General features: G+C 37.6%; 1 protein-coding gene and 3 pseudogenes across 7 annotated transcripts; 3 read left to right on the forward strand and 1 right to left on the reverse strand.

Moving 5' to 3' along the window:
* Positions 1-1,727: 1,727 nt before the first annotated feature.
* Positions 1,728-102,398, forward strand: HACE1 (HECT domain and ankyrin repeat containing E3 ubiquitin protein ligase 1). 7 transcript variants are annotated; one of them, XM_027602685.2, is made up of 24 exons: positions 1,728-2,042; positions 7,475-7,529; positions 8,860-8,949; positions 9,701-9,805; positions 14,442-14,517; positions 25,508-25,639; positions 33,848-33,930; positions 42,800-42,896; positions 43,863-43,964; positions 44,811-44,917; positions 51,963-52,113; positions 58,683-59,017; positions 59,516-59,584; positions 59,829-59,916; positions 73,133-73,244; positions 73,334-73,431; positions 73,610-73,697; positions 77,705-77,854; positions 78,364-78,560; positions 86,078-86,209; positions 92,959-93,057; positions 93,335-93,405; positions 100,993-101,129; positions 101,668-102,398. In XM_027602685.2, exons 1-24 carry the CDS (start codon positions 1,967-1,969, stop codon positions 101,829-101,831), a joined length of 2,814 nt encoding a protein of 937 aa, XP_027458486.1. In that variant the 5' UTR covers positions 1,728-1,966; the 3' UTR covers positions 101,832-102,398. The 7 variants fall into 7 exon arrangements, with proteins under 7 accessions (XP_027458486.1, XP_027458487.1, XP_027458489.1 ...); XM_027602686.2 differs by having other exon boundaries at positions 101,016-101,129; XM_027602687.2 differs by lacking the exon at positions 1,728-2,042 and adding an exon at positions 3,832-3,889.
* Positions 102,399-103,975: 1,577 nt separating this feature from the next.
* Positions 103,976-106,183, forward strand: LOC113927887 (annotated as a pseudogene).
* A 10,881-nt stretch (positions 106,184-117,064) lies between these two features.
* LOC113927888 lies at positions 117,065-120,934 on the reverse strand (annotated as a pseudogene).
* Positions 120,935-285,956: 165,022 nt separating this feature from the next.
* LOC113927574 lies at positions 285,957-286,331 on the forward strand (annotated as a pseudogene).
* The last annotated feature ends 2,027 nt before the right edge of the window (positions 286,332-288,358 follow it).

Here is a 288,358-nt window from a genome sequence, read left to right on the forward strand (position 1 = left end):
CACACAACCTTGAGATCATGACCTGAGCCCAAATCAAGAGTCAGACGCTTAACCAACTGAGCCTCCCAGGCTCCCCGAACATTTCTATCTTTGTAGAAAATTCTACTGGACAGGAGGTGATAATCCTGTAATAGTACTGTAGCTTCATACACCTTGGAGCTATTTAAGAGACTGCATCATGTTGCAGAATTTAGACCTGACAATCTATAGCAGCATTCTTCCAGCATCTTCTGCTCCTGTGTAGAAGAATGACCAGCATGGGGAACAATGCCCCCTATGGAGACTATTGGGCAATCCTGCCCCTGTACCCAGACTTTCAGGCTTGATGCCCACCAGACACTGGAAATAATTTATATGGAGTAACAGCTTAGGGAGTGGTAGTGATAACAGGCACTGAGGTTTTAACTTCTCTACAGTAGTGGTCTTGATCTGAATGGTAATGGGGAGGCCAAGAAAGGCTAAAGCATTTCCATTTGAAACGGAGTTGCAAAGGGTTGGGCATGACCCAGACTGGGCTGTAGCATTTGGGATTCCTTTGAAGCTTTGACCTCCCAATCTTGTTAGACTGGTTTAGGTCTCATCTGAACTAACTAGTTAGGAGGTCTGCCCTGAGCCTGTTGCAGTGATGACAAAAGTGACCAATAGCTGCAGTCTGAAACTGATTTAGGTTGGCACTGGCAGGGAACACCATGCCAGCTACCATCTGCCCTTGCACATCCTGGATGGGCAGGTGAGATTCTCTTGGTCAGCCAACATATATCAACACACATGTGCCCATTCATTGCAGGAACTACTTTGCTTCTTTGAAGGAGAAGCTGAGAAAGTCCAAGCTCTTTGCTTCTTTATTACTTCAACATCCAAGAAAATTCCTCCCATAACTTTTCATCGTCAGCGTGTAGCCAGGTTTGTATTTACCTGGATTGGATTCTTTCATGTTTCAGCTGCTCAAATTTGTTTTCACCTTGGTTTATTCTCAACTTCTGTGCAGAGCTGACAAACACGATTTTTCCCCACTGATTTCCTCATAATTCATTTCTTCCACACTTTGTTGGTATTGTCTTTTGCAACTCACAAAGTCAAAGTCTGGATTCCCCACTGGGATCTGTTATCACCTTACGCTTCGGCACTGTACCAAAGAAACCAAAATTTTCTTTCAGGGTGTCATCATCTAGATCTTCCTTAAAGTTTCTTCTTTTTGTCAGGTGGTAAGTATGGGAGTACAAGACACAAGACAGATTGGTGTTTTGCCCTCATGAAGTCGCCCAAAAGGGGAGACAGATAATTAAGCTACTTGCAGTGAGAGAAAATGTGTATTCTACATTGCATTTGTTTGAGTTTATTCTTTTTTAAGTTTGACATATAAAAATATACTATTTCAGCAGTTCATGCATCTGGAAAACAAATGTACCCAAACTAGAATGAAGAGGAGGATGGATTTATTTTAAGAACTGCAAAACCCCAACCTGCTATATAAGAGAGTGACAGAATTAAAAGAAGCTTCTCCTCTCCTGTACAACTTTGGCGGGCCGGAGAGGGCGTGGGCCAAATCCCTCCACGAACTTGAGGGTACGCCCAGTCTCGGCTTCGCTTCCCGCACTCACCTCTCTACCACGGCGTCTGAGTGGTCAGAGCGCGGAGCCACCCGCGCACCCAGCGTGGCCCCGCCTCAGGCGCGCGAGTCCGCCGGCTCTGAACTACTGTTCCCAGAAGGCCGTGCGAAACCGGGAGGGAAGCGGCGGCGGTGGCAGGAAGGGCGCGAGCGGCAGCCTCGGGTGTCCCGTCAGTGGTCGGTCCGGCAGTCCCCGACCCCCGGCGGAGGACGCGGCCTCGAGCGGCCCGTGCAGCTCCGGGCGTTAGTCGGGGCGAGCCGATCCCTCCGCCCGCCGAACGGGCCGGGGGCGGGATGTAGGGGGCTAGGCGCGGAGGCCGCCGGCGCGGCGGAGTGGGCGCGGAGGGCGCGCCGAGGATGGAGAGAGCGATGGAGCAGCTCAACCGCCTGACGCGCTCGCTGCGCCGCGCGCGCACAGTCGAGCTGCCCGACGGTGAGCTGGGCGAGGGGTTAGGGGTGTCTGGGGCAGCAGTGGCGTGGCAGGGGCGGGGCTCGGGCTGCGGCGATGTCGGGTGGATAAACTAACCCAAAGCCGAGAAAACGCCCACATTTACTTCCTTTAGCTAGGGGGGGCCAGGCTGGAACCCCTGGCCGCCCCTCGACCGCCGCTCCCACCCGGGGAGGTGGGAGTTTGCTGGAGGGTCTGGGCTCTGCGGGCCCGCGTGCTGGAAGAAGCAGGCAGATGTCTCTCCCTACTGTCGATCTGGGGTGTTGGCAAAGGGGCAGAAATACCAGTCGGATGGCGGAGACCCGGATTCAGAAAACACTACAGTTGTGGGTCATTGTACAGTCGTTGCTAGCCGGGGCTAGAGAGATGCACCGAAAGTATTTCTGTTTTAAGCTGCAGAGCGGGAATTAAGGAACCTTTCTTTTCTTTTCGGAAATGGAGAGTACTGTATTTTGATATTTTGACAATAAACAAATAAAAGGGTGTTAAATATCAAGTATGTACTCTTAAAGTACTGTGCGTGTGTATATATATACACTTTGAAATTATGCCTGCCTGTCTTCATTCTTCATTTATTCATCAGACACAAGTGTGGGTTGGGTCCCTTCCACAAAGAGAAATAAGGTATGATCCTTGTAGTTCAGGAATTTTAGTTCATTGTGCCAGGGTTGCTTTAGAACGGGCGAAGGAAGCACTAGCGATAAAGAAGGTGAGAAATAAAGCCGTTTCGTTTGCAGCCTCACGAATTCCTACGTTTTAGTGGCAGCGGGAGGTGGCCTTGCTGCCTCTAGGAGGCTTTCCGTTCCGTTTGCCCCAGTGAGAGAAAGGGTAGGAGGTTAAGGCTGGTGATTTTTTTTTTTTTTAATGCATTGTATTAGTGTATCTTTAACTTTTCAAAACTTTCTTTGAATTGCTGCTGGAGAGGTGATTTGTAGGTTATAGGAGACGTTAGGAGAGAGCCATCTAATAAATGTGGGAATGGGAACTTTGTGGATATTTTCATGAAAAAATTTCCCCCTAGTCTCTATTTAGGATTAAGAATAGGGATGATTTGTGTGAATTTCTGAAAAATAATTTTCTACTTGGTACTTTGCTAGTATGAAGTAGTTGACTGAAAATAATTATGATTTTAGTAACTATAGACTTGAACTTCTACGTTCTATGTTTTCTTTCCAACTTTTACCTTTGAGTCCATTTCTTAAGTGCTCTCCTCATTCATTTTCCACAAATTATTGGTATAGGTTAGTGGAGAACACAGCGTGCAGTTTCATTGACTTGGCAATTGTGTTGTTTAGTTTATATCCCACTATCTTTTACAAAAATATGGTTTAGAAGACCTTGGTAATGTTTCCTGGTCTTAAAATTAAGTAATATATTTTCATTGTAGAAAATTTCAAGAGGAAAAATTCAAAAACCGGTTATTCTACCATTCAGTAATAACCAGTGTTAGTATTTTATTTCCTTCTATTACTTTTTCTGTCTTTCTCTACCAAATTAAGATCATACTGTACATAGTCTTTTATTTTGCTTTTAGAAAATGTCACTTTTTAAAATATCTTTAAATATGCCTAATGACCTTGCAGCTTTTCATAGGATACATGTAAAACAAATACTGAATTTAATTTTTGTTTTGATAATAGATTTTATGAGGAGCAGCTTTGTAGTTTTTAAGTCTTAGTCTTTCTCTAAGTCTCTTTCCTTAGGATTAATAAGTGGAAGAAGAATTACAGATCTAATTATGTCAACATTTTTAAAGCCCTGAGTATCAACCTCTCAACTTACTTTTTAGAAAGTTCCACCAACAGTCTTGAGAGTCCCTGGAAACTAGAATAGTAAGTAAAAATGAAACATTTTCCCATGTTGCTAGGCAAAAGGGGCATCTTGGCTTTCATTTGTTTTTTTTTTAATTATAATGAATTTGCTCATCTTGTTCCTTTAATTTGTCTTAGTCCCTAAGTTCTGATGGATCTTTCTTTTTGAATTCTCTGAGATTCGCTCTTTCAAGTGCGTATGTGTTATAAAAATCCAGATTGTTGTGCTTGCATTTTAAAGACTGCACAAAAGTTCTGAGATCTCTCTAAATTTAGAAAATATTCAGATACTTATTTTGCCATGTTAGAGTTCAGTGATTAATGAGCATCTGATTGGAACACATTATTAAGGTTAGAAAGTTTTTAATCAGCTTTTACTCTAAAATTAACTTTGTTGCATAGGATTAAACTGCAGATTTGACTGACTGAATTGGATTCTGGTAGAGCACATTTATATTTCTTTGGGATGATGAAAACCTGAGTATTACCACTAAGTATAATCACTAAATAATGGAGTGTAAGCTGTTGAGTCATCCTAGGCAGGGCTAACATAGGAATATTCTTGTGAGAGAGGAAGTGAAGAGAAATAAATTACTCTAGGGATCTGGATTCTCAGTGGACTTTAAAAATTGGTTTATATTGTTTGATTATGTGGAAGAAATAGTCTTAAATTACTGAATTTACAGTGAGTGTAGCTTGTTTCATAAGATAATGGAACTTGAACCCATCTTAGCATATATTTGAATGATGATTAGGGTGATAATCAGTTTTTAAAAAATTGTTCCTATTTGATGGTTTAAAGAGAAATAGTATATGTTATAATGAATCTGAGCTCCCTGTTCTTCAAGGTTTTCCTTTTAATTGTAGAGTTCTGGGACTTTATCAACTAATCAAATGGCCAACATACCTGAAAAAGTGAGAGATTAAACTTTTTTTTTTATCACTCTGAAAACTTTAATTATATACCTAGTTCTTAAGGTGTCTTCCTGAGCGTGGAGAAGGAAGCAAGTGAGGAAAAATTTTATTCTCTTCTTTCATAGTATGCCTTTTCCTGGATAGTCTCCTTCTAGCATCGTAGTTGTGCTTATATTTATTTCCTCATACCATTTGGTGTATGTGAGTTATATTTTTATAGGGTTATATGTGAATTAAAAAGTGAGATCTATATCTAAATTTTGTCTAAATAAACACCCTATTAAAACCCATGCGAAGCTTATGCTCACTTAAAATTATGCACAAACTTGATTTATAAGTTTAAATTAAAAATAAGGGTCCTTCCTGTTTATGACTTTGCTTATTATGGAGAGACTTAATGAAGTTGTCATGGTTTGGAAGTTCAGATGTTTATTGGGCCGTGTATCATATGAGAGAGAAAAAAAATGTTGCCATGCCCAGGGAGGCTTAGTGCAGTATTTTTCAACTGCTAGTGGTGACTCACCGGTAGTTAATGAGAACAATTTATTGCAGTCAGCATTTTAAAAAAGGAAATAGAAGAGAATAAAACAAATTAGAGTGTATGGCACATAAAGGACCAAGTATTGTATTGTAGACCTTTTGGTTACTATATGTAGTATACTGGGTGTACTGTAAGATTTTTATTGTGTGGGCTCTGGAATCAGCCGGGTTTGAATTCAAGCTTAACGACTTAATGCCACCATCACACAGCTTGTTACTTAATTTAGTGCTCAGTTTTTTCGTTTGTAAAATGGGGATGATAATAGTACCTACTTCATCAAGTGGTTGTGAGGATCAAAGAGATGATGCATGTAAAGCGTTTAGAACAGTGCCTGTGTGATAATGGTTTAAAACGTGGGCTGTTAGGACAAGGATTTTTTTTATTTTGTATCAAAAGAGTTGTTGCATCTGCATGCTGAAACTTCAGAATAGTTCTAGGACTAAATTGCTTTTCATGGATGTACTTACAAATAGTGAAGTAATGAACAAAGATGTGAAGAAATGTTGATAACTTTTTTCCTTCTTTTTGGTGTATATATTTCTAAATATATAAACTGCTTTCTTCAAACATAACCACAATACTATTGGTAGAGCCAACACAAATGACAATGATTTTTATTATCATCAAGTCCCTATTGAGTTTTCTTCTCTCAGAAACATCCTCTTAACAGTTGATTTGTTTGGATCAGTACCCAGAGTCCACATATTATTACTTGGTTGATCATCTCTTAAGACTCTTTTGATGATAACAGTTCTTTTTTTCTTCTTTTGATAAAACTTTTTATTTTTAAGTAATTTAAGACTTACAGAAAAGTTGCATAAATAGTACACAGTTCCCATGCATCCTTCTCCCAACTTCCCATAATGTTCACATTTTGTTACAACCATAGTACACTTATCAAAACTAAGGAATTAACATTATCATAATACTATTAACTGCATTACAGACTTTATTAAAATTTGATGAGTTTTCTCACTAATGTTCTTTTTCTAATTTAGCATCCAGTCAAGATACTACATTGCATTTAGTCGTCCATGTTTCCTTAGCTTCCCCAAACTGTAATAGTTCTTCAAACTTTTCTTGTATTTAGTGGCCTTGAGACTATTTAAGAGGACTGCTTGGGTATTTTTGTGGAATTCCCCTTAATTTGGGTTTGTCTGATCTTTTTTCTGTTCTTGGTGGATTGTATCAGAGGCTACATGATATTACATGATATCAATATGTATTATATCTGGTGATATTACCCTTTATCAGTTGATCAAGATGGTATCTGCTGAGTTCTCCACTGTAAATTTACTGTTTTCCTTTGTAATTAGTATTTTGGGGAGATACTTTGATACTATGCAAAAACCTTTTTTCCTCCTAAAACTCTTTAATTTTAGCATTGGCATTAATGTTTTAAGAATTGTTAGAGTTACTTCTCTGTAAATAACTTAAAAAAACCCATAAACCTCTAAAATGCATTGAATTGAGATGACCATTAGTAATATATAAAAATAAATCCAAACAAAGCTGAAATTTATATAAGTATAGTCTAAATAGATATTGTTGACTTTTAACCTTTTCTTTTGGATCATATTTCTGTGAACTTCATAAAAGACATAAAGGAAAATGTGCGTAAGTGTAAAGTAATGTGGAAAAGTAAGATTTTAATGCTGTTTTGTAAAAGCTTCTAAAATAATTCCCTTTGTTATAATATTGTAAGAAGCAAGTATTATGTATGTTTAATGTTTAAAAACTATTTTAGTATATATATCTATAATCGCTATGTGTGCTTAAAATTCCCCCAAACTACATGTAAGTTTGATAAAACATGAACTCGGTAAACACTTTTTGGAAGTAAAAGAAGTTTCTGTTGTTAAAGCTACAGAAAATACTAGGTCTCATTTTCCCCATCAAATCCAGAAGCTAGGCACTTAGGGGATGATGTAAAGGGGTCTAGCATTAGGATAAGAAATTCTGCATTGTTGCAGATTTTGAAATGCCTCTGGTATTCCACACTATCTTTAATCTTTCTCCTCTTCTCACTTTTTATATGGAATTATGAAAACTCTGAGGTAGTTTTAAGTTTCACCCTTTGGAAAAACATAGGACATAAATTCTTTTTCAGTTTTTTGTTTAGTTTTTGTTTTGTTTTGTTTTTTACTCAGATAATGAAACTGCTGTTTATACATTAATGCCAATGGTTATGGCTGATCAACATAGGTGAGTGCCTATTTCAAATTTATGCTTTTTGTATAAATATAAAAAAGAAGGGCGTCTGGGTGGCTCAGTTGGTTAAGCATCCGACTCTTGATCTCAGCTCAGGTCTTGACCTTCACACTGCATGTGGAGCCTGCTTTAAAAAAGAAAGAAACAAAACCTCCTAAAAACTAAAAAAAAACAAAAACAAAAACAAGAGAAGTATGAATTTACCCTATGTTGTATACATATACATGCACAAACACAGTTTGGACATAGATGTTGTCCTGGGACATGTTATTTAACCTCTTTTATAGTTTATTGTCTGTGAAATAAAAACCAAGATTTTCTAAGATCCATCTCAACTGTAAAATTCTATGGTAAGAGATGTTCTGAATGAATTATCAGATATTAAGTCAGTTATTTGGTCACTGACAGAACAACATTGTGATGGTTTCAGTTAGAGATCACTACTGATCTTTATTGCAAAAGGTTAGGGCCGATGGACAGCTAACTTCCTAATGTTCTGCTTTGATGTTCTTTTTATTGATATAGTGTGGACACTCTTTACAGGGCGCATATGAGATATAGTTATCTGGCTGGGTGATGAGATGTTTATACTTGTAGCAGGCAGCTCTGCTGTGGTTAGTCATTGAGTAGTTAGTATAATAAGGTGACAAGGAAACTTTTGAAACAAGTTTAAAATATAAATAATTTTTTGCTTTAAACTTCCTGTGTGATACAACTAAAACATGTTTAAATCTGATTTTTCTTAATTGGCCAAAATTAATATAGGGAGGCTATACTTTTTGCAAGGGGAGCAGGTAGCCCAACTCTCTTTGTTTCTCAAGAATCTAGGGAGAACTGAAGCCAACTTCGGTATCTTCAGAGCAGATATAGATCAGCAGGTGAGGAAACCTTCAACACCAGTTTATGGCTCAGTGCAGTTTTTTTTTTTTTTTTTAAGATTTTATTTGAGAGAGAGAGTGAGAGAGAGACAAAGAGAAAGAGCACAAGCTGGGGGAGCGGCAGAGGGAGAGGGAGAAGCAGACCCCCCACTGAGCAGGGATCCCGACGCAGGGCTCCATCCCAGAACCCTGGGATCATGACCTGAGCCGAAAGTCAGACACTTAACTGACTGAGCCACCTAGGCACCCCAGTGCAGTTGTTTTTTGGATGAAACTGTTGGCTACCATGCTATGCTTAGATTGTAGTGCTTTGTTTTTTGATTGACCTGGGACAGAACTTCTTGGATAATTGGTTAGAGTAACTAAAGGGCAATTAACTCGAGTTACTATGTTTTTTAAAACTTTTTTTTTAACATACCGATTCTTTTAATTTTCTTTTGGCTTAGGTCTGTTTCTGAGCTACTATCAAATTCAAAGTTTGATGTCAATTATGCATTTGGACGTGTGAAAAGAAGCTTACTTCACATTGCAGCAAAGTAAGGAGGAGGATATTTTGGATTAAAGTCTGGTCTAGCACAGTGATCAGTAAGCTTTGGATCAGTGTTTTCCCACAATAGTTATGGGAAGAGATGAGAACAGACTGCTGAATGGTTCTTTATTCTGTTTAGAGCATAGTATGCTGTGTTTGCATTCTTTTTCTAGATATGTCAACCTTGAGATCAGACTCAAGTCTCACATCTACTGTCTTAGCTTGTTCTAGGTCAGAGCAGTAGGTTGTCTTTCCTGGATGTACTTGAGAGGGTACATTCACTGAAAATTTTCTCTCATCCTACCAGTATGAAATTTTATATGTTAACTGCACATGAAGCCATTGGCTTTACATTTTTTACTTAGGTATAAGAATGATTTTAATCCATAATCTTCCAGTATGTAATCAGTCAATTAATTGATATCTAACTTCCTTTCAGGACTTAGGTAGATATGTTAAAATTAATTTTTCATAATAAATTTGGCTTCTGGAAGGCCAAAGAATTGAGAGTACTATGTGGTTTCTTTTATGTATTAATACTTTATTTTGCTTTATTTGAACATCTCAAATACTTCATAGCTTTCATAGTAGAATATACCTTCTTGAAAGTAGAGGATATTTAATATTTATGACAGAAGTTAAATCAAATTGTAGGTTAATAACGGACCTTAAAAATGTGTTTAGTAGAGCTTTTTGTTTTTTTAATTGAGGTATGTCAACTGACGAATGTATCTGAACTGTTTTTAATATTGTTTTAGTTGTGGTTCGGTGGAATGCTTGGTCCTGCTATTAAAGAAAGGAGCAAATCCTAACTATCAAGATATTTCAGGCTGTACGCCCCTTCATTTGGCAGCTAGAAATGGGTAAATATTTTGTCCCTTGAGTAACTTAAGTTGTATTATCAGTTATGACTGACAGTATTCAAGGCTCTCTTGATTTGGTGATTTTTTTTGACCAATATTTGCCTTGGGAAGAGGGTCGTGGGTCATTGTATTCAATATTTAAATAACTATCATATTTAACAATTGTTTACTAATATTTCTTCTTGAAAATATACTTAAGTTCATTTTTACTTGTATTATAATGATATTTTATTTTCTAAAAAGCATCATTGTTACCCTCTTTGTTTTGGTGTCCTTTTTCCTGCTCATTCTTTTTCATATCTATTTCCATACCTTATTTTCCAAATCGCTTGTTCAGTTAATTTTATTAATGGAATTAAAGACAGAGTAAATATACCCAGCTTATTTATATCTTTTTGAGAATGGGCTATACTGTAGTAAGCTTTCTAAATTAGGATAGCTTACTCCTTTCAGTACCAAAACTTATTTTTCCTTTTAATTATGACAAAAAGTTTTCTAAATAAATAATGTATTTACTACCCTTTCTTTTGAAATTTTTTATTAAATAATTTTTCCCCTTATAAAAGTAGTATTTCTAAAATGTAAATATATTTTTGCTTTTTCCTGATAACTCTGATGTTCATTATTAACATCTTTATGTTATTCTATGCTGGTTTATTTTACTTTTTTAGAGATTTATTTATTTGAGAGAGAGAAAGAGAGATGCTTGAGAGATAGAGTGGGGGTAGGGGCAGAGGGAGAGAATATCAGACAGACTTCCTGCTGAGCATGGGGCTCTGTCTTAGGACCCTGAGTTCATGACCTGAGTTGAAACTCAAGAATCAGACACTTAACCAGCTGAGCCTCCCAGGTGCTCCATTCTGTGGTATTTTATTTTATTTTATTTTTTATTTTATTTTATATTTTTTTAAAGATTTTATTTTTTTGAGAGAGAGAGAATGAGATAGAGCATGAAAGGGGGGAGGGTCAGAGGGAGAAACAGGCTTCCCGCTGAGCAGGGAGCCGGATGCGGGACTTGATCCCGGGACTCCAGGATCATGACCTGAGCCAAAGGCAGTCATTTAACCAACTGAGCCACCCAGGCGCACGTTGTGTGGTATTTTAAACCCTACTATACTTTTTATGGCTTTTTTTCTCCCTTATTTTTGAGAATTTCAGATGTCACATCTCTGTGTCTGCTTCTACTTACTATTTTTTACCTTTTTTTTTTTTTAAAGATTTTATTCATTTACCTGACAGAGAGAGAGCACACAAGCAGAGGGAGAGGGAGAAGCAGGCCTCCCACCGAGCAGGGAGCCCAGCTTGGGGCTTGATCCCAGGACTCCAGGATCCTGACCTGAGCCGAAGGCAGATGCTTAACCAACTGAACCACCCAGGCGCCCCTATTTTTTTATGTCTTAAAATTCTGTTGGACTGAGGGGTGCCTAGGTACCTAGGCTTAATCGGTTAAGCGTCCAACTCTTGATTTTGGCTTAGATCATGATCTCAGAGTCCTGGGATCGAGCCCCACATTGGCCTTCACACTCAGCAGGGAGTTTGCTTGAGATTCTCTCTCTCTCTCTCTCTCTGTCCCTCCCCTGCCCCCATCTCCCCCTGTTTCTTGTTTTGACCTGAGATTCTAGGTAGTTGAGGGAGATGCCTAACTGAGATATGGGGCTAAAATTGTGTACTGCATCATTCTGAGACCAAATTTTTACATACAGGGATTAAAGTGGAACCGAAAATATAAGAACCATAGTGATATCTAGGTTGGATGGGGGAAAAGGCATACTCCTTTGACCCTGTTTGGTCTGATCCAGTTTCTGATTTAGCATGTGAAGCAGTTGTCCACTGTTCTGATAGGTAACAAGGTAACAATGTGCTAATTAAACAACTATTTTTATAATAATTAGCCACACTGGTGTTGTTTGTAGGGTGTCACACCCAAGGTCATAGATCTTGTTGAATTCATTCCTTGCTGAATTGATCTCAGTTCTAGATACATTATCCCAAGGGTTGGTAGACTAGTGACAAATCTCTTTCAAAAAGTTACACATAGAAAAATATCTCAGGGGCGCCTGGGTGGCTCAGTTGGTTAAGCGACTGCCTTCGGCTCAGGTCATGATCCTGGAGTCCCAGGATCGAGTTCCGCATCAGACTCCCTGCTCAGCAGGGAGTCTGCTTCTGCCTCTGACCCTCTTCCCTCTTGTGCTCTCTATCTCTCATTCTCTCTCTCTCTCTAATAAATAAATAAAATCTTTAAAAAAAAAAAAGAAAAATATCTCAGTACTCTAGATCAACGACTGTAAGTGAAAGGAGAGATTGGTGCACGGTGGGGATAAAATGTCTATTGCCATTGTAGTCAGACTTAAGTCATTTAGGAGATCATTACTTTTTTTTTCTAGCTTTGTTGAGGTATAACCAACAAAATTGTAAGATTTTTAAGGCGTACATCATTATGATTTGATAGACATCTACATTGTGAAAGGATTCGTTTCATTTAGTTAGTAAACACATCCATCACTATCGCCTTACATATTTATCTTTTTTTGGGTGGGGGTGTGAGAACATTTAAGTTGGAGACTGTTATATTTAAAGGTGAAGAAATATGACAGAAATTGCTTGATTCACATGGCAAGTCAGTGAGGAGAGAAGAAATAAGAAGAGTTTGTAACCTTAACATGATATCCAAGTTGGATACCTTTCTGTTTCTATAAAGGTTGTGATATTCAATACTTGACTGTTTTAGTCTTTGTTTTGGGGTGCCTTGTACAACTTAGAGTGGCTCCATAAATGTTTGCTGAGTGGCTTGAGTACATGTTACTCCCTGTAGCTTCTGATGTTTTCAGAAATAGCTTTTTATTATAATTTCTTTATGAGTCCAAATTTGTCTAGGCTGAAGCAGAAGTCACAGGGGACTTATGCCCCTTTTGCTTGTCCATCCGTTTTTGGGAGTTTGTTTTTTGTTTTGCTCCCTCAGTTTTACTGTTAGATGAGTAGTAGAATTCTCCTGGCCTGCTTTATCACTCCTCTCATTAACCGGTAGTGCTGGGTGCGCTGGTACTGAATTGCCCTCCTTCCCAGTAGAAGACCCATTGAGCTACCACAGAGCACTAGGATGATTTGCCCCTATATCATTTGGGTTACCATAAGCTTCCCATAATTGTTGCAATATCTGGGCAGGAAAATAGTTGCCTCCTGTACGGGAGGATCCAGTGTTGCTCATGATTATATGAGATTGTTAAAAAAATAAAAGACTTCAGAATTGTTTTGTATTCTTAGGTTGCATGTTTGGTCAGATTTGAAACTTGATTTTTTTCTTTATATTTTGGGCTAGGTTGTGACCTCATAAAGGACAGAGCCCATGTGTTAATTAATATTTTAGCTCTAATTCTTGGCAGAATAAGTGCTCATTTAGTGGATTGTTTTGACATCCTGAGATTCTATAAAGTATCAGTAATGATTGTTAAATGAGAAAAAAAGGATACATTTCTCTCATACTGCTCTCTGTCTTTTACAGTTCATTTTTGGTTTGGGAAGCATTATGGATTTTTGCTTTTCTTCAGCAGCTCCCTCTAAACACCTCCTTGGGACTATTTCCCTGGCCCATTTCCACCTAAGTGTTTGTTTTGGCAATAGGCAAGTGGTCTAAGACAGGCTTTTGAAGATGTTTTCGAAATCCAGCAATATGGGTATAGGCACACATATACATATTTTGAACAATGTATTCATTTTAATAGGGCTGTCTGGTCTGTTGTCTCAGGATTATTGAAGATTTATTTCCTGCGGTTTTCAGAACAGTTTATTAGATAAGCTTTATAAATGTTGAACTTAAAAGTTTCTCAGAACTTTTTCTTTCTTTTCTTTGACTGTAATGCTGATTTTAAATAACATTTAATTTCATTTCAGATACAAAAACCAAAGCTAGAAACGTAATTTGTTCCCTTTTAAAAAGATCTTTTCAGTTAATAAAAATTTTAGCTATTAACTTAAAGGATTGAATAATTAATAATCAGTCAATAAAGTTTTATTGAGTTTCATTGAGAGCACCTAGCTATGCTTAATGCTGAGTTTTTTAAAGAAATACACAATTCATGGCATGAGAATTTTTTTTTTTTTAAAGATTTTATCTATTTATTTGACAGAGATGGCGAGAGAGGGAACACAAGCCCGGGGGAGTGGGAGAGGGAGAAGCAGGCTTCCCATGGAGCAAGGAGCCTGATGCGGGGCTCGATCCCAGAACCCTGGGATTATGACCTGAGCCAAAGGCAGACGCTTAACGACTGGGCCACCCAGGCGCCCCATGGCATGAGAAATTTATGATCTAATTGAGTGAATGGTAACACGTACACATACAAACTATATACTATCTATTTTGTTTATAGCATATATAGTATTACAAATGTAGTATATCCATATGTTAATACTGTATATGTAACATATGGTGTATAATATGCTATTACATATACACTGCTACATATTTTTTATATGTCACAATTTTTTCATTTTATTTCAAATGTTAAAACATTTGTTTAAAAACCTATAGATTGATACTTGGCCATCAACTAGTATTGAGTGTAGTCAATATTTCAGTAAAATAATTGTCATTTGCGTATTTTTCTTATACCAGTTATCTCTGTCTCTTTTTTCTTTTCAGGCAGAAGAAGTGCATGAGTAAATTATTAGAATACAGTGCTGATGTCAACATTTGTAATAATGAAGGCCTTACAGCAGTAAGTGCTAAGAATTTATGTGAGAGTTTTAAAATACTTCTAGAAAATAATTTTGAAGGTGATAGTAATGCAAAGTGCAGTACAAGTGTTTCTGCAGGTTACTTCTGTAGAAAGATTTGAGACATAGTTCTCTACTGTATTAAGAGAAGTTATGGATTCGCTGTGTTTCTCCTTTCTCCTTTTTGTTTGTGACCTTTCATTTATTTTGAAGCCTTTTTCCTCTAGCTTTTGTCACAGACTTTCAGGTGATTTTTTAGGAGCATGTCTGCTGTGTTATGAGTTCATTATAGGAGAGCTATTTTTTATTATGTCCTTTAAAATTATTTTAATATGTACATTTCAGAAAAATTGGATGGCTAGGTGGAAAGGAAAAAGGTAATGAATGGAATGATCACTCACTATATCCTCTGCACTCAGAGATAATCACTGTTAATATTTTGGTCTATATCTTTCAGACTTGTTATATCTTACCTAAACTAGTATTTTTATCCATTTTGCTGTCACTTTCTTTTCAAAAATAAGTTAATATATTTTTGATCCATATAGATGTTATTTGGAGGTAGTGTGGGATATTTCTGAAGAGATTGTTGAAATAAAAAATTTTTAAAAATTTATTTTTATTTTAATTCCAGTATAGTTAATATACATTGTTATATTAGTTTCAGATGTACAATATAGTGATTCAAGAGTTCTATACATGAAATCTAAAAATATTAATCATTGTCATTATTTAATGGAGCTTTATTCATTTTAGAAGTAGATATAAAATAGAATTATGTGATTATTGAGAAATTATTTTGAAGTTGTGACAGAAGATGTTAATTTTTTTTTTTAAAGATTTTATTTATTTATTTGACAGAGGTAGCGAGAGCGGGAACCCAAGCAGGGGGAATGGGAGAGGGAGAAGCAGGTTCCCTGCTGAGCAGGGAGCCCGATGCAGGGCTCCATCCCAGGACCCTGGGATCATGACCTGAGCCGAAGGCAGACGCTTAATGACTGAGCCACCCAGGCGCCCCGTGGATGTTAAATTTTATATATTAAATTTTACCTTCCTATATGTGAGGTTACGCATATGTGAATTAAGTGGATGTTGGGAATCCTTTCATGATGCCTATCAAATCAATATGTTGTATCCTTTAAATATCCTATAATTTTATTTGTCGATTATAACTCAATAAAGCTGAAGAAAATTTTTATTAAGTTTTTAATTCTAATTCCAGTATAGTTAACATACAATGTTTTATTAGTTTCAAGTGTTCACTATAGTGATTCCACAATTCCATACATTACTGAGGGCTCATCATGATAAGTGTGCTCTTAACCCCCATCACTTGTTTCACCCGTCCCCCCAGGCACCTCCCCTCCGGTCACCATCAGTTTGTGCTCTGTAGTTAAGAGCCTGTTCTTGGTTTGAAATTTTTTTTTTTTTTTTTTTTTTTACCTTTCTTGGTAGTATTTGTAGATTCTGAATCTTTTAATTTGGGGATAAAGAATATTATTTACATACCATGCCAGTTTTCAAGGCTTTCTGACTAAAATGAAGGTGGGGGTACTGGGCATAAAAAAACTGCTTCTCTAAGATTTGCTTTATTCTCTGTGAATGACTTATTAAAGATAAAGAATAAGCTCAATCGTTATTATATGGAACCTACAATTCCTGTGATAATCTAGATTGTGTTTTATGTGTGTGTGTGTGTGTGTGTGTGTGTGTGTGTATTAAGATTTTATTTATTTTCTTGAGATAGAGAATGAGAGAGAGTACGAGCCGGGGTGCAGAGGGAGAGGGAGAAGCAGGTTCCCCACTGAGCAGGGAGCCTGATGCGGGGCTTGATCCCAGGACCCTGGGATCGTGATCTGAGCTGAAGGCAGACGCTTAACCAGCTGAGCCACCAGGCACCCCGATTTTTTTTATATATTAACAACATAATGCCATCTACTCTATAAAGAAAAACTGTAGAATGAATATTTACAAGATGCTTAGTGATATGGTAGCTACTACTGAGGATTATAAAAGTATGGAACTAACATAGACCTATCCTTAGGACGCTAGTACAGGCAAGATAAGGTGTTCAGTATTAACATAATCTGTTTAATCACATACATTTTTATCTGCTAACTTCTCCCTTTCACTCCTGAACTTCAGGAGAAGTAGAGTAGAAAAGTTTTTTAACTAAAATATTATTAATGCATCTATTTAAAGAGTCAAATTTAAAGAGTCTTCATTTGTTGTTTCAACAGGAATTTCTTGAATACCTACTTTGTGCTAGGCACTTTGCTATTGTGGGGTAGAGCCATGAATATGGTCCTTGTTGTCCCCAAACTTAAAAGGAAGACAGGGAAGTTTTTTTTTCTTTCAAGTTTTTATTAAAGTTCAAGTTAGTTAATATTTAGTGCAGTGTTGGTTTCAGGAGTAGAATTTAGTGATTCATCACTTACATACAACATCCAGTGCTCATCACAAGTGCTCTCCTTAAAGCCCATTTAGCGTATCCCCTCACCAACCCCCCCCAGTTTGTTCTGTGTAGTTGAGTCTTTTATGATTTGCCTCCCTCCATGTTTTTATCTTATTTTTCCTTACAGGAAGACTGGAAAGTTAACAGGCAGTGGTAACACAGGGTAATGAATGTCAACATAGGAGAAGGAGATGCTATGGAAGTCTGGCAGGGGACCCATCCTAACTTAGGGCATTAGAAGAGGCATCCCAGGGACATATCACATGAGGTGAGGCCAGAAGGACAAACAGAAGTTAGACTGGTTAAAGTGGTGGTTGTGGGGTTGGGACAGGGGTGGGGAAGAGAGTTCTGGCTCTACAGAATAGATTCGTGAAGGCTTGGAGGTGAAAGAAGGCATGCTACATTAGAGTGGTGAGCTTAACTGGTGTTTGGGTACCCCGGAGGTTCATGGAGACTTCCCAGAGGTCTTTGGCATAGATAGTTACGGAGATCACTTTCCAGATCTTTAGCTTCTAGATGTGCTTTTTTTCCCCCAAGATGATGTGCTCAAGAACATCCTGCAGTAGAGAGCCTGCCCTTCCAACGTTCACCTTCAAAATCACTCTCCCACTACTTTTTTTTTAAAGATTTTATTTATTTATTTGATAGGGGGAGAGAGAGTGGGAAAGTACAAGCAGGGGGAGCGGCAGAGAGAGGGGGAGAAGCAGGCTTTCCGCTGGGCAGGGAGCCCGACATGGTGCTCGTTCCCAGGACCCTGGGATCACAACCTGAGCTTAACCGACTGAGCCACCCAGGTGCCCTCTCCCACTGCTTTTTTTTTTTTTTTTAAAGATTTTTAAAATTTATTTGGTAGCATGAGCACAAGCAGGGGGAGTGGCAGGCAGAGTGAGAGGGGTAAGCAGGCTCCTCACAGAGCAGGGAGCCCAATGCAGGACTTGATCTCAGGATCCTGGGATCATGACCTGAGCCGAAGGCAGACACCCAACTAACTGAGCCCACCCAGGTGCCCCTCTCCTGTGTGCTTGAGTATTACTAAGGCACAAGGATGGCCTTGGATAGTGACAAGCAAAAGAGCAGTTCAAAGTATTGGTGTCTGCAAAGGCTGTCATTCAGTACCATAAACCATAAAATCGTGGTAGGATTTCGTAGACTTTTCCCTGCCTTATACATATTGCTGTTAGGGGTGAGGTCATTAGACTTAAGTCAGTTTGTTCTGAACTCAGCAAAATTATAAAAGTGAAGAAATGGGAGTGATGGAATATTTGGTTGTTGATGCTGCCTATATCATCCCCCAACAACTGTCAGAGAATTCATTGCCTCTAACGGAGATATACGAGAACAAAGCAAAAGAACATCAGTAAAAAAATACTGCAGGCAATGTTGACTTAATTTACGCAGGTGCAGAATCAGGATGAGACTTGTATCTTACCTATCTTTCTCAGGACAAGGGAGGAAATAGGCAGTGACTGCTAATGGTAGTGGGTTTCTTTTTGGGGAAATGAAAATGTTCTAAAATTGATTATGGTGATGAGTGCGCAACTGTGAATATACCAAAACCACTAAGGTGTATATTTTATTTATTTATTTATTTGAAAGGGAGCGTGAGAGAGAGAGCACATGAGAGGGGGGGTGGGTCAGAGGGAGAAGCAGACTCCCCGCTGAGCAGGGAGCCTGATGCAGGACTCGATCCCGGGACTCCAGGATCATGACCTGAGCCGAAGGCAGTCGCTTAACCAACTGAGCCACCCAGGCGCCCTAAGGTGTATATTTTAAATAGATGGATTGTATGGCATTTGAACTGTATGACATTATACCTCAATAATACACATCTATATTGTGATCCCACCCCACAAAAAGGACATATTCTCTTGACTTTTTCCTCAGGCTCTATAAACTTCTAACTCTGTAGTTAGCTCTTCTCAACTAGATGTAAAATATTGTTTCCTCACATCTAAATAAATGCTAGTATTGCTATTTTTTGATTTTTCAGTTTGAGGCATCACCAGTTGACTTTATGGAAGATAAGGTTATTTGCTCTCTTTTTCAGCCCCACCTCCCCTTATCCCATCATGTATAAGCACATTTCCCTTACACCTTTCCAATATAGTTGTAATTTTAATTAGACCATTTTTCAGTATTTTGATTTGTTAAAAGTTATATACATACTGTTCATAGGCCAAATAGTTTGCTATACTTTTCTTTATTACATAGCATTTTGATTTTCATGTCGTTAATAATGGCATTCTAAAAAAATTGAGATAATTTTACATTCATATGTACCTGTAAGAAATAATACAGAGGAATGCCCTCTATATATTGCCCAGTTTCCCTCAATGGTCACATTTTACAAAAAAATAGTATAATATCATGGCCAGGCTATTTATACTGATATAGTTTGTCTTGTTCCGATTGCCCCAGTTTTACGTGTTTATTTGTACCCAGTTTTGTCTGTGTGTGTCTATGTATAGTAAGTTCTATACAGTTTTATTACCTGTGTATGTCCATGTGTCCACTACTATAGTCAATATTCTGAACATTTCCAACTCTACAAAGATGTTTTGTGTTGTTCTTTGTAACCACACCTTTCCTCCCCTTCACCCCATGCCTAGCCCTTGGCAACCACTAATCTGTTCTCCATTTCTAAAATTATGTCTTTTTAAGAATGTTATATAAATGGAATTATATTGTATGGAACCTTTTAGGATTGGCTTTTGTACATTCATCATATTCCATGGAGATTGACATAGGTTATTGTATGTATCAATAGTTCCTTCATATTGCTGACTGGTATTCCTTGGTGTAGAGGTACCATTGTTTGTTTAACCATTTACCTGTTGAAGGACATCTGGGTCATTTCCTGTTTGGGGCTATCTTGAATAAAGTTGCTATAAATGTAAACAATGTACAGGTTTTTGTGTGGATGTAAAACTTTTCATTTCTCTAGAATAAATGCCCAAGGATGAAATTGCTGGATTCTGTCGTAGTTTCATGTTTAGTTTTAAAATGTACTACCTAACTTTTCCAGAGTGCTTGCAACATTTTATACTCTCAGCAGCAATATAGGAGTCATCTAGTTTTTCAGCATCCTTACCAGCATTTGATGTTGTCACTGTTTTTTATTTTAGCTATAATATGTGTGTAGTTGCTATCTCATTGTGGTTTTAATTTGCATTTGCCTAATTGACATCTTTTCATGTGCTTTTTTACTATCTGTGTATCTTTTTTTTCTTTTCTAAAAGTTTTATTTAAATTCCAGTTAGTTAAGCTACAGTGTTACATTAGTTTCAAGTGTAGAATAGAGTGATTCAGTGCTCATTACAGTAAGTGCACTCCCTATCACCTGTTTAACTCATCCCCTTACCCACCTCCCCTCTGGTAACTGTCAGTTTGTTTCTGAATCTGTCTCTTGGTTTGCCTTTCCCCTCTCCCCCCCTCCCCTTCTCCTCTCCCCCTGTCCCTTCCCCTCTCCCCTTTCTTGTTTTTTTTGTTTCTTAAATTCCTCATATGAGTGAAATCATATAGTATTTGTCTTTCTATGACTTATTTCACTTAGCATTATACTGTCTAGCTCCATCTGTGTTATTGCAGATGGCAAGATTTCATTCTTTTTTTATGGCTGAGTAATATTCTCTTGTGTATATCTATCACATCTTTATCCATTCATCAGTTGATGGACACTTGGGCTGTTTCCATAGTTTGGCTATTGTAGATAATGCTGCTATAAACATTGGGGTGCATGTATCCCTTTGAATTAGTATTTTTGTATTCTTTGAGTAATTTTGCTATCTGTATATCTTTCTATGTGAAATGTCGATTCATGTCATTTGCCCATTTTTTTAATTGGATTACTTTTAACTCATGAGCTATGAGAGTGCTTTATATACTGACAATATGGATCCTTTATCAGGTATGTGATGTGCAAATATTTTCTCCAAATCTCTAGTTTCCCATTTTAATTCTTTTTTTTTTAAATTTTATTATGTTAATCACCATACATTATATCATTAGTTTTTGATGTAGTGTTCCATGATTCATTGTTTGCATATAACACCCAGTGCTCTGCCATTTTAATTCTTAATAGGATCTTTTGTATAAAAGTTTTCAGTTTTGATGAAGGCCAATATATCAGTTTTTCCTTTTATGGATTATGCTTTTGGTATCAAGTTTAAGAACTCTAACTCTAGATCTTGAAGATGTTTTCAGGTTTTTTTCTAAATTTTTATTATTTTATACTTTACATCTAAATCTGTGATCTATTTTGAGCTAATATTTGTGTAAGATGTGATGCTTAAGTTGAGGTTCATTTTTTTTTTTTAAGATTTTATTTATTTATTTGTCAGAGAGAGAGAACACAAGCAGTGGGCGTGGCAGGCAGAGGGAGAAGCAGGCTCCCTGCTGAGCAAGGAGCCTAATGTGGGACTCCATCCCAGGACTCTGGGATCATGACCTGAGCCAAAGGCAGACGCTCAACCAACTGAGCCACCCAGGCGTCCCTTTTTTTTTTTTTTTTTGGCTCATCAAGTCCGCTTAGTCGAGCACTGTTGTTGAAAAGTCTGTCCTTCCTGCATGAAATTGGTTTTGCATCTTTCTCAAAAAAAAATTATATGGACTTTTTTCTGGGTTTTTAATTCTGTTTCAGGGATCTATGTGACTGTCCCTTTGCCAATACCACAGTTTGGATTACTGTAGCTATATACTAAATAGTAAGCCTTAATATCTGGTTGAGTAATTCCTCCCACTTTATTTTTCTATGTCAGGATTATATTAGCTATTCTGGTTTCTTAGCCAGAAATTTATAGATAGAATAAACTTATTTATAGGATAAACTTGACTATGACCAGAAAAACCTTGCTGGGATATTTACTGAGATTGTATTAAATGTATAGATCATTTTGTGAATTGATATCTTCACTGGAAACACAGTATGTCTCCTCATTTGTTTAGGTCTTTGATTTCTTTTTGTAAATGAAATTTTACCTCTTGTACTGTTTACCATACAGATCTTGTGCATGTTTTAAGTGTATATATATAGCTAAGTTTCATTTTCTTTGGAGCAATACTGAATAGGATGTTTTTAACTTTGGTTTCTGCATGTTCACTGATAGTTTGTAGAAATGCGATTCCTTTTTTGTGTGTTTATCATGTATTCTTGTGACCTTGCTGAACTCAACTTATTAGTTCTAGGAGTTTTTTGTAGATTCCTTAGGGTCTTCTATGTAGATGGTCATGTCATCTGCAAGTAGAGATAATTTTATCTTTTCCTTTCTAATTTCTAGGTCTTTGTTTCTTGTCTTACTGCAGCTTAAATTTTTTTTAAAACTTTTCTAAGTACTTATTATTAATTCATTGTGAAACTTTACCTGAGCTTTGTAAATATCCTCTTGATAAGTATTCAGTGTCTTTCATCTTCTTGATTAATCTTGAAAGGAGTCTTTTATGGAGACTTCTGTCCTCTCTAAGCTGGTTTGGGTGATTTCTAGGCCTCCTTCACAGTTTTTGTTTGGAAAGTCTCTTTACCATCATTCCGGAGATTACTTTTGCCTTTCTCTTGTTTTGGGTTCTTTTTTATATGGATTCTGTGTCTGTCTTTGCAGATAACTATTCTGTCACTTTGCTGGAGCACATTTTCCAGTAGTTAACTGACAAAGAGTTAATGGGAAGTAAATTCGTTTATACTTTGCATTACTTGAATTTTGAGTCTGATTATGTAATCATTAATAATAAGTTAGCTGGTAATAAGATTCTGGGCTGCACATTGTTTTCCCTTAGAATTTTGAAAGCGTTGCTTCATTGTCTTCTAGCTTTCAGTTTTGAAGTTTGATGCCATTTAGATTTTTTTTTTTAAAGATTTATTTGAGAGATGGAGAGAGTGTTTGCATGGGGTGGGGGAAGGGCAGAGGGAGAGAGAGAGAAGTCTTTTTTTTTTTTAAAAATACTTATTTATTTGACAGAGAGAGGGAGAGAGCACTAGCAGGGGGAATGGCAGGCAGAGGGAGAGGGAGAAGCAGGCTCCTAGCTGAGCAGGGAGCTCTTGGGCTCGATCCCAGAACCCCTGGGATCATGACCTGAGCCGAAGGCAGCCGCTTAACCAACTGGGCCACCCAGGTGCCTGAGGGAGGGTTTTAAACAGACTCCTCACTGAGCACAGGGAGGGATGTGGGGCTCGATCTCATAACTATGAGATCAGGACTCAAGCCAAAACCAAGAGTCAGATGTTTAACTGACTGCACCACCCAGGTGCCCCACCATTTAGATTCTTGACTCTTTATGAAACCTGTTGTGTTTTTCCTTTTTAGAAACTTATTGAACCTACTTTGTCTTTTTTTTTTTTTTAAGATTTTATTTATTTGAGAGAGAGAGAATGACAGATAGAGAGCACGAGAGGGAAGAGGGTCAGAGGGAGAAGCAGACCCCCCCGCTGAGCAGGAAGCCCGATGCGGGACTCGATCCCGGGACTCCAGGATCATGACCTGAGCCGAAGGCAGTCGCTTAACCAACTGAGCCACCCAGGCACCCGAACCTACTTTGTCTTTAGAGTTCTAAAATTTCAGGGTTATAGGTCTGGGTTGGGTTTAATTATATCCATTTGGCTGGGTAACACTGAGGTGTTATCATCCTGGAATGTAATGGGAACTCAGGAAAAATTTTTGTAAAATACTTCTTTGATGATTTCAATCTTCTGTTTTGCCTGTTCTCTCCTTTTTGAATTCCTGTTATTTGAATATTGGACCTCTTGGGCTAACCTTTTAATTTTCTTACCTTTTCTCTTGTTTCTCCCATTTCTTTGCCTTTATGTGCTTCTTGGGAGGCTTCCTCAATATTCTCTTCTAAATCTTTTTTGAGTTTGCATGTCTCTATCAGAGTATTAAGTTCAGGAGTTTGTTTGCTTTTCATTGTCCTTTTAAAAAAATAATAGCCTGTTCTTGTTTGAAGGATGCAGTCAGTATGTTTTCTCTCTGAGAGTATTTTTTTTTCTTTTTTTATTTGACAGAGAGAGCACAAGCAGGGGCAGCGGCAGAGGCAGAGGGAGAAGCAGGCTCCCTGCTGAGTAGGGAGCCCGATGTGGGGCTTGATCCCAGGACCCCGGGATCATGACCTGAGCCCAAGGCAGATGCTTAACTGACTGAGCTACCCAGGCGCCCCTCTATGAGAGTATTAAATAATAGCTTTTTCTTTTGAAGTTTTTTTTCTTGAATATTCATGCTTCCTTCTCTGCTCTTTTTTCCCCTAAGTTTTTTTTTTTTTTTGTATTTTGTCTTTTGAACTAGATGCATTTGTCAAATGTTTGGTGGAATTGGAAAAAGCTATTTGAAAGCCCAGTTTGAATGAATGAGGTTTATTCACTATGGGCTTCAGTGTAGGGTGATCTCTTGGGCATTTGCCTTTTGGATCCTTCCCTATATCAGTTTCTTTAGACATTTACTCTCAAGCTGGTTAGATTCCTCAGAGAAAGCTCTAACAATTGCCAGGAGGGTGTTAGCATTCCAGATGTTAGAGGAGAATTCTTTGGGATTTCAGTATTCAGTATGTAAATGACTTCGTCTCCCTTTTACAGTGTGATATTCTTGCTTCATTGTGCCTGGTGTCACTTACTAGAGATTGTTTTCAAGCCTCTTGTGTTCTCTCTGATTGGGAAGGGGCAGTTATTGGCCTGGAAGAGTTGGGGAGGGTTGGAGATATAAGGGTCTAAATCCACCAGTTTTCATCCCTACTTCAAGAGATGCAAGGTGCTTATCACTGATTCTTGAGCCTTTTGGGATTTTAGTGGTCTGAGTCACCTTCCTTGGCTTTTTCTATTACTGGTTTAGGATTCAGTTTTTTGTTCTGACAAGTCAGACAAAAGCTTTTAACTTGCAAAACTTGTTGCTATTATAGTATCTTTTTATCTATATCGTAATGGGTCTGTCTTTTAAGGAAAGTACTCTTTATTGTCATTTCAGTGGTGTTTGGGGAAGAAATAGAAGTTGATGCATGTGTTTAAGCTGCCATCCTAAAACAAGTTTCATGATACAATACAGTCAATTGAAAAATGCATGGATAGCATAGTCCAGAGTTTTAACATTGATTATCTTTGAGTGGTAGAGTTATAAGTATTTTATCCTCCCTGTGTATTATTATGTATGTATGATGCATGAGTTATTTGGAAAATACAAGAAGTAAAGAATATGATGTCTGTTGTGTTAATTACCTTTTTATTCATGTTTGCTTCTGGGGAAGGAAAAGTATCCAGTACCTTTTCTTTAGAGACAAGCTGTGCATAGAGTCCAGGATCATCTAGGAAGCAGGGTATTTGGTGATCCTAAGTCTAGGGTATTTAACTGTTGTGATCCATGAAATGCTTGATTTTGAAGTACATGCTGGTGTAATCTACATCTTGATGCATATTTTCCCCATATAAAAAATAGGAAAACATGGGCTTCTATTTAAATCTTTAGTGTGTGTATCATACTCACGTTTGAGAAATAATAGCATTATTTATCTGCTGTTTTTATGAAACACTCCTTGCACAAATGTTAAGTAACTAAATGGCTGTACAGATACACTGGCTGGCTGTGAATGGGCGGACAGAACTACTCCATGACCTTGTACAACACGTCAGTGACGTCGATGTTGAGGATGCGATGGGGCAGACAGCACTGCATGTGGCTTGCCAGAACGGTCACAAGACGGTAAATTCAGCCATGAGGACTTTAAGTTGCATGTATTTATTTTTGAAAACTTTGAATTCATGAAAAGTTTTTCACTGTGCATAATTGGGAACATGAAGCATCGTAGCAAAATCTTAAAACATTTTCTGCATCATATGGACTTATGATTAATATATATTCTTTGTGGATGAAAAGAATAGAAAATAGTGCTTTTAAATCTGTTTAAAGTATTTGGATTTCAAATTTATTTCTGATTCATAGATTTTGATAGCTGAATATACTAAAATTTTAAATGTGTGTTCACATGTAATTTTTTTTTCTTTTTTTAAATTAACATATAATGTATTATTTGTTTCAGGGGTACAGGTCTGTGCTTCATCAGTCTTACACAATTCACAGTGCTTACCATAGCACATTACCCTCCATTACCATCACATGTAATTCTAATAATGTTCTTAATGCTCAATCTTATTATCACATAACTTTTTTATGTTTTATTTTTTACCATTATGCCTCAGTTACTGGGATTAGATGGTAAGAGAGTGAGCACTGACATTGCTTAAATATTTCAGCTTGGATTATCATATTTTTCTGCTGTCTTGGAATATGATGCAAGACTAGAGTGATGGTTGTTTTCTTTCTTACTTAGATTTCTAAGATCATTTATTTGTTTTACGTCAGTACTTTCCTGTTCCTCCATGTACAAACATTTAACTTTAAAAGTTGCTAATAGTTTTTCTTTTATTAGGAGACTGCTACCTTATATAAAAATTGTTAGTTTAAAATTTAAAATCTGCTTTGTTATAGTTTCCTGTCCTGGTTACTTTTGAGTTTTTTTTTTCACATTTAACATTGTTGTTAATAGAAATTTATTTACTTGTTAACCATAACAATAACAACAACAAAAATCAGCCAAAAACAAAAAAATCGTCATCAATAACTGCAAAGAGACAGAAATTTGTGTGTTTATTTTAATATGTATTTTTTTTAAAGATTTTATTTATTTATTTGACAGAGAGAGGGAGAGCACAAGCAGGGGGAGTGGCAGGCAAAGGGAGAGGAAGAAGCAGGCTCCCCAGTGAGCAGGGAGCCCGATGTGATGTCAGGGCTCAGTGTGGGCCTTGCTCCCAGTATCCTGGGATCATAACTTGACCCGAAGGCAGAACTTAACCGGCTGAGCCACCCAGGCGCCCAATATGTATTGTTTTGGACACACTTTCTCTGAGTCGTACATTTGTGTTGTGAGAATTCCTACTGGAATCTTGATTTTCATCTCTGCAAACACTTTTTTCCTAATCTGGTTTCAGGATGTAAGATGCTACATGTTTAAATGGCATTATATATGATTATAATTCAGAGTATTGCACTTCTTTAAGATAGTGAGGCCAAGAGTAACATTGTCTTATGTTTAATGAGTTGCATAAGAGGAGGGATATAGAATTTTTTTTTCTTCCCTGGAATTTCTTCTGAAAACTAGTTGTTCATTTTTATTTTTTATTTTTTGTCCTTTATCATCTGAAAATTAACCCAGTGTTTTCAAGGAGTATTTCCTTCTCATTAGTTTTTACTTTCTGAGAGTTAGCACTATTCATTTAAAAAGTACTCTGTGTGGAAAAAAAATGATCTGAAATGTCCTAATCTTGAATGGCCCAGGTTTTTAAACAATGGTTGCACATCAGAGGATGAGTCCTGCTGGTAGTTGTTATAGGACAGAAAAGCACCCACTTTAATATAAACACTTTGCCATAACAGGAGTGGAGTGTCATATAATAAGATTATAAATCCTACCTGTTGGCCAAGAATTTTTGTACAAAAAACTGGGATTCAGATCAGAAGTGATCTATAAAAACTAATTTTAGCTGCCTTGAGCCAGTGAAGAAACAAGAATTACTAAGAAAACCCTATTTCAAAACATGTGCATTACAGGCTGCATTAAAAATTTAGAATTGCTTTCTAAAGTTATTGAAGAATAGTTAAGTATGAGTATAATATACTCCATATGGTTTACAACCTAAAGCAGGTGTGGTGAAGTAAGGGAGAATTCCTCATAGATGCCTTTGAAGAATTATATTCTCAAAAGATTTATAAGGGTGTCTGACTTCACTGCCATGATGAGTTTCACAGAGTGAGGTTTTGCAGATATAGTAGAGGAGGAAGGGTACAAAAAGCCATGTTGACTTGTGGTTGATTGTGTTGGTGAGTGAGATTCCATTCTATTATATTTGGTCAATTATAGTTATCTGTGAGGATCATGAACAGATAAAAGAGTATGTTTAGTGTTTTATGAATCTCTGTATGCGTCTTTAATTCTTTAATTCTTCCTCAAGGCAAGAAGGAATCTTGAAAAATTAGTCTATCTTTTAGCGTCCAGGCTGGATGCTAAACCAACAAAAAAATCTTTGTTGGTAGTTGTGCTAATATTACCTATGTCTTAAAATTACTTATGTATTTCTGGGACATGTTCAGATCTCATTGGATGAGCATAGATATGATAAATTATTACAGGATAGGGATTATTGATTTTTTTTAACTCTTTGTATATCTTTCCATAAGTTGAACACTGAGTATAAAATGCTTTGTTGGGTATCCTACTGACTTACTTTAGCTGCAAGTAAAAATGGCCTTTTCATTTTCTCAAAGTCAGTTCATGCATAGATTCATTAAAGGGTCTTCAGAACTTGGTTCCATATAGATATGTAGCAGTGCATATAGGTTTCAAGATTTATTTTTAAGCTTAAAAGCTTGCATACTGATTATATATGTTTTACAAAATAAAATAGAAAACTTTAAAGGGTGAAAGAAGCTCCATTTAAAAAATATTTTTAAAAAGAGGGGTGCTTGGGTGGCTCAGTCGGTTAAGCATCTGACTTCAGCTCAGGTCATGATCTCAGGGTCTTGGGATCAAGCCCTGTAGTTGGGCTCCCTGCTTAGCAGGGAGTCTGCTTGTCTCTTTTCTTCTCCCGCTGCCCCTCCCCTGCCCATGTTCTCTCTGTCTCTCTCAAATAAATAAAAAAATCTTAAAAAAATATTTTTAAAAGGTATTAATTAGCACTTTTCAAATTAAAGAGATATGATAAATCCTCTGAAATTTACTTTCTAATCTCACTTTAGGATAAATCTCAGGAGCACATGAAAAGATTTTGATCAACTGGTTAAGAGCTCTAAAGCTTTGTAGAATTTGTAACTGAGTACTGCTATTTTCGCTTTGATAACAAGTGCTGTTCAGATTTACAGTATTTTTTAAAAGACAAAAAATTTAGAAGAAAAATGCAGTTTTGTTGTAACTAAGAAATTGAATAATCTTTGCCATGATTTCATATAGATGTGTTGGTTTTGTTAGAGGTAAACTAAGATAAAGGTCTTGTTGAAAGGAAGTGGTTTGGGTAGTTGGGAATGCATTTTGACCATTTTATGTCCTTGCAACATAATAGCACTATGAGTTTTTTTATTTTTTATTTTTGAGAGATGGGGGGGGTGAGGGTGGGGGCAGAGGGGGAGGGAGAGAGAATCTTATTAAGCTGACTGCACGCCCAGTGCGAAGCCCTACGTGAGGTTAGATCTCATGACCCTGAGATCCTGACAGTCAAAGTCAAGAGTTGTTGCTTAACCAAATGAACCACCCAGGTGCCCCAATAGATTTTAAACTACTTTGTTCCTATTTAAAAATGATCAGATGAAAGAAATGAGCATAACAACTCCTTAGGAATTTAATTTTTTTATAACTTTCCTTAGGTCTGCTGTTACTAGCTTTACAATAGCAAAATTATGGTTTGTCTTGGGATATTGATTTTAAAAATCACTTCAGAGTTTGGTTATTCAGCTGGCCTATTATACAGTCTTTGGCAAATTTTTCTTCCCCTGCCCTTACCTACCTCCTATGGTATATTCTGTTTACTGTTTATGTAATTAAGTAAAGTGTTGTGAACACTTTGGAAGACACTTAAGAGCAATAAGAGTATTGGTGCTATTACTTCCTCCCTCTCTCCCTCCCTCCCTCCTTCCCTTCCCTTCTTTCCTTCCTTCTTTCCTTCCTTCCTTCCTTTCTTCCTTCCTTCCTTCCTTCTTTCCACCATTATTAATGTGTATGATGTGATTCTGCAAGGCAAGTACAGAGAGCACTCTATCTGGACCCTTAATTCATTTAGTCTTGTGCAGTAAGCTAGGACCAGTGTGTTACTTGATTTTTAATCTCATTTTTAGAAAGTATGGTAAAACCTAATATTATTCTACATGGATATAATTGACTCCAATTTTTTTGGCCGTAAACTGAACTTACTTTTTGGTGACTTTGTTATTAGTTCTTTAAGATTTGTTAATGTGTTAAATTGCCACAAATGGTTGATTATTGTTTTCCTAGAATAACTTGGATTTAAAAACCTTAGCGAATTGTTGAATGGTTTAGTCACAGTTTGTGTAAATTAGAGTACACAGCGGGATTAGATGTTGCTAAATTTATATAGCTAAATATGAAGCTTCACAAACAATATAAAATGACAGTTGAACCCTGCTTAGAGTATACTTAAGCTCCTGAAACTTAAAAGAATTGTTTGACACTGGTATTACATACACTGTCTTTGATAGAACTGACTGCATGTTTTACTGAAATTGTAAACTTGGTAAGGAACAGTGTTTACCTACATTCAGTCAGCTCTCCTGATACCTTTTAGTCAGCATTCAAGCTTTTCATCCAGAGAATTACAGGACAGCCATGCAAACTTAATTGAAAGCTTTTGCAAAAACATTTCATTGGATTCAGCCTTGAGGCACAAAGGTAGATAGACTAACATTTTGGATTGTATTTTTATGTTCAGAGTAATTTTTTTTATTCTAATGTTAGAATTCTCCTTTAATCACTTCTGGGAAATGTGAGCAAATAATAGTTCTGTTACTGTGATTTTAGACACAACTGGATAATAATGATTTTTACTAGATGTTATATAATACTTCAAAGTTTTGATAGGTTTAGGTGGACAGGTTACTATAGAAAAACCTATGTAAACCAGTCATTGATTAGTGAGTTGGCTATTTTTCTTAGTGGGTAAGTAATTTGTGCATTGCTGTCAAGTCATATCAGAATTATTTTTAATAAAAGATAAAGATGCTGTTTTTGTTGTTTTGTCTTTTAGCAAGTAGAAATACCACAACTCAGATTTTTACTTGTAATTTTAATATTGAATATCTAGTCCTTTTTACTTTGATCAGTGTTATTTAGCGAGTTGACATTGATAAAATAGATCTGCCTTGGATTTCTTGCTTTGTAATTTTTCAGTGTATTGGGCACAGGTGGTCTTGGTTAGTCACTGCCTTCAATTAAATGACTTTTGAGATTGACCCAAACATTAGCTTTGCACATTAGTTTTCCACTCAGAATATTGTTTTATCACTTGAAGGGTCATGAAGTCTGTTGAAAGTGTGTTGTTTCTTCTCAAGGGTTTCTTGAAGCCATATGAAAATCCCCTTTCAATGCTTTTCTTTTAAGGATCTTTCCTAGCAGTTTCTTATACTGTATGGAGGAAGGACTCCCCCCCCCCCCCCCCCCCCCCGTAGATTATCTAGGAATAGGAGAATAGTTTTTTGTTGTTGTTTTTTCTGGGGGGGGGGGAATATTGGACAGTTTCCTACTTTAAGAGTAGAGAGAATATGTTTTCTCACAGGATGTATTAAATTTATTAGCACAGTGTCCAGGCACATGTTAAGGTTACTCATATTATATCGTTATGTATTTTAGCAACTATATAATTTTTGTAAATGCATAGTATATTTTTTAATAAGTTATTTCTACTTCTGGGACAACTGGTTGGCTCAGTCAGTGGAACATGTAACTCTTGATCTAGCAGTTGTGAGTTCAAGCCCCACGTTGGGTGTAGAGATTACTTAAAAAAAAAAAGTCTTTAAGCTAATAATAATAATAATAATAATAATTTATTTTGCTTCTATGTGAATTGCTTGGTTTTAATTGCATATTAGTATATATTTTCAGTATATATAGTGCTTTCATCTCTCCTGAGCCTTTTGAGTTACAGCTTTTTGTCTAATTTCTATAACAGCTAATGAACATTATTGCTGCTGTCCATTTCATTTGTGTTTTGGGCCATGTAGACACAACTTCTAGGCCAAAATTCAGAAAGGAGAAAGCCATAATCAAAAGGCTCAAGTAGGCCTTGTCTTATAAAATAATATTTTTCTTATATTTGAAAGCTGTGCTTGACCACTTGTCCTCAGTTTAGAGGAATTCTATAGCTGATAATAAAATTTTATGTAACAGTGTTTCTATTTCTCTTGGGTTAGAAGTGAATTTAAGTAGTAATACACGAATACTATATCTTAAAATATTTCACTTTTATCAGAATCTTTTCAATAAATAGCGATAGTCCCTTAAACCCCTCTTTTTTGTCCAGTCGTGAACACCAGGCAACAATTTTCTGCTCTTTTAGTTTTCCTTCTGGTATCTATTTCCAAATAATATGCTTCCGTTGCTCTTAACTTTCAGATATCGCTGAATCATTTCTTGTCCTGGTGAGTGAGGATTTAACTCATTTAAATCCTCTTCCCATGCCTTCTCCCTCATTTCTAAAATTAAATTGTAAATTTTGACAGAAAAGATTAGGTGTATATATAGTTAGGTAACTATTGTTTACTGCTGAGTCAAGTAATGAATTACAACATTTTCTGTCTAGGGTGACTTTTTCTTAAAGTTAATAATTGGCTTTGTTCAATTCTCTTCCTATGAATTAGTAATCTTTCCTATATGCTCCTACAGAATATCTCAGGACTATTTTCTACCAAGAAAAATTCATTAGATAGTATCGTTTCCTTTTTTTTTTAACTTGGGAATTTCTTTGAAGTTTAGCCTGGCTCCTGGATTTCTGGGAGCCTAGTGGAATGTAGAGGCTGGAAGTTTTCACTTAACGGTGTTCATCATGGCTCCTTATCTCTGCTTTACCTAGGTATCTTGCTTGTCAGTCTAGAGCCTCCCTATTCACTTGTCCAGATGATGAACCTCACTATTTTGAGACAGTGTAGGGAGAGATAGTGGCTTAACTCTATGGCATGGGAAGAAAGGGTCCAGTGGTAAGGTCCGGCTGTTTCTTTTACAGGCTTTCACTAATATTCCTGTTTAGAGCTCTTTGTAACTATTTCTGTCTTACAAGGTACCTGGTACTTCCAGTCCCTGTATTTTGTATGTGTGTTCTACAGGGAGAATTTGGTGGTGTGTTGGAGGCACTTAGACTTCAGCTGCTTTTGATTTGCTAAGTCGGCTTCTATTCCTCCACTTGCTTGCCACTTTCCCAAAACTTACTGACTTGTATGCTGTTGTGTTCTTTCCTGTTCTTCCTTGTGGGCTTATAGTCTTATTATTTTACTGACCTTGTATTAGGTTTTAGAGCAGCAATAATGAACATATGTGTTCAGTCCAAAAGTAATATTAAACAGTGTAATTCCAAAAACTTTTGGGTTTTTTACATGTTTTCTTCCTTTTTGCAGGAGAAACCCAAATGAAGATCAAAGGAATAAAACCAGAAGAGATTCTTTTCTTTTTTTTTAAGGCTTATCAGGAGAGCCACATTCCATATATCTAGTTACCGAATATGTGATTTTACATTAACTTGCTTTTTCTTAGTATGACTCAGATGATTGCAGAAGTGAGCTTAGGAGACAGAGTATGTATAAATGATACTATCAGAGAAACTGAGTTACCAGAAACTGGTTACTATTACTAGCAAAAGGACTTCTTAGCTTTTTAACATTTTGAACTTTAATAGTTATGTTTAATAATTATGTTTGAGTTTAAGAAAGTGATAGTTCTGGTACCTATTTTTTGTTTTTAGAGGCAAAATTCTGGTTTCTAAATTCAAGTATCTAGAGGAGCTGTGTCAACTTTACTAGCAATATGTGGCTATTTAAACTTAATTATTGTAAAATAAAATTAAAAATTCAGTTCCTTAGTTATTCTAGCCATATCTCAAGTCCTTGGTAGCTACATGTGTCAGCGATTTTCTAGAGCCTTCCTGGGTTAACACAGGTTATATTACATTGATAATTCCACATACATTGTTTCAAGAGAGTTAACCAAAAAGTTGAAGAAGTTCAGCCATCATAATTGTCGTGTTCCTACTTGTTATACTTAAAATTTCAGGTAGTGGCAGGAGCATTCCTCATATCTGTTTAAATTGTGATAATTGTGTCTTTGACTTCTCTGGCTTTACTTTTTGTTTCTTTTTCCTCCAGACAGTGCAGTGCTTGCTAGACAGTGGTGCTGATATTAACAGGCCAAATGTATCTGGAGCTACTCCATTGTACTTTGCTTGCAGGTAGGATATTTTATATTTCCAGATGCTCTCATTAATGTATTTATTACATTTCCAAACACAATATTTTGTATATTTTGTATATATTTTGTATATTTTCTAAAGTTCTCTTGTTTTCCCACAAATACTGTGCTCGCTTAACTGCACAAGGAAAAGCATTTTCTATTATATTGGCAGTGTTTTTATATGTTATAGGTGGGAGCTTTTGATTTACTTGATTATTTATATTTTAGACTAATTACTTAATACGTAATGAAAAAAGACATCTCTATAATCCAGTAATTTCCGTAGTTTTCTTTGTTAAGTACTAGGTCAGTTCCAGAGGGATAAACTATTAAAGTGTGTCTTGGACCAGAGCCATCCATGTTTTTGCTTTCTTTGGATTTGTAACTTTAAAAAAAAAAAATCTTTGAATTTGTCTTGTTAGATATTAAATTATGCATGAAGTTGTTTTTGTGCTTTTGTCTTCGTTCATTTTCTTGAAGCATATATTTTGTTCGTTGGTTCATTCATGTAATAAGCAAACATAGTTAGCACTCAGTGTGTGCCATATATTATGGCATTAGTGATACAGTAATAAACCTAAGTCCATAAGGAGCTAACAACATAACAATCATACACATATTCCACCCCATACATACACACCCACATATATAAATACTATGTTACATAAATGTACTTTGCAATTAGAAGCAGCTTACAGTAAATCAGTGTTTCTTGTCTTTGGTTTAGATTATATGAAGTGCAATATTTATTTAGGCTCTTAAATGCAGATATGGAGTTCTCCAGAAAGCTCTTTTCTTCTTATCCTTTTTCTTTTTTTAAAGATTTTATTTATTTATTTGAGAGAGCGAGAATGAGAGAGAGGGAATGAGAGAGAGCACATGAGAGGGGGAAGGGTCAGAGGGAGAAGCAGACTCCCTGCTGAGCAGGGAGCCTGATGCTGCACTCAATCCCGGGACTCCAGGATCATGACCTGAGCTGAAGGCAGTCGCATAACCAACTGAGCCACCCAGGTGCCCCTCTTCTTATCCTTTTTTCTGTTACACATCATTTTACTGGAGGTTTGTTTTAACCTAAAAGACCTACTTCTTTTCTTGTTTAGCTTCTCTTTAGGGTCTCTGATATTACTTTTATTAGACTGCTTCAAATCATCATTGAACAACCTTGAATTAGAGTACAAGGACTTTTGGATCTCTAGACTTCTATATGCTATCTGAATCCAACCATTTTCTTAAATTATACTTATGTTTTGGTTGCTTGGCTAGAAAACCAGTTCTTTCCATGGCATCCTGAATTTATGAATAATGTCATTGTTTGATTACCTGAAATCATATCCTATCTTGAGGGATTATCTCTAGATCAGTCCTTTCTTTGAAGCTTCAGATTTGAATGGCCACCTGCCTGATTTACATCATCACTTGTAAGTCTTATAGAATCTCAGATGTCAATGTGTCCAAAACAGAGCTTCTGATTTTCCTTTTCAAACCTTGTGTCTACCTTTTCTCATCTCGGTCATTGGTTCTGTTATCCTTTCACTTGTTTAAACCAGAAACTAGATCATTATTTTTTTAATTTCTCTCTGTCTCTCTCTCTCTGACCCTGAACGTGGAATTTATTAGTAAGTTCTGTAAATTCCACCTTCAGAATATATGCTGAATCTCTTCTTCCAACTCACTGAAATGACCTTAGTTAACATTGTTAGCGTTTGTCTAGAGTGCTGCGGTCGTCTCTTACTGGTCTCCCTGATTTCTCTGTTGTTTCCTTCCCATCTATCCTTTCCTGAGCAGCCATAGTGATCTTTTATATGGATTTTTTTTTTAAAGATTTTATTTAATTATCTGAGAGAGAGAGAGAGCATGGGGGTGGGAGGGTCAGAGGGAGAAGCAGACTCCCTGCTGAGCAGGGAGCCCGTTACGGGACTCAATCCTGGGACTCCAGGATCATGACCTGAGCCGAAGGCAGTCACTTAACCAACTGAACCACCCAGGCGCCCCTAGAGTGATCTTTTAAAAAAATGAATTGACTTGGGTCACTCAAGCTTGAGTGACTCAGCCAGTTTAGCATCTGACTCTTGATTTCGGCTCAGGTCATGTTCTCATGGTTGTGGGATTGAGCCCTGAGCTGGGCTCCGGGCTCCGTGCCCGGCATGGAGTCTGCATGGGATTCTTTCTCTCTCTCTCTTTCTCTCTCCCTCTGCCTCCCCCCCATGCCATTCTCTCTCTCACTCTCAAAATAAATCTTTTAAAAAAAGATCAGCTTTTGTCACTTTGTGTTTAAACTTTGTATTTAAAACTTCTCAGTGCCTCTGTTGCATTTCAAATAAAATACGTATTCTGCCTTTGCCTGTGAGACCTGCATGGTCTGATCTCGGCGTAGCTCAGTGTGTTTCCGACACATCGGCTCTCTGAGTTCACCAAATGCAAGGGACTCTTTCTAGCAGGCTTTTCTGCTTACTGTTTTTCCTGAAATGCTCTTACCTTGGCTTTTTATATGGCTGACTCCTCTTTATGTCACTGCTTAATTGTTACTTTTTAGAAAGGCAATTCCTGACCAGTCTGAGTAGGCCTCTCCCCAAATTTTCTTTCACAGCATCGCAGTCATTTTTCTTTTCTTTTCTCTTCTTTTCTTTTCTTTCCTTTCTTTTTTTAAGTAGTCTCCATGCCCAGCATGGAGCCCAGCATGGAGCCCAGCATGGGACTTGACCTCATGACCCTGAAATTAAGACCTGAGTTTAAGAGTCTGATGCTTAACCAACTGAGCCACCCACAGGCCCCCCAATTATTTCTTTTATAACACTTTGTATTTTGTAATTGTTTGTTTACTTGTTTATAGTATATCTCTCCTACTAGACTGATATGTCAATAAAAGCAAGAATTTTATTCACCACTTTATAGTCAATGTGTAGTTACAGTGCTTTGCATTTAGATGCTTAGTAAATGTTTTTGAATGAATGAATTGCTATAATTACATATTTGAGAAGTATCTTTTATAAAATAATGCATGTATAATAGTTAAATGTAGGTATATTAGTGTTGTGCCGAACATGGATATTCTTATGGTTAGTCTGAGCATAGAGGTATGGTAAAAGAGTTTTTTAGAAGTACTTTCTGTTAGTATTATATTCCCATCATTAACTTTTTATTTCTGTAATTTTTTTAAGATTTTATTTTTAAGTAATCTCTACACCCAACATGGGGCTCAGATTCACAACCCCAAGATCAGAGTCGCATGCCCCACTGACTTAGCCAGCCAAGCACCCCTCCCATCATTAACTTTCATTCTAGCAAATATTAGATTTCTTTGAACAGAGATAGGCAAATCTGATTAAAATTGAAATGATAAAAGAAATTTATCATTGTAGCAGGATGATAGATACGGAACATGGTTCATTTGTAGGCAGACTTTTTTTCCTTTAAATTTTTATTTAAATTCTAGTTAACATACAGTACAATATTGATTTCAGGAGTAGAATTCAGTGATTCATCATTTACGTACAACACCCAATGCTCAACATGACAAGTGCCCTCCTTAAAACCTATCACCCATCTAGCCCATCCCCCACCCACCTCCCTCTATCTACCCTGTTTGTTCTCTATTTTTAAGTCTCTTATGGTTTGTTTTCCTCTCTGTCTTCCCCCTGCCATATGTTCATCTGTATTGTTTCTTAAAATCCACATATGAGTGAAATCATATGGTATTTGTTGTAGGCATACTTTTAATTTTATTTGTGGTATCTAGATATAGGTATACATTAAACATAAATTCTTCCCAGTATATTCTTTCTGATAAATAAAAAGGGAAAGGAATGTGGGAAACAGAACAAGTTGACCCTATAGACAAATTAAATTAAAAAAAACCTTAATGTAAGTTTTTATTGGTTGAGAGGTATTACTAGATATATCATATGCTTTTTTTAAAAATTCTGGATTACATTCCAAAAGTAATGAGATATATAGGACAAGGAGCCTTGGTGGCAGGGTTCAAATTTTAGCCCCAAAACTATGTAACTTAAGTCAAGTTTCTTGACCTCTGAAGCTTTTGTTTCTTTGTTTACGAAATGGAAATGCTGCTATTTGGCTTGTGGGACTATAGTGAGAATTAAATAAGATGGCTAATAGAAAGCATCTGGCAGGGTATTTTGCACTTAGTCATTAGTAAGTGCCTACTAAACTGTAGCATACTTCTCCACTCCTCAGTGAGCACAGAGTATGGTTGTCCTGTTTTATTGCTATACAAGATTTCTATTCTGAGAAATAGGATTCTTCTTTCACCATACAGACCTTTTCTTTTTTTTTTCTTTGTGTTACTTATATTCTCATTCTGAGCCATATTTAATTATGTAGTGCTGCTGTGAATGAGTCATTTTCAAACTGATTTTGACCTAAAATTATGACAGGAACTATTTCCCAGCCACTTTTTTCCTCTAGGTATTTTGCATAATACATAATTCATTAACTTTCTTTCATGTGTACTATAGGCACACAATGATTCCCCCCATCCCACCCCCATTTTTAGGCAGCTTTGTTTTTAGGACTTCTTTGGGGGGCGGGGCAGAGAGAGGGGGCAGAAAGAATCTTTTTGTTTGTTTTTAAGATTATTTGTTTATTTGAGAGAGAGAGATGAGCGGCAGAGGGAGAAGCAGACTCCCTGCTGAGCTGGGAACCTGACGTGGGACTCTATCCCAGGACCCTGGGATCATGACCTAAGAGAAAGGCAGACGCTTAACCAACTGAGCCACCCAGGTGCCCGGGAGAAGAGAATCTTAAGCAGGCTCCAAGCCCAGCATAGAGCCCGACTCAGGGCTTGATCTCACGACCCTGAGGTCATGACCTGAGCCAGTGTCAAGAATCAAATATTTAACTGACTGAGCCACCCTATTTTTTGAACTTTTTTTTTTTTTTTAAGATTTATTTATTTTAGAGCCAGAGAGTATGAGTGCTTGGAGGGGAGAGGGACAAAGTCTTTTTTTTTTTTTTTTAAGGAGAGAGCACGAGCAGGGGGAGAGGGAGAGAGAGAAGCAGACTCCCCAGTGAGCAGGGAGCCCGATGCGGGGCTTGATCCTAGGACCGCGGGATCATGACCTGAGCCAAAGGCAGATGATTAACCAACTGAGCCACCTAGGTGCCCCAAAGAAGAAAGAGTCTTAAGCAGACCCTGCACTCAGTGCAGAGCCCAATGCAGGGCTTGATCCCATGACCCTGAGATCATGACCTGAGCCAAACCAAGAGTTGGTTGCTTAACCAACTGCACCACCCAAGCACCCCTAGGATTTTTATATAGTATTTACAAATGCCTCAAGTCTTTAAATTGCTAGATTGGTTTTTTTTTTTTAAAGATTTTATTTATTTATTTGAGAGAGAGAGAATGAGAGATAGAGAGCACGAGAGGGAAGAGGGTCAGAGGGAGAAGCAGACTCCCCGCCGAGCAGGGAGCCCGATGTGGGACTCGATCCCGGGACTCCAGGATCATGACCTGAGCCGAAGGCAGTCGCCTAACCAACTGAGCCACCCAGGCGCCCTGCTAGAATGGTTTTATTTTCAGTTGTATGCTTCCCATTCCCTTGAGTTCTTAAATAAAGATTTGGATGTATAATGATTTTCAAGTATTTTCTATATCTAGGATAACTTTTTTCTATTAGGAACAGTGAGGTTTAGCTGGGATTATGTAGATACAGTAAATTAGTGAGATGTTTATGTAATTACAGACGTCTGCAGTAGAGAAATAGAAAGAGGTGTGATTCTGAACATGGACTTGTAGCTACTGCCAAGCAACTCCTTTCAGTTCACAGTCAAAGCCATATAAAACGGGCCAAAGACTCAAAATTGTAAACTTTAGAATAGGAAAGACTATTAGAAAATATGGTCTCTTTGTTTTATAAGTTGTTCCAGAAAAATACTGCAGTATATGTACTATATGCACTTTAGCCAAGTTTTCAGATCATATCCTTGAAAGCCTAAAATTAGGAAACTGAAAGTGCTTGAAAAATCACTTCTAAGTGCGTTAGAAGTACTATAGCTTTCTTATTAAATCTTTGCCAACTTAGTTTCCAGAGAATGCATTGGCATTTCCTTGAAGGGACTATTATCTCAATCAATCAAAAAAAAAAAATAGTTGAATTGTAAAGAATATTTGTTCATTGGGCAAATTTTTGCTTATTTGGACTGAAAAATCTTTTATGCAACACTCTGAGCAGTTTGTTATAGGTTAGTCTTTTTTTTTTTTTTTTTAAAGATTTTATGTATTTATTTGACAGAGAGAGACACAGCGAGAGAGGGAACACAAGCAGGGGGAGTGAGAGAGGGAGAAGCAGGCTTCCCGCCGAGCAGGGAGCCTGATATGGGGCTTGATCCCAGGACCCTGGGATCATGACCTGAGCCAAAGGCGGACGCTTAACGGCTGAGCCACTCAGGCGCCCCTGTTATGGGTTAGTCTTAATGTCATGCAATATTGTAGATGAGGCACTTGAAGCCCTAATCGGGTTATGCAGATTTTATATATATTTTAGTTCTTGTTTCTTGCTTTTATTTTTGAAATGAAATGTTACCTGATCATAGATGAGATTTTAATGTAGTTTTAGAAATTACTCCAGTTTTCTAAAAATGTCAAAATGGTATTCTTTTTCCTTCATGATAATTATCCTTTTTGCTATATATGATAAATAAAATTATTTGGAGACTTTTTAAAACCACATATATTCAACAGTGTCCCATTTGTACATGGTGATCTTGTCTGTCCGTTGTGTGTGATCCCATTTTATTTTTCTCATAGCATGTATCCCCTTGCACCTTGTACCATACTCTCTTGAGTACTAAATTGTTTACTCTTTGAGGGCAAACTCTGTTTATTCATCTTGGTTGAATAATATATAGATGAAAGATTTTGGAGTTAGACTGACCTAGATTCAAATTCTCCTCCGTCATGTAACTGTGATCTTGAGTAACCGTGGTTTTCTCAAGTCATGGTTTTTTCAACTGAAAAATGGAATGAATACTTATTTTATGTGTCAGGATTAAGTCAGACTTTGTACAAAGAACTGAGCATTATGCTTGTCATTTAGTAGATCCTAAATAAACTGTGATTCAGGTCTTTTTTTTTTTTTTTCCCTGTAGTACACTACCTTATTTAATGCTTATTTGTCAAATGAATGGTACCTGAAGTTAAAAACTATAATTCAACATATGTATTGAATATATGTTATAAGCCAACTACTGTGCTCGGTGCTATGGAACAGATATATTGTGAAGAAGTTTATAGTTTAATTGGAAAGATTGGACACATGGATATTAAGTAATTATAGAAGAAATGTTATTAAAGTTGAACAGACTAGCTTTGTAATTTTAGGTTTTTCAGAACCAAGCGTAGTAGCAAAGATAACACTGTCTCTCTAAATAAATTAATAAGTTAGTTTCTTTTCACTTAGCTTTCATTTTTAGGTATTACGAAGAATAGAATGGTGTTAATTGTAAACTCTTGCTGTTAGCTTTAATATATAATGTGTTGACCAGTACTCCCAGCCTAATGACAAATGATGCTTGATGAAGACTTTTTTGATGTACAGTAGTAAAACTACATACTGTTGCTTTTGGAGAGATTGCTGATTTACTTGGTTTCTTGGTTTTCTGGAATAAATTAGGTACTGTTCTTAAGTCAGTTTTGGCCTCTTGATATTTGTAATAAGCTAAGTAATCAATATGACAATAAAGTATTGAGAGAGTGATATATCTATAATATCTGCCCTCAAATTCATAGTAGGGTTTATTAAATTTAAAAAATTTTAAATTGTTTAATGCCATTTGGTTATAAATTACACTTTATGCAGTGTCATTTTGTGGTAAAGAATGAGTGTTTGTTTTTTTTAACTTTCTGAGAAATCTGTGTGTCTTTCTCTTTGGGAAATGACATACCGGTTTGGATGTAATGGTATTGTAGAAGAGTCTTGTTTTGGAAGACGGGGATCTGAGTTCTAGTTTCACCTGTGCTTGAGTTAGTAGCTTTTGTCATCTACAAAATAGAAATTTTTGATCAGATACTCTTCTAAACCGTATGACTTCTTTGGGCATTTTGTAAAATTAACTTCACACTGTAGTGTCTGTGGATTGTAACTTTATTTTTTATTGTCTAGAGTATCTTGGACCAGATTAGCTCACTGAATAATGAGACCTAGAGTCTAGTGGTTAAGGTCTTCAAATTAGCTTCCTCCTAGCTGAAAGAAAGATGGTTACTAATTTTACTCCTACTAGAAAGAGAACAAGTAGAATGGGCATGTGGATAAGAGCATTGTTCATTCTAGATCAGATTAAATAGCTGTCAACAGAAGCCAAACTGAGTGGGTTGATAAAATGAAGGTTGAAAGCTAGATAGTATTTTTGGATAATTAATCCCTACCCTTCCCCCATTCTCTTATTTTGATAGTTGTATTTTCTTCTTCCTTCCTTCCTTCTTATTTTTTTGCCAAGTATTAAAGTGCCATAAAATATACTCTTGTTTTGAATATTGAGGGTTTTTTTTGACTAAGAAGTCTAGAGACTTGGATGGGTGTGGTAGGAAGAGGGTTGGAAATGATTGAAAGAAAAAAATGGAGCATAAGCCCGAGTAGTAGCTGTTTATCCCCACATGTTATGATTTATTGTAGGTAATGTGTTCTAAGTTCAATTCTAAGATTTAATAGGTCAGTTTCCTATCTACATGGTGAAGGTATGATTTAACATTGGGAAATGTTTTCCTGGATTTTGAGGATGTAATTCAGATCTTCCTCTCAATTTTTAAAAAATTGTTAGTCTTCTCTTGATTCATATTGATTGTCCATAATTCATAGAGAAAGACTTTAAATTAAAAAAATTTTTTTTAACATGGTTTTACTTCTGTACAGTCATGGTCAGAGAGACACAGCACAGATTCTTCTGTTACGAGGAGCTAAATATCTGTCAGATAAAAATGGAGTAACGCCTCTGGATTTATGTGTACAGGTATGTTGTTAATGTATATTCTTAGCCCTTTATAATAGAGACTGAGACTGGTAAAATCACCTTTTTCCTCAAATGAGAGGGTGGATGCAAAGATTTTTATTCTGTAAAGAATATAATTTTTTTTTTTTAAAGAATACGATCTTTTAAAGGAACTGTGATAGTATAAGAAATATATATTGGTCTTCGTCTCAGTTCCTAACCTAAGAGCTTCTCAGGCACTTGGAATCTCCAGAGTGATAAGAATGTCTTTTTGAACATTAATGAGATGGCTGGTGGCTTAAAGCCTCTGATACCTTCAGGATGGTACTCATTGCCTGGGAAGCCAGTCATGTGACTCCTAGGGAGGTGAGAGGGACTGGAGGTCATCAGTGACCAATAATTTAATTGATCATGCCTATGTAATGGAACTCCCATAAAAACCCTGTATACAGTGGGGTTCTCAGGGAGCTTCTGGGTTGGCAAACACATCAAAGTTGTGGGATGGTGGCATGCCCAGAGAGGGCATGGAAGCTCTGTGCCCCTTCCCACATACCTTACCCTGTGCATCTCTTCCATTTGGCTGTTTGAGTTGTATCCTTTATAATAAATAAAGTGTTTCTCTGAATTCTGTGAGCTGTTATCAAACAGCAAATAGCAGATTATCAAACCTGAGGGGGTGGTTTATGGGAACTCCTGACTTAAAGCTGGTTAGTTAGAAGTATGGGGGGCATGGACTTGTGAGTGGCTTCTGAAGTGGGGACACTTTTATGAGACTGAGCTCCTAACCTGTGGGGTCTGTGTTAACTCTGGGTAGTTAGCGTCAGAATTGAATTAAATTTTAATGACACTTAGTTGTTGTCCACAGAGAGTTGGAGAGTTGCTTGGTGTGGAAAACCCACACCTTTAGTGTCAGACTGGTGTGTAGAGGAAATTTACATTAGGAACTTCTTTTAAACCTAGATAATTAAAAACAATTTTTTTTTTTAGGGTGGCTATGGAGAGACATGTGAAGTATTAATTCAGTATCACCCTAGGCTTTTCCAGACAATTATTCAAATGACACAGAATGAAGATCTCCGAGAAAACATGGTAAGTAATTGTGCTAGTAGCTTGTAAATGAACAGGCTTTGTTCATGTTTAGCATATATGGCATTTTAAAATGTGCCTAGTAATTTTAGTATTATAAATATTTTAATGATTCAAATTTGTTTGCATTATAGGAAAGTATGAATTATATACTAATAACTTTGTGCTGATAGTTAGCCCTACGAGTCTTCTGCCCTCAGGGTCTTTGTTTTGTTTTTAAAGATTTTATTTATTTATTTGAGAGCGCATGCACGCGTTGGGGGCTGGTCAGGGGGAGAGGGTGAGGAAAAGACTCTCAGGCAGACTCTGCACTGAGCCCAGAGCCAACCTGGGGCTTAATCCCACACCCCTGAGATCATGATCTGAGCTGAAACCAAGGGTCAGATGCTTAACCAACTGAACCACCCAGGCGCCCCGAGGTCTTTGATTTTTGCTTAAAATAATTGGAATTTTCCCCATAGGTAGGGGAAAATAATCTAAGGAGGAATATCATAATATCATTGGTAATCACTTGTTTATTGAGTTCTATATTATAATAGCTTTACTCTGAAAAATTGTGGAGTTTATACTTCTCTTATATTTTAGAAGTTTGGAATTAAATTTCTGTGAATGAACTTGGTGATTTCTATCTATTTGCATTTTTCATTGCTTTTTTACTGGGTGATTTTTAAAGGATTTTATATCATGTCTATATTAGCTTTTGAATTTATGCAAGGCAAAATAACTGTAAAGGACTTGATTTCAGCTAATTGGCTTTGGGATACTTTTTAAACTAATAGGTATGTAATTTCTTGATAAAGTTTAATGGATTATTGTATAATCACATTTTTTTATTTGTAAAAAATTTAGTTGCGGCAAGTTCTGGAACATTTGTCTCAGCAAAGTGAAAGTCAGTACCTAAAGATTCTAACAAGCCTCGCTGAAGTTGCCACAACAAATGGGCATAAACTGCTTAGGTAAGTGTTTCAAAATATAAGCAAATCAACAGGTAGCAGTATCTGTCACCTTTGTCTCCTTTCAGGCTTTTCTGGGAATGGTTTATTTTGTTCGATGTTTTTGTCAGTGCTAAGATGTTCTAAAAATTTGCTGATTTATTATTGTTTCATTTTAAAAGACCAGGGCAATCAACTATTACTGAGAGACTTTAGTTTCTCTAGAGGGATTAAAAGTAGAGAGTTACTTAAGTGGATTTGGACCTAAGTGTCTAAAATTTTATAAAATGATAGGTTAGTCCTAAGTAAAATATACATGAAGAATAATCAAGAAAGTTTAGGAGTCTCTCTCTCTCTTTTTTTTTTTTTTTTGGTCCTTCCCCCAAGAAAATAGTTTAGGAATGTTGATCACTAATTTATAGAACTCTGTGTGTGGGCTGCTGTTCAGCCTCTCAGTATACCCTCATGATCCCTTATAAAGTTTTTGCCCTAAACTGTCCCCCTTCATTCAGTTCTTTATTCTTTCCAAAAGATGCTATAGTTTTAATGGCTCATTGCTATATCCATGGAGGTAATGCCTTTATATTACTTGCATTTATATGTATTGCATTTTCCTGCAACTATACTTCACTGTATATGGTTAGCTGCCCCAATTAGGAATAAACAGCCACTTAGGGGCACCTGGGTGGCTCAGTTGGTTAAGTGTCTGACTTTTGATTTCGGCTCAGGTTGTGATCTCAGGGTTGTGAGGTTGAGCCCTATTTGGGTTCCATGCTCTGTGTGGAGTCAGCTTCGGATTCCCTCTCTCCCTCTCCCTCTGCTTTTCACCCTGCTTGTGCTCACACACACATGTTCTCTTTCTCAAATCTTAAAAAAGGAATGAACAGTCATTTAGAAATGGTTAATGTGTTTTTTCTTAGCTTATAAATTTGGCCTACTTCTAATTTGGATGCTTTCCCCTTTGCAGTTTTCTTTTCACTTCCCTTAAGACATTGACAGTCTTAGAATGGGTCACAGTCTTTCTTCTCTCTTCTCTGTGGTTGCAACTGGAGTTTCTTCCTCCCAACTCCATGCTGTTTCTATAAATTGGCTACATGGTTGAATCCCTTATGATAGCCCTTTGTTTCTGTCTTCCTTCAGACCAGAATCACACTCTATACTGTTTATTTAAAAGGATCTTTGCTAGGCCCCTTACCCTTCATGATACCAGGGTCACCCCATTGTGTTCTTTTATCCATTACGTCTTTCTTCAGCATTTCTACTCACTATACCATTTGCTTTTTTTTTTTTTTTTCAGTTTCTACTTTGAGACTACTTTAGGTTCTGTTTATGGAATTCATTGAATTTCAGCTTTATATAATGCTCTTGTTTTATTTAGTCATTTCTATTAATCCATTTATTTGATGAGGACTTTCTACAGTTCAGACATACTAAATAAAGGCATGGCTTGGGAGTCAGCCAGAATCAGGTTTAAATCCAGATATCACTATTTGCTGTGTTATCTCAAGAAGTAACTGTTTTGAGTTTCCCTTTATCATCTACCCATATATCTAATACATGTTTCTGAATGCCTGCTATCCACCAGGCCATCTGGTAGGTGATTGTGAAGAAAACAGATAAAATCTCTCCCTATACTTAATTTACAGCCTGGTCAGGATTTTAGTTCCTTGTTGGAAAATGGTATTAAATACCTTCTTAATGAATTGTAAAAATACAGTGGTAAGGTACTATAAAGTGCCAAGCATATTGTCTGGCACATAGTAGAGATGATGATGATGATTATATAAATGGAAAAATCCCAGAGATAATGATTCTGGTTATTATAAATACTCTACATTTCTTTCTTTCTTTTTAAAGATTTTATTTATTTATTTGAAAGAGAGAGACAGCGAGAGCAGGAACACAAGCAGGGGGAGTGGGAGATGGGGAATACGCTTCCCTTGGAGCAGGGAGCCCGATGCGTGACTCAATCCCAGGACCCTGGGATCATGACCTGAGCCGAAGGCAGACGCTTAACGACTGAGCCACCCAGGTGCCCTCTTTTTTTTTTTTTTTAAAGGTTTTATTTATTTGAGAGAGAGAGAGAGAGAGAGCACAAGTGGGGGAAAGGGACAGAGGGAGAAGCCGACTCCCCACTGAGCAGGGAGCCTGACGTGGGGCTCGATCCCAGGACCTGAAGGCAGACGCTTAACCAACTGAGCCACCCAGGCACCCCAGTACTCTACATTTCTTACATTAGAAAACTTACCTGTTTTTTCCTATTTAAGTCTTTGTCCTATTTTTTGCTTTTCCACAGTAATGAGAAAGCCTCTCTTTTTATGTATTTATGTTTTTGAGTTTACCTTTAATACTTATTAACCAGGCACTAGCTAAGGAACATTCAAATACATTATTTCATTTAAACCTCACAGTAATTTTGTTATTTAGGTAGGTATTTCTATTTGACATAGAAGAAAACTGAAGTTTAACCATTTACCAAGCTAACACATAGAAGAACCAGGATTCCTATTCTCACTAATAGAGAGCAGATTCTGGGTTACAATCTAGCTCTTAAAAGTAACAAGGAGATTAGTGGAATGGAAATAGAATGGGAGAAAAGGAGCCATGACCATAACAGGTTTTAAAACTATTTTGCCAATCTGTACTTGCCTCACTGCTTACAGTGCTACTTTTTGTATGCTCTGTGAAATCTGTTAATTATGGCCATTTTGGGGCTCTAAGTATCTTTTTTTTGAGATTGGTAACGAGTATTGGTTATTAGTATTTTATTAGAATTTACTGTATTGTTTACTGTTTTGGGAAATCCTGGCGTTTCTCCTTTACTCTCACACTTCTACCGTGCTCACCAGATGTGTGGGTTTTTTATTCCCCATACCAAGAATTCTTTAGACATTAGCTGGTGTACAGTTTAACTCAGCTTTGACAATTGTCCATCTAGAGATATATCAGATCTCATAGGTTAAGGGCTCATTCCTATGAGACTGCTCCCACTTTCAGATGCCAATTGCAAGTAGTAGGTCCCCAGGTTACCCACACCTTCTGTCTGATTTCACTTCAAATCAGAGGTTCTCATGACCTCTTTCCTCTTAGATTTGGAAGCTCCCCGAACCCTGTATTTTGGGCTTTTTGTGGAAGCTTTATCTTGTAGGCATGTTGGTCATTAACTGCATTTCCAGGCCCTCTCCCCTTTTTGGAGAATGTGGGGTGGCGCTGGAAATTCCAAGCTTCTAATCATGGCTTCATCCAGGAGCCCACAAAGTGTCACCTCAGTAGAACAAAAGACACTGCTGTCACCCAGGAAATTACAAAGGATTTAGGAGCTCTGTGTCAGGAAATGGGGTCAAAGACCAAATATTAGGACAAAAGATGCTCCTAGTGCTCTTATCACTTAAGAAATTATGAGGGTTTTTAGGAACTCTGTGCCAGCAACCAGGAGCAGAGACCAGTATATTTATTTTCTATTACCTCACAATTGCCCATGTAGAGTCTTAAGAGGATCTCAAATATAAATTATTCCCCTCTGCCAGTTTATGTTTCATGGTACTTTAGCAAATTGTCTCCCTTTTGTTTATTCATTTGTGAATCATTTTAAGTGTCTTAACCCACAATGTGATATAATTTTGGCTACATACTTTAATAGAAATTTTAATTAAGGAAACTGATTCAAATATATAGTGATAATTGAGATGTTATTTATTTATTTTTTATTTTAAAGATTTATTTATTCATGAGAGACAGAGACAGAGAGAGAGAGAGAGAGAGAGAGAGAGAAGCAGGCTCCCAAGCATCAGGGAGCCTCATGCGGGACTCCATCCCAGAATCCTGGGATCCTGACCTGAGCCGAAGGCAGACGCTTAACCATCTGAGCCACCCAGGTGCCCCGAGGTGTTATTTAGCTTATTTTTGAAAAAGTTGATAGCTTTTGTCTAACTGATTCTAGGAATATTTACTAAAGATAATAAATATCTACTGAAGGCCCTTTTGCACATAATGTTGTGTTTCACTAAATAAGTGAGTTATCTTGCTTTCTGTATACTCTTGATTAAAGACAAAGATAGTTATCAGTGTGCAAATGAACAAATTATAGCTGTTCGTTTAGTGAGACACTGAATGAAAGTATACTCTTATGTAAACCAAAGGTAAGTATATTGATAGGGCTTTGCATTAGGAAACTAATATTAAAACTTTTATATTGAGACACCTCATGGCTTGGGAAGAAATTATCATTTTATAATCAAATGGAGAAGGATATAATGAAGTTTGGATTTATGATCTTTTTGTTTAATACTAGAGAGATAATTGACTGGTTGTAAAGTGAAAAATAACATTTTTTAGATCCAGTGAATCAGCTTGGAAGAAGTTTAAAGGGTACAATAAATAAAATTATTAGACTGTATTAATAATTGATAGTGATATTCAGATTCCACTGTGTAAGAAAATACTTGAGATAACTCATGATGTGTTTCCTAGATCAGGTACTTAAATCTTTATATATATGGTAATTTTGCAGAGGAAAGTGAGATTCACCTCTTTCTCATGGAAGAATTTGAGAGTCATCATAGTTAACTTTTCCAAGAGTCACAACACAAAGAAGGAAATAGTTCAGCCAAACTACATTTCTATTTTGTCAGTCTCATTAATCTTAGGATATAAAATTAGAAACACTTCATAAAGACAAATACATAAAAATCAGTACAAGCTAAAGTAGTAATTCTATACACATTTGATTCAAATTTACTAAAACAAGTTTTGCTAATGTGATAGAGCTATTCCAGTTCAGTACAGCATGGATAGCAGTAACTGTCACATTTACTAACACTTGTAACTGATAGCTAATTTTTATTGACCGTTTTTAACAATTTCATTATTCTTACAATGAGAAACAACATGAATATTGAAGTGAAAATGTCAGAAAATTTTGGGTTCACATGTCACCAGGATAGAAAATACCCTCTATTTGGCACTTATCACACTGGAATACTTTTAAAAGTAGGCATTTGCTATTTCCACATTATTAATTCCTTTTTTTATTATTATTATTGATGTGTAATTGTCATACATTATATTAGTTTCAGGTGTACAAGATACACAGTGATTCAACAATTCTGTACATTACTCGGTGCTCACCATAAGTATAGTGTCTGTATGTCACCATACAACATTATTACAGTATTATTGAGTATATTCCCTATACTGTACTTTTCATCTCCTTGACTTATTTTCATAACTGGAAGTTCGTACCTCTTAATCCCTGTTACCTGTTTTGCCCATTTCCCCATCAACCTAATCCTTAACTTTTTTTCTCAAAGTTTTTTTATGTTATGTTAATCACCATGCATTACATCATTAGTTTTTGATGATTCATTGTTTGCATATAACACCTGGTGCTCCATTCAGTACGTGCCCTCTTTAATACCCATCACCAGGCTAATGCATCCCCCTACCTCCCTCCCCTCTAGAACTCTCAGTTTAATCCTTAACTTTTTTTAATGTTAAAGGATACCTAAAAATATCGTAGAGGAAAATTTTAGTGAGCTAAGTAAAATACACTTAGGGAAAGATAGGGTAAGCTTTGATAATTAACGTATACAAAGACAATCATACCATTCTGCCCAAAAGTTTATGTAACTCTTTACTCTGCTTTTGCTTTTGAGCAACTGTTGTAATACAAGATAACTGATTAGAGGGGCGCCTGGGTGGCTCAGTTGGTTAAGCGGCTGCCTTTGGCTCAGGTCATGATCCCAGGGTCCTGGGATCAAGCCCCGCATTGGGCTCCCTGCTCAGCGGGAAACCTGCTTCTCCCTCTCCCACTCCCCCGCTTGTGTTCCCGCTCTCGCTGTTTCTCTGTCAATTAAATAAATAAAATCTTTAAAAAACAAACAAACAAAAAAACCAAAACCAAGATAACTGATGTTAGAGATTTCAAAATAAAACCACCCCCTGAGCAACAACGAATACTTTTTTTTTTTTTTTAATTCTTCCAGGTCTTTCTGGCTTGATAGCTCATTTCTTTTTATTGCTGAATAACACTCTTTTTTTTTTAAAGATTTTATTTATTTATTTATTTGAGAGAGAGAGAGAGAGAGAATGAGAGAGAGAGCATGAGAGCAGGGAGGGTCGGAGGGAGAAGCAGACTCCCTGCCGACAGGGAGCCCGATGCAGGACTCGATCCCGAGACTCCAGGATCATGACCTGAGCTGAAGGCAGTTGATCAACCAACTGAGCCACCCAGGCGCCCCAACGAATACTTTTTTTAAGATCTGTCATTAGATTCAGTAAAGATTTAGCCTAACTCCTACAGTTTCTCTGTGGAAGGGTAGTTGATTGATATTTGTAATGATGAACAATCCCCAGGCACTATAGGATTCTGAAGGGCTTTTTCATTTGTGAAAGAAGGTCTATATTATAGTCAATTGGATTTGAGTTTTTCTTTTTTTTTTCATAGTGGGATGTATATCCTATATTTATGTAGAGTCATAAGACTATCCATTATGTAGAGAACCACCCTTGCTGATAGTAACTTTAAGATTATTCAATTTGTAAATATTCTACTGTACCTGAACAATTGGTTACTGTTCTGGGGAGAGGTGGGGAAATGAGGTTATGGATAGTAGAGTAGAAAGTTCAGCTTCTTCAATTGAGTTGTGGGTTGACTTATGCTCTTAAGTTATGCTCTTAAGAGCTTAACATTTCTATCATTGTTTCTCTGTGAAATGTTCTCAGATTTCTAAAGATTCAGTGTAATTTACATGTATACTTTTGGAAGTGGAAATTGGAGATTGCCTTAAGTTGGTGCCTCAAGAAACTGTTTAACAGTGGTGCTTTTCTTCATATTTTTAGCTTTGATTATCAATTATATTCTGGTTGCTTAAACATTAATAATTCATTCATATGCAATTCAAGTAATGTATAGCAACTTCCTATTAAACAAAACATTCAAACCCTATCATGATAGGAATTTTGCTAGTTAGGAAACCCATGGTCAGTGTGACAAAAAGGTCTTAAGTATTTTAAAATGTAACTAGTTTTATTCCACCTAACCTGTTCATATTTTAATTTTTATTTTCAGCCTATCTAGTAATTATGATGCTCAAATGAAGAGCCTTTTAAGGATTGTGAGGATATTTTGTCATGTCTTTCGAATTGGTCCATCCTCTCCCAGTAATGGAATCGATTTGGGCTACAACGGGAATAAAACTCCAAGAAGCCAGGTGTTCAAGGTCAGAAAAGTACATGATGTTGTTAGGAAGATAATTGAAAAAGAGATGAATTTGATAAAACATGCATTCATTAGAAACCTCACAAAGTTTGATTCATACTCATACCACTTTTTAAGTTAGGCACACCTTTCCCCTTTCGTTCCTGTCTAATCAGCAGCAATCTTAAGTGGTGAGTTTTCTGTATTTTTCTTACAACTAACATTTTAATTCCATTAGTGTTGTATTCTAAAGGGTAAAGATATTTATTATTTAAATCTACATTTTTATCGGATTAAAGGTTTTAAATGTGACAATATGCAGCCATCATGCTTTTTTTTAAAAATCTTATTAAGAAGGAAAGAAAATATCTAGTTTTCTTTTTTTCCCTTGTGTCCATTTATTTTTTAAGTTTTTTATTTTAATTCCAGTTAACAGTGTTAATGTTAGTTTCAGGTATACAATGTAGTGATTCAGCAGTTCCATACATCACCTGGTGCTCATCATGACAGGTGCACTCCTTAATCCCCATCACCTGTTTAACCCATCCCCTCACCCACCTCCCCTCTGAAAATACCTAGTTTGTATTTAGAGGTTATTATCATATGTGTGGTATGTGTGTGTCTGTGTATGTGTTTTTGAAGTAAGATTACTTTCATTTCCTAGGTTTACTACCAGTTAATTCTTGAGATCACTTCAAGGAAAAATCATTGAGATATTTTCTTTCTTTCTCTTTTCTTTTTTTTGAAGGGAGAGAGAACATGAGTCGGGGGGGGTGGGCGGTGGTGGCGGGAGGGCAGAGGCAGAGGGAGAAGCAGGCTCTGCACTGAGCAGAGAGCCTGTGGCGGGGCTCCATCCCAGGACCCCCAAGATCATGACCTGAGCTGAAGGCAGATGCTTAACCCACTGAACCACCCAGGTGCCCCATATTTTCTTAAAGTATTTTGTATTGCTTTAGCTGCTTCCTGTAAGACCCAAGACAATGTTGCTACCCAAATTAAATTACAATTTTATGAATTAAGCAAAATGAACATGGCTATAATTGCTATTGTTAAGGCTTTTTTTGTGGCATTATATTTTTAAATAACTCATGTTGGATAAATGTGTAACTTTATAACTGTTTTCATGTTATTTTTTTAAAGGTAATTTATCCTAAGAGATTTTCATCGTATAAAATTTGCTTTTGGGTTCACAAAGGCTTATATTTCTTTAGTCTTTTGAGTATAAATATAGGTTATCTATCCAAAAAGTGATACAAATATTTTTATGTGCCAGTTCCTCAAAAACTAGTTATGATTGACAGCTTTACTGTCTGTAAAATTTGGAGTAAAACTAATGACCTATGCTAAATGAATTTTTTCTTACATGGAAATTTTTTTGGCAGACACTTACAAATAAGTGCTTTGTAAGCATTTTGACACTAGTAGATTCTTTAATAACTTAAAATAGGTATGAGAGGCTTTTAGAAAGGTATATGTAAGTGTCTTGCATCTGTTTGCTTCACTGTTTTTTAAAGAATTAGTGTAGGAAAGAGTTTTCAGCTGTGTGTGTGTGTGTGTGTGTGTGTGTGTGTGTGTGTGTGTGTGAGAGAGAGAGAGAGAGAGAGAGAGAGAGAGAGATTTTCCTCCTTTATTTTCCCCTATTGTGCCACCTCCTGGAAGAAGTCAGTTATGCATCTTCTTGCAATTCAAATTTTGGCTTTTCACATACCACTTCTTCAAAACTAGTTTGGAGTGATAATTTACTGTCTTTGCAAAATTTGAATCTAATTACTGATTACTGTTTTGTCAGTGCTGTTTTAGGTGACTTTTACTGCTTAAACATTCACATTACATGCAGTTGTTCTTAATGTATTCTGGTGTGGCCCATGCTGTTAGTTACTGAATCTAGGCTTGATTTGATTTTCTGCTTATCCTTTCTACTTATCTGTAATGATGAATAGAAAATCAAATTAGGTGTAGGTACAGTCACTATTACCCAAATTGCGTGTAGATGTGTATTTACTATTGTCTGATTTTTTGTTAAAATTTAAGTCTGCCGTGTGTTTCCTGATGATATCAGAAAATAAGTAATGTGCTAATTCGTAGCCTCTGTATAGGAATTTAATGCTTGATTTAAAATGTTAGTTTCTGTCTAGCCCAGCAGCACAGGTATAACAGTAGAAAAGGGTGTCACTGGTTTTCTTTGGGCTTTTCTTTTATGATAGCTGAACTCCATTTTGATTGTCATATATCAATGACATGTATAATACAAAAGTCCTTTTTTCTGTTTTATTTCATTTGTTAGTTTCCTTTTTTTCTTAAGTTATTGCTTTCTGCATTGTTGACAACTTCTTTTGCCTCTGACTACTTATTTTCTCTTAAATTTTGACCTTTCACTTTGGTAAAATATTTTTATTAACAAAACTCACCTAATTTTTTTTTTTTTGAAGATTTTATTTTTCGACAGAGACACAGTGAAAGAGGGAACACAAGCACAAGCAGGGGGAGTGGGAAAGGGAGCCGGATGCGGGGCCCGATCCCAGGACCCTGGGATCATGACCTGAGCTGAAGGCAGACGCTTAATGACTGAGCCACCCAGGCACCCATAACTCACCTAATTTTTTAAAAAACATTAGGTGTTACTATTAAAAACTTAGTCTCTTTCATATAATTTTATGAATTAAATGTAGACTGGAGGATGACAAAATGATCTGCTTCTCCAGCTTACAAGGATAAAAAAGAAAAACTACATTGTCGTCTATTTATATAAAGTCTTCTATTCATTGTGGGGCGATTCAGAGTTGTAAAGATCATAACCATTTCCTGAGTTCCTGCAATGCTAGACTGGAAATACCATTTTAATTTTTACCACATTTTGTCTAAGGTAGCAATTGATCCCTACTTTCCATTTCATTAACTAGGTACTCTAACATGTCACTTTATTGTTAGGATTAACTAATGGGTTTTCCATTAAGAATGAGTGGGTTTATAGGCCATGTGGTTTTAGTAGGTGAAATTGTTTAACATCCTGTTATTAGTTTTCTGATTTATCTTATAAATCCTTTAAGTTAATCTTAACACTTAGCAATTTTTTTCAGTGTTAAGAGATTTTTATCTAGTGCTTTGGGAACTTTGGGGCATCTGAAGGAGAAGGTAGTTATGATTATTGAAGCAATGTGAGCATGGGGAAGACAATTTAGGTTTCCTGAATCTTGATAGGCTCTGTGTGTATGTGCGTACGTGTGTGTGAATAGTAAGCTATGACTATTAACACTTTCATAGAGTTATAATTGGGAAAAATTTGGAAGCCAGGAAAGATTGAGAAACTTTTAACTTTAAAATCTTACCTTTTGGATTATAACATTTGACATTATCAAATTGAGAATAGACTAACAGAAAACTTCAAGTTACTATTAAAGAACGTAAGTTAGTAATACTTTCCTGTCAAATTTGTATCTCACTTTGGTATATGGATCTTAAATTTTTTAAAATTGTCCAACAAGTCTGAGATTATATGTTATAGTTTTGAAATACATCTTAAAATGTTTTGAGAACTGTGTATGATTGTCATAACATTGTTACTATGTGTAGAATATATTTCTGTAGTGAAGACCATTCAGTAATACGAAATGAAGCAATATTTCACAATGCCAAGAAGCCTACTAATGGCTTCCATAGTCATTGACTCATTTTTCAGTAATAGTTGATATATATGTTGCTTTGTATCTTATCTAAAATTTTCTATTATTATTTATAGATATAGAAAGCATCATAGATAAGCTTTGCAATGGCTTATTTTTAATTTTAAAAATTTATTTTAATCCTTTTTATCTGTGGCTGCTACCACAGTTAGAAATTAAAGCTATTTTCACAGTATTCTTTTGGTTATTGAGGCATGAACTTTCTGAACAAATCTTCCAAGAGACAACTCTTTAGGGAAAAATACCTCGAGGTTGGAATTTAGTTTTAATGCATGTGTGAATGAAAAAAGTTAGGAAAAAGAGAAAAGAAAGGCCTAAGATGACTTCTACTTTTTTTCCCTTATTCTCTTTTTAATTTTTGCTGTGTTCCTTTGCTGAAAACTTTCTAGAACTATCATTTTTACACAGATCTGGGTTTAAAAAAATTATTTCTGGATTATTCAAAATTTGCCTTTAATTTTTTACACATTGTCAGTATTTAAAAATAGGATTGCTGTTGGTTCAGGCTCAGTGCTCTCATTTGTGTGAGCAGCAGGTTATCATTTCTTGCCTTAGGCTTCATCTCTATCCAGTGTGTTGATTTTCTAGGTTTTAGCCCTTCTTATTTAGAGGCCAATTATTCCTTTTGCCTTTTGTTTCAAGAAGTTTTGCATTACCACCTGTTCTTTCTGTTTTGGAAATTCATTTTGTGATGTAAAACTAAAAGTTTTGCTGACATAAAAAGTTCTTTTTCATCTTTTACAGCATACTTGCTTTGCTCATGAGGAGAATTAAGACATTTTTGGTTCATGTCAGTGTTTATGGCAGCTGGTGGTGCTTCTTGCCCTTCCTTTAAGCAGCTCAGGGACCCTGAATCTCCCAACTGCTTTGCCTAACCATGGAAAAGCCCTCTTTGTTGGGGGCAGGGGTGCTTATTTCAACCTCGAGAGAGTATAATTAGTTTCTTACTCTGCTTACTTGTTACCTAGTATGTACTAACTAAATATTTGTTGAATGAAGGAAGCAGGTTTTTGTTGGTGATAGTGGGGACTTTTTGCTTTATTTTGTTTTGTTTTCTGCTTTTTGGTTTAATGTTATGGTGAAGACTTAGGGCTGATTTAATTGTTTGCAAATTCAGTAAGTCAGATATTCTCAAAGAGAATGTTCTGGAAACCTGAAGAAAGGCTGAACATATAGCAGAGGAATTTGTTAGAAAATCATTGTAAAGAATTTCCTGGAAGAACAGGTATTTAAATATTTCCTAAACTTCCAGATATAGTTGTGGAATCTGTTTCCATGAAGTAAGATTTTAATGTTTCAGTCTTTAAAAGTAGCATTATTTCTTTTGATTGAAGTACTGTAGACTGGGTCTTTCTAAAGCACATGGTCTAATTTGTAGCATTCTGTGATCCTGTAAGAAACAAAAAGTAAGATTAACTTTTACATTCGTTTGCAGAAAAACAGTTTATGTTCTCAATAGGAATATTTAGCACCTGGGTGGCTCAGTTGGTTAAGCGTCTGCCTTTGGTTACAGGTTATGATCTTGGTGTCAATAGGAATATTTAAAATAGTGTAGGAATGAAGGAACATTTAACTGCTATCCTTGCCCCCCCCACCCCCGATAACTGTTAATTTTTATTTGGGGTTAAAAATGTTCTAGTAGGTCCTACCCTCCCTCCCCCCCCCCAGTTTTATTGAGATATAACTGACATATAACATTGCATAAGCTTAAGGTGTACAGTGTGATAATTTGACACGTGTGTACTGCAAAATGTTTACCACAATAAGATCAGTTAACACATCCTTCACTCACATTATTACCATTTTTCTGTTGTTATGGTGAGGACGTTAAAGCTTTACTCTCATAGCAACTTTCAGGTAAGCAGTACAGTATTGATAACTAGTCATGATATTGTATATTAGATCCCTGGTAGCATATCTTGATAATATTTCTTCTTGTTAAAAATTACCAATTATTAGGGATAATGCATATATGTCATCTTCTTCAGTACTTAGTCCTTTTGTAGCTTTTGTGATTACATAATATTTTAAAAAGGAGACTTCATTTGCTGTTAATTTACAAAAGACATTTCATTATTCTTAAAAGGAATATTTTAAATAGTGTAGAAATAAATAGTTTACTCTCTCCCTCCCTTTTTCTTTTTTAAGCTGTTAATCTTTAGTTGGAATTAAGAATTTGCTAGTCAGTATTTGATAGTTACTAGTTATTAGAGATGGATTTTGTGTATGAGTGTGAAAACGTATATATGTGTATATATGTATAAATACTACATCATATTTTTAAATTTCATACTATACATTTTCAAAATCTGAATTGCATGTAAAGAAAAGAGCACAGTAAACTTTTTTTTTAAAGTTTATTTATTTCTTTTAATAATCTGTACATCCAGTGTGGGGCTCCCAACTCAACAGCCCTAAGATCAAGTTGCATGCACCACTGACTGAGCCAGGCAGGCACCCCAAAACTAAGCTGTTTATTAAGCTTTTTAGGAATTCCTATTTTTTTAATTGAGAAAAGATTTATAATTGAAAATTGTTAACACTTGAATATAGTAAAGGTTGGGGGATTGTATATATAAAAGTAGTATATGTTTTTAAAGCTAAATATTTGAAAATTTTAAAAGAGGAAAGATTGCTTATAAATTTTTTTGTTAGATTTTAGTTTTATCTTTTTATTCCAAGGAATAAATAAATGCAAATTAAATTTTTGCTATAAGCAAAGAAATTGTTATTTATGTGGCATTCATGTGTTTTTGTTACTTACTTTTAGGCATTGCTATCACATTAACATGGGAAAATAGAAGTATCTAGGATAAATTTTCTCTTTTATATTATTTGTTTGGCTGTGTGAGTTTTTTTTTTCTTGGAATTTAAGAATGATGTTTTGAAAACACTTCTTTTTTTCTCCTAGCCTCTTGAATTGCTTTGGCACTCATTAGATGAATGGCTAGTTTTAATAGCTACAGAATTGATGAAAAACAAAAAGGACTCAACGGATATCACTTCTATTTTACTGAAACAAAAAGGCCAAGATCAAGATGGTACTTCCATTCCTCCATTTGAACCTCCAGGACCTGGGAGCTATGAAAATCTATCCACTGGTACAGGGGAATCTAAACCAGATGCTCTTGGAGGGAAACAGGAAGCCAGTGCAGACTGTCAGGATGTTATTTCTATGACAGCTAACCGGCTAAGTGCTGTCATTCAAGCTTTTTACATGTGCTGTTCTTGTCAGATGCCTCCAGGGTAAGAAGGTTTCTGCTTATTATTTCCTTTTCTGATAGATGAAGAAAAGCTATGATTTTTTTATAATTTCAGTAACAACAAATAATGGTTTGTTGATTTTAGGTTCTGTTTTGATCTTATTGTAGGACACTTAATATACTATTCTTAAAATATTTGAGTTTTAGGCATTATTACTAACATGTAGAATGGTGAATGTTACTTTGTACGGGATTACTTAATTATGTATCCAAAATGTATAGAGCAGAGACATTTAAAATTTCAAGGTTTTAAAAAATAAAATAAAATTTCAAGGTTTTTAAAAAGTCACTGGGCATATATCCTGTTAAAGAAAAGTTATATATATATTTTTTAATCTTATAAATTGGGCATGCCTCAGTTTCTCAAATTTAGTCCAAACCCAGATACTTTTTTTTCTCTGTCTAGAAGCCAGTCCAGTTCTATGCATAGTTATCAAATTTGCTGTATCACCAAGTTCTGTGTATTTTTTATCTCCCACAGAATGACTTCACCCCGTTTCATTGAATTTGTCTGCAAACATGATGAAGTTTTAAAATGCTTTGTTAATAGGTAAGGCTTTCTTGGATTCATGGATCGCCCTTGTAGACTTCCTTTCTTTACTTATAGTTTTTATCTCAACAAAAATAATGTTATTTCTGTTACTATTCAAAAAATACTACATGACAAGTAAAAGTATAGTAGGTGTGGATTAATATTTTTTTTTCTGTTTCAGTATCTGTATATCTGAATTTGCATTTCACTTAATGCAACTCATTCTTCCTGTCCATTTAAACAAGTTATATTTTTCTTTTAGAAATCCCAAAATTATATTTGATCACTTTCACTTCCTCCTTGAATGTCCTGAGTTGATGTCAAGATTCATGCATATCATCAAAGCACAGGTAGAGATTTCTCTTAATCTTGTTTTTATTCTGTCTGATGAAAGTTAAGTTTTTTAATTTGAATACTGTTTAGTGAAGTAATTATTATACTTGAGACCTCCTGCTATAAGAGCAGTGAAATTACCTTATTCTTTAGTATGTGGAATTACATTAGTATGTTACTTTATTTATTTATTTTTTTAAGATTTTATTTATTTATTTGACAGAGAGAGAGACAGCGAGAGAAGGAACACAAGCGTGGGGAGTGGGAGAGGGAGAAGCAGACTCCCCATGGAGCAGGGAGCCCGATGCGGGGCTTGATCCCAGGACCCTGGGATCATGACCTTAGCCGAAGGCAGACGCTTAACAACTGAGCTACCGAGGTGCCCCCAGTATGTTACTTTAGTATGAGGAGAACTTTTTTATCTTAAAGGAAGTGTGTATTGAGTGCCCACTGTGTGCAAAGACAACAGAATACATTGTCACATTTCCTGAAATGAGTTTACTGGAGCATTAGTCCTGTAAGGCTGATGGTCCTTGAGAAAAGGATTTTATCCCCAAATGCATTTGGAAAATATAATATCCCTGTTGGAGATTTATAAAGCATATCAGCAACTTGTTAAAAGGCTTTGAGAAACCCTCTGCTAAAAATAGTGCTTTAACTTTGTTAATTATCCAAATTTATTTAACCTGAGAGTCTTTTCCCCAACAAGGTTCATTCCTCATATCTCATGTTTCATGAAACATGCTAGGAAAAAGCTTGTTTTGCTACTTACCAGCTATGTAATTTGGGGCACATTTCCAACATCCTTGAGCCTTGCTTTCTTCATCTATAAAATAGACATAATGACACCAACCTCACAAAGCTATTGTGAAGAATAAATTTTATTTTATTTTTTTAAAAAGATTTTATTTATTTATTTATTTGACAGAGAGAGAGAGAGAGAGCAAGAGGGAACACAAGCACGGGGAGTGGGAGAGGGAGAAGCAGGCTTCCCGCTGAGCAGGGAGCCCGATGTGGGGCTCGATCCCAAGGCCCTGGGACCATGACCTGAGCCGAAGGCAGATGCTTAATGACTGAGCCACCCGGGCGCCCCATGGAATAAATTTTAAATAGTAACTGGCATATATGTTCAATAAATGGTCGTTATTTGGAGATAGAAAGCATATGTCTTTTCTCCAAAAAGATCTTAATTCACTCTAGCAGGGGAGATAATAAATGTACCTATAAAATACTAATTACATTATTACCTGGTTGTTTAGGAGTTTAAGGGAGGAAGACCTTGCTGCTGTATAGTCAAGGAAAATTTTGAAGAGGAGGTGGATTTTATGCTGGACCTTGAAAAGCACTGCAAAGTTTTGCTTGGAGTAAATGGGGAGGGTGAACATTCTAGTCAAGATATAGGCCAGGGCTTGTAAATGGAAAAGTATATATAAAATTACAGTGGTTGAAGCAGAAATTTTGTGTAGGGGAGGAATGACATATAATTCTGGAAAGGTGGGTTGGGGTCACACTGTGTTAAGCCTTGATTGTCAGATTGAAGAATCTTCTTTGTTTTTTAGGCTGTTAGCAGCCCCTGATAACTTTGCTTCAGGAGAATGATATGACCTTGGCAAAATTTTAGGAAATAATTTGTCCAAAGTGTAAGATAGACTGGAGGCTCTGGTTTGGTTAGTAGTCGTAAGATAGTACTATAGGTGTTTTTAAATGTCTTTGGGGACATTGACCCATTCAGAAGTTAAAACTAAGAACTAATTTTTATAAAATTATACAGATGTATATGGTTATCCTTTGGCATCTGTTAAAAATGATAATGTAAAAGAGAAGGTAGAGATAGTAACTTACCTTTATTAAATGCTAATTTTAGGTCACTTACCATACATTTATTTGCTTTACATGGATTATTTTCATAGCAATCATGTGTGATAGGTACTCTTTAACTGAAGAGATTAAGCAACTTGTTTAAGTCATTCATCTACCAAGTGGGAGAACCAGAATTTAAGAGCCTGTCTGTTTTTTAAATTCATTTTCTTAATCTAAACTATGTGACTCTGTTCTAGAGCAAATGAGATAGTATGTGAAAGAAGCTTTTAGTTTTTGAAAGAGATAGTTTGTTATTCTTAATATTATCTCTGCTTTTCACTTCTGTTTTCCTCTTCCCTTCCTGAACAGTTTAGTCAAAAGCATCTGCATTAAGCTATCCACCTTTTTTTACCCACAGAGGAGGTTTTGTTGCCTGACCAGGGTGAGAAAGGTGTTCACATGCATAGTGGTGGCCTAGTGTGGGGGTTGGAGGTTGTCTGTGTAGTAGAGTATGTGAGTTGGAGCACCATTTGGCGGATGTCCAGTGTAGAAGATGGTGACAGTTGCTCAGGGTAGACTGACAGAGCCCGAGTAGGGTAGAGGGCATCCATTCAGTAATGTGTCCATGTCAGTGACAGGTAATTGGTTATATACAGGGTGCGGCAGTTCATCAAATAAGTAAGTATACTTATTATGGGAGCCTGATTTCTCACTATTGGAGAAAGAAGTTACAGAACGGAGGAGAATAGAATGAACCATGTAGTTGGATTAGAAATCAGTGTGAACCTAAAGTTTTCAGTGTAGATCGACAGATATAGCAAACCTGGCACCCAGTTCTTGGCCTGTTCTCAGTTAACCAGGGCCCTTCGGAGAAATGGCTAATTTCAGGGCCAGGTCAGGGAAAGTACAAATTAGCCTGGAACCTCTTATTATAAGTTGTTCAGAGAGTGATAGGATTATGTCAGCCTGATGCAGAACCAGTTTGAATGGACTCCACTGGCCAAAGCTGAACAATTTGAACATCCAAATAAATTATGATGGCAAAATACTGTAAATAAAATTGGAACCCGTAAGTCTGTACTATACTGAAAAAATTAAATGGGAAGTTTGATGACGGGTGGGGTGTGTTTACAGTCTCAAAGTATCTACTCACAGAATACTTAAGAATTACAAAGATGAAAAACTACAGTGGAAAACTTGGCAGTGACCGAAACAGACATATCAGCGTGCCGGCTGATAGGATGCACTGAGTAGAATATGGCTTCACTTCTTTGATATTCCTGCTGAAGATGTATACCCGAATTTAATCATGAGAAGAACATCAGACCAACTCCAGTGGAGGGACATTCTCCACAATAACTGACCTACAGTTTTTAAAAGTATCAATCAAGGTCATGAAAATTAACACACTGAACTGTACCAGAGTGAGAGAGACAGGACAACTAAGTGCCATTCTTACTTACACTGTGAAGGAAGTATTAGGAAACGGGCAAAGCTTGACGCGGGGGTCTAAGAATTAGCTATAGTAAAGTATCAGGGTTAATTTCTTGATTTTGGTGGTATCTGGTTATGTAGGATTCTCTTGATTATAAGAAATACACACTGAGGTATTTAAGGGTGACTGGACATCACGTTGGCAGCTTACTCTCATATCAAGGAAATAATACTTTGTACTCTATTATACTTAGAAATTTCCTGTAACTTGGAAGCAGTTCACAAAAAAAAAAAAACAAAGTGTAAAAGAACAAAAACAATTAACCTGTGGTAAGGGATTGATTTCTTCTTCTATTGGTGGCTTTCAGGTGGCCTGTAGTTAAAGGGAGAGACATTTTGTATTGCTGTACAAATGCTATTAAGAGCTACCTCTGTAATCAGTCTTGTTTTGCGAATTATTTTATGGAAATGCAGGTACTCAGAAAGTTTACATACAAAAACATGCCCTTTGGCTTTATAGGTGTATATAAATGTGTGTGGATGTTTTGATCTTAACACATCTTACTAGCTTTTGAAGGTAACATTGTGTATGTTTTAATGTTCCATTTGAATTACTTTAAAAAGTGACATTTGCTTTTATTTCTTGGTTCACATTTTATAAAGGATACAGTTTAATAACTTAAAATGGTGAATAAGTTTCCTGTCATTTTCTGTCATGTTAAATAATTTTAACATTGTTCTGAGTGATAATAAGAAGACCTACTTACTGAGTATTCTGGGTATTGAGTATTTCCACATGTTACTTAAACTCTTGGTACTGCATTTTTCTCTTTTGTGAAGTGGGGGTGATACAAGGCCCTTTTTCTCATAGTGTTGTGAGGATTACGTGTGAAAATGCATGTAAAGTGCTGAAAACAGTACCTGGCTTATAGGTGCTTTAATAATTGTTAGCTAATTAATGATTGTAATTATTATTATGTTCTGTATTTGCATTATTTCATTTAATCCTCACAGTTAGCCCTTGAAATAATTTTCTTATTCTATAGATGGGAAAACTAAAGTTCTGAGAGGTTTAGTAATTTCCCTAAGATCACAAACCTAGTAGTGACAGAGCCAGGATTCCAAACCATGTTTATTAAGCTTCAAAGCCCCTTTGTTCTGTGTAGGGATAGGACTCTGGTTATGCCAGAGTATCTATGGCAGTTATCTTCACTGCATCTTCCAGGGAGACACAGTTTTACCTTATGTGCCTTTTTCCTTGACTCCCTTAGCCTGGTGTGCTCTCTTCTCTCCCTGCTTGAGCAAGTCTTACCCAGCTTAATGTCCTGGTTCAAACTGTGACCTCCTAAAAGCTTTGTACTCTCATCTCCACAGTCTCTAAATTCTTAGTGCACTATACCACGATAGTGGAACTCTGTACTTCACCATTTAGAACTTGATATTATATACATATTGTTTGTTCTATGTTAGTCTTACCTCTTTAGCTGTATTAAATAGTTTTTAACAATGAAATTGAGATTTTAAAGCTCTTATGTTACCTGCAGTAACAGTGTTGGCACTTACTAGGCATGTAGTACTTAGTGATTAATCATAAAAATTACAAGTCACTTGCAGTTTGCTTACCTGGCAAATAACCAAAAGATAGAGACTTCTTTGCTGTTCAGGAGATCTTATTTTTCAGTTTTTAGGGTGGAGGAAAGGAAGAAAACAGGGTAATTGTTCCTTTCTAGTTGCCATATGTATTCTGTTGTGTGTCATTCTCAGCTTATCAAAAACCAGTGTTGTGGCTGGACCAGCTCTTGTGGTTCTGAGTGATATGCTTCAACAATAACCATCAGGAGACTTTGAAAATATAAAGGCTTATTACTTACAGGACCTGGAAATTACTCACCATACCTGGGGCCACACTGATATCATGGGTAGAGAGAAACAGCACTCCTGAGCACTCCTGAGCCGGGGTTTCTGCTTTTATTGGGGTTGAGGTGGGGGCCTAGGGTTTTGAGGGCTCGCTCTTTATTGGTGAATTTAAAACATAAGAGCAGGAATTTAAAGCACGGGAAGAGAAAGAAAAAACATGGCCCAAATGGTTAGTTACTAAAATTAACCAACATCTCTACGACAAAGGAACCTCAGTGTGGGGAGGTGGTCTGGCTTTTTATCTAGTTTTGTGGCTGGCGGTGTGTCCTGCCCCCCACCCCTGCCCCAATCTCCCTCCTCCAGATAGCCCATCTTTGAAGTGGCTGCCACAGCAATCAGACTTTAAGTCAGGCACCTGCATTCTGAAAAGGAAAAAAACCCAAACAACTGTCAGTGTTTACAGCTCATTCTGAGGCATCAGAGTCAATGGTGAGGACCTTAACTGTCTGGGTAGCTGATAATAATGCTAAAAGTCCATTGCAGGGCATGTTGTAACCCAGAATGTGCACACCTAAATAGAATTATAATAGCAAAACTTAATAATTATACAGGTAGTAGTCTGAAATCCAGTCTGTAGCTATTGTCCCAAACTTGAAAGGTCCAGCCATGAAAATAGGTCAGTTAATTAAACAGTTGTATCTCATTTCAGGAGGCGGTCTTGCAAGTGGATTCCCAAAGTTAGGCCTGTATTTGCGAGAAATCAGGTATTTAATAAGAGGCATTTCTGTGGAAACAAAGGAAAAATAAAGGCTAATGGTCGAAGTAAACTATAAACCAAATCTGAATCCTGAGGGCAGGATTTCAAGATGTTAGGCTCAAAGCAGCTTTGCAGTTTGAATTTTTCTGTTGATGCCCTCAGGTGTTCAGGTAAACTCTCTATTGCCCACTCAGCAACAGGCACAAAGACTGTCTGTCTTTGAGGTGTTGTGATGATTTCTCTGAAGTTTGTATCAAGTTGTTTCATTCTACCTCTCATGGCTTTAGGAAAAAGGCACTTTTAAGTTCTCAGTGATTCCAAGTCAGAAGGGTGAGAGAAAAATTGGAAGTGTTAGTTTGGAGAGTTGTAGCCAAATACTGGAAGCAACTAGAATTCATGATCTGGTTTAGTTTACAGGTGAAAAACAAAACTCCAAGCACAATTAAAAGCACTAAAATCTGATATCCACAAAGGTGTATTACCAAAACATAATTTGTTCTGTATATAGTCATCCTCAATTTCTATCAGAGATAAGATATAATAAGGCTATAAATAAGGCTAAAGTGTTTGTAAAATAAGTCCAGTCTCTTTAAACTTGGCCTGCTTATTTATATAGGTGCAGCGTGAATCGCGATTGATCCTATAGACTCTCTTAAGTCAGCTTTGCTGGAATTTTTCATAAGGAGTCTCAGATTGAATTTTTAAAAGCTGCTCAAGGCTAGGAAGCCAAACCAAAGACTTGATGTCAGACTTTATCTATAATACCTATAGATTTGGGTGAATTCCTCATTTTTTGAGGTTCTTAAAATATTCTGATATCCTGGGCCTGCCAGGAAGTGACCTTCCTCACTCACATGGTAAGGCTGCTGGGAGCCCTATAAATAAGGTCCTAGACTGATTTTTCCTAAGGGGCTTAATTGGTTCCATAAAGTCAGCCTTATTTTTTTAAAGCTGTCTGGTCATATCTGAATCTGGGCATATCTCTCAAATACGACATTCCATTCAAAGCCTTGGTAATGTGACCAGTGTTTCCAGTTGTGTCCTGGTACAAGGAGTACAGATTCTCCACTGAAATGATGCAAATAACTATACTGCTGTGAAAATAGAAGAACACTCACAGAGTTTCCAGATTCTGGAGGGATCAGATGGGGGGGAAATAAGTGGTGGTTTCATCTTGGTTCACAAAGGTATACTTTACCAAACTGCTGTTAAGTCATAGCTATCTTAAGAGAAAAAGTTTCCTTAAATCTGGAAGAACCAGCAATGTTTTGAACAAAACTCGTAAAAAATTATAATCATTCTCATCAGTTCACCCAGTCCTAGTGATTCTTGATCTTGATCTTCTGGTATCAGTCTTATGAATCTAGTTTTTCCTTGGAGTTCTGTCATTTCTTACCCAGTTCAGTATATGATCTGAAAATTACCAGGAACCTGGGCTTGTCAGAGTCCTTTCCAAGAATCTTGAAGATGAAGCATTTGTGCAGAAGCATCAGAGTGAAACAGTAACTGTCTGTAAATGATAAAAGACTTAAAAATGCCCATGTTTAAAGATCTGATGAGAGTTAATTATAACACAGCTGACAAGGAAATTTGTTTCTTAGACACACATTTTAAGATGATAACTGGAGTGATGACTGATAACATTTTGTATCATCAAAAATCCAAAGATTTTTAGGAATTTGATAGAATTTCTGGCACACTTACATTAATAGCACATATCCATCAAAAGATATCCATGAGGAAGGTTTAGCGTTATGTCTTATTTGACAGTGCTTCTCATATAATTTTGCCTATCAAATAGGCCTAATTAGTTAAATGTTTATCTTTTTATAGAGAGTGAACAGATCTTTTGAGATGTTCCAGGGTTCTCTAGAAAATCCCACAGTTATTTCCAGGTCAAAAAGATTTTATTTAGAATTTGATTTTGGGAACTTAGTCAAGAACATCAAAGGGTTTTGGACACTTGAGTAAATAGGATCACAGATAATTATGAAACAATACTTAATTATCTACTTAAAGTGACAAAAGATTTTAAAGGCATATACAGAAGATTACATAGTTCTGAGCAAAATTCAGCTCCTTTAATACTGAGAAGACTCAGTTTGCTTAAGTAATCAAAGACCTGATTAAAACAACATGAAACACAGGTTAATTATTTTGATAAGACACAGAATCTTTGTTTTCTAGCTAGATTACTTAAAAGGTAAGGCAAAATCTTTTTTTTCTTTTTTAAGATTTTATTTTTTTATTTAAGTGAGAGAGAGCATGAGCAGGTAGAGAGGCAGATGGAGAGGAAGAAGCTGACTTCCCCGCTGAGCAGGGAGCCTGATGCGGGGCTCGATCAGAGGACCCTGGGATCATGACCTGAACTGAAGGCAACTACTTAACTGACTGAGCCACCCAGGTGCCTCAAGGCAAAACCTTTCATTATCTGTTTTCAAGAGCCAACCAGTACTCCCAAGAAAACTTTGTCCTTTTAGCAGAGGAAAGAAAATTATGTAAGCATAGCATTGGTATTAAAGCTTATAAAAAAACAACAAACCCTTATAACAGCGTTTCTGTTTTAGCTAACTCAACCACACAAGGTAAAATTCTCTTTCTTCTCAACTTTCTGTACCATTTTGTCTTTTATTTTGTCTTTCTCATTCTGGAATAACCAGTTTTACTTTAGGACAAATTTACTTTCTTTTCCCTTAACAAAAATACATCTTCATACCTCATACTTTCTCTTAGCTAAAGACACATCCTACTTTCCTTGCATGCAGAGATGTTTCCCATATTATGTCTAGTAGTTGTAATTACATATGTTAATTAGAATTCTTAGCCCTTAGAAGCCTTAATTTCTAACGAAAAGCAAGAAGTAAAATTTGTGAATTGTTACACCAGCATTCTTTACACTGGCAAATTTATGAGTATATTTTATAATTTCTATCAACATACATTTCCTCATAGTGCAGCTTTTCAGTGTGTCACAAGACATGCGTACTAACAGACCCAAATATCTTTAGTTCCTCTGTGGTAAGTGATCAAAAGTAGGTAAACTTCAACTTGTTTTGCAATTACTGTTTCAGTATTTTATCTTATTTGGAATGATTTAGACATTCAATGAATTCCCTTCATTTAACTTAGCAAAATTCTAGGGCTGGAAGTTAACAAAAATTTTAGAAACTGGTTTTAAGTAGACATATCATAACACATAATTATTGCTGAAAAGTTCACCTAGAAACTCTTATCCCATTAAACATTTATTTAAATCTCTTGATCACAGCAATTATGTTTAGACCATGAAAAACTTCATTAGGTAGCATCATCCCAAGTTATTTTTCCTGCTGACAGATTTTGTAATAGAGATAACATGAATTTATTTGACTAGTAAACCCAGGTAGAATATGTTTTTTATCTGCATTTTATTTAGCATAATTAGTTATATTAATATGATCTCTGTTGTATTTAACATATAATATGTATTATATGTGTATAATATAATTATGTTATAGATTATTATACATAGATTAATTACATATAATCTGCATTATATTAAATATATATATATATATCCGAAGACCTACTTTTTTTAATTACACCAAATTTAAACTAGCTTTTACTTCCCAAAGATTATCCCAGATCATATGAACTTGTAAAAATTAGGGTTAGTTTTGGGGGCACCTGGGTGGCTCAGTTGGTTAAGCATCTGCTTTGGCTCAGGTCATGGTCCCAGGGTCCTGGGATCAAGCCCCGCATTGGGCTCCGGGCTCAGCAGGGAGTCTGCTTCTCTCTCTCCCTTTGCCCCTCCCCCTGCTTGTTCTCTCTCTCTCTCCCTCTCTTTCTCTCTCTCTCTCTCAAATAAATAAAATCTTAAAAAAAATATTTGGGTTAGTTTCAGTATTTTTGAGTTTTAAGAATATTTAATTCATAAGTGCTTATTTTTAAGCCAGTTAAATAGAGTTCTTTTACAAATTAATTTTGGCAGTACCATCTGGAAGATTGAGAGAAGAAAATCACATATATAACATATCCATAGACATGCATAAACATGCAGACAGACACAGAGACCTATAGCTTCAATTCCAGCGTTCTAGTCATGAATCAGGTACAATATAAAACTCACTAGTGTGTAAATAACAGCTGAATCCAGATTGGCAGACAGAATAAGTTAAGGTTGCCTGCTCCAGTGGCTAAAGCTTTTTACTAATACCTGTGGAGAAGACTTTGAAGATTTGTATTTATCCTTAACAAATAATCTTTAAGGAGGCTGTGGACTAGAATTTGGGCAAAAGAGCTTTTTATAGCATTTTGTGTTTTAAAAGGCCTCTTTCCCCTCTTTTTTCCCTTTAGTCTCAGGCAATCATGGGCAGAGTTTTAGTTACCTCCTGGGGTGTTTACTTTTCAAAGACATTGAAGGATTTACATCTTCAAGGGACAGAGAAAGGATGTAAGTTTTCTCCTAGGAGTTCTAGGGCTTTTTCGATGGTTTCCAAGGTCACAATAAAATGTAGTAGTGCCACTCTGTAATTGGGGGAGTGCCTTGTAAAAGTAATTCTCTGGACTCAAGGTCAAATGAGTCCTCTTCAGGTTGGAAGGGGTTATTTGGATCACTGTGGTCATGGAAATGATGTACCCATTGGACTGTGGGAATTTTGTGCAGCAGGAGATGGGCTTTCTTCCTTCTTCCTCTTCCTTAGCAGTGATCACTGCGATGGAAGGATGAGTACAGTGCCAGGTAGTGTATATCCAGGTGAGGAGAGGGAGGGCTCTGGTATGAGTATCAGTGGCTTTAGCAACTGTTGTCTTCCCAATTCCCTCTTCCTCCTCAGGAGAGGCCTCGATAACCCCGTCTGCTCTTCCCTTGGCAGCAGGAACACCTTGTGAGGTGTGCTTGTAGTTATGCCCCTGTGCGGTAGAAAGCTGAGGGGGCTTAGAAAATGTGCTATCTCAGAAGGAATGAGCATTATAGTCCAGATGGATCTTTAAGAAAGTTCTGGATTTTAGGGTCTTTAGAGATAGCAGCCAGTTGATGCGTTTTAGCTGCCATGAATAACAATTAAGAGCCTGATCCAGACAACCAAGAAAACCTGCAATAACAAATTAGTTCCCTTCTCTCCTGCCTGCTGCATAAAATATTTAAGGAAGGTTTGAATTTCAGTTAAGGTATAGATTTTGATCTCAATTTCTACTTCTTGTTTTTATCCTGTTACCTGAATCTTACTTGAAAATTGTTGTTACCAGAAAATTTTGGAAGACATCACTGTCAGCCCTCTTCGTAGGTGGCTGCTTTCCTTTTCAGGATGTCCCAGGAGACCTCTCCTGGATTGGAGTCTGCCTTCAGTAGCATGATATACACGGGGTCTTGGGAAAAGTCCCTAGGCCTCTGGAGCATAAACCAGAGCCTTGGCATTTTTGTATGCATAATTGAGTAACACCTAGGAAGCACCCATGGGGTTTTACATTTATCAAGGAGCTGGTGTGCCTCTCAGGGTTCTTAAGATTGTTCAGGACATTTACATTTGTCCATTAATTTTTTAGCTATACCACACCAGGGATTGGACCCATAGTATCCTGTTGGGTCAGGGGACAAGTAGCAATGGTAGTGAGTGAAGTGGTGATACAGACTGTAGGCCTCTGCTGTACGTTCCCTCTATGGTGCCATTGGCTTCCACTTGCAAGGCTATTTCTCACTTCTGGGTTAGGACATGTGATTTGGGCACAACCCACTTGATTCAGTGGTTGCAAGTGGAAATTTCCCATTCTCCTCACCTAAGGAATCATTTCTATCTACCTTTGGCCCAGAACCCTCCTTGGCAGTGGCAGTAGCCTTGCAGTCTAGTCCACCCTGCCTTGCTCTCCTTGGCTTTGGAGGTCCCTTATACACATTGATAGTCAATTAAGACCTTTATAATTAGTAGTCTGATCATCTCATTAGATCATATGGCCTTGATCATGCTGCTCTGGGGAGATTCTTGAATTATTATGGCAGCTGTGACCTTTTAGGTTGGATATTGCAGGCAACACATGACAGCTAATGTGTGAAAGCACATAGCAGCATGGCAGACCCCCAGCTAAAGGTGCTCCTTTCTCAGATGGTGAGTTTGGCAGTTAGTAGAGAGGTTGCAGGTGAAGACATTCCCCTTGGTTAATTCAAGGGCAATCATGCAGTCCTGCCGACTATGCCAATTGTTGTGTGTTGGTCTCAGCCTTTCGATAACCAGTCTTGTGCCTAGACCAGCCCTTGTGGTTCTTATTATGATTGCAAGATGCCCTTCAGCAATAACCATCAGGAAACTGAAAAAAATAAAGATTTATTACTTATGGAACCTGGGTATTACACAGCACACATGGTGGAGGTGAGGGAGTGGGGGAGAGTGTGTGTGTGCGTGCGAGCATGATAACGCACATGGGCCTGAGGTTCTGCTTTTATTGGGGTTGAGGTGGGAGCCTAGGGTTTCACAAGCTCACTGTTGGTGAATTTAAAACATTAAGAGCGGGAATTTAAAGCATGGGAAGAGGAAGAATAACAAGTGGGCCAAATGGTCAGTTATAGAAATCAACCAAGATTTCTAAAACAGAGGAGCTTCCCTGTGGGAAGGTGGCCTGGCCCTTTATTAAGTTATGTGGCTGGCATTCCGTTTATTTGAGATAGCCATCTTTGAAGTAGATGCCTCTTTGAAGTGGTTGCCTTGGCAATGAAAGCTTCAGTCAGGCACTTATATTAAAATAAGAAAAAATACCCCCATTGTCAAGGTTTATACTACATATTCAAAGGATAGAAGTAAGAATAAAGTTAGATAGGGGTGCCTGGGTGGCTCAATCAATTAAGTGTCTGACTCTTGGTTTCAGCTCAGGTCATGATCTCAGCCCCGTGTCAGGCTCTGGGCTCAGTGCAGAGGCTGCTTGAGATTCCCTCTCTTCCCTCTGCCCCTCCCGGAGCTCTTGTACATGCTCTTCCTCTCTCTCTCTCTCTCTCTCTCTCTCTCTCAAAAAAAAAAAAAAGTTAGATCTAGAAGACTATTTTCATGAAAAATTAAATATAACATGCAATGTAATTTTTCTGGATTTGGGAATTCATTCTTACAAGCATTGTTGGACTTAAAAGAGATTAGGAGTAAATTGTGTCAATTCATATCTGATAATTAAATTTAGATATAACCTGATTTATCAAGTCTTTTCTGTTAAAATGGGAATTAAAAAAATATACTCTTCGTAATCAGAGTATTTCAGCTAAGATCTACCTTTTTGTGAATAGTTTTTGAAATGTCAGAACATTATCTAGAACTGTTTATTATAAATAAAGGTTTAAGAATGATTATTTGTAGAAAGGGCATTAGCAGGCTCATGAAGTAATCTGATAGGTAACTGCCAACATATTTTACCGTTTTTTGTTGGGTTAGCCGTTTAAAGATCGCTGTGAGTGGTTCTATGAACATTTGCATTCAGGACAGCCAGATTCCGACATGGTGCACAGGCCAGTGAATGAAAATGATATCCTGCTGGTTCACAGAGGTATGTCTAAGAAACTGATGTGTGTGAGGCCCCAAATAGTAGTTACTGTAAGTTTTCATACATGAAATTAACCAATGCTATATATTTAGATTCTATTTTCAGGAGTAGCTGTGAAGTTGTGTCAAGAGCAAATTGTGCAAAGCTGAAGCAAGGGATTGCTGTCCGGTTCCACGGAGAAGAAGGCATGGTGGGCATAAAGATCAGTGCTGGGCGCCACCCGGTGTGAAAGATGGGGATGCAGTGGGATTCAGTGTGCTGCATAACCGATAATGGAAGACATCTGAAATGATTTTAATTTGTTATTACTCAGAAAAAATTTTCCCATGTATTTCTGTTGATGCTTAATTTTATTTTCTTGAACTCAGGGTCAAGGTGTTGTGCGTGAGTGGTTCGATATTCTGTCTAATGAGATCGTCAATCCTGATTATGCATTGTTCACCCAGTCAGCTGATGGTAAGTTGTACAGTCTACAGGACTTTCTCTGTGGCTCTCATAGTTTCCAACTACAGCAGTGCATTTTATCCTTTGATTCCCACAGTAATCGTGTGAGCTAGGTGTGGCATAGTCCCATTTCCTAGAAAAGAAAGTTGAAATTCAGAGGTTTGTTAACACAGTTAATGAGTGGTAGGATCATGAGTGGAACCTGATTCAGTCTAGCATTTCTTCCTCTAGATAGTTGGTTCTCAGATATTTGTCTTAAGGGCCAATGCTGACTCCACGGAAGTTTTCATCAGTCCTTTGTAAAATAAAACTAAATTTATACAGTCTTAAACATTGTCCTTAGACTACTTTTTTGAGCTAAAATTTCCTTTTGTGAAATAATGCTAGTAGATGGACTTAGAAAAACACTTATTTGGAAAAATTAAAATTTGCTAACCCTTTTTGAGTTTCCAAGTCTTAAAATTTATTGGTCATATAAAAAAGTCTAGAAATCATGGTGTTAAATCTTAAGTTATAATCTATTTATGTATAGTAACTTAGTTTTCAGTCCTTTTAAAAGATTAAAACCTAAAAAGCTCTTATTATCTTACAATACAAATAAACTATTTGTTGAAATGGTACTTTGGACCTGCACAATTCAGATTTGATATTGTAGGCTGAATGGAAATTGTTACCGCCTCATCTGTGTGAAGAATACTTGACAGTTCTCTAACTTAAGAAAGACATACAAGTGAAGGCGGGATTTCAGTTTTTAAATGCTTTACACAGTTGCTTTTATTTCCTGAAGATCTCTTCTTTCCCAGTGTTTAATTTTTTTTTTTTTTAACAAGGAGAGAGTGCATCATTAATTGTACTTTCTGATTATCTCCAACCAAACCGGCAGACAGATCTCCATTGAATAAGAAGGATGACTTTAGGAGAGAGTCAAGGGGGTGGTGGGCTGCAGGGATGCTAGGGAGCTGTAGGTATTCACCTTTGTATTCACACATGGTGTCTTTGAAGTTACTTAGGGATATGTGACTCTCTGCTTTAATTTATAACTTCTGATTTTTTTGCTCTGAGGTGAATTTGGTGTCTTTGTTGTTTTTATGACAAGTTTGATGAGGTGCTGGGTTTAGTTAGGCCTAATCTTTGAAGCAAGATTTAGCATTAGAGCATAAATGTTAGATTTATTTCATTTCTTTATAGTCCATTATTCTATGTCTGTTTAGTTTCATCCCTGAAAAACAGATGTAATGTGGAATTATGAGTCAAGGTAATTCCTCACACTATGAATATATTAGTAGAGCATATGCTAAAGCATAGAGCTCATAAAGATTGTGATTTGTCCTTTTTGTAAGCCTTCTCTTTGGGATTACAGTATTTATAAATTAAAATCTTGGTGAAATATTTCCTTGTTCTTATGTTTAATTGACACGAAGGGAATTACATTAAAATTTTGAATTAAAAATTCCTGAATGTGGGAAATGTCTGGGTAGTCCTCATGTCTATAATAATTTCCTTAAAACTTGCTTTCTAATTAAATTAAGATGCTTACTGTAGAGTTTGGCCTTTGGTCTTACACTGGAGGTGAGTCCTGGCTCTGTTCCTCTTGTTGTCATCATCTTGGGCCAATAAGTGTAACCTTTCTGGACCTCAGTTTCTCCATTTGAAAATGGTGATAATGTATGTTTTGTAATGTGGTGAGAGAGAAATCAGTTAGCCGTTATGTAAAAAATGCTTTGCCTAGTGCCTAAGAAATATAGAAAGTAGAAATAATTATTAGAAGCTATTATTATGTGGAAAATGATATTTTCTTGTTCACTAAGATTTTTCTGAGGTGATGAAAATAGCTGTGTCACAGTTACATTTATTTTGAACTTTGACAGAACCTAAACTTTGTGTTCTGTTTTAAGTAGTTTTCAAATTAAAAACTATTATTTCTCCTGAATATTTTTTCCCTATTTGTTTCCTTATTTATTTTTTGTTTTTAATTTCTCCTTATTTGTTCTTTTTAATAACCTAGATTTCCCAGAAAGTACTTAGCAAAGGAATGATAAATTACAGACCTAGGGGTGGAAAGTTGAGTCATCAAAAATCTTTGCTGATTGATTCATCAGTAACCCTAAGCATTCACTATTTTATTTTATTATTATTTTTTAAAGATGTTATTTATTTGAGAGAGAGCGAGCATGTGCACACACGTGGGGAGAGGGGCAGAGAGAGAAGGAGAAGCAGACTCCCCACTGAGCAGGGAGCCCGATGCGGGGCTTGATCCCAGGACCCTGAGATCATGACCTGAGCCAAAGGCAGACGCTTAACCGACTGAGCTACCTAGGCGCCCTAAACATTCACTATTTTAATAGGTAAAAATATTTGTGACTATTCTTAGATTATTTATATCTTTGGAATTATTGTTATGTTAGTCTTTGAAGTTTTTCTTCATCTCACAAAACTTTTCTTTGACTTTTAATACCCAATCTTACCCATGACTGGGAATTATTCTCAAAAGGTACTTGACAGTGAATGACTAGCTTCATGTAGCCCTTTTAAGTTGTTCAACCATAAGCTTCCACTGTTGTACCTTATTATATCTAAGTAAACTGGTCATTGCAGTGTAGTTTAGTGCCAGGAGTGAGAAATCAAAGACCCTCAATGAACAAAATGAATCATTGTCAAAATATGTATACGAAATGATCAAACATCTCATTTTCCCAAACTTTCTACTTTTCCTTTATTTTATTTTATTTTTGGATCCTATTTCATTAGATTTAGCAGTTTATTCTTTCTTTTAGTGTAAGTGCCTAGAAGAGTAGTAAATAGCATGAGCTCATTAAATATTTGTTGAAAGAATGACAGTTGTCTTTGGAGTTCGTGATCATCACAGAACAGTACAAAAAGAGTTCTTTAAAGTTGAAGTCTTGGTATTAGGTTTTTCCATTGCACTAGATTTTTTTTTTAGACTTTTGTTTTCATTGTGATCAAATATATAACATAATATTTACTATTTTTAACCACTTTAAAGTGTACAATTCACTGGCATTAAATACATTGACAGTGTTGTGTAACCATCACCACTATTTCCAGACCTTTTTTCATATAAGTGGAATCATACTAGGTTTTGACAGTAATTGGTAACTATTGCTTTTGCCATTTTTACTTTTATACCTCAGTGGTACTTAATGAAAGTTGATTATTTGTGAGGCACCTAGGTGGCCAGTTCGTTAAGTGTCCAGACTCTTGGTTTTAGCTCAGGTCATGATCTCAGGTTGTGAGATTGAGCCTTGAGTTGGCCTCTACTAGGCTCAATGGGGGGGGTCTGTTGGAGATTCTTTCTCTCCCTCTGCCCCTCCCCCTGTTTGCACACGCACTCTTTCTCTCTCTCTCAGATAAAATCTTAAGAAAAATAAAGTTGATTATTTGTTGTGAGGAATAATTGGTTGACTTGTGGATTTAGGTGATTTTCTGATAATTGTTAAAAGGCATCAAGTTCATCACTTAACAGTTGTACATTTAAAATTTTGGTTATTCTCTTGTAGTGCTCTATTCCATAAGGAGCAAAAAGTAGTGAAAATCTGTACTGGGCATGTATAGATGAATGAAACAATGCCTGTCCTAATTCACAGCCTAGTATTTCTACATTGCTGAGGAAAACATGTTATGTATATTATCTTTTAATATATTATTTCCAGAATCTCTTTGACACATCTTCCAACTACTTTCAGTTAAAAGTAATTTTCTCTCCGCAAAGACTTACTCTCATAAGTATGTGTGAATTAATGATTATATTTTGACAATTCCATTGTCTTATATATTTCACAAAGAACATTCTGGTGAAAGTTTATACATAATGTAACCTTGGTTTTGCTGAAGTTGTATATGAACAGTTGTACATTTAAAATTTTAGTTATTCTCTTGTAGTGCTCTATTCCATAAGGAGCAAAAAGAGTGAAAACTTCAAATTCAGTTTCTTCATTGAAATGATCTTTCTTCTGCATCTAGATTCTTAGAAATAAATTATTTTGTATTTATTTTAATAGGAACAACTTTTCAGCCTAATAGCAACTCCTATGTAAATCCCGATCACTTGAACTATTTCCGATTTGCTGGACAGATCTTGGGATTAGCTTTGAACCACAGGCAACTTGTCAACATTTACTTCACAAGATCATTCTATAAGCACATTCTTGGTATGGCTCTGTTGTTATTTCCAGAGGCACTTATTTGAAGTGTTTTTCTTAGAATCTTTAGGAAAAACTAAATAGATAAGTGGAGGCATTTTGATTGAGGTAATTTTTATTTCAGTTGGAAACTATGTAAGGCATTTGGGAGCCTATGAGGTAGAGAAAAAAAAAATCTATGTTTTTGCTAAAAAAATTATCATTTTAGTGTGTAATGTTTATGCTAAGAGTGCATTTTAATATGAATATACCTAAGTTAATTGGCACTTTTTGAAGTATATAATAATTTTTCTGTATAGCTATTTCAAAGAAAGATTACATTATAAAAATGTGGAAAAAACCCCACAAGTTTAACGAACTTCCAAATCCAGGAATTAGCCTCCACTTAAATCATGCTGTGAATTGGATTATATTTTGCAGTTTTATGGAATATCTGTAGAGGGCAGTATTTTACCATTAAACAAACAAGGAAAGGCAGAAACATTTAGAATATAACTGCTATGTGTTTGCATTTTTAGGTATTCCTGTAAATTACCAAGATGTGGCATCCATTGATCCAGAATATGCCAAAAATTTGCAGTGGATTTTAGATAATGACATTAGTGATCTGGGTCTAGAGCTAACCTTTTCTGTTGAAACTGATGTGTTTGGAGCAATGGAAGAGGTGCCTTTGAAACCTGGGGGTGGAAGTATTCTTGTGACACAAAATAATAAAGTGAGTATTTGAATATTTATCTTAGCCATTGTTTGTAACTTGGCCCTGATAGTTTGCTGATTACTGTAGCCTCCTGACACTAGCTAGAAAAACTTGTGCTGTTACAGAGTTTCGTAACATTTTATAACAGATGAAATACTTAAATTAACTAAAACATCAAATATCAAACTTTTGAGTTAGAAAGGATCATTTCACTGTTGTGTTAGATAGCCGAGGCAGTTCCTGAAGCAGCCTAGAGCACAGTTCAGTCGATTGTATAAATTGGGCATCTCTTTATTGAAAAATTAGATTAGATGTAGAAGTTTACATCAAAATCATATTTGCGTTAGTCACTGTTTCATGTTTTTGAAGTACGATGTTAAGAGTTCCAGTAGAGAAAAGAAGAATTTCCTGTGTTAAATTTTGTACATGCTTTTGGGATCCAGTAAATCTGTTAGATCTCTGAACTTGATTTTTTTTTTTAAGCTTTATAACTTGGTTCTTTTTATTTATTGTTCTATCTTCTGTTTGTGAATTTTTTTTCCAGTTTTATTGAGAAATAATTGACATACAGCTGCACATATTAGTTTTAAATTTTGGCATATGTTTTCTATTGAAAAATATGTTAATATATAATTCCGTTTTATGTCATATTTTGATATGTAGGAAATTGGGAGTCAGGAAATCTCGTGTGGGAACTCCACTTCTGTCATTTACCAGTAGCAACTTCTGGTTAAACAAGACTAACCTCTTTTTCCTTTCCATTAGTTGTATTATAATTCCAAGACAGCTTCAGAAGCAACTAACTTTAAGGAATAATGTCCGTTGATTTAGTAAAATACAGTTTTTTTGTTTTTTTTTTTTTAAAGACCAGGAGACTTGGCTGCATTTTAACCTCTTTGAGCCTCAGTTTTCTATTCTGTAGAATTGGGATAATAATAGCTCCCATACAGGATCATTACTAGGATTTTGCAAACTGAAAACCACAACATGAAAGTTAGTTCTTAATGGCTAGTGCTCTAAAAAAGAAGCTCTTAGTTTGAGATATGTACAGGGTATTGGAAAGTTATATTATGCTATATAGTTTTACTTTTTGCAACTTCTAGATACTATACATATAAAAAAACTGAAGTTTAATTTTTGAAAATAAGATCAGAAGCTAAGTTTTTGCACATCTATACTTAGATGTTTTTTAGTTTGCCCTCTCATTTTACACATGAGGACACTGAAGCCTAAAGAATTAATGGTAAATCTGGGGCCAAAACCCAGGTCTCCTAGTTTCAGGTCTCATGTTCTTCCTTCACAAAATTAATCATGTTAAGGAAGATCTTACTTGATTTTTAATACAGAGTCATGTTAAGCTCTAGAAGATGAAAAAAGTAAAATGCTTTATTTTTAAAATATGTATTAAGCTTGCCAGTGAATGAAAATACTTTTTAAAATATTCTAATTATTAGATTGTGTATCCTATAGTGCATTTATTATTTTACACTGGAGACCTATTCTCAATTAAGGGTAATGAAGTTATAGAGTCTTTTTTTTAATAAGAAAGTGATTGTTTTTCACCAGAGAAACTCAAACATGATTGTTATCTGTGAATGCTGTGGTGAGTGGACTTGTCACTCTCGGATAGGTTTTCTATGACACGGGGAAAGACCCATGAACAACTGCATGATGTGTGGCTATGTTTGTACTTGTATCTCCTAATGCTCTTCCTCCCATTATTACATGGTTTTTGTGTAGATTTTTAAAAAGACATATTTTATTAGTTCTTTGGCATTTGTGTCTTTCAGTGAAATCTAGAAAGAAGGAAGATAGTAAATAATATCAAGAGTATACACGCATTGAGGGTGGACCTTTCATTGTGAGTCCAGTTTGAGACTGGAATACTTACTGTTGTAATATTAAAGAGCCTGAAACTTTTGCTTCTAAGTTAAATACATTTTTATTTAACTATAGTAACTAATTGGTTGATTATAGGCTGAACCTTTTTTTTTTAATGATTAGCTTTGGGTAATAAAAGCAGGATCTCGATCGCTAATATGTTAATTCTCCTCAGCTTTCATTTTTGTGATGTAAACATTTTTCAGAATAATTTTCTAGTATTACCAGAAAGAGTCGAGTATAATTGTTTTTTTTTTTGAGTCAAGTATAATTGTATATCAAATTGTTGATGTTTAAACATTTAATGCTCACTCAGTAAGCAACCTGATTAATTTTTTAAAATTAAAAATCTTTAGAAACATACCTGCATCTTAAATTGATCACTTGCTTTAAGATTGTTATTCAATTTACAAGTAAAATTTTCAATTTTTAGAGATTTTTGTTATTTTTTAACATACATTTCTTTCATGAACTTTTTTGTTACGTTAAGGTTAGCCATTTACTTTCTTATCTCTATAGGTATAAAGTTATAATTGTCACATTTGGAGTTCAACTTCAAAATCTGTAAGCATGTTGAAGCTTAAATGAGTTACCAAGCTTGTTAGTACGAGAAAATCTGTGTAAGCTGATCTCCACATGGGGGAGTCATTTATTCCGAATTTTTATGGAAAGGCTTTGGTCTCCCATCCAAGGCTTTGGTAATTATAGAGGGAAACCAAATAGATGAAAATACCTTTGTTTAAAAAGGAGTACATTAAATAAACACAAATGATGTAGGCAGAAGAATATATGTACATTCCACATTTGAAATATAATGCTCTTTTAAATTTAATATTATTATCAATTTGTTTTAAAATCTTAAAAAATAATAAAACTAAACTCTGGTTTCACTTTTGAAAATGACTGAATTGCCAGGAGCTGAGCATTTACATTTAAATAGTATTTTCATCTTCCTTTAAAAGTTTTGCTTTTACTTTTCACTTTTTTTTTCTTTAAAGGTTTTATATATTTATTTGTCAGAGAGAGAGAGAGAGAGAGAGAATACAAGCAGGGAAAGTGGCAGGCAGAGGGAGAAGCAGGTTCCTCACTGAGTTAGGGAGCCTGATGTGGGACTCGATCCCAGGTACCTGGGATCATGACCTGAGCTGAAGGCAGATGCTTAACGGAGCCACCTAGGCGTCCCCTCTTTTTTTATTCTTGACCGAAAGCTGGAATCATGGACCATAAAATTTGAGTTAGAAGTGACAGATTTTCTTATATCTTCAGTTCTATCTCCTAGAACTGAAGAGTAAGCTACATGAGCCTTAAATGCTAACACTTTTACAGTACTAATCATGAAATTCATTCAGGCTGGGAGGGAAAGAGCAGTGGGTAAGACAGGATATCACGGAATGGAGGAGGTGGTATGGAAGCTGAATTATAGAGGAAAAGCATTAAGTGGTCAGATAGGAGTAAGGAGGGGGAAAAGGAAATGTTCTGGGCTTAGAGGAGGTTAAGGATGACAGAGCATGATGTGTTCAGGGAACCACAGGTATATCAGAGTTGTAGATCTTAGCTTGCAAAGAAATGAGTGGTAAAAGATGAGGGGAGTAGACAGGGGCCAAATTCTGAAGGACTGTATCCACAATTAAGAATTTGAAAATTATTCTGAAGACTGTAGGGATGATTGTAGATGTTATAGAGGCAAGTTCCATCAATGGATTCTGTTTCTTAAAAACACACACACAAAAACAAACTCAGCTTGGAGTGTGAAGAATTAATTGAAATGGGGCAACACTGGAGTCAGGGAACTGATAGGTGGTTGTGGTATTGGTCTGGGGAGCATGCATGAGAATTTTATAAGACAAAGGCAGTGAGGGTGGAGAAAATGAGATAGTTTCTTGCCTTTTTGGTATATCTGCTTATTCCTACAAGAGAAACCTGGTTATCCTTTGGAGTTCTCAGTGGAAAAATTTTCATTGACAACTCTTACGTACCAGAGCGGTAATAAGTGGATAAACTCAGGAAAGAAGCTTTTATATTCAAACAGTAAATTGAATTATGTCAATAATAACACCATTTAGACCGTTAATTACTAAAAAAATAACTATTCCAAATTGTTTTACAAATGTGGCCCAGTTTATTCCTCTGCTTAGAGGAGGGGAAAAAAGAAAGTCTTGTTTTCACTAGTAAAAGTTAACTATTATTTAAGTAAATATGGTTTATTTAGATATCTTTCAAGAAATAATGAAAGAAGATTTTCAAGAAGAAAAATAGCTTAAAAATGCATTTATTTTCAATATCACCACCATTTCTCATAAGAAGACATAATTTAGGTTCAAAGCCTGAAGAGAAGTTAAAATTTTAAGGAAGATTTCTGAGAGATGAATATTATTTACTCCACAAATTCAGAAGACTAGAGATTATTAAAACAAAATGTTTCTGTAAATTCTGTAAATGTTTCTGTAAATTCAGTGTTTTTATGTTTTTCGCTTTGCAGTTTCTTTTTTACTTACCTATTTTATATCAGTTACAAGGGTCAGAGGTTAAGCCAGAAAAAAGTTGCTAAGGCTCTTTTTTGTTGCTGTTGTTGTTTCTATGCTGAAGGTTTCTAATAACGTAACTGCTTCACCAGTACAAGTACTAAGATTCTTTAATATGATTAATTCTTCAATTTAATTATTTGGCATCTGGTATTATTTTATGCCTTCAAAGAATAGACAACAAAACTCAGGTGGGAGCAAACATGACTCCTAGGATATGCCATCTGTTAGGGATAAAAGAAGATCCCCTGACCCAAGTTATATCAATCTCTTGTAATAACTTAAAAGAAAATGATAGTTTAGGTTTGGTTTATGTTTAATGTTTAATTGTGCAAGTCTTTATGCCAGTGTTTTGTGGACTGATTGTCATCTGCATATCCACTGTTTCCTTATTAAAGCATGTAAGATACTTGATGTAGTTATGCAGAGCATAAAGTGTGGGGAGGTGAGTCACTTGGATGCCTGTATGGATAGTGGGAATGCAGCCAGTATATTTCTGCACAGTATGAATAGTCAAAAAGTTAGTGTGTAATAATAGTGGATGTTCATAGTAATAATTGTATCATCAAGAAAATGTTAATTTGTGTTATTCTATTTGAGGATGTACAGTGTTTAAGGAAGCAGGGAAACATTTTAGCTCAGTTGGATTTATATTTTCTTCTGTTAAACACAGTTATATTTCAGCTACATGGAAAACTTTATTTTACTAAACATCTCAACAGGATTTGTGATGGCTAGGATTTTATTATTTTTCTGAGAAATAATTTAGACCAAAATTCATCCACATTTAAATTAACTTAATATGAAAATTGGTATTTGAAGGAGCTGATTTCCACAAATTGGTGTACAGTGACTATGGATCAAAGTTATAGAAATAAATGTGGAAAATATTTGGAATATTAGAATAATATTCCATATTAGAAGAATAGAAGGGAACATGTAAGGAAAGATTAGTATACTTGTAGAAATTAATTTTTAAAAAAAGAATGTGTGAGGAAGTAATAGGAATTAACTGATTGAAAACAGAATGTGTACTACTCTGGTAAATATGGAATGCAATGGCCAATTAAAATTGGTAAAGTGTACTTTGAGCAATTCACAAATATTTTACCTTTTTTTTGAGAGAGAGCACGTATGCACATCTGAATGGTGGGGGAAGGGCGGAGAGAGGCAGAGGCAAAGGGAGAGGGAGAGAGAGAATCTTAAGCATCTGGGCTGAAATCAAGAGTTGGATGCTTAACCAACTGAGCCACACAGGTGCCCCGCAAATCTTTTACTTTTATGCTTTATAATTTAAGGTCTTGAACAATGATTATTGAATAGTACTGTAAGATTCTAAGAGCAAAACCTTTTGGGAAAAAGCTGTTCTTACTAAGGGAAGATAGGGTCTCATATAGCATCTTAAACAGGAGTGAATGAGTGGAGCAGAAAAATTGTAACAGTTGAGTAAGTTTAGGTAGAGCAGACATAAAGTAAAAGATAATGATGTGCTAATATTGAAATCACTCCTGGTTATCACTTGGAAGTGTGCTATATATATTATTTCTTGGACGTGAAAATCTAGTTTATGTTTCTGTTTGATTGTTTGGCACACATTTTTGTCTCCCTCTCTCTAGTAACTACCTAAATGTAGTAACTGATAATTCCTGTACAGTGGAGAAAAACTTGTGGGTGGTAGGGAGTGTGATTTGGGCGTGGGAGTAGACTGAATAGCAGAGATGACAGCTTTCCCTGTGCTAGATTGCACAAGGGGCTATGTGGAGCTTGGGGAGAACTATGGGGAAGCCACCATGACACTTCTATAGCTTTGACATGGATGGCCATGTGGAATTCATAGCCAGTGGTTATATATAACTTTGTAGCTCAGTACTTGTGGGTTTTTTCCCCCCGATGTAGAGTTAGAACGTGGGATGGGGCAGAGCTTCAGATTTAGTGCCCCCTCAAAAAATAAAGGAAGGAACCTAAAATTGGCTTTCTCTACTCTCTTTAGAACATTCATACCTGGGAGGTAAGAACTATATACAGCATATTGCTTTTAAGTCACAAAGTTTCACTTAGATGTAATTTAAAATATATAAATGATAACAATTGATAGAGTTGATTGATAAATATAATAATTGATTCTTGTCTGAGCCAAAATATATTCTTTATTACCAGTTAAATTTTAAGTGACACTATTTTCTGTGATGATGTATTTTAAAATGAAATGTGTAAAAATAGTTTACTTTAATTCAGAATCAAATAACTATGCTTAAGTGACCCATTTTATCAAGTTCTAGGTCTGTATTAAATGCACTTGTTGAATGTATGCATTCATCCGATATTTGTTGAACATTTACAAAGGGCAGCCAGTTTTTTAGGAGCTGGGAATATATACTGGAAAACAAAACAGAGCCCTTGCCTGCAGAGAGGTTACATTCTAAAGAGATAGTTCAGTCAGAGACATGAGAAAGCATAGACACTGAGGCCTGAACAAGCTTATGTTTGGGGAATATAGAGAATGAACAAGGGGGAGAGAAGAAAGAAATGATGAGAGAGCAAAGCAAAGGCTGGGTCATTTAGGGCCTTATAATTTGTCTTTTACTTAATTAAGTCAATGTAGAGTTTTTTTGTTTTGCTTTGTTTTAGGGAGGGAGAAAGGTGCTTAAGTAACTGAGCCACCTAGGCACCCCTCACTGTAGGGTTTTGAGCAGGAGTGATGTGATCTGAATTATATATGAAATTGTATGTAAAATATATATCTATATACTTAATATGGAAGAAGCAGTACAGAGACAAAAATGGCAACTGGGACACCACATGTTAACAGTAATCCAGGTGAAGGTGATGATGATGGCTGGGACCAGGGTAGTAGTAGTGGAGATGGTGAGACAGGATCGGATTGAGAATGTTTTTTGGAAGTAGTTCTGATAGCACTCACTGATACAGTGTGTGAGAAAAATCATGGGTGATTGATTCCTAGGATTTTGGCCTAAGTAGTTAGTGATTGGTGGATTACGGGTTTACTGAGCTATTTGAATGATGGTGCCAAATTAATTCTAAACCTTTACCTCTTAAATGAGAAATGATTATATCAACAATATCTTAAGTGTGTGAAATTGAAAAAAATCACTTTTTTTTTTTTTTTAATAGGCGGAGTATGTTCAGCTTGTTACTGAACTTCGAATGACAAGAGCCATTCAGCCTCAGATCAATGCTTTTTTACAGGGCTTTCATATGTTCATTCCACCTTCCCTCATACAGCTTTTTGATGAATATGAATTGGTAAGGAAAAACATCAGTTCATTTGTGGTTACAAAACAACACAAAACTCCAGTTGCTATAATTCAGAAATAATTTTGGAGTACTATGATAAAATAATGGATAATAAGACATTATAGTTTAATGTTCATATTTAGAGATTTCTTACAAGATGTGTGATTGTGCTTCTCTGCTTAATAACCAGAGTATCAATTCCTTAGTGTGAAATGAAAACAAAAATGGAATACATTTTCAAAGTATTTTACATGGGAGATGTTGAAGGCCAGTCTTCTCAAAAGCAATAATCATATTACAGTTAACCCTTGAACAACACATGTTTGAACTGTGTGGGTTCAAACTTAAACATGGATGTTTTACAGTATAACACTGTAAATTTTCTCTCTTCCTTTTGTTTTTTTTTTTAAAGATTTATTGAGAGTGAGAGAGAGCTGCACATGCATGCAAGTTGGGGAGGAATAGAGGGGGAGGGAGAAGGAAGAAGGGAAAGAATCTAAAGCAGACTCTACGCCAAGTGTGGAGCCAGAAGCAGGGTTCAGTCTCACAATCCTGAGACCATGACCTGAACCCAAACCAAGTCAGATACTCAACCAACTGAGCCACCCCAGATGCCCTTTCTTTTTCATTTTGTTAATAATATTTTTTTTCTCTAGTTTACCTTATTCTAAGAATAGGCTATGTGTAATACATATAACATACAAAATATGTTTATTGTTTATGTTACCAGTAAGGCCTCTGGCCAACTGTAGGCTATTAGTAGTTAAGTTTTGGGGGAATTCAAATGTTAGCACGTGGATTTTGACTGCATGAGGTCAGAGTCCCTAACCCCTGCATTGTTCAGGCAAGAATCAACTGTACTTCTGAATTTTTTATTTGACCATATGAGGTACAAGATAATGATAACTAACTTCTTGTCATTTTGAAAAGAAGAATTAGGGGGTTTTTCCTTTTGTATTTGTTTAATTTTCTCTAGCTTCTTATTTACCATATATATAATTCTGTCATTTTCCATTTTAAATCTCTGTGGAGTCCTTTCTTTGTCAGCCTCTAGTTTCTAATAAGTGTTTTGCACTTTTAATTTGCCTGCCTTTTACTATGGCCTAACAGGATTTCTAATTTTATATGCTTTATGTTTACATTTTCCCTCATATCCTTTTTCTCTCTTATGATTGGTAATAAATTATTTTCAAACTCTTGAGTTGTCTAACTCCTTAATTAAACACAGTATTTTTTTTTTAAAGATTTTTATTTGAGAGAGAGAGAGAGTGAGAGAGTACATGAGCAGAGGCAGAGAGAGAGGGAGAAGCAGTCTCCCCACTGAGCAGGGAGTCCAACGTGGGGCTCAATCCCAGGACCCTGGGATTGTGACCTGAGCCAAAGGCAGATGCTTAACTGACTGAGTCACCCAGGTACCCCCACTGTTTTAAATAGAGTATAGCTAATTTTTTATTTAAAAAGGTATAATTTAGAATAATAAATTTTAGATCAATGGAAAAGTATCCTTTGGTTTTTATTCTTTCCCATAAAATTAGTTTTACCCTATGCTTTTCACTTTAAATAAAACTTTGAATAAGTACACTGGTTTATACCTCTTAATTTTTACATAATATACCACTATTTTTGGCTTATCATTCATAGTATATCTTAGTATAGTAGTGAATAAAATTTGCAAGTTAATTTTGAAGTCCATTGTGACTTAGTTTCATTAAATGTCAGTTTTGAGGGTTTTTTTTTTTTTTTGCTTGCATTTTTAGGTTTAAGATTAATGGTTTTGTTTAGTATAGACTTGTCTAGTTTTTGCATAGCAGTAAGTTATTTTTAGCATTTAAAAATGGAGGAGTACTTATGAACTATTATTAAACATGATTGAAAGCTGACTTTTTCCTGTACTATACTTGTACTAAATTGGCCTTGTGACGTTCAAAACAGAATTTTACAAAAACTTTGCCTCCTAATTTACTGATACTGTAGGTTTTATGATATCGATTCACAGTGTATGTAGAGAAGAGTATATACATCATAAATGTATAGTTTGATGAATTTTTACAGACTGACTGCACCCATAAAACCAGCACCCAGATCAAGAAACAGAGAAGTCCTAGCATCCCAAGATGTCCACTCCTGTCGTTTTCCAGTCACTATCCCTCTTCATGCGGAACCGCTCTTCAGACTTTTTTTTCCCATTAACATTATTTTACTATTTTTCTTGTTTTTACATTTATTTAAATTCAGTTAATTAACACATAGTGTATTAGTTTTAGGGGTAGAGTTCAGTGATTCATCAGTCTATTTTTTTTTTAAGATTTTATTTATTTAGTTTTTAGAGAGAACCTGAGAATGGGGAGGGGCAAAGGGAGAGAGAGAATCTCCAGCAGACTCCCTGCTGAGCATGGAGCCCAACATGGGGCTCCATCTAATGACCCTGACATCTTGACCTGATCCAAAAACAAGAGTCCAATGCTTAATGGACTGAGCCACCCAGGCTTCCCCTTCTGAGTTCTAAAAATACCATAGACTAGGTTTCCCATTTTTGAACTTAATGTAAGTGGAACAGTCACCTAGAATAGATCTGCCTTCCTTAGCTCAACTTTTTGTGAGAATTGTACATATTATTGCATGAAGCTGTAATTTGTTCATTTTTATTGTATTATAGTATTTCATTGTGTCAGTGTATGTGTGTATGTATATATATATATGTAGAGAGAGAGGTCTATTCTATTCTTGATGAACATTTGGTGGGTGTTATTTTCAGCTTTGGGTTATTTGAAATAGTGCTGTTTCAAACATTCTAGTACATGTCTTTAGGAGGATATATGTATGCATTCTTGAAGTGGAATTGCTGGGACATAGGGTATACATTTATTCTATTGTAGTAGATATTTGCAAATAGTTTAAGTGGTGTGTCAGTTTATATTCCCACCAATAGGTATGAGAGTTCTGGGTATTCCATATCTTCACTAGCACTTGGTATTTTCTGTCTTTTTCATTTTTACCATTTTTGTGGATCAGTAGTGGTGTTTCATTTTCCTAGTGTGTTTATGTGTTCACTGGCCACTTGTACTCTGTTTTTAAAAGTGTTTGCTCAAGTAATTTGTCCATTTTTCTATTGTGTTTTCTGGTTTTTTGTTACTGATTTATAGGATTCTTTATAGGAGTGTTTGTTATTTATATATTGTGCATATCTTCTGCTCTGGTATCTTTTAGTGAATAAAAGTTTTTAGTTTTAACACAGTTCAGTTTGTTACTTGTTTTTTCCTTTTTTAATGAATGGATCTTTTTTGTGTCCTTTTTTGTGTTTTAGAACCTGTTTCTTATTCCAAGGTCATGAAGGTGTTTCCCCATGTTTTCTTCTAAAAGCTTTCTTTATTCCTTTATCTTTCATATTTAGGTTTGCTACAGTTAAGTTTTCAGTTGTGGTTTTATTAGAAGTTAGGTCAGGATTCCTCATCTTAGACTCTGGCTTTACTACGTTGAGCTGATTGAGATGGAGGGATTATTTGGGAAGAGCAGTGTTGTCAGCATGATCCTGATTTATGCAGTGATGAAAATTATTATTAAAAATGCAGTATTTGCCAAGTACTTTATATTGATTAACTTTTAAAATTTTCACAACAGACCTCTGGTACAAGTACAATTTTCCCATTTTATAGATGAGGAAAACTAATCCAAAGAAGGTGCAGAACTTCCTCCTGTTCATAGAGTATGTGTTAGAGCCAGACTGGGAACCCATGTTCTGTGACCTAGAGCCTGGTCTGTCTTCATCAGTATTGCCAAACTCTCTCAGAGGCATAAGTTATAAATGGGACTTGGTTTTAGAACCTTTTGTATGACTTTTTTTATGTCTTTCATAGGAGAGGGCTGTGCTACATTAGGATAGGAAACTTTTTAAAAAAGTTGGCACAGACATCTAAGCTAGATGTGCATCTGGTATTAACACATTGAGGCATATGAACACTGGGTAAGCTAATGACTGTGAACATTTGCATGGCTCCATAGCTGGCCGTTCGCATGGGATTTATATGTTATAGCCATCTCCAGCAGACTAATTCATTTATTTTGTCATATTTTTAAAAAACAATAAATTATTGATTGCGACTTGACATCCTCTTGCTATATGTTCTTTTTATTGTGGAATTCCATTTCATCTACTTGTTTTTAGTCAGTGTAATAATTTTTTTTTTGCCCAGGTGTTAAGTGGGATAATAAAGATCTTTCATCTTCACAAAAGTCATAATAATATGATATTCATGAAATGCTTCAAATTTCTTGAGAATATAGTCTCATTTTTATTCATAATTATTAATAATGAAAGCGTACTTAACATTATTAAAAGCTTATCTTCCCCAGTCTAGAAGGGAAGAGGATTAAACAAACTCTCATGGCTTGTAAGAAATGTGTAAAATTCATCCCTACTCCCTTTAGGCAGATCTGTATCAGTGTCTTGCCAGGGAACAGAATTTCCCCAGATGGCTCAAATCGAAACTTTAACAAAGGGACTATTACAGAGGTGTGGCAGTGTTAAGAATAACAAGAGTATGGTGAGGCATCCAGAGACTAGGAACTGTGGAAAGCTTTATCATCCGTAGAATTGAAGAGACAGGTGGAGGAATTACAGTAATCCCTCCTTATCAAGAGGAAATCTGTTCCAACACCCCCAGTAGATGCCTGAAACCATGGATAGTACTGAATCTTGTATATTCTATGTTTTTTCCTAAATATACATACTAGGGTATAGTTTAATTTACAAATTAGGCATAGTAGGAGATTATAGGATTATATAATACTATAATAAAAGTTATATGAATGTGGTTTCTCAAAATATCTTACTGTGTGGTACTCACCCTTGTTCTTCTGATGATGTCAGATAAAATGTCTATGTGATGAGATGAAGTAAGGGGAATGACATAGCTATCATGACCTAGCGTTAGGCTACTCTTGACTTTCTGACGGTATATCAGAAGGAGGATCATCTGCTTCTGGACCACAGTTGACTGGTAACTGAGACCACAGAAAGCGAAATTGTGGGTAAGAGTGGGGAGCTATTGTATTGCGAGGACCCAGTGAGAGCCTGAAGTACCAATGAGGGGGAATCTGATAATAGCTATAGTTGAGGATACATGGCTACTGCAAAGATGTGCTGAAGCAAAGTGGCAGCAGAAAATATCCTCACCTCCAGAATCCTCCCTGTTTCCCAGTGATGGAACCCAACCTAAAGCTGATAGGCAAGAAAGCCAGTCTGTAAGAATTGGTCTCCTGGGGCTCAGAATAGTGCAAAGAATGGTGGAGAATATATTTGGATTGTTAAAATGGAGACAATCAGAATGTCCATCTAGTAAAAGTATTTTATAATACTATGGAAAGGAGGATTAAAATACACCCTAGGCCAGCAGTTCTCAAACTTTTTGGCTTTAGGACACCTTTACAACAAATGTTTTTGTTCATGTGGTAACGTTATATTAATTGATATATATTGCATTTGAAATAAAAAATGTAAAATATTTACTTAATGTAGAAATAACAATCCATTACATATTAATATAAAGAGCATTTAAAAATTGAAAATTGCATTTTCCAGGATAAAGCTAAAAATAGTGGGAAGAGTGGTATTGTTTTACATTTTTGTAGGTTTATTTAATATCTACTTAATAGAAGACAAGTGGGTTCTCATATCTGCTTCTACATATAATCAGTTGTAATATGTTGTTTGCTTGAACTAAATGAAGAAAATCCAGCCTCAGATCTGTTGGAAAAGGGAGAACCTTGTAGACTCTGAATAGATCTTAGAAACTACAAGAGTTGTCAGAGCCTCTTACTAGCCTTCATTAATTTTCTTCAGAGCACACTTCCGTACTAGTCAGGTGTATGTATGAGTAGTTGTAGGAGGCATGATTTTGAACCACATTGTATCTATGTCTGTGACAACAAACTCTTCTGATCTGGCTTGTCAGTATTTGGTTAAGTGTAGTATAGTCATTGCCTTATCTGTCTGTGTAAACACATCCAGTCGTGAGATATGGGCTCATTGAGCCATCTGGACAAGCTCTTTCCATGTTCTCTTTTCTCTTGGAAAACATAATGTTAAGTATTTTTGACATTCTTAATTTCATTTTTATTTATTTGATTAATACTGTGTGTGATGATCTTCACATAAAAAAAAGACTACCAAAAGTCATTAGGAAATTGCATTTTTTTCTCACACTGGGGAATGTTGGCTTTAGAGGATCCAAATCATTCCGAAATAGAGTTCTTGAAAAGCCTGAATCTGTTCTGTTTTTTTAAAAACAACTATTTTTATTATTTTACCGCTTTTTATTATATTACTTCTTTTTCCTAGTGACTAGAGTTTCTTGATGATCTTTTCCTTTGCTTAACCCAGGACTTACTCAGGTCTTTGTTATCATTTTCATGTTGAGCATATGGTCTCTTTAGAATTTAACAAATTCATACAATTAAACATAAACCAAATATAATAACATTCATAAAATTGCTGCAAATGTAAACTTGTTGCATATGTGTTTATCTATTTGTCTCATTTTTTAATGAAATTGTATCATGTGGAGACATTTCCACATCTCAGCAATATTTGAGATTATCAATATGAAGAGTTCTTGTTATTGGTGACATGCAGAAACTGTCACAAAAATAAGTCAGCTTTACATGAGATTAGTTTCTAATTAAGGCAAATTTACTATTTTAATGTAATAGCTTTTTTTTCATAATGAAGATTAATGAAATACTTTTCTTCTTCCCCAAAGGAGCTACTCCTTTCTGGCATGCCAGAAATTGATGTGAGTGATTGGATAAGAAATACAGAATACACAAGTGGCTATGAAAGAGAAGATCCAGTTATTCAGGTAAAATCTCCCTAGAGCTTAGAATGAAGTTAAGTTTGCCATTTAATTTTATAAGCTTTTCAGCACTATTGGATGAAAACCTACATTAATTAACAAAGTAAAATTTTTCCCTAAATTCTTCTCCTCGGAATATTGCATATGAAAGCTTTGTATGAAAGCATTTTTGATAAATGAGTTTCATAGAATAAAATATGTTTATGAATATTACATATTTCTTGGGTATTAAGAAGTCTACAATTACTCTGAAATATGAGTTAAATTTTTTTGTTGTTGTTAGTGGTTCTGGGAAGTTGTGGAAGACATTACTCCAGAGGAGAGAGTTCTTCTCTTGCAGTTTGTTACTGGCAGGTAAGAAGTGTTTTTATGCTAATGTGGAAAGAATTTAATGTGTTGCAGTTTTGATGGCTTAAACAACCAAAATGCATTACAACTTGGAACTGTCAATTTCCACTTCCCTTTCCATTTTTTAGGTATTAAAGATTTATTTAGCCATTAACGATAAAATATGTGGTAGTGCTCAAATGTTTATTTAATGTATATTAATGTATAAAAAAGTAAACTGTTCCATTCAGGACAATCAGCATATATATTGTATTTTATAATTTGGCAATCTTTTCATTCTGTAGGTAAGTCAATGGTAGTGCCAAATTTTTAATATTTGTGTGTTGCTGGACAACACACACACACACACACACACACACACACACACACACATACACATACACATGACACATAATATCCGTACTCAGCAGTTTTTCTCCAGTTCTTACCAACTTTTTTAAAGATTTTCTTTATTTACTGGGGTGCAGAAGGAGAGAAGGATCACAAGCTTACTCTGTGCTGAGTGCAGAGCCTGATGTGGGGCTTGATCCCACAGCCCTGCCTCTGATCATAACCTGAGCAGAAACCAAGAGTCGGAAGCTTAACAGCTGAGCCACCCAAGCGCCCTTCTTACCAGATTTTAAAATCTCAAGATTCATGGCCTAAAAAATAATTTGTGATACCACATATCTTTGAAAAGTCTACTTTTGGACTGATTAAATACCATAGATACTAGCAAACTAGATGATTTTAACCTCCTTTAAGTTACATTTCTGAAAGATGTTTAAAAAAAAATCTGATTTTCATTCTTAGCATCTTAGAATTTCATCTGTGCCCTCCTCTTTATGGAAATACAGTTCATTTGTTCCATTATAAATGTACATGATTCTTCTAGAAAAGTTGGCACACATAAAATTAAAACAAATAAGGAACACTACTCCCTGCCAGCAATAACTATTATAAACAATTTGTGTATTTACTTCTCTATTTTTTCTATTTTAAAAACATAATTGTGAGTATATCTCTATAAAATATATATGTAAAGTCCAGTATTTTCTTATCTTTTTCTTTTTTAAAGATTTTTATTTATTTATTCATGAGAGACAGAGAGAGAGAGAGAGAGAGAGAGGCAGAGGGAGAAGCAGGCTCCCGCTGAGCAGGGAGCCTGATGTAGGACTTGATCCCAGGACCCTGGGATCATGACCTGAGCCAAAGGCAGACACTCAACCATCTGAGCCACCCAGGCGCCCCAGTATTTTCTTATCTTAAAAGTAGTCCATAACCATTATAGAAAATTTGGAAAATGAAGAATATAGATAGAAGAAAATGAAAATCCATTAAGTAATTCCACTATTCAGAGATAATACTTTAACATTTTGCTTTATTTTCTAAGTCCTTTAACTACATAATTAGAAAAATAGTTGGAGTCACACTATAATCTAATTTTACACAATAAATAAAACATGAGTATTCATTCAGGGTACCTGACTAGCTTAGTTGGGAAAGCATGAGGCTCTTGATCTTGAGGTTGTAAGTTTGAGCCCCATGTTGGGTGTAGAGATTACTTAAAAACAAAATCTTAAAAAAGAGGAGAGAACATGAATATTCACAGATTATAGGCTAAAGATATGAAAGAAAACCTTGGTTTAGTGTTGTACTATGGTTTTTTTGGCTTCTTAATGCCAAGAAATACCCAGAGATTTGGGTAATTTAATGAAAAGAATTAAAAGTTATATATTCTATGTAGGAGGATTAGACAATTTCAATAAAAAAAATCACTTCTAATCTTAAGTGTTTGAGATTCCAGAATTTCTCCCGCATACATAAATTTTTTTACTTTTTTTTTTTTTTTTAAGTTTTATTTAAGTAATCTCTATATCCAACCTGGGGCTTAAACTCATGACCTGAACAAGAGTCTCATGCTTCTCCAACTGAGCCAGCCAAATGCCCCATAAATTTCTACTTTTTAAAAACATTGTTCATCTTTTATAACTTTTGAATTTAGCCATATATTATTAAAAATTTTTCCATTTATAGATCATTTTTTCATGGCTACCTATTCTTCAGTTTATGGACCTTCCTTCATCGATACTGTCCTTAATTGCTAAATTTTCCTATTTATAAATAATGCTAAACAAATAAGGAATTCTTGCACTTATACACTTGTGGGCTAGTTTGATTATTTATATAGCAAAAATTCTTAGAAGGGAAATTTTTGGATATGAAAGTATATAAATTTTTATAACCTGATACATATTGTTCATTTACCCTTCAGAAAGATACCAGCATTCATATCAACAGGGAATGATAGGGCCTGTTCCTTTTACTCTCAGTACAGGATGTAATCATTTCTTTTTCTTTCTTCTTTTTTTTAAGATTTTACTTATTTATTTGAGAGAGAGCATAAGAGACAGCGAGAGCACAAGTGGGGGGGAGGGGCAGAGGGAGAAGCAGGCTTCCCGCTGAGCAGGGAGCCCAGTGTGGACTTGATCCCAGGACCCTGGGACCATGACCTGAGCCGACGGCAGACGCTTAATGACTGAGCCACCCAGGCGCCCTCATTTCTATTTTTATATAATTTTTTATTTATATAATTCTTCTATATTTATTTTTATTGCCTGTCTTAATTTTTAGGTATTCTATTGTCATTTATTTATTTATTTTTAAAGATTTATTTGAGAGAGAGAGCCAGGGGAGGGGCAGGTGGAGAGGAAGAGGGAGAAGGAGAGATTCCCAAGCTGACTCCCCGCTGAGCATGGAGCCAGACACAGGGCTTGATCTCATGACCCAGGGATCATGACGTGAGCTGAAATCAAGAACCAGATGCTTAACTGACTGAGCTACCTGGGTGCCCCTATTGTCATTTTAAAAAATTCAGTTCTAAATGTTATTTATGTGGGACATTAACTCTGCAAATACTTTTCCCAGTTTATCATTTGCCTTTTAACTTCATTAAGTTAAATATGCAGATTTCCATGTATTTTCAATTATAAATTTACTTTATAAAATGTATAAAATACGAAGTATTAATTTTGTAAGTTGAGTATCAGTACTTTTCTTTGTAGTTTTTATAAATCCTTCCCCACTCCCAAGATTATATGTTTATCTACATTTTTTTTCTGTAACTTTTTATAGTTCCTGTTTTTACTTTCCAATTTTTAGGCCATCTGGATTTTATATTGGTCTGTGTATTGAGGTAGGGCTCTTACTATTTTCTAAATGATTTATATCTAAAAACCATTTAATGGATCACTATATCCCCACCACCATGATTTGGTTGGTATGAGTCTTTAAAGTGCAGATAACAATTAGAATTACTCAAGTTCTCTGGAACTAAAAATGTCTGTTAAGTTGCTGCTCTTGTAGAATAAAAAGCTCTTGTATTTGTAATACACAGTGCCTCTCCCAGGTCAATCATATAGTCACTGTTAGCAGTACTGAAAAGAATTGCACTGTTTATTATTTAACTGGTCATGAAGTGTAGCTCGTGAATCCATTTAAACTGAGGTGAGGGATGTGAGTAAAACATAGAAGCCAAGGAAGCTAAGGGGAACAACACAGAGCTAAGCTTTCCCATCATGCCAAAGAAGCCACTCAACACTTAAGTCTACAGAGCCCTTGTTTTGAATTCAGACTGAGTAAATTTTAAGCTTTTTTAAACCTTAACTTTCAATTAATTAGACTTAAGTTGTAGGTATAGTATTTGCCATTCTAAACTTAGTTTGTATTTTTTTTTTTAAATAGCACTTTCTGGAAAATTCTGATTATCTGTTTATATTTAGATATTAAAATTTCACTTACTCTATGTCCATAGTTTAGTTTAGTGCAACCTTACTGGAAAGTCAAATGTGGTTCCAGTTATTAGAACCAAGAATCAATGCCAAAAGTAATTTTTAAGTATTTTATGTTCTAACATTATTTTGTTGGTCTATAAGATCGTCTTAATTAAATGACTTACTACGCTGTTGTTTCGTTACCCCTTAAGAATAATGAAAATCAGACTTGGTGATTTCTTTGTGTATATAATAGAAGTATGTCATTTTATTGACTGTAATTTTACATTGTATAATTCCAAGTGTCATAATATCAACCAAAGACCATTTCATTTATTTTTCTCATACATACTTAAGCTTGATGAGCCATGATCTTAAGATTCACTGATTATTCAAGTATGGAGCCGAGTCATATTTGTTTGTAGTTTAGAAGAAGAGGAATAAAGTTTCAGAGATTATTTGTGAATATCAGTTTACAGTATAATTTTAATTTAGATCTTAAAATTGGGAAATCTTTCGATTTTTAAGCTTATTTTTCAAAATTTGGTGACATGAAAAACATTAGATTGATCATTCAGATGTTGAAATACTGTATTTAATTTGTGTAAGAATCGGTATCAAGTCTCATTTTCTCATCCTACCCTGATAAAGTGGTGTACTTACTTTTAATTCTACCTCTACAGGAAATTTAGAACAGCTTGGCTTTTTATCCCTTTTCATTTTTGGTTGCCTTTTTAATAGGCATAGACTAATGTTGAATTTTATTTCAGTTTACACACATGTCCAGATCTTCTTTAGCTACTCTTTTGCCCTAAGTAGGAATTGCTCATGCAATTAGTGTTTATTAACAAGACTTTTAATACTCACTTGGATTTCTAAGGTAAGCTCAAGCATTTCATCAGTAAAGCATTTAATAGCAACCAAACAACTTCCCAGCTATAAAATAAAACTCTTTTTTAGAGATTTATTTATATTGGATTGTTATTTTTTCCCCTGTGAATGTATACATATTATTTATGATTTTATATTTTTTAAAGATTTATTTATTTATTTATTTGACAGAGAGAGAGAGAGAGAGAGAGAGACACTGCGAGAGAGGGAACACAAGCAGGGGGAGTGGGAGAGGGAGAAACAGCCTTCCCGTGGAGCAGGGAGCCCGATGCGGGGCTTGATCCCAGGATCATGACCTGAGCTGAAGGCAGATGCTTAATGACTGAGCCACCCAAGCGCCCATCATTTATGATTTTAAACAGAAAATTTTGGTGCATTTTCCCACAGTTTTTACAGTGTATGTGGCAGAAAGTACATAACATTTAACATTTCAACCATTTTTAAGTACAGTTCTGTGACATTAAGCACATTCACATTGTTGTGCAACCATCACCACTATCCAGCTCCCAAACCTTTTTATCTTCTGCAGCTGAAACTGTACCAATTAAACACTAACTCTTCATACTCCCTCCCTCTAGCCCTAGGCAACCAGCATTCTATTTTCTGTCTCTATGAATTTGACTACTCTAGGTATTTCATATAAATGGAACCATACATCATTTGTCATTTTGTGACTGGCTTATTTCACTCAGCCTAGTGTCCTCAAGTTTCATCCACATTGTAGCATATGTCAGAATTTCATTCCTTTTTAAGGATAAATAATAATCCACTGTATGTATATACCACATATTGCTTATTCCTTCATCCATGGATGGTCACTTGAGTTGCTTCTACCTTTTGGCTTTTGTGGATAATGCTGCTATGAACATGGATATACAAATAATCTTTTTTAGTCTCTGTTTTCAATTCTTTGGGCTATATACTCTAATTCTGTGTTTGTTTTTTGAGAAACAGCCATACAGTTTTCCACAGCTGATGTAAATTTTACACATTCCCACCAGCAATTCATAAGGGTCCCAGTTTCTACATATCCTTTCCAATACTTATTATTTTCTGGGTTTTTTTTTTTTTTTTTTTTAGTTTTTGTATTTTTTCTTTAAAATGGTCATCCTAGGGGTGCCTGGGTGGCTCAGTTGGTTAAGCATCCGACTTGATTTTTGGCTCAGGTCATGATCTCAGGGTTGTGAGATTGAGAGCCCATGTTGTACTCCGTGCTCAGTGGGGAGTCAGCTTGAGATTCTCTTTTCCTCTCCCTTTGCCTCTCCCCCCTGCACACACTCTCTCCATTGAATGTTAGGACTGTAGTTGAAAATCATTTGGCCATATATGCAAGAATTTATTTGGGATATTCTGTTCCATTTCTGTATATCCCCTCTTATGCCAGTGCTACATTGTTCTCATAACCATAGTTAGCTTTGTAGTTTAAGTACTGAAATCAGGAACTGTGAAACCTCCAACTTTATTCTTTTTCAAGATTGTTTTGGCTATTTAAGGTTCAACAGTTGTTTTTTTTTTTTTTTTTAAATGAACCGAATTATGCTTTGTACTAAGAATACTGTGGTTAGAAGACATTTCTAATACTAGTCAGACTTCTGATTTTGAGTATACCTTTAGTACCTATACATTAAATTTTTTTTTTTTTTGGTCATCATTCTTATTTAAAAAACACCATAGCATCTCAATTTAAAAACAAAATGTTTTAAAGGATCAGTGTGTTTAATCATGATACATACAAAAGCTAATTTGAAATAATGTCTTTCAAATGTGACGAATAGAATTTAGGAAGTTGCAATTATATTCTCTGTAGCCATGTACCCAAGATTAAATTTTCTAGTACTGTTTATGCATTTTGTTAGGGTTTTTGAATTTGAATGTGGTCTTGTTATGTTTATGTTAGGTGACATTAAAAAAGATACATCTGATACTGTGAATCTGTGGAACAGAAATATAAAGAATATTCTAGTTTTCCCACAGTGAAAAACAAAACAAAACAAAAATCCTTTGACCTCTTGGGGAGGAAAAATTTTCCTTTACCTTTTAAAGTTATTCTTCTTGGTCTAAGAATTAATTTGACATGGACAGATTAACAGGTAGAAAACAAATTTAATCCATATGTTTTGGGGCTCATAGAAATATGAGTCTCAGAGAAGTGACCAAAGTAAGCAGGATTTATACCTGATAGACAAAGAGACAATACATTTTTGAGGAATTGAAAAGACAAAGAAGTTTATGCTTAGGATAGTAAATTGGTGAAGAAGTAATGAGGTTTGTTTCTATAGTCTTCTCAGCCCTGAATTCCCTATCTCTGGTCATAGGATGTTTCTTTACCTTCTGGTACAGGGAGAGTACCTTTCACATGGGAGATTTATTTCCTGCTTTCAGGGAGACAGGGGAAGGTTAAAGTGTCCTTTTTGCACTGGTTGTTTTTAAGTAACTTTAATTTGAAATAATCAGTATGCCTTAGTGGTATATTTGGGGATGGCCTGCCCTGAACCCCATCAGACCCTAGATATTTTTCACATACAGGAAATTGTTTGGATTATGTCTGTGAGCTTCTATATTGCTTGAATTAATCAAGCAAACATTCATGTATTTGGCAGATATCTAATGAATGTCTGTTAGATGCCAGTCATTTTGCTAACCCCAGGGGTACAAATACAGATATGGTCCTCAAATTAGTCCCAGTTGAGTAGCGAGAGACACATAGAAGAAAATAATTGTACATGTGGTATGCTATTTGCAATAATAGAGTTATGTGCAATGGCCAATTGAAAGCATAGTATGGCTTACAGAAATGTGGAGGAGAGTCTCCATGGAAGCATGCTAACTGGCCACAAAGCATCTTTTAATAATGAGCTGGAGTTTTGCAGAACCAAAAATGTTACCTTGTCAGTGCCCTAGAGTTGAATATATTTTATCTATCACAAAGATTTTTGTTTCGTGATTACAGCTTACTAAGATATGAACTCTTAGTTCCAGGGTCCCACATGGTGGATTTGCTAATATCATGGGTGGAAGTGGATTGCAGAACTTTACAATTGCTGCTGTGCCATATACTCCAAATCTCCTACCAACTTCAAGCACATGGTATGTTAAATTGTTCATTTAAATGCGTTGTGAGGTGTCTTGATTAATTTTGAATGATTAAAGGTCTGACTACTGCTGCATTGAGAGGAAAACCTCAACAGTAACCTGTTTTCAGCGTTTTGGAATCACTGATAAATAAGTACCAACATAATCCCTTGCTCTCCCTTTTTTGGTAGGGAAAATATTTGAGGAAACTACCTACCTATAATTTAATTGAATGTAGTTCAAGTATCACTGAAGTTATACTGTCATAAGTATCACTGAGTTACACCATCACTTCAAACTAAATTCCCTTATTGCTTATTTATTTTAGGCTGAAAGGAACTTATTTTATTCCACTACATTTGCATGATAAAGGAAACTGCAATGCAGCAGGTTTTTTTTTTCTTTTTAAATACTACTTCAGGGTTTTCCAATTTGAATGCAAATTTGAGAGGGTGGTTTTATGTTAATTTTGAGTAGTGTTTTCACTGCTACACAAAACAATCAGAAATTTCATAGATTTCCCATTTAATGGTGGTATATTTTTCTTTTAAAGCATCAACATGCTCAAGTTACCTGAATACCCAAGTAAAGAAATACTCAAGGACAGACTTCTTGTGGCATTACATTGTGGCAGCTATGGTTACACAATGGCGTAAAGAAGTTTGGGAAATTCATCGGATTACTGATGTGCAACTCAGAGTGGCAGAAATAATTTAGGAAACTGTCAACAGAAAAGGAGCCTAAATGCAGCCCATAGGCAGCAGGGCTGATGTTTAAAATTCATAAAGGGGATCACGCTTTCTCCCCTCCCTTCCATGTTTTCTGTTTGTGATATAGTTAGAAAATAAAAAATCACAGTAGTCTTCAATTTAAAAAATGCTAATTGAAAGTAGTAGAGATTGTCCTTTTTCATATTTCTTTACTCTTACCCAAGATTGTGTTAAGGCAAAATCTTATTCTACATTCCACCTCCACTATGTAACTGTCTTGTTAAAAGGGTGTTTTCTCTTTATTTTCCTATATATTAAATTATATTAGGACACCCAGCCTGGTATGTTCTGTTGCATGTAAAGTGCCGTTTATATTTTGGAAAACTATTGTATAGAATGGATTGGATTGTGTATAAAGCCACAAATACGTATTTTCCCATATTGAATCTATATTGCAATGATGTTTTTTAGCTTTTTAATATTTTAATATATAAGGTAAAGTTTAGACTGATGTGACTAACAGCTGATGAAATGACATTTAATTTATATATTAAAGCTTATATTGTATGAATTATTTGCATCTTTCAATGGTCAGTTTTCCATATATGTATTGTGGTCTCAGAAGTTTTTCTTATGCCCTATTTTAATTTATATTTTAGGTAAAATTAAATGTAATATTTTAACACAATCTTTTTATTACTTTTGTTTTATCTGTGAGTTCTGATAACACATTTGAGGAAGTAATCCAGTGTGCACATTACAATTTAAATATGTAATTTTTTATTCTTGTTTATTTTTCATGATTAAAATGTTGAGATAAATGATGTGCCTAATACAGAGCTTTGGGTTTTTAAATTTTAGGGTGATCTAATCAGTTTTCTTTTTGGAAGGACACACTTGAGTTGTTACAGTATACCTTTTAAAGGGAAGTAGGAACACTCATTTATTTAGAAGTGCTAACAGAGGAACTTGTAGTGTCTAGGACTTTGCCTTTGGAAACTAAAAGTACACACAGTCATCAGTGTTGGTAAAATTACACACAGTGGCATCAATGTTGGTAAAATGATTCATGCAGATTTTTTCCTATGAGTAGCTTTCATATTTTCAATATATATTGAAAGCTTTGTTACATTATAAAGCTTCTTTAATACATGTCTTTTGGTCTTCTTTTGTTATTGCAGGTATATCTGTATCTATATTTATATATTATATATCATATATATTCACTTATATAGAATATATATTTATATTTATATATTATATATAAAAAGAATTTCTGAGCAAATTAATATTAAAACTAGGAATTCTTTAAAAATGAAAGTTAGCTTTAAAATTAAGACTCATGCATATTTACAATAAATGAAGCTAATAATTTTTAAAATTTGATTTTCAAAATTCATTTGTATAAGAGATTGTTGCCTTCTGAATTTTCAGTGAGGTAACTGACCTCATATATTGCTTCTAATTTTAGTGTTTACAAACATTTCTGTTTATAATCATGCAGTACATTGGGCTTTGTCAGATTGGTCCTTTTGCAAGTATTTATGTAGAAGAGATAATAAAATATTAAAAATTTCATGGTATTTTACCCCTGAATTTGAATATTTTTTGATACAGATTTAGCAACTTCAGGGTTTATTTTTTATGTTGTCTTTATTTTTTAACTATAAGAATGTAGTTAATATAAGATATGTTTTATAGATTAAAAATACTATTTAAGTGAGAGACAACAAGTCTTTTTAATATACTCTATTCCCACAATTTCTTCTATAAGTAGATGGATATGTTGAATGCACAGTAGTATAGAAAAAGGACTAGAGATTTTTATCCCCTTTGGGTAAAAGATTACTCTCATAGGAAAATGACTCTGCCCTTAAAATATGTAGTGGTTCCATATAATGGAGAAAACAGGAACGCAGCACTCTAAAGGAATAAAAATGTAGGGCAAAGGACCATAATGTAGGACACTGATTAATAAAAACATCGGGGCAAGAGTAGATTAAATTGTTCCCATAGTTTGAGGGAATAGTGACGATGTAGTTCATAAAATCTTCTAGTTTGTCCAGAAATAAAATGTAATCTAAGGAAATCCCACTTTAAAACATAATGCTAAATGCAGCCTACAGCCATGACAGTCTTTGTTGGTTGGATATGGGGGCAGAAATGAAAGCTTTAAAGCATAGGTCACAATTTGGAGGCCCAGTAGATGATTTCCACTCACAGTTTTGTTTGTTGTGCCAATTCTAAAAATCTAAAATGAGTTGTCAACATTTAAAAAATCTGGAGGTTTCATGCAGAAGTCTAGATTTTAGGCTTTTGAGAGATCAAGACACTAACAGTATTGGGCACTGATTCCTAGAAGGCATAGTTGGCTGCAATTGAGGAGAAGCCACTTCTTTCAGTGACTGAATATTCATGCTCTTCAGTCTACTGTCTTCTTACCCCCTGCTTCCCCCTTCTTGGCCAATGACAGCATTGCAATATGCTTTAAAGAATCTGTGTTGATCAGAAATGTTCCCCTGGAGTATAAATTGGTACAAATTCTTTGGAAGGCAATTTGGCAATGTCAGATTTTTTTTAAATGTACATATACTCTTTGACTCGACAATTCTAAGAATATATTTTATGGATAATCTTGTTCATGTACATAAAGATATTTGTACAAGTATGTTCCCTGAAGCTTTGTTTGTTATAGAGAGAAACTGGAAATAATTTAAATGTCTATCAGTAAGGGGTTACTAATAAATTACAGCCATGAGTAGAATATTAAATAGTATTTACAAAGAATAAAATGGATTTATACATACTGATATGTAAATGTTTCTGAAGTATGTTAAGTGAAATAAGGTGTATAGAAGAGTGATTAGTGTATAAATACAATATACGTGGGGCAGTTCTACGCAAGATGATTTCTGGGCCATGGATTACTGCTATATGTGGGAAAGCGTTGTAAGATGGGATGAAGACTTTTTCATTATATAACCTTTTTTTCCTGTTTGTCAAAATCCCATGCCTGTGTTATTTTCTGTGTGATTCATGTAAAAAGAAACACTGGTCTCTTTAATCAAGGGAAGTAAGCATCAGTAAATAGATTTTATTGGATCTATAAAAATGCCATAGCAGTAGCAATAAGCAATATTTTTATAACCACAAAACTTAATATTTTATAATGTGGTTAACTGAAAATAAGTCTCTTTCAGCCAGATTCCAGCAGCAGTGGCAGTGGCCTTCCTCTCTCCTGGCTCTCCTTGTTATCTCCCTTTCGCTTTCAGAAACATGGCCTCTGAAATGGCAGTCTGATTTTCAAGGTGTTCAGTGACATGAGGGTAAGTGCGTAAGTCCTCAACACCAGAGGAGGTGAGAAACGCAAGGCAGTACTCCTCTGCCTAAGCCAGGACAAGAATATCCTACCTGGAGCAGGGCAAGGAGATCCTGGTAGGGGATGTGGGCCAGACTGTAGACCACCCCTGTGCCACCTTTGTCAAGAGACTACCAGACAAGACCTGCCACTGTGCCCTCTATGACACAACCTATGAGACCAAGGAGACCAAGAAGGAAGACCTGGTGTTAATTCTCTGGGCACCTGAGTCTGCACCCCTTAAGAGCAGAATGATCCATGCCAGCTCCAAGGGCGCCATCATGAAGAAGCTGGTGGTGATCAAGCGTGAATTACAAGCAAACTGCTACGAGGAGTCAAGGACCGCTGCACCCTGGCAGAGAAGCTGGGGGGCAGTGCCATTATTTCCCTAGAGGGCAAGCCTTTGTGAGCCCCCTCCAGCCCCCTGCCTGGAGTGCCTGGCAGCCCCAGGCCTGCCCATGGGGGTTGCAGGCTGCCCCCTTCCTGCCAGACCTGAGGGGCTGGGGGGATCCCAGCAGGGGGAGGGCAATCCCTTCACCCCAGTTGACAAACGGCCCCCTGGCCCCCGGACCTTCCTCCTCCCTCCATCCCTGACGGTTCTAGCTTTCCCAAACCACTTTTGATCTGATTCCTCTTGGGTTAAAGCAGACCAAGTCCCCCCCGCCCCGAGGCACCCCAGTTTGGTGAGGGGGGCTGTATTTTTTTAAGACACCCCAATTCCCCACCTGTTCCTTTTCCAATGCTGGTAACTTCTAACTTCAGTAGTGACTCTGTGCTTGTCTGTTTTGTTCTGTGCATAAATAGAATGTTGTGGAGATGACCCCTCCTTGCCCGCTTGGTTCCCCTCCCCTTTCCCCCTGGTGGCAGCCACTCATGGAAGCAGGACCAGTAAGGGACCTTCAGTTAAAAAAAAACCACACACACACACACACATGCACAGAAAATAAGTCTTTAATTAAACTCTTGCAAACAAAGAAAGGAATGCTCTTTTGCTCACAAAGCTCTATTTCCACATTGCCTGATAATTGGCACTATTTATAGCTCTCTAAAATTCTAATTAGAGATTTATTTGAATTTATACTTTTTTCTCTGATTTTCCTTTTTTTTAAAATTTTTTTAAAGATTTTATTTATGTATGTGAGAGATAGCCTGAGAGAGAGAGAGAGAGAGCGAGCATGAGCAGGGTGAAAGGCTGAGGGAGAAGCAGACTCCCCGCTGAGCAAGGAGCCTGATGCGGGGCTCCATCCCAGCACCCTGGGACTATGACCTGAGCCGAAGGCAGATGCTTAACCAGACGGAGCCACCCAGGGCCCCCCTGCCTTTTTTTCAAAAATGCTTATTTGATATGGGAAAATCTGGAAAGCATGGATTCATGTATTAACTGGGAAGAAGCCATAAATTACAAGTCTACTACCCAAAAGTTTTATTAGCTTCTAGTCTTAATGCATTTTTTCCATAATTGACTTCATAAAGAACATAGCATTAAGTATCTTTATTTATTTATTCAGCATTATATTTTGTATATTTCCTATGTCATTACAACTAACTTTTAAACATTTTTTTAAATTTTGGCATAATCTATTGTATGAATGTATCATTTATTTGAGTATGTCTCTAAAGTTTTTAACATAGATTTCTAATATTTTTGCTTTTATAAGTAACAGATGGTCTCTTTCAACACTAGTTATAGTTTAAGAGTGGTAACATTTTCTGGGTTATTTGTTGAAATGTCTGTCAATTGCTCCATGGTTGTAGAATTACTATTTGAAGGTTCAAGGAAGGGCTGTTGAAACCTAAGGGTAGGTAGGATTGGACAGCATTGTGCCAGCAGCAGGATTAGAGCTGTGTGCCTTACCCGAATGTAAAAAAGGTTAGAGGTAGAAGGGTGTGACAAAGGTAAATCAATTTTAATCATTGCTTACTTGAGTCTTCTTTCCAAGAGCAGGGGAGGAAACTCATCTACATAACACAAACCCCATTCTCAGGACCCAGAATTTGAGCATTTAATATTGTTACATAGTCCAGCTGTGTCAACATTTATACTCTCATGGGCTAAACTACAAACCTAGCTTCCATTTACAAAGTTTTCCAAAAATGGACTTAAGCTTTTGGAATGTAACCCTTTCATCAATTGCAAAATGTATGTAGAACAGTTGCCTCTGTGAGTGGGTTTTTAGCTAAAAGTAAAATTTTGGCTATTTTCAGCACAATTTAGGCATATTAACATGTATTAGTAGTCACTGTTTTTCTCATATGAAACAAACTCCTCTGTCCCTGTGCACATCCCCAGTGGTTAGGTAACAAAATTTACTTTTAAAGTTAACTAGTAACAAATCTCAATTTTACACTTTAGCTTAAGCTATTTTAATGTAGAGAGATTTCTGTTAGAATGTCCTTTGTGAAATTCTTAGGTCCTGGGTTATGGTTACCTGCCTACTGATCTGGTATAAATGGCACAAATGCATTTATTTCATTTATAATAAATCCTCTCATTTTACAGATGAGAAAATTGTGGAGATCAGAGAGGTGGTGATTTGCTTCAGGCTTCGGGGCTCCTTTAGTACTAGAATTTAAAACCTAGGTTTTATGATTCTTAGCCCACCAGTTTTTCTTTTACTCCATGCCGTCTCTTTATGACATAACTGCATTATAAAAAGACTCTTTTAGAAAAACACCTGCAGCCTATTAACAGTCATGTAAGACAAGCCTGTTGGGAAACTATAACCTAATAAGCTGATAGTTAAGAGTGATTAATAGGACTATATTTCTTCTCTCCCACTGTGCCACAGTAAGCTAGGGTGGGTATTTTACCATCTCAAGATGAAAAAGAACAGCTGTATTGTCAGATCATAGATCATGGGTAGTCATTAAGTTTTATTATCTTTATAAAAATGTTCAATTTCAAGCATACTTGGTGCTTGGAAATATGAATCTAATGTAATACCATTAAAACTATAAACTGAGAATATATTGACTATTAGTGTATACTTGTGTGAATTGAATTAGCTTGAGTGAAATGGAGGGCGAGTCATCCTAGGTGAGTGCTGGATATATAGTTAGCGGAGCCAACTTTCCGAATGAATTCAACAAATTCCCCTTAAATGTATTCAACACTGGTTTAGGGACTGGGTCATAGTCCTTACCCTCAAAGGAAATAAAATTCGTTTGGGCAGATGGAAAGCATATTTTGAAACTGCACAGTATAGCATATGATTAAGTGTAAAAACCAGCACAGAAATGTATTAGTGTAGGGGAAGAAGGGATTAACATAAACTGAATATCCAAGGAACTTCAAATATTTGGCCTGAATTACTAAATTGCTGTCTAGATTAGGGGACAAATAAATTGATCACCCTGTTGACTGAACAAATGACTGAAAATCAAGTTAAAAATGATAAACTTAATAACATAAGGCTAGTGTATAGCAGTCGCTGCGTTCTCAGATTTTTGTTTTAAGGATTTTATTTATTTGACGGGGAATACAAGCAGGGAGCTGAGCAGGGAGCCTGATGCGGGGCTCGATCCCAGGACCCTGGGATCATGACCTGAGCTGAAGGCAGACACTTAATGACTGAGCCACCCAGGTGCCCCACGTTCTCAGATTTTTAATTAGTGAATTACTAGTTTGCTCAGTTCTAGATTCTCGTCATTCCTTGAGAATTCTGTTCTAGTAGTTTCCATAATTTGGAGACTACTATGTCCACATACCAACTATATTTGAAGATGGCTCTGTATTTTTCTCGGCAGAGTGGCAATATCTCAGTCTTTCTGAGAGCTTACTGGAGGAGTGGGGAGGAGTGCCTAACTTAAGGTGGTGCCTGCACATTATTCTCTTATACAGTATTTCTCTTTTCCTAATATCTAGGAATAGAGAAAAAAAAGTAAAATTGATGCTCAGATTCCAAAATTCCACATGAGTGGCCTACATGACACCTTCACTTAGATATTTATTAAGAATCTGAAACCTTAAATATACCCATAGAGGATCTCTTGTTTTTCCCACTGTCTCCCTGCCACCTGTCACCCCCATCCCAATCTTTCCTGTCTCAGCAGACGGGCACCACCATCTACTTCACTGCTCTTAGCTAAAGACCAAAAAGTCGTCCTTTATTCTTTCCCTTTTTTTATCTTCTACATCCGACCCATCACAACTCTTGTTGAGTTTACCTGCTCCGTATACTTTAGTCAACTTCTCTTGCCCAGGATGAGAGTGGTCTAACACAAAGGGAGGCAGTAGAGCAGAGCTTGCCTGGATTTGAATTCTAGCTTTCCTACTATTAGCTGAGCTGAGCTTAAGATACTAGAATAGCTGATTAATGCACCAAGACAAAAGTGAAAGAGTTTAATCAAAATAAAAAATGAAAGCCTTTAATCACCTGCAGGGATGGTTATATATGAGTCTAAAATGAGAAGGCACTGACTCCCCCTGTTACATTTCCCTCATGGAAAGTCACAGTAATCCACGGTCAGGTGCATCAGCACAGACATGGGAGATGTCCCACTCTTGTGGGAGCCTTGAAATGAAGGCTCTAGCAATTTTATGGACCCTATGGTTGGGGGGAGGGTGAAGGAGGTGGGTTAGGAGTGGAGAAGTCAAAGTGGAACAAACTGTTTTGAAGGTGTCCCCCACTGCCCCTAAAAAGGAGGACTCAGCAGAAGCATCTGAAGAAGGCTTCTGCCCCAGGCCTCAGGTAGACCCGGAAATGAAGGCACCAGGCTAGGAGTGCAATTATATGAAGAGCATGAGTGGGCAGGGGAGTCTTGAGTTGTTGACTGCAACTGCCTTCAGAGACTGCAATGCCCTGGCTATGTGCCAAGTCTGGGTAGGGGCCTTTTTCCCATGAGGCCTGCCAGGTAAAGACTTTGTAATTGCCTATAGACACATCTGAAAAATCACACATAGGTTTGTGTGTGTGTGTGTGTGTGTGTGTGTGTGTGTTTTAAGGTTTTATTTTTATTTACTTGACAGCATAAGCACAAGCAGGAGGAGGGACAGAAGGAGATGGAGAGGCAGGCTTCCCGCCGAGCAGGGAGCCTGACGCAGGGCTCGATCCCAGAACTCTGGGATCATGACCTGAGCCGAAGGCAGCCACTTAACCAACTGAGCCACCCAGGCGCCCTACACACATAGGTTTTTTTTTTTTTTTAAGGATTTTATTTTATTATTTATTTGAGAGAGAGAGAATGAGACATAGAGAGCACGAGAGGGAAGAGGGAGAAGCAGACTCCCCACCCAGCAGGGAGCCGGATGCGGAACTCGATCCCCGGGACTCCAGGATCATGACCTGAGCCGAAGGCAGTTGCTTAACCAACTGAGCCACCCAGGCGCCCCACACATAGGTTTTTAACCAGGAGCCAGACTCCTCAGCCATGTGAACTTGGGCAAGTTTCTTAACCATTCTCTGCTACAATTTATAAAGGAGATATAAAATTATGAGAATCACATATTGTATGTTAGTTTTCTATTGCTGCTGTAACAAATTACCACAAATTTAGTAACCTAAAACCACAAACATTGACTGTCAACAGTTTTTGAGGTCAGAACATTATTGGAATAAGGGTGAAAAATCATATGATTACATCAATAAATGCAGAAATAAGCACTTGATGAAGTTCAACTGTCCCCCCACTTTTAAAAGATTTTATTTATTTATTTAGAGAGAGCACGCGAGTGGAAGGAGGGGTCGGGGGAGAGGGAGAGAGAGAATCTCGAGCAGACTTGACGCTGAGCATGGAGCCTGATGTGGGGCTTGATCGCACGACCCTGAGATCATGACCCAAACTGAAATCAAGAGTCAGACGCCCAACCGACTGAGCCACCCAAGCACCCCAAAATTCAACCCCTTTTGATAAAAACTGTCCAAATTCAAAATTTAGAAGAATTTCCTTGATTTGATAAAGACATTGTATACCAAAAATTCTACAGCAAATATCATGTTAATGGGGAAAATTTATTCTCGTCAAGATCTGTCCCAAGACAGGAATACTCAATAGTACTATTAATGTTTGACATAATACTGAAGATTTGGCTAATGTTATGTAAAGGAAAGAATTAAAAGTTATCAGGATGGGAAAGAGATAAAGTTACCTGCAGATATGATTGCATACATAAGAAATAAGTGGATTGAACAGAACAACAATTAGACCTAATGGGAGATAAGAATGATAGTATTTGTCTTTATCAGCAATAATCAGAAAATTTAAGTGGAAATTAGGTACTACCTACAATAGCTGCTAAAACAGATGTAAACTCTCAAAAATGCAAAAAAATAATTTACAGATAATATCGTAAAACCATTTAAAGACTATATGACCTGAGGGTGCAGAAAAACTTTTAAGACCCAAACAACTCAAATGAATTGCTTGCTACAAAATTAAGAGGTTCTTTTATTTGAAGGACATCATAGAGAAAGATGACAGATTGGGAAAAGATATCTATTATGTCTAAGTCCAGCTTATATATTTCTTCTTATAATTCTTTTAAGTTTTGCTTTATATAGTTTCAAGCTATATTGTATAGAGTTAGGTTTGGAATTTTTGTATCTGATGGTGAATTAACCTTTTCTCATTATGTAGTTTATCTCAATGCCTTTTGTCCTAAAAGTCTATTTTATCTGATATTAATATAGTAACATCAGCTTGATTTTGGTTATCTGCACTCTGTATATATTTTTTCATCCTTCTGATTTCAACTATTTGTTAACCTTATGTCACAGCATTCTTTTTAAAGCAACTTATAAGTGGATTTTATTTATTTTTACCCAATCTAATAATCTTTACTTTTTAAAAACATTTATTTTTTTCATTTAAATTTACATAATAATATTTTGTATTTATATCCATGTGCTATCTCTTTCAGGAATTCCAATTTGACTTTTGTAGATGTCGATATTTCTATCTCTTGTATATTTTTTTGTATATTTTTTATGCTATGTCTCTGTTCTCCATTATGCAAAATATTGATTCATCTTCCAGTTTATTCTTTCTTATGCTGCATCTATTTTTTTGTTTAACCATCTTTTAAATTTTAAATATAAATTTTAAGTTAAAATTATTTTATTTTTCATTTCTAGAAGTTCTATATAGTTCTTTTTCTGAGTCTTCCTTTTCATGTTTTAGTCTTTTGTTCCTTATTCGTATTTAAAATTCTCAGGCAAGTAGGCAAGTAGTTTATTGGGGAAGTGAACTCAGGGAACAGGAGTGTGAGATTGGAGAAAGGGAAACAAGGAAGGAGGGAAAGCCAATATAAGGATGCCGTATGGATTGATCTTCACTGTGGGCAACTGGGACTCAGTGCCATCAGGACCTTTTGAAGAGCTGGTATCTCAGAATTGTCCACTAAGAGAGTGAAAGATGAGAGCATTTATCCATTGGCTTTCATAGTCCATTGGTCAAAGGTTGCTCCAGGGAAGGCAGTCTTCCATACTTCCAGACGTGTGTGCATGAGTGCCTAGTCGATTTCTGAATACATCCTAACTGACATCAGAGAAGCCCAGGGATAGAGAGCAAGAGATAAGTGGTACAGTTGAAGCAAAATACTACCAGGTTACACCTGTCATTCTCTATTGCATAATTGCACTATCTGGTGTCTTCTGGGGTCTAATTCTCACGATTATAGTTTCCAATGGCCCTATACTCATGGTCCTTTATGTGTTTTGTGATACTCTGCTCTGAGATTTTATTCTTTGGTAGTTTGTGGGAATTCTTTGGGAATTGACTTTACAGTTGGCCCCTTTTGAGTGGGGTTGCTTTTGATTCTGCCAGGCATCTGAGTGCATTACCAACCCAGTACAATTTTAAACCATATTCTTAACCTGAAGTTTCTTTGGCACCACTCTAGTGGTGTAAATTTGGACATAGAAACACAAATAAAGGTCTGTTTGTGGTTATGAATCTTAGGAGAGATTTTTTTTCTCCTCTACTAGCAGCTGGGGATTGAGAAAATTTTTTTTTTTAAGATTTTATTTGAGAGAGAGAGATGGAGCATGAGCAGGAGGTGGGGGGGAGGGGCAGATGGAGAAGCAGACTCCCCACTGAGTGGGGAGCCCAACTCGAGGCTCAATCTGAGGACCCAGAGATCATGACCTGAGCCAAAGGCAGATACTTAACTGACCGAGCCATCCAGATGCCCCAAGAAATTAGTTTTTCTTTTTATCTCTAATGTAGGAAGTAGATCTATGTATGGGTCATTGAAGTCTCCTATTAGACTCCCCACCTCAGGCCACTTGTGTCTCCAGGCCCCATGATCCTATGAGAAATCAAAGATCAAGGTCTACAGGATCATTGAATATTATCAGAGTGAGAACTGGGCCCACATTTTCTTTTCTTTTTTTTTTTTAAAGATTTTAAATATTTGACAGAGAGAGAGAGAGTGAGAGCAGGAACACAAGCAGGGGGAGTGGGAGAGGGAGAAGCAGGCTCCCCGCTGAGCAGGGAGCCCAATGCTGGGCTTGATCCCAGTGGGTCCACATTTTCATGTGACTTTAGGCACCTCAGTATTCCTCACTTTCTTGCCAGCTTATTAGCATGTTTTAAAAAGTTTTTTCCTTTTAATATTATGCATCAATTTTGGGTGTTTTCGAATGGAAGGGTCAGTCAGACTCTTTGAGGCTGAAATATTGCCCGAGATGGAAATACGTGTTATTGTCCTTAAGTCAGGAAAGTAAATGAAATTTATCATAACTCAGGAAGTCTTTTCAAATTCATCATTACTACCATGCAATAATTAGAGCACAAGTTGGAGAATCAGTTTCCCCAAGTTACTAGCTGCATGGTCACAGGTAAGTCAATCAACCCCCAATTGCCTCAATTTTTCATCAGAGTAACAGTTACCTACTTCACAGGGTTGTGATGAGAATAAGTTAACATACATACAGCACTTACAATAGTGGAAAATATTAAGTGTTCAGTATACATTAGCAATTATATTACTACTATTATTCTTACTATTCTTACTATTACTTTATATTATTCTTCCAAGCTTATCTTCTAGCCAATCGACTCTTTCATTGCCCTCTGAATTGAGTGTGTGTCATTATTTCTCTTAAAGTTCTCCTCCAACTGTAAGAGGAGGTCATTCTCAAAGAACACCTGTGCCATCACTTAGGGAAAATTTTCAGCCCAGCCCTCCATGAGATCCCACTCATTACTGCTGCCTCCCCATCTATTCTGTTTCCTTATTTTAAGTTTGGTAGGGTTCGCTGTGGGGAGCAGAGGGAGCCTGACAGAGCTGCCCTATTTGGGGACAAGACTCTCAACAATGCTATCCCACACTATCCTAGTAATCCTAACACTAGAACAAAAGCTCCAAAGACAAGATTTACGGCATCAGGAAGACCTCAAAACATCAAGCCATCAGATTGAGGTTTGAGTCTCAGTTCTGTGACTTACTAATGATAATGTTACCATCTCTACTGACCTCTCAATTATTGTTGCAATATTTAAACAAGAAAATTTACTTAAAGATCCTGGTAACAGGAAAGCCCTAAATTGGTAGGAGCATTTTTAAAAGGGTAGGAATCCTTGTTTAAAAGATAGGAGGTGATTTTTAAAAATCACAACAAACCTTTATTTACATCTAGAGGAATTAAATTTACTTGCTTGTGAACATTATGCAACATGAAGCCTAGGGGATGTAACATCATCATTAAAGATGGACTGAGGGGTGTCTGGGTGGCTCAGTCGGTTAAGTGTTCAGGTCATGGTCCCACGGTCCTGGGATCGAGCCCCACATGGCGCTCCCTGCTTAGCCAAGAGCCTGCTTCTCCCTCTCCCAGTCCCCCTGCTTGTACTTTCTCTTTCTCTCAAATAAATAAATAACATCTTAAAAACAAAATAAACATGAACTGACATCACCACACACATTATTCCCCCCCGGACCAAATGCAGTGATCATTAACTTATGCATGAGAGGCTAGAGTTTGTGTGTCAACATAGAGTTCAGCTGTATGTATTAATTCCTCTAAGTACTTGTGACATTATGTCAAGAGTTCAGCAGCTGAGTTTCACATAGGGCAGTGTGATTCATCGGGATTATTAGGATCCTCCTGGAATAACTTCCCTGAGTTGATTGCCTTTGACAGATCAGTTTGCTTAGATTAAAAAGCAATTGCTGCTGTCTAGTCAAATTTAAACACTTTGGCTAGAAGAAGCTGAACTCTAACTCTGTCCAGTCTATAGAAACACCTTGATGTGAAAAATACATCGAATGTAGTGATACAAAGAGAAAACTGAGTTAACAGTACTCTGGGGTACAGTTTTGTAATAATGTGATGGAGCATACATGCCAAACAAAAGTGACCGCAGGTATATGGGAGGGAGGGAAGAGTACATTGCTTTTAATAGCAACTATGTACTGCTTTTATAATTTTTTTTATTTTTTTAAAGATTTTATTTATTCATCTGAGACGCAGAGATACAGAGAGAGAGAGAGAGAGCATGAGCAGGGAGAGAGGCAGAGGGAGAGGGAGAAGCAGGCTCCCTGCCGAGCCAGGAGCCTGATGCAGGGCTCGATCCCAGGACCCCGGGACCATGACCCGAGCAGAAGGCAGACGCCTAACCATCTGAGCCACCCAGGCGCCCCTATGTACTGCTTTTAATAGCAATGTACTGCTAAGTCAGTAGCAATGTTTGAGGTACCACTCTGCTCCACATTCATACAACATTCACTACCATTAGACTTGGGGTAAAATGGATCCATCTTCTGGGCTGAACAATGGAAAGTATTTGGGGATATAGTCATCTCTCGCTTCTCCCTTTCTGAATGGACCTAGTAATTTAATAGAAGAAACAACACTATCAAGAGGACTAAAAGAGCAGTATGCTAAAATTTAAATCATCTTTAAAAAAATGAATGAAATATCTGATTTAAGTGAAATTTAAGCTTAATGCCTGACATTGCATTCCCAGCCTGCATTAGTTGTAGATAAAATGAGGCTTGAGATGACATTAAGCTGACATCCAACCTATCTCTGGTGGATCAGCAAATAGAGTACTGAAACTAGTGTTAGAGGAAACACTCTTTTAGCGAGTTTGAAGTGAATTCTTATCAACAAAGAACACCGTTACCATGTCATCTATTAGTATATTTGTGGACTTGTGCAACCATCATGATGATCTAAGTTTAGACAATATTTTATCACCCAAACGAAACCCAGGTATCCATTAGCAGTCCGTCCAGAACACTGTGTTACCAGTAATCAATCCCAGGGGAGGACTCCAAGGACATGGGGGATAGGAAAGATCATTACAGTTGCCAGCCACCCAGGATAGCGTCCAAACACGTCTGTCCACTGCATCCTGGTATCAGAATCACCAAGGAAAACACAACATAACCAAGCACTGGATGGAACAATGCTTTTTACTCACACAGAGAACAGCCAGCCTGGAACTTCCAGGGGGACTTGGCCAAATGCAGCACCATGGAGTACACCATGGACCTGTGCCCCAACAGCAGGATGCAAGGACAGCAAGCCGGCCAGCACCTCGGACAGGTCAGTAATCATCCCCAATCTCTTCCCCAAGTATATTTCTACACCCAACAGGCCTGAAGCCAACCCTAAGAAGCAGCTGCAGCCCAGAGGAGGGTGACTGCCATGACATGTGCATCTAGCTTTGGAGGGAATGTGTGGGCTCAGGGTTTGCTGGCTTCCTTGAGTGGTGGGTCATCGAGCTGCCAGACCCGCTGCCACCTGCTGCGGATAGACACTCAGGGCCAGGGACAGACAGAAGCAGCTTTGCAGGTGGAGCTAGTCGCCCTCACCCTCTCTTGGGGGTGACTCCTCTATCCCCAAGCATCTGCCTCCCCATGCCCCTGCGGGTCCTCTGGGTTTTGGACCCTCCCGGAGAGAGCCATGAGCCGCACCAGGTCATTCCTGATGTAGCTAGCCTTCAGTCTTCTTCAGGCCCAGCATGCATGAAACGAAGTAGGGCTTGTTCTCGTAGTGGCGCATCACTGCGTGACTTCCAGGGAAAGAAGTCAAACTTCTTCGTTCCGAGCGGGCGGCCGCACACTGGTACATGGCCCGCAGCAGCCGCAGTGCCCCGCCCTGTCCTGTTGTGAACCGCTGGGCCTCCTCCAGCTCTGGGATGCACAGGCCATGCGTGACCGGATGCCTGTGCTGGCTGGAAACTCCCAGAGCCGCACAGGAAGTCCTGGCCTCGGCACCACCTCCTCGCTGCCACTGTGGGTGTTGTAGCCGGTGATGAGGGGACTGCTTGTGTTGTTGGTTGTGCTCATGGAGGCTGGGCCTGGCGCAGCACGGGCCTCCGAGGGGCCCTGAAGCGTGGCCTGGGCTTTGCTTTCCTAAAGGTGGTCCTGCACGCGCCAGCGCCTCTCTCCCCTCGGGAGGAGCTCCCGGGTGCGGAGGTGGCAGCCGCCGGGCAGCACGTGGCTCGCAGCGCTGGGGAAGGCGAGCAACTGGTGCGTCCGCGCGTGCACCCGCGCACGCCCCCTCACCCACAGGAAGCGCGGGTTCGGCTCTCGCTGCGTCCCGGCCTTCCGTGGGCTCCGCCTCCCGACGCAGGCAGGCTCCTGTGGGCAGCTAGGCTGCCGGCTCCTGCCGGCTCCTCGGCACCGCCAGGACCTTGGTCACCCCTCCCTGCTCTGCCATCTGGAAGGCGCTCTGTGCTCACTGCCTGGGGTCCTCGGGCTGGGTCTTCTTTTCCTCACTGTCGGCCTCGAACGGATAGTGGTCCCAGGCAGGAGTGGATGACTGTGACGTGGTCCAGTGACAGCCAGCACCACTGTCACTGCAGCAGGGAGAAGCTCTCTGGACTGCCCGGCTCTGGCTCTTGGTCTCTGGAGGGGCCACCGCCCGCCGCGTCGTTCCTGTGCTTCTTATGCTTGGCACAGCTGCGCCAGGGACGTCTCTGCTTTGTGGTGGAGGTTTATGCTTTTGAGGTGGGCAGCGTCGTAGAGGGCAAAACTCCTGGAGGCCTGCAGGGTGGCTGGCGTGGAGCTCGGCCTTAGTAGTGGCTGAGGAAGATGCAGTGCTGCCGCGGCAGCAACAGGGAGAGGGGCGGTCCCGGAGGACCTGGCCTCCTCCACGCGCGGCCAGCAGTCTGGGCCCCTGCCCAGCATCTCCCTGGGGGCATGGTCACCTTTGATGCGGCACACCAGGCTGAATAAAAGTTGGCCCAGCAGAAGCTGCTCCGCATTTGCTCCACAAACACACAGGACAGGAACAAGAGCATGTTCTCGGAGATGACAGTGAGCTGTAGAGAATGAGGCAGTCCCATGGCGGGAGCAGGCTCGTGTGTTCTTCCGCGGCTTGGTGCAGAAGAGCCGCAGGTATAAGCGGGCCAGTAGGTAGGCCAGCTTGAAGGGGCCGATGTGGGCAGCCCCCTTGACCAACACCAACCAGAAGAGCAAGCAGAAGATGGCCACCTTCAGCCTGTTAAGGTAGGACCTGCGGGGGATAAAGTTGGGCGTGGGGTGGGGGCCCCCCACAGGTTCCGGGTGGTCAGTATTGATGTCAGTCGCTCCTTGGTGTGCCTGGGAGGGGGCACCTGCCCCTGCTGGGAGGTGCAGAGCAGCAGGGGGAAGTCACTTATGAGGTGGTGGGGTTGGGGGCCCTGAATAAATTGGGTAGGGACAGCCACTTGAGTGTGGAGTTCACAAGGATGGTCTTGCTTCAGGGCCACAGGTAGTTTATTGCACAGGGCAGGAGGAGTGCCAAGGTATAGCAGGTACTGGTAAAGCAGTGACAGTATCAGGAAGAGGTGGTAGTTGGGCCAGAGGCTAGCAATACTCCGGAGTGCTGGTGGGTGAAGATAGCCATGCAGGATGACCACGAAGTTCCTGCACAGCCCAAACATGTTCACGGCCATCAGGAAGATCTCCAGTCCAAGTTTGTAGAAGAAGAATTTGAGGCAGTTGAGAGGCCCTGGTCCAGCCACTGGAGAGTGCTGTCATATATAGACAGCTTGGGCAGCTGGTGGGGCCAGCAGGTGCTATGGGTGGAGATCTTCCTGGCATTGGTACATGGTGGCTTAAATGCAAGCAGCAGGGTCTGTAGGAGATTCTGGATGTAGCCCAGGTCAGGAAGCCCTTCTACACCCCAAACTGATTAGCAGGATTGATGGGCCTTTGATACAGCAAGAATTGATTGATCTCTGTCTGCAAGTTGGTGCTATTGAGGAAGGGCTCAGTATAGTTTCTGGAGTACTCATGGGGGCTGAAGATCTTGATAGACCCTCTTGCACATAATGTAGATCCAGAAGGTGGACTGGCAGGAGGCCAGAAGTGGGAGTAAGGCAGGGTGAAGGCCCACAGCAGAACCAGCAGGAGGTTCATCACCAACACCTCCTTCAGGGCCATCCAGACAGTGTCCTGGACCACCAGCTTGAAGATATGCAGCTCAGCAGGCATCACAAGAGCACCACAAAAGTCCCAGAAGTCAGTGACCAAGTCCAGCAGCTGCTTGGTCACCAGGCCCCACTTGTTGGCTATGGCTTCTGGGACTTGTGTGTCTTGGTGGGAGCCAGCTGTGCTCAGCCCGTTGTCCCCAGAGACCTACTCTTCCTTCCTCCTCCTGCTGCTGCACCAGTGGGGTCCCACTCACCACACCCTGCGTGTGAACATGTAGATGATCTTGCAGATGATGAGGCAGTTGGCAAAGCTGACCACGATGAACATGCCAGCAGACAGGCAGATCCAGTAGTTGGCATAGATAGACCCCTGTGACTGGCTCCCCCAGACTCTGAAGCAGCATCCACATGAGCTCTGTGTCTGCCATGGTGACCTCCATTGGTGCAGGGGGCGGGGCCTTCACCTTCAGCAGCTTCTCTTTGACAAACTGGTGTAGCAGGAGCCAGAAGGTCAGAGGGTACAGCACCGTGGCGCCGAGATTCAGGCAGAGGTAGTAGATGTTCTCTAGCCCCAGATGGCCAGGCTGACAGCTCCCAGGGTTGTGGGGAGCTCAGGACACTGCTCCGTGGCCCGCATGTAGTATAGGCCACACAGTGCCAGTCTGTAGAGCAGGTTGGAAGGTGCTCCAAGCACGGTCAGCCGGTGGCAGCTACACATGGTCCAGGTGAGGCAAGCCCAGAGCAGCAACATGAAGACATGAAGGCCAGCCGGCTATGGCAGGTGATGCTCCTATGATCATGGTGATAAGGGCACACCTGTACAGAGTGCTGGTCCATGATGAGGTGGGCCCACATCTCTCTAGGCTCAGCCAGCCTGGTGCTGCTGGATGGGGCTGTGGCCAGTCAGGTTGTGCCTGGTGTAGGTGTCTGCCTCTGTGTCCGGCCCTGTGAGCACCATGTACTGGGCAGCCCCCTCTTTCATGGCAGCAGGAGCCCTGGCCTGGCCCTGGGCCACAGTCCACCTTGGTCAGCTCCACCTGCTCTTCCTCACTCCTCATGCCTCCTTGGACCCTTGGTCCAAGGGGTGGTGTGTGCAGAGTTTCGAGAGTGAAATTCAGAAGCTTGACTATAAGACCTCTGAGGCCCTGCAAGAGGTTGTTAAGAGGCTGCAGTTCAAGACTGGGGGTCTGGAGAGATGAACCTGGACAAAGATGGCCTTCTTGGCCTTGTTCACCATGATTGAGTACTCTGAGTGGGCCACCCTTCTCAAATGTCCTTCAGTAACCACATTGGTAGTGGGGCCTGGCAGGCTTCCACAAAGGCCTGGGATGGTACACTTGTCAAACAGTAACGCAGGTGTCCTAAGGTGAGCTCAGGAAGGTGAGCTCCCATGGAGCAGGACAAACACTCACTTGATCTTGATTTTCAGTATGAATACACATTATGAAAGCAGGCCCTCAGCATCCTTCTGATCTTTTGGGTTTTAAACAGGAGGTATCAGAAGAGTTACCACAAGGATAACTGGCTTGTGGTGGCCAAGCATTCATAACAATGTTGCTTTATGATCCTTTGATGTTGTCTCTTCCTATCATTATGAAGCAGAATTCACCAGGCATTGGATTGTTCATTCACTAGTAGGAAAGGTGAGCTGGGATTAGACCATCATGGGATAGGTTAGTTTTACCTTACTGATAATGTGTTGTTGCCATGGTAATCCTGTTTAGTACAAGAGGAACCTCCCTATCATTTTTAATAATCGTAATTCTGAAATTCACTTTCACTTCAAAGAAGTGTTCTGAGCTTCACACTTATGAATTCTATTTTGTTAATGCTATTTGAATGAAAAGTTTAACAACTAAGTACAGTGTTTTTTAGACACTCAGAATTTTGTTCTTGGAAGGATTTTGGAGATTGTTTGGTCCATGGATTAAGCAGTAGCTACTCATTGCCAATCAATTATTGCCAGACTGAAATGAGGGCCCAGTGATGCTGGATCCTACAATAAAAAAAAAAAAAAAAAAAAAGCCATAAATCTGGATATTTATGGGAAACTATCCAAATTTTAAAATGGCAGCAATGAATTTAAAACTCTGTTAAGGTGAGGGGCTCTGCTGTTTTAGTTTCTTTGTATCCTGCTTTGTCCCTCCTCTGTGCTGTGGATTGGTGATAGATGTTGCTGAAGAGTTTAGTTGAAAGAATTCTAGGGGATTGTAGATCTTGCTAGATCTTAAGACTGATACAGACAGGAAAAAAGTTATTAACTTTAGCCTTTTAATATAGATATTGGCTATTTGGAACCAGATAGGTATTAAGAAGCCATGTCAATGAACTTTCTTCCCTTCTTAAGCTTTCTTTTGATTAACCAGTTGCTTATAAAGTTGGATCTTCAAAGACGGCCCTGGGAGTTGTCCCTTCTATTCAGCTAGAACTTGACAAAATGCTTTAAAATCAAGCCTCTATTCTGTTCAGCTCAAGTTTTAAGGATTGGTTCTTCTGGAAGTAAGGCTTTCCTAAGGAAGCTTCCTGAGCAATTTGACATTCAAGGAAAATGGCCTGGGAAACACACCATGGAGAATCCAGCACCATTATTCAAAGCAAAGCTCTCAATATATTTAAAGCTATACTTGGGGAAAAAAATAAAGCTATACTTGAAAGTGACTAAAGATACTCGCATTTGAAAGATTGAGAGTGAGTGCCGTTTTTTTTGTTTTTGTTTTTGTTTTTGTTTTGGAGATAAGAGAATGTCCCTTGAGATCTTTTTCTCCTTGGCTGGATTTGGGATTTGATTTCTCTGTTTAAAGAACTTGGGGCACCTGGGTGGCACAGTCAGTTAAGTGTCTGACTCTTGGTTTCAGCTCAGGTCATGAACTCAGGGTCATGAGATTGAGCCCCAAGTTGGGCTCTGAGCTCAGTGTGGGGTCTGCTTAAGACTCTGTCTCCCTCTCCCTTTGCCCCTACCCCCGCTCTTTCTCTAAAATAAAAAATAAAAAAATAAAAAAATGGAAAAAGAACTTGGTTGAACATTTTGCTCTCTGAAGTATTTTGAGCTCTTTATAGATGACTGGCATAGTCCTTAGTTTCCTGATAACTTTCTTACTTAAGATTTCCTTCCTGAGGAAACTTTGTCTCACAGCTGAAGAACGAAGCCTCTGGCACATCCTGATGTTCTGGTGTGTGGTTGATCAGTCTTTTTCAAATCTCAGGAAAAGCCAGGGTGAAGTAGACTCCTAACACTTCTCTTTTCTACCTATAAGTATTTAGAACTAGAAGACTTTGAACCAACACAACTGGGTATCTAAATATGTTTTGCTAAGAAAGGTGATCCTTTTAAAATGGGACCATTTAATGGTGAAAATGAAAATCATGAACATTCAGCATGGGAGAATGTGTGTTGCTGGAAAATTCTAAGAAATGCAGTATAAGAATTTCTCTACTGGAAAATTGAAGTGCTTTTACACCCTTGTTTGTGACTTCTGTTTTGTGCTTTGTTTAGGCAATATCGATTTTTTCCCTTTAATGAATCACAATTGAACTATATGTTTTACATATCAGTAGTTGACTAAGAGACACTTCTGAAAATTAGTGACTAGCAAGTGCATTTCATGTGTGAAGCAACATTTTGGCAGATGGACTTAGCCTGAAATTGAGACTGTCCTGAGTTGGCTTTTAGGATCACAAATTAATTCCGTGTGGAACCCCACCAAACCTTTTGGTATTAAACAGAGCATGGTAGAAATACTTGAAATGTACATCACACTTGATGAGATGGGTTTCTGATAAAAAGTAAGTCCAGAGGCTAGACATCTGGTGTTGTGGTTTATGCAAAATACATTGCCGAATTGCGGCATATAGAGAAACAATGATCGTCATTCTCTTTTGCTGCCATTCTTCCCAGGAGCATGTTATAGTCTGCACTCTGGTCAAAATTATATTATTGTTATTATTAGTAGTAATAATAATAAATAAGCTTCAGAGTTTTTCAAACTTACCATTACCACTTGGTTGTTCTTGAGGAATGTGACTTACGCCCTCTTGTTTGTGATGCTGCAGTGTTTTCCTTCTCACACATGTAGGTGAGTTCGGCACAGAGGGTAAAGGAGGAGGGTGTATGTTTTTCAAATGCTGACTTCTCTTTTTACTACCTGCTTTTATTTATGAAAAGAACATGTTGTATTTCTTCTTCTGAACATAATCTATTCCATTTTAGTTTGCTGTCTAGTTCTGGTTAATACTTGCTTATTATTTTGAAAGTATTCTTTATAATTTTCATCAGATTCTTAGTTTTACATTTGTAAACTTTAAGTTCTGTGATGTTACACTGTTATTCTCTTATTCGTTATGAATAAGCTTTACAGGTTTAATTTAATGGAACTTCAAAATACTGAAGTTGGTGAAGATAGTATGTGTAACAGTGGTTTAAGCCACCATGGTAATTCTGCTTGAAGTATTCTAAATGGAAGTTAAAGAAGTTATAGCGATTTGATCCATATATCTTACCTATTCAGGTCAAGATCTGTAGGTGAGGGTGGGAAAGAAGTGCTAGTATCCATTCATCTCTCTTCTGTCTGGAAAACTGCCCCCCCCCCCCGTTCCTTTGTACATTTGTCAGATTCTACTTACCCTTCAAGCATCTTGGTATAGGTAGCATTAATTATGTGTTCTACAGGCCTCTTACATGGATGCACAATGAAAAGCTTCTTTCATGCAATGCTTCTTTAAACATGGGAAGTTTTAATGGACCACCTTGGGGCCATGTTTTCAATAACAAGTTGAAGAGACTTTTTCCAAATTTTTACTGTCAAAGAGAATCTAGACATGTGTTAAGGGAGGCAGTACATGGCAATTTATATCAATGGAAAAAAAGTAAACCTTATTGAAATCATTACTGTTCACTGACAAAAAGGGAGACTATAATTTTGAAGACCTCTTCCAGTGACTGAACTGCGATTTGGCTGAATTGTCCTGGGCTCCTATGAGTGGATCTCTAACCATAAAATGAAATCTCTTTGTTACTTGTGGTTATAAGCTTTTGTTCTTTAATAATAAATCTAACTTAGAGACATTTCTTTACTGTAAATTTATCTCCACTGAAGTGCTCATAAACAGTATCTGCTTCCATTACCAGTGGTAGAACCAGGTTTGAGCATCTTGTAGAGTAAGCATATGCACTAAGAATCAATATGTGTTTTATTAGCGGCAGGAGACTCATTGAATTGATTTTTTTTCGTTTTACCTTTATGGGCAATTGCTATAAAAAGGTAAGTTAAAAAGTTAACCATCTGCTACCTCACTTTTCATTTAAAATCTTTTATTTGATTATTCTTTCCAGGTAATCAATGCTTTCTATTTTGCTATTATGCTTGCTGGTGAATGAAGGTGGGTTTAATTTATAGCTTTTATTTATCTAACGGTATTGTCAGAGTCACAATCTTTATGCATCCTATTAGTAGTCTGGAAAATATTTCTTACTACATCGAAACAGAACAAAATTCAATTTAGAAATATAATTTCCTGCCATGGAGACACTTGATAACAGGGGGGAGATTAATGGAGCCCAGTGACAGAAACTTGATTTAAAGCAGGAGATTAATACTGCTTTATCAGCCTACACTGCAAGTGAATTGGCTCTGAAAGAAAAAAAAATCTGTTTGAAGTTGCTGAGTTGTCAGATTGTTGGTTGGAAAAAAGGTCTCCGGACATTTATTTTGTTATTGCTGAGTATTTGCTGCATGCTTGTCTATTTGACAACATAGGAACAAACCTGCGGCACAACACCAGACTTGCTTATTTTACAGTAGTAACATGTTTCTTATTATTCCTTTTGATCCCACAGGAAGCTTGAATGCCGTGGAGGTCAGCTTCTGACTTAAGGGGATTATACTCAGTAAATCATGTCAAAATTAACAAATAGAATTGCGCTGACACTCCAGTTTGGTTGGATTTAAGTAAAATGTTTAAATGGTATTTTTAATTGCAAAGCTCCTGCCCCTCAATCCCATTATAAATACTTTTTTCTATCCTTTACAGAAGTCATTAATTTTTTTCTCCAACTATAAAAGTGTGAATCTTCCAGAAGAATTTAATGCAAATCTGAAGATTACTTCAAAGGGTTGAAATGCCCACTAGATCTGTTCTGAAACAAAATACGAAGCTTGGTAAACTGTTGGAATGCATGCTAAAGTTAGTGGGTCTAGATTTTGATTTTTAAAAATTTTATTCCCAGGAAATTAAAGTATTCATAGTGCTGAAATTAAATTTTTGAGCTTGTGCTTGAGGTATATGAATTTTTAAACTTGGTATTTGTCTAATAAATCCCTCCTGGGAAATAAAAAGGAAATAGAATGAATTCCTTACCCAGTAGCATCACAAAAATGGCTCTGTGTTTTTTAAAAGCTTGAATTTTTACATAATAACTTACAAATTACTTAGTTATCTAATTTCTGAGGGAAAGAGGTACTTAACAACTTTCATTTGTTTTTATTAACTTCTAAATTTTGTAGAAGTGAACTGAAAAAAATTTCTTGCCTTAATTTTTATTAAGTTATATAGTAGAAAAAGGATTTTGCTGGAAGTCATACTATTTGGATTGTAGTTTAAGGTCATTTAACAACTTTCTGTTTTCTTATGGACATTTTTAAATCACCTTCTGTTTCTAAGACAGCTGAATAGTAATAATATCTGCGTTACTACATCGCAGAGTTATTGAGAGTATCAATGGGATGAGTTATGCAAAATATTTAGATGTATTAAGGGCTATAGGAGCATAAGCAATTTTACTTAATATCAGTATGTATAGATAACCTTAAATATATTGCATCTAGGATTTTATTAGAGGGAGATGTATCATTTCAAAGACATCTACATTAATTTTATGTTGATATAACTAAAACTCTCAATATTTCTTGAAATTGATCCACTGTAGGTTGTTTAGGATATTTTTGAATATATGGAGAGTAATGACCTGTAGCACACTCCTCTTTGGAACTTGTCGCATGAGATAAATTAAGTAAAAGAAAGTTAGGGCCAATTTGATTTGCTCAGGGTGGGCTCTCAGTGCATTAAAAAAATGAATGATAATGGATCAATGATAGTAAAGATGGTCATGAGTTCTAAATGCTCTGAACCAGGTCTTTGGGGTGGTGCTCTGTGTGATATCACTTACACGGCCTCTTTAGGCTTCATTAGCTTGTGGACTCTGTTTGGTGCTTGAACAAATACATATGCCTGAAGGGAGTATTAGACCCTCTTAAAACTCTTTTCCTGGCTTGAAGGCACGAACCAAACTCCCAGGTAAAGCACATTAAAGTGGCTAAACGTTGACTCAAAGGTGAAGGAGTTCCTTTCAGGAATTTAAAATCTTTCAAGTCATAAGAATTTAGCAGAGAAGACAACTTAAAAGGGTTTTTAATTTCAGTGAACATGCATATGCTTTTATTCCCTCTTGTTTCACAGATCCAGAGGGACCTTCTCGTATATGCCCTTTTGACCTTTGCCTAGTCATCAAATTACCCTTATCCTGCTTTTTCTCCTTTGCACTTCCTTTCCTAAATGGCCTTTCTTTGGTGTTACAGTTTAAATTGTGCAGCGCCTACTCTAGACATTGGCACTTGGATTAATTTTAATCCCCTCCACTCTCATTTTGCTGGGATGTGACCATCAAGTGTGCTGACCTTTCAGGAGCCAGTCTGGGTTTTGCCTGGGGTTCATGGCATCCCCGAATATTTGCAAACATTTTATTTTCCATCTTGGGGAACGTAGTATTGGAGATTTTTCTTCTCTTTTGTTTTTGTTTTTTAACTCCCCCCCTTTTCTGTGCTGAAGATGACATTTGGGAGCAGGAGAGCCAGGTGTGATTACCGACTGTGACAGCTAGGTTGCCATTATGAATCCAAGTTGGCAAATCAGACTCAGGAGACACAGACAGGCTTTAATCAATACTACTCTTACTGAACTTTCTGGAAGGAAACAAGCAGGATTCCAGCAAGGAGATACAGTGTCGTCAGCTGGTGGGGAGGCCTAGCAGCTACCTAGTAGCAGTCTCACCCAGGAACAAGGTGTGAGAGTCAGGGTATTGTGGGGTCACCTTGTCACAGAGTGGCCACTTGCTCCACCCAATCTTGTATATGGTTTTCATCAAGCTTGGGTCTGCACGCCAGCTTGCAGATCCCCAAGCTCAGGTTTTTGTTTCACACAATGCTGAGGGAGAAACAACTGTTCCCCATTTATCTTAACTCTACTGTTTCCAAGGAAACAAGACCATGGGAGACTGGAGGTCATTCTCAGGCTGGCCTGCCTCAGCCAGGCCTGATGTTAACCCTTTATTCACACTCATACATGCTGCTGTAGAAATGGTAGCATCACGGGGTGCCTGGCTGGCTCAGTTAATGAAGCATGTGACTCTTGATCTTGGGGTTGTGAGTTCGAGTCTCACATTGGGTATAGAGATGACTTAAAAAATAAAATCTTAAAAAAATGGTAGCATCACTATGTGCAATGCTAATGCTAAGTTTCAGTGTACCAGTAGAGTGTCTTTAATATCAGTATTTACCACTGTATGTTTCCTAGGGCAATAAATAGAAAAGGAAAGCATTAGATATTTATCCATTTATCCACCCCTTCACATTTTTTGAGTGTACACTGCATGCCTCACCTGATTTTAGGTACTGAGAATGCAAAAAAGGATTGGACACCAACCTGGCTACTGAATACTTCAGGATCTAGAGGGCAGTTCTCTCAGCATTTGGATTACTACAATACAAAGCTCCCAAGTTCCATATAGAACTGAGCGCTCTCTGTGGGAGCTCTAAGAAGAGAACTCACTCTTTTGTTATGATTTTGTATCTTATAGACCTTATTCAGCCTTTCCTTATAAGCATGACCATATAGAATAGTAGCTGACGTTCACAATGGTTACTCTGGAATGTTGTAAGATCCTAAAGTGCCCTCTGAATCACTGAAAAAGGACTTTGGAATTGTCTATAATTTATTATATTTTAGACTACAAATATTAAGTTCATCCTTGTACACCTCCCAGCGCATTAACACAGTATTGTATGTCTGGGAAGTGAATGATCAAGGTTTCTTGAATTAAGTCTAAATAATACCACTTTGGGCATTATACAGGACATTAAGTTATAGAAAAATAAACAAGATTACTTCAAATTCAAACTTACAAAGCTTACGCTTTCCAAGAGTTTATACATGCTGAGAAAAGAATTACTCAAAGCACATTAGATAAGTCCATTAACTGTATTTCTGTAATAGGCTCTGGGAGGGTAGGGTGTTGAGGCATGTTACATCCCCACCCTTGAGACAGATGTCAAGGGGCACAGTTGCTACCCTACACAACACGGTTCTGGATGTCACCATCAGATGTAATTCTAAGCAGGGAAAACCATGTTTCTGACCCATTCATTCTGATTTCATTACCTAGGATACTTGTTTGTAACATTCACAGATGGTATTTTTTTTTTCTTTTTCTCATTATTTGACTAGAAAACTAATTCATGAGTCTTTTGCCTGTTTGGGGGAGAATCCAAGTTAATGTACCTGAGAACGTGTTCAATATTTGAATTTAGTTTCAACAATTTTTGAGTACTTACTCTATGCCAGGTACTTCCACATGAATCATCTAATTTCATTCTCACTATAAGCCTTATATAACTTTTCACTTTTCAACTGAGGACATTAAGTTCTGAGAAGCTGAAAAACTTGACTGAGTCACATAGCTGGAAAATGGCAGAACTTGAATTTGAACTGTCTTTTGAGTCAAAAGGTAATGTCATTATTATCACTAATAACATAAGTTGAGAAGGAAAAACAAGAAAAAATTTTATGGTACAATTTAGAAGTCAGAAGGTAGGAAGTTGTAAAGGCAGGAATCCAAAAGCTCATAGTAACATACTTTAGTTCCTGAAACAAAGCAAGTTTAGCACAGTGGTTTGCTTGGTGGCTTCTAGGTCTTTTTCAAATCTCACCTCAAGTGTTACCACATCAAAGAAGCCTTCTCTTACCTCCTTATTTTCTATCTCAGTGTACTGTTTTATTTATTGCATGTTACTTAGTTTTTTATTGCATGTTTATCTCTTAAAAATGTATTTATTGTCTGTTTATTTCTTTGGGCTATGAGGTTGTTAAAGCCATTGTCTCTCTAGTGTCTGTCCCAATGACTGCCGTGTAACAGACTTTTAACAAATACTTGTGGAGTGAATGTATGAGTAAATGAAAGATAACCAATGAAAGGACCAAAAGTAGATGCCTATCTTGTTTAATCCTGATTAAAAACTAGAATTGGTGAAATCAGAATTGTTTCAAATGGGCAGATGGAGCACACTTACTTAACCATCATTCCCTCCCCAATTCCAATAAAATAAGCGTAAAAGGTTTTATTTAACAAGGAATGCATCCTCAAGGAAAAGGAGATCAGAGAAAGACAATAGCCATGAAATTCAGGAAAGTAGAGAACAGGTGGATTATTTGCAAATGCCAGAGCAGATTGGAGAAATCGGAACCGTGGCCTACAGTTGGGAAAGTTAAAAAAGTAATCCTGTTAACACTACAAAATCCCAAGAAAGCTCCTGAATTGGTGTCACAGGTTCTTCTGGAAGGGGAAGTGGAGGTGGGGCTAAAAACAGAAGGACTGATTGAAAATTTGTTTGAGAAGCTATGGCAGAGAAGTCTCCTGTCCCCAAATCCAATCTCCCTTTCTTCCTTTTGGAACCCCCTTCTCACCAAGTTTTAGCTAATCATGTGCTGCTCAGTTATCAGTGACATTTCTCAGTCTTTCTTGCAGGGACAGGTGGCTACATGAATAAATTCTAGCTAAATAGGATGTGATGCCTCAGGCTTTTAGAGAAGACATTAATTGCCCTTCAGTTTCTCTCTCCTCACTTCCTGTGAGCTGGCATGTGGATATCATGTGTTGAGTTAACTTGGACCACATGAAGAGGACCTCCTAAAAGAAGGTGGAGCAACAAATAGAACACACCTCGATTTTTTCCCCCCTTCTCAAGGGGCAAAGTCCACTCATCCAGGACCAGCTGCCTATTTTTGAACTGTTTTGGGAAAAAGTAAGCTATCTTCCAAATTAACATAGAAACAGATCTTAAGACCTTCTTTCCCACTTTGCACAACAGGTGACTGCCTCTCACCTGCCCTGGGAGGAAATTAGGTTTATTTTTGCAGGACTGTAGTAAAAACAGGGAGATTAAGTGAATGCTTACCCACTGACTGTTGTGACTCCATTCCCCCTTTCTTTCTTCTACTGGTTCCCAGAATATGGAGTCAGACTTTACCTATATGTAGGTGATTGGAAGAGTCTTGTCTGAAAGATCTGACCAGCCCAAGGCAAAGGCCTTCATTTCCTGATATTGAGTGTTTGCCAGTGAGACACTGAGGGACATGACTCTACAGAATGAAGTTTCCAAGCCTCACCATGCACACAGAGCTTTAATAAATTTGTTAGTGCAATACTTTTAGAGGCAGACAACCAGGAATTGTCAGACCTTTTAAGAAAGCATCCAGTAAGGCTGACAGAGACAGAAACAACCTAAAAAAAGAATCTTGGAGGGAGTAGGCCCTAGGAAGGCAATAAGAAGATGACCAAAGGAAATTATTAACCAGAGGGGTGAAAGAAGATATGGCTGCCATAGACAAAAAATACTGGCTATAAAAAAATAACATTCAGAAAACTATAAGAGATCCTAAAAATTAAAACTATGAAAGAAGAAATAAAAATTCAGCAGAAGGGACACCTGCGTGGCTTAGTTGGTTAAGCGTCTGCCTTTGGCTCAGGGTCCTGGGATTGAGCCCTGCATTGCATTGGGCTCCCTACTCATCGGGGAGTCTACTTGTCTGTCTCCCTCTGCCCCCTGCTTGTGCTCTCTTGCTCTCTGTCAAGTAAATAAATAAAATCTTAAAAAAAAATTCAGCAGAAGGGTGAGAAGAAACAGTTGAATAAGCCAGAATGTAGACCAAAAAATAATTTTTAAAATATCTCAGTATTGAAGGAAAGGAGTTTCAGAATCAAAGAGCCCATGGACTCATGGGAGTGTAAATGGATCCAACCAATTTAGAAAACAGTTTGGCATTGCGTTTTGAGTAGAAAATAGGCCTAATGTAAGGAGTAGTGTTCTTATGATAAGACTGATAGCCCTATTTGACCACATAAGTAATGTGCATGTATAAGTTTGTTAAAAATAAAACTAACATTGAAAAGAAAGCTATTATACTAGTTTCTTTTCATAGTAATAATGGCTACTGTTTACTGAGGAGCTTCCATCTGTTAAGCATGAAAACAAGTTTTTTCAGACATTATTTCTAATTTTTACATGAGCCTTGCAAGTGAGCTATTATTACCATTTACAGAGAAGAAAACCACCCCCAAAAGAGGTTAAGTGACTTTTGCAACACCACATCTGTCTGGCTTCAAAGCCCACACTCCATCCTCTAGACCTGCCTTTACTTCTCTGAGGATCTAGCTCAGGGAAGGATAGTCCTGACTTTATGGACGTCCTGGAAAGAGGTTCACATGGCTCTGCTGTGTAACATACAGTCATGATGGTGAGCAATAACAGGAAGTTCGGAGTTTGATCACAGATCTGAATTTCTGATCTGAATTTGACAACTTCTAGCAGCTGGAGGCATTTAGAAGGCTTTTCTGGTTGCCACAGAAGGAGAGAGAGCCCTCTGATGCCAGGGGCCTTTCCAGAAGAAACATGTTGGATAGAACTGGGAGGGTGGATGAAATATGGCTGTTGATTCTCTGTCTTTTGTGAACTAGTTTTAGACTGTTAGGTTCTATAGAGGCAACTTCTAAATAAACTAGAAGTGACAGATAATAAACATATAGCTAGGTCTGTAGCAACAGAAATCGATGCATTTCAAGTTCCACATAGAAGAAAACAGTCAAGATGTTTCAAGTCCTTTTAGAGAGATAAATGCAATTTACACAATAAGCAAGAAGCAATGATTGGGAAATAGATAGTGTAAGATCCCATCTAGGAGATAGAAAAGAGGTGTTTGATGGGGGTGATGTTGCTAACCTTAGGAACTGCCAACAAAATTGGCTCTGAAGGTTATAAAAAAAACTTGTGAATATAAGCCAAAAAGGCAGGAAAAGTTTAGGTTCTCTGTTGCTTCACATCACTTGCATAATGGTGACAGGGCCCAGTCATGATAGTAGCACTGCCTTGCTTGTCTTAGAGAAGTGGAACCAAACAACACTCAGGTCTACAAACACACAAAGACATTTCATGCAGCTAGAGGCAAGATGAACTCCTGTGTTTCTAAAGAGCTTTCCCCAGGCCACTGCCAAATCTTGTGCTCTACTGTTGGCTACTATGAATCTGAACAGCACACTCCACTGGCAGAAGCCCTTGTGGGGCACAAAATGAACTCACTGAAGTTTTATAATGATATCTGTTATAAAATAGATCTCATGCATCTCCTAACCTGTAAAGCCCATACATTTCAATAATCTCATAACATGGCCATGAGAGTTGAGGGAAATGTCCCAAAGACTATAGTCTTGATGTTGAGGGCACTGCCTCTCCTTCCCTGTTCTAAAGAGGAACCTTGAAAAAGAGGCAACAGGGTGTTCTTGTGGGCCAAGTCTGGCCTTTGGAGTTGTCAGAGAAGAGAGGGTCTGAGCAGGATTTTGAACCAGTGGAACCCTACTTTCTCAAGGCCACTCTCTGATTCTGGGCAAGTTAGCTAACGTCTCTGAAACATGTATCATTTGTTGTAAAACAAGGATGATGTTAGTCCCTACTTTAGGGCGCATCTGTGAGCATTCAGTGGGGTGATGCATATGGAACATACAGCAGAGCCTGCCCATAATCAGCACTCAGTAGACATCAACTTTATAAAGTTACTTCATTACTCTAAACTTCCTTTCCTAATTCCTAGGAGGGGGACAGTAAAACCCTCCCCATGGTGTTGTATGTGGAATGAGAGCTAGTGTAGGTGGAGAGTCTGGCTCATGATAAGTCTTTGATGAATGGTTGCCATTATCCCTTAGCCCTACAAACCCCATCATAGGCTGGAGTTTCAGAAGGACTCAGCAGTGGGAGGGTTGATCCCGGAGACGCTCAAACCGAATGGAGATTACTTAGGTTAATAAGTGATGGTCTCTTTTCACTTTTATTATCCCATTCAACTAAGGCTCTGGGAGTTGATGCACCCCTGGCTCACCAGGATCCAGGACGAGGCTCCATCCTAAACATTGACTGGTCAGAACATGCCTTGTTTCTTGGGTTCCAGGCCTAGTTACTCTCCAGAACTGTCTCCCTTTCTTGTTTAATGACTAATAGCTAGAGAAAGGGCTAAAGAAAGTATCTCTATTCTTTCTTACTGCTTTTTTCTCCTTTATTTATAAAAAAGATTAAGAATTTATAGTTTAAGGAATAAAATCTAGTCTGGCATATTCCAATGTTCTTGTTAACTGTTGTTCTATAAAAATTAAAAAAAAATTAAAAATCACCCTAAAATTTAAAATCCTACAACATTGACAACTATTATATGATCTTTGACAGTTTCTGATTGGGAATTTGGAGAGCTTGGCTGGGCAGTTCTGGCCCTGGGTCTCTCAGTGGTCTACAGTCTTTGCTTTCTAGAACTGGAACATCAGCGGCCTAGGGCACCTCTCTCTTCGTGTAGACTCAGCACTTATGGTCTCCTTGGGTGGGGTCGTTTGGTTTCCTCATAGCATGGTAGCCTCAGGCTAATTCAGAGTGCTCTTGTTGTGACCTAGGGCTCCAGCACAAGTGTTCCAGAGAAACAAGTGCAAACTGTTGCCTTTTATGACCCAGGCTCAGAAGCAAGACTGGCTGCATAATCTGCGGGGCCCAGTGCAAAATGAAAATGTGAGTCCTTTGCTGCTAAAAATCTCAAGATTGCAGTAGCATAGCATTAAACCAAGTCAGGAACCCTTCTGAGCATAGGGCCCTTTATGGCTTCTTAGGTCCCGTGACTAGGAAAGTCACCTTCACCATACTATAGGTGAACTGGTCAAGAAGGTCAACCCAGATTCAAAGGCAGATAACACAGAAACCTAACTTCTGAGGACAGGAGTGTCAAAGAATTTGCAGATAGGTATTAAATCCTCCTATCCAGATTCATCTGATTCTTCCATCTTTTTGACTTTTCTGTGTTCTGCTGATCATTCTGTTCATTCTTACTTCGTGTATATTACTCTTTCCTTATCTTAAAGTCTTTAGTATTATTTAAAGTTTTTTTTTCAGTTTTCATTTGAGGTTAGTCAAATTTAGATTTTAAATTACATGTTTTTAACAGTTGTATGGAAATTTGACTTTCCAATTTACTTGACCAAATACTTCTGGTCCACCTGGAAATGACTTTTCATAATTTTCTGCCTTTCATTGTGCTCTGTGTTCTGTAGCCAGCTGCCTCTGGGTTGTGTCACTTTGTGTTCAGCATCTGCCAGGGCAGAAGGAGGGGCTGAATTCATTAAAATCCTCGAAGAGGAAGACATACTTCTTGATTGGGGTTCAAGCTGAAAGGAAAAAATACATATGTTCCCCCCAACATGCACATACATGCGCGCACATACACACACACACACACACCCCACCCTCTACACCACTCTTTGGACAAATGTGTGATAGTGCCCTCTACTTGGGCACATTGAACATCTTTGCCTGCTGCAGCTGAGGGTTTTTAAATTTAATCCTCATTATCATATGACCTTCATCAAGACTTTCCAGATTATTGTCTTCTACTCAGGCCACTGAGCTTCTTAATTCTTAAAAATTAATTACATACTAACTAGCTTGTTTATGTCACTTTCAGTTTATATGGCACTAAATTCTTAGATAGGAATTAGATATTAACTAGCATGTTTATGTCACATTAGGCTGACATGGTACTTTTAGTTTTATCATTACCCTGTTGGAACCTCACAGGAAACCCCTATACATTTGTTCCTACTGATAGTTGAGAAGACTGAGGTTCAAAATGTAAGTTCCTAGATTTCACAGCTTTTCTAGATTACACAGCTTTTAAGACGTGGAGCTGAAGACTGAACCTGAATCTTCTAACTCCAGATGCATACTGTGCATTTGCACTGCTTTATGCTGTCTCCCACTGCATTTCAGACTTCACTGAATTCAGTGTTCAGTGAAAAGTAAGAGATTATACACATTCAGTTTTTCCTTATCTGTGTCAACAACAAGGCTCAGTGGTGCTGGCAATGGTAAATTACAGAAATTGCCCAAATATTCAAGGCCTTGCTTGAACATGGTTTTCCTTAATTTTTTGAATAGATAATATATGAACATGATCAAAAGTTTTCATCTATCCTTGATCCCACAATGAACACATGTAACTGTATACATATATCCCTTAAGACACTCACAAATGGTAGCATCCTGTATGTTCTGTTCTGCACCTTCATTCGTTTCATATAGCAATGTAACTTGGAGCTCATTCACTTAGAGCTATCTCGCTACCATTATCGACTAGAATATTTTATTGTGTGTATGTGCAATCACTTAACCATTTCTTCAACCAAAGGGTGTTTGGTTTTTATCTGATTGCTTTCTGTTACCAAAAAAAAAAAAAGTTACTTTTTAATTCCCTTTTACTGACTTGTTTGTGTATATGTGAGAGTATTTTTATAGGATATATTAGGGTTAGACTATATGTAAACTTTTTATAGATATTTAATTTTTTTTAAAGATTTTATTTATTTATTTGAGAGAGAGTGAGAACTAGAGAGAGAGAGCGAGCACACACAGAGGGAGAGGAAAGAGAGAAGCAGACTCCTCACCGAGCAGGGATCCCGAAGCAGGGCTCGATCCCAGGACCCTGAGATCATGACCCGAGCTGAAGGCAGACATTTAACTGACTGAGCCACCCAGATGCCTCATAGATACTTAATTTTTATATGAGTAGAATTTTTGTGTCAGCAATTTGTACATTTACATTTTGGTAGACACTTCCAAATTTCTCTGTAAAGATGTTGTTGGAGAAGATCATGGAGAGGATGTGACTGCTAGTTGACCTGTAAGCTGGACCTGGGCAATTGGAGGCTCCTCACCCCCTCCCTTGTCCTTAGAATGTATGTTCTACGCACTGTGCCCACAGCTGGAGCCATTTTCAAGGACACTGCCTTGAGAGAGTAATGTGTTCTTGAGACCATCTGGATGGTATACATGACTGAACCCCTTTAAGGCCTCTATATAAAATTTTACAATTCGGATGGGTGGGTGTGGAGATCTACTTGTCTTGTAGCCACTTAAGTCAAGCCTTTATGTAAGTTCCCTTACTTATTAAACCTGCCACCAACCAGTCTGGAGTGAGTGGTCTGCTTCTTTCTTGGTTCTCTCCTTGCCCTTCGTTTGTGGGAGCTCATTTCAGATTTCACATGGGCACTCCCAAGGTTGTGAACCAACGATTGTTCTAATTACTTTCCTACCAACATTGTTATAAGAGTATTTGTTTCACCTCTCCAATATAATATGCAATCAAAATTTTGTTTTTCTTCAATCTGATTGTTAAAAAATGGAATCATAGTATTATTTGAGTTTCACTTAATTTGAGTAAGGTCGACTGTTTTCTAATATGTAGGAAAGCCATTGTATTTCATTTTCTGTGATGTAGTGTTTTTGCCCATTTTTTCCTTTGAGTTGTTGGTATTTTCTGATTGATATGTTGGAATCCTTATTTGTATTGCAAATAGGTTCTCCCATTTGTTCTTTGCAAACTGGAGAAAGAACATTTTCAGGCAGAGGGAATAGCAAGTGAAAATACCCTGAGGCATGCAAGAAGAATAGAAACAACAGTGGGGCTAATTTTCTCCACTTTGTGATTTCTTTTCAAGCAGAAATTAAAAATTGTTATGGAGTCAGATTCATTATTTTTTTTAATTTATTTATTTTTTTATTTTAAAGATTTTATTTATTTATTTGACAGAGAGAGACAGCGAGAGAGGGAACACAAGCAGGGGGAGTGGGAGAGGGAGAAGCAGGCTTCCTGCCGAGCAGGGAGCCCGATGCGGGGCTCGATCCCAGGACCCTGGGATCATGACCTGAGCCGAAGGGAGACGCTTAACGACTGAGCCACCCAGGCGCCCAGATTCATTATTTTTTATATTACAGTTGTAAGTTCAAAACCATCCTAATCTGAGATTGTAAAAATGTCTCCCATGCTTTCTTTTAGCAATTATAATGGTTTTGTTTTATATGTTGAAATCATATATCCATCCATAATTTATTTTTGTGAAAGATAAGAAGTAGAAATGTATTTTCCCCCAGATGGTTACTCAGTTGTTCTGACAACATTTACTGGACAATTCATCTTTTGCCTACTGATCTGTAAGGATACTTTGATCGTATCTTAAATTCCTGAATGTATTTGAATCCATTTCAGGACTCTGTTCTCTCCTTTTAAGGCATAATACCATACTGCTTTAATTAGTGTAGCTTTATAATATCTTCTCTGGTTGGGCTTACCTTCTAATTACTTTCCTTTCTCAGAATATTCTTGGCTATTCTTGCAAGATTATTTTTCCATGTTTAACTTTAGAATTAGATTCCAAATATTGCTGGTGGTATTTTTATTGGGGTAGCATTAAATGGACATCTTTATTTTAATACTGAGTTTTCTAGCTACTCATCTCAATTTTAAGGTGAGTTTCCTTGGAGTCAACAAATGTATGAGGAAGTGTTAATAACTCATTTTATAGAGGAAGTAGAAATCTTTTTAGAGGTTCAAAACATCCTTATTGTTCAAAGTCACAAAAATTACAAATCTTGAAAAAGTCCTGAGACCAGATGTTCTCCCTTTATACTCTTGATTTTTCTATGGTTATAATGTCTACCCATCCAGTCAGTCTCATCTATCCTTTTATGACAGGCAAAAGCAGATCCTTGAGACCAAGGGTGCACCTGTCATGACACACAACCACGCTAAGAAACATGATGTAGTAAAAGTAGCTTCAGAGTGGGGAAGATTCCAATTCCTCCCTGACTTTGCCATTTCCTATCTGTGAGATCCTGGGAAAATAATTCAACTTTTGTAGAAACTCAGCTGCTGCTTCAGTAAATGGTGATGGCACTTAATTTGTAGAGGATTAGTGAGAAAATACCCTACCCTATTTGGATTTTGGAAGCATTCAATAAATGGTAGCTATTGCCCCCCTTTAGAAATGTGAAATACTTTCCCATATGACCTTGTAATTTTGGGATCACTTTGTAGGGTGAAGTTTTCCAGACTGGTGATTTTTTTCCCCCCACAGTTAAAGTTTCAGGCTATAATAAGGGGAAGATCTTTGGCCCAGATGGGGAAACGGGCTCTTTTTAAGGTAGTATATGGCCTTGGTCTCCACAGCTTTCCTTATTCAGTTGCGCTATGGCTTTGGGCCTCTTCCCTGCCCCTTTAGAGTACATTTTTGTCTTCATTGGTGGGTTCCCCCAATCCCTTCTTTTTTCCTAAAGCAAATTTTTACTAGAAAATAGCCATTTAAAATGAATCCACTTAGAGTAGGGACCAAAACTTCATAGTAAAAAATGAAAAAGGTCTAAATTGGTCTCTTGCCTTGAAAACTAAAACTAAAACTTATGAAAATAAGTTTTTGTACTGGAAAAAATTTAACAATAATTATAATTATGAACTTAGAGGCAATAAGACATTAATCAAGATTGATTTGTTCTTGGAAAAAATTTCTAAGACAATTGTATGATTATATATGATATCATTTCACCTTTTGCATCATAAGCAACAAATTTGAGGACTTCATCAGTTTTCTAAGGTTCTCTCTTAATCAGGTGGTATTTACATAATTTTTTCTTTGCTGTACCCAGTGCTTACTCTTCCTGCTGATTTTCTATTTTTTTCAGTTGTAAAATGTTCTATCTCTGCTGAATCATCATCTGTCAATGGCTTTGGTCATAATCCCAGCAGTTCTCAACCATAACTTCTGTTGACTATGAATTCATTCATCTTTTGCAAGTCTGGCAATTTCTCTTTGTGATTGTCTTGCATCCAGTTTGTACTGGTTTTTTAAAATAAGTTTTGTGACATCTGATAGTGTGGTAGGCTGAATGATGGCCTCCCCAATCATGTCCATATCCTAATCCATTGAATTTGTGAATGTTACCTTATATGAAAGGGACTTTGTGGATATGATTAGGTTAAGGCTCTTAAGATCATAAGGATCCTTTCCTGGATGATTCAGGTGGGTCTGATATAATCACAAAGGCCATTATAAGAGGAAGGCAGGAGATCAGGGTGAGGAGTGGATTGAGGCTAGAAACAAGAGATTGTAGTGATGCATCCACCAGGCAATGAAAGCCTGCTGCCTCTAGAAGTTAGAAGAGGCAAGGAACAGATTCTGCCTTAGAACCTCCAGATATAACAACCCTGCCAACTCCTTGGTATTAACCCCTCAGGACTCATTTCAGACTTCTGACTTCCAGAACTATAGAAGGATAAATTTGTGTTGTTTTAAGTCACTTATTTGTAGTAATATGAAACTAATATAGCCAGATGCTAGCCAAAATGCTGACCTCAGAGAGCACAGGAGTGGATAGATGTTGTTGGGAAGAGTGTGGGGTAAACAGAGTTAGTTCATTAGTGAATATTTGACTTTAGTTCTCCATATAGCCTATCACTGTGCTGTGTGAGTGTCTGTGTATGTACCTGTGTGTGCTTGTGTGTGTGTGCAATGAAAAATGGATAATCAAAGAGCAATTTATACAATCTAGTTGGGGGAATGGTCAGAGATAAAAACTGAAGACACTGCAGAACATTGATGACAGAACATAAGAAAGAGCCTGAAACCATCTGAGGAATAAAGGAAAGATGCTGACAGACTAGTGAGAAGTAGAGCCTACTGGTTCTGGAACATTTTAAGAAACAGAATGAGAAGAGGGGCAACTGTGCCAAGAAGTAGGACTTTCAGGAGCAGAGATGAGGAAGGAGGATTTTTAGAAAGTATCAGTGTGTGTTGTGTATTGTAATTTAATACCTCTTTTGCTTCCCAACCATCTCTCCTTAATGAAAACCTTCAGTCGTGATCCAGAGCTAGGATTTTGTTTTCTGTTTTTAAATATATAGTTGTAGTGAGGCTGGTCCCAGAGCAGGAGCAAACACAACTTTATCTGGATTGCATGTTATCAAAATAAGCTATTATTATTTCTTACCAGAGGCTTCTAAGCCAGTTCTTCTGACCTGTAATGTTCTAGGCTGGAACCAAGATGTCTGCAGATTTCTGATCTTCAGCATTTTGGGTAAAGCCTTCTTGATTGTCTTCTTAGAGTTGCCTTAATGGCAGTCTTTGCAGCTGCTGTTGGGCACGGCCTTCAAGAGAGAAGCCTTTCAAATCTCAGCTTCATGCTTCTGTTTCTCATTTTCTTTGCTTTTTTGAACTTGTAACAGTCAAACATCTGTCATGTTGGAATTCCTTTCTCTGGCAGCACTGTCCTTGGCCTATCTTTAAACGAACTGTTTTGGATGGATATTCCTCTCTGGGGCAGCTCCTCTACTATTTTGATGAGCACGGTGTAGGAGTTGGAGAGTAAAGTCAATGAGCTGTGTACATTTGCACATAAGAGCATACATCCTTATACCACTTCATATACCATCAACCAAAGTCCGGTTCTGATCAATAACATCCATGATTATAACCAGATCCCCAGGATGTAGCACAAAGGAAATGCAGACTATCCAGCCAGTTTTCACATCGTGTTTGGTAACTTTTCAGCCTGAAGCACTTGGAGGCTTCTGAGCAGTTTCAATTAGATGTCTCCTTTACTGTGTCCTCTGTCCTAGCCCCTGGGAGAACCAAAGGCAATTTTCAACTTTGAAATACCCCCTCCATGTTATTGGGCTTGTGGGTGCTGCATGAAATTATCCTACCATGTGCTATGACAGATGAGCATTTTAGTTTTAGTATTGTTACTTTTCCCTGAGTTTAAATTCAGTCATTGGTCAGTGAGGTCATTCTGGGAGCACAGCTTACTGGGGATGTCATTGCAGAGCCCATTGTGATCATGCTTCCCATTCCCAGCAACGACTCCCTCATGGGAAAGAGGGGCTCTTTCCAAGTATTTATGACCTAAACTGATAAATTCCAAGAGAACCTAATAGGTTATTTTCCTTCAGGCTCTGAATGTCCTGTATTGCTGTGCCCGTTTGGACTATTTTGTTCTGCCAGTGGTTCAGGAAACATGGCTGAGTCCAGAGAGCCAGGGCCTTCAATGGGCCTGTGCAGCTAATAGGCGGGCATGTGGTTGTGGCTGGGAGATGCATCTTTTCTAGCTTCGAAGGTATAGTTAAGTCCTGAGTGATTATTGAAGAGAACTAATAGCTCTGGAAGTGCAAAATAAGGAAAGGAGTCCTGAGTCCAAGTGAGAAGGAAGAACTAGTGTCAGCAATTTTTTGATGAAGGTGAAACAAATGGACAAACACGAGTTATCCTTTTTTTTTTTTCTTCCTATCCGGATTTGGTGAGCAGAAGGAGTCTGTTACAGACAGAATCATTTACTAAACAAAGATGAACATTCTTAGGTAGAAATCTATGTTTTGCCTGGTGGCTGGCATGCTAAGGATTATTTTGACAGAAAGTAAATAGCAAGGCCGTATGTGAAATGTGAGAGAGAAAAATTTGGATCAACCCCTGTGTTATTTTGTGAAAAGATCCAATCAATTTTACTCCCATTGCCGGAGGAAGAAGTTATGTAGCCATGTTGGGTAAGGTTCACATATTGCTCTCCAATCAAGAAGTAAATAATATCTAAACCCTACAAATTGAATTTTTATTAAGAAATTCATCTCTGGTTACCTCAGGGTTTATGAAATCTTTTAGAGCTTGTGGAGGAAGGCAGTATATCTCAATGTACAAAACCAGATTGATTGGGGTGAGGAATTTTAATTTTTAGGGTCAGGAATATACCTCACCTTTTAAAACAGGCTTAATGAGAAAGGAGCAGACAAATGTTGCTTTAAAAGCCATTCTAATTCTTCTTGTGTTGTCCTTTATCTATATTACCACTCGTATTGCTAGTTTCATGTACTTTACAAATTGGGATTAATGGCTTTTTTACATAAGAGTTTCAAGGTCACAAATTCATAAATTGAGTAAATAAATAAATCCCTCTCCGTCATTGACTTGCTGTGTACTTAACATCTATATATTCATTATTTTCTGCATTCATAAGATGCCAGTACTGCTGTTAATAAAATTTATATTTCCTGTGCAGGGTTTATTTAACCAGAAAATGTAAGTGTCAGTGCTTAACATAATATTTTTTAAGGATGAACAAGTGGAAATGTTTATTCTGCTCTTTCAAGTCCATTTTCAGATACTCTTCTATAAGAACAAGTGATAATAATAGCAACTATTCTTAAGCTATATTGAAATTTTACTGTGTGAATGGTATTTTACATTATTTAGGAAAGGTATTATTATCCTCATTTTTGTGGTGGAGGGAACTGAGGCTCAGAGATATGAAAGAACTTGCGATGTAATCAAGGGTAGGTAGGTTTCAGAGCCAGATTTTGAACATGGCCTGTCTCAGTTTTGAAAGCCTAGCTCTTTCTATAGGTTCCTACCACTTTTTGAGAACCAAATCCCTCTGTAGCCTTGCCCAGTGATATCTTCCCTGACCTCTGCTTGCTACAAAGCCTGTGTCCTGGTGAATTATTAAGGTATGATCTTCTGAAAGGGCATCAGTCAGGATACGCTGGATTATCCTGTGGTATATAAAGAACCCCCAAATCTCAGTGGCTTAAAACAGCAAATATTTATTGCCCATCAGTCGTGGATACCACATGTCTATTTTTTTTCTCTGAGGAGCCTCTGATTGATGATTTTCTCACTCAGAGCTCAGGCTACATAACTGGACACTGTGGCTGGGTAAGGGAATAGGCCAGTCAGGCGTTGGCTCTTACAATGTTCTGCTGGAAGGGATTGCGTGCTCTTACTCTCTGATTTCATTGGCTGAAACAACTCACTTGGCCCCACCTGATTTCCCAAGGGCAGGGAAGTGTTAATACTACCAGAGGGCAGGAAGGCAGGCAACAGCCAGTGTCAGTGAGTAAGATAAATACCATGTGGTTTTCAAAAGAAACCTGTGCTGGTCTTAAATATATTTTAGCTTAAAAAATTCTAATACATATGAGTTTCAATTTTAAAATGTCCCTAGATCTATTCTAAGGTTCAGAAAATATAAGATTATTCAGAAACTGATGTTAATGACTTCCTTGTAGAAGAATTCAGTGATGGTATCTTTCATTTCTCTAAAAAGGCACTATTTATAATGATTTGTTTGTTAGCTGGATTTTAAAGAAGAGGTGGAAGTAGATTTTTTTTTTTTTTTAAAGATTTTATGTATTTATTTGACAGAGAGAGAAATAGCCAGAGCAGGAACACAAGCAGGGGGAGTGGGAGAGGGAGAAGCAGGCTTCCTGCTGAGCTGGGAGCCTGAGGTGGGACTCGATCCTAGGACCTTGGGATCATGACCTGAGCTGAAGGGAGACACTTAATGACTGAGCCACCCAGGCACCCGAGGTGGGGGTAGATTTAAAAAGTAACTAGCTTGGGGGCGCCTAGGTGGCTCAGTCAGTTAAGCTGTATTCTGCTCAGGTCATGATCTCAGAGTCCTGGGAGGGCTCGCTGCTCAGTGGGGAGCCTGCTTCTCCCTCTCCCTCTGTGATCTCACTTGCTCTCCCTCTGCCCTTCCCTCCCGCTCATGCTCTCTCTCTCTCTCTCAAATAAATGAATAAAATCTTTTTTAAAAAGTAACCAGCTTGGATACGTTGAAAAAATAATTTAAAGGATAGAAAAATTTTCCTAATTCATCTGAGTGTCCTCTTCAAGGGTTTCCATTTACATAATATGTAGCAGAGGCTGAAAATCAAAATTTAGACTTCTAATTCAAATGGGAGAGATCATTTGGTACCTTCTTCTGGGATTGTTTTTGTAAAATAGGAAGGTGTAAATTTACTCCCAAGTGTCAATTTGAACAAAGCCTGTGAGGCAGATGACAGGAAAATTGGTTAGAGAAATTTCTCCAGCAGAGGGGACTATGTTGGTTGGGACTTGAAGGCAAGAGAAACCTTAGCTGTCCTAAAATAAAAATTCTGTGCAGTGATTGCAATTAATAGCCTGTCACATAAAAATAGAATGAAATCATCTGGAACTCTGTCTTGTAGTTTAGTCCAGAATTTGTGATTTTAACTTTGGCATTTGAATTTTGTGCTTCTCTCAACATTAACTAAGCATAGCAACCCCGCAAAGGCATGATATAACTACTGGAGCTCTTAGCTTCTGCCTTGCAATGCCCGGCACTGCTCTGTGTGCTCTGTGAAAGATGCAATCACACAATCAAAGTAATATTTTCCCTGAGGTGTCCTGGGGTGGACTGGTTCTGCAATTTTCCAGTAATTGTTTGGAAGAGACAGCCATAGATTTGGTCTTTCTCTTAATCTCCCCCACCTCAATTCTCTGCACTGTGGCTCCTGGCTTCTCTTTTGCCAGTGTCACATAAGTACCTGTAATTGGGGTGGATTGATCTGTGCCATTAATTACTGAGTGGGATTTGGTGTCTTCCTGAATGAACTTCTACTCCAGAAATCCCCTCTATCTCTGCAGGCCAGTGCCCCAAAGAGCCTTGCACAATAGTGATAAGGTTAAAGAATTCTTGAGCACCGGAACCTGTGAAGAGCTGAGGTGTCCTTTTGGGGTTAACACATTTCTTTTGTCTTGAGTTTACAGCCCAGGTATTTTCTGAGAGAGAACTAATGTTTGTGCATATAGATTTTCTTTCATTTTACTCATCGGCCTCGAGGGCAAACCTGTGATGTTGATGAACTACATGAGATTGCTATTTGGTTTTATTATTTTTCCCCTCCATTTCACTGAAAAGAAAATGGAGGCTCTGGGTTGTTGACCAAGTCAAATAGCTAGAAAATGCTGGAGTCCGCCTTTCCAGACTCCAAGTCCTGTGCTCTTTTTCTATACAATGCTGACATTTCCCTGTTAGTATTCTAGCCATGAGAAATAACAACACGGAAGCAACAATAATAGTCCAGTGTACTCCCTTCAGCATACCCATAATTACCCGCTGTTGCAGACCTGGACTTCTGTGAATTGCTACTTGTGGATGGGGTCCTGCTTGTAATGTGGTCTGCCGCCCTCTGCTGGCAAAGTGGCTCACTTTTCTTGTTGCTTGGTTTCCTCTGGCCTCAATCTTGGTCTTAGTGTAACCGCTTTTCTCTGTGTTTGCCACTCTTGTTTGAAGGTGAGAGAACATTCTGGTTGGCACTTCACTTAAGGAAAATATCAGAGAACGTCAAAGAAAGCAGGACTTGATATTTCTTCAACAATACACTCCTTTGTGTGAAAGCTCCCTTTTCTCCTGCCATCTACTGTTATCAAGTATGGGTCTTGCCTCACCTTAGCTTTGGCATGCTTCTAATTCCCTTTAAAAGAGAGTAAACATCCTCCTCCAAATCGTGTCAGCGGGAGGCAGCCAAGAGGACTGATGCCAGGGATTTATCACACACCTACGAGTCCTGGGAACCCTGGAGGGAGTTGTGCTGGAACTCCTCAGGTCCTCTAGGGAGCTCCAATGGAGAGAATCCATGACGAGATCAGAAAGGTAGGTTGGGTTCTGCAGGGTGGCCGTGGGGGGTGGGTGTGGATTCATGGTGGGAAGAGGCAGGTCTGCATGTAGTGGGCCCATGTCCAACAGATTTGCCAAGACTACAGGCAGGCAAGTGGAAATTGAATGAAAGTACTTCCAAGGTGGGGACAGCTGAGAGATTTGGCTAGTTAAGATTTGGTTAACAAGTAAAAGGCCAGAGTTCTGCTGTGCTAACTTGAGATTTTTGTTGGAAAATAAAAAAAATAATTATATAGGGTGCTCTGACCACTGTACTGTCAAAAGGAGTTGTCAGTTTGCATCATTTCTTTTCTCTTTTTTAAGATTTTTATTTTTAAGTAATCTCTACACCTAACATGAGGCTCATACTTAACAACCCTGAGATCAAGAGTCACTACCAACTGAGTCAGCCAGGCACCCCTAATTTGCATCTTTTTTTTTTAAAGATTTTATTTATTTATTTGACACAGTGAGAGAGAGAGAGCACAAGCAGGTGGAGTGGCTTGCAGGCAGAGAGGGAGAAGGAGGCTCTCCACTGTTCAGGGAGCCTGATGCGGGGCCGGATCCCAGGACCCTGGGATCATGACCTGAGCCGAAGGCAGCCGCTTAACTGATTGAGCCACCCAGGTGTCTCGCATCATTTCTAATATACCATCTAGGGGTTGTTAATTAGGATGCTCACTCTGATGAGTCTTGGAACAATTTACATAAATTATAACACCGGTCACTTTATCTGGAACAAGTACCTGAAGAAAAGTGGCAAATTACCTTATATTAGTGATTCTCAAAGTGTGGCCCCCAGACTCGCAGCATCAGCATTACTCATTAGAAATGTAAATTCTCAGACCCCATCCTAAACCCACTGAATCAGAAACTGTGGGGGTGGGGTCCAGCAATCTGCATTTTAACAAGCCTTCCAGATGACTGTGGCACACGCTTCAATGTGAGCAGCTCCGCTTAGCTGATCAGTATAAATGACTATCATCAGATCATTTCTCCTAAGGAAGGATTGTAAATGATATGTCAGAGCCCCAGGAAAGGATGCAGCAGGGTAAGGCAAAGATTTGAAAGACCTAAGTTTCTGCTGTGTTACGAATGGCAAAGATTGCTTGAAGTTTGACCACTGGATCAATCTGGGTAATAACAATACAGCTTAAAGGTGGATTGCTAAAATCACAAAAGGGCAAGGTGGAGAGTCTGAAAGAAATGATGACAGCTACGATTGATCAGGCTCACTCTGTCATTGTTCTAGGTCTTTGCTGTGAAGCATTGCCCTGTGTTCTGACTCCGTGACCTTCTTTGACATAGACACAGTAAAATTGTATCTTCCTGAAAAGGGCAAGACCAGAATTATTTCATAGAAATTAATTTTCTTGAGGAAAAAAGGAATTGGCAATGCTATCTGAAAATGTTGTTAAAAATATTCATTCAATTTGGGGAATAATAAATGATTAAGCATCAGCTTTTTCTTTAATCCTTTATTAAAACTATGATTCATAAGGCTTCAATTAAAAACATACAAAAGGACCATAAGCATCCGTCTAGTCTTCACCATCTAGTTATTTCTTTCTTGAAAAACCAGCATTTTAAAAAACAAGGTGTTATATGACAAAGTGCTTCTGGAGAATTTAGTCCTTATGGCTAGAATTCCTGAAATTGCAAAATAAGTCACTGATTGTCTTCCTGTGCCAGAGAGATGAAGGGAAACCTGTTCTCAATTACTGGGCAGCTGGTATGTTTTAATTGTTTGTTTTTTATAAGCAATAAAATAAAAGGACTATTCCTTAAGTAGCCTTATACACTATTAATGCAGTGCTTCCCACACTTACCGTGCATCACAATCCCCAGGGAACTTGTTAAAAATGCAGATTGCCCACCCCTTGAGGCTCTGATTTAGTAGGGACATGATTTTTAACAAGCATCCAAATGATTTTGGTGCAGGTGTTTTGAAGACCACACTTTTCCAAACTCTGCCCAGGGCCTACCCATAATTTATGTGCTCATTATTTTAGCGTATCTAAAAGTGATTGACAATTCATAAAAAGCCAGTTTAGTGTAGATAAAGACTTAACTATGAGCAGCACATGCTTATTCCAACAGAGCTTTGTTATTTGGCATGTGGGGAAAATGTGTTTTACATAAAAAATAAAAAATTAATAAAGCTTATTTTTTAAAGCAATTCAGGTTTACAGAGAAATTGAGCAGTTGTATCCCATACACTCCCTCTCTCCCCTCATCACTTTCCCCTCTTATTAACAGCTTGCATTCGTGTGGTGCATTTGTTATAATTGAACCAATATTGCTACGGCATCATTAACTAAAATCTATAGTTGATACATTATTATTAACTAAAATCCATAGTTTATATTAGGGTTTACTCTTTGTGTTGTACAGTTCTATGGGTTATGACAAATGCATAATGTTCTGTATCTATCATTATAGTATCCTACAGAATAGTTGTACCGGTCTAAGAAATCCCCTGTGCCTCGCCTATTCATCCCTCTTCCACTCCCCTCCCTGAACTCTTGGCAACCACTGATGTTTTTAATCATCACTATAGTTTTGGCTTTTCCAGAGTGTCATATAGTTCTAATCATATAGTATGTAGCCTTTTCAGATTGGTTCCTTTCACTAAGCAATATGCATTTAAGATTTCTTTTTGTTTTAATTTTTATTGTTATGTTAATCACCATACATTACATCATTAGTCCTTGATGTAGGGTTCCGTGATTCATTGTTTGTGCATAACACCCAGTGCTCCACGCAGAATGTGCCCTCTTTAATACCCATCACCAGGCTAACCCATCTCCCCACCCTCCTCCCCTCTAGAACCCTCAATTTGTTTTTCAGAGTCCATCGTCTCTCATGGTTCATCTCCCCCTCCGACTTACTCCCCTTCATTCTTCCCCTCCTGCTATCTTCTTCTTTTTCTTTTTTCTTAAGATATGTTGCATTATTTGTTTTAGAAATACAGATCTGTGATTCAACAGTCTTGCACAATTCACAGTGCTCACCATAGCACATACCCTCCCCAATGTCTATCACCCAGCCACCCCATCCCTCCCACCCCCACCACTCTAGCAACCCTCAGTTTGTTTCCTGAGATTAAGAATTCCTCATATCAGTGGGGTCATATGATACATGTCTTTCTCTGATTGACTTATTTCACTCAGCATAACACCCTCCAGTTCCAGCCACGTCATTGCAAGTGGCAAGATCTCATTCCTTTTGATGGCTGCATAATATTCCATTGTGTATATATACCACTTCTTCTTTATCCATTCATCTGTCGATGGACATCTTGGCTCTTTCCACAGTTTGGCTATTGTGGACATTGCTGCTATAAACATTGGGGTGCACATACCCCTTCGGATCCCTACATTTGTATCTTTGTGGTAAATACCCAGTAGTGCAATTGCTGGATCGTATGGTAGCTCTATTTTCAACTGTTTGAGGAACCTCCATACTGTTTTCCAGAGTGGTTACACCAGCTTGCATTCCCACCAACAGTGTAGGAGGGTTCCCCTTTCTCCGCATCCCTGCCAACATCTGTCGTTTCCTGACTTGTTAACTTTAGCCATTCTGACGGGTGTGGGGAGGTGGTATCTCATTGAGGTTTTGATTTGGATTTCCCTGATGCTGAGCGATGTTGAGCACTTTTTCATGTGTCTGTTGGCCATTTGGATGTCTTCTTTGGAAAAATGTCTGTTCATGTCTTCTGCCCATTTCTTGATTGGATTATTTGTTCTTTGGGCGTTGAGTTTGATAAGTTCTTTATAGATTTTGGATACTAGCCCTTTATCTGATATGTCATTTGCAAATATTTTCTCCCATTCTGTCAGTTGTCTTTTGGTTTTGTGGACTATCTCTTTTGCTGTGCAAAAGCTTTTTATCTCGATGAAATCCCAATAGTTCATTTTTGCCCTTGCTTCCCTTGCCTTTGGCGATGTTTCTAGGAAGAAGTTGCTGTGGCTGAGGTCGAAGAGGTTGCTGCCTGTGTTCTCCTTTAGGATTTTGATGGACCCCTGTCTCACATTTAGGTCTTTCAACCATTTGGAGTCTGTTTTTGTGTGTGGTGTAAGGAAATGGTCCAGTTTCATTCTTCTGCATGTGGCTGTCCAATTTTCCCAACACCATTTGTGGAAGAGACTGTCTTTTTTCCATCGGACATTCTTTCCTGCTTTGTTGAAGATGAGTTGACCATAGAGTTGAGGGTCCATTTCTGGGCTCTTTATTCTGTTCCATTGATCTACGTGTCTGTTTTTGTGCCAGTACCATACTGTCTTGATGATGACAGCTTTGTAATAGAGCTGGAAGTCCGGAATTGTGATGCCACCAGCGTTGCTTTTCTTTTTCAAGATTCCTCTGGCTATTTGGGGTCTCTTCTGGTTCCATACAAATTTTAGGATTATTTGTTCCATTTCTTTAAAAAAAGTGGATGGTATTTTGAGAGGGATTGCATTGAATGTGTAGATTGCTCTAGGTAGCATTGACATCTTCACAATGTTTGTTTTTCCAATCCATGAGCATGGAACGTTTTTCCATTTCTTTGTGTCTTCTTCAATTTCTTTCATGAGTATTTTATAGTTTTCTGAGTACAGATCCTTTGCCTCTTTGGTTAAATTTATTCCTAGGTATCTTATGGTTTTGAGTGCAATTGTAAATGGGATCGACTCCTTGATTTGTCTCTCTTCTGTCTTGTTCTTGGTGTATAGGAATGCCACTGATTTCTGTGCATTGATTTTATATCCTGCTACTTTACTGAATTCCTGTATGAGTTCTAGCAGTTTTGGCGTGGAGTCTTTTGGGTTTTCCACATACAGTATCATATCATCTGCAAAGAGTGAGAGTTTGACTTCCTCTTTGCCGATTTGGATTCCTTTGATTTCTTTTTGTTGCCCGATTGCTGTGGCCAGGACTTCTAATACTATGTTGAATAGCAGTGGTGATAGTGGACATCCCTGCCACGTTCCTGACCTTAGGGGAAAAGCTCTCAGTTTTTCCCCATTGAGAATGATATTCACTGTAGGTTTTTCATAGATGGCTTTTATGATATTGAGGTATGTACCCTCTATCCCTATACTCTGAAGAGTTTTGATCAAGAAAGGATGCTGTACTTTGTCAAAGGCTTTTTCTGCATCTATTGAGAGGATCATATGATTCTTGTTCTTTCTTTTGTTAATGTATTGTATCACGTTGATTGATTTGTGGATGTTGAACCAGCCTTGCAGCCCAGGGATAAATCCCATTTGGTCATGATGAGTAATCCTTTTAATGTACTGTTGGATCCTATTGGCTAGTATTTTGGTGAGAATTTTTGCATCCATGTTCATCAAGGATATTGGTCTGTAATTCTCCTTTTTGATGGGGTCTTTGTCTGGTTTTGGGATCAAGGTAATGGTGGCCTCATAAAATGAGTTTGGAAGTTTTCCTTCCATTTCTATTTTTTGGAACCGTTTCAGGAGAATAGGTATTAATTCTTCTTTAAATGTCTGATAGAATTCCCCTGGGAAGCCATCTGGCCCTGGGCTTTTGTTTGTTGGGAGATTTTTGATGACTGCTTCAATTTCCTTAGTGGTTATAGGTCTGTTCAGGTTTTCTATTTCTTCCTGGTTCAATTTTGGTAGTTGATACATCTCTAGGAATGCACCCATTTCTTCCAGGTTATCTAATTTGCTGGCATAGAGTTGCTCATAATATGTTCTTATAATTGTTTGTATTTCTTTGGTGTTGGTTGTGATCTCTCTTTCATTCATGATTTTGTTGATTTGGGTCCTTTCTCTTTTCTTTTTGATAAGTCTGGCCAGGGATATATCAATCTTGTTAATTCTTTCAAAGAACCAGCTCCTAGTTTCGTTGATCTGTTCTACTGTTCTTTTGGTTTCTATTTCATTGATTTCTACTCTGATCTTTATTATTTCTCTTCTCCTGCTGGGTTTAGGCTTTATTTGCTGTTCTTTCTCCAGCTCCTTTAGGTGTAGGGTTAGGTTGTGTATTTGAGACCTTTCTTGTTTCTTGAGAAAGGCTTGTATTGCTATATACTTTCCTCTCAGGACTGCCTTGGCTGTATCCCAAAGATTTTGAACAGTTGTGTTTTCATTTTCATTGGTTTCCATGAATTTTTTTAATTCTTCTTTAATTTCCTGGTTGACCCATTCATTCTTTAGTAGAATGCTCTTTAGCCCCCATGTATTTGAGTTCTTTCCGACTTTCCTCTTGTGATTGAGTTCTAGTTTCAAAGCATTGTGGTCTGAAAATATGCAGGGAATAATCCCAATCTTTTGGTACCGGTTGAGACCTGATTTGTGACCTAGGATGTGATCAATTCTGGAGAATGTTCCATGGGCACTAGAGAAGAATGTGTATTCCACTGCTTTGGGATGGAATGTTCTGAATATGTCTGTGAAGTCCATTTGGTCCAGTGTGTCATTTAAAGTCTTTATTTCCTTGTTGATCTTTTGCTTAGATGATCTGTCCATTTCAGTCAGGGGGTTTTAAAGTCCCCCACTAGTATTGTATCGTTGTCAATGTGTTTCTTTGCTTTTGTTATTAATTGGCTTATATAATTGGCTGCTCCCATGTTCGGGGCATAGATATTTACAATTGTTAGATCTTCTTGTTGGATAGACCCTTTAAGTAGGATATAGTGTCCTTCTTCATCTCTTATTACAGTCTTTGTTTTAAAATCTAATTTGTCTGATATAAGGATGGCCACCCCAGCTTTCTTTTGTTGTCCATTAGCATGGTAAATAGTTTTCCACCCCCTCACTTTCAATCTGGGGGTGTCTTTGGGTCTAAAATGAGTCTCTTGCAGACAGCATATTGATGGGTCTTGTTTTTTAATCCAATCTGATAGCCTGTGTCTTTTGATTGGGGCATTTAGCCCATTTACATTCAGGGTAACTATTGAAAGGTATCAATTTAGTGCCATTGTATTGTCTGTAAGGTGACTGTTACTGTATATTGTCTGTGTTCCTTTCTGATCTATGCTGCTTTTAGACTTTCTCTTTGCTTAGAGGACCCCTTTCAATATTTCTTGGAGGGCTGGTTTCGTGTTTGCAAATTCCTTTAGTTTTTGTTTGTCCTGGAAGCTTTTTATCTCTCCTTCTATTTTCAATGAGAGCCTAGCTGGCTATAGGTATTCTTGGCTGCATATTTTTCTCGTTCAGTGCTCTGAAGATATCGTGCCAGTCCTTTCTGGCCTGCCAGGTCTCTGTGGATAGGTCTGTTGCCAATCTAATGTTTCTACCATTATAGGTTACATATCTCTTCTCCCAAGCTGCTTTCAAGATTTTTTCTTTGTCTCTGAGACTCGTAAGTTTTACTATTAGATGTCAGGGTGTTCATCTATTTTTATTGATTTTGAGAGGGGTTCTCTGTGCCTCCTGGATTTTGATGCCTGTTTCCTTCCTCACATTAGGAAAGTTCTCTGCTATTATTTGCTCCAATATACCTTCTGCCCCTCTCTCTCTTTCTTCTTCTGGGATCCCAATTATTCTAATGTTGTTTTGTCTTATCATATCGCTTATCTCTCGAATTCTGCCCTCGTGATCCTGTAGTTGTTTCTCTCTCTTTTTCTCAGCCTCTTTATTTTCCATCATTTGTTCTTCTCTATCGCTGATTCTCTCTTCTGCCTCATTTATCCTAGCAGTTAGTGCCCCCATTTTTTATTGCACCTCATTAATAGCCTTTTTGATTTCGACTTGGTTAGATTTTAGTTCTTTTATTTCTCCAGAAAGGGTTTCTCTAATAACTTCCACGCTTTTTTCAAGCCCAGCTAGTACCTTTAAAGTCATGATTCTGAACTCTAGGTCCGACATCGTACTAATGTTCATATTGAGTAGGTCCCTGGCTGACGGTACTACCTCTTGTTCTTTTTGCTGAGGTGATTTTTTTTGTCTTGTCATTTTGTCCAGAGGAGAATAGATGAATGAGAGAACAAAATGCTAACAGGTTAACAACGTCCCCAGCAAATATACTCTATACAAATCAGAAAAAACCTGAAACCAGGGGAAAAGAAAGGGAAAGAAAGAAAAAAGAAAGAGAAAAAAAAAAGATAAAAACAAACAAAAACAGAACAAAAAAAACCCAATATGATCAAATATGATCAGGCTAGTGCATAGATCAGTGCCACACACTAGATTTTGGGCGTATTTTGGTCTGTTAGAAAAAAGTGCCTCTTAAAATTTTAAAGGAAGAAAGACTTATATTTGTACAAAGTAAAGGTTGATACAATGAAGGGATGGAAGATGACTGTAAAGATGAAAATTATAAAGGAATTTATAAAAGGAATTGATAAGATAAGAAGTTTGAAAAGAGAAAAGAAGATTTAAAAAAAAAAAAAGAAAAAAGAGGGAGAGAATGTGATCAGGCAGGAGGCTAGAACAAAGCCATACACTAGTGATTTAGGGTATATTTTGATCTGTTAGAAGAAAATGTATCTCAAAATTTTAAAAAGAGAACAACTTATATATATAAGCCAAAAATAAGGGTAACTACTTTGAAGGGATAAAATATGACTCTAAAAATGAAAAATAAAAAATGTTTTTTTAAAAGAGGGATTGATAAGATGTTGGTTGAAAAAGGGAAAAAGAAAAATTAAAAAAAAAACAGTTAAAAAATTAACTTTGAAAAACTAATGAATCATGGTAAAAAAAAGCCATGAATTCTATGTGCAGTATTCCCCTAGTGCTGGAGTTCTCCCGTTCTCCTTGATCGGTAAACTTGGTCTTGGCTTGCTGGCTGTTCGTGCTGATCTTCTGGGGGAGGGTCCTGTTGCTGTGGTTCCCAAATGTCTTTGCCGGAGGCGGAATTGCCCCGCCCTTGTCGGTCCGGGCTAAGCAAGCTGCTCTGGTTTGCCCTCAGGAGCTTTTGTTCCCTGCAAGCTCTCGGTACAGCTTTGGAGGACCAGGGTGAAAATGGTGGCCTCCCAATCTCCACCCGGAGGAGCTGAGAACTCGGGGCCCCGCTCCTCAGTGCGCCCCCAGAGAAAAGCAGTCAATCACTCCTGTCTCTCTGGTCTCTGGCCGCACTCCGTGCTCACCTGGCCTGTGACCAAGCATTTCTATCTCTGGCACCCGGCCCAGTGTGGAGTCTCCAAACCCAGCAGATCCCTGCACTCCCACGCCGCTCCTCCCCGGGGAGGAAGGGGAGTCTCCCCAGATCTACCGCTTGTTGGGTCCCTGCTGGAGGAGCAGTGGCCCGATTGGGCCGCGGATCACAGTTTATGGCAACCCCGAACTGAGAGCCCGCGCCTCGGCTCTGTCTCTGCAACCGGCTTCCCCGCTCCGATACCGGGGAGCTCTGCTGCACTCAGGCACCCCTGGTTTTTCTGTGACCCCGAGGGTCCTGAGACCACATTGTCGCGCGAGGGTTCCACCCCCCGCTTAGCCACTGGAGCGACGTCCCTCAGCGGAGCTGACTTCTAAAATTTCTGATTTTGTGCTCCGCGGCTCTATCACTTGCCAGAAGCAGCCGACGGAGGCCCCCTCCCCCGCCGTCTATCCTCCCGAATATCGCCTCGGATTCACTTCTCCACACGTCCTACCTTCCAGAAAGTGGTCGCATTTCTGTTCAGAGATTTGTTGCTATTCTTCTCTTCAATCTCCTGTTGAGTCGGTAGGTGTTCAGAATGGTTTGATCCCTATTCAGCTTAATTCCTGAGACCAGACGAAATCCAGGTCTCCTACTCCTCCGCCATCTTGCTCTGCCCCTGCATTTAAGATTTCTTTATGTCTTTTAGTGGCTTAATAGCTCATTTCTTTTTATTGCTGAATAATATCCCATTGTATGGATGTCCCACAGTTTGTTTATCCATTCACTTTTTGAAGGACATCTTGGTTGCTTCTGGTTTGCGACAATTATAAATACAGCTGCTATAAACATTTGTGTGCAGGATTTTGTGTGGATGTAGATCTTTAACTCATTTAGGTAAATACCTCAGAGTGTGATCACTGGATTCTCTGGTAAAACTGTTTAGTTCTGTAAGTAACTGCTACAATGTCTTCCAAAGTGGCTGAATCATTTTGTGCTCCCACCAACACTGAATGAACGTTGTTGTTCCACATCCATGCTAGCATTTGATATTGATGATTTTTTTGAATTTTGCCATTCTAATAGGAATATAATGGTATTTCATCAATGTTTTAATTTGCAATTCTCTGAAATGTGAAGTTGAACATCTTTTTATGTGTTTGCCATCTGTACATCTTCTTTAGTGAGGTATTTGATTGAATCTTTTGCCCACTTTGTAAGTGGGTTGCTTGTTTTCTTATTGTTGAGTTTTAAGGGTTCTTTGTATATTTTGGATACAAGTCTTTCATTAGATGTTTTGCAAATATTTTCTCCCAGTCTGTGCCTTATTTTCTCATTCTCTTAACATTCTCTTTTTGCAGGGCTGAAGTTTTTGAGTTTCATGAAGTCCAACTTACTAATTTTTCCTTCATGGGTTGTGCTTCAGGTATTCTATTTAAAAGCTCATCTCCAAACTCAAGGTCACCTGGATTTTCTTCTTTGTTCTAGAAGTCTTAAAATAGTTTTGCTTTTTACATTTAGAGCTATGATCCATTTTAATTTTGAATTAATTTTTGCAAAAGGTATAAGGCCAGTGTCTAGATTTTTTTCTTTTCTCCCTTCTTCCCTTCCTTTCTTCCTTCTTCCCTCCTTCCCTGTTTCTCTTCTTCTTTTCTTTCTTTCTTATTCTTTTTTTGTATGTGGATGTCCAGTTGCTACAGCACCATTTGTTAAAAAGACTACACTTTTTCCATTGAATTGACTGTTCTTTGTCAAAGATAAGTTGACATATACTTATGTGGGTCAATTTTTGAGCTCTCAGTTCTGTCCCCTTGATCTATTTGTCTATTCTTTCATCAATATCACACTGTCTTGATAATTATTTTAGCTTTATAGTATGTATTCAAGTCAGTTAGTACCAATCCTCAGACTTACAAAGTCTATTAAAGAAAAAACATTTTCTTTAATATTGTGTTGGTTTTTCTGGGTCTTTTGTCTTTTCATATAAAGTTTAGTTTATATACCTGTTGATACACAGAGTAACTTTTGAGAATTTTGATTGGGATTGCACTGAATCAATAGATCAAGTTAGGGAGAATTGACATCTTAAGAATATTGAGGCTTTCTACTGTAGGAGAGCAGAATTTACCACTCCAAAATGTGTCTCTTTGGCATTAGGATTATTTTAGATGGATTATTTTTAAGACACAGAAGACTCAAGAAGTTATTCTTTTTAACTCTTCCTTAATTACTCAAAATACTTTGATAGATAAGGAGTGTGCACCAGGAAGAGAGCTATCACCAAAGATGACTTTGTTTTACATAAGAAAGACTTCTCCACATAGCATGACAAATATTTGATTATGAAACATTTGTTCTTTCCATCTCCTGTGAATCATCTTCCTCCCCTTTGGAGTCCCAAACCTCTGCCCCCTTCTTCTTAGGTCAGGGCAACATATAAGCCCCATTTGCCTAACTACCTGTGGGTCTTATATTCTTAGGGGGCCCTGGTAATGTACTTAAATTTGTTTTTCTCCTGTTAATTTGTTTTATGTGAATTTGATTAGACCAGCCAAAGAACCTAGAAGACTAGAATAAAATTTTTTCCTTCCCAACACTATCCAGGGAAGTAAAATTTTTATTTTTTAATATTTATTTATTATTTTTTAGTTAACATATAATGCATTATTTGTTTCAGGGGTACAGGTCTGTGACTCATCATTCTTACACATTTCACAGTGCTCACCATAGTACGTACCCTCCCGAATGTTCATCACCCAGCCACCCCATCCCTCCCACCGCCCTCCACTCCAGCAAGCTCGGTTTGTTTCCGGAGATTAAGAGTCTCTTATGGTTTGTCTCCGTCTCTGGTTTCGTCTTGTTTCATTTTTCCCTTCCTTCCCCTATGATCCGCTGTCTTGTTTCTCAAATTCCACATATCAGTGAGATCATATGATACTAATCTTTCTCTGATTGACTTATTTCGCTTAGCCTAATACCCTCTAGTTCCATCCACATTGTTGCAAAAGGCAAGATTTCATTTTTTGATGGCTGCATAATATTCCATTGTATATATATATATATATATATATATATATATATACCACCTCTTCTTTATCCATTCATCTGTCGATGGACATCTTGGCTCTTTCCATAGTTTGTTTATAGTGGACATTGCTGCTATAAACATTGGGGTGCATGTGCCCCTTCGGATCACTCTTTTATCTTTGGGGTAAATACCCAGTAGTGCAATTGCTGGGTCGTACGGTAGCTCTATTTTCAACTTTTTGAGAACCTCCATACTGTTCTCCAGAGTGGCTGCACCAGCTTGCATTCTCACCAACAGTGTAGGAGGGTTCCCCTTTCTGCACATGGTCACCAACATCTGTCATTTCCTGACTTGTTAATTTTAGCCATTCTCACTGGAGTGAGGTGGTATCTCATTGAGGTTTTGATTTGGATTTCCCTGATGCCGAGTGATGTTGAGTACTTTTTCATGTGTCTGTTGGCCATTTGGATGTCTTCTTTGCAGAAATGTCTGTTCATGTCTTCTGCCCATTTCTAGTTTGGATTATTTGTTCTTTGGGTGTTGAGTTTGATAAGTTCTTTATAGATTTTGGATACTAGCTCTTTATCTGATATGTCATTTGCAAATGTCTTCTTCCATTCTGTTGGTTGTCTTTTGGTTTTGTTGACTGTTTCCTTTGCTGTGCAAAAGCTTTTTATCTTTATGAAGTCCCAATAGTTCATTTTTGCCCTTGCTTCCCTTGCCTTTGGTGATGTATCTAGGAAGAGGTTGCTGTCTGTGTTCTCCTCAAGGATTTAGATGGATTCCTGTCTCACATTTAGGTCTTTCATCCATTTTGAGTCTATTTTTGTGTGTGGTGTAAGGAAATGGCCCAGTTTCATTCTTCTGCCTGTGGCTGTCCAATTTTCCCAACACCATTTGTTGAAGAGACTGTCTTTTTTCCTCTGGACATTCTTTCCTGCTTTGTCGAAGATTAGTTGACCATAGAGTTGAGGGTCCATTTCTGGGCTCTCGATTCTGTTCCATTGATCTATGTGTCTGTTTTTGTGCCAGTACCATACTGTCTTGATGAAGACAGCTTTGTAATAGAGCTTGAAGTATGGAATTGTGATGCTACCAGCTTTACTTTTCTTCTTCAACATTCCTCTGGCTATTCAGGGTCTTTTCTGGTTCCATACAAATTTTAGGATTATTTGTTCTATTTCTTTGAGACAAGTCGATGGTATTTTGATAGGGATTGCATTAAATGTGTAGATTTCTCTAGGTAGCATAGACGTTTTCACAATATTTGATCTTCTAATCCATGAGAATGGAATATTTTTCCATTTCTTTGTGTCTTCCTCAATTTCTTTCATGAGTATTTTATAGTTTTCTGAGTACAGATCCTTTGCTTCTTTGTTTAGATTTATTTCTAGGTATCTTATGGTTTTGGTTGCAATTGTAAATGGGATCGACTCCTTAATTTCTCTTTCTTTTGTCTTGTTGTTGATGTATAGGAATGCCACTGATTTCTGTGCATTGATTTTATATCCTGCCACATTACTGAATTCCTGTATGAGTTCTAGCAGTTTTGGGGTGGAGTCTTTTGGGTTTTGCACATAAAGTACATATTATCTGCAAAGAGTGAGAGTTTGACTTCCTCTTCGCCGATTCAGATGCTTTTATTTCTTTTTGTTGTCCGATTGCTGAGGCTAGGACTTCTAGTACTATGTTGAATAGCAGTGGTGATAGTGGACATCCCTGCCGTGTTCCTGACCTTAGGGGAAAAGCTCTCAGTTTTTCCCCATTGAGTATGATATTCGCTGTGGGTTGTTCATAGATGGCTTTTATGATATTGAGGTATGTACCCTCCATCCCTATACTCTGAAGAGTTTTAATCAAGAAAGGATGCTGTACTTTGTCAAATGCTTTTTCTGCATCTGTTGAGAGGATCATATGATTCTTGTTCTTTCTTTGATTAATGAATTGTTTCACATTGATTGATGTGTGGATGTTGAACCAACCTTGCAGCCCAGGGATAAATCCCATTTGATCGTGGTGAATAATCCTTTTAATGTACTGTTGGGTCCTATTGGCTAGTATTTTGGTGAGAATTTTTGCATCCATGTTCATCAGGGATATTGATCTGTAATTCTCCTTTTTGAGGGGTCTTTGTCTGGTTTTGGAATCAAGGTAATGGTGGCCTCATAAAACGAGTTTGGAAGTTTTCCTTCCATTTCTACTTTTTGGAACAGCTTCAGGAGAATAGGTATCAGTTCTTCTTGAAATGTTTGGTAGAATTCCCCTGGGAAGCCATCTGGTCCTGGGCTCATGTTTGTTGGGAGATTTTTGATGACTGCTTCAATTTCCTTAGTGGTTATAGGTCTGTTCAGGTTTTCTATTTCTTCCTGGTTCAGTTTTGGTAGTTGATATATCTTTAGGAATGCATCCATTTCTTCCAGATTATCTAATTTGCTGGCATATAGCTGCTCATAATATGTTCTTATAATTGTTTGTATTTCTTTGGTGTTGGTTGTGATCTCTCCTCTTTCATTCATGATTTTATTTATTTGGGTCCTTTCTCTTTTCTTTTTGACAAGTCTGGCCAGGGGTTTATCAATCTTATTAATTCTTTCAATGAACCAGCTCCTAGTTTCGTTGATCTGTTCTATTGTTTTTTGATTTCTGTTCTTTTGATTTCTGCTCTGATCTTTATTATTTCTCTTCTCCTGCTGGGTTTAGGCTTTATTTGCTGTTTTTTCTCTAGCTCCTTTAGGTGTAGGGTTAGGTTCTGTATTTGAGACCTTTCTTGTTTCTTGAGAAAGGCTTGTATTGCTATGTACTTTCCTCTTAGGACCGCCTTTGTTGTATCCCAAAGATTTTGAACAGTTGTGTTTTCAATTTCATTTGTTTCCATGAATTTTTTAAAATTCTTCTTTAATTTCCTGGTTGACCAATTGATTCTTTAGTAGGATGCTCTTTAGCCTCCATGTATTTGAGTTCTTTCTCACTGTCCTTTTGTGATTGAGTTCTAGTTTCAAAGCACTGTGGTCTGATAATATGCAAGGAATGATCCCAATCTTTTGGTACCTGTTGAGACCTGATTTGTGACCCAGGATGTGATCTATTCTGGAGGATGTTCCATGTGCTCTAGAGAAGAATGTGTATTCTGTTGCTTTGGGATGGACTGTTCTGAATATATCTGTGAAGTCCATTTGGTCCAGTGTGTCATTTAAATCCTTTATTTTCTTGTTGAGTTTTTGCTTAGATGATCTGTCCATTTCAGTAGGGGGGTGTTAAATTCCCATGCTATTATTGTATTATTGTTCATGTGTTTCTTTGGTTTTGTTATTAATTGGCTTATATAATTGGCTGCTCCCATGTTAGGGGCATAAATATTTACAGTTGTTAGATCTTCCATCTTGTCATTTTTGTCCAGAGGAGAATAGATGAATGAGAGAACAAAATGCTAAAAGGGTAACAACAACCCCAGAAAAATATACACTAAACAAATCAGAAGAGACCTGAAACCGGGGGGGGGGAAAGAAAAGGGAAAAAAAAAAAAAGAATATGATCACGCTGGTTAGTAGAACAGAGCCACACACTAGATTTTGGATATATTTTGGTCTGTTAGAAGAAATTGCCTCCCAAAATTTTAAAGAAAGGAAAACTGATATATATATAAAAAATAAGGTTAAATACAATGAAGAGATAGACTATGACTGTAAAAATGAAAATTAAAAAAGTTTTTATAAAAAAGGAATTGATAAGATGTTGGTTGAAAAAGGAAGGAAGAAAAATTCAACTAAAAAAGTAGAAAAAGAAAAAAAGAAAATTTAAAAAATTAACTTTGAAAGACTAAAGAATCATGCAGAAAAAAAGCCGTGAATTCTATGTGCTGTATTCTCCTAGTGCTGGCATTCTGCTGTTCTCATTGATCGTTCTCATTGATCGGTAAACTTGGTCTTGGCTGGCTGTTCTTGCTGATCTTCTGGGGGAGGGGCCTGTTGCCATGGTTCTCAAATGTCTTTGCCAGAGGCGGAATTGCCCCACCCTTGCTGGGGTCCGGGCTAAGTAATTTGCTCGGGTTTGCTTTCAGTGGCTTTTGTTCCCTGCAAGCCCTCCGTACAGCTTTGGAGGACGAGAGTGAAAATGGCATTCTCCCAATCTCTGCCCCAGAGGAGCCGAGACCTCAGGGCCCCACTCCTCACTGCACCTCTAGAGAAAAGCAGTCAGTCACTCCCGTATCCCCGGTCTCTGGCCGCACTCCGTGCTCACCCGGCCTGTGACCGAGCATTTCTATCTCTGCCACCCGACCCTCTTTGGAGTCTCCAAACCCAGCTGATTCCTGTGGTGCACTCTTGTGCCGCTCCTCTGGGGGAGGAAGGAGAGTCTTCCCGGATCTGCCGCTTGTTGGGTCCCTGCTGGAGGAGCAGTGGCCTGACTGTGTTGCCGATCACAGTTTATGGCAACCCGGAGCTGAGAGCCCACTCCTCGGCTCCCTCTCTGCAGTTGGCTTCCCTGCTCCGATACCTGGGAGCTCTGCCGCACTCAGGCAACCCCGGTCTTTCTGTGCCCCTGAGGGACCTGCGACCACACTGTCCCAGCAAGAGTTCCACCCCCCGCTAAGCAACTGGAGCGACATCCCTCAGTGTAGCAGACCTCTAAAAGTTCCGATTTCATGCTCCAGGGCTCTATCACTTGCAGGTAGCGGCTGATGGAGGCTCCCCTTCCCCACAGTCTATTTTCCTGTATATCGCCTCAGATTCACTTCTCCTCACCTCCTACCTTCCATAAAGTGGTCGCTTTTTTGTTCATGGCTTGCTGCTATTCTTTTCTTTGATATCCTGTTGCGTTTGTAGGTGTTCCGAATGGTTTGATAACTATCTAGCTGAATTCCTGGGACCAGACGAAATTTAGGTCTCCTACTCCTCTGTCATCTTGCTCTTCCCCCTCTCAGAGCCGTAAAATTTTTCGTAAGTAAAAACATTTCTCTGTAAACTTTAGATCTTTAGTTTATTAAAATATTTTTACAATAATATTTATAAAATATATTAATTACTCTAACTTTCTAAGTGTATATGGAATGAAATTTGAACTTTTACTTCCGCCTCAGGGCCATCATTGTGAGTTTCATTTCTCACTGGTTATCAATATAGTTGTATCTGCTATTTAATGTTCTTTCTCTGTATTAGTTATCTTAGTTATCTTTATGGTTATTTGTTTGCATGTCTCTGTCACCAGCTGGATTATGGGCTCCTTCAGGACCAGGATCATATCTTGGCCATTGCTGTTATACAAGTCTGTAGATACTTCATAAATGTTTGTCAAATGGAGCATGACTACTTCTAACATCCGTTTCTCTCTTTTAATTTTCGACTTCTAATTTGTTGTACTGAGGAAAAACAGAAAAACCACTTTTTAAAGAATGTCTGCTTAAAAAGAATCAGTGATGCTCTAAACAAAGTTGTTAGTACTATCTTTGTGAGAGCTATTGTGGTTTTGGTGAAGTACAGTAATATTTTATATTTTCAGACATACAGAAATTTGAATGCCCATGTGCTTTCCATGTAAATAAAATAATTTTTAACATTTTTTCATAATTTCTTTATTTTGCTCTCTCAATATGGTAACACATACACACACATATTAACACACAGATGCATATGTTGTACCATTTGAAAATTAATAATGAGTTCCAAGGTCATAAATACATCAAGCATCATCTAAGAATGAGGATAATGGAAATACACTTATTTTTTATAACATCATTATATAATTATCTGTTCTTAATCTATTTATTTTATAAGTATATATTAAATATAAGTATAGTATATCATATATACTTATTTATATAACTTGTATAATTAATTTGACAGGAACTGACAAACTACCAAATAAAAGAGCAATGTATTTAAAAAAAAAAAAAAAGAGCAATGTATTTAAGTCAGATTTCAAATACTATCCAAACTCAGGCTTATGTCCATGGAGTTTTTAGTATTTCTTCTATGTAGAACTCAGCTGTATGAAAATCAAAATCTATCTATCTATGGGGATTGATGTCTTTAAATACCACTGAGAACTAAGATAAGAATTGAGGCCATGGAGTACAGATTGAAGCTTTTTCCAACACAATAATGTTCTAATCTAGTCTGAACCTGGTTAGAAAAAAAAAACCTTTTAGACATTTGAATTAATTTATACCAAAACAGTAATAATTTTTAAGCATTTTAAAGCATTTTTACATTTTCCATTTTGTAAAACTTTAGATTTTTCAAAAATTACAAAAATAAGATCTCTAATATACCCTCCACCAGATCCCCTAGTTGTTTATATGTTGCATAGCTAAAGTACAATTCTTAAAATTACTTTGAATTTCCCTTAAGGAAAAGGGTTCCTTTTTTTACTTGTAGAATATTTCCATTCAGTTTCATATTAGACTTTCCAGTATTTTTGGATTTAGAAATCCCATGCCCACTTTCCAGACTGGGTAAGATTGTTCTTTCTCACATTTTTATAGTTACCTAAAAGTTCTAATTCCATCTCCCAATATTTTTCCTTATAAGGAGCTAGAGAGCTGCTAAAAATATAGTAGGGTGGATTCTGAGTAATTTGACTGTGATTTAAACTTAAGACTTTGTTCTGGAAAACTCTCCTTAGAACAGAATGAAGGAGTGAAAAAATATTAGTTAAGCACTTGTATGACAAAATTGGTTGCGAACGCCAGAAATGAATGTTGGCATCTTAGCTTCATCCAGGTTAGAATTTTAAAAAAATTGTTATTGCTCAGAAGTGCTTAAGAGATTATGGCCTTTACATTTCCTTTTAAGAGCTAAAAAGCCCTGAGAATAATTTACATTCACACTGCTTATTTTTGTTACTTTTGAGATGAATATGTAATGTTTAAATAGTGCTGGGTAGTGCTTCCTCCCCTATCCCACAGCTGTAGTAAACTGTTATATCTTTCATACATAAGCATTTTATTCTAAAAAATATGTTCTAGACTAAATAAGCTTAGCATCCTCAAGCAAAACATTTAAAATCTAAGTGTAATTAACCTTGACTTGTGTTATGATTTGTAATTAACATAGGCCTTTCAATTACTCTCGTTGATTTTATGAATTCTGACACTTGTCTTGATAAAGCTCACATAGAGGGACGTTTGGAAATAGTATTGGTAAAAAGATGGCTTAAATCCAGAAATTTGGGCATGAAGTTATATAAATTTAATGTGGATTCGTATTTTATTTTTATGTATACAATTTAATCATTTCAAAATTTAATAGAATATTTCTTATATGAAGTTCACCATTATGTTCATCTTCCTCAGGGGATTAGTGAGATTAAGGGAATAATATTAACTCAAAGCAAAGAAATTAAACTGTGAAAGCCAAATAGTCAGGCTTCAAGGAGTTGCTGTAATGAAAGTCTATCCACAAAAAGTTTGGGATAAGAATTAGCTTCCACGTATAACTAAGTTTTTTCTTTTCTTTCTTTTCTTTCTTTTTTTGATAAGGGAAAGGGTCTTTGGTCAAAATGGATATTCAGCTATCAGAAGCACTGTAGTCTCATACTGCTATTTGCATGACCTTAAGAACATAATTTGTACCCCATGGGTATGGTAACCAGATATCTTTGATAAGATTCAGTTTCTTAAAGTAGATTGCCAAGGTAAAGTATAAAACATGAGGATAAATTTGAATTTGTCGCTGAAGAAAGCCAAAATCTATCTACATAAAAATGTTAATACCAATTAAATTATGTTAAGAATATTTAAAACGTTGGCTCAATGGAGGAAGAGAAGGATAACACAGAGAAATAATTCATATGCACCAATTTGGATGGATTTATCTGCTAAGTAACAGAAAACGGACTAAAAATGGCTTGAACAATGAGAAACATTTATTATCTTACATAACAGAAGTGTGAATATGGAACAGCTCCAGATTGATTGATTCAGTTGCTCGACAAGAACAAGAACCTCAGTTCTTTGCATCGTTCTATTCTGCCTTCCTGCATCTGTTGACTTAGATCCCCACATGGTTGTTAGATGACTGCCACAGCTCTGAGAGCCCTCATAGACACAACAACCTCCAGCAGCAGGGGATATCTATCCCCAGACTTTTTTTTACTGTTAATAAGGAGAGCCTTCCCCAGATTTCCTACACATCACAATATTCAGAATTATACTACATGCCCTTGTTCAAACTAATCCTTGGCAATGGGAACAGGAAATCAGGGACGTACCAGCATATACAGAGGAGAGGGGACACCCAAACAACGCAGGCATCCTTTTGGCAAGGGGGAAGGGAGGGCTGGATTTTGGTCACTTCTACTATGGGTGGCATCCTTTCCCTCATTTCTAATCAAACTTCACTGTGTAGCACGAACGGATTGGGAGGAACTGCCAGATGAATTTACTGTAAACCAATGTGCTAAATGAACTCAGCTTAAAGACACCGAGAGAAAGAAGGAAATGGGTAACTAAAGCAGTCGATGACTAAAAGTTCAGCCATGCTCTGAAGGCTAAAGCGTGTCAGTGCTGTGACCCACAAAAGAGTGGTTAAACTTCTTCATCTCAAATTTTCTTTAGCTATCTCTAGAAGAGAATTTTCTACTTTAAGCTAAAGAGGCTTCTGCAAAATATGTGACCATAGAGTTTATGAAAAAGATTCAGAAAAAAAAGAATGCATTTCGAGTTATCTTAGTGATGTGTACTATCCTGAGGCTTGTTTGAAGTTGGTAAATAGAAACATGTACTTCCCAAAGAGATTTTGGTATATATACCTATATGAGAAATGTGAAGATTTTAAGTACTTTTGAAATGTAAAAATATAATTCATAACTTAATCAAAGTATACTGAAGAGAAGAAACGCGATTTTTTTTTTAAGATTTTATTTATTTGACAGAGAGAGAACGCAAGCAGGGGGAGTGGGAGAAGGAGAAGCAGACTCCCCACTGAGCACAGAGTCCTGATGTGGGGGGTCCCAGGACCTGGGATCATGACCTGAGCTGAAGGCAGACAATTAACTGACTGAGCCGCCCAGGTATCCCAAATATCTCTGGGAATATTAAGAGACTGTCTTCCAGATCAGATCAGTTGTTTTCTTTGCTCATGTTGGTCCTTCTCTTCTGGATTGTTGCTGTTCCTTAGATAATGTTAAAGCTGAATTGTCTGCTCAGATTTATGAATAAAGAACAAGGCTGATTAATATACGTATCTGAGGTAGGTTTTCTTTGTGTCATTGTGTTGAGGCACTGATTTTTTAAAAACCCCTTTTTAATTGAAAAATTAGAACAAGACTAAAAATTAAAAGCAAAAAGGGATATATGCCCCAAACCATCAGTCTCTCAGAAACCCCTCAAACTGTTAACCACTGTTAGTAGTTTCCCTAGTCTCCTTCTAGAAAGTCTCTAAGTATATACAGGAATATCTGTATCTCTATCTCTGTTTTTATATTCTCTACTTTTTACAAAAAATGGTAATAAGCTATACATGTTGTTCTTCACTTTGGTGCTTTTTTTGGAGAAAAAACATTCATTTTGCAGAGTACTTTGCATGTGGATATATTCTTCTTCATGGCTGTGGAGTGTACACTGAATGGATGTGCTAGAATTTATCCAACCATTCGCCTGTTGACGCAAGTTAGATTCCATCCAATCTTTTGTATAATAAATACTGCACTAAACATCCTTGTACAGATTTCTTGGTGCTTATTTGTAAATATTTTTAAAAGAGACATTTCTGGGTTACAGACTATGTGTATTTGAGGCATGAATTAAGAATAATCCTGTTAATTAATTTCATGTATATGTAATAGGTATTCACTTGACAAAAGTACAAAGGTACCAAAGGACCCAGTAAAAATTAAATTTCTTTTCACCTCTCCTTCTTTTTCCTCTGCTACTGTCCTCATACTCAACCACTATTATCACATGTGTGAGTGACTCTGTGTGTGTGTGTGTGTGTGTGTGTATGTATGTATCTGTGTATTTCCTCTTCTTAGGTAAATTCCTAGAAGTGAGATAGCTAAATCAAAGATTTGGAAAGCATTCATTTTTACAAGTGCATAAAATTTGTTTCTGTGAAAAATATTCATATTTGACTACTTTTAAATTGAGTCATTTGAGCCCTCCAAGCAGTGTGCCATGAGACGGGCCTTGAGAGTTCATCCCATGCCTCCTTCACTCACTTCAACTGTTCCCAACCCTCCATCCCATCTGGATATCAAGGGTTTTCAAGGGACACAAATTTATCTTTACCAGTATTAAAACAGAGTAGATTCTTATAGTTCTGTATAATCTCTACTCCTTCCTTCTAGTGTTGGAATCCATGGCAAATGACAGTAATAAAGAAATGATGCTTGGCTCTTTTGTTCTCTCTACAGCACGATAGGAGGTAAATGGTGCAATTAGATTTTTGCATGACAACATAAAGAGGCTAATATTTGATGATGGACAGCTTTCTGTGCAGAACAATGTAATCACTGAAATGCTGTTTGTCTTCTTGACTTTTCATTACTATCTTTTTTGTTCAATTCCAGTGCCTTTTACAAGCTTTCATTTCTCCATCTGTGGACAGTCTTGGTTGAGTACATGAGGTTTCTAATGATGCAGATCTACAGAGAGGTATATTCTCCTTATTACAGCTCTAAAAGAGAACAGTATCAACAAAGCATTGAAATTCTCAAAGATAGGTAGTTTATTTTATTAATTTTCATTTTAAGTTTTGGTGAACAGTGTGGAGATTTATATAAGTAAATAAAGCAAGACTGGGTAGTAGAATGTTAATAGGATTTTAAAATCAGGACAAATGGGATTGGGAGCCATCTGCGCCACCTATAAACTGTGTGACCTTGGGAAAATCAAAATAATATCGCTCTGTATCCATTTTCTCATCTGTAGGTGTTCACAGGATTGTTGTGTGTATTAGAGAGATAATGTATGCAAAGTGCGTTGTCAAGTGTTGTCAAGGGTTATATAAAACTATAATCATAATGTTGAAGTGAGAAAAGGACAGAACTTATTAAAATCAACAAGAATAATTTCATGATAATCTCCAACATTTCTTCTTATGCTGGAGTTTTAGCTTCAGAAATGTGTTTTTATAGTTCAATAAATGGAAAGTATGAAAGGCCATACCCTTTTTTTAGGATGGGGCATCTCAATGATTCAGACTCTTATTGGCCTTAATGAATGTGGCAAGCAGCCTACTGGGACCAGAGCAGGGGGTAGGAATAAAGGTGAGTGGGAGATAAGGCCAGAAGGACTAGTGAAGCCAGATTGGGAAGGACCTAGGATGCCAGCTCCAAGGAGAATGGATCTTAAATGTTGAGTATTGGAGATCTGTGCAGCTGTCTTTTGGGGAGGATGATGTGGAATATAGAAAGATGCCAATAGATGCAACAAGAGGATGAAAGTTTCTCAGTGTAAAAGGATCCAGAAACATACCCATTTGGAATTAACTACATAAAACAGGGGACTGTTTGGTATGTTCTCAAGTGGAGGCATGGGTCTCTCAAAGTTCCTAAAGAGGTCACTGCTGCTGCTGAATCTATTTCTGTGGGTGAAGATTTGGCCAGGAGGGAGAGGCTCACCTTTGCATTCTGGGGAGAATTTATAGCCACCTGCCTGACTATGCAGTAGACTCTGGGTTGGGTTTGCCTGTTCACCAGGTGCAAGAAACTATTCCAAAACAGGCGCAGCACATCTCTGATTCTTTACTCAAGGGAGTGGGTGGAAAGACATAGCTCAGCAGACCCAGGCTGTAGGCCCAAGTCTGTTCCTCCGGGTGCAGCAAAGGTTTGTATGAAGGGGGAAACATGATCATGGAGCACAATGGAACAGTTGAGGAATGGGCTGGGAGCAGTGAGCGTACTAAGGACCATTGCCATATGTCAAGCATGAAGTAACAGTGTCTTAAGTTGGAAGGGGTAGTGGGAATGGGGAGACACAGCCAGATGGCAGTAACGGTGTGAGAGAAGAAACAATATTAGACGTAAAGGAGGAGCTAGAAAGAAGAGTCAAGGATTGTGTCAGGGTTTCACACTCCAGTGGGCTGGAGAATGGAAACATTGCAATGGAGAATTGGGAGGAGGAGAAGATTTGGGTGGTAGGAAGAAGAAAAGTAGTAATGTCCACCAAGTAGTTGGAAATGCAGAAGTAAAGTTGATAAGGGTGTTCAGAGTTGGAGAGAGAGAAAAAAGATTTGGAAGGTTTCTGTTTATAAGCCGAGAGAAAGGCCTTGGTATAAGAGAAGTTTCTACAAATTATATTCCCGTGAAACAAACAGTTTGCTTTCACAGAAAAGTTTATTCAGATTATACAGGATCGATTCTGAGAGAGGATGTTCAGCAACCGGTGCTGGCTCAGCCAGTTCCATTGCCTTCCTTTAAGGGCCACGGTGCAGGCACACCTTAGCATTCAGAAATCCTTGTTCAATGAATATGTGGAGCCACACTTGTCTGGCAGAGCCTGAAAGCAGCAATTTGCACAAGGTGAGAGTCATCAATTTTGAATAGTCATCCACCTACTTAGTCACCGAGTATACCAGTGGTGCTCTACTTTGCTGAACATTAGAATCACCTGGGGAGCTTTTAAAACATTCCGAGGCCAGGCTACAACCCAGACCAATTAAATCCCTCCACTTTAGGTGATTTTAATGTACGTCCTAGAGTCAGAAACACTGCCAAATATCCCCTTTGTGTGAGGAACACAGTTGGTGCTTAACCGATGATATTGTCCTCTCAAAATCTGCCCTGTGGAGTTTGTTTTGGAAGCATTCTCTCCATCTGAACCTCCCCATCCTACCCTACAAGGTAGTAGAGAAGGATGTGGGAGGTGAAGAGGAGGTTGGGGGACTGGAGAAGTCAGAGAAGGAAGAAGAGACAGGAAAACATGATGTCATAGACACCGAGAGAGGGGCCCTCCAGGGGCATGAGTTGTCGTCATCAGTATCAGTGACGGATGTCAACTGCTGTGGCCATTTAGGGATGCAAAGAACTGAGAAGAAGCCAGAGAGTGTTGCACTGAGTTTCAGTCTAGTGAGGTTGGAAGACAGACTGCAAAACAGGCAAGGAATAGGACACTGGGGACATGGAGGTAGCAGGTGTCGACAGAGACAACGGACCGGCCGCACACATGCTTCACAATGTGCTTTAACTGATTGTTGTGCTCCATGGTGTCCAAAGACCCCCCAAAATTAGTTTCCAACATTTAAAAATTGGGAGGTTTCATATAAAGTGTAAGTTTTTATTTCTCTTGAAAAAACTGGGAGATGTGACAACAATGGCCTTTGCTTCCTCTTGGCAATAACTGGTTGTCCAAATTTGAAACAACGTGCTTTCTTGGGTTCACCATACAGCCCCCATCCCTGATGGTTATCCTTTCCACCTTGCTTATTTCTCTCATTTGCATGACCTCTCTGGCAAGTGAGTTTGGGATTTGGATTTGATCCAGATCTGTCAGGTGGTTTGTCAGAGAGCCCTGTGCACCTTTGGAGGAGGGCAGGGAGAAGTCTGGGTTGAGGCTGTTGTGGGAGGCAGGAAGCTGGAACAGATGGAGGGCAAGTGGAATAAAGGAAGAGCTTCTCCAGATTAGCCTGGAACAAGAAGAACACAAGAGTAAGGAGGGAAAGGAGGATGGTTGGCGATAGAGATTTGGGGGAAGAGAGGAGAGAAGATGAGAGCCTGTTTGTTTGTCTCAGTGTCACAGGCTCATCACTGCAAGTCTGGTGGAGGACACAGCATCGGGGGCTAGGCAATATGGAGACAATTTGGAGCAATCACAATAGGAACTAGTGAAAAGACACCTCAACTTGGGGTGGGAGGTGGGAAACTGGCCCTGAAAACTAATGAGTACATAAAGATTTCTGGACTTAATTATTTATTACTTTTTTAAGAAGTGTTTATTTATTTGAAAGAGAGAGAGACAGACAGAGAAACAGAGTATAAGCAGGTGGAGAGGCAGAGGGAGAGGGAGAAGCAGACTCCCCACTGAACAGGGAGCCCGATGTGGGGCTTGATCCCAGGAACCTTGAGATCATGACCTGAGTCAAAGGCAGCTGCTTAACCGACTGAGCCACCCGGGCGCCCCTGGACTTAGTTAGAAACAGCTTTTCCTTATATATTTGGAGATAACAGTTTTAAAATAGAAAATTATACTTTGTAGCATATGAAGTCATCTTATTCTGTTTTAATAATCATCTTTTAAAAAATATGGTTTAAAGGGCATTGAAGAACAAGTCCCATATAAGCTTTTAACAGCATAATAAAACTTAACTGCTTTTATAATGTTCACATTTTATGGTAACTTCATTGTATGTTGCAAAGTTTTCTGTTCTGTTATTTTCCAGTGGTACTGCCATTTTTATTAAATTATGTAAAGGAATGGTTTAAAATCACCTCTGCCAAAATATTCAAATGTTGTGGTTCAATGCCAGTATTTCTGTTTGACTAAACCCTTTCAGATAACATAAAAGCAATTTGTTCTTATTGAATGGAACAAATGTTTGTTTGTTTCTTAGGGAATTTTTTTTTTTTTTGTTATTCAGGTCTGCTTATTTTTAGAGATGGAAGGCATTGTATAAACTGAAATGGTGTTGCATCAAAATTATCCTTCATCAATTTGTTATACACCACTTACTTTTAATTGATGCTGGCAGCTCCTAGGTTGCTCATGGGTAAATTTGTTTTGCTGATTTAAGTTTTTGGAGATTGTTGCATGGAGTCTGGAGAGCATTACAAATCCTGAGGCTGTATTTGAGGAGGCTATGGCTTATAGAGAAACAGGAGGGTAAAAAAATCACATTGTTTTATTGAAGACTTTATGAGTTAGGGATAAGATTGATTTTCATAGTTAGAGTTTACATGTCTGTCTTTTTTTTTTTTTTTACTCCTTAGAACTGTTATATATTCATTTGTACTGTATTTGTATTCATAAATAGTTAACTGAATTATATAATTTGAGGGATGTTGTATGTTCAGGTTTCAAGGGGGCCAATCAGTCCATTCCATCTCCCCTTTGAGTTCTAAAGCAACTGAGAAATAGATACAGGAAATGGACAATGAGAAATAAACATAAACATGGGAATTTTATTAAGCATAAAACTGGAGAATATGGCTTAGAAGTGGGGCCAAATGGGCTTCCTACTCCCTCTCCAAGTGTAGGACATGCATGGGGGAAGGGATTGAGTCTGCAGAGTGATAGTTCCTCTGCCATCTCCTTGAAGGACTACGGACCAACTCATACCCATTGGGCTCAGAGAACCTGAGTAAGAGGCCACTCATGTATAGCAGCCTTGAACCCATTGATCCACCAAACAGTGCCACGTGGACTAATGGATATCAGGTTCTCATCACAAAACACAGAAAAAAGGGCGCCTGGGTGGCTCAGTTGGTTAAGCGACTGCCTTCGGCTCAGGTCATGATCCTGGAGTCCCGGGATCGAGTCCCGCATCGGGCTCCCTGCTCAGCGGGGAGTCTGCTTCTCCCTCTGACCCTCTTCCCTCTCGTGCTCTCTCTCTCTCATTCCCTCTCTCTCAAATAAATAAATAAAATCTTTAAAAAAAAAAAAAAAAAAAAAAAAAACACAGAAAAAAATGTTCCTCCTGCTAGTATTTAGGTAGCTACAGTGTTTACAGCTGGAGCAGAAGTTCTTATTTTTATTTTTTTTTTAGATTTTATTTATTTATTTGAGAGAGAGAAGAAGAGAGCATGAGAAGGGTGAGGGTCAGAGGGAGAAGCAGGCTCCCCACCAAACAGGGAGCCTGATGCGGGACTCGATCCCAGGACTCCAGGATCCTTACCTGAGCCAAAGGCAGTTGCTTAACCAACTGAGCCACCCAGGTGCCCCTGAAGTTCTCATTTTGTGACCAGCAAGAATGTGAGGATGTGAAAGGAAGATTTCACATATACTGGGAAGCTCAGTTCCTATGGACCCCTAGCTCAGTACTATACTGCATAAAGTTTTACAATTAGGGATTATTTCCCTGGGCTAACTATTCCTTCTTTTATTCCTGTGATTCATTAAAATGAATTTGATAGGAGAAGGACAGTCCTATGTAAAGTCATGAGAAATACCATAATGTGTGTCAGGTAGCTTTTTTATCTGTTGGGAGAGGGTAACATAACATGAAACATAGAATTGTTTGTCCTTTCCTGTCCTTCCTTCCTCTTGTTTTTCTTTTCTACATCTCTTTCTGGAATCACTGGTGAGGCAGGTAGCAAATCCACTACCCTCTGCGCCCCCACCCCAAACACAAAGCTCATTCTTGTGGTTGAATAACTGAGTCATGGTATAGTAAGGTATTTACTCTTGCTCTGATTAAATAGTTGCCCATGGTTAAAAAAAAAAAAAAGACAAGATGCTTTTTCTCCTTTTAAAAAACATAATTTTATAAATTAATCGGTTGCCTGAATTTTGTTTGATGAAACATCATCTGGTGGTTACACAAAGCACTCACAAATGATGATCAGGTGAATTCAGACTTGCTATCTCCTTCCTGGTCTCCTAGACTTCAGACTAGCCCCCTCCAATTCCTCTTCTCAATTTCCCCCAAAAAACACCCAAATTATATGGAAAAGCAAGAGAAGGCGATTTGCAAAGTTCACAGTGGTTACCTTTGAGGTGGGTGGGTGAAAATCGTCAGGGGACTAATTGGGGAAGGTCTTATGGGCCATCAAAGGCACTGGTAGATACTTTTACATTGGGTAGTAAGTATATGCATATTAATTTATATTGGTATTTTCCACCTTTTACAAATATTATTTATATCTTTTATAAATATTTTCTCATTTGAGGGGCACCTGGGTGGCTCAGTTGTTGAGCGTCTGCCTTCAGCTCAGGTCCTGATCCCAGGGTCCTGGGATCGAGCCCCACATTGGGCTCCCTGCTCTGTGGGAAGCCAGCTTCTCCCTCTCCTGCTGTGTCTCTCTCTGTCAAATGAATAAATAAAATCTTAAAAAAAAAGATTAAAAAATAATTTCTCATTTGAAATTATAAAACTGACTTAAAAAAGAATCCAAATCACCTGTCTCCTTGGCTCTCTAAAGCCTCTGTTCAGCTTCCAGGAGTATGAATTTAAGAACTCCATATATTCTTAGCATACGAGGCTATATTAGTCAACATTCTGGTTGCAAGTGATAGAAATCCAGTTCATACTATTTAAGCACTCCAAACCACCCCCCCCAAAAAGAAAAAGAATTTGTTGACTTACATAACAAAGAAGGACAAGTGTGCCCTTAACTTTGGTCTCGCCACACCCTGAAGTTAAAATGACAGTATGGGCTCTTTCTTTTTGTCTTTCTCTTCTATGTTACTCTTTGCATTTTGGCTTCTGTTTCTCTTACTATAGTTGACTTCACCCACTGGGCTAAGGAAGATAGTCACATGATAGTCACAGCTCACACTGCCCTTATAACTTGGGATCCTAGAGGAAAAGAAACCTCTCTCCTGATAGCCAGGGCTAGTTATGTAATTTGTGGCGTCTCTTGTTCAAACACCAGGAAAAAGTGTCATTAAAGGTACTAAAATATAAAGTGCTTTTAAAAAAAATTCTGTATGCCCTCTTTCAACTTGTCATTGTGTTTTTAAAAAATTTCTTATGTAATGTCCTTCCAAGTAAAGAAAAACTAAAATTTTAAGAATGAGTATGAATCTCACCATTTATCATTATACTGTGCAACACCAGTTTTCAATGCAAATATAGGAGCATTTAACTCATAGATGGAAGCCTGAAATTATACCATTTATAATACATACATATAATTCATGTATATTTTTTTCTTACTAAGCCAAAGGAAATGTTATGCAAAATGAACTCAACTGTTTTTATTTCACTTAATACACTCACATTCTTTTTTTTAATTTTATTATGTTATGTTAATCACCATACATTACATCATTTGTTTTTGATGTAGTGTTCCATTACTCATTGTTTGCGTATAACACCCAGTACTCCATTCAGTACGTGCCCTCTTTAATACCCATCACTAGGCTAACCCATCCCCCCACCCCCTCCCCTCTAGAACCCTCAGTTTGTTTCTCAGAGTCCATAGCCTCTCATGGTTCGTCTCGCTCTCTGATTTCCCCCCCTTCATTTTACTCTTCCTACTATCTTCTTTTTTTTAACATATAATGTATTATTTGTTTCAGAGGTACAAGTCTGTGATTCAATAGTCTTACACAATTCACAGCGCTCACCATAGCACATACCCTCCCCAATGTCTATCACCCAGCCACCCCATCCCTCCTACCCCCCACCACTCCAGTCACCCTCAGTTTGTTTCCTGAGATTAAGAATTCCTCATATCAGTGAGATCATATGATACATGTCTTTCTCTGATTGACTTATTTCGCTCAGCATAAAACCCTCCAGTTCCATCCATGTTGTTGCAAATGGCAAGATTTCATTCCTTTTGATGGCTGTATAATATTTCATTGTGTATATATATATATATATATATATATATATATATATATATATACCACCTCTTCTTTATCCATTCATCTGTCAATGGACATCTTGGCTCTTTCCATAGTTTGGCTATAGTGGACATTGCTGCTATAAACATTAGGGTGCATGTACCCTTTTGGATCACTACATTTGTATCTTTGGGGTAAATACCTAGTAGTGCAATTGCTGGGTCATAGGGTAGCTCTATTTTCAACTTTTTGAGGAACCTCCATACTGTTCTCCAGAGTGCTGCGCCAGCTTGCATTCCCACCAACAGTGTAGGAGGGTTCCCCTTTCTCCGCATCCCCGCCAACATCTGTCGTTTCCTGACTTGTTAATTTTAGCCATTCTGACTGGTGTGAGGTGGTATCTCATTGAGGTTTTGATTTGGATTTCCCTGATGCTGAGCGATGTTGAGCACTTTTTCATGTGTCTGTTGGCCATTTGGATGTCTTCTTTGGAAAAATGTCTGTTCATGTCTTCTGCCCATTTCTTGATTGGATTATTTGTTCTTTGGGTGTTGAGTTTGATAAATTCTTTATAGATTTTGGATACTAGCCCTTTATTTATATATTTGCAAATATTTCCTCCCATCTTGTTGGTTGTCTTTTGGTTTTGTTGACTGTTTCTTTTGCTGTGCAAAAGCTTTTTATCTTGATGAAGTCCCAATAGTTCATTTTTGCCCTTGCTTCCCTTGCCTTTGGTGATGTATCTAGGAAGAAGTTGCTGTGGCAGAGGTCGAAGAGGTTGCTGCCTGTGTTCTCCTTTAGGATTTTGATGGACCCCTGTCTCACATTTAGGTCTTTCAACCATTTGGAGTCTATTTTTGTGTGTGGTGTAAGGAAATGGTCCAGTTTCATTCTTCTGCATGTGGCTGTCCAATTTTCCCAACACCATTTGTTGAAGAGACTGTCTTTTTTCCATCGGACATTCTTTCCTGCTTTGTTGAAGATGAGTTGACCATAGAGTTGAGGGTCCATTTCTGGGCTCTCGATTCTGTTCCATTGATCTATGTGTCTGTTTTTGTGCCAGTACCATACTGTCTTGATGATGACAGCTTTGTAGTAGAGCTTGAAGTCTGGCATTGTGATGTCACCAGTCCGAAATTTGCTTTTCTTTTTCAACATTCCTCTGGCTATTCGGAGTCTTTTCTGGTTCCATACAAATTTTAGGATTATTTGTTCTATTTCTTTGAGAAAAGTTGGTGGTATTTTGATAGGGATTGCATTAAACGTGTAGATTGCTCTAGGTAGCATTGACATCATCACAATATTTGTTCTTCCAATCCATGAGCATGGAACATTTTTCCATTTCTTTGTGTCTTCTTCAATTTCTTTCATGAGTATTTTATAGTTTTCTGAGTGTAGATTCTTTGCCTCTTTGGTTAGATTTATTCCTAGGTATCTTATGGTTTTGGGTGCAATTGTAAATGGGATCGACTCCTTAATTTCTCTTTCTTCTGTCTTGTTGTTGGTGTATAGGAATGCCACTGATTTCTGTGCATTGATTTTATATCCTACCACTTTACTGAATTCCTGCATGAGTTCTAGCAGTTTTGGGGTGGAGTTTTTTGGGTTTTCCACATAAATTATATCATCTGCAAAGAGTGAGAGTTTGACTTCCTCTTTGCCGATTCAGATGCCTTTTATTTCTTTTTGTTGTCTGATTGCTGTGGCCAGGACTTCTAATACTATGTTGAATAGCAGTGGTGATAGTGGACATCCCTGCCGCGTTCCTGACCTTAGGGGGAAAGCTCTCAGTTTTTCCCCTTTGAGAATGATTTTCACTGTGGGTTGTTCATAGATGGCTTTTATGATATTGAGGTATGTACCCTCCATCCCTATACTCTGAAGAGTTTTGATCAAGAAAGGATGCTGTACTTTGTCAAATGCTTTTTCTGCATCTGTTGAGAGGATCATATGGTTCTTGTTCTTTCTTTGACTAATGTATTGTATCACATTGATTGATTTGCGGATGTTGAACCAACCTTGCAGCCCAGGGATAAATCCCACTTGGTCGTGGTGAATAATCCTTTTAATGTACTGTTGGATCCTATTGGCTAGTATTTTGGTGAGAATTTTTGCATCCATGTTCATCAGGGATATTGGTCTGTAATTCTTAAAATGCCACTGCATTCTTTCTACATTGGAAGAAAGTTCTGGTTCAAATGGAAAGCATGGCCTTTTGGATCTGTGAGCACCCCCATTTATTCAGTTTTTAAATGTAACATACTTACCTCCTCCTTTGAGTCTTACAGAACTGCTACACATGTGGGTCCACTGGGAGGCTGTGCTTATGGGCATTATAAATGCTATCCTGCAAACAGAGTGTGTATTTTCTTTGCTCATGTTGTGCCTGTTGTTCTATGGGACTTCACTTTACAAACAAGGTAAAATTATTGAGAATTTCCAAGTGGCAACAGCAGAGCATTAAACCAAGTGCAGGACCCTTTTGAACTGACTAAAGAGGCCATTGTGATCAAACAGGTCATAGACACCAAGCTGGATCTGCTTGTAGCCTTGACAAGGATTCTGATTGGCCAAGTTTGGGTTATGCATCTATTCTTTTTTTTTTTTTTTTGAGGAGGTGGGGTGCAGAGAAGGACGGAGAGGGGTTATGTATCTATTCTTGACCCTATCACTTGGTCCAGTGTATGGAGCACTCCGATGAGTCAGGTTTGGCTTACTTGTCCACAGCTAGGACCAAAAACAAGATGTTGTCAGTCTTCCCAACTAGGAGGAATAGGGGAGTGCTTCGTCAAAAGACCCAATAATAGACAGACAACGTATGTTTACTATAAGGGGCTTTACATCTGTCTGCCTCACTTTCATTTCCTGCCAGGGCTTTAATTCTCAAACACCCCACACTGTTGTTTCAGGGACCTTTTTATCATTCCTTGGATATACCAGCTTCTTGCATGACTATGCTTTTGCACATGGTCTTCCTTCTTCTTGGAACACATTTCCTCTTCTGGAAATCTTTTACTAATTCTTTAACACAATTCAAATTCACTTCCTCTCTGGGGCTGGCTATGACATCCTTGGGCAGATTAGTTGCTCAGACCTTAAACATTTACAGTTCTTTATTTGTTTCTGAGTCACAGCACTATTGCTTCTATTCCAAAGTATTTATTTTCTTGTCTACTTATCTCACTAGATTCTGGGCTCCTTGAGAGCAGGAATAGTCAGTCATTCTTTTTTTTCAGTGTTCAGTGTAAGGCAAATGCCTGTTATGTAATTGGTTCTAGATAAGTGTCTGTTGAATCAAACACAGTAAAAAGCTCGTGTCACAAAATAGTGTTTTCAAACTGCCTTCTCTGATATTAACCTTGTACCCCAAAAGGATGCTTTCATAAATGAATCTTACATTTGAGATATCATTGGGGGGCATCCGAGACTTTTCAGATTCTTTTTTTTCTGAAGCACTGGGCTGTTTTCTGAGTAAAGTAAAACATCTCTTGGTTAAAACTCTCAGAAGGAACCAACTGAATGCAAAACTCAGAGAAGTAACGTTTTGACTTCAGATAAATTTCCAGATAAATTCAGTCTATTTCCTAAGATCAAGCACACTGTCTAGGGGGTCGATCCTGGGGTACTGTATGTGGGCAGGCAGTGGACACTGTTTTCCACCTTGCCCACTAGGCTGATCAGCCTGGGCTCCAGACACTCAGGAGCTACACGTGTCATAGTTGTGAGACTGGTCATACATCACCTTTGTCATGATGTTTGTTCTCACATAATTATGTTCTTCTGTAGTGGTGCTGTCCAGGGGGTACTGGAAAACAAATGATATGATTCTATGCTTATCTTGAGATCCCCTTTCAAATTCTGCATTTTTAGAAGCTCTATTCCAGCGCAAGATGAAAGGATCCCTGCTCAAAATGCTACCTTTGAGAAATTTGCTCCAGGGAAGGAGCACCCACTGGAACAATGTAGGCAATTGCCTCGTGTTAGAAACAGGGCTAAGCTGAGAGTCTGGAAGGTCCTCTGAAATTGAACCTATGTAATGACTGGATTCCAACAAGAAGGATAAAAAATGAAGGACAAACAAGATGAAAGTGGCAACAAACAAAATCACATAGAAGTAAATTAAAAAAATCAATCAATTATCCATAGGATAATGGTGTGAATGTGTGAATCCATGTAAAAAGTAAAAAAAAAACCAGAAAGAAATATATTAATTCAAAATTGTGAGAGGAAACCTTTATTGTTACAAGATCTCAGTTCTGCTTAGTAAAATCTTGATCTATTTCTTTTGACCATACTTTAGGTATAATATTTAAATCTTGACTTTTCTCCAAGGAAATAAAAAATACACAGATTTTTTTTATATAATTCTACGTAAAATATTGTTTTCTCTGGATAGTTCGTATGGCTAGCTGTTATTTGCAGTTTGACATTGTATAAAGTGCAGAAACAGCTCCACGTTTTGAACTTGTTTTCCATTGCTCCATAACAATAAAAAGCTAATGGAAGAAACACTTAAATACAAGCTAAAATGGAGCTTATAATTAAGAAACTGCTGGAATTTGGAAACATATAAATTAAGCAGGTCATGTGTCTGCTCCCATATTTCTAGTGCAAATAGTTTTTTGCATTTATTGATTCAAAGAAACATTTGCTATCCATCATACCTCTAAGAAAACTGTAAACTATGATTAACACACCTTGTAAACATTATATTTGATTGGTCACGATGCTGTATCATCATAGAAAAATTAATCACTTAAATCAATATTGAATTGAGATATATTGTTAGGATATTTAAAAACCCTCTGTCTCTAATCATTATTTGGTGATTTTTCTAATCCTGAAAGAAGATGAATGTTGTATCAGCTAATGACACCTGATTCGGGGCATCTTGTAACTGACAGCCCCCAAGGAGAGACAGTCCACTACTAGAGGTTGTTATAAAGGGTAAAGGAAAAATGTGACCAAAAAAAAAAATTAGAGGTGCCAGAAAAAATAGGCTGTAAGTTGATAGTAATGAATGTGAAGTTTTCCTCTTACATGGCAACAATAATCTATCACCTCCCACACTCTTTTCAGATGAAAAAACCTAATTGGCCTCAGAGATAACATCTGCTAAATGTAGTGTTGAATAAACAGGTGGTTAAAAATGTGTTAAATAGCACATTAATTAAGACTTTAAAACTTCCCATTAGGTGATTGCATACATTTGAAGAAATGTGTAGCTGTTTTTGTAGAGATACTCTAAATCCAAATACAATAGAAAACTGTCATTGACTTAAATTAAAAATAAAAAAAAAGTAAAACTCATTTTTTTTAACCTTTTGATACTTCATAACCAGAAAAAGAAAGAGCATTTTTGGGGGGCGGGGAAGGTTGAGGCAAACGATAAATACTCATGGGCTTTGTATATCCGTGTGCATGTGAGTATATAAGATCAATGAAATATTCAGCATTGTTCCACTATTATTAAATTTTACACATACATGAACACCAGTAATGCAACAGAGGGTGTCTACATTCAAGATTGGCCACCATTTAGCCTTGCCTTTATATTTTGGAATTCTGTAATTCAAGTCATTCCTTTATTTATGCAATCAAATGTTAAGTATAGGACTTTTTGAATTGTTCTGTTTCAGAAAATATGTTTAAGAAGAAGGGTGAATTCCCTAATTCCATTTGGTTCTAAATGCAGAATGCTGGTCCACACATACATTCATACTAATAGGTGCTCTTTGGAAAAGGGTTCTGTGCCTTATTGATTTTGCAGAAATACCTGGTAAAACAAAGTTAAACATGTTTCTTCAGCATATGACTCTTTAGAACCTATGGTATGACTAACGTACATTGTGACTCTCTCAGAGGGACATAGTACTTAGCTTTGACATGAAACCCTGGACAGTAGAGTCTTTCATCATAGGTTGGAGGAACGTATTGCTTGAAGTCAGTTTCCCTATTTGTGAAGGTCATCATCTACCTCTGATGAGGGTTAGAATCTGAACTGTGAGTGCAGAAAGTGACACTTGCCTAGTAGGGCCAGGTCGTGGGACCTCCACCCAGGAATCTAAAGTGTCTTCCCTGCCACACAGGATGGACCTTAGAAGCAATGGATGACCTGGACAGGCATCCTGAACAGCACAAAGTTGGGAATGGAAGAGGCTGGGTGAGGTGCATGAGGACTCTTCCTTCATCGTCACATTTTGAGTTGTTCTTTCAGCTTCATAGAATTTATTCTGTAGTATTTACATTCACTGTCTATTTTTCCTTTTTTTTTTTACATTAACCTATCAATTAATGATTAATACATCAGTGAATGGATGGTGAGGGCAAACCAGGACTGATCCTAATGGAGGAACTGAGGCCAAATCCATTGGTCTGAGGAGGTTGAACAATCTAGAACAGTCTTTCATTTGGTCTGTGGAGCTTTCCTGTGCCATGTACTCAGAGCTGTTTCATCCAACATATCACCTAGATATACTCTGAACTGCTTCTCACTCATTGCTACTCATTTTTATACTCTTTACTAAGATCTTAAATGTTTTCACTTCTTAAAGTGTTTCTCTAATATTACTTCTACCCCTGGTGACAATATTTGTGGCAGTGTTTTGTGTCCTTGGGTCATCTCGAAGCACAGCTCCCACTTGGCCCTCTGTAAAAGCCTACTAAGGACAATTAGGGGGTACATTATCTGTAGAGAATTTAAAACAATAATAAAACTAGGTGCTCTGCTTTCTATTGTTACCATGCTTCAGTGATTTTAAACAATGCCAGTAATAAAAATACTCCTACCTGCTGGGAGAGATGCTACCTGCACACCCCCGCCCCCTGGCATGCTCTCTATTAAAAACTCCTGTTGGAGAAACTAAGCAAACTTTATTTACATATTTTATGCTTTCCCCTCCTAATTTGTCTCAAGGATGATTTAATTTCTCTTATTTGGTCAAAGAGAATTGTTTAAAATTAGGAATCTTACCCACAAAAATTTAAAACTTGTTTCTCACTGAGTTGCTTCTTGATTACTGAAGGAAAAATGCCTATGTAATAAAAAGCACTAGACTTATAATACGTGAACTCCTAGGCTTTTCTTTGTTTTAAGAGAGGCAGCATCATACTGTAGAATTTACTCTTGAAAGCAAAGACCTTTATGTACTGGTGGCTCTGAAGCTGATAAACCTCAGGCATGGCATCAACTCTCTGGGTCTCAGTTTCCCTCTTTTAAAGTCAGGCTGATGTTCTCAGAGGTCATTAATGAAGAAACTAGGCAGGTTACTTTACAACATGGTCATTTTAGCTAATTATGCCAAATTAAAATGATTTTTTAAAAAATTAAAGTAGTAACAGTTGATTATATAGCCATCACAGTCTTATTCATATTCAGAAAAAAAAAAGTAAGATCTACTAACTCCTAAATACTAAGCTCTGAATTTCTAGAACTCTCAAATACTAAAGTCAGATTTCTGGAATTCAAATGGGAAGAGGAGGGATTCCTTCATGAACCAGAAATTCTCCTGCAGATGTTAGGGGGGTAAAAAAAACCCACAACAAATCCAGAAGGCATGTTATTTGCAGATGGCAGATGTTTTTTATAATCAGGCTGAAATCGACTGTGACAGTGTTGCTACTCTTAATGCCTCTGTACCTCAACATTGGTTTTAAAAAGTTTTCCCCAGGTCTCTTCCCAGTATTGGAACCCTGCAGAGTATACAAAAGCACTCAATATCCATGGTGGACATAGCTGAATTGTCCTGGTTTCCACCTGGGGAATGGGTATTTTAGACATGGTTCCAAAGATCTGTGAGTGGCAGCTGATTTTTCTAGCAATTGAAAAGACTCGTTCTTCTTCATTCACTTAAGCATTCATTAAAAAAAAAAAAGATTGCTTGTCGAGTCTGTGTTACTGCCATTGTTGGGGCTGGGATAGGGCAGGGAGTAAGTTCTCTGACGTGAGGAGCTTGCCTTCTCCTCATAGGATGAGGGTAGGAGAAAACAGATGGAGTCAAGATGTGCAGATATAGTTTTTTGATTCATTTAGGGTCCTTGCATAATAAACCTTTTATTCTAAACACTGAGCACAGCAATGTGAGAGTAATGTACTTTTGGGGGTCAAAAGTTCCTACAAATATTTCCAGATGTCAATTAAACCTTATAGACTGAGTGGTCTCTCTTTCAAGTTAGGCCAGTCCGCACTCCCTAGGCCTGGTCCTTGCCACTTTCCCTAAGCCAGTGTAGTCATTTCAGCTTCTATAGGTCTGTTTTCCATGCTGGGCTGTGCCCCAGAATCACATAAGAAATCACTTAAAGTACTAGTTAAAAATATATATATATTTTATATTTTATATATATATTAAAATTATATATATTATATATAATAAAATAGATATAATCATTCTCTTAGACATATTCTAAGTTACTAGGAATGAGGGACTTGGGATCCGTGGTATTCATAAAGTGCTCCAGGTGATTCTAATTAGGCCATCTGGCACCATTTTTCCAATCAGATCTTGCTACCAGATTAGTCTTTCTAATGCAAGGATTTCCTCAAGGTTCTCTTCTGAATGCTGAGGACTTTAAAGTATAAGATATTTGAGGAGTCTGCCCACCTTTCCAACCCCATCTTTGATTGCTTCATTCCTGGTACCCTCTGCTTCAGTCAGACCTGCCTACTGACTTCTCCTTGGATGCCATCAACACTCCTGTGTCCATGTCTTTTTTTGCCTTTCCTCAGGTCCTCAAGGGTCCTCTTCCCTTTTCTCCAGGTCTTCATTTTCCCAAAGCCCAGCTCTAGTCCTGTGTCAGACATGAGAACCTCCTGTTTTGGACTCTTCTAGCCTTTATCATTTGGGTCACTCATTTGTCTCTTGTAGTCATTGTGACTGCAAAGTCTAGTTGAATTCTTGAAAAGTTTTCTAAGTGACTGGTACACATGACATGCCATTTATAGCATTTCATTAATAATAAACAAAAAAATTTACTAATATTTTTTAGATACTAGTGCTTCTATTTTGTATTTCATAAGACATTATGTAAATACCATGAAAGACATGCATCATACCTGTGTTAATCACTAAAATCATGTTCAGTGCCTGGCATATAAATTGTTTGTTGAACAAAGGAAAAAACCTATATTATTGTCTTAAAACCTTTGGTGTTGCTTTTTGTTAATTGTTTGGTGCCTACTATAATGAGGGTTTGAAGCTTTGCTTTTCACTCTTGTGTTCTCATTTCTTTTTTAGTACACGGTGGGAGTTTAAGCTACCCACTTGACACCGTGCCTAGTTCCTGTCCCAGAATGAAGCTGTTTCTCATGACTTCAGAAGGCAAGTAGAATAACCTGAATTACCCTGTTATTAAAGTAATGTATAAACCTAGATGCTACTCCATGGTGAATATTCCATCAGCTCAAAAAAACTCACTGTGCTCCCTAAAGTGATCTTGTTGGCGGTGTGGGCTTGTTTATTATTATGGAGTTTAGGGCAACTTTGAGGATCTGACCCTGGTTCACTAGAGAAATTTCTCTTTTATATTCTTTCCGAGCACACTAACTTAAATTCTTCCGATTTTAATTTTGTTCATGCCTTATAATATACTCTATCTTCTTTGGATATCATCTTTCTGATAACTATCAGAAATCACCCTTGTTACATCTCAAAGCAGACATTTCATTGATTCTCATAGTAAATCTTCAAGGAAAAAGGTACTTGATAAAACAGTAGCCTATATATATCTGAATTTAGAAAGCATCTTTTGCTGTCAACTCTGCGGTTGTAAATATTCTTTGGTAACACAAATGCCTGAGTAAATGGCAGCCAGACTTTGCTTATTAGTAAACTACACAATGAATACAATATGATTCTAAATGGACTCTTGAGATTCAGGCTGTTTTATTGAGCCAAAAGCATAAACCTGGATATTTTTACTGGCAGCAAGTATTGGCTTTGTTCATTCATTTATTCAATAATTACTTATTGAGCATCTTTTCTAAGTCAGATACCAGAGGAGGACCTGGGGTACAAAGGCAGGTGCATCTTTGTCCCATGGAAGTCTTGGTTTACTCAGATAGACGTTAAGCAGAGGATTATACTAGTAATGACTTGTTTATTGTTGTGATAGTGGTATAAAGTAAAAATCTAGTGTATAATGAGAGAATGTAATTAGAGCCCCCCACCTCCTCTGAGGTGGTAAGTTGGGGGGAAGCGTAGGAGTGGGAAGTGTTCAGAAAAGGCTTTCCAGAATGGGTCTTATTTAATATGAGATCTGAAAAAAATAAGTTAATATGAGATCTGAAAAAAATAAGTAGGAATTAGCAAGACAGAGGAATTGCCAACTCCACAAATACAAGAATGATGAATGCTAATAATAGAAATGACATACTTATGATAAAACCTCAGTTATGCTCATCTAATCCTATTTTATATTTGTTCTGTCACTGATACTAGGTAAGAAGCACTGTATGATCTATAAAACCTGGTTAAAATAACTATATTATAAAGGACTAGAATGCTTTTAAGGAAACTTTGAAGGTCAGAAGATAAGACAGAGGCTGAGTGTTCACAAGGAGAAAATGCCCACTATAAACATCACACAGGGTTCTAACCCATTCTAATAATCATTTACACTAAACAGAAAAGAAAATATTTCTTTGATGTACTTCTTGACATTTGGGGGTTATAACATATTTTAGCTTTATATAGATCAAATTTTATCTGATAAATTATCCAGCTATAAGAATATACTTAGCATTTTGGGTGTTTAATAAAGTAACCATTGCATTGTCCACATGTACAAAATAGTATAAGAAAGAAACAGAAATACCTGGAAGGAAAATCAGACTGACAGAAAGAAAATAAACAAGATGTGTTCAATTTAACACAAGTTAGGTTGTGAAAAGTGTGTTTAAAATCAAGTGACCCAATTTTTCATTTTTGTTCAGAAAGTTAAATGGTCATTAAGAACTGGAATTATTCTACATCGACCGGAAAAATAACTGGTGTTGACTGGCAAATACTATCGAATTTTCTCTATCCCTCAATTTGTAGCCACTGGTATTTTAGATGAATCTAAAATACAGTTCTTATGTGAGATTCACTTGTGTTTCCTCCCAGTTAGGGACGTGGTGCCGGGTTTCAGGGCCGAGCGGGAGATAAAGGAACTAGTGTTGCAGTTGCGGTCAGGTGTCAGCTGGGGCTGCAGTCACCTGAGCTAGCCACTTGACTTATGCTACTGAATTTAATTCTAATAGCAACTTTTTAAAAAAAAGATTTTATTTATTTATTTGACAGAGAGAGACACAGCGAGAGAGGGAACACAAGCAGGGGGAGTGGGAGAGGGAGAAGCTGGCCCCCCGTAGAGCAGGGAGCCCGATGTGGGGCTCGATCCCAGGACCCTGGGACCATGACCTGAGCTGAAGGCAGATGATTAACGACTGAGCCACCCGGGAGCCCCCTAATAGCAACTTTTTTTACATGTGGGAAAACTCAGGCTCAGGGAGCTTAACTAATTTGCTAAAGTATTTGAACCACGATTCAGATGTAGTACAAAGCCCATTTTATTTCTTCTCAATTAGAGAAAAAATGTTTTTTCCCCTCTACAGAAAGAATGCCTGATTTTCCTTATTATTCTGATTAGTGATTGTCTATAAAATGCTGATAGGTCTCATAAAGGTAAACTTACATCTGGTGTGTGGTTCAAAGAGAATTTTCCTAAGTAGATGGTAAAATGTTCCTTAAAAGAGCTGAGCACAGAAACAGAACTTGGATTGCTAATGACTTTCTTGTTCATATTTACTTTAAAGTTTTACTTTTTTTCATTACAAATGTAAAGATGTTTACTCTAGAAAAACAGAAAGGCAAAAGAGCGTAAAGAAACAAAATCACAACATGCCACTACCCAAAGACAACCATTTTATTAACATTAACCTTTTCTACTAGCCAGTTTTTTTATGAATATATATGCCCAGTGATATAGTCATTCTAAATATAAAATCTTGTCATTTTCACTTGACACTATAGGATAAGGCTCTTTATCCCTTGCTAAAAACTACTCATAAAACTAATTTTTAATAGATACATATTATTCCATTGTGTAACTTAGAAAAAAGCCAGTGAAATATTCACTTTGTATATATACAACAATTGTTATGACTCATGTTCAGAACTATTAGGGTAAATATAAAGTTCAATAAAATTGAATCTTTTCTTTCAGTGAAAACTCTTCTAATAAAATAATGAATTTGCTTTAGATTAAGACATTTGCCAAATGGGATAAATTCACAGTAAACCTTGTAGGTCAAGCTGTGCGTCTTTCATCTAGACTTTTGGAGAAAATTTTAATCCAGTTCTTTAAACTTAACTGTAATTTGGGAAAAGGCATTGCTTGTTTTTCCTGCACCTGAAGGTGTATTTGGTAGAAAGCCTTTTTATTCTTTTGCATTTTGGTTGGATAAAACAAAGAATTCAGCAATTATAGAAAATAACAAGCATATCCTTTTTCTTGACTTTTAATCAGTAAACATTTTATCCCAGAAAATGTGAAATATTAAGACCCACTTCATATATAGTTCTACCTGTAGTCTGACATTTTTCTACCTGGCTGCTGAGTCAAGAGCATAGATTCCAGAATTAGAGAGCCTGAGGTCAAATTCTGATTCTCTACTTAAGCTCTGTGTGAATTTGAGCAAATGACTCAACCTCCAGCTCCATTTTTCTCACCTATAATGTGGGCATAATGAACATTACCTACCTCAGGCCACTCCTGTGAGGATTAAATGAATCAATACATGTAAAGCATTTAGAATGGTGCTGGTACATTGCAAGTTCTCAATAAACATGAGCTAATCTTTTTGTTATTATTATGTCCTTATCTTTCATTTGGTAACAAAGATTTTGTTAACCAGAGCTTTGGTTAACATGCCATTTTCAGATTAAAGCCTGATCTGTTCTGTAATGCCTTTAAGGGCACAGAACCTAGATCCGTCAGGAAGACTACCTGTTCTTTTATTTCATTACCTAGGTCAGGTGTCTATTTCTAGATGTTTATTTCTGAGGTTACTCTTTGGTTCAGTTACTAATTTGATTATCAATAATATAATTTGGAATGTTAGAATTCACTGAATGGTGTGAGTTCAAGGAATGGAGCTGGTTCTGTAGCTGCCTCCAGCAGAACTCTGCCTGCCCCAATCTCTACTTGGAGGGGAAAGAGGAAAGCATGAACTAAGGACAATGATTATGCTAGTCTGGAACAAAGGGCTTTTGTAGGGAAGGTGGGATACGAGTTGGCAAATGTAGTTTGGCACTAGATTGTAGAGGCCCTTGAGTGCATGGGTAAAGCTTTGGATTCTGTTCTTGGGGTTATGAAGAGTGGTATGATGGAAAAAGGACATTTTTCCAGAGAATCCAGAGTAGGAGTCACCTGTCTTTTTATATCACATGTTCCCCCAATTCTTGTGTTCTTTTTGTTGTTGTTTTTTTTTAAAGATTTTATCCATTTATTGAGAGAGAGAGAGACAGAAAGAGAGCATGTGTGTGCGTGAGTGCAAGTGGGGAGAGGGGCCGAGATGGGGGGGAGAGAGAATCTCAAGCAGACTCCATGCAGAGCGTGAAGCCCCATGTGGGACTCAATCCCACTATCCTGAGATCATGACCTGAGCTGAAATCAAGAGTCAGATGCTTAATTGACTGAGCCACCCAGGTGCCCCTAATTCTTGTGTTCTTAAATTCATTTCTTTCTCAGAGAATGTAAGAGGGCATTGTTTTCACATCTCTACTACTGACCAAGTAGCCTAGTCATTGAGGAAGATACTTTGGGGCAGGTAGGTTTTCCACAGTCCTTAAGTCACTAGCAGATAGCTGTCTCTTCTGTTCCTGTAGTGTTGGCCCTGGGACCCGGAGAGTTTTTGTGACATTTCTATCTTTGGAAGCTCAAAAATTAAGATTTGACTGTTTTAGAAGCATGATTTGAGGATTATCATTAATCTAGCCATAATAAAATTTTACTCTTATGAATAGTCATTTACTAGGTTATACTACATACACATGCAAAACAGATGCTATGTATTTTCCAAGTAATCAGAATCCTTATGAGTTGTGCACAGCAGCAAGTGGTGCCTTAGTCTAAAAGGTTAATTCTTTTATCAGCTAAAGAAGTTCTCAAGCATCTTCCAGAACATAATTGTCTATGTAACAAAGTTGCTGGATAATGAGGGGAAACATTTCCATTAATAATATGGTGTAGTAATAATGTAGTGCAGAAACTACAAGGCAGTTGCAGCGAGGTTAAAGGGTAAGAACAAAATGCCAGAAGGGAAGTTGTTAATCGAAAGGCTATCTAATGTTTATTGTGTTTTGCAACAAGTTCTGTGGAGATTTTATGTACCGCCCCAGACAGAAATTAATTATATCCAGCTCTGGATTTCTGCAATTTATTCATGCCCTTGGATTTGCACTCCCATATCATGTTGTAATTAATCAGTTTATACCTGTCTTCCCCACTAGACTGCTGAAACTTGACATTGGAGATGGGCCACTCATCTTATGGTGTCCTGCACCTGACATAGGCATGCCACATAGTACATGTTCAGTAAATATTAGACTCTTGTTGAGTGAGAATCTGTTTATGAAAGTCAGTATAAAGTAATAGATGAGTGCCACAGTCAGTGACAGCTTAAAAGAAAACCAATTTTATCACAGAGAGTCAGGCTTAGTAACAGTATTCCACAGGGACATGTCAGTAATGACAGAGACTGAACCTGACACTTGACCTGTTCTCTGTGACCAAGAAAGAAAACCTACCGGATAATGTCCACAAGTTGTGTTTTGCAGTGTTTTGGCAAAATGTGGGTATAAACAACAAAGAAGATTGATGGATACTGTTTGGATTGATCACAGACGTAGACCTAGGAGTGGATCTTAGGTGGATCAGGGCTGATTTCCTTTGCAGGTGGCAAAGAGGCAACAGTGGGCACAGAAAGCAGCTTAGCGTTGCCCCATATGTGGAGTTACCGTGGTCCCCAGAACTCCTGGGTGGTAGAGTGGCCTCTGCTCTGCCTGGGCTGGGATTGGTCCTGGGGAGCCCAGGGGAAAACTCTCCCTTGGGAGTGCTTGCCTGAGCTCACTCCTGTCATTCTGATCCAGATCATCCTTAGGTTCATGTCCCACTCCATGGTGTGATAATACATGTCTGTCTCTAGCCGTGCCCTTGGTGTAGGGATAGAAAACCTGTGTCAGGCAGTGATCGGCAGAAGAAAGGGAACTATTGTATTGCACTTTAATGGACCAAACACTAAATTCACTCATTTTTCCCCATTTGATTCCATCTCTACCACCAGCTCTTGTACCATCCACCATAGTCTCTTAACTGGTCTCCCAGGCATACCCTTAGGTCTGTATCCAAAGCATATCAGTCAGGGAGATCATCTCAGGATGCAAATCTGATTATGTCACCATCAACATCCCTTACCTTCCAATGCTTAAATTCCCATAAAGTTTCCTATCCTCCTAGGATAAAATCCTGGTTCTCACCCCGGCCCTCCAAGCCCTGCATGGTTGTGGCGCTTGCATACCTTGCCAGTCTCTTCTCCTATTATGCTCCCCCTTTCTCCGGTCTCCAGTCACTTCCTCTGATGCAACGTGCTCCCTCACCACAATGCCTTTGCACACAGGGCTCCCTTTCCCTAGTCCTCATTACCTACTTAACGTCTCATCCTTCAGTTCTGGTTCAAATGCCTCTTCCCCAAGATAACACTCCCCTGTTTAGTTATGTTTTCATAAAACCTTTCCCTTTTTTCAAAGCACATATCTTAGTTTGTACGTATACATTTATCTTTGTGGTTATTAGATAGTTTATCTTCCCATCAAACTCTGAATTTTCATGAGTGCGGGGATTATACTGTTTTTGTGTCCTCAGTGACTAGAACAGTGACAGATATATAGTAGTTGCTCAATAAATACTTAATTACTAAATGAAAAAAAAATGACAATTATCATCATAACTAACATTTGCTGCCTTCTAGACACTCTTCTGGAGGTCATTTATAACTCACTCAATCCTCGCAATGCCGTATCAGGCATATTCACTATTATTACACCCATTTTACAGATGAAAACAGACATGATTAAAGAACTCAAGGTTACACAGTAATTGGCAGTATGGGTATTTGTACCCAGTTTCCGTACTCTATCACTGTCTGCCATCCTGCCTTTTGGAGAGAGGAGCTTTATTATTTAATCCAGACACCAAGCCTATGAACTAAGTATTACCATGTCCATTGCACAGATAGGTAAACTGAAATTAAGTGACTTAAAGTAACTTACCCAAGGTCATGAGCTTGTTAAGTGGCAAAGCCAAAATTTGAATACAGGTCCCCTAAAAATCATGCAGTTTCCTTTGTAGCAGTCTTTCTCTGGGGGACCAATGAGAAATTCTGGTCTAGATAAAATAGCTAGAAAATCACTAATTATGATAATACCAAATATAACTCATGATTTAATGAGTACTTGCTGTGCATGAAGTGCTGTGTGATATTCTTTCTGGGAATTGCTGCACTGAATCTTGACCAATGCCCTGTGCAGGAGAAGCACCCCAATACTTTCAGGGCTTGGTAAAATTGGACTGTGTGAGTCCAGGGAGCAAATATTCCCCCACAGAATCAGAAGAAAAAAAGCTAGAACAGTTTGCAATTTGTGTGGCTGGATGCTGATGGCTGGATTCGTTTTTGAAGCTCACCTGAGGATACAGAGAATGAAATACCAGTAGGGGATGTTTAAGTGGGAGAAAAAGCTTATGATTTATGTGTTGTCCTCTTTGCATTTAAAAAATGCAGACACTGATCAGGATAGAAACCACGGTAGGGAAGCCCCGGTCCGCAATGTCATTTCACTCTAGTCTCTTCAGCGGTATGCAGTGTGGTTGCGAGATACGCTGAAATGGAAATTTCGTGCTGCCGTATTCTGAGATGTATTTACATGGCGTTTTTGTAGTCTGTGCATGTACCTTCTGTTTATTACTAAATAAGCTCTATATTCATCGTTGTTGATTCAATCGAAGACTGACATACTGACATTGAAAAGATGAAGCAAGATTATATCTCAGAGTAAAACATGCAGCCTAGAAATGAAAGCTCAGAAGTAAATACCGGTATCAGAATAAAGAAGCAATTTTCAGAGTTTACTTTACATGGTTCTTAAGGAGCCTATCACATTTATATCTGTGTATGTTATTTCTCATGACAAAACTAGTGAATGCTTGTTTAATACTTTCAGATAAGGTGAGGTTTTGCTTAGGGCTTGATTCTTCCAGAAAAGCCAAAAATTACAAAAACAAAACAAAACAAAGGTAACACATTATCGCCTGCGTTGATTACAATTAGCTTTTCCCCCAAAAGAAGGTTCTGGTTGTTGCAATCCTAGTATCAAAGGAGTGATTTGTGTGGGGCTGTCATTTACATTACTTGCCTCCAAATTATGGGCTAAAGATATATCAGGACATGAATGGAAATCTCTCTTTTTGAGAAATGCACATTCATGCTCCATATATGATATGGAGACATACCTATAGTCCCGCAGATTCTTTTCCTCCATTAACCTCTTTCCTTTGCTTCGGAATTACCTCTAAAGAAATGAAATGGAACTGCATTTTCTTTTTTTTTTTTCTTCTACAGAATCGAAATTTTTTTTTTTTTTTTCCAGACAGATTTGCTGCTACCTATATCTTTGGCTTTACATAGCTGATAAACAGCCTATGGATTATACAAACATAACTTGCATTTCCATTATCTCTCTCCGACAAGTTACAGCCTGCCAATAGAACTGCCATAGCAGAGAAACGGGCGTTTGGTTTTAAAACTGTCTTCTTTTGCTGAAATCCTTAAAACAAGGGCCATGATTCTCTTATTTAGTTAAAATAGAAAATGCTCAGGATCAATGCACACAAGGAAATTGCAACCTCCCCTCTTTCCCTCCCCCTCTCCCATCTCCTTTCATTTATGGAGACCCTTTACTGCATTGCAGTCCTGCAAAGCTCTCAGGGAGCCGGAACCATGGGGCAGGGGGTGGGACTGCATGCCAAGCACCACGGCCTCTTTATAGCCAAACCACAGAGCCTCGCTTTGAGGTCATCTTTTACATTGTATTTCGATTTTATAGACCTGCTTCCAATAAAGAGAAGACAGACACATTGCTGAGATGTGTAGCAGCATGACAGTTTTATAAGAAGAAAAGAAAAACCCAGTGTTTATTCAGTTACCTACCAGTCTTATCCAGTGCTGTGGTTTTGGAAGAGGTGGCGGGGAGAAAGACAAGGTTTTCACTTTAGTATGTGACGGTAGATATAGGAAGCTGTTTTGGCCTGATTAATTTTGTTATTTTTCCTTGAAAAATATTAAAAGGAGAGAATGTACTCACTGTCCTGCTTTTTCTCTCTAAACTTTTTTGTTATTATGAAATAAATATCATATTTTAACATGATTTTACTTGGTCTCTTTTGACAAAGCACATTTATAAGAGATCTCTTCTGTTTTGTTGGGGGTCTCTAGGACTGTGGGGTGGGATATTTTCCTCTTTGGGGCCCCAGAGAAAGACATGCCTGCTCTCACACTTATTGAAGGTTATTTAAGGAGGAAAATCCTGGTCTGTGAATGTTTCTTGGGAGTGGCCTCTGCAGTACCTCTCTTGTCCAGCAGTGCAGCAAACTCCTCTCATTGTGTGGTTAGGGTGTGTGGTCCTTGCTGGGTACACCGCAGTGAAGTCTAGCCATAGAGGGTTCATTGCCAAGTGGTGGCACTTTAGGCCAGTGCCCTTACTTTCTGGAGCTTCAGTTTCCTGGTCGGAATAATCAGACAATAAAACCTACCCTCTCCCTCCCCCACAGGGTTCTGAAAATTCAATGGGATAATGTATGTGAAATACTTGGTAGCATAGAACCATCTCTCCATGTAGAAGCTGTTTCCTGGGTTCATCGTCATTGCTGTTCTTATTTAAGGAGATGACTGTTCCTCTCCTTACTTGCTCCATCTCCCTAAATGTATTTAATCTCTGTCTAGCTTGGAGAACTTCCTTCTCAAATTCTTCTTCCTAGCCAATATCAGAAGGGTGAATCAAATACTTTGTTTGTTGTCTGCCTCTCCTACTAGGGGACAACTCCAGGAGGAAGGTGCTAGCTATATCCTTTAGCTCATCAGTGTTTGTAGCCCAGTGCTAAGCATACGTGCATTCAGCAAGTATTCATTGAAGAACAATGAAGAGTGCTTCTGAAAGTTCATGAGTCCATGTTTGGACCTCTTTTGTTCTTCCATTTGCTCCTTCTAGTAGGAGCTGCCTCCCCAGGGAAGGTGAAGATGTGGAGATATTTTGGGCAAGTTTGAGCTTTAGTCTGGAATAGTCTAATGATTTTTACATCTTATTAAAATATCCCACATTCCCATTATAGTTTGATTTTCTTAGCACCTATAATCCTTTTAGGAAAGCAGGCCAAACACTTTAAATCATTTGATTAAAAAAATGCTTCAAGGAATTAAAGAATAAGTGTTTTTATACTTGTTCATTGAAACCAGATCTCTAGCTCAAAACATTTGCTTATTTCATTGCTGACCTCTCATCTGAAGCTAGTTCAAGTGAAGTCTAGATTGTTTTAGAAGCTTACAATTAACCTCAAGTCAGGAAAGTGAGGAGAAAATGATATGAACATTTATTTTATTTCATTGCATACTCAGAACTTCTGGAGACCTGTGTAATGGACTATAGTCTATAAATATAGCACATTTATAATTTAATGGATTTAAAAACTAATTATCTTTACTATATTAAGTTATGTTGAAATCTTAGTAAGGTACACAACTTTTATGAACTGTGGAATTATTGTAATGTTTTGAAAGTTGTTCCTTATTCTATCCTTCACTGATTCAGTGCATGATATTGCAGAGGGTTTTGTGACTTTTGCATTGAGTATTTAAAACTAAGATAATATGCAGTACTTTTAGCTGCCTTTTTGGAGGACTGCAGAGTGAAAATGAAATTTTCCTGAAAAAACAGTTTTTGGAAGAACAAATATAAAGGCTAATATATATGTTTTGTATCTGTATAAAATGTTTATGTACATTTATGTTATGTACATATGCACATATGTATGTAAATATGATTCTAGAACTTTTAGCAGTCCTTTTTCTTTTGAATTATGAAATATTTATGCAAAATAACATCTGTAACATATTTTCAGTGTTTTTAAGATAATAACAAACAAGCAGTTCTTAACATGGATAAATCTCAATATTCTTTTTATTTTTTTATTTTATTTTTAAAGATTTTATTTATTATTTGAGAGAGAGAGAGAGAGAGCACAAGCAGAGGGAGCAGCAGGCAGAGGGAAAAGCAGGCTCCCTGCTGAGCAAGGAGCCTGATCCTGGACTTGATTCCGGGACCCTGGGATCATTACCTGAGCCGAAGGCAGCCACTTAACTGACTGAGCCACCCAGGTGTCCCTAAAACAAATACTTCATTATGCTCCTTTGAGCCTGCTGACAATTGCTACTTTTATTTATTTATTTATTTATTTATTTATTTATTTATTTTAGGAGTGAGTAGGGAGAGAGAGAATCCCAAGGAGGCACCACGCCCAGCATGAAGCCTGATGTGGGGCTCGATCCCACAACCCTGAAATTATGACCTGAACTAAAATCAAGAGTCAGACACTTAACCTGACTGAGACACCCCAGGTGCCCCCCACCCCCTACTTCATTTTAAATGTAAAAACATAGTCAAATGAATGATGTTTATTTTGGAGCACCCAGAAGCCAAGGCTTTGTAGAGTAGCATTCTGCATTAGAGGGTGAGTGGTGGGTCAGCCTATAACCCCCTGCCCTCCTGGGCCCCTCCAGGCACAGAATGAATACCACTGTCAGTGTGGTCACTCAGTCTGGTGACCAGGCAGGGTTATAAAGACCTGGAAACTTTCTTTAACTCAGGTTTAAGACAATAAATGTATGGAGAATGAAGTGAACCCATGTTGTGGGTTGTGAGTTGTACTTTATTTATTATATATATTATTTTATATTATTATACTATTGTTTTAAGTGCAATTATATTAAACAAAAGTATCAAATGGTATGCCAAAGAACCTCAGCTCTTCATTTCTGGCCCTCCTGACTTGGAATTGATGACCTGTAATTTTGTATCTCTGCTCACCATGGAAACTGTTTCTGTTCTGGTCTATTTCCCCATTTCTCCTATTTGTTAGTTGTTCAGACTTTCCATGTCCTCTTTTCTCCGTGCTGTTCTCTTGTCCCATTCATTTATGCTGGAGTCAGAACCCTCCTGGTAATGGGATGCTTTTTTTACTTGCAGATTTGAGTAAAGATTGATCTCTTTTGCCTTGTCATTTATAGATTCCATGGGTTGCTTTCTCTGATAACGCCGCAAAGTATTTTGTGTTCACTATTAATTTCAATATAACTTCTATTTTCTCAGCTATGCATTTTTTTAAAGATTTTATTTATTTATTTGACAGAGAGATAGAGAGCACAAGTAGGCAGAGCGGCAGGCAGAGGGAGAGGGAGAGGCAGGCTCCTGCTGAGCAGGGAGCCCGATGCGGGGCTCGATCCCAGGACCCTGGGATCATGGACCTGAGCTGAAGGCAGACGCTTAACTGACTGAGTCACCCAGGCACCACTCTCAGCTATGCATTTTAACCATTTCCATCTGAGTAATTTTCTTGTTTAGCTCTGTGAGAAAGTGGAGAGGAGGTTTATGGGTTCCTTTGGCTTTTTGACAAGAAGAATAATTTCTCTGTTGGGTTTGAGCTGACAGTGGGGTTCTTCATTGGACAGATGTGTAGACACAGTTGCACTTTGGTTATCAATGGTATTTCACTATTTATTAAAGGATTAAGTAATGTGCTGCTGATCATAAAGACTTCAACATTCTCATGAGTCAAGGTAGATATTAGTTCTACATGGAATATTTCCATGTAAATAACGAACATGGACAGGTAAGCTCAATGTTCTGCTTTGTTATGAATACAATTTTTCATAATACCTGCTTTTTAAATGCTTTCCTCATTAGGAGAATTTTAATCTAGAAATAACTGCTTCCCCTATTTTCTGTGACTGAAAATAGATGTTGGTTAACAGAGACTGAAAAGCTGTGGTCTTAGTGAGAATACAAATATGTTGTGCTTGTGTTGGTCATAACCTATTGCCTTAGTGTGGTCTCTAGATCTATAAAATAGGCTTAATGTCGGAAGTCAATTGAGAACACATGTTGTCTGTTAATTGCATGTTTATGAATAGGTTCCATATAAATGTTAGGAGCTTTTCTTCTCCAAGTGAAATTCAAAATATGATTTCTTTAAAAATTTTTATTTTTAAATAATTTAAAATTTACAGAGACTTGCAAAGATGGTACAGAGAGGTTCTGTATATCCTTCACCCTGCTTCCCTAATGCTAACATCTTACATAATACGTGGTAACATTTATAAAAGTAAGATTTCACATTGGTATAATACTATTAAGCTACAGACTTTATTTGAGTTTCACAAGTTTTTTTGCCTGTGAAGGATAGACTTTTAAATCATTTTATTTATAGAGTACGGAATTATTTTAGTAAAAAGGCTTAATTAAATTACACCTTTAAGGAATTGGGAAGTCTAATGTAGATATAGTTTTGGGAACTTCTCAGAAAAGTTAATGAAGGATGTTAAATAATTTTATAAGATGAAAACATAAAAACATTCAGCATTTTAGATGCACAGAATTGATTATTCTGACCAATATATTTATTATTCTATATAATGAATATAGTATTACTTATATGAATGCTTCTTTCAAATGAATGTAGTTTTGCTTTTCTTAAAGGTCAGGAGTGTGAACATAAGGAAATTTCTACAACAATCTCTTTTTTCATCCTATAGTCTTTAAAGTTAGTGACTCTCTCACAGGGTTTCTCCTGTAAACATAATGAATTTTGCATGTTATGGAAAATACTGCCAGTTTTGATGAAAGCTAGCGTGATTTTTATTTTTAAAAAATGCATAAAAAAGCACAACAAACAATCCGATGAATAAAGAGATAAATACAATGGTGTGTAGGGAAATACTGTAAATAATTTTGTTTTCTTCATAGAAAGATGTCACATTAACCCTTCTATTTTTTCATTTCACTTGATAGCTTAACAAATTAATACATTTTATTTTATTTTATTTTTTATTTTTAAAATTCATACATTAAAAAAACCCCCATTGTCTTTGTCCCAATTAGCTCTTTTGTGCTCCTTGTGCTTGGTGTAGGTATGATATCTTGGCTCACTGACTTTTCAAATGTCTGTTTTCATAAATACCTGAGAACTAGTGTAAATGTAAGAGAAATAGATTTTTTTAGAAAAAGATTTTATTTATTTATTTTATTTTATTTGAGAGAGAGAGAGAGAGAGAGTGCACAGTGGGAGGGGCAGAGGGAGAGGGAGAGGGAGAGAGACTCTCAAACATACTCTGTGCTGGGAGCTGGACCCAGGGCTCCATCTCAGGACCCTGAGATCATGACCTGAGCTGAAATCAAGAGTCGGATGCTCAACTGACAGCCACAAGCTGCCCCGTCTAAGGGACATAGATTAAAAAGTGTATGCCTGGGTGGGGGGGGGTGATGTCATCAAGATGGTGACATAGACTGTTCCTGACTTTGCTCCCCTCACAGGAGAACAATTCACAAGTATTAAAGAACAAGACACCACTGAGAGCATCCTAGAATACATAGGTGAAGTTGAAGCATCTCCTGTACCACAGAGATAAAGAGAAATTGCATCAGAAGAGTAAGAAAAATGGCCCCTCCCCCAGGCCAGTGCAGCACCACACCAACAGATCTCTGCTGAGCCTCCAGTCCTTCAGTGGGAAAAAACACGGTGGGGACAACCAGCTCCTCCCCAGCATTGTGGGTTGTTTTGTGGGAGCCCCTACTCTGATCTCACACCTCTAGGGATTGCAGGGGAATCTGTGGTGCTCAACCAATGGGAATCTGACTGTCATGGGGAAGTGGGGAGGTGCTGCTGCAAACAGTATATGGATCTTGGCGGGCTGAGTTCAAACCTATGGTGTCCAAATAGTAATCCCAACCAGAGGTTTTGCTCTCTAACTAGGGAACCAAATTGAGTTGCCCTCCAACTAGGGAACTCAGCAGGTTGCAGATCTGTTTGATGTAGATCCCCAAATGAGTTTTGAGGTCCCTAGAGCCCTGTTTACTCACACCCAGATGATGAGCTAAATCATAGCCCCACCTGCTGTGGAGTGTCTTCCAGCCCTATCTGACCAGAAGGGCTGGAGACAACTCCTGGAAGATGTGTGGTCCAGCAGCACTTGAGCCAAGAGGTGGGTGGGCAGAGCCAATAGTTTGCAGACCAAAGCCAGTGGCCCTGCTTGGTCAGGGAACTTGGGGGTGCAGGTCAGCATAAGTTAAGTCAAGAAAGAGCTTTACCAGAATTGGAACTGCTTCTCCCACTGTGCCCAGGTAGGGAATTTAATTTTCCCATTGCTGAATATAGCCTTTAGACTGTCTGACCAAGGGACCTAACCAGAGCATATGGGAAGCTGTGTAGCTCATCCAACAGTCCTATGTACAGTGGCACTTGAATAGAGAGCACAGCCCATGGCTTACCCTGTCTGAAGAGCAAAATTGTTGGCTTCCCCTGACCAGGAAATTTAGTGTACACTCTGGCCTGATTCTGGTCCATAAGCAATGAGCTGTATAGGCCCCAGGTCTCATTCTGCTGCCCTACCAGGGCAGGGAAGCTAATTCATAGTACCATCTGATACTGAATCTAATACCCAGTCCCAACTATCTAGTTAGCCTGCCCAGAAAATCCAGGCAGCCATGGCATCTATCCTACAGCCTCTCGGGTAGGGAACCAAACCAAGAGTCTTATCCAATTGTTATCAGTCAGTGTTACACCCCCCCACCCATCCTTGTCCTCAGAGCTTACCCCCAAATAGACCATGGTAGCAGGCTCCCCCTGCCCAAAGATATAACCCAGAAACCCAAACTGAGCTCAGTGTTGAAGAACTGTCACTGCCAAAACAAACCTGTAAAGTCTGGAAGAGGAGCCTGATTACTCAAATGTGCAGATACCAACATAAGGAATCCAGGATCATAAAAAATCAGGTAAATGACACCACCAAGGGAACTGGCAAAACTCCAATAACTGACTCTGAACAAATGGAGATCTATGAACTGTCAAAGAATTCAGAATAATCCTCATAAGGAAGTTTAGTGAACTACAAGAAAACACAGACAGACAACTAAATGAAATTAGGAAAACAATGCATGAACAAAATGAGAAATTTGACAAAGAAATGGTAACCATAAAAAACCCCAGAAATCCTATGGTTGAAAAATATAGTAACTGAAGTGAAGAATTCAGTGGAGTTTCAAAAGTAGATTAGACCATGTAGAACAAAGAATCGGTGAGCTGGAGGACAGAACATTCGAAATCACCCAGTCAGAGGAGCAAAAAAGAAAAAAAAGAATGAAAAAGAGTGAAGAAAGCCTATGGGATCTATGGAGCACAATGCAAAGAAACAGTATTCACATTATGGGAATTAAAGAAGGAGAAGAGAAAGAGAAAGCGATAGAAAGTGTATTTCAAGCAACAATGGCTGAAAATGTTCTAAACATGGGAAGAGATATGGACATCCAGATCTATGAGATTCAAAAGACCTCAAATAGGTTGAACCCAAATAGGGCTACACTGAGACACATTATAATTAAATTGTCAAAGACAAAGAAAGAATTCTAAGAGCAGCAAGAGTAAAGAGAGAAGTTACATAGAAGGGAGCCCCCATAATATTATCAACAGATTTCTCAACAGAAACTTTTCAGACCAGGAGAAAATGAGGTGAGATACTCAAAATATTGAAAGAAAATAACTGTCAGTCAAGAATTCTATACCTGGCGAAGTTGTCCTTCACTAAAGAAGGAGGTATAAAGACTTTTCTGCACAAATAAAAGGTGAGGGAGTTCATTACCACCAGACCTGCCTTACAAGAGATGCTAAAGGGAGTTCTTTGAGTGGAAGTAAAAGAATGCTAGTTAGTATAAAAACATACAAAGGTAGTTTAAGTCTCACTGGTAATGGTAAATATATAGTCATAATTAGATTCTGCAATATGGTAATAGTGGTGCATAATTCATTTACAATGCTAGTTTTAAAGTTTTTAAAAAATGATTGTATTAAAAATAACTATAAAATAACCTGTTATTAGTTACACAATATAAAAAAACATGTAAATTGTAACAGCAATAACTTAAAATGTGAGAAGGAGGAGAAATTAAAGTGCAGGGTTTATGAATGCTATTGAAGTTAAGTTGCTATCAGCTTAAAATAGGATGTTATAAGTTTAAGGTATTTTATGTAAGCTTTATGGTAACCAACAAGAGAAAATTCTATAGTAATTACACAAAAGAACATGATACAGAAGTCAAACAAACTGATATTAAAAGACATCAAAATACAAAAAAAAAAAAAGAGTAGGATAAGAAGGATAAGAAATAAGGAACAGTGGATCTACAAAACAATTAGAAAACAATTAACAAAATGACAATAGTAAGCCCTTACCTACCAATAATTACTTTAAGTGTACCAGATTAAACTCCAATGAGAAGACATAGAATGGTTGAATGGATTAAAAAAAACCCCTGAGATCCAAATATGCTGCCTACAAGGGGCTCCCTCCAGTCTTAAAGACACATAATGACTGAGAGTGAAGAGATGGAAAAAGACATTTTAAGCAAATGGTCACCAAAGCAAGCAGGGTAGCTCTCCTCATATCAGACAAAATAGAGTTTAAACTAAAAATGGTAAAAAGAGACAAGGTAATTATATAATGACAAAGGAGTTAATACTTCAAGAAGATATGACAGTTGTAAATATTTGTGCACCCAACATTGGAGCACCTTTCAGCAGAGCTGAAAGGAAGAATAGATAGTAATACAGCAATAGTTGGAAACTTTATTACCTCACTCTTAACAATAGGTAGATCATCTAGACAGAGAATCAATAAAGAAACAGTGGATTTGAACAATGCTATAGACCAAATGGATCTTACAGACATATATAGAACATTCTATTCAACAACAACAGAATACATTTTCCTCAAGTGCAAATGGAACATTTTCTAGGAAAGACCGTATGTTGAGATACAAAGCTTAGCAAATTCAAGAAGACTGAATTCATAGCAAATATATTCTCTGATCACAATGGCCCGAAACTAGAAATCAATAACAAGAGGAAAACTGGAAAATTTATAAACATATGGAAATTAAACAACACTTTCCTGAAAGACCAATGGACCAAAGAAGAAATTAAAGGGGAAATTAAAAATTTCTTGAGGCAAACAAACATGGAAACACAACATACTAGAACCTGTAGGGTGCAGCAAAAGCAGTTCTAAGAGTGATGTTTATAGCAGTAAATGCCTATATTAAGAATCAAGAAAGATTCCAAATAAGCAACCTAACTCCACACCTTAAAGACCTAGAAAAAGAAGAACAAACTGAGTCCAAAGTCAGCAGAAGAAAGGAAATAATAAAAATTAGAAACAGAAAAACAATAGAAAAGATTAACCAAACTCATAGTTGGTTTTTTGAAATGATAAACAGAATTAACAAAACGTTAGCTAGACTAACGAAGGAAAAAAGAGAAGATCAAGTCAACAAAATTATAAATGAAAAAGGAGGTATCACAACTGATGGAAGAACCTGATGTTACAACCTAGAAGAAATGGGACAAGACTGAATCAGGAAGAAATAAAAAATCTGAATAGACCAGTTACCACCAAGGAGGTTGAGGCAGTAATCAAAAGTCTCCCAATGAAGAAAAGCTCAGAACCAGACGGCTTCATAGGTGAATTTTACCAAACATTCAAAGAAAAATTAACACCAATCCTTGTCACACTTTTTCAAAAATGAAGAGGAGGGAGCACTCCCAAACTAATTTTACAAGTTCAGCATTATCCTGATACCAAATCCAGAAAAAAGCACTACTAGAAAAGAAAATTATAGACCAATATCCCTGATGAATATAGATGCCAAAATTTTCAATAAAATACAAACTGAATGCTGTAGCACATTAAAAGGATCATACAGCATGATCAAGTGGGATTTATGCCTGGGAAGCAAGGATAGTTGAACATATGTAGATCAATCAATGTGATACATCACATTAATAGAATAAAAGAAAAGAATCATGTCATCATCTCAATAGATGCAGAAAAAGCATTTTGATATAATTCAATATCCATTCATGATAAAAACTCTTAACATATTAGGCATAGAAGAAACATTATCTCAACATAATAAAGGAGGTGTATGGAAAGCCCAGAGCCAACATCATACTCAATGGTGAATGGTGAGAGGTTAAAGATTTTGTTGAAGATCAGGAATAAGAGAAGGGTGCTCACTCTCATCACTCCTATTCAAAATAGTACTAGAAGTCCCAGCTAGAGCAATCAGGCAAGAAAAAGAACCAAAAGGTATTAGAATTGAAAATAAGGAAGTAAAATTGGCCCTATTTGCAAATGACATGATTTTATATATAAGAAATCCTAAAGACTCAACCAAAAAACTCTTAGATCTAATCAATGAATTCAATAAAGTTGAAAGATACAAAGTTGACATACAAAAATCAGTGGCATTTTTAAACACTAACAATGAAATTTCTGAAGAAGAAATAAATCAAATCCTTAAAATAGCATCAAAAGCAATAAAATACTTAGGAATAAGTTTAACTAAGGAGGTGAAAGATCTCTAGTCTGAAAATTATAAGACACTGATGAAAAAAAATCAGAGAAGACAAATAAATGGAAAGGTATCCCATGTTCATGGATTAGAAATAACATTGTTAAAATGCCAGTATTACCAGAGATCATCTATAAATTTAATGTAATCTTTATCCAGATTCCAATGTCATTTTTTACAGAAGTAGAAAAAACATTCCTAAAATTTATAAGGAGTCACAAAAGACTATGAATAGCCAAAGAAATTCTGAGAAAGAACAAAGCTGGAGGCATCACATTTCCTGATTTAAGCCATACTATAAAGCTATAGTAATCAAAACAGTATGGTACTGGCATAAAAACAGACAAATAGACCAATGGAGCAGAATTGAGAGCCCAGAAATAAACCCAAGCATATACAGTCAACTAATATTGGCAAGGGAGCCAAGAATACTCAATGATAGTGTTTAGGAGAAAAGATAGTGTTTTCAATAAAGAGTCTGGGATAATTAGATATTTACACGTAAAAGAATAAAATTGGACCAATATTTTACCCCACTCACAAAAATTAACTCAAATGGATTAAAGACTTAAATGTAAGACTTCAAACCATGAATTTCTAGAAGAAAACTTAGGAATAAGACTCCTTTTTTTTTTTAAAGATTTTATTTATTTATTCATGAGAGACAGAGGGAGAGAGGGAGAGAAACAGAGGGAGAAGCAGGACCCTGGGATCATGACCTGAGCCGAAGGCAGACGCTTAACCATCTGAGCCACCCAGGCACCCGGAATAAGACTCCTTGACATGGGTCTTGGTAATGATATTTTGGATGTGATGCCTGAAGCATAAGCAACAAAATAAAAAATAAATGAGCCTGACCATATCAAATTAAAAAGCTTTTGCACAGCAAAGGAAGCCATCAACATGATGCCCCCAGCTTTGTTTTTCTTTTTCAACATTTCCTTGGTGATTTGGGGTCTTTTCTGATTCCATACAAATTCTAGAATTGTTTGTTCCAGCACTGTGAAAAATGTCATTGGGATTTTGATCGGGATGGCATTGAACGTGTAGATTGCTCTGGGTAGCATAGATATTTTAACAATATTTATTCTTCCAATCCATGAGCATGGAATATTTTTCCATCTTTTTGTGTCTTCTTCAATTTCTTTCATGAGTGTCCTGTAGTTCCTAGAGTATAGATCCTTTACCTCTTTGGTTAGGTTTATTCTGAGGTATCTTATGGTTTTTGACCCTATTGTAAATGGAATCATTTCTCAAATTTCTCTTTCTACAGTTGTGTTGTTAGTGTATAAGAAAGCAACTGATTTCTGTGCATTGATTTTGTATCCTGCCACATTACTGAATTGCTGTATGAGTTCTAGTAATTTTGGGGTAGAGTCTTTTTGGTTTTCCACATAAAGTATCATGTCATCTGCGAAAAGAGAGAGTTTGACTTCTTCTTTGCCAATTTGAATACCTTTTATTTCTTTTTGTTGTCTGACTGCTGTTGCTAGGACTTCTAGTACTATGTTGAACAATAGTGGTGAGAGTGGGCATCCTTGACGTGTTCCTGATCTTAAAGAAAAGGCTCTCAGCTTTTCCCCATTGAGGATGATATTCGCTGTGGGTTTTTCATAGATGGATTTTATGAACTTGAGGAATGTTCCCTCTATCCCTATACTCTGAAGAGTTTTCGTTGCCCGATTTCAAGCTATATTACAAAGCTATGATCACCAAGACAGCATGGTACTGGCACAAAAACAGACATAGACCAATGGAACAGAATAGAGAACCCAGATATGGACCCTCAACTCTATGGTTAAATAATCTTTGACAAAGCAGGAAAAAACATGCAATGGAAAAAAGACAATCTCTTCAATAAATGGTGCTGGGAAAATTGGACAGCCACATGCAGAAGAATGAAACTCGACCATTCTCTAACACCATACACAAAGATAAACTCAAAATGGATGAAAGACCTCAATGTGAGGCAGGAATCCATCAAAATCCTAGAGGAGAACATAGGCAGTAACCTCTTTGACATCGGCCACAGCAACTTCTTTCAAGATACATCTCCAAAAGCTAGTGAAACAAAAGCAAAAATGAACTTTTGGGACTTCATCAAGATAAAAAGCTTCTGCACAGCAAAGGAAACAGTCAACAAAACAAAGAGGCAACCCACAGAATGGGAGAAGATATTTGCAAATGACACTACAGACAAAGGGCTGGTATCCAAGATCTATAAAGAATTCTCAAACTCAACACCCAAAAAACAAATAATCAAGTCAAAAAAATGGGCAGAAGATATGAAAAGACACTTCTCTGGAGAAGACATACAAATGGCTAACAGACACATGAAAAAATGTTCATCATCATTAGCCATCAGAGAAATTCAAATCAACACCACATTGAGATACCACCTTACACCAGTTAGAATGGCAAAAATGGACAGGGAAAGAAACAACAAATGTTGGAGAGGTTGTGGAGAAAGGGGAACCCTCTTACACTGTTGGTGGGAATGCAAGTTGGTACAGCCACTTTGGAAAACAGTGTGGAGGTTCCTCAAAAAATTAAAAATAAAGCTACCCTATGACCCAGCAATTGCACTTCTGGGTATTTACCCCAAAGACACAGATGTAGTGAAAAGAAGGGCCATATGCACCCCAATGTTCATAGCAGCAATGTCTGCAATAGCCAAACTGTGGAAAGAGCCAAGATGCCCTTCAACGGATGAATGGATAAAGAAGATGTGGTCCATATATACAATGGAATATTACTCAGTCATCAGAAAGGATGAATACCCAATTTCACATCAACATGGATGGGACTGGTGGAGATTATGCTAAGTGAAATAGGCCAAGCAGAGAAAGTCAATTATCATATGGTTTCACTTACTTGTGGAACCTAAGGAATAGCATGGAGGACATTAGGAGAAGGAAGGGAAAATGAAGGGGGGAAATCGGAGGGAGAGATGAACCACGAGAGACTATGGACTCTGAGAAACAAACAGGGTTTTAGAGGGGAGCGGGGAGGGGGATTGGTTAGCTCAGTGATGAGTATTAAGGAGGGCACGTACTTCATGGAGCACTGGGTGTTATATGAAAACCATGGATCGTGGATCACCACATCAAAAACTAATGATGTATTGTATGGTGACTAACATAATATAATAAAATTAAAAAAAAAGCCATCAGCAGAGTGAAAAGACAGTCTACGGAATGGGAAAAAATATGTGCAAAGCATCTATCTGATAAAGGGTTAATATCCAATATATATAAAGAACTCATACAACTCAGTAGTAAAAAAAACCCAAATAACCCAATTAAAATGTGGGCAAAGGACCTAAATAGACATTTATCCAGAAAAGATATGTGAAAGGCCAATAGGTACATGAAAAGATGCTCAACATCACTAGTCATTAGGGAAATGGAAATTAAAACCATAATGAGATATCCCTTCATGCCTGTTAGAATGGCTCTCATTAAAAAGTTAAGAGATAACAAGTGATGCTGTGGATGTAAAGAAAAGGGAAACCTGTCACTGTTAGTGGGATTATAAATTGTTAGAGCCATTATGGAATACAATATGGAGGATCCTCAAAATAGTAAAAATAGAACTACCATATGATCTAACAATTCTACTTCTGGCAATATATCCAAAGGAAATGAAAACACTAACTACAAAAGATATCTGCACCCCCATGTTCATAGCAGCATAATAGACAAGACATGGAAACAACCTAAGTGTCCACTGATGGATGAAAGCATAAAGAAGTTGTGATATATACACACACACAATGGAATATCATCCAGCCATTAAAAACAAACAAACAAATAGACAAACAAGGAAATCTTACCATTTGTGACAACATGGATGGGCCTTGAAGGCATTATGCTAGGTGAAATAAGTCAAAGTCAAATACTGTATGATCTCACTTATATGTGGAGTCTAAAACAAAGCAAGCAAGAAAGAAACAAATACAACCAAACTCATAGAAAAAGAGATCAGACCTCTTGGTTATCAGAGGCAGAGGGTGGGGTGGGGGGAGGGGGAGTTGGAGGAAGTTAGTCAAAAGGTATAAACTTCCACTTATAAGAAAAATAAGTAGTAGGCATGTAGTGTACAACATGACTATAACTAGTATGATATATAGGAAAGTTCTTAAGAAAGTAAATCCTATGAGTTCTTACCACAAGGAGATTTTTTTCCTTTTCTTCTTTCTTTTCTTTTTATTGTATCTAAATGAGAAGATGGATGTTAGGAGAACCTATTGAGGTAATTATTTCACAATATATATAAATCAAACTGTCATGCTGCATGCCTTAAATTTACACAGTGATGTATGTCAATTATTACTCAATACAACTGGGGAGAAAAAGATACATTAAAAAAAGTGTAGGCTTGAAATTTTATTGAATCTGGCAAAGGAAACCTTAAAGTTGAAATTAGATTTCTTTGTAGATGAAGTATATCAGGAGCGGTTTATAGGAAAAGCATGTTTTTCCACTGCTTCCCATAAAGCAAAATTTAAATGGTGGTTGGAGAGGATCAGTGTTGTTGTGGCCAAATTCTATTTTAGGTATTCCTACTTGGCATTCAGTGGTGCCACAGCAGAGAGTTTGGCCTTAAATCTGTGGCTATTCCTGGAATGGAAAGTCTATTTAAAAGAACTGCTGATGATGAAGGGTTGACATATGTATTGATTTTTAAGTACGCCAGTGCTGTGGAAAGATTAAAACAAAGAGGTGGTAATTGGGAAATTCTCTTAGCCTTTCCTCCTTTGGATTGTCCTGGTTGGACTGGTTCCCCTCATGATGAGGCTGTGGGGCAAGGGAGTAATGCTTTCCAAGGTCTATTAAATGTATTTTTTGTCTTCATATTTGGAAGTTTTCTGTAGTCCAGAACTGCCTCTTTGAATTTGCAAAACCTAATATCACTGTAGTTTCTGTGCTCAAGAAGACCTACTGTATAGTGCCTTAGAGCTAATAGCCAGTGGCAGTACTCTATAGGGGCTGTCTGTTTTGATTAGTATTATATTATTTTGGGATGATAGAAGAAACCTTGTACAGTGTTCTGGAGAAATTCCTTAGCTTTTCAAAGATAAGCAAGGAGAGTGTTATTCATTTAGATATAATAAAGCTCTTCTTTGGTTCAGCTAAATAAATGAGTTTATATTAGAGAAATGGTATTTAATCCAAAAGTAATTCAATTTGAATTACAAACTCTTAATGATCTTAATTGATTTAATTTTCTTTGCTGGTGTTAGTTGGGAGTTTATCACATTTTATTTGGTTCTGTGAGTGGTGAAGTCAAGGTGAAAACTTCAGGGGGCTACCAGAAAAGAGTGGCTAAAGTAGAGATTGGCTGTAATAGTTCCAGTTGGTGGGGGACTGGGGATGTGCTTCTCTTCTTCAGGTGGAGAGGGTGCGGTATCCCTTGGTTATCTGAACTAAAGGATGCTCCAGACTAACCCCAGGAAAGAAAATCATCAAGTTCTGTCTGGTTGAGCAAACAATTAAAATTATAGGCAGCAGACACTTTGCTAGGGTTTGTTAATATCCCATGTCATATTGTTATGGATTTATATTCAGAATGAAAAGGAATTTAATGGCTGTTAGTATTGTCCTTTAACTTGCCACCTTTGTAGGTAACCTCATTCCATGCCCAAACTTCAGCTTCTCTTTGCTCAAGAAGGTATGGGGAGACAGAATTTTACTATATAAGCAGTGTTGGGTAAAAGTACAAAATCTTCAAAGGGAGGCGGCACACAATTTGAAAGCGCCTTCTTGGTATATAGGTTAGTTATCTATTGCTCTGTAACACATAACTCCCCAAACTTAGCAGCCTAAAACAACAAACATCTATTATCTCAAAGTTTCTGTGGGTCAGGAATCCAGACATGGCTTGGCTAGAAGCCTCTGCCTCAGTTTCTCTCACAAGGCTGCAATTAAAGTGCTGGCTGGGAATGCAGTCTTGTGTAAAGGCTCATCTGGGAAAGGATCTGCTTTCCAACTCACTTATGTGGTTGTCAGCAGGATTCAGTCCTTCCTCAGTTTCTTGCCCCATGGGCTCCTCCATGGCAGCTCACAGCATGGCATCTGACTTGTCTCAGAGTGAGCGAGCAAGAAGGAAGCCATGGTCTCTTTGCAACTTCATCTCAGAAGTGACATCTCATCACTTCCCTGAATTCTGTTTATAGTAGTGAATGTCAAGGTCCAACCCACACTCAGGAGGGAGGACTATATAGGGCATGAATACCAGGAGGCAGGGGCCATTGAGGATCATTGAGAGGCTGTCCCCACAGCATCCTGCAGCTTTTCCTATTTCAAAAGAAAATTGAATCACTATTTGCTTAAGTATGTAGAAGTCACTGATGAGGTGAAAAAACTGCCATCTCTGTAGTAAGGTTATTATTGGGGAAAATATAGCTAAATCTGGTGGAGTATGCTCTGATGATTGTGTTTCAAATCCTATCCCTTCAGTTTTCAGTCACTTTCAGGAAGCGTTTTCCCTTATTTCCTTCTTTACCAAGGTCGAGGACCTGCTTATTAGTCCACATCCTGTGTTCCTAACCCATTGTATCCTTCCTTCATATGAAATAGAATTTATTCTGTTTTTCTTTTACATAGTCCTACAAAGTGATTGGATTAAAAATCTGAGAAATCAATTCAGAATGAGATTTTAGTAAATGATTATTCTTTTAATGCCTTAACCTGGCCAGGTCGTAATTGTAATTCCCTATGGACTACTCATTAAGTCCTTAAATGTCACCTTCTCAGAATTGTCTTTCTTGATCATTTTCCTTAAGTAGTCCCTGCACTCCTTGCTGGTTTTATCATCCAGTTAATTATCTTTCTGGCACTTCCCATTACCTGAGAATGTCTGCCTCATTTCTGTGTTTATTGGTTTATTGTCTCTCCCCCCTTCCAAAAATTTAAGCTCAATGAAGGTAGGGATATTATCTCTTATGTTTGCTGTTCTATCATTACTTAGAACAGTACCTAGACCATAGAAGAGACTCAAGAAGTATTTGTTGAATGAATGAATATAGGATTTCAGGAACCAAAACCAGAAAAGGGAGAACTATTTTTGACCAAGGAAGTCTTTGGGTATTCCTTCCACCATACCTGTCTCCTTCAGCTGTATGCTAAGTTTGACTCAGTTCTAGAGTAGACTATAATGTGGTTAGCTGACATCACTGCACCTTAGCGTCTGAGAAATTCAGCTGTAACATGGTAACTAGTCATAGTTGCTAGGTACTTAGAATGTCTTCTAGCTTTAAAAGCTATGAATCTATGTTTCTTTTTTCGACCAATGAAGAAAATGTAAGGCTTTGGCAGAAGAAACACTCAACCTTTGTAATCCAAGTGTCTTCTAATTTTTATAGTGATGGCTCCTGCTATCAGGTATGATGGCTGTGTTCTGGGGAACCCTTGAATAACTGTGGGATGGCATAGAAAGTGGCAGAGAATACAAGCAAATCATAAGAAACCACATTCCAATACATCTGGAGAAGAAATTACTTAAGGTCAAGATTTAAAAAAAAAAAATCATTGAGGATGGTTTGCCCTGAATAGAATGACCGTTTAAATTAAAAAAAAAAAAAATCTTATTCTTTCCTTGCTGTGGTTTCATTTTCACCCAATGTGGAGCATGACTTGATAGCTGTGTATTGTGGTTTAATACAGCTCATCATCATGTTTCTTTTCCATTGCAGCAAACTGGGTTGAAAGCTTGAGGGATTTCTTCTGCAGTAATTCTCCAGATCTCATTCCTGGTCAGCACCGTGCAGCTCATTTCCATTAAGCAGATAGTCCTCCTTTTTCTTCTTTGCTTCCAGACTCATAATTCTGTGCTTATCTGCACTGAACTTCATTTGCATTTATTAGCTGGGTAGGTACTTGAAATATCTAAAACCCTTTTATCTGCCTCCTTTGTTTCTCATTATTTGCTGTCCCTTCCAATTTATTATTAACTGCAAACTTGAAATGTTTCTTCTGAAACTGTTTTCAAATTCTTTGCATACCAGTGTAGGGCCTGGAACTGATATCTGCTGGGATCCTAGTCAATAACGTGGCTCTGCCTTGAAAAGTTGCACTTCTCACATTTTACTTTTCTTACTTGATTGACTGAGGTATTGACTGTTTATATAGATTAATTCATTTGGTTTTTTTGTTGAACATTTTGAACCATTGAGACTCTCTACTATGGTAGATGGTGCACTAAGGAACACAACAGTGAACAAGACAAGGGCTGCTTGCCCTCATGGAGTGCACAACCTGTTTTATGTAGAGAAATATATGTGTTTATTCCATATCATTTTGCCCTCCACCCAATCCCTCCTATTTTTCTGAACTGCACTTTTTAAGGCTTTGGGCCTATACAGATGATATTATGAAACTCAGAATTATTTGAAAGACATTGCTTACTCTATTTCACATTTTTTTTTCTTCCTAAAGACCCATGGGAGAAATTCCTTTCAGATTTCAGCATCAGGAATGTTTCTCCTGAACCACTGGTTTGTTTTTATTTTCCACTCTGATTCAAGATAGATTCTACCTACCTCTCTGGTTGAGAGAGTTGGCTGCCAAATAACTTGCAGGCAAATTTGTAATGTACTTTCAGAAAATGCACCAATTCTTATAGCAGGGCTTTAAATTTTAATCTCACTAGGAATTTTAGCCTACCTCTCTTTGGCTTTCATAATCCTCTCCACCTCACAATTTCCATCTTCCACCACTGTAGGACTTTTTCATTAGCTGTAAGAAAACTGAAGTCTTATTTTCTCTTAAGTATGTCTCCAAACTGTCCAAGACCTTTTCTATAACATGACAGATTATATGTAAATACATTATTTATGTGAGCTTGAAGGGTGATTGTGTTCTAGTTTGAGACATAGGTTCAGATCACTTAACCCTTTCTAAACTGGTGTTCTAGGATGAGTCTAGCCTAGAATAAGTCACTTAGCTAAGTTCTCTGGTTGTCATATGTAAGTTAAAAAGATTTGATTAGACCTGCAAAGTTGTTCTCAGCACTACAATTTTATATTTGCACAAACAGATTTGTAACTGTACCGTGAACATGCCTGCTTTTTACTTTAGAACTTAGTTGGCTTTCTAGTATAGTTTTCCTTGTCAAGTGCCTCTTGGATAGTGTCTGGATCTGGGTTACAGAGCTGATAAACTCAACCCAAGAATCTCAGAGTCTAGTAAGTAAGACTGAGCAGGAACCAGCAGCAAGGGTTCCCTGTGAACCAGCTAAGGGATAGGTAAGGGCAGGCTGGGAGTGCTGCCCAGGAGGAGCCTAACAGACTTTAGGAACTGTCAAAGATGTGGAAAGAGGAGGGCATGAGCAGCATTTAGAAGAGGGAAGGGTTAGCTAGGAGGACACTTTTGACTCCTGGAAACTGTATTTGCTAGCATACTGAGACACAAATGACTCGGTTCTGCTCAGGGCAGCAGTAGTAATTTTGTTCCTTTGGGGAATGGAGGAGTAGAAGGTTAGACTGGAGAATCATCAAAGACTGGATGTGGAAGGGCTGTGCCTGCTCTGCTGAACCACCTGGATCGCATTCTAAAGATCATAGTGATCTACTGAGGGAGCTTAAATAAGGTGAGCAGATGTGGACAGATTTGAAATTTTGAAAGAGACCCCTCTCATGCAAGTATGGATGATAGATTCTAGAGATTAGCTAAAAATTGGGGCAATTTTTCTTCCAACCTCTAGGAGAGTGCATGCATTGGGAGCAGGAATTACCTAGATTTCTGATTTGAATGAATTGGTGGAGTGGTAGTGCCATTCACCATAAAAGGAAATGCGGAGGAGGAGCAGGCTTACAAGAGGAAATGAAGCCTTTGTTGTAGACAGGTTGAGTTTGAGGGGCTATGGGGCTCCAACTACAACTATGTACTGCCGTGAGCTTAGGACAGAGTTCTGAAATGGCCATGTACAGGTGGTGTTATTGTATTTGTCAGTGACATAGGTGAAGATGGAAGCCTGGGGGCATATTGGGTCCAGCAGAAGAAGAGGGGCCTGTGAAAGATGCTAAGAAGTAGAGGAAACAGAAGGAAGAACACTGAGAGAGATGGTATCTCATCAGGAAAACTGGTGCCACCACATGCTAGCAGGGTCATTGATGGCAATTTACTCATAGTCTCTGAGCTTCATCTGTTTTTCTCTGTAAAATGGGGATAATATTACTTTCAAAGCTTCTCTCAGGTATTAATTAAGGTAGCATTTACCAAGCACTTAATTTGCTGGGTAGCATGTAGCAAAGGCTCAGGAAATGGTAGCTGCTGTTATTACTTCAAAGCAGAAAGCCACAAAAGGGTTTTTAGAGAGAGTAGCCACCACTTTTAAATGCTACAGGGAATTAAATTAGTAAGGGGGACAACATAGCATCTGGGATATAAACAGAGTAGAGTCCAAGAGTTTTGAAAGCTATGAAAGCAGCAGGAAAAATTTTCCTCAGTCATGCATCTGCTATTAATTTTACATTACAGAGAATAAGTACTTTGGTATCAGTTTTCTTCAAAATCAATCACAGTGAATTCTGTGAATTATGAATGCCAATACAAATGAAATGAAATGTCGATCATTTATAATTACTTGAAAATAAAATTGCATTCAAAATGTTTTAAGGTAGTCTTATGTAGAGTATTAAAACCTGCTGTACATTAATGATAAATGAGAGGATTTGGGTAACGACAAAGACAAATATAGTTTGAGATTTAAGTTTTCCTTTGTTATAGCACTCTTTCCCCCATCCTCACTTCATGGTATCATTTTACAGAAGCAGGGAGGTTCAGGAACCCCCAAATCAAAAGAGGTATTTATGGTTCAGTGACCATTTTCCTCTTGATAGAGTCCTTGACATTGGACAATTTCCCTTACCTCCTCATCCTAAATTTTCTCATCTGTGAAATCTGAAGGTTGCATTTTGGATTTGTATATAAAATCTCCCAGTTTTATTTATTATTTATTTATTTATTTATTTATTTATTTATTTATTTATTTGACAAAGAGAGACACAGTGAGAGAGGGAACACAAGCAGGGGGAGAGGGAGAGGGAGAAGCAGGCTTCCTGCGGAGTGGGGAGACCATTGCGGGGCTCAAACCCTGGACCCTGGGATCATGACCTGAGCCAAAGGCAGACGCTTAATGACTGAGCCACCCAAGTGCCCCAAAATCTCCCAGTTTTAAAATCATGACAACTAGTTACCAAAAATTCACTCTGGGCCGAACAAATCATGATTATGGGCAGAATTTGGTTTCCAGCTCACTAATTTGCAATTTCTGGTTCACACAGATTTTCAATATAATTCTGAGATTTTAGTTAGAAGAGGTTTAGAGAGCTCACAAAACTGTGCCAGACATCCTAAGGATGGGAGTGGGGTTGGAGGTATGCTAAAGATAGTTTCAGGCAAAGCTTTTGGCCTTAAGGGGGTTATAATCTTCTTGGAAATTATTTACCAGTAAGAAACAGAATACAGAGTTCTGAAAGAGTGCAGTTATAACGGGATTGAGAGATGAGTTAATCCAACTTTCCCTCCTTTATAGGGGAGAAATCTGAATCCTAGAAAGACCCAAATTCATAGGACTAGTGACTAGCAGAGCTGGCTCTTGAACCAGGCTTTCCAAGTCCTGGTCAATGTCCCTTTCCAGTCCTCCATGTTGCATTCCACAGAGAGTATATCTTCGTGTGATAACTATACTGTTGGACTTCAGAGGGAGAGAACGGTTGGGGCAGAAGCCTTCATCAAGGACACATGACTAGAGTCAAGTCCTGGTGGATGAAAAAGGGTAACTATTCATTTGACTTGAGGGAAAAACATGGAATAAAAGCAAAACCAAAACCAAATCAAGAGTTAAGAGTAAGGATGCTACTTTAGGATCTCTCAGTTGGGATCCAGATAGCAGAATCCATACCACTTATTTAGCAGGGAGCATTTCCTGTAAAGAATTACTGACCAGGAATTGGAGAAGTGAAAAGGCAAAAGGGGATGAAGTGGTGTCATGAGAGGCAGTGACCGCAGGAAGCCACAATCATCTCTAGGGTTGGTGGAACAAAGAGAAGTTGGGATTATTAGAATTTAGACATTTAGAGGAATGATCCCAAGAAGGTAGGACTCAAGCCACAGAAGAGGGACTGATGCTGGTATCTATGAAGGGGCATGCTAAAGTTGGTGCTGGAAGTCTGGGGAAAAAAAAAGCAAACTAAAACTGCCACTGCAACTAGAACCAAACTAACTGCCCCTTTCAGGGCAAAGGACTCTTCCTTATGCTGACCCAGGCAGGGAGCAAATAGGAAAGAGCAAGATCCCTTTCCTTTCTCAGTCCTTTCCCCATATGCCCCTGATTGGCAGAGCCCACCTGGCAAAAAACAAGAGATATGATTTGCAGAGCCCAGTGCCAGCACCACAAAGCCAAGTGGAGAAAGGTCTGAGTGTGAAGCTGAGAGACAAAAGCTACTGTGGAAACAGCACAGTGGGCACACTGGGGCAGCAGTGAGGAAGTTGACTGGAGTGGAAAGCTCATGTTGGGTGTGGTAGGAGGTAAGGCTGTAGAGGCCTGGGACAGGTGGCAGACAACTCTGAATGCTGGTAAGAGCTGTTTAGATTTCAATTTCATAAAGGACTTACAGATGAGGAGGTAAGATAGGATTCTGAGTCATGATTGTGTCTGTCATTCAGTTGTGTTCTCTTAACAAAACCATTTTTCTGTTTAAGTGAAAGGATGGATTATATGGATGTTGGTTTTAAGGCAATGGATTTTTCTCAGGAGCCAATAGAAGAAAACAGTAACAAGTCAAGTCTTAAGGCATGGGAGGAAGGCTTTGGTCAGAAAGCTTTAGCAGAGAGGCGAGACCATAACTCATGAGGTATACTTTAATGTCAAGCTCTTGTCTTTTTTTTTATAATTTTTTTTAAGACTTTATTTATTTATTTGACAGAGAGAGACACAGAGAGAAAGGGAACACAAGCAGGGGGAGTGGGAGAGGGAGAAGCAGGCTCCTGGCAGAGCAGGGAGTCTGATGCGGGGCTCGATCCCCAGACCCCGGGATCGTGACCTGAGCTGAAGGCAGACGCTTAACGACTGAGCCACCCAGGCGCCCAAGCTCTTGTCATTCTATACATTGACATGTACAGTTTTCCTTTCTAGTCTGTTGACTTCTAAATGGGGAAAGTGTGTCACATTCATCTTTGTACATGCTGAGCTCAGATTGTCTGAAACACTGTGAGTCCTAAATAAATTTTAAATAGCTCTACTTACATTATGTTTTGTAAAACAAAATATCCACCATAGAGGCCATGCTGTGGGTCTGTCTAGTTAAGAATGAGCTTCATATAGCTAATGTATGTTTGTCATTGGTAGCATAAATGGATTAGATACGCTGCCTTATACAATTGGCCCTTGAACAACACAGGTTTGAACTTCATGGGTCCACTTATATGCAGATTTTTTTCAATAAATATAATACTGTAAATGTATTTTCTGTTATGATTTTCTTAACATTTTCTTTTCTCCAGCTTACTTTATGCTAAGAATACAGTATCTGTTACATATAACATACAAAATATGTGTTGATTGACTTGTTGTATGTTGTCAGTAAGGCTTCTGGTCAATGGTAGGCTATGCTACGAGTAGTTAACTTTTTGGGGAGTCAAAAGTTATACATGGATTTTTGACTGTGCAGGGGTCAGTTACTCCTGACCCGTGCATTGTTCAGGGATCAGCTGTACTATCAAATGTGGCAGGCTTCCCCAAAGTATTTGTATTAATTAGCTTTTGCTAGTGATTTTTCTGTGTAACAATCCTCAAATCTCAGTAGTTTATGAAATAAATAAGGGTTTATTTTTCTTCATATTATATGTCAGTGGTAGTGGGTTGATGATGGTGACTTTGCTTATCCTTCAGCTCTGATCCAGATTGGTGGTTAGATTTTGGTCTGCTCTACAAACTGTCTTAATTCTAGGATCTAAAATAAAAGAAAGTCCTTTTGTGGAGCAAACCCATCCTCATGACACTAGGGAACAGTCAAAATGAGTTATTCAAACCATAAAATCACACTGGAAAATTTGTCTCAGGATGAGCTTGTATTCCATTTGCCAAAGCAAGTAATGTCAATTCATAGAGCAGCAAATTTATATTCCTCTCACTGGGGATAGGAAGGAATGAATGTTTGTTGTTAAGAACACAAATCTAGGGGTGCCTGGGTGGCTCAGTCATTAAGCGTCTGCCTTTGGCTCAGGTCATGGTCCCAGGGTCTTGGGATCGAGCCCCGCATTGGACTCCCCGCTCGGCAGGAAGCCTGCTTCTCCCTCTCCCACTCCCCCTGCTTGTGTTCCCTCTCTCACTGTGTCTCTCTCTGTCAAATAAATAAAATCTTTTTTTTTAAGAAAAGAATACAAATCTATTAGAGTCCTTGTGATGGTTAATTTGATGTGTCAACTTGGATAGGCTTTGCTACCCAATTGGTCAAACACTAGTCTATATGTTATTGTGAAGGTATTTTGTAGATGTGGTTTACCCTTATAATCAGTTGATTTTAAGTGAAAGAGAGTACCTCCCATAATATGAGTGGGATGCGTTCAATCAGTCAAAAACTTTAAGAATAAAAAATGAGGTTTTTTGGAGGAGAGGGAATTTTATCTCAAGATCATAATATAGAAATCCTGTTTGATTTTCCTGCTTGCTGATCTGCCCTTTGAATTTTGAACTTGCCAGCCCCCACAACTGAGAGGCCAAGTGACCTCTTAAAATAAATGAGCCAATTCCTTTAAATCTCTCTCCTCTTCTTTTTCGATAGACAGATATAGATAGATACATAGATCTTTTGGTTCTGTTTCTCTGGATATCTCTGACTGGTACAATCCTATTACTCTTGTTATGCTGTCTTCTTGTTTGTTACCTCACCCAGCATAAAGGAGAGGTATAGTATACAAGAATATTTCTTTTGCACAATTAGGACTTACCTTTAGAGAGTGCAATTTTAGTTATTAATAGAATCAAGGACAGGGAAAATAGGCCAGATCCTGAATGAGGATCTATCTCAATTAGCAAATGAGTGAGTTGGGTGAAAATATTATAGGTTCTGAGTTGCAATCTGTTAGCAGAAACATTTTATAAAGCCTAAAGACACCCAAATGTTGGAACTTGTGAATAATATTCTGATTATAACAGTTGGCTTCTATAAAACCAAACTCAGATTTAATGAACTAATTTTGGGTTCTACCTTGTTCCTCTCTTCTTGGTAACTGACACAATGTCTGTGAGTGGGCTTTTTATTTATATATCCATTAATTCATAATGAATTAATATTCATTGAACATTATTATGTGCAAGACACTGTCCCAAGGCTGGAGACAATTAAGACATAAAAGATTCACAGTCCCTTCCCTCATGGAGTTCACATTCTAGTAGGAGAGTTAAATGTGAGACAACTTATAGACACCATTAATTATTTAGTGACGATTGTGACAAGGGACTAATTAAAGAAGTAGAGAATGCTGTGAGATCCTTGTAGGAACCTGACCTAACTTGTGGGGAGTGATGAAGGAGCTGAGCTCTGAAGCAAGAATGGGGTTTGGGGGGCAGGAGAGGTGTTTCAGGCAGAGGGAATATATGTGAAGCACCTGAGACAAGAACTGGATGGACTTATTTTGAGGTCTCAAAAGAAGACAGGTACAGCTGAAGCTTAGAGAGCCAGAATGGAATTATGAGATTGCAGGGGTGGACAGGAGCTTTGTCACACTCTGTAGCCCCAGTAGGGACTGTTGTCAGTTTCCTATGGTAACCGGAAGGCTACTGCAGGGTGTTAGGCAGAGGTGTTAAGTGTTTGTTGAAGGAATGAAGGGCCTGTGAATCACAGATTTGGTAACTGTACTAAACAATATAGAGAGACTAGAATTTTCGATGATTCTATACAATTGTCTTAATTTTAGAGAATATTTTCTTTCCTGGTAGAATGTGTGTGAGTCTGTGTGTATGATATAATTCTTTGTTGTTTTTGGCCCATTTGCTATAAGTAGAAAGTCTTATATGAACAAAAACAGAGGTCATATTTATGATTTATAAAAAATGAAAAACAGTACCACTAACCACAATTAAGGACCATTTATTAAAGAAATGCAATTTAAAATTCTTAAAGTATGGTAAGTGAAAGAATAATTTTTTTCCAAATTAATGATACAGATTTAATTATTGAAAGTTACTAAGGATTCCTAAAAGATTTCTCCAAGGCTGCCACTTTATTCTAAATAATATAAGCCATCATAATATCTGCACACTATTCACAAGGGATGTTTGAATCATATATAGTTATAGCTAATCAAAAACCATTACAAATGTATTTATTCTCTTTAAACACTTTCATATTTCATTATAAATGGCCGATTGAACACTTCCACATCCATTACTATATTATATTTCTATTCAATTTACTATTAAGATTTCTTGAACAGCTACAGTGTAATAGTAGCTATTGTGCATTATAAATATTTCATCACCTCTCTATGGTAATCCATTTCCCATTTGTTTGCCAAAACTTATGAAGTGCTTATTAAACATTGATATATAATATTACAGCACATGATATGAAATATTGTTGTCTTGCAAATCAGCTTATTGGTAAACCTTGAATTTGGCAATACTTGAATCTGCATTATCCAGTCTTTATACTTCATTATAAGCAATGAATATTGCTATGTCATTGGATTGGGGGAAAATGGATCATTTCCAGGGAAATCTTTACCAACTTAAACAATTTTCTTGCTTTACGGAGTTAATTAGCTGTTTGCCTGTTAGTCTGTGAGGGAGGGCAAGTTGGAGTAACAGTGCTCTTTTCCATCCAGAAACTTCTCAGACTCATAGGGAAGCTTCAGACCCACTGTGCCCAACTTTCCTTTTACACTTTTTTATTTTGAATCTCTCTTTTGTCAAATTGGTCATCATATCATTCAGTATTTCCAAAGTTAGTGGCTTGGATCTTTCTGCTGTGAGTTGAGATGGACATTTATTTGTAGCAAGTAAAAATACTGGACAAGAAGAAAAATTCTTCTGATGCTTGGGTGGCCCAGTCGGTTAAGTGTCTGCCTTCGGTTCAGGTCATGATCCCAGGGGTCCTGGGATCGAGTCCCACATTGGGTTCCTTACTCAGCAGGGAACCTGCATCTCCGTCTGCCTGCCTCTCTCTCTCATTATCTCTCTCTCTGACAAATAAATAAATAAAATCTTAAAAAAGAAGAAAAAATTCTTCTAGGTTATAGTTTAATAGAATCAAAGAATGTTAGAATTTGAAAGAAAGTTTTAAGAATCCTTTAATCTGGTGATAGTAAATTCATGTTCATATGCCCCCACCTTCTCCTTCCATGGCAGACATTACTAATTGAACACAATACTCTTCCTACTGAGCCTGGATTCAATCTGGTCGTCCAGGCTGCTTCTGCTAGATTATTATTTATGGGGTTTCAGATGATATCTATTTGCTGTACTTGATCATGTCTAACAATTCATTTTACAGACAAAGAAATAAAAACTTTTAGAAGTGAAATGATTTGGTGAAAATCACTATCCTGATTAGGGTCTTCAAGCCCAGGTCTTCTGAATCCAAAACTAACGTTTGTCCTATTATCCCCAATATAATTTTTCTTTGATTATACTTTTACCTTCCAGAGGCCCTTCCAAATGATGATTTTTATTTTCTCATGCAATTTCAGTGATGAGAATTATTCTTAGTTTTCTGAATTAGTTATTTGAATTGTGTTGTCATTTTTTCTTCATCTTAGCTTTTGATGCTTTCCAGAGGAAGCTATAGATGAAGTATGGATATTCAGCAATACATATGGTAGAAAACATTTTTATGTGTTACCAGATATACCTGATACATGGATACCTGATATAAAATTATATAAAATGTCAATTTTATGTTATTGATTTTTACACTAGAGCCACTTATTTTGATTCCCAATTCAAATTAATTTTCTAATGAGCAATGGAATAAAGGTTTTTGTAATTAGTGAAAAATTTTCAGGAAAGACAAGCATGAGTGTCTTGTTTATTTATAAGAAAAGAGATGACAGGACTTATATAATTCCCTGAGAAAAAGCTGAGACGGTATGGAAGAGGATGTTAATTTTTCTTTAGAGGAGGATAATAATGGAATCACTGATTATATTTAAATAAATGCCCAGTGTGGTACCAACTTTATGGGTCCTGAGAATTGTAATGGTTCTCCTATTAAAAATTACATTAACTCTCCATTGACTCTAATGACTGCTGTCTTTTGGGAGTTGGATTTCTTTCTTTATTCCATATGGGACTTATTATCCTGAGGGAAAGTTAATAAGATTTCTTCCAGACCTGCTTTGCCATGAAGCCTTGTTAAATTCCAAGACTAATAGGAAATGAATTGAGCTATTAAAAGATACCTTAACAGTTAAAAAATCTTGAGGAAAAAATTGAAAAGGCAATTGGTAATAGCATTAAAGAACAACCTTAAACATTAGCTACAGAACTCATAATGATCTTTTTTTTTTTTTTTATAATTTGCTTGTCCTGATGATGCATACATACTTCTACCTTATCTGTATTAGCTTCATGATTAACTATTTGGGATAGCATTCATGGAGCTAAGAAGTTGCTTGTCAGCACAAAGTGCTGGTAATCAACTTCCTAAGGCACCTCCACTGTTGGACAAAAAAAGGCTCGATAAATTAAAACCATGTCATACTGTATGACAGAAGCTCATCCATCCTCTGATTTCAAACAAGGTATTAGAAACAGGTTGAGTTTCTTGACAAATATAACCCAGAATTGACATTTATATGAGACCAATTCATTTTATAACAGTGATGACTCACTTTGAGAAGGATGTATATAGTAACAAACTTAGCAGGTATTTTGAGCTGACTAGGAGTGCAAATTCTTGTAATTTGACATTATTTCCAGGGGCTTTTGAAAAAGTGAAGTCCAAGTTGCAGGAAGCCTAGGGACTTTCAGTTGCTACTTGTGGATGCCTGGGGAGTTCAGCTGAGGGAAGGATGTCATTTCTACAATTTGTAACGGGTTAGTTGGCACAAATAGCATGATAGGAATCTGAGGAAAATGAGAAAACAGTGTTTCCCATCTTTTGAGCTAAAAAGAAAAAAAAATGTGATGCTGCAATTTTTTTTAAAAGAAAAGTTAACAAAAGTAAACAGCAAAATTCCACCCATATCTCTTCTCAGAGTGATATATATATATATATATATTTTTATATATATATATATATATAATATATATTAGACTTTATTAGCAGGAATTGTGGGTATACAGGGGAAGAGGAGATTCTGACTGGGAGATATTTTTTAAAAGCAAACAATTAAATCAAAGTTGATGTTTTTTTCTTTAAAAAAGTAGCCTTCACTAGTCCATTTCTATGGATAGTCAGGCCAAATCACTACATTTTCCTCTGAATAGCGATGGCAGAGGTTTTAAGTTGTGAAATGTTCAGCACCGGTGTGAGGTGTGAACATTGAATTTGGAGTCAGATGACCTTGATTCAAGCCTCAAATCTGCCACTTAGTAGCTCTATAGCTTTGGACATGTCATATAACCTTTCCCCTCCTTGGTTTTTCTCATCTCTAAAGTGGACTCAATAGTACCTGCCTTGGCTGGTGTGTCACATGTGTCGAGATCTATCAAAGGAATGGGTCACCAGTAAAGAACTAGACAGTCTTAACTGGAAAGGGAGTTTTAGCTGAATCTTATTTTTATTTGAGGAAGTGTAGTGAATTCCTCTCTCCATTTCTTTTCTTTTTATCCATGTTTGTGAGACCCATTGGACTTCTTAAAATATTGCCTTGAAGAGGGACTTAATGACTGTGAGATCTGAGAAGCTAAGTGAGCCCACTGTCTACTTCAGATGTGATTTCATACATTCCTCCTTGGTTTGCTGGTATTTCTTTGTTACTTATGACTCATTATAAACCATGTTTTAGATGGAGCCACAGACATAAAAGAATCAATGGTTCAATATCTTTGGTTAAGTGGATAGGTTGATAATGACATTTGTAACAGTGACAAAGTTATGTAGAAGGTATATTCCAGTTTTAAGGTCAGTTATATATTGCAAGCTTGCAATCATTACAAATAACACAAGTCAGGAGAAGAAGAGAACTCCATCTCCAAGGCTCAGCATTCTCAAATGCAGTATTTGTGACACTGGAGTTATTTTGGTAGAGGCTAGGGACCTGCCCTGGCTGATTCTTATACCCTTTCATTTACTTTTATTGAGTACACATTGATATCAGTGGCAGCAACAGTGAGCACTCCCTGCAGCGATGTCACATGCCGCTCGTGGAGGATATTCTAGATGCCAGGTCCAGCGCTAGGTGTTTATACACATTTCATACTTGCTTTTCATAACAACCCTGTCAGACACTCCTTATAGATTCCCTGTCTTACAGACAAGGGAGTGAAGCTTGGAGAGGTTAAATAATGACCAAAACACACATTGCTGGGAAGTAGAGATGGCAGGAGATGAAGTCAGGTTGGTCTGATTCCAAAGTCCAAGCAGTTCAAAGCTTTACACTCCAGGGTCACCCCCTAAATACTGTAAATGCCTTTTATTTATATTCTAAGATACTAACTTCTTGTGCAACTCACTACAGTCTGAATCTTCTATGTTTCATATTTATTTCCTTTTATTTTCTTTATTGGAATAACAGAAAGGGAAGAAGGAAGGCAGATAAAGAATGGAAAGAGGGAAGAAAGAAAGAAAGAAAAGCTCACTTAGGTTAAATCCATTTTTGAGGGTTTTAGTTCTTATTTCTTGACAGGATGATATACTTCTGTTTTTAAAAATTATCTGTTCTCCTTCTGTAACCAATTTGTTAATCATGTTTTGGTGACTGACTTTTGGGCACATTTCCCAGAAACTTTAAGGCAACCCTTAATAAACACTAATAAGTCTGCATGCAGAAGCAGCCTATTATTATTCATGGACAGTATTACGTAGAATTAAACTTTTGGAAACTGCACCAAACACATTCAGCTAGACATGAAAGTAAGCTGAATTTCCATTTGGTTTGCTTCTTGCTGAGCCTTCAAATTATAAAGTGAAGCAAAGCCAAAAGATTAATACAATGAAAACAAAGATTGGGAAATTAAATGACACGATGCAATTTTCTGCCTCATCGGGCTGGCACCAATAATATGCAAAGGAAAGTGTGCTTAGTGTTGGTTAGCTGCTGTATAAATGCAGGACAATCAGTCTCCTTCTCGAGGGAGACTATTTTCTTGAATCATATGGCCATTGACTCTTCCAATTACCAGAGACCCCACACACAGTTATGCTCTATCTATTTTTTTTAACTTTCTGCTCTGCTCTGCTATGGTGTTATTATTATTAGCATTTACACAGGTACATGCTTTTATATTATCTGAAATATTTTAGTGATGGCTTCAGGGTATACATAAAAACCTGGAGTCTACTGCCACATTCATAATTAAATAATAATAATATTTTATAAAATGGATCTTTATGGGTAGTTGAAGGCCATAATCTTTAAATCTTTAAGTCTATCTTTAAATCATACCTATCAGAAACGTTAGCTCATGGTTGATGTCTCACATTTGGGCTTCTATTGGCATGCCACCCATAATGTATCATTACTGATCATTGTCAAGATTCATTCTACAGTGATTTGGGTGATAGGAAATGGCTGTAAGGTATCCTCAGTGTTATTTGAAATTACTTATATCACAGCTGTATTTAAAAGCTGTTATGTCTATACTACCAAAATTCTCCAGACGATGCAGACATCCTCTGGAGAATTAAATTGTTCATTAACTTTCAAATTTCCCTCTAACTCTGCCAGACAATATAAACCAGTCAACAGTAATCAATCTCCTGTAAAGTGCAGATTGGAAGAAGGTAAAATAAAGGTAAAATAAAGAATAGACTGCCTCAGGCCTCCAGTACCTTGGAGAGGGACGGATCCTTCCGTATCACTTCTGGATCATCTTCAGACACTGAAAAGCCGCCAAGCCAGTGGCTACCCACCTACTTCCCTCATGATCCAAGACCTTCAATAGGATCCTTGGTCTTTTCTGCCAAAGGCAAATCCTTTAAAAAGGAAAGAATGTGTGTGTGAGTGCACACACACATGCATGTGCATTTGTTTCATTCTTTGTAGTAATAATAGAGGGCAAAATGTTCAAAGAAAGTAATATTTACTACAGAGGATGATCATCTCTCTACTTGTTTGTGGACTTGACTTAGTTATTCCAGTCTGGAATTTCCTACAAATACTTGTTTTTAGAAATCGATTTTAAGTTTTTTCCCCCTTCAGATTTCTCAAGAGTTTCTGGAGATATTGATTTTGAATTTTCCATTTAAACAATCAGAATGCTTAAAAGATGAGTAAAATCCTTTCAAATCATGGCAAATGGAAATAAAAGCTGCTGGGTGGTCAAGCATCCAGAAATGGGAGGGGAAAGCTTGTGATGAATCATATGGAGTAGAGCAGACTAGAGAGAGAGGATCCATATTCCTGCCAAATTTTATTATGTTTCCTTTTCTGCTATTTTTTAAAGATAGACATTTGAATTTTAAGATGATTAGCTTGGAATTTACTTAATTTTTGCAGAAGAATATGCCTTGTTTTGATTTTCTGTTTGCTAGACCTCTAATTTGTATGTTGCTTACTTCCCAAATATGATTGGCTTGGAGATAGTCAAAACCTGCTTTGGGGCCATCTGCTTTGAGACTTTGATGTGGTGATTTTGAAACATGAAACTAAACCCTAAAAATAATGAAGCAAAAAGAGTGAACATCTCATCCTTGCTCTTCTCATTATGATGTTTTTGTCTTAACAGAAATTAACCACCTTTACCCTAGAAAAAGAATACTTCATATTTTGTACGAAATTTTGAAATGAATTGAGGATCCACATTATTTCACTTGAGAGAAATTCACTGAGATGTATAATCTCACCTTTTGGGACCTTAATAAAAATACACAGAAACTGAATGATCTTTTTTGTTTATTATTAAAATGAAAACTTCGAGTTGTTCTCGTTGCCTTTCTGAAGATAATATGATGTGAATAAGTGCATGGGCTCTGGAGTATAGCTGCCTTGATTTGAATCTGGTCTCCACCACTGATAGGTATTGACCTTGGATAAATTACTTTACCTCTCTGTGCCTTGGTTTCTTCAGTTGTAAGATGGGGATAATAATAGGATCATTGTTATAACATTGTGCTGAGTACAAATTGAGTTAATACACATAAAGTGCTTAGAACAGTTTCTGTCTCTCATCCCAGATATTTTTTTTTCTGGTCTAAAACATCTTAAATGATAAAGTACTTCAAGAAAAATAGAAGTTAGTAACAAACTCTTAATGATTAGTAATAGTTTTCTGGGCTGTGAATGCTCCTTTTGATTTTCTTTATCCAGTATTTCAGAGACTCTTGATACTCTCATTACCTTGGTGGAAGAAAAAGAAGGAATGAAATGCAAAAGCACAATGGGCAGGTTTTTAATAGTGTCTTCGCAGATGAAGGAGCATAAAAGTGCTACAGTCTTCAACATAATCTATGGCTGCTGAACTTAATAATAAATGCATTTTGGCTTCATCCACTTTTTTGGTTCAGTTAAAGAGAAACATGATCTTTGGTGCATTGTCAAGAAAAAAAAAGCTTTATAAGACTTCAAGGCACCTAAACAATTTCTACAGTGGTACAAATTTATCATAAAAAGTGACTGTATACTGAAAAGAGAAATAAAATAAGGAAAGATTTTGGGAGGTTTCTTAACTTCTTAGAGCCTATCTAACTATATATTCTTTGACTATTACTAAAAAGCTTCTGTATGGGACTGATGGTAGAAATTGCTATGATATCCTTGACTTCAGCTGAATTTTTGCTAAAATCATTTATCTCCAGTGGTCCAAAATTGATGTGGATGTCCCTATTCTCAGCCCTGCATGATTCACTCCTATTGAAACATCTTCCTGTAATGCATTGATTTTTCTGTTTCTATGACAATGATGAGGTTAGCAGGATTTTTTATTTCTCTTGAAAATGTGAAGTTTTGGGCAGAGCCTAAAGCCTATAGGATTCATTTTTATTTAAATTAAAATATATTTCGATAATGACTCTGTAAATGCCACTAGTAAAACCAACGTTGGCTTTTGGCATATGGAAACATCATTTGACCTACAGTTTCAAGATGCCAGTGGTGGTTCAAAAAAGAGAATAGCTCCTTTCCACTTAATTCACACTCCATTGAATTACAGAAACAGGCATTAACTCTGCCAGAGTCGTCATTTTCAAGTGACCCCAGGAACCACAAGGTCAGGCTACCCTAAGGTTATTTAAACTTTTACTTCAGTCAGTACTTCCGTCCCTGAAGGGTTAAAGATGAGCTTTGGGAAAAGGACAAAGGGACTTGGGAGGCCATTTACTCAAGCTTTCAGCATTTGTGGCAGGTTGAGTCACACCAGTTTTTATTAAATGATGCATACTTCAGTGATAAATTAGTTTAGCTCTGCCTGTTACAAGTCGGGCCCGAGGTTTGACAGGGGTCAGTGTAGAGGCACCGTGGCTTTCATGTCATTAGTTTTGCATTCAGTTGCAATGTGTAACTGCTCTAGCACATGTCTTTCATTAGAGGGTACAATGCACGTTTTGTGTGTGAACATCCTTAGATGGTAAAAGCCAATTTGGAGCTTTCTCACCTTCCTTTTATGTCAGTGGATTCCATCAGACCCACATGTGTATGGAGCTGAAGGTTTTTGTGTTGGGGTCAAGCTCATTTCCCATTTGTATTGCATCCTGCCCAGCTGATCCAGGCTAGAAGTTTTCTCTGAAGTTAATGGGTGTTGAGCACTGAATAAGACCATGGTGTCAACTTGCCAAACTTCCTCCTCTCTGGAGTTTAGAAAGTTCATGTAATCCCACTTCCTTTATAGAGCTTTCTTTTGCTAAGTGGGAAAAAGAGAGTTATTTTTTTCCATTAACTCAGATATAAAACCCAGGCTTTTGTTTTCTATCAACACTTGCACCCCTTGCCCACCCCCTACTGTTCCAAACACTACTAACAATGTAATTAGCTTTGGGGAAGGTTTTGGTGTGTGCAAGAAGTTATCTGCATGTTAATTAATCTTTTGTAGGCATATATAACAGCAGTTACTACAAAGCTAGGAATTTTAAATATTTTGTGGAACATCTACAGTAACAGTGAACACATGGACATTTTATAAAATGAAATTGTTTTTTAGAATTGTCTTTTCAGTTGAGATTACATTTGTTTGGGAACCGAGGAATATAACTGCAGTGGGACAGGTTCTCTGAGTGAGTTAGGTAGTCATCCTTATGTGCTCAAATTGTGTACCTGAATACCTAGTATAGTGGAAAGAATGTGACTTTGCATTTAGACCAACAGGGGTTCACATCTGGGCTTTTTCACTTCTGTATGTGATATTCTGATTATCAGAGACTGTTTTCTCATTTGAAATATGGATGTCATAATAGTTCTCTCTCAAGGGGTTGTTATAAGTATGAAATGAGATGATATATGCAAATAAGCCTAGAGAGGTGTCTGATACACAATTGGCCCTCATTCATTCATTCAACAAGTACTCTGAAGACCTACCATGTATCAGGCACTGTTTGAAGCATAGAGGATACAGCCGTGAATGAAAGAGACACACACAAAATGCTTCATAGTGAGATAAGCAAGATAATACATATAGCAAACCATGTATTATAGCATATGTTTGGGTGAGTGCTACAGAGAAAAACAAAGTAGGGTATGAAGTATGGGAGTGTAGGGCAATTCCAGTGTCATAGGATGATCAAGAAAGGCTTCTCTAGCAAAGTGTCATTTCAGTAAAGACTTGAAAGAGGTGAGTAAACAGTGTGGATATGTGGAGGAAGAACGTTCCAGATAAGGGAACAGCAAATGGAGGGTGTGCTTGGCATTGGTTGGTTTGTAGTAGGGACAAGAGTAGTAGTAGATGAGGCGACAGTGGGTTTCACTTAAGACTTAAGGCCATTTCACGTATGACTTTTAGGCCATTATAAGGACAGTGGGTTTTATATGAAATGGAAAGTAATTGGAAGTTTCTGACCAGGAAAGGGATGTGATCTTGATTTAGTGTCTTAAGTCCAGTTCTCCTGGAAACAGGCTCTGAGATGCTTAGTCGCATGTAGTAGGTTTATTTTGGAAATGTTCTCAGAAGCAACACCTCTGAGTGAGTTGGGGAGCAGGACTGGCCAGGGGAGGAGATGAAATGTGATACAGTTGCAACAGAGGCCTCCGCTGGTCCAAAGGGAGCCCTGAGCTGCCATGGCTCACATTGAGGAAAAGGGGTGGAGCTTTTGTATGTCCACATTGATTAGTCATTGTTTATGCCTGAAGGGAAAGGCAAAACTTGAGCAAGGCAGCTCCTGTTAGATGAGGGCAATTCCAAGAGGAGACTCAGGTGCAAGCCATTGGCAGCTAATGCTCCAGGCTGTTGGCATAGTGAGTAGTTCAGTTCTGAAGGGTGCATCTTGGTGGTACCCCATAACATCCACCACACTCAGGGTTTATCAAGACCATGCTGGTGGCTATGTTGAGAATATGCCATAGGGGGAAAGGGTAAAAGGAAGGTGACCAGTTAATAGGTTACTGAAAGAACACAGGAGAGGGATGGTGGTGGCTTGGATCAGGGTGTGGAGATGAGAAGATATGGGATTCTGGATATATTTTGAATGGACTGCTGACAGAATTTGCTGATGGATTAGATGTAGGCTGTGAAAATAATAAAGGAGTCAAGAATAATTTTAAGGTTTTTGCCTGAACAACTGGAAGGAGAAATTTGCTCTTAATGGAGGTAGGGAAGACTGTAAGAGAAGCAGGTTTGAGAGAGAGAGGGAGTGAACAGCTCAATTTTAGATGTACTGAGTCAGAGGTACCTAGTAGACATCCAAGTGGGTGTGTTGAGTAGGTAGTTGGTTATAGAGTCTGATTGGGAGAGGTAATTTTGGAATCCTTGGCATGTACATAGTATTTAAGACAAATTGGATGGGATTACCAAGTGCAATAAATATATAAGAGAAGTTCTGGGGATGATCCCTTAGGTCTACCTTCCTTTGGCCACATTTATGATAGGTAATAAGTTAGTTCCTTAGATAAAGAAGGTCCTGGCTTCCCTCCTTCCCCCAGCTGTGATAGTTGTCTTACAGAGAGTTTGTGGTAGACAGAATCAGGGCTCCCCAGAGGTGTCCATGTCCATGTCCCAATCCTCAGACTTTGTGAATATGTTACCTTATATGGCAAAGGAACTTTGTAGATGGGGTTAAGGATCTTGAGATGGGAAGAGTAGTCCAGATTACCCAGGTGGGCCCAATGTAATCATATGGGTTCTTATAAGAAGAAAGCAAGAGGGTCAGAGTTAGAAAAGGAGATGTGATGTTGGAAGCAGAAGTTGAAGTGATGTTCTCTGAAGATGGAGGAAGGGGTCATAAGGCAAGGAATGCAGGCAGCCTCTACAAGCTGGGAAAGGCAAGGAACTGGACTATCTCCCAGAGCCTCCAGAAAGAATGCGGCTCTGCCAACACTTGGAATTTAGCTCATAAAACCCATTTTGGGCCTTTGATCTCCAGAACTATAAGATATTACATTTGTTTTGTTGTTATGTGTAATTTGTTACACCAGCTATAGGAAACTATTAAGCTAAATATTGTCTAACTTTATCCTGTAGGGGCTAAATTGTGTTTGGGGAACTAGGAATAGGTAACCTTTAAGGGTCTAAAATTCTGATGTTTGCTATAAATGAAGATTCCTTTCAATTGTTCTGTCTATATCTATCTATCTGTCTATCATCTATCTATCTATCTATCTATCATCCATCCATCCATCCATCCCATCCATCTATCCATCTTCTCTCTTTCTGGCAAATAAAAATAAGTTACAAAATTGTTACAAATTGCTAGTTTTCTAGGGTAATTTTACCATTTTGTGAACATGAGACTTATACTATGTTGGCCCAAAGGTCTGTATTCTCTCTTAAATAAATTGTTTTGTTTCACTATTGAGGGTGCAGGTAGATAAATATAATATTTACCAAAAATAATAACTTATTTTGTGTTTTCCATTAGATGTGCTTTGGGTTGTTTTTACATTATCTATGAAATGCTTTAAAAGATACCTGATCAGCTCATGGTTGCCAGCATTAATGGGGGCTAAAAATATAATGTGAAATTCACAAAAAATATTTTGTGTTGCATTTTAGCCTAAGTTAGTGAAGTTTATTGTATGAATAGATATTTTTTCTACTGGGTTATTTTAAAAATGGAATTAAGTACCTCCCGTTTTTTTTTTCTTAAAGTTTTTTTTTTAAGATTTATTTATTTATTTGAGAGAGAGCATGAATGGGGAGAGGGGCAGAGCAAGAGGGGAGGGAGAGAATCTCAAGCAGACTCAGAGAGAGAGAGAGAGAGAGAGGAGAGAGAGAGAGAGAGGTGGAGGGAGAAATCTCAAGCATGACTCCCTGCTGAGTGCAGAGCCTGACATGATTTTGAATCTCATGACCCTGAGATCATGACCTGAGCCAAAATCAGGAGTCAGACGCCTAACCGACTGAGCCACCCAGGCACCCCAATTTTTTTTTTAAAGCATCTCTATTGAAAATTACAAATCCTTGCCTTCTAAAACACTGGAATTTTATATTCCAAGATATTCTGAATATCAGATTCAGTGGGGCAAAGTGGTTAAGAACATGAGTTTTGTCTATAAAATAGGAATAATAATATCTTCTTCACAGGAGTATTCTTCATAGATTAAGAGGATGTATGTATATTAGGGTTTTCTAGAAATACAGAACCAATAGGATATATCTAGGAAGAGATTTATTGTAAGGAATTGGCTCATACAGTTTACAGAGGCTAAGAAGTCCCATGATCTGCCATCTGCAAGTCTAGAGAACCAGGAAAGCCAGTAGTATAATTTAGCCCAGTTTTGAAGGCTTGAGGACAGGAACATTGAGGCCAGGAGAAGATCCATGTTCCAGTTCAAGCAACCAGGCAGGAAGGGCCAAATTCTTCTTCCACCCTTCTTCGTCTATTTTTAAAATAAATTTTAAATTTTAATTCCAGTATAGTTCCACATTCAGTATTAGATAAGGTGTACAATATAGTGAATCAGTAATTCTGTACATTACTCAGTGCTCATCATAAGTGTACTTTTTAATCCCGCATTTCACCCATCCCCCCCCACCTGCCCTGTGGTAACTATCAGTTTGTTGTCTATAGTTAAGAGTCTGTTTCTTGGTTTATCTCACTCTTGCTCTCTCTTTCTCTCTTTTTTCTTTTGTTCATTTGTGAATGAAATCATATGGCATTTGCCTTTCTCTGACTGACTTATTTCACTTGGCGTTATACTCTCTAGCTCCATCCCATGTCATTATAAATGGCAAGATTTCATTCTTTTTTATGGCTGAATAAAATTCCATTTTATATATATATATATATATATATATATATATATATATATATATATACACCACACTCTCTTTATCTATTTATCAATACATAAACACTTGAACTGCTTCCATATCTTGGCTATTGTAAATAATGCTGCTATAAACATAGGGCTGCATGTATCCTTTGAATTAGTGTTTTTGTATTCTTTGGGTAAATACCCAGTAGTGCAATTACTAGATCATAGGGTAGTTCTATTTTTAGCTTCCTAAATAACCTCCATACTATTTTCTACAGGGGCTGCACCATTTTTTTATTAACATATAATATATTATTTGTTTCAGGGGTACAGGTCTGTGATTCATCAGTCTTAACACAATTCACAGCGCTCACCATAGCACATACCCTCCCCAATGTCCATCACCCAGCCTTCCCATCCCTCACACACCCTGCCACTCCAGTAACCCTCAGTTTGTTTCCTGAGATTAAGAGTCTCTTATGGTTTGTCTCCCTCTCTGGTTTCGTCTTGTTTCATTTTCCCTCCTTTCCCCTATGATCCTCTGTCTTGTTTCTCAAATTCCACGTATTAGTGAGATCATATGATACTTATCTTTCTCTGACTGATTTCGCTTAGCATAATACCTCTAGTTCCATCCATGTCATTGCAAATGGCAAGATTTCATTTTTTGATGGGCTGTATAATATTCCATTGTGTGTGTCTGTGTGTGTGTGTGTGTGTGTGTGTGTGTGTGTACACACCACATCTTCACATCTTCTTTATCCATTCATCTGTCGATGGACATCTAGGCTCTTTCCATAGTTTGGCTATTGTGGACATTGCTGCTATAAACATTAGGGTGCACGTACCCCTTTGATCACTCCATTTATATCTTTGGGGTAATACCAAGTTGTGCAATTGCTGGGTCATAGGGTAGCTCTATTTTTAACTTTTTGAGGAACCTCCATACTGTTCTCCAGAGTGGCTGCACAGCTTGCATTCTCACCAACAGTGTAGGAGGGTTCCCCTTTTCTCTGCATCCTTGCCAACATCTGTCATTTCCTGACTTGTTTAATTTTAGCCATTCTGACTGGTGTGATGTGGTATCTCATTGAGGTTTTGATTTCTATTTCCCTGATGCCGAGTGATGTTGAGCACTTTTTCATGTGTCTTTTGGCCATTGGATGTCTTCTTTGCAGAAATGTCTATTCCTGTCTTCTGCCCATTGGATTATTTGTTCTTTGGGTGTTGAGTTTGATAAGTTCTTTATAGATTTTGGATACTAGCCCTTTATCTGATATGTCATTTGCAAATACCTTCTCCATTCTGTTGGTTGTCTTTTGGTTTTGTTGACTGTTTCCTTTGCTGTGCAAAAGCTTTTTATCTTGATGAATCCCAATAGTTCATTTTTCCTTTGCTTCCCTTGCCTTTGGCAATGTTTCTAGGAAGAAGTTGCTGCGGCTGAGGTCGAAGAGGTTGCTGTCTGTGTTCTCCTCAAGGATTTAGATGGATTCCTGTCTCACATTTAGGTCTTTCATCCATTTTGAGCCTATTTTTGTGTGTGGTGTGAGGAAGTGGCCCAGTTTCATTCTTCTGCATGTGGCTGTCCAATTTTCCCAACACCATTTGTTGAAGAGACTGTCTTTTTTCCACTGGACATTCTTTCCTGCTTTGTCGAAGATTAGTTGACCATAGAGTTGAAGGTCCATTTCTGGGCTCTCGATTCTGTTCCATTGATCTATGTGTCTGTTTTTGTGCCAGTACTATACTGTCTTGATGATGACAGCATTGTAATGGAGCTTGAAGTCTGGAATTGTGATGCCACCAGCTTTGCTTTTCTTTTTCAATATTCCTCTGGCTATTCGGGGTCTTTTCTGGTTCCATACAGATTTTAGGATTATTTGTTCTATTTTCTTTGAAAAAAGTTGATGGTATTTTGAGAGGGATTCCACTGAATATGTAGATTGCTCTATGTAGCATAGACATTTTCACAATATTTGATCTTCTAATCCATGAGAATGGAATATTTTTCCATTTCTTTGTGTCTTCCTCAATTTCTTTCATGAGTATGCTATAGTTTTCTGAGTACAGATCCTTTTCCTCTTTGTTTAGATTTATTCCTAGGTATCTTATGGTTTTGGGTGCAATTGTAAATGGTATCGACTCCTTAATTTCTCTTTCTTCTGTCTTGTTGGTGTATAGAAATGCCACTGATTTCTGTGCATTGATTTTATATCCTGCCACTTTACTGAATTCCTGTATGAGTTCTAGCAGTTTTGGGGTAGAGTCTTTTGGGTTTTCCACGAGTGTTCCTTTTTCTCCACATCTTCACTAACACCTATTGTTTCTTGTGTTTTTGATTTTAGCCATTCTAACAGGTGTGAGGTGATATCTCCATTGGAGTTTTGATTTGCATTTCCCTGATGGTGAGTGATGTTGAGCATCTTTTCATGTGTCTGTTGGCCATCCATATGTCTTCTTTGGAGAAATGTCCATTCATATCTTCTGCCCATTTTTAAATTGGGTTATCTGTTTTTTGGGTGTTGCACCTTCTTGATCTTTTGAGGCCCTCAGTGGATTGGGTGATGCCCACCCATACTGGGGAGGGCCATCTGTTTTACTGAGTCCACTAATTCAAATGCTAATTTCTTCTGGAAGCACCCTTACAGAGACACCCAGAAATAATGCTTAACCAAATATCGGGGGATCCCATGACCCAGTCAGGTTGACCCATAAAATTAACCAGTGCTGGGAACATAGTAAATACTCAAGAATACCATTTCTTGATAGTTATTCTTATCCTTCCATAGCAGCTGAGTTAGGAATTAAAAGCCCCAACACCTTTCTGAGAATTTTCCTCGTTATGCCCTTGTACTCCTTTATTTTAATAATCCGTTTATGAAGCCATCAGTATTCTGCTGCCAAAAGAATTTATAAGCCAATTAACCCTGGTGGCTGGACACTTCCAGCAGCATAACATTGTCCTGCATGTCACAATCAGTACAGGGAAAGAAGAGTGCATGGTCTCCAGAGGCGCATTATTCATCAGCCCCTTTGCCATAAAACGTGCTATGTTTGTGAAGCATTCCTTGGTTATATTTTTATTTTACAGCACTTTGCTTTTACCATTTTGTAAATTAATGATGCTCTCTCCTTATCAGCTCATCTGCTGCCAGTCAGTAATTTATTTGAATGGATTCTTTCAGCATCAATATACAGTACAAGTCCAGGTGAGGCATTGGCTGTAATAACAGTGGGCCATGGTACAGCAGACAGGAGTTAAAGTGCCTATTGCTTACAGTGGCAAAATGGATGCTAAGTAGTGTTTGTTGTTTTCTGGAAGGGAAAACATCTGGAACTATGTACAAATTGTTCCCAGAAGAAAATGCACCTTTGAATGTGTGTAAAAATCTGAATGCTGGTGTTCATTTAGAAGTCTGGTTTTTATGCATATTTAATCTTATGCTTTCTGTTTGTTGTATGTCCAAGGAATAAAGCTTCGTAACAAGGGTATAATATAATCAGGTGTAGTAACTTTAGTAACTTTCAGGGAAAATACCCCACCCTAGACTATAATTCTCTTCTACCTACATCTTTTTTTTTTTTTCATACTGAGAGCAGTAATTACTTCCAAGATTTCTTCAAGGGAAGTTTGAATTTTTATCTTTTGATGCTAGTCCCCTTTCCAGTTTGAAATAATTTTTGATGTCATTTAGGAGGATGCTGAGCACTTAAAGATCATATGTCCATTGTCCAAGAGTAAGTGCAAAGCAAGTACTTGCTTACTTCATTAGAAAGCTGTAGTGTCCACTGTTCTTGGGGTGGGAGGGCAATGGCAATTGTAGGGAGAGAAAGAAAGCACTTGGTTGTTGGGGGCAGGTTGTCATTTCCCCAAATTCCTACATTTTTCCCCCTCAGAGGATAATCTTAAAACTTTAGTTGTAGATGATGAATTGAACTTTATTTCTTGCCTCTACCTACCCCCACCTCCCATAGCTTTTATGTCAGCTAACTGATAGCATGAAAAATTGAGTGGGATTTTTCCTTGTGAGCTTAAAATATTTGATTGCCTGTTGTCAACTCTGATTTTGTGTGAGGCCATGCTTGTCATTGTCATAGCTGATGGAAGCCATTTGGCTTCCAAATAGTTCCACATAGGAACTTTTAGTGTGGTTTATATTCATAAATTTAAATTTTCCTTAAGCCAATTCCAGTGGTTAATTTTACCCAAGTTTAATGGAGCAAGAACTACCATTGTGAAATTTTAAGAATGGTCTTGTACTGTCAAAGCAAAAGATAGTGACTTAAAGCATTTGCCAGTGTTTGGTTATGAATTACACAACAACAAACATACACTTGGAGGCTTCACTGCAGCTGCAGTGAGTAATGAAGCTGGGTTTCTCGAGGGACAAGTTATCCTGGCTGTATTTACCATCTGATTGGATGGAGTTTCCTACACTCTAAGGAGACTGTGACTTACTTCTGAAGTCCTGTCTGCATGATTCTCATGGTGAAAAGAAATTTTCCAGAAATGGGAGTCTAGGGAAATAATAATTATTTCTTTATGCTGCCGAGACTTGAGTGGATGTTCAATAGTCCTTGTTTAAATTCATAACGTGTAAGAAGTTTTAGGGCAGCTTTTGTTCAGTTGTGAATATAATTATGTATTCAACTAGCAATGGAAGTATAAATAATTCACTTTTGAACATTTTGTAATTAGCTGAGACATAAATACTGGATCAAGGGTTTCACTCACAGAATTTCCATTGGAGTTCATGCTTTTTATTAATTATTTTCCTCTGATACAGTTAAAACACTCCTAAATATACTTGAGCATATGTGCATGTGTAAGCACAAATGCTCACATAGGTAGGAGCATCATGTACTATGTCCAACCTCAAAAAAGGCTAAAAAATTTAATGAATAGGGCAGCCCTGTCATGAATCCTAACTGTTTCCTGATGAGATAAACAATGACTCTTAATTAGAAGCTAAAATTTTTAATTAAGATGATTCTGCAGTAATTATCTCAGTTGTCTGCTTCACTGGATTTTAATGGAAAAGATTGATTAGGTATAAAACTAGTAGCATAATTAAACATTCAGGGTTGCACTGGCCACTGAGGTGAAAGTAATGTGATTAAACCCTAAAGTACATTAAAAAAAAAAAACCCAAATCCTTAAAGTACATTCCTTAACAAAGTTGTTTTAGACAGATCTAATGTCGTGTCAGTAAGCTTCTTTTTTTATGAATAGCTTCAACATCTTAGGGTAAAGACAGGTTCAACCACAGTTGGCTTATTTACACAAAAATATTGAGCACTTACTATGTGCCATAGTGATTCAGTAGCATAAAGCATGGTCTTTAGAGTTGGATATACTAGTTCAAAGTCAAGTTCTTTTACCTTAGCAGACTTGGGATATTAAGAAGGCTGTATAACCTCTCAGAACATTTTTTATCCCATATTTAAAGGGGGATAAATACTGCTTCTTTTTGTGGTGTTTGAGTTCATAAATGAGTCAACAAATATTTAGCCTTTACCACAGTGCCTGGTACAGAGTAGATTCTCTATAAATAAGGAGTTATTATAACTATAGCTTTTATTTTGAAAATGTTGTAGAATTTCCTTTGAATCGTGTATAGATGCAGTGTGTAGAATCCTACCAGTTTACAAAAAACTTGAGCAAAGAGAGAAAAAAATGGTGTCAGTGGGTGATACTGAGGACTTAAAAGCTTGAAGATATTATTAATTTTCTTTGCAACAGTAATGAGCAGATGTTAGAAGTTAAGAAAATATTTTCAAAAGCTGGAGCAAATTCTCTCTCTTTTTGCCACAGTAACACTGTCTTCTTGGATATGTAGAGTAATTGGCTTCTAAAATGGCTTCATTTTATTATTTGCTTTAAAATGTAGGGTTCAAAGAACAAATTTCAGGATCTGGCAGGATCAATTCACATTATCTTAACTAGTCTCTGTCAGCCTAGGATACTTAGTTTGCTAGGAAGTTGGTATGAGTTAAGAACATGTGCATAGTTTTGGAAGAATTAATCCAACCTAGCTTCATGGACACGTCCTAACCTTATAATTCTTCTCTCCTTGGCACTGTGCTGTGATCATGTGAGCTAGCCATTTACAGACAGAACCAACATAGTGCTGACTAGGGATGAGAAGAAATTCAGAATAATCCAGGTAGGTTGAGGTTAATAACCAGATACTTCAGAGAGCACAGAACAAGTTTTGGGCAATTTGACCCATGAGGTGGCTAAATTTCTGTGCTGAGGAGCTGCTAAGGCATCCTTGAATATTGCCATTATAAACACTGCATTTGAAGCCAGAGGGACCTGGATTTGAAACTTAGATCCTTGGGAACACCTACCTGGCTGGCTCATTTGGTAGAGCATAAAACTCTTGACCTCAGGGTTGTGAGTTTGAGCCCCACATTGGGTGTACAGATTACTTAAAAAAAATAAAAAAAAGAAACTAGATCTTTGATTTACTAGTGGCATAATCTTGTGGCAGATACCCTTTTTGTCTTTTTATCAGCATAATAGAGACTCTGGTATCTGTACATTTAATTTCATGGGACTAAAGTGAGAATCAAACAAAACAGTGGATGTGGAAATAACAAATCATGCAAAGCATGATTTACTTATTCCTATATTCATTTGTCGGTTTTTTTAAACAACTGATATAATTCCAAACACTGTGCCAGGCAGCAGAAATTCAAACATGAATGAGGTACCCCCAAGCCTTCAAGGAGTTTTCAGTCTAAGTGGGGAGATGTATGAGTCAACAGAAAATTGTCATTCAGTATGATAAATGCTGTGCTAAAACTGTGTGTGGAGTGTTTTGAAAGCCCAGAGAAGCATCTAATCCAGATGGAAGAGTTAGGGCATGCTTCCAGGAGAGACTGACACTTGATCTGAATTTTGAAGGATGAAGACATTAGTTTGGGGAATCAAAGTAGCAAGGGCATCCTAAACAGAGGTAACTGCTTGAATGGTGTCTTGGAGGTGTGCGTGAGAGAGCATGGGAGGTAGGGAACTGCTTTGGTAGGGATGGAGTTTAATGAGATTTCCCTCCGGGCAAACACAGACAAGGAGTTGGCATGAATACAAGACAAGTATTTTTCATGTTATCCTGAAGGCTTTGAGGTATTGTAAAGGGATTTTAGCCAGACACATGGCATGATCAGATTTATATTTCAGGAAGATTATTTTGGTAGCATTGTGGAAGGTAGATTAGAGGGAAGAGACTGGTGAGAGGAAGAAAAGCCAAGAAATGAGTTCATTCTGCAAACCTTTTTTTTTTTTTTTTTTTTTTTTTTTGAGTATCTAATATATGCCCAGCAGTTTATAATGTGCTGGCAAAAAAAAAGTCATGTAGGATACGATGCCTGCCCACAGGGAACTTATAATACTGTCTCATAGAAATATAGGCAAATCATCATCCACAGGGCTGTGTGATAAGTGCATAACCCTAATGAGAAGTGATGAAGTGCTGAACTAAAGCTGTGGCAGTGGGAGGTAGGATGAGGGGATGGACTTGAGAGAGAATGAAGAGGTATCATTGTCAGGACTGGTTTACAAATGTACAAGTAACTCTATATCTAATTAGTTGTATAAATTAGAGCAGAGGATGGGTTCACACCCCATCAGAACTTTATAACAATCCCACTTAACTTGAACCTGAGATGGCTACCTGGGGATTCAGGGGCTCCTTGAGCCATTAGGGAACTACATAGAGATAAGGACTGTGTTGTTGGACAGTTTATTTAATCATACCAAGGAGAATTAGTGCTTCCCGCTTTTTGCAAAAAAGTGAACAAAAAAGAACTGCAACTTTAAGTAGCAGTGAGGGCTCAGTTCCATTGGGTTGGTTAATCCCAGGAGACCATGGGTCCTGTGAGGCACTGCCTGAAGGCAGGAGGAACACAGAACAGGTTGCAGAAGAGGAAAGACCTACATTCAAGCCCCAGCCTTGTGTTCAGTTGCAGAGATGAAAGAGGTGGCTTCCTCTACCCTTCAGTTTCTTTTTCTTTTTCACTGCATGGATATTTAGAAATTTAAAAGTTACGAACTCCCTGCTCCTATTCATTCCAGCCCTTTCCTTCCTTTTCTTTTCCCGCTTTCCAGTAGAAGTTGCAGTGGCCACGTCATTGATGTTCTTTCACAGTTGTATATCCAGTGTGGTGATAGTAGTTAGATGACCATTTAGTCTATAGGTTACAGAATGACAAAAATAGTGTGGATAATTTCACAAGAGGCCTAGAAGAGAAAAGGATATCATCTAGAGACAGGTTTCTGAGACTGGCAGCCAGCTTCTGAAGTGACCTGGAAAATTTATCTTGGATATAGTTGATAAATTTGACATTGGGTTGCTATCTAGGTTGCAGAATATTTGAGATTGTGCAAGTGGTGGTTGAATTATATTAGAGGGAGGACACTTTTAACCTTCAGATGCAAGATGAAGGTTGCCTGTGCCAGGCATATTGTATGCACAACACAAACCAAGGACATCAAGCCATTTCTAATGAGCTAGAAGTCCTTGAGAGGCTCTGAAGAGGATAGTCTGGTTGCTATGAATTACTAAGAAGCCAGAGATGGCCATGCTGCAAGGAAGCTCTGCTCAGTCTCTCCCTTGCCTGGCAGTGGGCATCTGAACAAACAAGGATGCTGCCTATTCCATTCTTGTGTCCAATTATTTGGTACAGACTCCTTTTGAGGGAAGACCATGGTACGCATCCATTCTTCTGAGAGTATTAGCTAATGTTGTCTGCAGAAGATACTGGCAGTCATTAATGTTACCATCTTTGATGAACTTTTTTGGAGTGGGTGATGATTCATTATTTAAATTTATGAAACATGGGAGACATAATTGAGGAGACCTGCTGGGGATAAGAAAATAGCAGACACAGAGGATTCTCTGTAATTTGTTAGTTTATGAAGCCATATAATTTTTGTTATGTTAAAGTGCAATAGATGAAGGCTCATTGCCTGGTTATTTCTTCTAACCAAAATGTTTTATAAACATTTCATAATACTTAGTTTTCAAAACTGAATATCCAGTTTGTGACACTCAACGGTTAACTGTCCTTTTCCTGTGTGCATTAGCAAATGGGATGGCAGGTGGGAAGTGAGTGAATATTTTACATTAGTGCCTGATTGGAATGGAAGTTTTTACTTATTAAAATAAAGAGATCACTTGTTTGTAATTATAAATTACAGAAGCACGTGTGTCTTTTATTAATGGGAAGACTTGGGGATTTATTCAGAAAATTGTATCTAACATCAGAATTTGTCTTTATTTTCCATTAGTCTGTGAATTCCTTGAGGCAAAGTATAGTGTTTTATTCACTATGCACATAGTTGGCATTCATCAGTTTGTGTAGAAATGAATAATTTTATGTGACAATGGTGTGTTTATCATCATAGAATCACACTTTAGGAGGGGCTTCTGGGTGGCTCAGTCATTTAAGTGTCTGCCTTCGACTCACATCATGATCTCACGGTTCTGGGACTGAGCCCCACGTTGGGCTCCCTGCTGAGTGGGAGTCTGCTTCTCCTTCTCCCTCTCTCCTGCTCCTGCTGTCTCTCTCACTCTCTCTCTCAAAAAAAAAAAAGAAGTCTTAAAAAAAAAAAGAGAAAAGAATCACATACAGGAGTCTAAGAATAGACATTCAAATTCTTCACATAGTTTATAGCCAATCTGTTGTTCCCTAGGCCGATGGTTAATATTATGAGATATGAATTTATGTTTTTTAATATCTGACTTTTCCTTTTTTATTTCTTTCTACATTTAAACATTAAATATACCTTAATCAATCATATACTTAAATATACTTTGTTTCTGATAGTCTTCAGATGTAAATGTATAACTTTTGAGAATTGTGAGGGTTTCATAATCCACAGTTGCAACAAACATTATTCATGATGTCATTATAATTTTTTGGAGGGGGAGGAGCAAAGGGAGAGGGAGAGAGAGAATCTTAAGCAGGTTCCACGTCCAGTGTGGAGCCCAATGCAAGGCTCGATCTCACAACCCTGAGATCATGACTTGAGCTGAAATCAAGAGTTGGATACTTAACTGACTGAGCCACCCAGGTGCCCCTATAATTTTTTAATGTGATTGTACTGAAAATGTGAACTTCAGTGACTCTCCATGTACAACTTCTTAAAGGAGCAGCTTCTGAGAGAAATTAATAGGTGTATCTACCTTCTTTCCCTGATCATAGTTTTCTTCCATCAGTCTAAACTATAACCTGGTCAACAGACACATGAAAAGATGGTCATCATTATTTACCATCAGGGAAATGCAAATCAAAACTATAGAGAGGGGATTAAGGAGAACGCTTGTTGTAATGAGCACCTGGTATTGTATGGAAATGTTGAACCACTAAATTGTACACCTGAAATGAATATTACACCGTATGATAACTAACTGGAATTTAAATAAAAACTTAAAAACTACAATGAGATATCACCTCACACCTGTCAGAATGGCTAACATCAAAAACACAAGAAACAACAGATGTTGGTGAAGATGTGGAGAAAAAAGGAACCCTCATGCACTGTTGGTGAGAATAAAAACTGGTGCAGCCCCTGTGGAAAACAGTATAGAGGTTCCTTACGAAGCTAAAAATAGAAGTACCCTATGATCTAGTAATTGCACTACTGGGTATTTACCCAAAGAATACAAAAACACTAATTCAAAGGGATACATGCAGCCCTATATTTATGGCAGCATTATTTACAATAGCCAAGATATGGAAGCAGCCCAAGTATCCATGTATTGATAAGGAGATAAAGAAGATGTGGTACACACACAAACACACACACACACACACACACACACTGGGATATTACTCAACTATAAAAAAGAATAAAATCTTGGCATTTGCAATGACATGGATGGAGCTAGAGAGTATAATGCTAAGTGAAATAAGTCAGTCAGAGAAAGGCAAATTCCATATGGTTTCACTCACAAATGAACAAAGGAAAAGAGAGAGAGAGAGAGAAACCAAGAAACAGACTCTGAACTATAGAGAACAAACTGATAGTTACTAGAGGGGTGGTAGTGATGGGTGAAATAGGTGATGGGGATTAAGGAGAGCACTTGCTGTGATGAGCACCGGGTGATGTGTGGAATTATTGAATCACCATATTGTACATCTGAAACTAATATAACACTGTATGCTAACTATACTGGAATTAAAATAAAAACTTAAAAAAAAATCTAATCTGTAACCCAGGAAGGACTGTGACTGGCTTTTATAATGAAAAGATGTACAACTAGAAAAAAAATCTTAGAAATTGGAACCATAGAATGAATGACTATATATATATATAGTTCATATATAACTTTTGAAGGCTTCAAGTAAATTAAGGTTTGAGAACATAAATTCTATACTAAGCTGGTCTAAATGCAATGAAGGATGTACTGTAAAGATGGCTGTAATAGTTGGAAGAAACCATGGCTGTGACCTTTCTATGCATAATTATGATAAACTTGAATATTTATCAAATGATAAATTTAGGAAAATATTCAAATGTTTCAGAGACAAAAAAATCTACATTTTCCCTAATGTATAAAGAAAAACAGAAATCGGATGAATTTTTTTTCAGTGTTATCTTACAGGCATATAGATTTTAGGGCCTATTAGTAGATAGTGCTTCTGTGTCTATTCTTTATTTTTCTTAAGATTTTATTTATTTTTTGACAGCAAGAGACACAGTGAGAGAGGGAACACAAGCAAGGAGAGTGGGAGAGGGAGAAGCAGGCTTCCCACGGAGCAGGGAGCCCGATGCAGGACTCGATCCCAGGACCCTGGGATCATGACCTGAGCTGAAGGCAGATGCTAACTGACTGAGCCACCCAGACGCCCCATTCTGTGTCTATTCTAATTAAAGAGCATGTTTGATAAAAATTCGCTTTTTTAAGAAAAAAATCTTATCATAAATATTGAGGTAAAGATTACTACTAAACCTGAAAGAGAAGAAAGCAAACCCAAAACAATTTTCCTATGGGTAAAAAGGAAACGTGTGTGTTTGTCATTATAGTAATTATCAGAGGTCTTGGAAACAAAACAATATACATAAATAAACTTAGAATACTTTGTAAACATCAAAAGACATTGTCTCATGTTTTTACAGACTATCTCAGTGTGACCTTCAGTAGGCTCTAGAGTTAAAATGAAATGATGTGCTTCTCACAGCCACTTGTGAGAAGGTTTAAATGATTCTAGGATTGTCAGGTAGTATTGACAGGAAGTGAGTATGCTGAAGACACTTCCATTTTGACAGCCCAGTAATGACTTGGAGCTAATTTTAGTTGGTTTCTATTCAGAAAGAAATGAAAAGGTTGTGTAGAATGAAATCCCTCATCTTTGGATTTCAAAGAGGGTATTATGGTAACTAGGAGCCTGTTTAATTAATCTATAGTCTTCATAGTAATTATACCAATGGAACAAAATGCAGAGTAGAGATATTATCCCTTTCTCCTGCCAGGTTTCATAGCTACTGGCCCATCAGATCCACCCAGTGTGAAAATAACTCAGAAAGAAAGAAGTACTGATGGAATCAGAAGCCAAGTGGTTACTAAATCACTATTCAGAAGTAAGCATCTGCCACTTAGAAAAGTCATGACCCATAGAGCTCCAAAATTAACCACATGGGTTCTGAGAAAATGGTACATTGGCAATACCATCAGACACATTCCTCAGTGGTGCAAAGATTTGTTTCTTTGGTTCAGCAACTATTTAATGAGTGTTACTTTGTTTCAGGCATCCTTTGTGGTGCTGGGTTATATAACAGTGAACAGATGGCCAGGACCTTACCTTTATAGAGCATATAGTCTTGCTGGCCGCAGAAATCAAAAGTAAATAGCAATTATAGTATCCAAGCAGAAGAGCGTTGAAGTGGCACCTAATCTAGATTTGGATCTCACAAAAGGTGTTCTGAAGAAGTAGTATTAATATCACACAGGGCAGTTGCTGTCATCAGAAGAGCTAGTTCTGTATCGGCTGGATGGAGGCTATTGCAGTTCAGTCCATTAGACATGTAGGAATAAGAATGGAAAGAAGAAAGGGAAATAAAATTAAAAAAAGTCTTTACTAGAAATTAGCCTATGCACCAAAATTTCCAAAACTTATGAAAAAAATGTGATGCTAAGAAAGACAAACACATGAGCAGAAAACAAATGATCAGAACATAAACTGATCAATTTTAGAGAAGCCTGAGAAAGACTTTGAAATGGTTGTTAAAAGAACAGTAAAGTGTGAGACAAAAATAGGATAAAATAATGTACTGGTAGATTGAATGAAATGTCTTGGAAATAAAATGTAGTCAATGAAATAAAAATATGGTATATTGGACGGGCTCTAGAAGGGACACAGTCAAAAAGAGAAGAGTAAACTTGGAGAACTCAAGTGCTCATTCATCATGCAGCACAGACAAGATATAGAAGAGTAGTTAAGAAACACGACAGATTAATTGAGGAGCTCCAATACTTATTTAATATGAGTTATAAAAAAGTGAAAATGGAAGAAATATTAAAGAATCAATACATGAAAGATAACTGTTAATTAAATTTCTAGGGGTGCCTGGGTAGCTTAGTCAGTTAAGTGACTGACTTTGGTTCAGATCATGATCTCAGGGTCCTGAGATCAAGCCCTGTGTTGGGCTCCCTGCTCAGCCGGGAGTCTGCTTGTCCTCCCTCTGCCTCTCCTCCCACTCATACTCCCTCTCTCTCATAAATAAAGAGAATAAATGAATAAATGAATAAATAAATAAATAAATAAAATTTCTACCATTTAAGATTATCCCTCATATACTCTGAGGATAAAACCATATAAATCATAAGGAAATTCACTTTTAGAAATATAATGAAACTAGGTCATTAGGAATAAAGGAAAATCTTAAAAGTTATCAAAGTACAAAAATTACCTGCAGATAAACAGCATTTAGACAAACAGCAACATTTTACTTTTGACAATTGATGCCAGAGAGAATGGAGTGGTATTTTAGAAGTGCTGAATAAAAATCTAAATAAACTTCAAATTGTATATACAAAAAATCATGCAAGGCTGAGGGCAAAATAAAGAGAATTTAGGTCACATAAAGTGTAAGAGAATTTCTCATTTACATCCACTAAAAGAATTTTTCTTTGGTAAGAAAAAAAAAAGTGACCACAGAGGGAAACGTGGAGCATGAGAAACAAGAATGAACACAGCATTAATGAAATATGTTGGCAAATTTAATTAACTATTGATTACAAAAAATGCTCTATTTGTTTAAAAGAGTAAAAAGTGAAGCTCTATATAAAAATAATAAGATGTGAAGCTTTCAGGGGTTTTCAGTGTACTGTAGTCATTGTTTTAATTACAGATAGAAGTATTACATAATTCAAGATCTTGTTAGAAAGTTTTTAAGTTTCAATCTCAATATACTACTGACTCTTGATTTTGGCTCAGGTCATGATTCAGGGTGCTGAGATCAAGCCCCACATCCTCTCCGTGCTCACTGTGGAGTCTGCTTGTCCCTCTCCCTCCTCCTCTGCTCCCTTCCTCTGCCCCCCCCACTGCTTGTGCTCTCTCTCTTAAATAAATAAATAAATAAATAAATAAATAAATAAAATCTTTTAAAAAATAAATCTTAATATGCTAAAATGAATCACCAAAATAATAGCAATGCAATCCAGTTTTTAAATGAACAGGAGGAAAAAATACAGGTATAAAAATAATCAGTCCAACAGGAAGCAAGTCAGTGAAGAAAGGACTAAGAAACAATATGATAAAAAGAAAGCAAAAAGAAAAAAATTCAGATAATGGAAATAAGTCCAAATTCACCAGTAATGCTACAGTCACAATGAATGTACATTGATTAAACTCATCTGTTAGAAGTTGGATTATCAGTTTGGTTTTAAAACTCAGTTTTGGGGTGCCTGGGTGGCTCAGTCAGTTGAGTGTCTGCCTTTGGCTCAGGTCATGATCTCAGGGTCCTGGGATTGAGCCCCACATCAGGCTCTCTGCTCAGTGGTAAGCCTGCTTCTCCCTCTCCCTCTGTGATCTCTCTTGCTTTCACTCTTTCTTAAATAAGTAAAATCTTAAAAAAAAAAAAAACCCAAACAACTCAGTTAGCTTTACCCAGCAACCAAGTGAAATATCAAAACCAAAATGGTACTAAAAAGCTGAAATTGCAGGATGCCAAAAGATCTAATGTGTAAATACAAATTAAAGAAAGCTGAGGTCCTAAAGTGAAATAGCATTTAAACTAAAAGATATATATATATGTATATATAAATAATGAAACCAATAGATCAAGAATATTAAACAGGTAAGGTTATGTAAGCATTAAAATGTGAAATTAAGGGGTGCCTGGGTGGCTCAGTTGGTGCTAACCCTCCGACTCCTGATTTCCACATCGAGCTCCACACGCCGGTTGTGGAGCCTGCTTCAGATTCTCTCTCTCCCTCTCCGTTTGCACCAACCCCTCCCCCCCCAGCTTGTGTGCATGCTCTCTCTCTCTCTCAAAAAAAAAGTAAAATCAATAATCTCTTTGTATATCTTTAACTTTGTATGTACCATATGTACCTCTTTATATCATTTCTAATATTTTTTTAGTTCTCTGACCACAAGTCAGTAAAAAGCTAGTTGAAAAATTGCTATGTATTTGGTACTATTAAATTCTATTTCTAAATAATATGGGTGAAGGAAGGAAACACAATTCAAAAGCTTATATATCAAAACTTATGAGATGGAGCTAAAGCAGGATCTAGAGGTAACTTTATTAAAAAGAAAAAAGTCTGAAGATAAATGATTCATGTTCCATCCTAGAAACTATAAGGATAAAAATAAGAATAGATGAACATAAAACTATAACAAGAGATAATAAAGATGAGAGAAATATTACTGAAGTAAAAGACCAAATAAACAAAGAAGATCAACATAATCCCAAATTAGTAATTTGAAAGAATTCTTTTTTTTTTTTTTTTTTAGAGCGAGAGAGCGAGAGAGCAAGCAGGGGAGGGGCAGAAGGAGAGGGAGAGAGTCTTAAGCAGGCTTCAGCTCAGCGTGGAGCTTGACGTGGGGCTTGATCCTGAGATCATGACCTGAACTGAAATTGAGTCGGTTGCTTAATGGACTGAGTCACCCAGTTGCCCCAAGAATTAATTCCTTAACAAATTGCTGGCAAGACTGATTAAGAAAAAAGAAAAAAGGCATAAAGAAACATTTTGGATTTTTTTTGGATGAGTATATAAGATATATATAGATTATATATGGATATATTTGAAAAAGGATATGAGTATAAAAGTGAAGATTTAAAAACTCATGAATGAATACTATGGGCAACTTTATGCAGGGAGATGGATAATTTCTGAGAAAAAATATAATACCAAAATCAACACAAGAATTAGATAACTACTAGAGAAATGGAATTAATAATCTGCCAGGAATGGCCAGCAATCCCCGTACTGACGGATGAAAGATTAATCCGAACTTTGCTGTGAAATAGAGAAGGCAAGGGGGTCAGTGCTCAGAGACAAAGACTCTTTGCCCTTCTTTACTCCCACTTTTATTGGTCCTTCAGTATAATCACAAATCCTTATCACTGTTTCTCAAGCGCGTGATGTGTGACGAGGGGTCTTACTGGAACTAGGAGGAACTGTTTGCGGGAAGGATACGATATGCTAATCTGTGTGTTCTACGAGTTCTGCTAAACATAGACTAAGGAACAATGCATACGTCTCTTAGATTACAGGGTGGCTGTTTGGGCTAAGAAAGCTTTGGGGAAGGCAACTCCCCGTGGCATTCCTACGGCAGAGTGGTCACACGGGCCTCGGCATTCCAAAGGCCTACCTCCTTCTCCGAAACCTTCCCTTGCCCTTAGCAGCCACTGTGTTAACATTTTAGCAAGCCAGGTCTTATGGCTGATTTCATGATCTACATTAACCCCAACAATAATCCAGTTTTCTTACCCTTAAGGAGACAAAGTGTAGATGATTCTCTAGGCTAATTTTACCTTATCTTCAAATAACAGAAATTCTTATTTTATATATACTCACTCTGTGACTAGAAAAAGAGAAAAACTTACCTACCTCATTTTTATAAGGCTAGTATATCTTTGACACTAAAACTGGTCCAGAACAATAAAAACAATGTAATTTATAGATACAGTTATTTTTAAACCATATAAGCAAAACACAAAAATTAAAAAAAAATGGGAAAAATCACAATCCAGATATGTACCACAATGAAGGAGGATTTATCCAAAGAACATGAAGTTTTTCAACTCTAGAAAATGTATTGGTGTTACTATGTACCATATTGGAAAAATTGTTGGAACACAATTCTCATGTTTTTGCACATCTTGCAAGTTGAGACAGTGACTCTTTTTTGTTCAGGACTGTCTGATAAGTATGCATGTAAAGTGAACAGCCTTGGAAAGTAGAGATAGTGTTTCCCCCTGAAGCAAAAGGCAGGCATGCTTACTGTCCAGTATAATAAGGATGTCTCCCTCTGGAGCAGAGGGCAAACATTTTAAGACTTGGGTTCTCTAAACACAGGTTTCATTTTGTGTGATGCAACCTACTGCCTTTGCAGGCTCCACATGGGTCCATCTGTTTTTCCCATGGGACTTTGGGGCAAGGGGACCTGACACAAATATGCTGACATTTGTGCTGCTTGCTGTGCCAAGGATAAAAAAGTCTCTTGACTCTGACCCTGGAGTTTCATGTCTTCTGCCAGCCACCATGGAGTTGTGACAAGCTAACTTAACTTGCAAGTAAGGTAAAATCTCACATCCTTCAGTTCTTGACTATAGCTACAGAAATAGCATTTGACGAAATCCAAAATTCATTCATGATAAAAATCTTTAGCAAACTAGGAATCAAAGGGAATGACCTTAACCCTAAAGCATATATATCAAATACCTGCAGTAAGCATATTTAATGGTGAGATTTTAGAATGATTTCCATTTAAGTTGGGATCAAAACACAGAATTCTATCTTTACTTCTATTCTGCTTATATTGGAGCTCTTAGACAATGAACGTAAGACAAGACAAAGCAATTAGAGGTATAAGGACTAAAAAGAAAAGAAAATTAAAGAGAAAAAATTCAAGAGAATCTACCTGCAGTGACCCAGGTTTATGAGCAGACTTAGGGTTAATATGTCTGAATTTCCTACTAAACTCAGGACAAAGATCGTATCTTGCTCATCGGGGTATACCTAGTACCTAACACAGTGTCTGGTACATAGTAGATGCTTATTAAATTGTTGAACAGATGAAAATATTGGTTACATAAGTTACATAACATATAAAGTATATTGTTATACTTTCAATTTATAGATGAGGAGACTGCTGTTATGTTCAACTTTACATAGTCTATTACTGTTTTTAAGTTTTTATTTAAATTCCAGTTAGTTAACATACTGTGTATTAGTTTCAGGTATACAATATAGGGATTCCACACTTCCATACAACACTGGTGCTCATCACAAGTGCCCTCCTGAATCCCCATCACCTATTTCATCCATCCCCCAGCCACCTCCCTTCTGGTAACCATCAGTTTGTGCTCTATAGTTAAGAGTCTGTTTCTTGGTTTGCCTATCTCTCTCTTTTTTTCCCCCCACTGCTCATTTGTTGTTTCTTAAATTCCACATATGAGTGAAATCATATGGCATTTGTCTTTCTCTGACTGTACATAGTCTATTATTAATTAGTAGAGAAATTTAGATATTTTGAATCCAAGCCCATCCCTTCCATATACTTTTGTACTACTTTTGATGCTAAAGTGACAGTTTTTGTTTTTCAAATTAAAGAGGCTAGTAAATATTTCATATAATCATAGCACTGATCTAATAAAACAAAATAAGGTCTTTGCTTAGTAAACATACTTTTTTGGGCTTTTCCCTTTCTTTTATGTCTCTTTTTAGATAGCATATTTTAATAGGCCAAAGTATTTTTCATTTATTTATTTATTTATTAAAGATTTTATTTATTTTTGACAGAGAGAGAGTGTACAAGCAGGGGGAGCGGCAGGCAGAGGCAGAGAGAGAAGCGGGCTTCCCGCTGAGCAAGGAGCCGGAGTGGGGCTTGATCCCAGGACCCTGGGATCATGAACTGAGCCAAAGTAGATGCTTAACCGTCTGAGCCACCCAGGCACCCCTAAAGTATTTTTCTTTTAGTATAATTTTGAAGACTGTCATTAATGAGTCATATTGCCTGGCCCCTTCATGGAGGATACTTAATATGTTGAATGAATTCTGGTATCAGTGTATTCTTGTCCAAATCATCTCAGTTGATTCTTTTCATAGAGTGTTGCCTGCTTTGCATATTCACACCCCTATCTCTCATTCCTAGCACTTCTAGGAACAATTATCATACAGGGTAGGTACACTTGGTATAGTCAATTAGCGAACTTCTTCATCCATACCTCTGCATTTCAGATCTTGAGAATATCTGTCACTCAATGTGATGGTTAAAGGTAATGATTATTCCATTCAGACTTTCTGACCTGTATGGACTACATCAGTGGGCTCCTCTGCCACCGGCTTCTGGTTAGGTTTGGCCAATGTACCTCCTCCTACCACCCCTACCACAACAGGAGATTAAGGCGGTTGGTGCCGTACACCTGTACTGTCCAGCATAGTAGCCATTAACCACATGTGGCTACGGAGCACCTGATATATGGTGAACTGAAATTGAGACATGCTGTAATTGTAAAATACACACTGGACTTCAAAGACTTATAAAAAAACAATGTAAGGTATCTCATTAATAATTTTTCTATTGGTTAAATGTTGAAAAGACACATTGGATTAATAAAGTGTATTGTTAATTTCACTTGTCTAATTTTTAAAAATGTGACTGGTAGAAAAAGTTAAATTTTATGTATGGGCCTCATCCTATTTCTATTGCACAACACTAGCCTGTGGAATTCTTTCTCCTCCTGGGCATTTATTTATTTATTTATTTTTAAAGATTTTATTTATTTATTTGACAGAGAGAGAGAGACAGCAAGAGAGGGAACACAAGCAGGGGGAGTGGGAGAGGGAGAAGCAGGCTCCCCGCAGAGCAGGGAGCCCGACGCGGGGCTCTATCCCAGGACCCTGGGATCATGACCCGAGCCGAAGGCAGATGCTTAACGACTGAGCCACCCAGGAGCCCCCTCCTGGGCATTTATAATCTCATTTTCCCCTTATCCCTTCAGGCCTGGGTGTGATTATAGCTCTCCAGCTGCTAATTCTGAGTTTCTGCATTATTCCTGGTAGTTCGCTCATACCCTACCCACTCTACTAATTTTGTAATTAGAGTTTTTGTAAGTAATCCTTCCTGGAATTTTTGCTAATGCAGACTGTCTCTGATTTATGATTGACTTATGATTTTTTGATTTTATGATGTTGCAAATGTAATATGCATTCAGTAGGAACCTTAGTTCGAATTTTGAATTTGGGTCTTTTCCCAGGCTAGTGATGTGTGGTAGATACTCTCGTGGTGCTGGGCAGCAGCCAGCTGCAGTTGCGGGTCAACCCCACCAACGGGAGGGCTCATAGCCCCTGCGCGTACATTCTGTACCCACGCAGACCTCTGTTTTTCACTTTCAGTCCAGTATTCGATAAATTACCTGAGACATTCAGTACTTCATTATGAGACAGACTTTGTGTTAGGTGATTTTGCCCAAACGTAAGCTAATGTAAGTGTTCGGAGCATCTTTAAGGTAGTCTAGTAAGCTATGATATTCGGTAGGTAAGGTGTATTAATTACATTTTCAACTTAAAAAAATTCAATTTAGGGTGTGTTTCCTGGGAGGTAACTCTGAGGAGGCCCAATATGTGGTTATTAAATAATTGCATGAAAATATTTACAATAACTTTTAGCATTTCTTTAGTGCCTCATAGAAGGAAGACATGTGTCTATATTAGCTCATTAAATCCTTACAGCAGTTCTTAGAAGCAGATATTATGACCCCCATTTTATAGTTGAGGAAGATCTGTAATTTTTTTTTTTTTAAGATTTATTTATTTATTTTGAGAGAAAGAGTGAGTGAATGTGCGAGCAGGGGGAGAAGGAGAGGGAAAGACAGACTGTGAAGCTGACTCCCCACTGAGCGTGGAGCCTTACGGAGGGCTCCGTCTCATGACTCTGAGGTCATGACCGGAGCTGAAACCAAGAGCTGGACAGACGCTCAAACAACTGAGCCTCCCAGGCACCTGGAAGATCTGTAATTCTGTTTCCTATTGGAACCCTGAAATATACCATAACTATTTGACATAGGCTGGTAGATGATCAGGTTAACTATGGCTTCTACCTTTGGCTAGAAATTATGGATGACAGAACGTTGTTGACCTACTCTCATCTGATTTCAAGATGACTGTAGAAGGTTACAGCGTAAAAGCACTTTTGCTATTGTTGTTAACATTATTATTATATTTGTTTCTTTCCACAACCTTCACTTTGGTTAGATTTGTACCCTCAATAGGAGTAAAGATTTGAAACTGACATTTTGTTGTATAGAAAGCCAACAACTCAGATATTTTTTAAACACTTAAAGCCTCCTTTGGTATTTATCCAGTAATATTCAAAGCACTGATAAGGTCAAGAAAATGGTTTTGGAGGCTAATGTAAAAATATTAAAAATAGTATTATGAACAACAACCATAATAAAAGCAGTTTTGCATATGTGGCTTTTTTCCTGCTCATTCTAATTCAGATCAGATTGGTGTGCATTGCAGTAAATAGAAATATAGGAAGCAAAATAAGATGGAGGGTTAGGATAAAATTAACCTATTTCTGTCTTCCTCCCTCTGCAACAACAATACCACATATTCTATTGTATCTTTGGTAGAAGTAACGGCCATTCATGACTTAGCTCCCAGTAGGAGATTAGAAATTGTGGGTCCAGTAGTCTCAACACTTTCTTGTTAAAATTCTTTTCGGTTAATTTTGTTCACAATAAAAATTTCCAGAGATACTTTTGTTGTTATTGTTCCTAGGATTACTGAATGTTTTTGTGGGGAAATACTTTTTTTGTTCCAAGTTGACATAGGAGGGAAATTTCTGGATATCAAAATATCTTTCATTTGTATAGGCTAGTCATTTTCCGGTGGTGTTCTGAGGCCTGCTGGGGTTCCATAAATTGGGGGAGGGTGAAGCATGCAGGAGGGAGGCCATGCAGATTGGGTCCTAGCCTCTTCTCCTTGCTGCCACCTCTTTCAACTAGAGTAGCTCCCATCTCACACTTAATACCTACATGTTCAAAAAAAAAATGTTACCTTTGCTTTAGAATTTTTTAAATTCACTTCTATAGGGGCAGTTCTCCTCCTCTTTTTTCTCTTCCTCTTTTTCCTCCTCCTCCTTTTTACTTCAGTAAAACGTCTATAATTTGATAGGGCAGAAGCAATTTTCTCATTTATAAAAGAGGAAACTTAAATTTTAAGTGAGATTGTCTAAGGTCACAGAAAAAGACAAAGTAATTGTCGCCCACTAGGTCCAGGTCTCCGATCTCCCGTTCTGGGCTTTTGGTGGTTCTCTGCAGTGCCTCCCCCTCTGGGCGGACACTGATCAGTGTGAAACTGGGCAAGCCGGTGGGAATGGCGTTTAGATAAAGATGTTTCCAAAGGATACTGAAGAAGTTGGTCTAACACAAACACAAATCAGGTGCTTAATTGCTTATGTTGTAAAGCTTTGGATAGCCCGTTCAAGGTGCCTGCCATATCAGACCATCACCTTCTAAGATATTCTTGCACCTTCCAGAACAAACTCTTTGTCTTGGTAGTAGGCATCAGCCACTGACATAATCACGGCTGATTGCACTGGAGATGCAATTAGCCTGGCAGAGAATTCCAACTGTGTCGAGCTCTCCCTTCTAGCTGGGGAATGGCTAATTCAATCAGACCTCCTCTCAGTTTCAACGATGAGACCTATTGCTGGTGGCAGGAGGGTTCACAGAGATGAAGTAGTAAGAGGAAACTCGGAGCAGAGGAAAGATGGGTGCAGCAGCAAGAGGTTGATCCATTGAGTAGGAACGCTGAGAAGCTGAGTCCGTTTTTGAGACACTGGCAGTGGTTCCCCAAAAACCCACCGTGTTCCTCTTTTCCCATCTCTGAGTTCAGGGACAGCACATTCACAGCTTGAAAGTGGCCCTGAAGGGAATTTTTTTTACCCAAAAGATACTGGCAAAAGCTTTGAATCAAGGCTCCTTCTACAGAGCCGACTGTGAAACCTTTCCCAGCACGGTGCTGTGAGAGCACCTGAGTAGCCAGTGATGAAGGCCCCCTAGTCCCCTAGGAGGGAGTGATTGCTGGAGTTCCTGTCTGGTTGCCAGATGACTACTGTGTGCTTCCAGGCTTGTGAATCTCTGTGAGCTGTGTGGAGAGTGAACTGCTCCCTGAGTGGACATTAGCTTCCTTACTTCCGCATCTTAACTCTCCATTTAAGGTAGCCCAGTAGTGGGTTTTACAGCATCAAAGAGTTAAACAGTCTTCGTGGTGCCAAGCAGCTGATTTAGCTCATAGTCACACCTCTATTTGTTGTTTTGGCATCATTCTCAACTGTAAACGCAGTATGGATATATTTGTGTCCTGATCGAGTTAGGAAACTCGTACACTTTCCTTTGTCAAGTATAAAAGCCAGCAGGGCTTTTTTTTTTTTTTTTTTTTAAAGATTTTATTTATTTATTTGAGAGAGAGAATGAGAGATAGAAAGCACGAAGGGAAGAGGGTCAGAGGGAGAAGCAGACTCCGTGCCGAGCAGGAAGCCCGATGTGGGACTCGATCCCAGGACTCCAGGATCATGACCTGAGCCGAAGGCAGTCGCTTAACCAACTGAGCCACCCAGGCGCCCAGGGCTTTGTTTTTGAATGGTCAGAGTTAGCAAGGTTCTTGCTGTGTTTATTTGCAACATATGAAATAGCTTTCAGCACGCCAACATGCTTTCTGGGTTCACTTCTGACAGTCATTATAATGGGAAAGAAAGACCAAACCTGCGTGGGGGGCTTTAGGGATCTCATTTCTCATTAAGAAAGTCGTGCCCGTCAGCCTCCCTTTGCAGGTCTTCTCCACTGTGAGCGCTCCTTCCTTCTCTCCCATCTTGTTCCTCACCTTGCTAACATATCAGACTCAAAGGCTCTCCTGATCCAGGAAGGCTTCCCAATTAAATGCGATAATCTCCATTCATGCCTTTTATTGTATCCCAATCACCCCAATTAAATGCAATAATCTCCATTCATGCCTTTTATTGTATCCCAATCACCCTTTTCAGTTGATTCATACTTAAGTAGTTCTTAGTGGTTTCCTGTTTCTGTAAATTGCTGTTAGTACAGTTAAATGATAAATTCCTTGGTGATGGAGAAATCCTTTCTTTCTCTTGCTGCTTCCTATACTTAATGCCCAATTTGTGGCTATGAAATAATTACATGAAAATGCTTATATTTTAGCATTTCTTTAGTGCCTCGTGTAAGCAAGACATGTAACCTGTGTTAGCTCATTAAATCCTTACAGCAGTTCTTAGAAGCAGATATTATAATCCCCATTTTATAGGTGAAGACATTGAAATTAAGGATAGTCATGTAACTGCTTAAGGTATTATAACTGATGCAGTTGGATATGTGTTACCAATCTTCCAACTTTGGGAGAAGATTCTGAATTGGTATTCTCCACATCTCTTCAAATATAGGCGATTTCTCCTCCATACTTCCCCATGTGAGAAAGGGGTAATTTGGATAGGAGTCTGCAGAGTGTTAGGTCCCAAGTGACCTTATTCCCTGGTCAAACCTCTGTTGTTTTTTCCCTTCTCCAGACTGAATGACACTCTGCCAGTATTGCCCTCAGACTGGGGCAAGTGGGACTCCAGCTCCAGGACCTGTGCCTCAATAGGCACACCAACTGAAGGGTGCTTTATGCTAAAAAGTTTTTAAGTCCCCTTTTGAGGCCAGCGCCCTGCCACTCAGTGCCATCTAAGTGGAGCATCCTGGGAGCTATACTGGAATCCATATGGGCCCTGGCCTCATTCACCCTTCCAGGGGCACTTTTTGACCCTCTCTGTCAACATGGGTTCAATCAAGGAGCAGTAGGACTCCAGCCTATGAAGTTCTCCCAGGGTCCCATGACTGGGTTGGTCCCAGAAAGGTAGCCTGAGGGGGAAATGGCTCTGACCAGCTGGTGTGGTATTTTTTTCGTGGAATCGCCAAATTGGTGCTCACAGGCTGATTTTCGGTGACTTTCATGTGAAACACAGGATGAAGAATCTTTACATGCATTCTGTAGACAATAAATAAACACAAAAGTACCTCCTCTCTGCCTATTATTGTAAGTCTTCATTGATAGATCAGTATACCTCACATGGGGCTAGGAATTTCATTATGTGTGTGTGTGTGTGTGTGTGTGTGTGTGTGTGTGTGTGTGTGTGTGTGTTTTAAGAGGGAGAGGGAGAGAAAGAATTTTAAGCAGGTTCCATGCCGAGGACAGAGTCTACCATGGGGCTCGATCCCACAAGCCTGAGATCAGGACCTGAGCCGAAATCAAGAGTCAAATTGTCTGACGCTCAACCAACTGAACCACCTAGGCACCCCTCATAATGTGTTTTTAAGTAAGACTTTTAGATAGGCAGAAGCACTGCAAAAAATACTTACCTGGGACCCTGCACAATGTGTACACAAACTTGCCCCTTAGGGGAGAGTGACCTGGCTCTCCCCAATATTCTTGATAGAATCTAGTATTTGTTCTTTTGGCCTTAGCTTTTGAATTCCAGAAATTTGGCTCTTAGAAGTCAACAGCCTTGGCTTTTAAGAATATGGTTTCTGGAGAGGAGGAGGGAGTTAAGAAAAGGAATACTGAGAGGCAAAAATCTCACGGTAAAATGTATCACATTATTGAATTACAAGATTCTAATCAGTTTGCTACAGTTACAAAGCCTGTACTTCTTACCCCTCATGACATGGACACAAACTTTATTCCAGGTCTATGCATAAACACATTGTTGTTCACCACTCATCACAGTTAAATTGATTCAAATGACTGCATGAGAAGAAATAGACTTACTAGTTAACCAGAGGATTGCTCAGTTTTTCTATTGCTAAGACTCTGGGGCAGAGAGTTAGCAGGAGAAGGACAGGGTAGTAGATATATGGGCACACAGAAGCCAGACAGTCCAGGTTCAAGTGCTTGTCTCACCAGTGACTTGTGATATAACTGGGCAAATCATGGAATCTTTTGCAACCTCAGTTTCCTCACCTGTTGAAAGAAGGTAAACATTGAATTAATGCTTCTCTTGTAGGATTGAGGTGAGGGTTCATTAAGACAAAGTACTTGTTAAGGCATCTCAACCACTTCTAGAAAATTAAATTATTTTGTTTTGTATTTCTAAAAGGAGGTTTGTTGTTTTTTTAAATTTTATTATTTTATTTTATTATTTTTTAAAGATTTTATTTATTTGACAGAGAGAGACACAGAGAGAGAGGGACCACAAGCAGGGGGAGGGGGAGAGGCAGAAGCAGGCTCTCCGCTGAGCAGGGTACCCAACGTGGGACTGGATCCCAGGACCCTGAGATCATGACCTGAGCCGGAGGCAGATGCTTAACGACTGAGCCACTCAGGCGCCCCTGTTTTTTATTTTTTAAATTGAAGTATAATTTACATACAGTGTTGTATTAGTTTCAGGTGTACAATATGATGATTCAAAAATTCTACACATTTCTCAGTGATCTTCAAAATCAGTGCACTCTTAATCCCCTTTATCTATTTTACCCATCACCCCACCAATTTCCCCTCTGGAAACCACCAGTTTGTTCTCTGTATTTAAGTCTGTTTTTTTGTTTGTCTCTTTTTTCTTTGTTTTGGTTCTTAAATTTCAGATATGAATGAAATCATATGGCATTTATCTTTCTCTGACTCACTTATTTTGCTTGATATTATACCCCGTAGATCCATCCATGTTGTTGCAAGTGGCAAGATTTCATTCTTATTTTATGGCTGAGTAATATTCCATTGCATATATATTACACATCTTCTTTATCTATTTATTTTTGGATGGACACTTGGGTTGCTTCCATATCTTGGCTGTTGTAAATAATGCTGCAATAAACATAGGGGTGCATGTATCTTTTTTGAGTTAGTGTTTTCATTTTCTTTGGGTAAATACCTAGTAGTGGAATTCCTGGATCATATGGTAGTTTTATTCTTAACTTTTTGAGGAACCTCCATACTGTTTTCCATAGTGGCTGCATTAATTTGCATTCCTACCAAAAATGCATCAGGGTTCCTTTTTTCCCATATCCTCACTAACACTTCTTACTTCTTGTCTTGATTTTAGCTATTCTGACAGGTGTTAAGTGATATTTCATTGTGGTTTTAATGTCATTTCCCTAATGATTAGGGAAAGTGTGTCTGTTGGTCATCTATATGTTGGTCATCTTTATATTTTCTTTGAAAAAATGTCTATTCAGGTCTTCTGCCCATTTTTAATCAGATTATTATTATTTTGGTGCTGAGTTGTATGTTTTTTATATATTTGGGATATTAATCCCTTATTGGATATATCATTTGTGATTATATTCTCCTATTCAGTAGATTGCGTATTTGTTTTGTTGTTGCTTTCCTTTGTGGTGCAAAACCTTTTTATTTTGGTATGGTCCCAATAGCTTAATTTTGCTTTTGTTTCTTTTGCCTGAGGAGACATATCTAGAAAAATTTTAGGATTATTTGTTCTAGTTCTGTGAAAAATGTTGGTATTTTGATAGGGATTGCATTAAATCTGTAGATTGCTTTGGGTAGTATGGGCATTTAAACAATATTGGTTCTTCCAATCTATGAGCATGGAATAGCTTTCCTGTTGTTTGTGTCATCTTCATTGTTTTTAATCAGTGTTTTCTAGTTTTTGGAGTATAGGTCTTTCACCTCCTTGGTTAAGTTTATTTCTAGGTATTTTATTGTTTTTGGTGCAATTGTAAATGGGACTGTTTTCTTAATTTCTCTTTCTGCTGCTTCATTATTATTGTACAGAAATGCAATGATACCTGTATATTGATTTTGTATCTTACGACCTTACTGAATTCATTTGTTACTTCTAATAGTTTTTTGGTAGAATTTTCTGTATCTAGTATCATGTCATCTGCAAATAATGAAAGTTTTACTTCTTCCTTATCAGTTTGGATGTCTTCCTTAACAGTTTTATTGCCTTTTTTGTTTGATTGCTGTGGCTAGAACTTCCACAACTATGTTGAATAAAAGTGGTGAGAGTGGACATTCTTTTTTTTTTTTTCAAGATTTTATTTATTTGAGAGAGAGAGAGAGGGAGAGCAAGAGGGGGGGGGGCTAAGGGAGAGGGAGAGAGAATCCCAAGCAAACTCTGAGCTGAGCTTGGAGCCTGATGTGGGGCTTGATCCCACAATCCCAAGATCATGACCTAAGCTGAAATCGAGAGTCAGATGCCCAACTGACTGACCCACCCAGGTACCCTGAGAGTGGACGTTCTTGTCTTGTTCCTGATCTTAGAGGAAAAGCTCCCAGTTTTTCACCGTTGAGTATAATGTTAGCTGCAGGTTTTTCATATACAGCCTTTATTATGTTGAGGTAAGTTCCTTATAAGCCTACTCTGTTGAGAGTTTTTACTAAAATGGATGTTGTACTTTGTCATATGCTTTTTCTGCATCTATCGAGATGATCATTTTATTTCCTTTCTCTTGTTAATGCAGTGTATCATGTTGATTGATTTGTGAATATTGAATATTGAATCCCTGGATTTATCCCACTTGATTGTGGTGAATGATTTTTTAATGTATTGTTGGATTTGGTTTGCTAATATTTTGTTGAGAATTTTTGCATCTTTGTTTATCAGAGATATTGGCTTGTAGTTCTCTTTTTTTGTAGTGTCTTTATCTGGTTTTGGTATGACAGTGATGCTGTCCTCATAGATTGAATTTGGAACCTTTCCTTCCTCTTCTATATTTTGGAATAGTTTGAAAAGAATAAGTATCAACTCCTCTTTAAATGCTTGATAGAATTCACCAGTGAAGCCATCTAGTCTTGGACTTTTGTTTGTTGGGAATTTTTTGGTTACTGATTCAATTTCATTGCTAGTAATCAGCCTATTCAATTTTTTTATTTCTTCCTAATTTAGTTTTGGGAGGCTATATGTTTCTAGGAGTATATCAACTTTTTCTAGGCTAATTTGTTGGCTTATAATTTTTCATAATATTCTCTTATAATCCTTTGTATTCCTGTGATGTCAGTTTTTATTACTTCTCCTTTGTTTCTGATTTTATTTATTTGAGTCCTAAAAGGAAGTTTTCATCAATTCTTTGTGTTCTTTGTAAGCACAATTCTAGCTTATGAGCACCTCCCTTCAGTGCCATTATCATCTTACAGACTCCACACTCTGTTGTGTGCATCGTGTACTCAATGTTGCTCCATCAATGAATGGGCAAGTTCAGTGAGAAAGGTGAGTCATTCATATGAGAAAATGGGAAAACTTATGCATAGAGAGAGAGAATTTCTTAGCAGTAATCACAGAGTATATGAAACAACAAGAAAAGTTCCATTCCATTGAAAAACAAGAAAGTTCCATTCATCTACCATTTTGCAAAAATGTAGGGGACAGGGAAGCATGTGAAATAACACCATGGAGAAGTAAACAACAAGCTCCAAATGATGGAGAACTCTGTGGTTTGTTGAACAAATAAATTTGAAGTAGGAAAAAAAAGAGTGGAAACCTTGATTAATCAACATAAGAGACCTGTTGACCAATCATAATGTCTAGAATTTACTGGAATCTTAACTAAAACATATTTAGAAAGATGAGTCAGTTGGAGAAATTTGAAGAGTAACCAAATGTTTTAGGATATTAAATAATCACTGTGAATTGTTAAGGTGAATTGTTAAGGTGATAAATTTTAGAAGTACAATTGCATTATTTATAGATAAAATAATATTTCTGAGAGTTACTTTAATAATCTGGCGTTTGAAGCACTGAATATGTTATAGATAACACTGGGAGTTATTGGTGCAGCAGAGTAGTGCTTACACAGAAATTTATTATGCTATCTTTTTTTTTTTAAGATTTTATCTATTTATTTGAGAGAGAGAGAGAACATGAGCAGAGGGAGAGGGAGGGGCAGAGAGAGAGAGAGAGAGAGAGAGGGAGAAGCAGACTCCCCTGCTGAGCAGGGAGCCCAATATGGGGCTTGATCCCAGGACCCTGGAATTATGACCTAAGCAGAAAACAGACGTTTAACCGACGGCCATCCAGGCGCCCCAGAAGTTTATTATTTCTTTGGTGTATGTTTTGCATAAACTTTCCATAATAAAAAGTAAAGATACAAATAACCAAAAAAAAAAAAAAGAGAGAGAGAATGAAATGAAAAATAGGGAGATCTATTCAAAACAATTCAATGTTATTTCCATTTAGTGATAATTAGTTTAAGGACTCTGGCCAGAACTTTTGATAAAATCTTATTACCATCAAGTTCTGGGAAATAACATATTATTTTCAAATATTTTAAAATTAAAAAAAATAACACCATGTTTGCCATCAGTCTTCTACATATTTTTTTTCAAATTGAACTATCTGTTAAACTATACATTTCTTACATTGATGTCTGAAAGTACATCAAAAAAGGAAACTATCAGGACTTTTAAACTCATATTCAATATTACACGAATAAAGGAAATAAATGAGAAATTGTAGAGGCAGTTAAATGTAAATTTTCTGTTCGGGAGATGTTTCCATTAGGTTTCCCATGGCCTACCCATAGGAGGCAGATTTAAACCCCTTTGGTGAAGTGCTCCCTTTCTACCTCTCTCCTCCTGCATAAACAGACCATGCCCAGTGCCTCTGCTGTTGACCAGGGAGCCTGCTGATTGCAGTGAGTCACAGATGGTGAAGCTCCTGGCCTCTGATCAATTCCTTGGCTTGTGACCACAGGCTTGTATGGGGATTTTAGCTATTATTTGTGACTCTGGCTATTAATTGTGACCACTGGGGAATTACTTCTTCTTGTGTCCTGGTGTTATTTCCCTGCTTTGTATCATTTCCATGGCTTTGTTCTCCAGCTCGGCCCATGATACACCTAAGATTTTCTCAGGGACAGAGGGGTAAGGACCTGAGGCTGAGGCAAAAAATAGGGGTCCCAACCCTATTAAAACATTTTGTAAACTTGGTATATTGCCTTACCTCTGTCTTAAGTTTTTTTTAATCTTAAAATTGGGTGTAATAATAACTATTTGACATGGTTGCTATGGGGCATAATGATATAATTGATACAAAGGCCAAAAATGGGTGGGGTAGAGTCTCATACCAAAACATGCTTTATGAAATTCTCACATGGGACATGGATTTACTGATAATTTCCTGTAGTTTTAAGGAAAATAAGGGTACCCTCATAGATAATTAACCTTATAGGTTAATTATCTTGCTGAGAGGAAATAAATTATAGATCCTTAAGGCACACATGGTTTTGCCCAGATTAGGAGACTATCTGCACTCTTAAGAAAGATAAATTATGTTGTTAATAATTATGAATCATAATTAAAATTGAATTTTGCTAGAGGACTCTGGTAGAATGTTGGTCTTTTAGAAATGAATTTCTTCCTGAAACTGTAGGAAATTAATAAAGATAGGAGAGGAGATAGAAGCTATAAATATTTAATTGAAAATATTTATTGCTTTTTGTTTCCATTAATGTTATATAAATTTGATGAAAGTGATTATTTTTATTGAATTTAGTTTACATACTAATAGAAGGCAAAATCTTATTCAATGATTACATAATTGGCAAATTTTAACTTATGAATAATCTTTTTTATAATATCTGTACCATATCCTTTATTTCATGTTGTATGGGGAAACTAAAATGCTACTACTTTTTTTTTAATAAAGATTTTATGTATGTATGTATTATGTATTTAGAGAGAGCATGAGGAAGGGGAGGGACAGAGGGAGACAAGAGAGAATCCCAAGCAGACTCCAGGCTGAATGCAGAGCCCATTGTGGGGCTCGATTTCACAACCCTGAGATGATGACCTGAGCCGAAACCAAGAGTCAGACGCTCAACCAACTGAGCCACCCAGGCATCCCTAAAACTCTATTACTTTTAAATACTGAGCTTTTTCTTATATATGTGGTACAAACCTCTTCACACAAAATTCCTCAAATAAGACCTGTAAGTCTCAAGTTTACATTTACATTTTCTCAAAAATACTTCCTTAATTTATAGGATTGTTGATATTCCTGCACTCGTTCTCAGATTTTTCTACCAAAGTACCACACTCTAAGAAAACATATGCAAACAGATAGGTGGTACCCTTCTCTCAGGCTTTAGTTTTCTGTCCTAGAGGTGGAAGCCAAGGAACTGAGGTGATTGTGGGAGTTCTGATATTCGTCTAGGTGGACTCTCCTGCAATGTTGTCTCCGACTGTGTGAAGCTACACTTACCTTGGCTGTCACCCAAGGCTAATAACAGTGCCTGAGGCCTCCCCATTACCTGTCAGGTTTTAGGCAAGAGAAAAGGTGGGTCTTGGGCTGAGTGCAGAGCAAAGAAAAATAAAAAAACAAACAAAAAAAGGAATGTTACCAGATGGCACTGAAATAGTATCTCGCTTCATACCCTTCATAAGATTTTTGCCACCAAAATTTTATAATTATGCTGTTGTAGCTGGTTAAGATCTTTTGTAAGATGTCTGAATGTATTATGTGTAAATGAAGTATCTATGATGAACACATTTAGGGATGTTTTTCTTACAAAATATTTTCAGGGCCTTCATGAAACGGTGATGGTCAAAACCATTTTTGTGCAGGTTTTGAAACACATATAGTACCCATCACTATCTAAAATATCCTTTTAGTTGTTGCTTTTGGTGTTGTTGCTTTTGGTGTTGTTGTTTATGTGTTTGTCTCTCTCTCTCCACTAGAATATAAATCCCAAGACCACAGAGACTTTTATTTACTGCTGGATTGCCAGTGCCTAAAACAAGGCCTAGTTCAATAAATATTTATCACCTGACTCCTGTTGGGTAATTACATATTTTTGAGATGAATACATACCCACACTCAGATATACAGGGAGGTGGGGACAGTATAAGAAGGAGGAGGGAAGCAGGAAAGAAGGATTGAATCTTAGTGAGACCTGGCATGAGGGAAACAACGGAAGAGTGATCTCTAGAAGCACCATGATAGACAATGTTGACAATCTAGACAAGGAATCTAATATTTATTTTGAAGGCAATGCAAAGTCAAAGGGGAACTTTACATATGTAAAATCATTATAGCAGAGGATTACTTTGTAGGTAATTTAAACGTGAGGTAAGAAATTGTGATTACCATCATAGAAGGTACGTTTTTTATATGTAAGGACAACCTTAACCTGTATTGCAAAGTTAGGTCATTATTCCTGGTATACTATAAGAAATGGAAAAAATTGCTTCCACAACAAATGTGAAATAGCTGTGTTGGGGAAACCACAAGTATTAAATCCAGGAAACAGAAATTGGCTATCTTTTGATATTTGTAATGAAAAATATAACTTTTTTTACCTTTTTTCCAATCTTAATAAATCTTTAACTTCTCTTTAAGATATATTTTCTTCACATTGACTTTCCTTTGCAAGTTTTCAATTCATGCATAAGTCCAAAAGTATTTGAATTAGGTTTCTCTGGGGGGTGATTTAAGAAAAGGAATCAAATATAACTGTTTTTTGGCAGTATACTATTTTTCCCTCTGATAGTTTTGTATTATTCCCTTTTTATATTGAATTTCTTTTTAGCCCAGTGAGTGTGTATAAAATCTAAATCAAGAAACAAAATCTTAGAGCAGTAGAGTGTGTGCATTATAAATATAATTATTTACAGTGAACCAAGACAATGGGCTTTTGAATATTTAACATTTTCCTCTGTTCATCAATGGATTAAGAACTAGCATTTTATAAATATCTGTATTTGAGGCATTGCATATATCATTTCCAGTCCTCACAGCAGCTGTTTAAGGCAGTAACCAGGCCTTGGTTTTGGACCTCTCCTCTCTTCTCCCTTAGTATTGAGATAAACTCTGGGTCATGTCAACACCTCTTAAATTATTAAAACATTAGACTATAAGAATCTGGTGCACTATTCATCTTCCAAACTATACACTGTAAATGTAAAATAGTAATAACTGTTATCATTGATTTAGTTATGTATGTCATGCATCGTGCTAAGTGCTTGACATAAATTATCTATGGAATCCTCTCTACCAACCTGTGTGATGAGATAAGTGATTCTCTCAAGTTCATATCCAGCTGGGTCCAGAAACCTCTCCAACTTCAGATTCACACTCCGAGTACTAGGATAGATGGCCTTCCATCATAGCTGTTGTTCCACTTGATTTCTTTCCTAAAGGTTCTTTCTGTCTGGAATCTTATAATGGCAGCTGAGTCATCATCTCCTGTGAGCCCTTCATGTAATGGACGAAAAAATTGCAGTCTGGAGAGGTTAAATGACTGGCCAAATGTCACATGGAGAGAGCTATCAGAATGAAATGGAGGTTTCCTCACGTCATGTCCTGGTTTCTTCTGTCTCTCCACTGTTTTACTGATGCTTTTAAATTAGTTGGAGATAATGAAATGCTTAGGTTTATCATTTTTTCTTGAAATGACTAATCATGAGTCAAACTTATTAGCTACCAGCACTATTTAAAAACTATTAAATGGGGTCAACATGCCCCAACTCTGCATTCCAATCACAGAGGCATAGATTCAACCAGCAGCCCAAAGCCAGGCAGTCAGCCTCAGGGTAGGGTCTCTGCAACAGCCTCTAAAGGGCAGAAAGTGCAAACAAATCATCAACATCAGAAAATATGTACAATATTTTCACTAAATTTTGAAGATATGGTAAGGGATTAGTTCTGTAGTGTTTCAGATTCCTGGACTGCTTCCCTTTAAGGCTTTAGCACTTGCTTCTGAATTAAGCAACTACTGAATGACCCTTATTGACAAGAAAGGCCAACCTACTGAAGCAGGGCTTTGTAAAGGGAATTAATGGCTATGTAGATACAGGAAGTACTGTACACTTGCAGGCATTCACTGCCATTACCTTAGGCTTTTTTTTTTTAATTTATTTTTATTTTTTTAAAGTAAGCTCTATGCCCAACGTGGGGCTTGAACTCACAAACCTGAGATCAAGAGTCATGTTCTCCACTGACAGCCAGCCAGACGCCCCTCCCCCCACCTTAGGCTACTTTTTAAAAAATATTTTATTTATTTATTTGACAGAGAGAGATAGTGAGAGCAGGAACACAAGCAGGGGGAGTGGGGGAGGGAGAAGCAGGCTTCCCATGGAGCAGGAAGCCCGATGCAGGGCTCGATCCCAGGACCCCGGGATCATGACATGAGCCGAAGGCAGACGCTTAATGACTGAGCCACCCAGGTGCCCTAGGCTACTTTGATAGCTGCATGCTATACATGTACAGCGATGCAAAACCAAAGCAAAATGTTGAACAAATGTTTCAAGTAATATTTTGTGTAGACACTGGCTTAATGTCTTATGTTGGATGGGGCTGTTGGTAGAATGCTATTGCTAAAAATGCTTTGAAGACAGAGTTAAGCAGGAACTTCAAGAAAGATAACTCAGGAGGATGTTTATCAGGAACTCCTAGGAAGTATCACTATCATCATATTTCTGTCCCATTGAGGCATATTTTTTTTATTTTGTTTTAACTCTAATTAAGAAAACATTCTTCTAGTAGCCAAGAATATAGAAAACATAGAACACAGTTAGATGACATGTTATTGTGGTCATCCCAGGCCATCCCTGGGTAAAAATGTGAAGCAGGTGGCATCTGAGTGAGCTCTCTGACGCATAGCAGTTCTGTGGCAGAGACCTGGTATTCACTGTAAACTGGAACATACACAGAGCAGAAGTCAATGTCAGCCTAAACCAGCAAGGGACAAACAGTGTGTGACACACAGAGAAGGCTTAGCAAAGACTGGCAGAAGAAATTAATTCATGCCCAATTTGAAAAGAGATTTTTCTTGTTGCCATGCTTAAAGTATGATTTTTTACCACTTCTTTGGCTGGGATGACCAGGAAATTGAAATTAGACACCCTCTGCAAAGCTTTCCTTTTATTTTTTCTCTTCCCTCCCCCTCCCTCCCCTCCCATCCCCTCCAATCCCATTCCCTCCCTTTCCCTCCCTTTCCCTTCCCTTCTTTTCTTTTTTTGCTTAGGTAGACCTAAATGTAAGTAAATTCTTATTTCCTACTCTGGGTATAGTCCTCTTCAACAAGGCTTTTGGCTGTCTATTCACATGGTGGAAGAGCCCTTGCAGGAAAGGTCAGAGGTAGACACCTGTTCTGATTCTTACTTGATTTTTCAGATAAAGATTCTAATGTCTGAAGTGGCAACCTGAGGTTGACAATGGCCCAAACACGATTTATATCTATCTGGAGGTGCTCACGTGATAAACACAAACATTTTATCAACAAATAGTTTAAAATTTCTAGACAAGGGAAAAGATACAAGGGCCCCTTTTTTTCATTTCATTACACTGGCAGGATATCTTTAATCTCCTAATATTGCCTCATCTTCCCTCAGTCTTTCTTATTTTCATCTTCACATTAACATTTACACTATTTCTTGTAATGGCTGTTAAAGTTATGGGCTTGACTCTGGGTTGTCTTCAAATATTCTATGTATTTTAAAATATGTATTATGTCACTCCTCAAGTACCTTCTCTCCCCTAAGTTTCACTGTAATCAAAGAAAAAGAAAACAATGTCTGATCTCCTGTGTATATACAAATATAATATTCTAGTACCTACATTTACTTTTCAAAAATGACAAAGGATCTAAATAGAAAACATTTGGAAGTGTGGCAGACTGCTATATCTGCCCCCTGCTTTTCCTGGGCTCTCAGCAGCCTAGTTAAAGACATTTCCTTGCTTTTCTTGAGGATGGGAGTAGCTATTAGACTAAGTTCTCACTTAAAGGGGATTAAAGGAAATGTGTGTGGGGGTGTCTGGCTGGCTCAGCTGATGGAGCATGCAACTCTTGATCTCAGGGTTGTAAGTCTGAGTCCTACACTGGGTGTAGAGATTACTTAAATATAAAATCTTAAAAAAAAAAAAGGAGATATATCTGTGGCTTCTGCCCACTTGTTTAAAAAGAAGTTGCTTGCCTTTGATTCCCTCGCTTTTCTGTTCATGCAAGATGAAATCTGGATGTAGCTCTTCCCCAAATTCAACTTGCAAATGAGGACAATGGATAATTTTATCAAATTTCCCATGGATATTAACCTTTGGGATTCAGGATGAGAAATCAATTTTCTAGGCATTCTGAGGAATTCCACAAATCACAATTTTTCTGTATTTTTTATTAGCCTTTATGTGTTTTTAAATAAAATGAGTGACCATAATCATAAATAATAAATATCTTTTCTATAAATAACATTATACTAAAAGTTTCCAAGGTTTTCTGCTAAAAAAGATATAATGGTAAATACATGGTTTATTATTACTATGTATATGTTGTGGCAAGATTATATATTTCAGTCACATATAGAAATAAATTCACCTGATATTGACATTGGATAACAGAAAACATTAAAAGAAATGAATGTGAACACAATACAAACTAATTGATAATCATCTATAAATATATATAGTACAACTATTTAATATTTAAATTATCTTCAATTGATATTTTAATTATTCTTAAAGTGATATTTTAAAACACAAAAAGCATTAATTAACCTAATATTCTTGCTCTTTGTCTTGTAACAAATAATGCAGTTGTAAAAAACATTTAAAAAATTTTTTTATTCTTATGTTAATCACCATACATTACATCATTAGTTTTTGATGTAGTGTTCCATGATTCATTGTTTGTGCGTAACACCCAGGGCTCCATGCAGAACGTACCCTCTTTAATACCCATCACCAGGCTAACCCATCCCCCCACCCCCCTCCCTTCTAGAACCCTCAGTTTGTTTTTCAGAGTCCATAGTCTCTAATGGTTCGTCTCCCCCTCCGATTTCCCCCCCTTCATTCTTCCCTTCCTGCTATCTTCTTTTTTTTTTCTTAACATATATTGCATTATTTGTTTCAGAGGTACAGATCTGTGATTCAACAGTCTTATACAATTCACCGCACTCACCATAGCACATACCCTCCCCAATGTCTATCACCCAGCCACCCCATCCCTCCCACCCCCCACCACTCCAACAACCCTCAGTTTGTTTCCTGAGATTAAGAATTCCTCATATCAGTGAGGTCATATGATACATGTCTTTCTCTGATTGACTTATTTCGCTCAGCATAACACCCTCCTTTTGTTGACATTGCTCAGATTGTTAAAAGTACATCCAAAAGCATCTTTGAGATGGTTGTTAGGATACATGTTTCTTCATATAAGCCCATTTACTTTTTTTCAGTGATGAAACTGTTTGGTCTGCTTGCCCTAATTTTGGTTTCATTTTGAAATCAAATTTGTTTTTCTAATTCAGATTTTAGATCAGTTGCTGATTTAATGTTAGACTATTTTACAACACTCATATCTTCTTCTTTTTGGATTTCTTCTGTTAACATATTTTCAAAGAACTTGACCTATAGAGAGTATTCAAACCCTAGAAAATGCCAGTGAACATTATTTGAGTGGTATTCGGATAATGTAACATTCAGATCCCCCGGCAAGGTTAACAACTCCACATTAAATCATGTGTTAAAATTGCCAATTTGAGAACTTATTTTACTTCCAAAATTTGTTATATCTTGTAACACCATCTGCATGTAAACTGATTACTATTTATTTTATTTTTGGGGGTGACTCACCATTAGGAGTAGACAGGACCAGGAACACATACTTAAAATAGGACAACCACTACCAACAACACTGACTATAGCAACCACTTATCCTTTGTGTCCTTTGAATCAATGATTCTATATATTGAAAACTTTTAATTCTCCTGGGAAAATTGATACTTTTTCCTATTTTCCTGACTTCTCGACTTATTTTTCTCAGAATGCAGGATTTGGAAAAACATACACATTCCCCAGGATATACCAGGAAGGAGTTCCCCTTGGAAAAACCAACCTAGAGGATGGTAGAAGAACAAATAACCAGAGCCCCAAAATGATCATGGGGAGCAAAGCTGCCTTGCAACCTTGAGTGGCTGGACAGTGACTTGAGAGGGAAAGGACTTCAGTCTTATTTAAGCTGTTTTCTTTTGGGGTCTCTTTGTTATAGCAGTCCAGCCCTCCCCTTAACTAGTTCAGAAACTCTCTAAATGATTTAACCAGGATTACATGGCTGTCTCCCTCATAGCTTGTTCAAAAACTTAATCTTAGTACAACTTCGAATTGAAATACATCTTAGAGATGGTCTAGTTCAACCCCCTCGTTTTATAGATGAGCTATTAAGTACAAGAGATAGTAAAGTTAAATTTTTTTCAGATTAACAAAACATAGTTAATATGAAAGCAATTCTGTTGCTATAAGTTAATGCATAAGAATATGCAAAATGTCTTCAAGTATGAATAAAACTGTAATTTCTTTTGTAATATTTATGCTGGTACAGAGTAGATGTAACAGTGTTCTTTATCCCATTATTGTGTTGTAAGTTTTATTTCTTTGTATTGTCTCAGTGTCTAGAGATCTGGATGTAGAATGGAATGAGGGGAGCAAAAGTGAGCTAAGTTATGTGGTAAGAATTTTACATATATTATTTCATTTATTTAGGCTTCACAAAGACCTAAAGTGTCTTTGTGAAGCCTAAATGTGTCATTAGACCTATTTTACAGATGAGAAATTGAAACTTAGAATAGTTAAGAAATTATCCTCAGGTTATATACTATATGGCAAAACTGTGATTTTTGGATAAATAGTTGGATATATGAAGTTAGGAAACTTTGAGGAAAAAATATAATTTTTAACAATTACCAAATAATTTTTCATGATCTTCTCTTATTATTATATTGTCTGATATTAGTACACACAGCAATCCCTTTTCTCACTGCAAAGGTACTGGACAAGTTCACAAGGTAGAATATGAGGTGGATGATTCTTGTTATTTTAAACACTTTATTGCCTTTCACCTTTGGATCCTGTGAATTTTTAAAATACACAGTAAAGAGATAAAAAATTATTTTGTGCAACCGAAGTTCAATGTAGTTTAGATGAAAATGGGAAATAGAACTATGACAAACTACAACTGAATTTTAAATGAGTATGAAACTATTATAAAGCGATATCGATATCTTGAATCCTAAATTCTATATTAAGGTCATAGTAATGGCTTAGTGTTTTATGAGCCTGTGTGGTGTTAGCGACATCATCTCTTTAATCTTAACTTTGCCTCAAGCAAAAATAAGTCTTAATGTTGTAAACTGTATGGTAACATAACTGCCTTGTTCAGGAGGGATCATTTTCCCCCTAAATGTCACTAATATCTTGCTGTGGCTTAAAAAAAAAAAAAGGAAAAGAAATACCCGTTCCACTTTTCTTGAAGTGGTAAATATTTCTAGTATTGAAGAATGACTTAAGGATAGAAGTTTTTCTATTTTTGTTTTTGCATTAAATTTTTACACAATTATGATATATAAATAAGTCAGGCTAAATGTAAAGGACCAATTTGGCATATTTAAGTCACTTAGTTGCTAGGTTGCTAATTAATGTTTGGATGTTACATTTCTACATTTTAAAGGAATGTTTGAAACCAAGCAGGTAGGTACAAGGGACAGACCAGAAAAAGGCTCAGCATTCTTAGAAGAAAGTCAAAGTTGAATGAAAATGAGGAGCATCTAAAGGTCACAGTTTACTGGGAAATACTAAGGCACTGGTTTCTCTGAAGCTCTGTAAGAAAATATTTCAAACAGTTATGACCCAGAAAGTCTTAAAGGTGGATATAAAGAAATAGTTTCTCGCAGTGTATAAAGAAAAGCAAATCTTAAACAAGCGGAATTATTAAAGAGGTGGGTTCTTGATTTATAGTTAGAATTCAATATTTCATTTGGCCCTTGATCTAAATTACATGATTTATAATTAGAAATATGTGTTACTTTCTTAACAAGGAATTATGTCTTTGTAGGAAAAACTCAACTATATGAATCTAAATTTTATCCCTAGTGCATGCCTGAAGAAACTCTATGCATTGGGTGTAAGCTTTTGTGAACAGACATAACACTGAGTGACAACTATTGAAAATGCAGACATAGGTGGAATTCTTCTTCCAATTAGGTAGGAGACCTTAGACCTTTCACTTTTGTGAAAAACCATAATTGTAAAGGGAAGACATTTCTATTCTTGCTATCTTAATTGTTAAATTCTTTTTGGCTTTAATCTTTTTCTCATTAGGAGATGTATTTCATTGGTTTTTAATTAGAATATGAATATTTTAGGTTTTAAGTTCTTGTTTATAGTATATGGGGTAATAATATTCTTGCTTTAAATTTTAAACTAAGGAAAGTAAGATTAAATTTTTAATGTTAAACTGGTAAAATCCACAAACAACATGAAAATAATTAGTTGCCTATGATAATAAACCCAGAAGTTTAATTATCTGACTGAAGAGTTTAGAAGCACCTCACATTCCATATAATATGTGGGAAATGTTGGAGAGGCAAGCCTGGGGGAAAATGATTATAATTCAGTATCAGAAAAGTGAATCATCTGTACTGCACCTTTTCTGGAGGAAGACACTGTGAACAAATTCAGGTTGGAAGAGGAGGGTCAACAAAGCTCATAGAAAAGGGAAGTCCCAAGAACCAGATGTTGACAGTGTCTATTCAGCAGTATCCTCAACAGGGGCAGAGATGGAGGGACAGAGATATAGGGTGGGCACACACATGACAGAGGTGCTCTGTTGTAGGGTTCTGAACATTTCTGAGGGCTTTTGAGATAAGCCATCTTGTGTTATGTTTTTCAGTCAGGGTCCCAACAGAAATGAGATAGCACACTCAAATCTAGGTGATTCAAGGAGGCTATATTTCCTAAGAGATTATTATAAAGGTGTAAGTAGAATGTCAAGGAATTACAAGAGATTGTGCAAGTGCCCAGAGTTAGGGTGAGATTTTCACCATCCATTGGCTTAAAGTGTGGAGAGGAGGAAGAGGTTCTCAGAACCTGGAAGGAGAGAGTTTTGTGGATCAGGTTGGTTTGAGAAATGCAGTGACCTTCTGGTCAAGGGTCCTGCCAGATAGAGGAAACGTCAGAAGAGGTGATAAATACCCTCATCTCATTCTCCTTCCTCCCTCTGATTTTCTGTTAGGCTCCCTAACCTGAAGAATGAAGGTCCAGGATCTATTGATCTAATCCATAGAGATCAGCTTATATTGGAAGAGCAAAGGGAAAGATATTTAGTAGAATCACAGTATTGTGGTTCTGTGCACACACACACACAATTTTGCCAACTGCTTTCTCCCCAGTTTTGCTGTTACCAGGAACAGAATGTTATGGGTGAAGGACATTTGCATTCTGGTCAATGGAAAGAAATGTTTCCTTTGAATATTTGTAAGGTGGTGGTATATTTTACTTATGAGTTTGAGAAGCAGTGAGTCATCTGGATGAATCTTGTCATTTCTATAGATCTGATAAAGCTGAGGTTAGATCACAGTAAATTTACTAAGGCTTTTGAGTTCTCTCAGAAGACTAGTTATTGGGTCTTCTTTTGGGGACATTCAAATTTTAAAGTGAATCCCTTCCAAAATATAATCAGATCAACTTGGTAGAACTTGCTTCATATTTCTACTTAAAACATCTCACACTGTACCTAGTTCTGTTTTGGAATTTTTAGTATTCTTCCATGTAGGTGGTTAATAAAGCAAGTGTAAAAAAATGTAATAAATAATATATCTTTGAACTGAATCCATAAAACATGAAATTACTTCATAGATTTTCCAATGTGCTTTTGAAAATTCAGAATATGAGTTGACTTTTATTACTCTGCTCTAAATGAGAAATTGAATAAAGAGCCCATTTCTTCATAAAAATGATTTTATAACCTTGTACTCTGCTTTAATGATATCATTGTATATTGAAAAGTTCAGAAGACCCTCAGTGTCCTGTAACTGAAGTATTTATTTCAAAGTATCAATCTCAATATTGAATTTGATTCAAATAAAAGATTTCCTTGGGAGCAAAATAGTTTTTTCAGTCTTTAGTTTATTTGGTTGAGGGTGGATTTTCAAAAGAATTTGACACTGACTTTATATGCAAAAATAAAATAAAAATTTCCAAAAGTTGAATCTTTGAGCTTCGTAAATGTTGTGCATAATCTATAGTAAAATACAGAAAGGAATCCATACATTTCACTTGACGTTTATTGATTGCTCACCATGTGCACCACACTGTATTGGGGGCTCAGAATGCAGAGATGGAAACCACCATCTGTTCCCTCCCAGAGTTTAGAGTATGGAAAAGAGAAAGACAGATGGAGTGCGAGCCACAGCACCCTGTGAGGAGAGGTTTCAGGAATGTGAACAGAGGGATCTCTTCTTCCTCTCCTTTTGGGTTAACTCCAAGGATGTGAATGCTAGATTTTTTGTTCTAGTCCCACAATTTCCTGAGGCTCTGCTCATTTTTTTTTTTTTCTAGTCTCTTTTCTCTCTGTTGTTTAGGATGGATAATTTCTATTTTTCCATCTTCAAGTTTACTGATTCTTTTTTCTGCCGTCTCCTTTCTGCTGTTGAGGCCATCCATTGAGTTTTGAAATTTTAGTTACTATATTTTTCAGTTCTAAAACTTCTATTGGATTATCTTTGTGTTTTACATTTCTTTGTTGAGAAATTTTATTTCTTTACTGAAAGCCTCTATTTTTTTTCATTTGTTTCAAGTGTGTTTGTAATTGCTCACTGAAACATTTTTTTATGATGGCTACTTTAAAATCCTTGTGAAAGAATTCCAACATCTGTGCCATCTTCCTATTGGCATCTGTTGATGGCCTTTTCTTATTTAAGTTGAGGATTTTCTGGTTCTTGGTATGATGAGTGTTTTTTTATTGTACCCTGGACATTTTGAATATTATGTTGTGAGACTCTGGATCTTATTTAAATCTTGTATTTTAGAAGGCCTCCTTCTGTTATCATGCCTGCAAGGGATGGGATCACCACCTCATTACTTCCAGGTGAGGCGGAAGTGTAGCTTTCCCACTTGGTTTTCCTTGATACCCTGGGGGGTGGGAGGGTAGGAATTAGGCATTCCTCATTACTGTTTTGTGGCTGTGGGAGTTCAGGTTCTGAGTGGGCCAACACTGATATCACCCTAGCTGGGAGGAGGAGAGGGACCTCATTACCTTTCTACAATTGGTTTCCATTGACACCATGAGGTGGGGCCTCAATACTGCTGAAAAATCACCTCCTTACCATCAGGTGGGAACGGAAGTCCAAGCTACCCACATGGCCTCCTATGACACCATGTGGGAGAGACTTTGTTACTGCCCAATGGGAATGAAAGTCTTAGCTCCCTATTCAGCTTTCTCTGATATCACCCTGCTGGGGGTATTTGGCATGTCACTATAGCTTGGTGAGGATAGAAGGCGAGTCTCCTTATTTAGTCTTACTGACAGGGGTGTGGTTGGGGTTGCTGTTTTTTCCATGCCCTTTGGCTGGAGTAGGGTTGCTGTTGGCTAAACTGTCTTGATAGTCTTCCCGTTCCTGATCCTTTGGCTGAAGGCAGTTTTTTTGGGGGGGGGGGTCATTTTTTGTCTGCACCATCAAGTGTTTATGAGTTTCTAGCTTCTCTGGCTCTATGTCTGGGGTATAAAAGGCAAAAAACAAAAACAAAAACAGAAAAACCCCCAAAACTAAACCAAACCAAACAAAACCACTAGGGAACTCACCATGGTGTTGTTCCTTGGGTCCTAATGTCCCTAGCCAATTTGCTTTCTCCCTTCTCCTTTGAGAATCTCCTTATTTCTGTTTCATATACAGTGACCAAAATTTTTAGCTGTACAATAGTGTGGGGAATAAAGAGAAGTGTCAGATGACATTGTTTTACGGCCTGGATTTAGCCTGCCTAAAGATAACATTGGACTTTTCAGTTACAAAAGCTAATAAATTCCTCTTTCATTTGTTAAACCGACTTGAGTGGATTTTCTGACACTCCAAGGTTCCTTGGAGTAAGCAAATGTCCTGGAGCGAAGAGATGGCACATGACTAGGGCCTTCTTGACCTGGAATACAGGTCTATTTGGTGTCAGTCCTTAGGCTGAACTACACCTCACCTTCCTCTCACATTGAATTTTACAGTTTCTCTTTCAGCACTGAAGGTTCCAAGAATCTAAAGTTATTAGTCATGCTCTGGGCTTTCTTCAAACATAAGATCACTTTTATCCTATTAAATCATTAGTCAAGTAAATAAGGGTGGTGGGAAGTAAAAGGCATGAACTTAGTGGCTTGGAGTTAGAATCTATGCTTGCTTTTGTCAGTAAAGATATGAGCAACCTATGACAAATCATTTGTTCTCTTTGTGCCTCAGTTTCTGTTTTTGTATGCACTTGCTTTCAAAATTTCTGTGCCTATTAATGAGAGTGGAAGAAAGTTAGGCAAAGCATTTGTGATTTAGTGTAAAATACCAGAAAATTAAGGTTGACATTATTTATCGTAACTTACCTTCATATGGAATGCAAGGAAAGGTTATTGCTGTGCTAATACAATGGAAGGTGGCATTTTCCTACAGAGCAGCAGTATGAACACAGTAAAGAAAATGAGTAAACAGGAGGTATCTTGGCCACCTAAGGTCTTGATTGTGCATTGATGGCATATGAAGGTTAAGAGCTGTCAAATGCATTGTGCTTTGAGTCAAAGTTTAAAAAATTATGCCAGAGACAGTGTTCATTTAAATAATTTAATGCAGGGAGGAAAATGATCAAGACAGAGTATTAGATATTTCCTATGCTGTAATTATTCACGGCAATAATAGCCTCGAAAATAGAGTAGCAGATTTTCTTTACTTTTGTGTGCTTTTAAAAAAGATTTTATTTAATTAATTAATTTATTTTTGGAGCAGTTTTAGATGCATAGCAAAATTGAGAGCAAGGTACAAACATTTCCCATATACCCCTACCCCCACATATGCATAACTTCCCCCACTATCGACATCCCCCATCAGGGTGGTACATTTATTACAATGGACAAACCTACATTGATACATCATAATCAAAGTTCATAATTTTACATTAGGATTCATTTTGGTGTTGTACATTCTATGGATTTGGACAAATGTATAATGTATAATGACATGCATCCATACTATTAGAATGTATAATGTATAATGACATGTATCCATTCTTATAATATCATACAGAATATTTTCACTGCCCTGAAATTCATCTGTGTACCTCCTATTCATCTCTTCCTCACCCCTTGAAACCCCTGGCAACCAGCAATGTTTTGACTGTGCTAGTTTTGCTTTCTCCAGAATGTCATATAGTTTGAATGATACAGAATTGCTCCAATCATGACACATATTTATGAATGACTTTGCCCCAGGGGAGGATGTTTCTGATGATCTCACTGTTCTTCAAAAGAGGCTGGAGTGGTGGCAATAATCAGAAAGCACCATAATTCAGTTTCCCATTTGAGGGGTTCAAACTCACCTTAAAGGAGTTGGTTAATTTTTCAGCAACTTAGATGAAACTTAGGGTAAGTCTCATGATATTTCTTTTTTTTTTTCTTTTTAAGATTTTACCTATTTATTTGAGGGGGGGGAGGGAGAGCACAGAGGGAGAGGGAGAAGCAGACTCTCTGCTGGGCAGGGAGCCCGATGTGGGGCTCCATCCCAGGACCCCAGGATCATGACCCGACCTGAAGGCAGATGCCTAACCAACTGAGCCACCCAGGCATCCCTAGATTGGCTTCTTTTGCTTGTTAATATGCATTTAAGCTTCCTCCATGTCTTTTCATGGCTTGCTGACTTCTTTCTTTTTAGCACAGAATACTATTTCATTGTTTGGATTTACCATTGTTTATTTATCCATTTACCTACTGAAGGATATTTTGAGTTCCTTCCATGTTTTGGCAATTATGAATAAAGCTGCTATAAATATCCATGTGCAGGTTTTTTGTGAATCTAGTTTTCACCTCATTTGGATAAATACCACAGAGTGTGATTCCTGGATCATATGGCGAGAGTATGTTTAGTATTGTAAGAAACTGCCAAACTGTCTTCCAAAGTGCATGTACCATTTTGCATTCCCACCAGCAATGAATGGGAGTTCCTGTTGCTTGCTACACACAGCCTCAACCGCATTTGGTGTTGTTAGTGTTCTGGATTTTGGCCACTCCAACAGGTGGGTAGTGGTATATATATATTTTTAAAAATTTGTATTTCCCTTTTGACATTTGATGTGGAGATCTTTTCATATGATTATTTGCCATCTGTATATCTTCTTTGATGTCTATTCAGTTTCTTTGGCCCGTTTTTAAATTGGGTTGTTTTCTTATTGTTGGGTTTTTAAGAATTCTTTGTATATTTTGAATAGCAGTCCTTTATCAGATGTGTCATTTGCAAATGTTTTCTCCCAGTCTATGGCTTGTCTTATTCTCTTGGTGTGATAGTCCTTTGGTCCTTTGTTCTTTTTGGCATCAATGTAAGTCTCAACTTACTTATGTGGTCCTCTTATATGTATTGAATATGGACTCAGTGGTGGAAGGAGATGCTGGTGAAGGGATTTCAGAAGAACATAGTCTTGTCCTTTCTGTGTAACTCCTTAGGGAAGAGCCAGGTAAGTGTGGGGAAGCGAGGGGTTTGACTATCCACAGGGCGTCCCCATGTGCTGGCAGGGCCAGTGCATAATTCTGCAAGCTAGGGTTGGGTCTCAAGTCAGAGGGTGAATTTTAGAATTTGGAAGAGAATGAGTTTTATTATGTTTCTTCTCTTATTTCAAAGACAGCCAGCCAGAGGGAAGTGATGAAATTCATGGAATTTAAAGTGAACAAAGTAGGCTTACTTTGAATTTGTGGTGAGTTACAATAGTTATTATTGTAGTTAAACCAGCCTGTCCTAATTTATAAATTAAGTTTTTTTTTCCAAAGAAGGAACTTATTTTTGAGTCAAGGAAAAATAAAGCAGGAGTTTTTCATTAACAGCAGAAGCCAGGGTAGTTGTATCACACCCAAGCAGCTTCGGATTGTTTTCTCAGATGATATTCCTTGTGGTTGCCAATATGGTTGGCAAGATGCTCATTTCAGTTACAGAAGTCTGTAAACTAAACCCTCACCTGTTCCTTCCCTGCCTTGTTAACAGGCTGTCATTCAAAACTGAATGGTGTAGACTTTTTTTTTTTTTAATTTGCAATAAAATAAAGCTGCTCATTCAAAAGAGTTAACAACAATTTAATTATTTTACATTTTGGCTTTTAAAAATAAGATTGCTTTTATGAAAATTACTGGATTGAACAGACATGCAAATGTGATGGCTAATGCAGTGACAATTTATGTTTTAAGTTATTTTCTTCCTTATAATTATGGATTTGAGTGACAAGATTGCTAGCATCACAATTGCCAATATGGTTTAGAAGGAAAGGCACCACAAAATAAGTGCTTCAAAGTGTCCTAAAATGTATTTGGTGCCTTTTAGCTTTATTAGAATGATTATAATATGCCTTCTATTTTATTATTCATTCTCACAGATAAGTAGAGACTAGTGTGTGACTAGGAAGCTGTTTTGTTGAGAATTCCAGATGAATCACAACATCCACTTCTGTTATTGTGATGGGACTCTTCATTCCTTGGACAAGCTGATTGAGTCACTAATGCATGGCTCTTTCTTCTCATTGTCATTAGGCCATCTGCAGTGCCATGCGTGCATGGCTTCTACCATCTCTGTCAAATGCCATTACAAGTGTTTGTTGTTGTTGCTACTTGGCTTTTTCTTTCCCCACAAGAAACTGAAGCAGGAATGAAGCTGATGGAGCTAATAGAGATTTGGGATTAGTGATTTTTTCTAAAGAAAGTCATGGGTTAGTCTCACTGAAGTTAATAATGTCTGTTGAAGTCAATGTTCTGAGACCTCAGCAGGGGTATTCAAGCTGTCTTTGATTTCAGCATGATTTGAGAGGATTTGAATTTACTTTTTTAGTTTAAATTGATAGTGAAGGAGGTCCCTGGGTTGTCACAGATATTTTGGCATCTTTGTTTATCAACAAAAATGTTTATTATCACCTGAAATGATCTCCCATCATATCTATATGCAACAAATTATGAAAGAAGGTTATACTATATAGACTGTATAGAAGGATGTTGGAAGACAGAGGAACACAGAGGCTCTTCAAGGGAGGATAGAAGGTGACTTTGGACAGGACAGTAAAAAATTCTGTAGGAGAGACCAAAGAAGTCCACTGACTGTACAAGAGGTTAGGGTCCTTTCTCCTTAACCGTATGAACCAGGACCTTGCCTATTCATTGGTGAGTCATTTGTCTGAGGAGGAGATGAGACTCACTGATCAGTATCAACAGCTGTGGGAATGGGGATAGTGTTTTCTTAGAAAGCAGAAATGAACCAATCCAAAGCAGTGAGAAGTTTTGGGGAGCAGGGGCGCCTGGGTGGCTCAGTCTGTTGAGTGACCAACTCTTGGTTTCTGCTTGGGTCATGATCTTGGAGTCATGGGATCGAGCCCTACATTGGGCTCTGTGCTCGGCAGGGAGTCTGCTCAGGATTCTCTCTCTCCCTCTCCCTCTGCCCCCTCTTGCCCCCCTTCCCCACCCTGTGCTTTCTCCCTCTCTTGCTAAAATAAGTAAATAAATCTTTTTTTTTTTTAATTTTGGGAAGCAGAGAGCAGGAAAGGGGAGTTGTACCCTGTGAGCCTTTCTTGAAAGGAGGAATAAAAGCATGAGCATTTGAATTGAATGAATTTTCTGGCTAAATTCTTTCATTATTTGCACACCTCTCTGTATGATCTGTCCTCTTACTGTTGGGTGCAAGTGCTGTGTAATATTTTCTATTGATTGGACAACTCAATAATGTGCAAGAGATCTTGTCATCATCTCTGACATGATTAGGAATGCTAGATATGATCACCTGGCAATATTCTAGGAGTTTCTTGGAGGAGATTCAGGACATGAAACTTCTTATATGGATTATGTATGTATAGATTCATTTTATTTCTAAATTAGAATCTATTTTCTTTCAGTACTTCCATCCCAAACATGGCAAGTAACAAGGTTATCATTTGATTTTCTTTCTTTTTGGGAAAAAAATTAAATGTGTAACTTAAACACCAGAAACTTATCTTAGAAAAGCTTTGCAAATATATTTCTTTCTATGCTGACAACTATGGAAAAGTGTTATAAATTGCTACACTGTAGTAATATGAAGAGACAAAGTGAGGTCAAAACATGCCAGGGTGACTCCATTGAAGAAAAAAGCTTGAAATTTGATCATACTAAGAATGGCCTGCTTGTTCCTTAAAAGCTATTTGAACCATTTCTCCACTACCAGATTTGGAAACTGAAATTTTAGACAGCCAGGGCATGGAATAGCAGAACGTCTAACTCCCCCGTCCCTTTCCCCCAGCCCCGACTGAGGCCTCTTCCCTTCCGTTCCTATGGATTGTCTTTTGATCCCTTCACATATTATTTATACTTCTCTGGTAATGAAGTAAAGAGAAAAGTAATGAAAGTGAAAATGCATATTGGTCTATTTGAATGAAAAGGGATTTTAAACAACATAGATTGTAATGTTTCCAGATTTTTTCTTTGTTTCAAGTAGAAATGAGGTTCTCATAGCGCACAGTTGGGCTCAAGTTATAAGATTATTCCCCCAGTTAAATATAAAATTGAGTCTCATCAAGTTACATTCATGCTTCCATTTTTCCAAGGTGAAACAGACAGGAAACACTGGATACATCAGATATTCCAAAATCTAAATATTTTGCAATTGTTATCAATCACTAGCTAATGTTGTTTTTTCTTCATCTGTTATATTTTGTAGGATGAAGTTTTATTATTTGAATTAATATTATTTGACCAAAATACCTGATCTGTGTATTTATATAAACCCCCAAATAGTTTGAAGCAGGTGGTAAATATATATGAATATATATATTTGTGATAGGTTTTATTAAATTCTACCTGTGCACCCTTTCAAGAAATCTCTTTTGCCTGCCCATCCCTAAGCATTCACTAACTCTATAAGAACAGCACCTAGTAAATTATAGATACTGACATTCAGAGGTAACAGACAGAAGTGTTAGTTCATTTAAAAAAATGGAGTGGGGGAGTGCCAGCGTCGCAGAGCTACCCGTTTGTTTGGAGATGGCAGAGGTGGAGGAGACACTGAAGCAACTTCAGAGCCAGAAGGGAGTACAGGGCATCATTGTGGTGAACACAGAAGGCATTCCCATCAAGAGCACCATGGACAATCCTACCAGTATGCCAACCTCATGCACAACTTCATCTTGAAGGCCCGGAGCACAGTGCGTGAAATCAACCCCCAGAATGACCTCACCTTCCTTCGAATTCGCTCCAAGAAAAATGAAATTATGGTTGCACCAGATAAAGACTATTTCTTGATTGTGATTCAGAATCCAACTGAAGAAGCCACTCTCTTGGCTCCCTGCATCATTCCTTAATTTAATAGCCCCCAAGAATAATAATGTTTAATCATGTCAACCAACTGGCAGGTGGAAATCACCCTAGAGCCTACTTAGACCAACCCAGTGACCAAAGTCACCAAAGTCATCCCTCTGCTGGCCAATCACCCTTGAATCCTTGGAAGGGCCTTCTTTCCTCACCTCCAGATTTTGGAGCAAGAGCTTTGAGCAGCCCGCACCCTACTTCTCCTGACCTTCAGTTCACCTTGTCACCCTTGGAAAAGGCTGTTTTTCTTTAACTAAAAATAACTGAAATGCTTAAAAAAAAATGGAGTGCGTTTCTAAACATCTATTTTCTTTCTTTTTTTTTTAAGATTCATTTATTTTAGAGAAAGAGAGAGAGCAGAGGGAGTGGAGGAGGGAGAGGGAGAAAGAGAATCCCAAGCAGACTTTGTGCTGAGTGCCAGCCTGATGTGGGGCTCGATCTCATGACCCTGAGATCATGACCCAAGCTGAAACGAAGAGTGGGACGCTTAACTGACTGAGCTCACCCAGGTGCTCCTGAACATCTCTTTTCTTAAGAAAAAGTCTAAAACAGGAATTGCAAATGCATATACTTCAGCAACCAAGAAGATAATATGAATATATTAATTCTAATATTTTACAGTAATGGCAATGCAGTAAATATCTTACTTTTCTCTTAGTTCTGCTCTAAAATAAACAATGGCACAAACACATGATAAATAACCATTGATCCTGATCATAGCAGAGGGCAGACAACAGTCAGGACCCAGCTGAGGTAGAAAGGGGCTGCTCAGCTCTGTAATTGGTGCCATAAGGGAATGTGGGCTTAATGTGGCCAGATCTCCTGATTTTTCAAGAGGTGTCATAAATTTGGATTTGTGATAGTTTACATATATTTTACATAATGGCAGTATAAAAACAGAATAAAAAATTGTAAACATCTCATGACAGTGTTCAGGAGGACAAACAAAACCTGTCTTCAGGCCAGACTTGACCCATGTCTGTCAGTTTGCAACCTCTGGTCTATGTGCTGGTTATTCTCAAAAGTATTTCTCCTGTCCTGAGTTGCAGGACAGGAGAAATATAGAAATATATTATATAGAAATCTGCTGACTGGATGTTTTTGCTTGCATATCCCATCAATTAATATGTTCATGGGCTGCCCTGCCTTCAGCGAAGCCTACTCCACTCCCCAAACTGCCACCTCCCCCCCCCCCCCCCAGTGGTCTGTTCAATCAGTGACACTACTGTGGCATATCAGGATACTGTCATCTTACTTACTCTTCCAATCAGTTGCTAGATCCTCTGAGGTCATCCTAAATATTTCGTGATTCTGTGGTTTGTCCAACCTCAATTTCTGCTGATCATCTGTCTTTGGGATTGCTATGATAGCCTCCCAGTGGTCTCCTGGCTGCCTGAGTGGTCTATTGAAAATGCAAATATGACCTTGCCCTCTCTTGGTTAAATGTGTTCCAATAGCTGGCCTTCATCTACAAAATGAAGTAGACCCTGATCTCCTCAGGCTGACAAAGCCCATCTCTCCCTGCTCCTGCCTGTCTCTGCAGGCCCATGCCTCACCACCCCCTGCCTTGCATCTTGTTGATATCAAAGTCTTGTTTTTCTGCACCCTTCATACTCTTTAATGACTGTGCTTTGCTTATGCTATTCCCTCTTTCTGGAAATCTCTGTTTCTCTTCTTTGAGTGACTCACTCTCATCTGTTCCTCAGAACTCTGCTGAGACCTCACGTCCTACAGGCCACTTTCTCCCAGGCTTACCTCCCACCAGTTAGCATACCAAGCTAAAATGAGCTGTTCGTCATCTAGGTGGGAACATTCTAAACAGCAGAAAGCTCACATTATTATCTTGGATTTCTCAGTTCCCAGCAGTGTTCCTGGCCAAAGGAAGACAAACAAATGATGTGTTGAACTGAGATGAACTGAGTGGTTCCAGGGTCTTTGCCGGGAGCAACAGTAAAGTAGATCCGCATATTCATCAGGGTGCTAGGGAAGTACAACTGTTGAGACAGTGCGGGTCACATACTGGTCACACACACACACACACTCACACGCTTGCACGCTCACACTCACAGAGGGCTAAT

The sequence above is a fragment of the Zalophus californianus genome, chromosome 7, assembly GCF_009762305.2.
Source record: "Zalophus californianus isolate mZalCal1 chromosome 7, mZalCal1.pri.v2, whole genome shotgun sequence".
In the NCBI taxonomy this organism is placed as follows: domain Eukaryota; kingdom Metazoa; phylum Chordata; class Mammalia; order Carnivora; family Otariidae; genus Zalophus; species Zalophus californianus.

Excerpts from the sequence above, each read along its gene's own strand:
- HACE1 (XM_027602685.2), top strand. The coding sequence starts at position 1,967 with ATGGAGAGAGCGATGGAGCAGCTCAACCGCCTGACGCGCTCGCTGCGC. Across the intron at positions 42,897-43,862 it reads CTCTGGATTTATGTGTACAG|GGTGGCTATGGAGAGACATG; the intron begins GTATGTTGTTAA and ends TTTTTTTTTTAG. Across the intron at positions 78,561-86,077 it reads TTGTGACACAAAATAATAAA|GCGGAGTATGTTCAGCTTGT; the intron begins GTGAGTATTTGA and ends TTTTTTTAATAG.